Source organism: Primulina eburnea, chromosome 1, assembly GCF_022965805.1.
Source record: "Primulina eburnea isolate SZY01 chromosome 1, ASM2296580v1, whole genome shotgun sequence".
NCBI lineage: Eukaryota > Viridiplantae > Streptophyta > Magnoliopsida > Lamiales > Gesneriaceae > Primulina > Primulina eburnea.
In genome coordinates this window covers 64,868,822-65,154,391 of record NC_133101.1, presented here as the reverse complement: position 1 = coordinate 65,154,391, position 285,570 = coordinate 64,868,822, and the positions used below count along the sequence as shown (strand labels likewise).

General features: G+C 33.7%; 27 protein-coding genes, 2 long non-coding RNA genes, 1 other non-coding gene and 2 pseudogenes across 66 annotated transcripts; 16 read left to right on the top strand and 16 right to left on the bottom strand.

Moving 5' to 3' along the window:
* Nucleotides 1–4,442: 4,442 nt before the first annotated feature.
* Nucleotides 4,443–6,298, bottom strand: LOC140814159 (2,3-bisphosphoglycerate-dependent phosphoglycerate mutase 1-like). 2 transcript variants are annotated; one of them, XM_073173044.1, is made up of 7 exons: nt 6,097–6,298; nt 5,776–5,999; nt 5,425–5,543; nt 5,177–5,333; nt 4,980–5,081; nt 4,783–4,902; nt 4,443–4,644 (listed from the first exon to the last, which is right to left on the bottom strand). In XM_073173044.1, the coding sequence occupies exons 2-7, from the start codon at nt 5,959–5,961 to the stop codon at nt 4,597–4,599; spliced, it is 732 nt and encodes a 243-aa protein (XP_073029145.1). In that variant the 5' UTR covers nt 5,962–5,999; nt 6,097–6,298; the 3' UTR covers nt 4,443–4,596. The 2 variants fall into 2 exon arrangements, with proteins under 2 accessions (XP_073029145.1, XP_073029154.1); XM_073173053.1 differs by lacking the exon at nt 4,980–5,081.
* Nucleotides 6,299–32,114: 25,816 nt separating this feature from the next.
* On the top strand, nt 32,115–44,503 carry LOC140842491 (acetyl-CoA carboxylase 1-like). The gene is made up of 31 exons (XM_073210449.1): nt 32,115–32,469; nt 32,617–32,823; nt 33,026–33,187; nt 33,447–33,539; nt 33,613–33,708; nt 33,792–33,965; nt 34,076–34,169; nt 34,259–34,446; nt 35,498–35,548; nt 35,632–35,671; nt 36,390–36,514; nt 36,616–36,732; nt 36,838–36,912; nt 36,992–37,048; nt 37,180–37,284; nt 37,441–37,527; nt 37,602–37,793; nt 37,862–38,050; nt 38,214–38,324; nt 38,425–38,511; nt 38,596–38,772; nt 39,143–39,220; nt 39,318–39,440; nt 39,628–39,897; nt 39,979–40,319; nt 40,621–40,858; nt 40,944–41,275; nt 41,381–41,594; nt 41,714–41,890; nt 41,963–44,140; nt 44,229–44,503. Exons 1-31 carry the CDS (start codon nt 32,185–32,187, stop codon nt 44,283–44,285), a joined length of 6,720 nt encoding a protein of 2,239 aa, XP_073066550.1. The 5' UTR covers nt 32,115–32,184; the 3' UTR covers nt 44,286–44,503.
* A 1,129-nt stretch (nt 44,504–45,632) lies between these two features.
* On the top strand, nt 45,633–48,834 carry LOC140842483 (uncharacterized). The gene is made up of 6 exons (XM_073210438.1): nt 45,633–45,930; nt 46,259–46,391; nt 46,535–46,638; nt 47,158–47,329; nt 47,422–47,562; nt 47,630–48,834. Exons 1-6 carry the CDS (start codon nt 45,881–45,883, stop codon nt 48,599–48,601), a joined length of 1,572 nt encoding a protein of 523 aa, XP_073066539.1. The 5' UTR covers nt 45,633–45,880; the 3' UTR covers nt 48,602–48,834.
* Nucleotides 48,835–51,957: 3,123 nt separating this feature from the next.
* Nucleotides 51,958–62,081, bottom strand: LOC140842473 (transcription factor TGA4-like). The gene is made up of 8 exons (XM_073210427.1): nt 61,858–62,081; nt 61,709–61,783; nt 61,541–61,600; nt 61,355–61,428; nt 61,231–61,292; nt 53,023–53,294; nt 52,407–52,637; nt 51,958–52,276 (listed from the first exon to the last, which is right to left on the bottom strand). Exons 1-8 carry the CDS (start codon nt 62,026–62,028, stop codon nt 52,124–52,126), a joined length of 1,098 nt encoding a protein of 365 aa, XP_073066528.1. The 5' UTR covers nt 62,029–62,081; the 3' UTR covers nt 51,958–52,123.
* A 1,619-nt stretch (nt 62,082–63,700) lies between these two features.
* Nucleotides 63,701–83,503, top strand: LOC140842466 (uncharacterized). Its single transcript, XM_073210414.1, is given in 14 exon segments — nt 63,701–63,931; nt 64,813–65,005; nt 71,121–71,148; nt 72,363–72,524; nt 72,815–73,015; nt 74,080–74,202; nt 74,951–74,988; nt 75,063–75,162; nt 75,648–80,045; nt 81,125–81,259; nt 81,395–81,493; nt 81,570–81,712; nt 82,971–83,187; nt 83,190–83,503. Coding segments are annotated over 11 exon segments (5,577 nt in total). The 5' UTR covers nt 63,701–63,931; nt 64,813–65,005; nt 71,121–71,148; nt 72,363–72,446; the 3' UTR covers nt 83,235–83,503.
* LOC140809674 (pentatricopeptide repeat-containing protein At4g18520, chloroplastic-like) lies at nt 64,600–67,994 on the top strand (annotated as a pseudogene).
* Nucleotides 83,504–84,219: 716 nt separating the features above from the next.
* On the bottom strand, nt 84,220–86,926 carry LOC140842462 (membrane-anchored ubiquitin-fold protein 3-like). Its single transcript, XM_073210399.1, has 3 exons — nt 86,258–86,926; nt 85,217–85,387; nt 84,220–84,545 (listed from the first exon to the last, which is right to left on the bottom strand). Exons 1-3 carry the CDS (start codon nt 86,385–86,387, stop codon nt 84,490–84,492), a joined length of 357 nt encoding a protein of 118 aa, XP_073066500.1. The 5' UTR covers nt 86,388–86,926; the 3' UTR covers nt 84,220–84,489.
* A 12,997-nt stretch (nt 86,927–99,923) lies between these two features.
* Nucleotides 99,924–101,511, bottom strand: LOC140842449 (large ribosomal subunit protein eL30). Its single transcript, XM_073210373.1, has 5 exons — nt 101,374–101,511; nt 101,131–101,236; nt 100,932–101,033; nt 100,183–100,251; nt 99,924–100,086 (listed from the first exon to the last, which is right to left on the bottom strand). Exons 1-5 carry the CDS (start codon nt 101,392–101,394, stop codon nt 100,043–100,045), a joined length of 342 nt encoding a protein of 113 aa, XP_073066474.1. The 5' UTR covers nt 101,395–101,511; the 3' UTR covers nt 99,924–100,042.
* A 1,034-nt stretch (nt 101,512–102,545) lies between these two features.
* LOC140842458 (somatic embryogenesis receptor kinase 2-like) lies at nt 102,546–108,502 on the bottom strand. The gene is made up of 11 exons (XM_073210386.1): nt 107,830–108,502; nt 106,882–107,014; nt 106,729–106,800; nt 105,985–106,128; nt 105,538–105,609; nt 105,348–105,419; nt 105,145–105,257; nt 104,400–104,531; nt 103,976–104,317; nt 103,442–103,836; nt 102,546–103,167 (listed from the first exon to the last, which is right to left on the bottom strand). Exons 1-11 carry the CDS (start codon nt 107,927–107,929, stop codon nt 102,853–102,855), a joined length of 1,890 nt encoding a protein of 629 aa, XP_073066487.1. The 5' UTR covers nt 107,930–108,502; the 3' UTR covers nt 102,546–102,852.
* Nucleotides 108,503–109,270: 768 nt separating this feature from the next.
* LOC140809665 (uncharacterized) lies at nt 109,271–109,714 on the top strand. The gene is made up of 2 exons (XM_073167365.1): nt 109,271–109,400; nt 109,515–109,714. Exons 1-2 carry the CDS (start codon nt 109,271–109,273, stop codon nt 109,712–109,714), a joined length of 330 nt encoding a protein of 109 aa, XP_073023466.1.
* An 11,890-nt stretch (nt 109,715–121,604) lies between these two features.
* On the bottom strand, nt 121,605–132,228 carry LOC140842393 (exocyst complex component SEC6-like). 24 transcript variants are annotated; one of them, XR_012120408.1, is made up of 15 exons: nt 131,867–132,226; nt 131,020–131,058; nt 130,895–130,921; nt 130,413–130,798; nt 130,284–130,328; nt 128,980–129,035; nt 128,093–128,233; nt 127,938–128,026; nt 127,760–127,849; nt 125,159–125,185; nt 124,953–125,060; nt 124,716–124,840; nt 124,603–124,647; nt 124,228–124,283; nt 123,249–123,990 (listed from the first exon to the last, which is right to left on the bottom strand). XR_012120408.1 is itself a non-coding variant. In XM_073210266.1 (9 exons), the coding sequence occupies exons 5-8, from the start codon at nt 130,527–130,529 to the stop codon at nt 128,095–128,097; spliced, it is 357 nt and encodes a 118-aa protein (XP_073066367.1). In that variant the 5' UTR covers nt 130,530–130,559; nt 130,691–130,798; nt 130,895–130,921; nt 131,020–131,058; nt 131,867–132,221; the 3' UTR covers nt 127,938–128,026; nt 128,093–128,094. The 24 variants fall into 24 exon arrangements, 4 of the variants coding, with proteins under 4 accessions (XP_073066377.1, XP_073066367.1, XP_073066386.1 ...); XR_012120411.1 differs by having other exon boundaries at nt 124,603–125,060; nt 130,413–130,520; nt 130,691–130,798; nt 130,864–130,921; nt 131,867–132,225; XR_012120398.1 differs by having other exon boundaries at nt 124,603–124,840; nt 131,867–132,225.
* A 5,136-nt stretch (nt 132,229–137,364) lies between these two features.
* Nucleotides 137,365–139,902, top strand: LOC140814152 (uncharacterized). Its single transcript, XR_012114075.1, has 3 exons — nt 137,365–137,654; nt 138,460–139,497; nt 139,597–139,902. It is a non-coding gene; the product is annotated as an uncharacterized lncRNA (long non-coding RNA).
* Nucleotides 139,903–142,228: 2,326 nt separating this feature from the next.
* LOC140842386 (laccase-14-like) lies at nt 142,229–145,079 on the top strand. The gene is made up of 6 exons (XM_073210246.1): nt 142,229–142,418; nt 142,894–143,045; nt 143,146–143,390; nt 143,484–143,612; nt 143,787–144,728; nt 144,853–145,079. The coding sequence occupies exons 1-6, from the start codon at nt 142,317–142,319 to the stop codon at nt 144,981–144,983; spliced, it is 1,701 nt and encodes a 566-aa protein (XP_073066347.1). The 5' UTR covers nt 142,229–142,316; the 3' UTR covers nt 144,984–145,079.
* Nucleotides 145,080–146,102: 1,023 nt separating this feature from the next.
* On the bottom strand, nt 146,103–149,059 carry LOC140842376 (NAC domain-containing protein 17-like). Its single transcript, XM_073210234.1, has 3 exons — nt 148,703–149,059; nt 146,857–147,996; nt 146,103–146,579 (listed from the first exon to the last, which is right to left on the bottom strand). The coding sequence occupies exons 1-3, from the start codon at nt 148,869–148,871 to the stop codon at nt 146,173–146,175; spliced, it is 1,716 nt and encodes a 571-aa protein (XP_073066335.1). The 5' UTR covers nt 148,872–149,059; the 3' UTR covers nt 146,103–146,172.
* Nucleotides 149,060–150,482: 1,423 nt separating this feature from the next.
* Nucleotides 150,483–154,204, top strand: LOC140842371 (ras-related protein Rab7). The gene is made up of 7 exons (XM_073210220.1): nt 150,483–150,670; nt 150,786–150,812; nt 151,007–151,106; nt 151,221–151,367; nt 151,847–151,927; nt 151,996–152,141; nt 153,786–154,204. Exons 1-7 carry the CDS (start codon nt 150,618–150,620, stop codon nt 153,847–153,849), a joined length of 618 nt encoding a protein of 205 aa, XP_073066321.1. The 5' UTR covers nt 150,483–150,617; the 3' UTR covers nt 153,850–154,204.
* Nucleotides 154,205–155,525: 1,321 nt separating this feature from the next.
* Nucleotides 155,526–160,265, top strand: LOC140842363 (probable ATP synthase 24 kDa subunit, mitochondrial). The gene is given in 9 exon segments (XM_073210209.1): nt 155,526–155,691; nt 155,839–155,941; nt 157,219–157,363; nt 158,049–158,159; nt 159,341–159,350; nt 159,352–159,396; nt 159,398–159,489; nt 159,673–159,795; nt 159,926–160,265. Coding segments are annotated over 9 exon segments (735 nt in total). The 5' UTR covers nt 155,526–155,649; the 3' UTR covers nt 159,990–160,265.
* A 2,996-nt stretch (nt 160,266–163,261) lies between these two features.
* LOC140842343 (type IV inositol polyphosphate 5-phosphatase 3-like) lies at nt 163,262–176,386 on the top strand. 5 transcript variants are annotated; one of them, XM_073210158.1, is made up of 13 exons: nt 163,262–163,412; nt 165,838–165,915; nt 169,726–169,782; nt 169,856–170,006; nt 170,083–170,154; nt 170,976–171,048; nt 171,182–171,286; nt 171,455–172,316; nt 173,025–173,233; nt 174,173–174,281; nt 174,974–175,116; nt 175,485–175,719; nt 176,083–176,386. In XM_073210158.1, the coding sequence occupies exons 1-13, from the start codon at nt 163,365–163,367 to the stop codon at nt 176,104–176,106; spliced, it is 2,166 nt and encodes a 721-aa protein (XP_073066259.1). In that variant the 5' UTR covers nt 163,262–163,364; the 3' UTR covers nt 176,107–176,386. The 5 variants fall into 5 exon arrangements, with proteins under 5 accessions (XP_073066259.1, XP_073066278.1, XP_073066295.1 ...); XM_073210177.1 differs by having other exon boundaries at nt 163,263–163,412; nt 169,901–170,006; XM_073210186.1 differs by having other exon boundaries at nt 163,265–163,412; nt 169,901–170,006; nt 173,025–173,209.
* Nucleotides 176,387–178,736: 2,350 nt separating this feature from the next.
* On the bottom strand, nt 178,737–182,681 carry LOC140842329 (UDP-rhamnose/UDP-galactose transporter 6). 3 transcript variants are annotated; one of them, XM_073210126.1, is made up of 6 exons: nt 182,534–182,681; nt 181,718–181,960; nt 180,428–180,612; nt 180,100–180,300; nt 179,648–179,809; nt 178,737–179,431 (listed from the first exon to the last, which is right to left on the bottom strand). In XM_073210126.1, exons 2-6 carry the CDS (start codon nt 181,845–181,847, stop codon nt 179,102–179,104), a joined length of 1,008 nt encoding a protein of 335 aa, XP_073066227.1. In that variant the 5' UTR covers nt 181,848–181,960; nt 182,534–182,681; the 3' UTR covers nt 178,737–179,101. The 3 variants fall into 3 exon arrangements, with proteins under 3 accessions (XP_073066227.1, XP_073066246.1, XP_073066237.1); XM_073210145.1 differs by having other exon boundaries at nt 181,718–181,891; nt 182,534–182,664; XM_073210136.1 differs by lacking the exon at nt 182,534–182,681 and adding an exon at nt 182,390–182,468.
* An 854-nt stretch (nt 182,682–183,535) lies between these two features.
* LOC140842317 (probable serine/threonine-protein kinase PBL21) lies at nt 183,536–186,908 on the bottom strand. Of its 2 annotated transcripts, none has more exons than XM_073210116.1 (7): nt 186,651–186,908; nt 185,983–186,138; nt 185,373–185,560; nt 185,021–185,210; nt 184,372–184,763; nt 183,892–184,255; nt 183,536–183,795 (listed from the first exon to the last, which is right to left on the bottom strand). In XM_073210116.1, the coding sequence occupies exons 2-6, from the start codon at nt 186,068–186,070 to the stop codon at nt 183,995–183,997; spliced, it is 1,119 nt and encodes a 372-aa protein (XP_073066217.1). In that variant the 5' UTR covers nt 186,071–186,138; nt 186,651–186,908; the 3' UTR covers nt 183,536–183,795; nt 183,892–183,994. The 2 variants fall into 2 exon arrangements, with proteins under 2 accessions (XP_073066217.1, XP_073066208.1); XM_073210107.1 differs by lacking the exon at nt 186,651–186,908 and adding an exon at nt 186,432–186,644.
* A 3,209-nt stretch (nt 186,909–190,117) lies between these two features.
* On the bottom strand, nt 190,118–195,230 carry LOC140842310 (uncharacterized). Its single transcript, XM_073210097.1, has 9 exons — nt 194,672–195,230; nt 193,709–193,745; nt 193,501–193,579; nt 193,326–193,371; nt 193,152–193,250; nt 192,231–192,299; nt 191,808–192,153; nt 191,563–191,717; nt 190,118–191,081 (listed from the first exon to the last, which is right to left on the bottom strand). Exons 1-9 carry the CDS (start codon nt 195,050–195,052, stop codon nt 190,344–190,346), a joined length of 1,950 nt encoding a protein of 649 aa, XP_073066198.1. The 5' UTR covers nt 195,053–195,230; the 3' UTR covers nt 190,118–190,343.
* A 1,770-nt stretch (nt 195,231–197,000) lies between these two features.
* Nucleotides 197,001–207,371, top strand: LOC140842295 (uncharacterized). 2 transcript variants are annotated; one of them, XM_073210085.1, is made up of 13 exons: nt 197,001–197,296; nt 198,136–199,453; nt 200,461–200,676; nt 200,751–200,974; nt 201,722–201,796; nt 201,982–202,053; nt 202,174–202,272; nt 204,128–204,199; nt 204,283–204,397; nt 205,794–205,862; nt 205,988–206,279; nt 206,412–206,484; nt 206,615–207,371. In XM_073210085.1, exons 1-13 carry the CDS (start codon nt 197,159–197,161, stop codon nt 207,041–207,043), a joined length of 3,192 nt encoding a protein of 1,063 aa, XP_073066186.1. In that variant the 5' UTR covers nt 197,001–197,158; the 3' UTR covers nt 207,044–207,371. The 2 variants fall into 2 exon arrangements, with proteins under 2 accessions (XP_073066186.1, XP_073066178.1); XM_073210077.1 differs by having other exon boundaries at nt 197,002–197,296; nt 206,409–206,484.
* Nucleotides 207,372–210,785: 3,414 nt separating this feature from the next.
* On the top strand, nt 210,786–214,564 carry LOC140842291 (ATP synthase subunit beta, mitochondrial-like; annotated as a pseudogene).
* A 601-nt stretch (nt 214,565–215,165) lies between these two features.
* Nucleotides 215,166–217,644, top strand: LOC140814146 (uncharacterized). The gene is made up of 5 exons (XR_012114074.1): nt 215,166–215,415; nt 215,601–216,113; nt 216,285–216,716; nt 216,869–217,297; nt 217,532–217,644. It is a non-coding gene; the product is annotated as an uncharacterized lncRNA (long non-coding RNA).
* A 2,065-nt stretch (nt 217,645–219,709) lies between these two features.
* LOC140814137 (uncharacterized protein At1g66480-like) lies at nt 219,710–220,502 on the top strand. The gene has a single exon (XM_073173019.1). The coding sequence runs from the start codon at nt 219,841–219,843 to the stop codon at nt 220,462–220,464; it is 624 nt and encodes a 207-aa protein (XP_073029120.1). The 5' UTR covers nt 219,710–219,840; the 3' UTR covers nt 220,465–220,502.
* A 10,893-nt stretch (nt 220,503–231,395) lies between these two features.
* On the bottom strand, nt 231,396–233,140 carry LOC140842278 (uncharacterized). 2 transcript variants are annotated; one of them, XM_073210052.1, is made up of 2 exons: nt 233,027–233,140; nt 231,396–232,618 (listed from the first exon to the last, which is right to left on the bottom strand). In XM_073210052.1, the coding sequence occupies exon 2, from the start codon at nt 232,603–232,605 to the stop codon at nt 231,517–231,519; it is 1,089 nt and encodes a 362-aa protein (XP_073066153.1). In that variant the 5' UTR covers nt 232,606–232,618; nt 233,027–233,140; the 3' UTR covers nt 231,396–231,516. The 2 variants fall into 2 exon arrangements, with proteins under 2 accessions (XP_073066153.1, XP_073066146.1); XM_073210045.1 differs by having other exon boundaries at nt 231,396–232,634; nt 233,027–233,119.
* A 2,593-nt stretch (nt 233,141–235,733) lies between these two features.
* On the bottom strand, nt 235,734–239,435 carry LOC140842274 (auxin efflux carrier component 7-like). The gene is made up of 6 exons (XM_073210037.1): nt 237,926–239,435; nt 237,524–237,806; nt 237,357–237,442; nt 236,829–236,986; nt 236,306–236,382; nt 235,734–236,187 (listed from the first exon to the last, which is right to left on the bottom strand). The coding sequence occupies exons 1-6, from the start codon at nt 239,199–239,201 to the stop codon at nt 236,121–236,123; spliced, it is 1,947 nt and encodes a 648-aa protein (XP_073066138.1). The 5' UTR covers nt 239,202–239,435; the 3' UTR covers nt 235,734–236,120.
* Nucleotides 239,436–243,933: 4,498 nt separating this feature from the next.
* On the top strand, nt 243,934–254,700 carry LOC140842253 (uncharacterized). 4 transcript variants are annotated; one of them, XM_073210005.1, is made up of 27 exons: nt 243,934–244,054; nt 244,191–244,333; nt 244,765–244,877; nt 245,037–245,163; nt 245,452–245,550; nt 245,626–245,694; nt 246,164–246,298; nt 246,376–246,444; nt 246,542–246,597; nt 246,716–246,875; nt 247,625–247,789; nt 249,308–249,392; nt 249,788–250,018; nt 250,149–250,243; nt 250,363–250,405; nt 250,586–250,743; nt 251,194–251,304; nt 251,468–251,536; nt 251,632–251,775; nt 252,170–252,244; nt 252,319–252,495; nt 252,605–252,690; nt 253,298–253,352; nt 253,593–253,718; nt 253,828–253,941; nt 254,059–254,175; nt 254,314–254,700. In XM_073210005.1, the coding sequence occupies exons 2-27, from the start codon at nt 244,217–244,219 to the stop codon at nt 254,374–254,376; spliced, it is 2,859 nt and encodes a 952-aa protein (XP_073066106.1). In that variant the 5' UTR covers nt 243,934–244,054; nt 244,191–244,216; the 3' UTR covers nt 254,377–254,700. The 4 variants fall into 4 exon arrangements, 3 of the variants coding, with proteins under 3 accessions (XP_073066106.1, XP_073066118.1, XP_073066126.1); XR_012120373.1 differs by lacking the exons at nt 253,828–253,941; nt 254,059–254,175; nt 254,314–254,700 and having other exon boundaries at nt 243,955–244,333; nt 252,319–252,469; XM_073210017.1 differs by lacking the exons at nt 243,934–244,054; nt 244,191–244,333; nt 244,765–244,877; nt 245,037–245,163 and having other exon boundaries at nt 245,450–245,550; nt 246,381–246,444.
* Nucleotides 254,701–256,803: 2,103 nt separating this feature from the next.
* On the bottom strand, nt 256,804–256,885 carry TRNAF-AAA (transfer RNA phenylalanine (anticodon AAA)). The gene has a single exon. It is a non-coding gene; the product is annotated as a tRNA-Phe (tRNA).
* Nucleotides 256,886–257,771: 886 nt separating this feature from the next.
* On the top strand, nt 257,772–266,130 carry LOC140842237 (protein ESMERALDA 1-like). The gene is given in 12 exon segments (XM_073210003.1): nt 257,772–258,102; nt 259,209–259,746; nt 261,093–261,162; nt 261,485–261,522; nt 261,524–261,553; nt 261,658–261,746; nt 262,211–262,408; nt 263,061–263,265; nt 263,341–263,508; nt 264,749–264,916; nt 265,034–265,224; nt 265,568–266,130. Coding segments are annotated over 11 exon segments (1,686 nt in total). The 5' UTR covers nt 257,772–258,102; nt 259,209–259,380; the 3' UTR covers nt 265,731–266,130.
* A 989-nt stretch (nt 266,131–267,119) lies between these two features.
* On the bottom strand, nt 267,120–269,578 carry LOC140809653 (uncharacterized). The gene is made up of 4 exons (XM_073167356.1): nt 269,380–269,578; nt 268,747–269,028; nt 268,311–268,387; nt 267,120–267,551 (listed from the first exon to the last, which is right to left on the bottom strand). Exons 1-4 carry the CDS (start codon nt 269,576–269,578, stop codon nt 267,120–267,122), a joined length of 990 nt encoding a protein of 329 aa, XP_073023457.1.
* Nucleotides 269,579–276,633: 7,055 nt separating this feature from the next.
* Nucleotides 276,634–277,900, bottom strand: LOC140842221 (uncharacterized protein At4g22758-like). Its single transcript, XM_073210002.1, has 2 exons — nt 277,195–277,900; nt 276,634–276,990 (listed from the first exon to the last, which is right to left on the bottom strand). The coding sequence occupies exons 1-2, from the start codon at nt 277,424–277,426 to the stop codon at nt 276,812–276,814; spliced, it is 411 nt and encodes a 136-aa protein (XP_073066103.1). The 5' UTR covers nt 277,427–277,900; the 3' UTR covers nt 276,634–276,811.
* A 3,889-nt stretch (nt 277,901–281,789) lies between these two features.
* On the bottom strand, nt 281,790–284,119 carry LOC140842205 (DELLA protein GAI1-like). The gene has a single exon (XM_073210001.1). The coding sequence runs from the start codon at nt 283,745–283,747 to the stop codon at nt 282,059–282,061; it is 1,689 nt and encodes a 562-aa protein (XP_073066102.1). The 5' UTR covers nt 283,748–284,119; the 3' UTR covers nt 281,790–282,058.
* Between the last annotated feature and the right edge of the window lie 1,451 nt (nt 284,120–285,570).

The following is a 285,570-nucleotide window of genomic DNA, read 5'->3' as shown; positions in this document are numbered from 1 at the left end:
ATATTATCACATCCAATAAATAAATATCACATTATTGATAAACACGAAGATAGAAATTATAGATGAGTAATAAATAAATAAATAAATATATATATATATATATATATATGTACTAATGTGTGTATGTGTGTGTAATACGACTTTTCAATGGTAAAATCAAAATAATTTAATATTTATATTAAACGTACAATCTTTTTCGATGTCTAGGTTCGTTAGCCACGTGTACAAATCATCATTTTGTGTAATCTAAATTAAATGTATATTTATTTTTTAAAAAATAAATTGAAATTCTAAAACTGCCCATGACTTAATGGATTTATTTTGTATTTCGAGTAATGATTAAAAAAAATTCACTCCGAGACTTGATTAATTTGAATAGTTGACTATTTGAAGATGATCAGTTTGATATTTATTTAGCTAGTGGTCCATATTTAGTCAACAGACTTTGGATTAGCCAAAGGTTGCAAGCCTGAGGGGCAAGCTTGCCTTGAGTCCTTAAGAGCATCTCCAATAAGCTATTTATTTTGGTGGCTATTTTGTCGAAATATTGCAGTCTTTCCTCCACTGCTTCAAATTTGTCGTATAACTATATCCTTTTTAAAAAAAAATTATTTATTTATTTTTTTGTTTTTAATTATTGTAAATATTTGTTAATGTTATTTTTTGTTTTTAAATGTTACAAATATTATTTAAATAATAGTATAATAGAATACATATTAAATAATCTCGATTTCTATAGCACAAACCCTAGAATACACTAGCCCAGCCTAAGTGGGGTCACGTGTCAAAAATATTAAATCGCCGGGTTATGTGCGTTTCTATGCAATATTCGACCACGTGGCTTTGAAGTCGACAAAGAAATGCTGCATCAAAACTCTTGACGGCGTCAATGAGACGTTAAGCTAAACCCTGGTTAGGTTAGTGAGCTGGTTCAGACTTCAAAGTCAAGAACTGGGTTTGCAACTCATGTCTTCAAAGTGATAAGGTTTTTTTTTTAAATGATAAGGAACCCAACTAAACAAATAAGTATTATTGTTTATTGTATAAATTCAGACAAACGATTAAAAAAAGAGTATGTTTTTGTGAGACAGTTTCACGAATATTTATCTGTTAGATGGGTCAAACCTATCGATATTAAGAATAAAAAATAATATTTTTTCATATTAATTTTTCATGAATGACCCAAATAAGATATCTGTCTTACAAAATACCATCATTAAGACTGTTTCACACAAGTTTTTGTCAAATTATATATATATATATATATATATATATATATATATATATATATATATATATTGGTAAATATAGCGGTGGAATATTGGGAGATAAGTGACATTTATTGAAATCAAATCAAAATTTTTTTTAGTAAATCACGTAATTTTCAGAAAAGATGACACGATGCGATCTTAAATGTGAACATTGGTGCTATTGTTTTCTCAGAAACGAGACATAAAATTATTGTAATAATAAAATGATAAATTTTACTCCATATTTTGGCATCCAACTCAAAATTTCAATAAGTTTTGAATTTGAGTTACGCGAAGATGTGTACGATTACAATGTTATACAGCGATTCACAAATTTCTCTTAACTATTCTTTTTTTAAATTTTTTTTTAATCTTAAATGAATTATATATTTTTTTTAAATAATAATCGTTAAATAGAGCACGCAATCAATTTTGGGCCCACTAGAAAAGTAGCAATAAAATCGAATCACATTCATGAATCTTCCTTCCACTTTCTAGGCTTCTACCAAGTTCACTTACATTTACATACCCTATTAAATACATTTTTTTAAAAAATTATTCAAAGACAAAGAAGTCACAACTTTGCCACCCCAAATCTCGTTACACGTTTTCGTATATATCTACAACGTTTTTTAATTCGTGTCTCCTCGGATTATGTAGCCTGCCCTACTCACTCTATATTTTCCAATTCCCTCTAGCGTTTTTTCACTTCGATACATGTGGTTCATAGAAAATGTTGAATATAAAGTTGGTTTTTTTTTATTTATAAAGTTATTACTTTTTGAAATTGAAATAATAAGATATAATATATTATGAAAAAACAAAAAAAGAATTTTTGAGACGGAAAAAAGTAAAAAAAGGAAATACATATATAACTAATGAACAAGCACAGCACTTTATATCGGTTGATTCCATCCTACGTTACATGATAGAATCAAGGACCCAAATCTAGCCACGCATACACGAGGTCCACTAATTTTTTTTAAAATCACATATGTGTGTGAATCTTATCCATCCAAATCATGTGGAGCCAGTGCCTCCTTAGATAGCATCGACATAACCTTTTGTATTATGCAAAACTGATGGCGAATATCAAAAAGAAACTTCATGATCATGATATTTTAGAAGTAAATCTAGAAATCATTAAAGCACATCGCGTGAAAATTGTAATATTCCTTTTTATTCTCTGTTGATACATTTGTTTTTCAATTATAGAATATATAGTTCTTACTTTTATCCCGATTAAATTCCTCAGGTAGATTGGTCACCGGCCAGTCCTACTTGCAAAAGTTGATCCCCAATCTACGGCGCCGATCGAGTGCCTCCACTATATTCCCAGCTATATCAATTAAATATGTCGCTTCGTTTTTGTTATGGTCTTTTTTATATCTAAAATATAATAATTTAATGTGTTTTTTGTACAAACAACGAGGTATTGATTAAAAAGGCTAATCAAGCACTAATAAGCTAGCTTTTGTTCTTTTCTAGTAAAATATTTACCAACAAATAATTAATTAAATCGTACTTTATTTTTAATATTCAAGTAAATTACAATAACTAACCAGGAGAACTTATGCTCGAGTTTGGAAGAGAGTAAGAGACAATCAAGTTCACCTTTATTCCACTTCCATTTTCTTTTTCATCTTCAAATAATATATTCAGATATGCAATCAATGCCCCCACTTACAAAAGTTGATGGAGATATCGACTTTATTCCATTTTATTACATTCACGATTCACTTCTGTAACTCTCCATTCCATTCGAAGTTGTTTTTTTTTTTTTTTGGGTATTTTCCTCGTCACTTTTTATCCTTAATTTACACTTCCCCCCCTGGTTAGACTGATTTCGAATCTACAAAACAAACATTTTAAATATTTTGTTGGTATATATATATATATATATATATATATATATATATATATATATATATATATATATATATATATATTCGATTCTGTAATCTAGCAATTAGCATATCTACAAAACAAGGACCATAATACATAGATATGCTTAGCTTGCATGGCCCCCTTCCATGGAGCATCCAGAGATAAACATGGGGGGATCCACTCAACTTATCATCAACGAAAAACACTGACCCAAAAAAAAAAGAAAGAAAAGAAAAGTGATAAAGCTTATCGTTAAATTGCTTGAAGAAAATATAAATATATATTATCATGTTGATAACTGTATCACTATAGCATCGATATTTTGTCATTGTAATGCTCTGCCAATTTTAATTATTTTATATACTATTTTGTAAAACTTTGATTGTATATATCTTTAAAATCCATAATTATTTTTTGAGACCGTCTCACAGATCTTAATCTGTGAGACGAGTCAACCTTACCCATATTCAGAATAAGAAGTAGCAGTGTATCAGAATGTTCGGTACGATATCGATATAAAATAATTTCAATATCATAATTTTCAGTACTCGGTAAATCACGGTACAATATAACACCGCTCGTTTCTTTGTCGCGTCACAAGATGGTAAAGAGGAAGTCGAAGTGAGCAGCCTTGACGACGACTTGATACTTATCGAATACAAAGGTTATCAAGTAATCGTAGATATATAATATCATACGTTATTTTATTAAAAAAAAGAAACTTTGTTAGATATATTCAAAATATATCATATAGCGGACTCATTTAGCGTGTGTGATTTGAAAAAAAAAATTATATAAAGGAAACACACATGAATTTTTTTTTTGTGGGATCCACAATCGACCACAAGGTACTAGACTATGCACGGTTACTGTTGAAATCTTATATACATGTCATATCTGTTAAGAATATGTTATATTTTAAAGAACTTTTACCTGACGGACTTTACAAAGTTCGTCTGGGCACTTGAGAAGATCGGTATCCTGGCCTTAGCCCACAGGATCAGCAAAACAAGAAACCTCAGCCAGTGGGTCGGCCACCCTCCTAATCCAACATTCTAATTAACTTAAATATCATTATGATGCGCTGTTAAGGTAATTTAAAGTGATAATCAGAAGATGGAGAGATTGACGATCTTTGTTCACGTGTCCTGAACGAAATAGGCTGCAACAACTAACTACATTTCGTTGCGTGCCGACCTTTTATATTTGACGATAGAGAGAAATTTATTTTGGCTTTCACAACAAGAATTGACTTTTTATAATTGATAGTAAAATTGACATTCTGTATGGGAAGCGCGTCAGTAATTTAGAAGGCAATTTGCCTCTGTGAAAATCATAATAGGATGATATTATTTATCGTACTAGGAGTCCAGTCCTTCACAGAATACAACAAACACAACCTGTTACAGACGTACACAAAAATACAAATATGTTTCTGTTTATTCGGGGTCTTTTACAATTACGAATGGAGCATCTCATCTAACTTCTCCCTGTATTGGGCCAAACCCTGTCAATCCAAAGACAAATTTATTGCATCTCTGTTTGATAAAAATTCTTTTGTGTGCCTAGTAACATAGAAAAAATAGAATACCCAGACAAGAATTCCAACATCTTTTAAAAAGTTACAATATGCATTGATATATACCTTAGTGTAAGCATAAACGCTTGCTTCAGTTGGTGCCACTGGACTACCCCGACGAATGAATCCCCCCTCTTTGAAGATGTAAAGCATCGGTATTCCAGTTGATAGTTCCAAGCTGATAACCTAACAAAGAGAAAGAGGTGACCTTTTTCATTATAAAATGTGAATAGTCAACATCTATTCGGTTCAAAAAACTGCACCTCTTGAGAAGTCAGTTTGTCTAGATACATAATGATAGATCTAAGTGAATTCCCATGAGCGGCAATCATGACATTTTTCCCCAAAAGAAGCTGTGGTTCGATCTGCTTAACGAGATATTCATTATCGTGTATATATATATATATCCATAAAACAGCATAAAGTCAACATATGTGAGACAAGATTAAATCAGTCTTACGTTCTCTCTAAAGTAGGCAACGGCTCTCTCAGCACACATTTCCAAACTCTCACCGTTAGGAGGAGGTACATCATAGCTACGTCTCCACTCATGAACTTGTTCTTTTCCATATCTTTCTGCTGTTTCCTGCTTATTAAGACCCTTTAATTCTCCGTACCTGTATAGATCAACCACCAAGGTTACAACACACAGAGACAAAAAAGGGGAAGATGAAATATTTCTAAAATTGCAGAAGTCCAAACACATACATTCTTTCATTTAGTTGCCAAGCCGCTACAACTGGAATACACTGCTTTTTCGTATCTTCACTAAAAATTTGACTCCAAGCTCTCGCTTGCTCGTTCTCGTCGTGCAAAATAATTGGAACCTATATGAACATTGATGTGTTTTGACAATTCTAGGCATTGGAGAAGTACCCATTTCCATTATAGTCGAACACGAATAACAGTCGAGACAAAGGCATGTAATGGATACCTTTTTTTAAAAAAAAAAAGAAGCTTAAATAGGTAGTAGCAGATTCAAATTAGTGAGACCCATCAGAGAAAAAAAAACAACTAGAGCATTAAATAGTCGCCCTTAGCAAAAATTTGATAATTTACCTTCTTGCGTCTGTGTTCATTCATGGCAAGCATGGCAGTCATCTGTGCTCGAATAAGAGAAGAAGTGTAGATCATGTCGACTGGTATATTGCTGATTCTTTTACCAGCTTCAATAGCCTCATCCACACCTTTCTTTGTTAGTGGCACATCAACACAACCAGTGAATAGATTATTTTCATTCCACATAGACTCCCCATGCCGAATCAGGATCAATGCAGCTTCGTCTGGGAACATGATTGAAATCTACACCCTTTAAGAGTCTATTGAAGAAAATCTCACAAGTATTGTTTGCTATTTTATATTTGGCAGGTTTCACATTACTTGATTTCTTTTTGGAGTCGCTTGGCGTGCCATTTGACGGGGATAAAATGGGGTTGAACACTGTAGTCTGAGAGCCCGAGGCTTGTGTCACACAAAAACTTTGCTTTTTAGAGATATAAGTTTGTATAGCGACATCTAGCCTGAAACCTTTTGAGATCAACTTCAAAGAAGCATTTCCATTCTCTTGATTGCCGAAAGAACTATTTAACTAACCACAAGATGGAATAGTCCTCATTGCTTGGTGAAATGATGTTGTGGCCATTCTAAATCTGAGCCAAGGTAATCAAATAAGTTTCAAGTATAACACGAAGTTTCATTTTTTTCGCCTCATGATCGGTAAGCATTCATTCAAACATCTATTCTGGCACATTGCCTAGGTTTTGTTGAAAGGAACAAATATTTCAACATAGGTCCAGGTTCAATGATGAGGTCTAAATAATTCATTAATCTCACTAATTACAATGGTCATTTACACGAATGCATCTTAACTGGGAATGAGAGAAAGAAATCCTTTTTATTCTCTTCCAAATAATTCATTAATCTCACTAATTACAATGGTCATTTACACGAATGTTTCATTGACAAAGATGAAGTACAAATCGACAAAATTAACGGGATACGAACAGAAAATAAAATCGAAGAAAAAATGCCACTTACACTAATAAATACCAAAAAAAATATAGGGTGTAAAAAAAAAAGTCAAGAAACGTGCGCAGCAATGCAGGTAGATAGACAGATCTTACAGCTATATATGCCAATGTTATGGCAAAATGAAACGAAGAATCTCAGAATGGTTGCGACGAAACCGAGGCAGAGCTTATTCCGAGGAATTTTGACGGAGCAAAAAATGGCATTGATATTAACTTTATCGCATCAGCACATTAATGCATAGCATGGTTTCATTCAACAATTGTTTTGAGTCGAAAATCTAAAGAATTGACTGATGAATCAATGGAAATTGAGATGCGAATTGGGTAGTTGTATAATCCTAGACGCAATCGAGTTGAGCGGTTGTTAGGAGAAAAAGAACACGAGAAAGGGATATTTCAAAGAAATCAAGAGCAGCGTCTCTTTCTATTCCCTAAAATGTTGGCGATTTGGTGTGGCAAACAGTCGGGCAAAGCTTGGTGGCTCTTGCTCTTCTCTTTCTTGTTTCTTTATTGTATCTTGTTTTGGCTTCACTTGGGTTGGTAGCCTTCTGAAAAAAATTATTTTATTTTCACAATTTTTTTCTAAATTCCCACAAAAAAAAACGTTTTCCTAAATTGAAGCGCAAGCCAAAAAAAAAAAAAAACAACTTTTGAATCAAAAACATTTCTTCGAACTTTTTGTTTGGTCAAAAACAGCGAAATTAACCACGTGTGATCGTGCCATTTGTTTTATGAGTTCATTAAACACTGCTCAACTCCTCACATGATTGATTTGGGCTTTTGGGAGATTTGATGTGATTTGGCCATTATACTCCATCTTTCAACTACCACGAACTCTCCATAATAAAAGTGTGTAGCTGTTGGGGTTGTTAGATTTGAATCCAGCACTTTATGCACGACGTGAATCCATTTAGCTTTGTGAATGGGCTTCTCCGTGTCTTCGATTTCTTGGCCTACTACAACCATAGCTTGTTAAATGAACATAGAATGACTAATTTCAAAATAATCAGAAATGGCCCAATAATTAATTTGCATATCGAAATGACATTATTATTATAGTGAGCTGAAGAATTCATTTTCAGGGTCTTGAAAATAATTGGTGTCATGTGGTACATGGTTATGTTTGTATCCATTTATTTGATTTCATTCATCACATGTTGAAATTACTTTGCTTTATTGAAATCGTTTATAGAGTTCCACCAATATTTTCATAAAGAGACCGGTGATCTCGAATGGTCTACATGAAAATAACGGTTCAATCAGTCGGACCGATTCAACCTAGTTGTTCAGACCGACACATTGTTATATTATATAAAATAAAATATAATATAGTAAATAATATATTTTAAATTCTAAAAATCTTAAGTTTATATATAAATAATAAAAATATACATATTTACTAAAATTTAAAATGTAAAAAATAACATACACATAGTCAAAATATCAAATGTAATTATATATATATATATATTTTAAACAAAAAATTACAAATAAAATAAGATCTAATACTATTAAAATAATATTTTAAAAAAATTCAAAAATCAAAAATCATATATATAATGAAATATTTAAGATTTTAAATATAAGAAAAAATTAACATCTAAAAAAATAGTTAATCGGTTGAACTTGTTTTTGATCCGTGCATTGGTTCATGACTGGTTCGACCGATTTGATTGATAAAACAGTTTTGAAATATGATCTGGACAGGATCAGTGGCCAGTTTCTAGTCATATTGGTTCCATTTTGAAAACAAAGAGTCTAGCCATTCAAGAAATTTAAAATCAATTGATGAGAACTCCAGTATTTTAGTTTTATCGATCTAAAACACAAGAAGACGAATTCGTGGCCATCGCACGAGCAGATCTAATCACACACACGTACAGACGAGCTTCTCATATATATATATTTTTATTTATCGTTTCTCGTATTTTTTGGTTTATTAGGCGATAAAAAATTACAGTAGGTACAATTTTGTTTGTGCTTTATTTCTTTCTCTCTATGAGAAAATGGTTAATTAACAATAAACTCAAATTTAAAATATAAAGAGTATTTTCGGTAATACAAATTCTGATAAACACAATTATTTAATGTAATAAACCCGTCATTTAGCTAGGCAAAAACTTGTGTGAGACGGTCTCACGGGTCGTATTTGTGAGACGATCTCTATTTTTGGGTCATCTGAAAAGTATAACTTTTTAATGCAGAGTATTATTTTAAATGGTGAATATGAGTAGGGTTGACCCGTCTCACGGATTATGATCCGTGAGACGGTCTCACATGAGACTCACTCCATTAGCTAAGGGCTCGCGCAATTTTAGCACGTCATCGTTTTCGACAAAAAACATTATTTGAAATTAAATCAATTTATTATTTTTACTATAGTTATATTTAATTAATTACTCTTGAACAATTATTGATGCCATTACACAAATAAACTATACTTGTAACTTTTCCTCTTGCAAAAAAGAATTAGAATTTATTATTGTTCGAGATGATGCCCATTCTAAAATATCAAGAAATTAAATATTTATTAATTATGGAGTATTTTTAAATTAAGGAGATCCATTTTCAGCATAATCATATAACCAATAAAAACTTAAGCCAACATCAAAGATATCGGTTTGCATCATAAATTATGAAAATATATTTGAATCCAATTAGATATCTTTTACTTGAGTATGTCTTATGTGAGACCGTCTCACGGATCTTAATCTGTGAGACGGGTCAACCCTACCTATATTCACAATAAAAATTAGTACTCTTAGCTTAAAAAATAATATTTTTTCATGGATGACCCAAATAGAGATCCGTCTCACAAAATACGACTCGTGAGACCGTCTCATACAAGTTTTTATCCTTTTACTTTTTCTATTCTCTATTTCTAAATAAATCTACTGTTCATCGAATTAATTACTCGGTAAGTAATAATTAATATAAATTAAATATTTATCCATATTTTTTATTTGTCTGAATATAAGACATTTTTATACGTTACTTTGAATGATCAAGAAATATAATTTACAAAAATATAATAGTTAGTTTTTGGTATATATTAAAATATTTTTCGATATTATAAATGTGTTATTTCCCCCCGTTGAGGTTAATCAATTCACTTTCAATATTTTATTAATTTCAACATGTAAAACCAATTTTATCAACGTATTATAACATTTAAATAGAGGCGAATATATATATATATATATATATATATATATATAAAATATTAAAAAGGATTGTGCTGAAATGGGCTCAATAATGCAAGAACTCCTTTCGAGATTCGTCAGCAAAACTCAATCAACGGTCTAGATTCCCTCCTCTATTCCTGGCTCTCCCTTTATCTTCCCCACAATCTTACCACACCTCACTCCCTCTTCTCTTCTCAAATTCCTCAGTTTCAATTTCTTGATTGATTAATCAATCAAGAAATTATAAAACCTGATTCCTCCTCTCTTAGAGAGAGAATAAATCGATCGAAATATGTTGGGAAAGAGGGCGAGGCGACCACCCATAAAGAGGACTACAAGCATGACGGAGTTCCATTTAGACCTCACCTCCCCGACCCATAATCAGCCTCACAACGGCGGATCCGTCAGCAGCTCTCCGAGACAGCACCGCCGTAACTCTGCTGATTTTTTGGAGACTTCTCATTTCTTGAGAGTCTGCTTTCTCTGCCAACGCCGTCTTGTCCCTGGTCATGACATCTACATGTATAGGTTCGTAATATTTATTTACTCTCATGAATTTATTTATTTTTATTCTTTTCAGCTTATATATATGTGTGTGTATATATTTTATATTTTTATCCATGCAGTTCAATTTCTATGTTTCTGTGATGGTGTACAGCAGTACAGGTCTGGTATACATGAATGTTTGCATGTATATATATATAAAATAGCAAAATGATGTGAGAGTATATGTGTGTGTGTGTGTATTTATAGCTAGGGTTGAATCATAGTCGATGTTCTTTAATCAAATCTGGTTGATATTTTAACAAAAACTTTAAATTCGGTGCAAGAATATTTTGGTTCTCCATGTTTTGGCAGAGGCGACAGTGCTTTTTGCAGTCTAGAATGCAGACAACAGCAGATGGTTCAAGACGAAAGAATAGACAAGTGTTCAATGGCTTCCAAAAAAGACGCAGGGACCGCCGCCTCCGCCTCCGGCGTAGCCCAAGCACCGACCAAAAGCGAGAGGGTCGCCGCAGTGTAGACATGAATCTGCAGTGATGACAAGTCAAGAGTAATATATATATATTTATATATGTATATATACATATATATATATGACCGTATAAATATAGTGGGGCTGCCCGGCTGCGCTTCATTATTTTTTCACCTAAAATATAATATTATTCAGAGAAAATGATGAAATAGAAGAGGTAACTAAACAACCTTGAAAAATAGGATGTGTTTGTTGAAAATATAATATTAAAATATGTATGTTGAATGTTGAATGTTGAAAATTAGGTAAAATTAGGTGTTGAATATTGAAAATTAGTGTGTGATGATGTATGTAATGAGGTAATTTATTTTGGAATATTTGTATATGAAACTCTATAAATAGAGCACTCATTTGTGAATGAAATAACAATTGAGTTGAGAGAAAAATATTATAAAGTGTGTAGTTTGATAATTTTGAGAGTTTGAGATTTTTACTTTTTACCGTAAATTTTTACTTTTTCACAACACGTTATCAGCACGAAGCTCTAAAAGTCCTACATACTTTTCCAAGCTCCAAACAGAAGAAAAAGGTAACAAAAGTAATTATATTTATTTTACTGTTATTTATTTATTGTGTATTTATTTAATATACAATATAATGTTATTATTAGAAATAATAAAATAAATTTTTCATAAACTTGTTATAAATCCTGGGAGGATGTTAAGACGACATCCCACACTCCCGGCAAGGGATACGACAAGTATAAAAGTCTATAAGGTTTTTAAACAAAATAAATTATGACAGTCGTTATAATATTATGATATGATATATATAATTATTTAAACATGTCTAATATTATATATACCATATTATTACCATAAAATTATACAAATACATACATTTATTCTTTTATTCACCAACGGTCATAAACGGTAACAAAACGGCTAGTTTTTGCCCTATAAATATGATCTCTCAAACTCATTCAATCACCCCAACTTTCTCTTCTTCTCTAAAAATTATTCTTCATCAAATTTTCGGAGAAAAAAGAAGATGGCTTTCGCAAGATTATTTTTAATTATTTTAGTTATCATACTCACGAGTCTTGTATTTATCGGAGAATATCCTCCTCGTGTGTTTTCTTTATTTTTACGAATACTTGTAGTTGTTGTTTATCCATTACTTTGTATTGCAATATTCATTAACTAATAAAATGCATCGTGATTTTTAGTACCACCATGGCAAACTTGACAAAGCTCGAATTCATCGCTCTTGACATTACTGGGAAAAATTATATGTCATGGACTCTAGATGTAGAAATGCATCTCGAGTCATTGGGTCTAAGCGAGACCATTAAAGAAAATGGCATATGCACGTCACAAGAAAAGGCAAGAGCCATAATATTTTTACGTCGACATCTCGACGATGGATTGAAATGTGAATATCTGACTGAAAAAAATCCCATGGCTTTGTGGAAGGGATTAAAAGAAAGATTTGAACATATAAGAGAAGTTATACTTCCGACCGCCCGGGATGAATGGAATACATTAAGATTCCAAGACTTTAAAAAAGTCAGTGAATACAATTCGGCGATGTATAGAATAATCTCGCAATTGAAATTTTGTGGCCATGAGATTACTGAATCTGAGATGCTTGAAAAAACATTTTCCACATTTCATGCATCAAATATTACTCTACAGCAACAATATAGAGTACGTGGATTTGCCAGATATTCTGAACTCATCGCCTGTCTTCTTGTGGCGGAAAAGAACAACGAGCTTCTAGTGAGAAATCATCAGTCCCGACCCACTGGATCAACAGCATTTCCCGAAGTAAATGCTGTAAATAAAAATGAATTTAAACCTCGGAACCAAAATCAAATTCAAAGACAAGATTTTGGTCGAGGTCGAGGTCGCGGTCGTGGACGTGGACGTGGACGTGGATTTGGCCGTGGTCGTGGTCGAGGCCGTGGTTTTGAAAATAATAGAGATAGTTATTTTTATAACTCATCTCAAAAGAGCGTCCCAAACCATCCACAGAAAAGGCATCATGAGAATACAAGTGTTAATGAGAATCACTCAAAAAGATATGAAAGTTCTTGTTACAGATGTGGTACTCCAGGACATTGGTCCAAAGTTTGTCGAGCCCCTGAGCACCTTTGTAAACTTTATAAAGAATCATTAAAGGGGAAAGAAAAGGAGACCAACTTCACTGAACGCAGTGACCGTTTGAGTGATTCAACTCATCTTGATGCTGGTGATTTTATGAATGATTTCTCTGGAAATGATCAACATGTTGGTGGGATAGAAATGAACAATTTTGATGCTGCAGATTTTCTCAATGATTTTTCTGAAAATGAACAATATAGTGGTAGAATATAAATGTACAATAATTTGTTTTTCATGTATTCATAAAATAATGTTTTATTGTATAATTATGATATGTGTTATATTTAAATATATATTGCCAGTAATTTATTTCATTGCATATTTTTTTGAAGTTCAAATATGGAAAATGCTATGAGCAAAGCTGAAGTTTGCATACCCGATAGTGGTACAACGCACACTATCCTCCGAGATAAAAGATATTTCTTGGAACTAAAACCAACAAAAACAACGGTGAATACAATATCAGGTCCTGTAGACTTGATTAAAGGATGTGGTAAAGCACAATTTTTGTTACCTAATGGTACAAAATTTTTGATCAATGATGCTTTATATTCACCACAATCGAAAAGAAATTTGTTGAGTTTTAATGATATATATTCCCATGGGTATGATACTCAAACAATGAATGAAGGGAATGAGAAATATATGTGTCTTATCACATATAAATCAGGAAAGAAATATGTGATTGAAAAATTACCAATGCTCCCTACTGGATTGCATTATACACATATAAGTCCCATTGAATCAAACATGGTAGTTGATAATTCTTCGATATTAACCAATTGGCATGATCGATTGGGACATCCTGGTTCAACAATGATGCGAAGAATTATAGAAAATACACATGGTCATCCGTTGAAAGACCAGAAGATCTTTCAGAATAATAAGTTTCAATGTAAAGCTTGTTCTCTCGGAAAACTTATTATAAGACCATCACCAGGCAAAATCCAAACTGAATCACCAATGTTTCTTGAACGTATTCAGGGTGATATTTGTGGACCAATCCATCCACCATGTGGTCCATTCAGATACTTTATGGTATTGATTGATGCCTCCAGCAGATGGTCACATGTATGTTTATTGTCAACTCGAAATGTTGCATTTGCAAGATTACTTGCTCAAATAATAAAATTGAGGAATCAATTTCCCGATTATACAATCAAGAAAATTAGACTTGATAATGCTGGTGAATTTACTTCCCAGACTTTCAATGATTATTGTATGTCTATGGGAATCATTGTTGAGCATCCTGTTGCTCATGTACATACACAGAATGGATTGGCTGAATCATTGATTAAACGTCTGCAAATGATTGCTAGACCAATGATTATGAAAACAAAACTCCCTATTTCTATATGGGGACATGCAATTTTACATGCCGCTGCATTAATTCGCATCAGACCAAGTGCATATCATAAATACTCCCCATTACAGCTTGCATTTGGTCAAGAACCAGACATTTCTCATCTGAGAATTTTTGGATGTATGGTGTATGTGCCTATTGCACCACCGCAACGAAAGAAAATGGGACCTCAAAGAAAGGTTGGAATTTATATCGGTTATGATAGTCCATCAATCATTCGATATCTTGAACCTCAGACAGGAGACGTGTTCACAGCACGTTTTGCTGATTGTCATTTTAATGAGGAAATCTTCCCAATGTTAGGGGGAGAACAGAAACATACCGAAAAGGAAATTTCGTGGTATGTATCATCATTGTTACATATGGATCCAAGAACAAAACAATGTGAAAAAGATGTACAGCAAATTGTGCACTTGCAAAGAATAGCAAATCAAATACCAGATGCATTTGCAGACACAAAAGGGGTAACTAAATCATATATACATGCTGCAAATGCCCCTGCTCGAATTGAAATTCCAAAGAAACAAATGGAAGATACTCATGATGTCATTAAACGCCTGAAGCGTGGAAGGCCAGTCGGTTCCAAGGATAAAAATCCTCGAAAAAGAAAATTCATAGAGAAACACGATGATCACAAAATAAAGAATGATGTTTCTGAAGAAACACATGATGATCACAAAATAGAGAATGGTGTTCCTGAAGAAACACATGATGATGAAAATGTTCTGTCAGAACCACAAACTGACGAGAATCATGAAATCTCTATCAATTACATTAATACTGGAAAAATATGGAACCGAAAAGATATAGATGAAATTGATGATATATTTTCTTATAATGTGGCAATCGACATCATAAATGATAACGAAGATCATGAACCAAAATCTTTTGGTGAATGTAAAAATCGGCAGGATTGGATAAAATGGAAAGATGCCATCCAGGTTGAATTAGATTCGCTAAATAAACGTAATGTTTTTGGACCTATAGTCCTTACACCTGAAGGTGTAAAACCTGTTGGATACAAATGGGTTTTTATTCGAAAGCGAAATGAGAAAAATGAAATAGTAAGATTTAAAGCTCGACTTGTTGCACAAGGTTTTTCTCAAAGGCCTGGAATTGATTATGAAGAAACGTATTCTCCTGTGATGGATGCAATTACGTTTCGGTATTTGATTAGCTTGGCGGTATCTGAAAATTTAGAAATGCGTCTTATGGATGTTGTTACAGCTTACTTATATGGATCACTTGATAGTAATATATATATGAAAATCCCTGAAGGATTTAAGATGCCTGAAGCACAAAGTTCAAAACCCAGAGAATGTTATTCTGTGAAATTACAAAGATCGTTATATGGGTTAAAGCAATCAGGTCGAATGTGGTATAATCGACTAAGTGATCATTTGATGAAAAAGGGATATGTAAACAATTCAATATGCCCTTGTGTTTTCATTAAGAAAACAACATCCGGATGCGTAATTATTGCTGTATATGTTGACGATTTAAACATCATTGGAACGAGTAAGGAAATTCAAGAAGTTGTGTCATACTTGAAGGAAGAATTTGAAATGAAGGATCTTGGAAAAACCAAGTATTGTCTGGGTTTGCAAATCGAACAAAAAGAATGTGGAATGTTTGTTCACCAGACAAACTATACAGAAAAGATTCTTAAACGTTTTAATATGGATAAAGCAAATCCTTTAAGTACTCCAATGGTTGTTAGATCATTAAACATAGAAAAAGATCCATTCCGTCCATGTGAAGATGATGAATATATTCTTGGTCCAGAAGTACCATATCTAAGTGCCATCGGTGCCCTTATGTATCTTACAAATTGTACAAGGCCTGATATATCTTTTGCCGTGAATCTGTTGGCAAGATTTAGCACATATCCAACAAAGAGACACTGGAACGGAATTAAACATATATTCCGTTATCTACGAGGAACGACAGACTTGGGACTTTTGTATTCAAAAGATGCTAATCCAAGTATAATTGGTTATGCTGATGCTGGATACTTATCTGATCCACACAAGGCACGTTCCCAAACTGGATATGTATTTACTCGTGGAGGCACTGCAATTTCTTGGCGTTCACAGAAACAAACACTAGTAACAACTTCATCAAATCATGCCGAGATTATTGCACTACATGAAGCAAGCCGTGAATGTGTGTGGTTAAAATCAATGACCCAACATATCCAAATCTCATGCGGATTATCATTCGACGAGAAACCTGTAATACTATATGAAGATAATGCTGCATGTGTTGCTCAAATGAAAGAAGGATACATAAAAAGCGACAGAACTAAACATATTCCTCCTAAGTTCTTCGCATTCACCAAGGAGCTTGAGAATAATAAATGTATTGATGTTCGTCACATTCGATCAAGTGAAAACTCATCAGATCTCTTCACAAAGGCACTTCCTACGTCAATATTCAGAAAGCACATATATAATATTGGGATGCGCAATCTACGAAATTTGTGAAGAACTGTTCATGTCAACATCAGGGGGAGTTTACGTGACTGCACTCTTTTTCCCTTACTATGGTTTTTATCCCAATGGGTTTTTCCAAGTAAGGTTTTTAACGAGGCAGTATAAAAACACGTAATGAAGACAATCATTATGATCATCATCACAAGGGGGAGTGTTGAAAATATAATATTAAAATATGTATGTTGAATGTTGAATGTTGAAAATTAGGTAAAATTAGGTGTTGAATATTGAAAATTAGTGTGTGATGATGTATGTAATGAGGTAATTTATTTTGGAATATTTGTATATGAAACTCTATAAATAGAGCACTCATTTGTGAATGAAATAACAATTGAGTTGAGAGAAAAATATTATAAAGTGTGTAGTTTGATAATTTTGAGAGTTTGAGATTTTTACTTTTTACCGTAAATTTTTACTTTTTCACAACAGTGTTTTGGCTTGTATCTTTTATTTGTACCAAGCTAGCCAATCTCCATTATATTTTAATTTTCATTTATATTAATTAATTAATTATTAATTTAGACATATAATTTTGAATTTGAGTATATATGATTTTGTTATATATATAGATATATATATATATATATATATATATATATATATATATTGAGAGTTAAGTTTGAATTTGGATATTATTGACCCATTCCATTTGCAACCTAAAATAAAATTTTCATTTACCACTCTTTCCATCGGAAACATAAGTTATTATTTTCAAAATCAAACAAGAAAATCAATAATTAATTAATAGCGTATAAAGATAACTAATGGTCAATTGCTGATTTCATCTCTACTTCTTTTGACTCTTTCATGTCTTAGAAAGTTTAATTTGTTCATGCTGCATGCTTTATTCCTCTACACATATGGATAAATGACAATCACACATTCTATCATGATATATGGATGAGTGATAATGATTCATCACTCAACACGCCTGTCATATATTGAGTGAATGAGACACTTTCCATATGAATAATATTATGAACTAGAATTAATTATGATATATATATATATATATATATATATATATATATATATATATATCATAATTAATTCTAGTTCATAATATATATATATATATAGTTTCGTGGTCTCAATGTGTTTCCAAGGAAATAATAAATAGGAATAGTGGTTATTTTTAATAGAGAAAAATTGATTCATGTGTCCACATTCATGATCGAACTAACGTACGTACGTGATCATTAATATATATCCTGAGGTAAATTATTATAAATTAGTGAGCATTAATTCTTTATATTTATTTATTCCTCTGGAAAATCAAATTCTGTATAATATATCCATATACTTAATTTATTTTGGTTTATTGCATGTTATAAATCAAATACACTTTAACAGTGTTTAAACCAAAATTTCCAACTCGGAAGACCGACTTAACATAAAAATCAAATGAAATAATTATTATGTTTTAATCGGGAGGAGCATATGTATTTTTCCTTCAAATGAAATTACAGCAATGTGGAAGATGGCGACTTAAGCTTGAGAGTGAAGGTTGGGACCCATGAAAATTATTATTGTCGTTTTTTTTAGTTGGGACCATTCCAAAATTTCAATAATCACTTTTGGGGGTGCTCCTATGTACCACCACATATTTTTTGTCAATATATTCCAAACCTTTTTTTTTAATTTTTTTTAAATATAATTATTAATCTTGGGGGATTTCTTACTAGAGAGAGTCGTATATACATGGGGAAAATGTCATTGTTGTGGACCTAATCTACCATGCCATATAATTTTATGGCAATCGATCAGTATTCAATTTACATAGTTGAAGGGTTTGGTTGCCAGTAATTCTTTTTTCCCCCCTTTTATCTAACCTCAAGAATGTCCGAGAGCTGCTAGCGATTCGAGAAGGTGGTCTCAAGATCGTCTTAGACAAAGGCTAGCTTACATCAAGCGATCATATTTTCAAACTCACTCTTGATAGTGCAAGCAGTTACGAAGCTGAGATATGCTGGTTCATGCCCTTCATATATTCACGACTTGATATATATCAAATTCAGCAATAATCCCCTTCTCTCATGTAAGAAATGAAGTTATCAATTTTTATCAAAATTTGCTTGCTGTTTCTTTGATCCATTTTATTGGGTACGTGAAATTTTTTTAAATCTTGAAAAATGAAAGACATTTAATGACATCAATAAATGTTACAATTTTAACCGTAAAAAAACTACATAAATATTATACGTAGCAGCCGCATGTATATATATATGTATGTAATTTCGAAGTGATATATCGAGTTGTCATTGGTCCACCAATTAGCCAACTGTGGAGAACAGATTTGTCGGGGAGGAATTAAGTGGATGCTTCCCCCATATGTATGTATATGTTCTGCTTTATTCCTTATTTGATTCTCCTTTGCATACATAGTTAACAGAATTTTATTTTTTAATATTTTTACACATGATTAAAAAAAAACATTTTTATTATATATATATGGGGTTTTTATTAAAATTAATTTAAATTTAAATTTTTTTTTCAAAAATAATTGAAAAAAAAAACATTTTGTTAATCATATTTTATTATATATATATGGAAGCTCTGATGATGAGTTGTAAGCGAGGAAGAAGAGACATATACACACACATATATAGAAAATGAAAAAGTAGAGATACAGAAAAATGTATGCATATACGTATGTGAGCGCAGGAATGGAGCATATAACTTATCCGGCGCCGTGAAGAAGTTGAATTCATCCTCGATCTCTCTGTCTCTCTGGCACACAGAAAGCTGCAGAGCAGCATACATCCCATATTTTATTTTGTTATTTATATTTATTATAAAATAAATGTTATTGTCCCATGTGCGTAAAGAAGATTCAATTTTATTATAATACTTTTATATTTATTTTTATTTATTCTACTGTATAAATGTAAGACGTTATACAAATCTGATTTTTGATTTCTAACTGAGAAAATTCAGCACTCGTAATTTAGGATTTTGTTTTCTTATGTTTTGAATATAATAGTTAATTAAATAAAAATATTGTATTTACTATTGCATTTTTAAAAACTAAAATTATATTCCGATCCATGTTCTGAATGGTCTAAATTTGTTTCGATTTTTATATAGGAAAATTATAAAATTGGTTTGGTAATTTGGCCTATTTTGAATTATTTTTTAACTCTACGCATTTCGGTCAGTAAGATGAAACATTCGACGTCTATTTTGATCCGTTAGTAAACTCTAGAGCTGATACAATACCACATAAATCACGTTAGTTGAGTAAATTGCATTGAACATATCATGTACGACAAACTCGTGCGATACAAAATTTGTGGGAAAATCGAACATACGATTATTTTTTGCCGAGGTGTTAAATATCATTGATATGTTGATTACTTTTGATCCTCTATTCGTCGAATATAGTACGAACATGTTCGGTCTTCGTTGTTGTTATACGATATCAGTTATCGTTGATATGTCTGATGTCATTTTAGTTCGTTGAAAATGTTTTTTTTTTTCAATTATTTTTGAAAAAAAAATTTAAATTTAAATTAATTTTAATAAAAACCCATATATATGTCCTTTGTGTTCCATTAATTTGTCTATATAATATAGAAATTATATTATCTGGTCCAGCTCCCAAACCTTTTTACAAATTTCTTACGAAGTGTTTGAAACATATTTTTAAATCGTTTATAATTTCAAACGTCTTATAAGATATTTTAAGTATTTAATAATTTGAGCCAACCAAGTTCTAAATTTTCAATTAAATCATAATCTGCTTGTGATTATTAGAATAAGAAATAGCTACGTTGTGACGGATAAGCATGAAGTGGGATCGGATTACATATTAATTACACTTGGGGTGTATTTGGTTGGGTGGATTAAATAAGGATATATTAATAGTCCAATATTTATCGTTAAAATTTTAAGTTGTTTTAATAATCATTTTGACCCGGTTTAAAATCCAATTTTATTGATAAATATTTGATAATAAAATTGGATCTTAAACCGGGTCAAAATGATTATTAAAACATCTTAAAATTCTAACGATAAATATTGGACTATTAATCTATCCTTATTTAATCCACCCAACCAAAGTGTTTGGTTGAGTGGATTAAATAAGGATAGATTAATAGTCAAATATTTATCGTTAAAATTTTTAGTTGTTTTAATAATCATTTTAACCCGGTTTAAGATCCAATTTTATGGATAACTATTTGATTAATAAAATTTGATCTTAAACCGGGTCAAAATAATTATTAAAACAACTTAAAATTTTAACGATAAATATTTGACTATTAATCTATCTTTATTTAATCCAATCAACCAAACACATCTTGGGAGAAGTAAAAGTTTTGAGTTAATAGGGAGGCAAATTGCTAATCGCAACAGACTTTATTTTGCTGTGGATGAGATACAAGTTAAACAGCTAACTGTACTTGACTTGAGAACATTATTTGGTGAAAATTTTAATTTAATTAATTTTTTTATATATTATTCTCAAGTGGGTATGCGTCAACTTCCATTGATAAATCTTTTCCAAGTTAGTCCAATAAACTATTATGATTTTTTATTATTGGCACAGTGTTGCTTATATATTATTATTATTTTTTTTAAAAAAAAATTTAAGTTTTGACTCGCCAATGATTTAATCGTTAATCCACACATCCATTTTAATTGGTTTTCATAGTTGAGTAGGTATCTTGTGAGACGGTCTCACGAATCTTTATCTGTGAGATGTGTCAGTCCTACCCATATTCAAAATAAAAGTAATATTCTTAGTATAAAAAATAATAATTTTTAACAGATGATCCAAATAAGAGACTCGTCTCACAAAATACAACTCGTGAGACCATCTCACACGAGTTTTTGTCTTCATAATATTATATAACAAAGACAAAGCTGTATAGATGACTTGTAGATAGAGATCTCAAGTTTTGGACGATATTTTTACGATAACATTGGAAGATGTCAAAAAAAAAAAAACAGAAAAATTGAATGCGTCTTTATATTCTTTGGAAAACAATAAGCAAAGCACTGGTCTAGAAGCGATAAATTCATTAAAGAAGTAATAAAATAAAATAACAAGCGGAAGTCCAAAATTTCTGGATGCACGCAAACCAAATAATAAATGAACTGCATAAATGATATTTTCTCGATTGTCCTTTTACTCCAAATTAGTGGGGCTTATTAATAATTTTTTTTTTACAAAATATTAAACTTAAAACGACGAAGCAGATATATATATTAAAATGTCAGAAATAAACAAAAAATTATTTAAAAAATGGCCAATTTGAGCTACTGCATTCATTACATATCTTTAATATGGTCGTTTGGAATACGGTCCACCTCATGTTTGCTACTTGGACCTTTCCAATTTTAGAGGGTTCATTTTTTCTGTTCCTCGCATCTCCAACTTGCTTTTGTTGATACATTATTAGTATATATTATATATACTGTTTAGTATAAAATAATATTTAGTTTTAATTTTTCTGATTTATTATTTTATAAATATATATTCGATCTAATAAACGTACGAATTACTTGAAATCTATCTTACGTACTAAGATAATATTTGGATGTCTTTTTTGCCTATTCACCCATTTCCACGTGGCTCCGGCGAATGTTTTGCCTGAACGTTTGTTCCATATCATTGAAGCAAAACTTGGATTAAATAAATTTATTACCTAACAAACTATCTATTTTAAACCGCACAATGTTAAATTTATTAACTAATGTTAGTCGTTTTTCCAACATGATGTTGATGTAATATCGATGACGTGATAATATGATGAGAAGATATTTCGAATATAAATAATTTGTGAATGAACTCCAAATCACGTTTGCAACGCTTTTTTTTTTTAAGAAATATTTATATAAGCAGAGTTTTTGCCAAAAATAGTAATTTTCCGCCAAAATGTCATTTCTATAAAAGGAAAGATTTATAATCAATATTGAAATGTGTGTACTGCAATAAATGATCACTTCAATTATTGTTTGCATTGATTATATCAATTCATTTAATTCAATTTTGAATTTAATTAATTTTTGTATTAATTCAAATGTAATTTATGTATTAAATATTTTTTTACTCAAATTAAAACTAAACTATATTGAAAAATTAAACAATATTAAAAAATTTTGCATTAGTTATATCAATCAATTTAAGTAAAAACTATATAAATAAATTTAAAATAAAAATGAATGCAATGTTCAGTATCAGTCATGAAGTAAATCATCCAAAAATAAATTTTGCTATTTTAAGTAATTTATTTCTCAAAATACTTACTAAAAAAGAAATACTATATTTAATTAGTTTATTTAAATTTTCTAAAACAAAAATTGGTTGAGTGTTAAAAATTATCATTACAACAAAGTATTCCAATGGACATTAATGTACTATTTAATAATCATAAATTTTTTATCCCAAATACATATTATTTCGAAATTACCTTAATTTGAAAGAATTATTGCATTGTAGTTTTCTTCCAAAATCATATGTATATTGTATATCTTGATTTGTCTTCTTAAAAATTCAAATAAGATAGCACAAGAAAATTAAAAGAGATAGATTCAAAAGAATTTCAAATAGACATTAAATTACTTTCGATATTATCCTCAATAATCAGACATGTTTGACACTCAATGCATGCAATTCGGGATTTCCATAATTTGAAAGAGTTAATGTATGTTGTAATTATGTCAAAAGCATCCAATGTATACTTTTTGTCCCTTGAGATGTCTTATTTGAATTTTAAATTATAAATAATGCAATATTGCATATTATATTAGAAACTAATTTTATTAAAAATTTTCTTATTAAATTTATTTATTCCAAAATTGAATTCTGAAATGGCTCTTCTTTTCAGCAGCATATATGAGTTGAATCTTTTCAAAATGTAATGTTCGTTTAAATTTAGATTTGTTCGTTATTATGAAATACCTACATATGGAAACAACGAGACATTAAGTTTGAAATGTATGTTTCATGATCAAGAAATAAAAAATATTATTCTTCTATTTATACAAAAGTTTAATTATTATTTGTTACTAATGTGATAATTTTTTTTATATTACAAAGTTCACGAATACATGATAGCATAATGTCCCGTAATGGAAATGATTGGACCAATTCTAAAGAAAGCAAACATCTTATTAGAAGACACCTTTTAAAATTTGTTGACATTATTTTGGAATACACATAGTAAATGTTAATAAAATAACTTTTATGATTTATACATAATCTACTTATGATCAAATGTTTCATTTTTCTTTCGGAATAATAGGCTGTTGTGCATATTACGAAGAGATTTTGTAAATTAAATCACAACCTATTTGGATAAAGATATTGATGAAAAAATTATTGTTATAATTCAAATGTGTCAAACACGTGTCATGTCACAAAATTGTTTGTGAATGTGGATTTACACGAAATTACTGAATTTTAAAAAAAGTATATTTTATTAATTTTATTGAATGTGATTTAAAAATATTTGCTTATCACATGTTAAAAAATAATAATATATAACTTCTCGAAAAGTAAATAATTAAATATGTATTAAGTTTGATGGCCGACATCAATACACTAAACACGATAAACATCATGTTATTGCCTTAGGCTAACACGATCTAAAATTTTGATATATGATAGTGATTATCCAAAAAAATTAATCGACATGCGTTGTATATAAGAAACTTTTTAAAATTAGTGAAAAAATAGTTTTTTTTTAATTTTTTTATAATTGTATTACTTTTTTAAAATTTAATATCTATTCATTTTTCATTAATTTTTAATAATATCATCCCGTGCATCGCACGTGTTAAATACTAGTATATATAAAAGCAGAGTTTTTACCAAAAATAGTAATTTCCCGTCAAAATGTCATTTCTAAAAAAGGAAATATATATTATGTATATTGAAATATGTGTACTACAATAAATGTCATTTCAATTATTGTTTGCATCGATTATATCAATTCATTTAATTCAATTTTGAATTTAATTAATTTTTATATTAATTCAAATGTAATTTATGTATTATATATTTTTTTTTACTCAAATTAAAACTAAACTCTATTGAAAACATAAACTATATTAAAAATTTTGCATTGATTATATCAATCAGTTCAATTAAAAATGTATAAATAAATTTAAAATATAAATGATTGCAATGTTCAGTATGACTCATGAGGTAAATCATTCAAAGATAAATTTTTATATTTTAAGTAATTTCCTACCCAAATTACTTACTAAAAAAGAAATACAATATTTAATTAGTTTATTTAATTTTTCTAAAAATAAAATTGGATGAGTGTTAAAAGTTATCACTAAAGTTTTCTAATGAACATTAATTTCTCATTTATTAATCATAAATTTTTTTTTATCTCAAATACATATTATTTCGAAATTACCTTAATTTGAAAGAATTAATGCTTTGTAGTTTTCTTCCAAAACCATATGTATATTGTATGTATCTTGAATTGTCTTCTTAAAAATTCAAATAAAATAGCACAAAAAAATTAAAAGAGATAGATTCAAAATAGTTTCAAATGGACATTAAATTACTCTCAACAAACATGTATATTACCCTCAATAATCAGAAATATTTGACACCCAATGCATGCAATTCGAGATTTCCATAAATTGAAAGAGTTAATGTATGATATAATTCTGTCAAAACATTCAATGTATAATTTTTGTACCTTGGGATGTCTTATTTGAATTTGAAATTATAAATAATGCAATATTCCATAATATATTAGAAACCAATTTTATTTTATTTATCTTACTAAATTTATCTACTCCAAAATTGCATTCTGAAATGACCCTCTTTTCAGCACCATATATGAGTTGAAACCTTCCAAGATATAATGTTTGTTTAAATTTAGATTTGTTCGTTGTTATGAACTACCTACATATGGAAACAACGAGAACAACAAGACACTTTAAAGTCTATCTTTCATGATCGAGAAGTAAAAAATATTATTAATCTATTTATACAAAATTTTAATTATTACGTATTATTAATGTTATAATTTTCTTCTATATTACAAATTTACGAATACATGATAATATAAAATTTCTCGTAATGGAAGTGATTAAACTAATTCTAAAAAAAGTAAGCATCTTATTAGACAACACCTTATAAAATTTATTGACATTGTTTTGTAATATACGTAATAAATGTTAATTAAATAACTTTTTTGATTTATACATAATTTATTTATGATCATATGTTTCATTTTTGTTTCGGAATAATAGGCTGTTGTGAATATTATGAATAGATTTTGTAAATTAAATCACAACCCATTTGGATAAAGATATTGATGAAACAATTATTATTATCATAATGTGTCAAATACGTGACATGTCACAAAAGTGTTTGTAAATGTGGATATTGATGAAATTTTTGAATTTTTAAAAAGTATTTCTCATTAATTTTATTGAATGTGATTTAAAAATATTTTTTATCACATGTTAAAAAATAATAATATATAGGTTTTTCAAAATTAAAGAATTAAATATGTATTAAGGTTGTGGCCGACATCAATACACTAAACACGATAAGCATCATGTCATTATCTTAGACTAACACAATCTAAAATTTTGAGGTATGATAGTGATTATCAACAAAAAAAATTAATCGACATTTATTGTATTTAAGAAAGTTTTTTAATCAACGAAAATAGTTTTTTTATATTTATAATTATATTATTTTTTCAATTTAAATATCTATTCATTTTCACTACTTTTTAATAATATCATCCCGTGCGATGCACGGGTTAAATACTAGTATATATAGAAACGAAACTTCGATTCAGAACATACGAGACTCTTCATCAAATATTGCACCCTTTCATGATAACCAATCATGAAACAATGAGTTGTTTCCAAAGAGTTGCGTTACACCTTGCAAAATGATTGTGTGGTTTCTGAATAGTTTTTGAGGGCAACCCCGGCCACGAGGTGGCTCTGCCACCTCGACTTCCGTGACCTGATCGGGCAGGTCGATTTCCATAATTTTTGCAGCGATAAACAGTGTTCGTTATCGACAAACTAAATAATTATGAATTTTTTTTAACATAATATATCATGCATCTATATTTTACAAACATAGAATGCTGAGATTCTGGTTCCATCAAAATATAATTAAACCCCGCCATGGCAATAACGATTTATTTCTTAAAATGTAAAATACCAACTGCTAAGCCCAACACGAAACCCAATCAAAGCGCTCAATTGTGTATATGCCACTACAAGCCCATTTATAGCCCACATTAGAAATGGCCCATTCAGCCCACAGTGGATTAACAGAAAATTATTCTCTTTTCTTCTTTCTTTTTAAAAAATATTTACATGGATCTCAATTCTCAAGTCAAGACCTTGTTTCAAATTACATGTAAACTAACATCTTTGTTCTGTATTGAAAAGTCATTCTGCCCTTTGTCATATAAACTTACTACACCTAAAAAATGTAAAAAAAATTATAAAATACGAAAAACAATTTAAATTTAAAAAATAGAATATATAAAGATTTAATTATACAAAAAATTGGAATACACATATATGTAATAGTATACGTAACATTTATGTGATCTCAAGTTATATTCAGATTTTTTGATGAAACTGTAAATCATGTCCTGGAATGCAGTTAGAAGCAGCCAAATAATTCGGCTAGATTTCGTGATGCTGCGCATGTAAATGTATTTCTTATCTCTTTAAAGTTTAAAACCCATAATTATCGATCAATAATATTCGAAAAGATTTATATGTAACCTGATCATGCATGCAGATATCTATCCCATAAATGATTCTTCCTTATAGCTTAATCATAAAAATATCCCAAAATCTAATCAAATCTAAATTCAAATAAAACTAATCTATATCTCATCCACAATCATTAATTATATATAATCTTCTTCAACACATCAGAAACCCTATAGATTCAAGAGTACCAAGCAGTCTCCTCGTTATATCATATTCTTCTTTGCTTAAGTTCCTCAAAAAACAATGAAGTTTTTCATCGTGTGTTGCATTTTGGCCTTATGGGCTGCAACCATGGCAGCGCCCACGACAAGCCCCTCAGGTGCCCCATCACACCCACCGGTTCAGGCCCCCGGAAAATCGGAACCAGAAGACTGCAGCACTTTGGTCTTTAATATGATGGATTGTCTTCCATATATAACGAAGGGTAGCAACGAAACCAAACCAGATGGATTGTGTTGCTCGGGTTTTAAGTCAGTTGTGAAGGGTAACGCTGAATGTATTTGCGTTGCATTGAACAGTAGTGAGAGCCTAGGCATTTATATTGACGTGAGTAAGGCTCAGAAGTTGTCTTCCTTTTGTCATGTTTCTCCGAATCCCGTCGATAAATGTAAAGGTGCGTCTGTTATTTCTTACATATATGGTGTATGATAAAATTTTATTATTGTATGATTATTAATACTTATTTTGAATTTTTGTTTGTGTTTTTTTTTTCTCATGCAGGTACTCCTGGTATGTTGTTCTATCTATCTAAGTAGAGAGCACCGAGCGATGTTTATATATATATATATATATATATATATATATATATTGTTCTTTTACATTTATTAATGATTTTAAATTAAATTTCACCGATGTTATGAACCCTGGCGTCAAGATATTTCTATGTTTGATTTGTTTCTTTCGGAAGTATAGTTTATTTATTTATTTAATAATTCATTTTTGCGGCCTCATTTTGCTTTAATACGACTTACTTGCTGCAGCTAAACCATCACCAAGTCAGGGCCCGCCATCAAAATCTCCGAATCCTCCTCATTCTGCTAAGCCACCAGCAGCCCCCAAGACTCAGCATAAAGCTCCGGCACCCGCTCCTGGAAACTCGGGTGCTCACGCCATATCCGCCACACCTTCGTTTATATTAATCACATTATTTGGTTCGTCGTTTTATAGAGTCTTCGCTTAAAGATCTTGGGTTTTCTAACATGGTTGACTTGCTACCTAGTATGTTTAGGTTCCTAGCTAGGATCTTGTATGTGTTGGCTTCCTACTAAGCATGGTGCTGTGGGATATATATAGTTTTGTTTGTGGCATAAAGTCGGCTATATTTCCATTTGATTTATTTAGTTTCCTCATTTGGACAAGTGTTGTCTCATTTTTCAGTACTTTATTGTGCTATTGACAGGATGGGAGCAAGAATAAGAGGCGAAGCATTAATAAAATTAAACCCACATATACAAGTATGCAAAATGAAATTTACAAGGTAAGAATACAGATCCAAGAAAATTTAATTAATTTTTTAACCTTTCAAAATCTGAAAAAAGAAAAGATATATATAAAGCATATATAATTTATGTGTAAATGCACATCTATATCTAAAAGCAACAATTAAATACAAATTTCTTCCATTTTAGAAATCTCACCGCATGCATCATTTCAAATTCTTCATATCAGAAACATTGGTCACGATCTGCTTCATTCAAAATTTCATAATCGATGGGCTTTTTTTCATGTGTAACCCTATTGACTTCAAAAAATCATTATTAGGTTTGAGCTTTACAAATATTGGTCTAATTTTATTTTTGGTGTGAACAATATACTACTGCTTATTGCAACTATTTCATCATGAATTTTAAATCTTAAAGCATTAGGATCATCGTTGCCCCAACCTAGTTCGATATATCTGTCTTCTGTCACCTATTGTTTGGCCATTTCCTTCCTCTTATAACATCGGTTAATTCTCCAATATTTCAATGCTGATTTGGCGAGTATCTTTCTTGTTCTTAATCGTCTACATCTCAAGGGGTGCATAAAATAAACACTAAAATTTTATGTAAGAGTACTATTTTTTTTTGTGTGTGATTAAAAATGTTATAGCATGTTAAGATACATAACATTAATTACATCACGTCCCAACCATTCATGAGTTTTTCTTCCACACAATGACGTTGTCCTTCACAATTGATTATTTGATACTGAAATAAGGATGTCTGGAAGACTGGATCAAATTAATCTATTGCTTGATTTTCATTTGACGATATATAAATATCACCTGATCTTGTAGTACGTACAGAATGAACCGACAATCATTTATCATTATGTTGCACTCATAATTTATAAACCTAGTTCCAGAATGAGAGGACTTTTTAAATTAAAATAAGAATGTATATATATAGGGAAAAAAATATTTATTCTACTATATTGACATCTTGCTCTGAACTAACGATTCTTCTCTCCATTTCATTTTTCCTTTTTGATACCCCAAACAAATGCGACATGTTACAAATATATATTGATATCGAGCAAGTAAATCACTATCAGACCTAGCTAATTGACGACTCATTTAGAGACTCAATAATTAAAAAATATATGTCATGATGACAACTTTGATGCAACTGTATAAAAAAATTATAATTTTAATCGTATAAGTTGGCCTATTTTGGGTTTTAGTCATGTAATTTATCAAAGTTTTAGTTTTTCATCCACTAACTTGGATTTTTTTGTTTACTTAAAACCATTAAATCCACTGTAAATTGCTTATTTGACATAATATGCTCTTTTACGTGGGTCATGTGACAATGATAAAATCTTATATTATACACATTAAAATATAGTTAAACAAAAATAAAAGGAAATGAAATTTTTTTCCTTCTATTTTAAAGTGTTGATAGTCATTTTGCTTTATTTTAACTTTTTTTTTTTATCATACGAATTTTAATATGAGTGATACGTGCTTTGTTCTTGCCACATGTGTTATGTGATAGGGAATCAATGCCAAGTAAATCACATTAGATGGATCTAGAAGTTTCAGAAAAAAAAAGATTAAAAACAAAAAGAAATCCACGTGAAGTTACAAGATTAAACCCAAAATCAAACCAAACTTACAGGGATTATATTATATATATAACAATATCATTGTCTTTCTTTATGCAAAAATATGAATATACATATAAATGAGTCAAAATAAAATGTTTATCATTGAATAAAAAATATTTAGAAAAAGGTGACCCAAATCCAACGGCTACTACAAATAGGCTTCTTATTATTATTTTTTGTTTTAATGACAATGAGGTAGGGGTTACAAATTAAATAGGCTTATTGGTTACCTACTTTTAACACCGATTATATTTCATGTACTATACGTTAAAAATAAGAAGAAATAGTTTATTAATCTATAAAAAAACTAGCTCTTGTAGAAAACCTAACATGCTCAATCCTACACATTTAAGTTATTAATTTGATTTGATCGAAAGTAATACATAATGTTTTTTTCCCTTTTCTGAAATCAATAAATATATATTTTTTGTTTAAAAGAAAAAAACTTCCCCTCATAATTTTTATCGCTCCTGATTGTTTAATATAGTCACTTATAAAAAAATAATGAATTTTTATGTTGAAATTGTTCCCTTCAAACCACACACCATATCGCTCAATTTCTTTGTTCACCTATTTAGTGGCATAGAATGTATATATTTAACAATATTTAATGCACTCGACGTTAAAAATAAGAAGCAACAATTAATTAATACCACAAAAAATCTGGCTCCTACTGAAAACCTTAAACCTAACTTGCTCGCGTAATCCTCCCCATATTAGTTGTCTAACTTTATTGAAAGTATCATAACAATTTTCCTTTTTATTTTCTCAAATATTTAATTATTAATTATTTGAATAAAAAAATCTTTTAAAAGAACATTTGTACTCAAATTCTTAACTTTTATTTCCCCAAAACATTTCATGCAGCCATATCATAAATCAAGAATTGTCCTTTAAGTTCTTCCATAGACTCGAGATTAAAAATTAGAGGCAATAGCTAATTAATACTACAAAAATTAGCTCCTACCCAAAATTTAACGTGTGCAATCCTACGTACACATCTAAGTTATTTCATTAATTTTCTTTAAAGTATTAATGCATTTCCCTTTTCTTTTGTTAACTAATTAAATCAGCTCAGCTAATTTTTTTTTAATTAAAAAAAACCCAAACTCACTCTAATTATTTTTATTTCCCCTAAAATTTTCACGTAGCCCCAAAAGATTTCTCACCTATTCAGTAGCATAAATATTATATTTAACGATCCTCCGAGTAGCTAGTCCAGTTACTTAATACCTCAAAAAGCTAGCTCCTGCTGAAACCTAGCGTGCCCACTCCTACACATATGTACACAAATTTATGAGTGTATATGTATTATAACAAACTCTAAGGTCTCTAACGTAAGTATACTAATTCTGCATGCAACCTTTGGTTTGCTGAAATTTTTTTAGCGCATTACTTTACCTGTTCCAAAACTTTTGCTCCACTAATCCAGTATGGTGACCGAGGTGCAAGAGTTCTGCATCGCCCTAAAAGGGAAGAAGGCAATTCACAGTATTTTGATTGCGAACAATGGAATGGCAGCCATCAAGTTTATACGTAGCATCAGGTCGTGGGCTTACGAGACGTTTGGAACCGAGAAGGCCATGTTTTTGGTGGCAATGGCAACCCCAGAGGACATGAAAATGAATGCAGAACATGTTAGGGCAGCTGATCAATTTGTATCAGTACCTGGCGGGACTAACAATAACAACTATGCCAACGTGCATCTCATCGTCGAGGTTTGTTACGTTGAGTGGATCTTTTTCCTGTTATTACACCTGTTCAACTTAGTCGGATAATGGATAGACACATGGATCACACGTTGTACTTGGTATATGGAAATGCAAAAACTGCCAAAAAATTAATGTTTGATTTTGGATGTCCAGATAGCTGAGATGATGCGAGTTGATGCTGTGTGGCCCGGTTGGGGTCATGCATCTGAAAACCCAGAGCTACCTAATGCTCTCGGCGAAAAAGGGATCATATTTTTAGGGCCACCAGCTTCATCAATGGCTGCATTGGGTGATAAAATTGGATCTTCACTGATTGCACAAGCTGCTCAAATCCCTACTGTTCCTTGGAGTGGTTCTCATGTAAAATAAAACCAAAAAGGGGGCCAATGAGTGATGTGAAAATTGCTTGTATATATCATTTTGACCAAAAATCATATATAAAAATTCCAATTTGACATGGAATCGACGACTCTCATTGGCCTCTTGCTATCCATCACTATCAGCGAGATAACTAACTTCACATTATTTCTTTTCAACTGATTGTCACATATATTTTTTTTAGGTGAAAATTCCCCAAGGCAGCAGTTTGCTTACAATCCCAGAAGCTATCTATCAGAAAGCATCTGTTCATACGGAGGAAGAAGCCATCGCTGGCTGCCGGAATGTTGGCTATCCTGCTATGATTAAGGCCTCTTGGGGCGGTGGCGGCAAAGGAATAAGAAAGGTTTAACGATCCCCATTTACCAACTTCTTCATTTTAGGAACGTCAATTTTATATCGTAATCTTTTTGTGAAGGTGCGGGCCCAGAGTTTTCTAATCGGGGGCTAAAAATTTATTGATAGACATAGATGCATCAAGTTATCCTTGATATTATGTCTCTTTTATTTATCAATAACAAATCCACTAATCAAAACCTTCGAAGTAAATGAAATGCATGCATGCATGCATTATATTGATCATATGATTTGAAATGCATAATTAGGTCCATAATGATGGCGAAGTGAAAGCTTCATTCAAGCAAGTACAAGATGAAGTTCCTGGCTCTCCCATTTTCATAATGAAGGTTGCCCCCCAGGTAATTAAACTAAATTAAAACAATGGAATTCTCATTAAAATAAATTGTATTTATAATTAATTTCGATCCTCAGAGCCGACATTTAGAAGTCCAGTTGCTTTGTGATGAACATGGAAACGTCGCAGCTGTGCACAGCCGTGACTGCAGTGTTCAAAGGAGGCACCAAAAGGTTAATTCTAATTTTTATGCGGAATTGATAATTAATCCATCGTGATTTGATTTAAGGCATACAAATTAATTGTTTTCTTCAAGATTATTGAAGAGGGGCCGATAACGGCAGCCCCTGTGGAGACGGTGAAAGAGCTTGAGCAGGCTGCTAGAAGGTTGGCCAAAACCGTTAACTACGTGGGAGCCGCAACGGTCGAATATTTATATAGCATGGAAACCGGTGAATATTATTTCTTGGAGTTGAATCCACGCCTTCAGGTTGGGACTACAATTTTATATAATGAAAATTTCAAAATAGATATAATGAAATAAATTAAAGTAGTAAAACCAACTCAAATTTATAATTATGAAACTGATATTCATTTCAGGTGGAGCACCCTGTGACTGAATGGATTGCTCAAGTGAATTTGCCGGCGGCACAAGTTGCCATTGGGATGGGCATCCCTCTCTGGAAAATTCCAGGTTCATCATTCTTCATTTTATTTATTTATTTATTGCGGCGTTGTTCATTTTTAATCGTTGATACGATGTCTTTCTGCTGAATGGATCAGAGATTCGGCGATTTTATGGAAAGGAAAATGGAGGAGATTACAATTCATGGAGGGAGACTGCAATTGTTTCCACTCCATTTGATTTTGACAAAGCGGAGTCTATCAGGCCTAAAGGCCATTGTGTAGCTGTTCGTGTCACGAGTGAGGATCCTGATGATGCCTTTAAGCCCACAACTGGTATAATTCAGGTCAGGTTATCCTAATCTCGGCATCTGAATGTCTAACTTTTAGCAAGCATATGTTTTGAGCTGGCTAGTGTCGTCCATCATCTTTTTCTTGAATTAGGTTTGTAATATATGGATTCTTGGTTTTTCTGTTTCTGATCATTAGGAATTAATGGGAAATTAATAAAACAAAAAATATTTCAGTTTGGGAGTTTCCGCCTCGAACCCTAAAAGCGTATGTCCCCTACTTTTAACGATTACGTGAAGATGCTGAAAACATGGTTGACATCGAGCTAATTTGTAGTCCAAGTATTGTCTTCTGCATTACAAGCATCTCTCTTTCTGATACAAGTGATCGACTTACCTAAAATGCACAAACTTTTAGTATCAAATTGTAAAGGACTTGTTTATCTTTGTTTCAAAACTACTCTATTATGTCCATCTTGACTTTTTCCTACATCCCACTTGATTTTTTTTCAACTCATTTTTGCTTAAGCGTCGGAGCTTTATTGTTGTGATTTTATCAATTTTTCTTTTTTACTTGTTGATAGAAGAGAAAAAATTGAGTTAATCTTGAAACCATTTAGCGTGCTTCCACTGAATTTGTCCAATTAATTCCTTGTTTACAGAAAACGAATATTAATTGCAAGTATCCATAAATCAATTTACCTACTTGGAAACAAAAGATTTTCAAGAATTCTAATAGTAGAAAATGTTCAATTATTTAAGGAAAAATGGGTTCAGAATGCTGTCTATGTGATTCACCGTGAAGATAATATTTTTTTGAATGAAGATTTGAAGGATCATAAGGTTTTAGGTTGAAATGGAGCCCCTGTGTTTCTAGAATGGAGGGGCAGTGTCCTTGGGGATATTTTTTTTACCCCAAATTAGCATTAACACCGGAGAGAAACTTGATAAATTCTAACTTGGAGATACTAAGGTGTAATCAAGTTACGGGACTTGATTTAAGATATTGATGATGGAGGCTACAACCTATGAGATTTTATTGGCATTTTGACTTGTTTAATCTTGAATTCTCATGATAATTATGAGCGATTTCAATTACTTTGAGCAGGAGCTGAGTTTCAAAAGCAAGCCAAATGTGTGGGGATACTTTTCTGTGAAGGTACGTATATGCATGTAGAAATTTATTTCTGCCAGAAATTCTGAAATCGAATCTGATTTTCATTAGTTTCTTCTTGCTCACAGCCTGGTGGAGGCATTCATGAATTTTCGGATTCCCAATTTGGTATGCGAACACTCACTGATTCTTAACACTTAGCAAGTGATAATTGACATTGCGAGATGGCATTATTTTTTGTCTTTTATTTCGTAAAATAAATGAACTCCTGCCCTGCGACTTTTAGTTCTTAAATGGGTGCTCTGGCACCTGAAATTGATGCATAGTAATTTACACAATTGATGCCAAAAGCGCACGACTGTAGAAAATTCCAAGTTCTAGACTTGTTCTTGCCCGAGTTTATTCATTTTGTTGACTAACATATTTTTTTCAGATTTATTCTCTTCGTCATGCATTATTCTTCTGCATAGAGGAAGAAGTTTTTAGTTTATTGTTGCCATCTGAAATCTGAAAAAAAGGACAATTTATACATCATAGATTCATAAGTTCCTGTGTGCAGGCACACATTTTTGTATATGCATGTAAAATTTTCAGTTGTCGAGAAACTACGCGTGAATTTTGATAAATTTTTTGGGGGCCAAAATTAGATCTAGGGAACTGGAAGAGGGAGGCGAGATAGGACGAGGGTGAGTGAAAGGAGGTAACTAATGGATTCAATGGGGCAAAACTTGCGATTCTAAAAAATTACAAAATAAAATTTCAGTTTTTTTAAATCAGGTGTGAGTCATGATGATTCAGGAAAGTTTTCAAAGCGCATCGACCAATTATTTCAATTATTGGAGATTCATCTACAAAATGATGAATTGATCTTTTTATTTGACCTCAGGACACATATTTTCTTTTGGGGAGTCTAGAGCAGTGGCCGTTGCTGACATGGTTCTTGGGCTGAAAGAAAGTCAAATAAGAGGAGAAATCTGTACAAATATTGACTACATTGTCGATCTTTTACAGGTGAGAAACTCAGTACCTTGGTTATCAAAACCGCATGCGACCCTTTTTGACTATACTCTGGTTTCTGTAAATAATTTGGCATTTGTCAAACTTCTCTACAGGCTTCAGACTACAAGGAAAATAAAATACATACAGGATGGCTAGACAACAGAATTGCAATGAGGGTCAGAGCAGAAAGGCTCCCTTGGTATATTTTAGTGGCCGGTGGAGCACTTTATGTGAGTTTGCTAGCATGCGGTCTTTTTAAGTTTCTGAAATCTTTAATCTTTATCTCCATGTGTTGCCACACTTATAAAATTCTATGACCATGTTCATTAAATCAGAAAGCCTCTTCTAGTAGTGCAGCTGTGGTTTCCGAATATGTTGATTATCTTGAAAAAGGACAGATTCCACCAAAGGTATTTGATCTTATGATGTCAATTGAATTTTACTCTTGGTTTCAGTAACTTGTCAATAAATGACGGCTCCTCTTTGCAGCACATCTCAGTGGTGAATTATCAAGTTTCTTTAAATATAGAAGGGGTTGAATATACTGTAAGTGCACCTATGCTCAGGCACAAAACTGCATGCAACCCTTATTCTAAACCTTTGATACTAGGAATGTGATAGCTCTCATTTTGTAATCCACTTTTTAATGAATATCTCTATGTTTTTTCCTGATTTAGATTAATGTGGTGAGGAAAGGACCTGGAAGCTACCAATTGAGGATGAACGATTCAGAAATTGAAGCAGAAGTACATAGTCTTACTGATGGAAGTCTATTAATGCAGGCAAGCTGTTCCTCTGCCTAGTCCTTTTAGGAATCCTGACGAGATTGTTCAATATTTTATTTCTTTTCACTTCTGTTAGATGACTAGATCAGATGGTCTTTATGGTTATGTGGCATTTAAGCAGTAATTAATCTATATAATTGATTAATGTGACAGGTTGATGGATATAGTCATATTGTATATGCAGAGGAGGGAGTGGCTGGAACACGCCTTCTTATTGATGGGAGCTCTTGTTTGCTTCAGGTGCCTTCTATTCTTCCTTGATAAAATATAAGTAAATTTGTTGGTAGAGATTAATCCATCTTCCGTGCATTCAGAATGATCACGATCCATCCAAATTATTGTCGGACACACCATGCAAGCTACTTAGGTATCTGGTTGAAAATGGTAGCCACGTTAATGCTGGAACACCTTATGCGGAGGTTGAAGTAATGAAGATGTGTATGCCTCTTGTTTCTCCGGCTTCTGGAAATATCCAATTTAAGATGTTGGAAGGTCAAATAATTCAGGTAGACATTTTAAATGAGATGTATTGCCTTGCTGCATGACTAAGCAATTAATACAAATAATTTTCTAGGCTGGCGAGCTTATAGCAAGACTTGAATTAGATGACCCATCAGCCGTAAAGACAGTAAAGCGGTTCCATGGAAGCTTTCCTGTTCTGAGACCACCAATTGGCATATCTGGTAAACTTCATCAACAATTTGCTGCAAGTTTGAATGCAGGCCGTATGGTTCTTGCTGGATACGAGCATAACATTGATGAAGTATGTTCACTTGGCAGTTAATAATTATATATTTCAGAACAGAATTTGCTATTCTTAAATAAATGATGCATTTAATTTAAATGCTTGAATGCATAAAACTGTCCTGGATATTCTGGTTAGTCAAAACAATTCTTCTATTGACTACACTCGACTTCTGTTTCAGGTTGTTGAAAACTTGATTAGTTTCCTTGACAATCCTGAGCTACCTTTTCTCCAGTGGCAAGAATGCTTCTCTGTACTGGCAAATAGACTACCCAAGGACCTTAGATATGAGGTTGTACAAATAACGGATTCAATAGTTTTAGTTCTCAAACAATGGAATTTGTGCTCTTACTTTGTCATCTGAAATGTTACCTTGGACAATAACTTTTCAGTTAGAAGCAAAACTCATGGATTGTAAAGGGTTCTCCAAAGAGCAAAATGTTGACTTTCCGGCAAAAGTTTTGCATGGAATTCTGGATGTAAGTCTGTCTCTTTTGATAATTGCCTGTGCTGTTTCCATACAAAATAAGGGAAAAATTATATTTGGTTTGACACTACTTCAGGACCATTTAAACTCCTGCCTTTATAAAGAGAAAGGGGCCCGAGAACGAGTAATTGAGCCTCTAGTGAGTCTTGTCAAGTCTTACGAGGGAGGATTGAAAAGCCATGCTTGTCTCATAGTTCAGGGCCTTTTTGATGAGTATTTATCCGTTGAAGAACTCTTTGGCGATGATACACAGGTCCTTTTTTTTCATGAAGTAAATTTAGTTTAACATAGATGTTACAGTTAGGTCATCATTTTCTGGCGAACACTTGGAATGAAGCTGTCATTGTTTTTCATATTGTACTGTTTAAATGCTTTATCTTTCCACTTTTTAATTCCTCTATTTTTTTTCCTGATGACATAAAATTCTGAATTATGATGTACAGTATTTCTAGTTTCTATGTTACAAATAAGTTTGTCAATTTCCCGTTATTCATGTCTATTGATTCACCACACAGTCCTGGAATCTCAAGGAATAACCAGTAGCCCACCATAAAAAGGGAAGAGATAAACAAAATTCTCCATAAGCTATTTTCTTATCTAAAATGCGAATATTTACATTTCAGGTAGATGTGAGTGAACGCTTAAGACATTTACATAAAAAGGATCTCCGGAAAGTTGTAGACTTGGTACTCTCTCACCAGGTATATTCAGATTAATATACACTAAGTTTCTCATCTGTTTTTTTAGAAAATTTCTCTAACAGGAACTTCTCTTGAAAATTTGTTCGTGCTTTTTCAGGGCATCGGGAACAAAAATAAGCTAATACTATCTCTCCTCGAGCGACTTGTGTATTATAATCCCACCATGTACCGGGATCAACTAATCCGCCTTGCTGCACTCAACAACGCCAACTATTATGAGGTTAGGAATTCTATTTAGAATACCGTGCTTTTTTATATGATTGGTCAGAACTTAACGTCTTCATGTGGACTTTCTTTAAAGAAGCTTACCAATGTTCCGTAGCCAATATTTGTCTTTAATGGTTATTCGTTTTAATTTAGCTGTTTCTTTCATCCGATGGTTGTCTGAGCTCAATGTGTCTGTGCAGTTAGCAATAAAGTCAAATAAATTGCTAGGCCAGATAAAGTGCAGTGAACTTCGTTCCAGTATAATTGGAAGTCTTTCAGAATCAGAAACGTCTATCGAAGACAGTGAAAACGTCGATAGGCTAAAATGTGAAGGTTCCATAATTGAACAAATGGAAGCTATTGTGAATGCTCCTTTGTCCGTCGAAGACGCAATTTTTGGTCTATTTGCTCACACCGATCACGCCCTTCAGCAACGGGCTGTTGAGATTTATATACGCAGATTATACCAGGTAATGGTGTTGTAGTCTTGAAATTATCTGATATACTAGCTGTGTTATATTCCTAGCCTGACGTTTAACATCCATCATCAGCCCTTTTTTGTAAGAGGAAGTATGAGAATGAAACGGCTCAACTCGGGACTTGTAGCGTCTTGGGAGTTCTTGGAAAAGCATGCTGAGAGAAAGAATGGGTGTGAAGATGAAGTCTTGGATGAATCATTTGTTGGGAAACACAGTGAGAGGAAGTGTGCGGCGATGGTTGTCGTAAAATCTCTAGAGTTTTTTCCTACAACGTTAACTGCTGCGTTGAGTGAAGTAACTGATAACTTGAAAGCCTTACTTCCCTTTGGGTCCGGTCATCCGACTATTTGTGATAATATAATGCACATTGCATTGTTAGGCACCAACAACCAAATGAGTTCACTCCATAAAAGGTATCTTACCAACTTGTTAGTTTTCATTACTAGACTAATTAAAAATTCTTTTGAGCTTGCAAAGGGATTCCTGGTGTAATAACAGTGTCTATAACTTTATATTTTATTGAGTTATATTTTTATGTTAAGATGTGAAGCCATTCCCGACACTGTTCCTCTCGTGTTCTTGAACTTTCTTTCTTTATTCTTGATATGATCCCTATTAATTTGATAGTATTTGGTTTTTGAGTTGACATGCAGTTATGAAGTGCCTATGTAGTGGTTCTTCATTCTGTACCTTATTATGTTTTCCTTCTTGTAGTGGTTATGAAGTTCAGGCTCAAGATACAATCAAGGAATTGACAAAAATATTAAAGGAGGGCGAAATAAGCTCGTGTCTCCAAAATGCAGGAGTGAGGGTCATCAGCTCTATAATACAGATAGATGACGTCCAGGGAATTATGAGGCACTCATTTCATTGGTCAGCAGAAAAACTTGAATATGTGGAGGAACCTATATTGCGCCATCTGGACCCCCCTCTATCCTCATACCTTGAGCTGGTTTGCAAATATTTAATTCATCTTCAGTTTTGTTGACTACATTCTTTTATTGTTTTCCCTGAAAACATCAGCTTACTGTCAACAGGACAAAGTCAGGGGGTTTGGTAATTTACATTATACACCATCTCGAGATAAACTCTGGCACCTGTATACCGTTCGAGACAAGCGACTTCCTATAAAGAGAATGTTTCTCAGAGGACTTGTGAGACAACCACTATCAACTGAGGATCAGGCTGGAATTATACAATCATTGTCGACTTTGTCCTCTACTTCAAGGAGTATTTTGAGGTCCTTGATGTCTGCAATAGATGCACTTGAATTCAGTTTCCTTGATTCTTCCGCCAGATCTGACCATGCTCAAATTTACCTTTGTATCTTGCCGGAGCAAAAAGTGGATGATGTTTTATCCAATCACAAGTAAACTTTGTCTAGTGATTTGTTCTTTTTTTCTTTCTATCCACAAAAATTGTGGGGCCAATCCTTTGAAAGTTTTAGATAGTCTTGCATGTATGTCATTTCCAGAAGAGAGCAGATGGTGGGATTGCAAGAAGAACCTGCTGTTGAGAAAATCTTGGATGAGATGGCAAATGAGATTAATGCATCAATAGGTTTTAAAATGTATAGTTTAGGTGTTCGTGAGTGGGAAGTTAAGCTTTGGATATCATCTGAAGGAGAAGCCAATGGGGCTTGGAGAGTTGTGGTCACGGATATAACTGGTCAAGCTTGCATTGTGCATGTAAGTCGGATTAGATGATATTATTTATAGGATTCGCCCAACTTTATGGACTTCACTCGTTTAGAAATTAGTGGATTGAATTTTGTGATTGTATTAACATTTCTTATTCGAACTCTCAGATCTACAGGGAAGTTAAGGATTCCAGCAACAAGAACATGGTCTATTATTCAACTTCTGGAAGGGGTCCGTTACATTGTTTGCCTGTGAATGCACAATATAAGCCACTGGGAATGATGGACCAGAAACGTCTGGTTGCCTGGAAATATGGGACAACCTATTGTTATGATTTTCCACTGGTATATACTAAACTAATATTCATAGAACAGATCTTTAGATAAATTCATTGATCTTGAGAGCTATATTTTCAGGCATTTGAGGCAGCTTTGACCAAATTATGGATCCAGCATCCTGGAATAAAAAAGCCTACGGATAAAACAATTTTAAGAGCCGAGGAATTTATTTTTGCTGACAGAGACACTGTCTGGTGTTCTCCGCTTGTTTTCGTTAAGCGAAAGCCTGGGTTGAATGATATTGGCTTAGTTGCCTGGCGCATGGAAATGTCAACACCAGAATTTCCTTCAGGGAGGACCATTATTGTCATATCTAATGATGTAAACTACAAAAGTGGTTCATTTGGCCCCGAAGAGAATGCATTTTTTATGGCAGTAACCAACTTTGCTTGCTCTCATAAATTACCGCTTATTTATTTGGCAGCAACTTCAGGTTCCCGTATTGTTATGGAGGATGAGGTAAAATCTTGCTTTAAAGTTGGCTGGTTTAATGAGTCAAATCCGCAGGATGGTTTTGAATATTTTTACTTCACTCCTGAGGATTATTCACGGATTGGATCTCATGTGATAGCACATGAGTTAAAGCTCCCAAATGGAGAAATCCGATGGGTAATAGACACTATTCTAGGTAAAGTTGATTCAGATGCTATGATGAAGGAAGGCGATCTAATTGCTGATGTCATAAATGGCACTGGAGCTATTGCCCGTGCGTATTTGAGGGCATATGAAGAGACATTTACCTTGACCTATGTGACTGGTACAACTGTTGGGATAGGTGCTTATCTTGCTCGTTTTGGTATACGGTGTATTCAAAGGAACGATCAACCGATCATTCTGACTGGTTTCTCTGCACTGAACAAGCTTCTGAAACGGGAAGTATATAGCTCAAACATGCAACTTGGAGGACCTAAAATTATGGCGACAAGTGGAGTTGTTCATCTCACAGTTTCTGATGATGTCGAGGGTATATCAGCAATTTTGAAGTGGTTAAGCTTCGTTCCACCATACTCTGGTGGTCCACTCCCCAGTCTGACTTCCTCGGATCCTCCTGAGAGACCTGTTGAATATCTACCCGAGACCTCATGCGATCCCACTTCAGCGATATGCGGAACTATGGATGCTAATGGGAAATGGCTTGGAGGCATATTCGACAAGGATAGCTTCATTGAGACACAGGAGTGTTGGGCAAGAACTGTCGTGACCGGTCGTGGAAAACTTGGTGGAATACCTGTAGGAATTATTGCTGCCGAGACTCTAACTCAGATGCTAGTAATTCCGGCGGATCCTGGACAGCTAGATTCTTGTGAAAGGGTCATCCCACAAGCAGGGCAGTTGTGGCATCCTGATTCTTCCACTAAGGCTGCTCAAGCAATATTGGACTTCAATCATGAAGGGCTGCCACTCTTCATGCTCGCCAATTGGAGAGGCTTCTCAGGTGGACAAAAGGATCTCTTTGAAGGTATCATCCAGACTGGATCAGAAATAGTGGAGAACCTTCGGAATTACCGACAACCCATTTTCGTGTACATTCCTATAACGGGCGAGCTTCGGGGTGGAGCATGGGTGACCGTTGACAGAAATGTTAATCCAGACCATGTCGAAACATATGCTGACGGGACAGCTAAAGGAAATATCCTTGAGCCAGAAGGTATGATTGAGATCAAGTTTCGAACTAGGGATCTGTTAGAATGCATGGGAAGGCTTGATCATAAGCTAATGAATCTGAAGTTGAAGTGTTTGGAAGACGGAAGCTCTGGAACAGGTGAAACCAAGGAAGATCTACAAAAGCAAATAAAATCCCGCGAGAAGGAACTTTTGCCAGTTTACACTCAGGTAGCTTTAAAGTTTGCAGATCTTCATGATACTGCAGCGACACTTGCGAATGTTGGGGCTATCAGAGAAGTCGTTGAATGGACGAATTCTCGATCCTATTTCTGTAAGAGATTGCGTAGGAGATCAACTGAAAATGACATGATCAAGAATGTGATGGATGCTGCTGGTAACCACATACAGTATAAATCTGCAAGGGACATGATCAAAAGTTGGTTCTTGAATTCAAAGACCATAAAGAACAAAGATAGACCTTCTTGGAAGGATGATGAAGCTTTTTTCTCCTGGAAAAATGACTCCAGAAACTACGAAGGAAAGCTGCATGACTTGCGCATACAAAAGCATTTGCTTCAACTGCTCGACATCAGCAATTCTCCACAGGATTTATCGGCGCTACCTCAAAGTCTTGACGCCTTTCTAGAAAAGGTAAACCATCAGAAAAAAACAAACACGATCTCTTCCTTTTCTGCTTGCCTTGTTTTCTTATTTACCAAGTAAATTATTGATGATGCAGGTAGATCCATCAATCAGAGATCATTTGATCGATAAACTAAGGAGGGGATCAAAGTGAAGACATTGGGGTCGGAGGGAGCTTTGCTTGTGACCAGTTGGCGGCGGACATTAGGTGTGGAGTGCAGAGAACCCAATTCCATCAGCTGCATGCGAAATAAAAATAATGAATAAGATTTGTATCGCAATGTTAGAGCTAGCATTGCCATTAATCAAATATAGTTGACATTTTTGTTTCTTTCTTACAACTAAAATAGCACAATCTGAAAATGCATCAAATTTTTTTTATCTATACTTACGAAAACATTTCTGTTTTATACCTCATTTTTTGTATACAGCGTTCCCATTTTACTCTTCTCGGATTATTATTTCATTGTTCAAAAATATTACATTTTAAATTAAAACTTTAAAACGCCACACGTAACTTTATACCAAATATAGGGATGGCAATTTTCCCCACGGGTTTGGGGCCCCGCGGGGAAAACCCGAAACGGGGATGGGGATCCCCGATTTTTTCGGTTTTGGTTTCGGGTTCGGAGATTTTTTTAAATCCCCGATGTAGTTCGGGACGGGTATGGGATTATTATTCCCATCCCCGAAATCCCCGAACCCACCCCGAAAATAATATCAATAATAAAATAATAGTATTATTAGTATTAATAATATAATAATAATATTGTTTTTTAAAATATTAATAATAATATTATTATTAATATTGATATTGTTATTAATATTAATATTATCTCTAATAATAATAGATAATAATAAATTTTGGCTTGAGAAAATCTTCGAATCCATCATCGTCTTGCCATATTAATATTTTTGAAACGGGGATGAGGACGGAGATGAGATGTTGATCCCCGAAGTTTCGGGTTCGGGGATTCCTCGAACCCGAAAAAGCGGTGATGGGGACGGGGATGGGGGCGGGGATGGAATTCGGGGATGGGGATGGGGATGGCAAACCCGCCCCGCCCCGGCCCATTCCCATCCCTAACCAAATACCTAAAGTAAAATCAAATAATTGCGTGCATTCAGTTGTCAACTTTTTTTTTTGGATGTGTTTTTAACAGTTACCAAATTAGTTTGTCTAAAATAACTTCTTCTTTATTTCCTATTATAATATTTTCCAAAAAAAACAAAAAATTTGTGTGGAAGTACAAATTTATAACCAAGAAAAATCACATTTAAAGTTCAAACTTCAAAACCCAATTGCTCAAACAGTAAGTTGATTGAATTTTAACCTTTTGAGAGCAACCCATGATTTTTTATTTGTTAATATTGCTTCCTATCATTTACAAAGTTTTAATATGTTATATTACAGTTAATGATCCAAATATAATTTTTTATGTGATTAACATAGTATTTATAATAATTTCATTGAGGAAAAAAACAGCCGTATTATTATTATTATTATCCGGAAATTATTTTTGAACTTAGGAAACCTCCCGAGGATCCTTCGGTACGAAGAAAGCCTACCAGCGCGCTTCTCACGCGCCTGTATTTGAGCTGGTGAAATCTTTGGGTGTATAATAGTTTTTGATTAATTTCCATCTCCTGATACAAATCAAAGTTTCGCTCTTCACAATTATTTTGCCCAGAAAAGCAAAATATTTTGTGGGTTGATCATAATTAGACTCTGAATTGAGGTGCTCTGTCATGGCGAAGCTTGATTCCTTCTTCAGCAAACGCTTTAATGCTTCCAAATGGTAATTCCTCATTTCTACTCATCTGAGCCATAATTTTTGTGTTTTATTGGTGAATCGAGTTTTTATTCTCGTTAGGATTTTTATACTGTGCAGTTTGTAGATTGTGGAGAGAATTGTGGAAAATTTATGGTCACGGATCCTGTAATCTATAATGTTGGCGAGACGTGGAACACTTATTTCTTTGTTAGGTTTAAATTGAATCTAGTTTCCATGGTCATATGATTTTAGAGGTTCTGTTGAATTTAGCAGGATATAGTGATCGGTTATGAGTGCTTGTGTGAATTTGGATTCTTATTGTTGTTTTCCCTTTTTATGTTCTGATTGACAGTAAAACTCTGCTGAAACTTACTACCCCTCGAATAAAATTGCTGAGGAATCGAAGAGAGATGCAATTAAAGCAGATGCGCCGAGAAATTGCCAAGCTCCTTGAGACTGGCCAAGAAGCTACGGCTCGAATTCGGGTACTAATGTAAACTTTTTATCTCTGATGATCGTTTGTGCTGTTCAGTTGCTCGTGCAACTCTGTGCAACAAGTGATGACGAATTGGTAGACTGCCAATTACTGGCTGGATAATGTTTTCCATTGTCTTTTTTTCCTGTATAGGTTGAGCACATTATAAGAGAAGAAAAGATGATGGCTGCACAAGAAATAGTTGAGCTGTTTTGTGAGCTAATTTCTGTTCGTCTTCCAATTATTGAAGCCCAAAGGTTCATACTTTTTTGTCCCATTTATATCATTATTTTTTGTGTCTGGCCTTGTTTATTGAGCATTGATGTGAATAAAAAACTGCTCTTTTTTTAACCATTGAAAGAGAATTTATCATAAGGTCAAGGATAATCACCCACTTTCAATAATAATTGCAACATTGCATCATTTATTTAGTTGAACCTCAAATTACTATGGGCATGTTCACTTGCATTTGGCGTGACGGTACCTAATGTTTTACCTGCATCCATTACATGAGGGAACATAAACCCTTTTTGAACTTGAATATTTCACCATGCATCTCAATTTACTCCATGTTGATACTAGTTTGAAACGGGGTAGTGAAGTCTAAAGTGATGGGCTTGAGTTCCACTCTTCTTTCATCATCTGGTAGAGGCTTCACTTTTCCTGGAACACCAATATTATATCGCATTATGCCATTATTTGTCGTCCAATTTGGTGGAACGTTTTTTGTTGTTTGACTTGTCTTGTACCTAAACCTATTTGCATTGGCTGTTCAGGGAGTGTCCACTGGACTTGAAGGAAGCGATTTCTAGTGTGTGCTTTGCTGCACCAAGGTGCGCTGATCTTCCTGAGTTGTTACAAGCGCAAATATTGTTTGCTGGTAAATATGGTAAAGAATTTGTGGCTGCTGCAACTGAGCTTATGCCAGAGTGTGGTGTCAATCGGCAGGTTACACAAATTGTCCTATTGATGTGTGTTATATAGGTTCAGCAGAGCTCTCATCTCTCCTTTTGTCGGTTTAACATTTTTCAAAGTTACAGCTGGTGGAGCTGTTATCTATTCGAGCACCTGCTCCAGATGTGAAACTGAAGCTGCTAAAAGAAATTGCTGAAGAGCACGAACTTGATTGGGACCCAAGTGCGTCTGAACGTGAATTATTGAAGCCACATGAAGACTTGTTGGTAAGATTGGTCTTGTTTATTGATTCCACTTTTTGTTGTCGTTATCTGATGTTTTGGCCTTTTTTAGAATGGACCGACACGCTTTGTCAGTGGTTCTAAATTACCCTTTCCGAAAGAGAAGGATGATGCGACGACCCATACTACTTCAGAAAGTGCCATCTCTGAACATTCAGATTCTGATGAGGGATTTGGCATCATAGATTTTCCAGAAGTTCCAACACAGCCATTACAGACAAACAAAGGCACTGCCTCGGCACCAGAGATGCTTCCTTTTCCTGCCTCTGGTCTATATGAAATTGATGATCAAGAAGAAACAAAACCTTCTGATAATAATGATAGTCAACCACAGTCGAGACCAGAAGATGAGGTGCAAGAAAAACCAGTTGTAAAAGAAGGGCAATCACCAAATATTTCTGCTGGTTCAGTGGAAAATAAACAGTTTCAGCCAGTTTTATTTCCTCCTTTACAGCCATCATCATTTTCTGTCAGGGTATCTAATTTGCCTCCTACCACCACAAATTCCAAGGGTGATGATTTGTATTTACAGGATGTATTGGCTGCTGCTCAAGCAGCAGCTGAATCAGCTGAGCGTGCAGCTGCAGCAGCTCGGTCAGCAGCTAGCATTGCCCAGCTTCGAATCAGTGGTCTTGCCAAGAAGAACAGTGAAGATGGCTCTGTTTCTACTGTTGATAACACTTTTCATCTCAACAAATCCAAGTCAAACGTGTTTGAAAATGTTTATTTTGATAAACAAAAGTCAATTGGGTCTTCTGACAGTCCCTTTTCTTCTCCGAGCCAAAATAACGGCTCTGAAAACTATCCCTCAACCCATCAGCCGATAGCCCATCGTTCATCTGATGTTTCCAAAGATGATTCCTCATCAAGCGGCTGCCCTGTTCTCAATCATGAAACTGGCGATCACCAACCTCAGCGATTGCCTTCGATGGACGACGATCCATATTTCTCATATCCAAACTTATTCATATCTCAAGCTTCAAATCTCAGCACCGGTGCAGAATCATTTAAGGAATCCAAATGAACAGCGACATCTACTTTTCTGTTGCAGTTTCTGCTGTCACGTTTTTAATTCCGTGAATATTATTTTTCCCAGAGCACTGAGGGTTACTGAGATGGTTTATCTATATACATGATGTATTATGCATTTAAATTGCCTGTTGTAAAGTGATTGAGTTTTGTGTTGTGCTATATGGATTTTTAGTAAAGAAGTGGGCTTGTGGCTGTCTAAATGAATACGCTTTGTTTATGCGTCTACATCTATTTATACTCACACTTGCGGAATAACATAATTTTTAGGCAGCAAACTATATCGCTGAGACTAATTAATATTTGTAAAATTCTACGTCCACGAAGGTACACTAGTTTTGTTAATTCATTTGATTTTTAATTTGTGATATTGAGTGCTTTACTGGAGATAATAACTCCAAATTTTAAATTTTTTTTTTTATTTCAGGTTCCTCTGCATGACATGTGATGTTCATGGTTGAAGGGACACAAGAAAAAGTACAAGTCTTTTTTCTTCAAAAAGATTACGAAATTAATCTTTCCGCAAAGGAAGGTTAGGTATCGTACCTTTCTTTTTCTGAGCCAAATTAAATACAGCTAGAAAGTCTGGGGATTTTAAACATTGATGTTTCTTGACTTGATTTGTTAACGCTAATTCTCTAGAAATTTCCAAAAATGTTAAATGTTGTAACATTTAATGTGAGAAGGGAAATGAGAGAATTCACGTGGTGACTCCAGCAGCATTTTGCATGTATGGAAATTCATTGAATGTTATCTGTCTTAATTGCCTGCTGTGAACGTGATCTCTGTCAAAGTAAACATGATCTTTAATTTATTATCTATTCTATTCTATTCTATTTCTATGCCTCCACTGACACGGTTGCTTCAATCATCTTCTCATATTCAACATTTATTTCTTTTATTATCTGATTTTTTAAATTATTTTTTTTCTGTTATTCAGTGGTAAATAGATATTTGCATGTCACTCATGAATTTTGTCCGACACTTGAAATATTTAACATGATTCTTTTTCACTCAGCATTAGCAGAGGTCTTAAACGTGCAAGTGTTAGTGTATATGTGTTACCTTAATATAATTGTGGATATAGTAAATAACCGACTTTGAATTATTTTAGGTTGTATTTAGATCGATGGATTTCAAATTTATAGATTTCAAATGTATTTTTTTAGATTTAGATAAGCTACTTTAAATCCACAACTTTCATGTTTATATAGTATTTCATGTTAATGAAGATGTATTTCAAGTTCACTCAATAATATAAACATTTAAAACTCATTATATTTTGTGTAACTAATGTGCAAATAAGTAAATTATGAATTTAAGATTTCATCAATTGTTTCGTTGTTAACAATAAAACTATAAACAAAATCCATTGATTTTCGAATTCATCCATCCAATAACATAAGATGACGATAAGACGTATATACATATATGTGTGTATATATACATTCTTGTGGACTCTACAAAGCTCGTGACTCTCCTCAAAATTAAATTGAGCCGAGTTTCATGTGAATTGCAACAGGTGTACTTTTTACGTTCATTAAATTTTGCTTATCCCGTGTATATATTCTTGAAAATACCCATCTTCAGTTTCCCAATACCCATCCCATTATAATATTTTCTCATCTCACTTAGCTAGTTTTTATAGCCTATTACCGGAAATTATCTTCTTTTTTTTTGTGATATATCTTTTCTAGCTTACACCAATCAAAATGGACAAATTGCCTAGTTTCTTGCACTCAATATTCCTAACATTTTCACTTCTCTCCTTCATTTTTGCTACATGTGGAAGCCTAAAACCTTATCATTGTAAGATCGAATTGATTTACATATCGTTTCTTCTTATTTTAATTAATTTCCTTTTGTTGTGATGTTGATTTCATTGCTCCTTCGCTATAAATCATTGATTTAGCAAAAGTGTGGGTATGGACATTATATTATATATATATAATAAATCATGTCGCTAAAAAATTAATAAATTTTAAATTCTCTTCACAGTCATTTTAGGGCGATGTAGCTTAGATTTATTATCAATATTTGAGTCGTGGGTTATTTTCTCATATTCTAATAAATTGTTCATTGATTATTGTTGGAGACCAGTTAGCCACCATGGCATAGATACCTATCAGGACGACCAAAGCCGTGTGCACACTAAGGTATATTCCTACTAGACTTTGGGCAATATTATGTGAATTACGCTTGCAACTTTTGTCTACAAAAGATTTATTAATTGTAATAATTTCAACAAGATTTCTGGGCGTATAAACTTTGCATTAAAAATAACGCCATCATCGACATCCTAAAAAAATTCGAAAATATAATTTTAAGGTTTTTTTCATTCGGGCTTCATCCCCCTATCCCGAGTCTGGTGGTGTCATTGCAGGAGGCCGGTGAGATAGGTATGGAGCTGTATCCGACGGGATCGAGCCTACCGGATTGCTCACATGCATGCGGGCCATGCACACCGTGCCAAAGGGTGATGGTGAGCTTCAAGAAGTGCTCCGTCGAGTCATGCCCCATCGTCTACCGCTGCATGTGCAAAGGAAAATACTACCATGTCCCTTCCAATTAATTTAGAATTAATTAATATGTAGTATGATAGATTATGGGGGTTTCTTTTAATTTAAAGCTTGTTCTTCATGGAGATGTAAATAGTGGATGCGCTCAAATTTTGGTTTTCTACTTCTTTATGTATGTGTTGGGCATTTTGCGTCATGTTAATTAGCAGAATCTAGTAACTTTGTTTGTTTAATTAAGTATGTTTTAATTTGCAATCATTGTATGTTGGCTATGTTCCTTTAACTTTTCCAGCCTTTCTTCGGTAAAATCATGATATTATTCTCAAGAATAATTAAAAAAGAAGAAGCTGGAGTATCAATAATTCAATATATTATATATGGACGAATTTATGGAAGGAAAATAAAACAGTTAAAACCCTCTGTAATTTTTAACCTATATTTGTTTTAACTGTTTTAATTTTTTTGGAAAAATAATATTAATTATGCTTTGTACAGGGAATGAAACGTATTTCACCCGGAAAATCTAAAAAAAAAACAGTTTTTTTTATCCTTGGTGTATGAAGAATATAAAGCAAAGACAAGAAAATAAAAAGTGGAGATTATCAAAATTCATGGTCTCGAGTCTATCTGGAGTTGGGGTGCATGGCCATGTTACAAAACTCTTAGGCACATTATAAAAGAGTTAAAATATCCTGACCACAGATGCAAGTTCCATGCGGCATCACTATTTGCAATAATGAAACAACCAAATATTTTGGAAGTAGAGATTTAATTGTAACGTTAAGCTAAAGCTATTTGATTTATACATGGCTTATTTGCAAACTCATAACGCAGCCATAGTATTCATAGTTCAATTAGCTAACATATAGTTCCATAAAGTCTAATTAAGGACAATTATGGTTACTAATTAAGTCAGAGTATATATATAACATTGAGCTTATTCATCCTTACCAGGATGAACTGGTACCGAATTTTGTTCGGGAACATCCTTTAAAATATCACACAGATCTCTGAGGACGAGCAGACCATAAGGAGCTTAAAGCACGCAGACCTTGAAAATGCTCCGCGAAAGCAACCAACCCTTTTGCTGCTTGTCGTGTCGTCAAGATTCGTGACATCTGTTGTAAACTTTGCTCCCGAAGATGGTCCGCCTGCCGCATCAGATAAAGCATCATCAAGATTCGGCTAATTAAGCTACTGTACGAAGATTTGAGTCGTATGTATAGTTACTGTAGTACTAATAGTTGAATTTTGATATGGATTCGGTGGAAGTAGTAGTACTTGATGTATGAATGTTTCGAGTGATTCCAACTTTTCAAGAGCCGACCCCATTTGGTTGCTCATGTAGCTGCCGGGTGCCACGGCGAGAAAGGTGATGCTTTGCGACAGAGTTTGACGAAGCTTGTCCATTCCTTGTGTGAGAGCCTCCTCAGCTTGCGAGCAAGAGTCTCTCAAGTTTGTCACGTTCACTCTTTGCAGATCGTCCAAAGGCTCTAGATGAGGAAATACAACCTGTTACCAGATTTTATTGACGATATATTAGTTCTTACTTCCACCATATATATATATAGTTATTTTTGTAATCGATTTTGGTTATAATTGGCCAAAAATATAGGAGAAAAACTACCAACTAAAGCAAATCATTGAGTGTATAAAAATAACTAATTAACATGCCCTCAGATGAGACTTGCGTGGTATTATAAGTAAATTTCATCTTATCGACGCCAAATTTGGGACACGACCATGTTTTATGCTTACAAGAACAATATATACACTTTATGAATGATATACATCCGTCTTATAGACTAATTAACTATAGCTCAAAATGGATTAGTTTTTTTATATATATCCAAAAGTAAAGAATGATTTGGTAAGTAGCTATGGAAGAAAAATTTACGTTAATGAGTTCCGATGGTTTGAAGCCTCCTATCCAGAGGAAAAATCGTTCGACGGATGTTCTCCACATACCGGAAACCAAGTAGAATGCATCGGCCCTGGCAGCAGCTCTTTTCATGCGAAAGAGATTGCAGTAATGATTAAGAACATTTTCTACTAGAATTTGGAGCTCTACATCAGCTATCGGTGTCTGCAGAAGATTTCTCAGTTCCGAGATTTTTCGGTCTTGCTCGTCAATCCAGCGCCCGTATTCCATCTCAAATGCACCAACTCCTACAAATGCATCACTGAAACATTGATATCCCTCTCATCGCATGCAGTGATATATATATATATACTAGAAAAGTGCACGTGCGTTGCACGTGAACAACTAAACTACTGAAAAAATATGAATGAAATTTTGATAATATTTAAATCTATATCTATATAAATATATCAATTGAATTGTGAATTTCCTCTATTATCCTCATTAAAATTATACTCTAATGACATTTTGTCTTCTTTTTATGTAATTAGTTAATTATTATTAATCAATTATTATTAATCCATTGACTAATTATTATTTATTACTCTTTCACTCACTTTCATGGCATGACTACAAATAATATCAAAATATTTGTTCAACAACTAATGATTCTAATCAATATGTAATAATATTATTTATAAAATGAATTGGTTTTGTGAAAATACCTTACAAATAATAGTAATAGTGTTAACATTCTTTTATTAATATAAATATACGAATTTGTCTTCCTTTTATGTAATTAGTTAATTATTATTAGTCCATTGATTAATTATTATTTATTACTCTTTCACTCACTTTCATGGCATGACTACAAATAATATCAAAATATTTGTTCGACAACTAATGATTCTAATCAATATGTAATAATATTATTTATAAAATGAATTGGTTTTGTGAAAATACCTTATAAATAATAGTAATAGTGTTATACATTCTTTTATTAAAATAAATGATACAAAAAATTATGCTAATAGAGGTTTCGAACTTATTTTTAAAATGTATGTATTAATTATATTTTTCATAATCTTAGTTTTTTACAAAAAATACACAAAAATTTATAGGTTTCGAACTTATTTTTACAATTTATGTATTACTTATATTTTTCATAATCTTAGTTTTTATAAATAATACAAAAAAATTATATTTAACAAAACATAAAATAAGAAATTATAAATTTATATGTCGAGATTTAATCTATATCTATATCTATATAAAAATCTATATATATGAATGTGAATTGTGAATTTACATAAATATCCTTATTTTCATTTAATAATAATAATAATTTACATAAATATTCTTACCTTCATTTAATAATAATCATTAATAAATGTTTTTTTCTCATATATTCTTTTAATAATAATCATTTCATTAATACATTTTTATTTTTAAATTTAAAATTAATTACTTTAATATTTACATTGACATCAAATTCACAGAAAATCATTATCATAAATACATGTTTATTTTTTTGTTAGTTTTTCATCTATTCATTTAATAATAATCATTAATATATTTTTATTTTTAAATTTAAAATTAATTACTTTAATATTTACATTGACATCAAACATAAAAGAACTATCATAAATACATATTTATTTATTTTTGTTTTTTTCATCTATTAATTTAATAATAATCATTAATATATTTTTATTTTAAATTTAAAATTATTTACTTTAATATTTACATTGACATCAAATTCACAGAAAATCACTATAATAATGTTATAAATTTAAATAAATTGTTAATATTACGAACATCAAGGTAATAATGGGAAAACAAATAGAGATGAATGTGATTGAATAAAATTAAATTATTAATAAATATTAACGTAATATAAAACATTTTTTTCCTATTTAGAAGGTAGATATATATAGATTACTTATATATCAACAAAAATATGTGATTGAGAGAAAATGTTTGTATGTAAGTGATTTCATTGCAAACATTTAAGTTATTTAATCAATTTTCAATATATGATGCTAAATACATATTACTAAATAATATATTATCTATTAATTAATCTATTAAATTATTATGACTTTCATTTGTGAGCTTACTATTATATTATTTTTTTGTTTTACAATTTGTCATGTTAATGGTGTTATTTAAGTCATTTTTTATCTTAGTTTAATAAGATCATTAATAGTGTATTTAACTCAATCAAACTAATTATTATTTTAATTTAATTTTAAATTTAATTTTTATTAGTTAATTTTATATATTGTCGTCAAATAATAATAGGAAGACAAAGGGAGATGAGTCGGACTGAATAAAAATAAATTATTAATAAATATTAATGTCATACCAAATTTCTTTCTGTCGTTTAAAATAAAAATATTTTCAGACTCATGTGTCAATAGAGATATGTGATTGAGAGAAATGTTTGTCTGTAAGTGATTTCAAACACTGTTTTTAAGTTATTTAGTCAATTTTTTTATAAATGCTGCTAAATAAATATTACTAAATAATATGCTCCATTTGATTATTTTGTGTTCTTGCAATGAGAGGAGTTTTTTTACCCTATCGTTACATGTTTGATTGTTATATGTCATTTGTATTGATCATGTAATTGTGTTTGAATTGTTTATGTGATTTGTTTGTTTGCACAAAGAAATGAGAAACAAAATCAAATATCCAACAAAAATGTTTATTTTTCAATTTTTTATTGTTGAGATATTTTTTAATTTTTAAACACATAATGCATGTTTTCTGTTTGCTTAGATTACTTAGTTTGAAGTGACTTACAAAATACTAAAAAAATTAAAATATTTCTTCGTTTTTACCTTATTTATCAGAATATCAAGAGATAATATTTTTTATTTATTGGGGCAAATATATTTCCAAATTTCTGTCTATAAATCAATATTTAATTTTTTTACGATATTGTTATATTCTCTAATCAATTTTTTTTACTTAGATTGATAGAAGGCTTTTTAATTTGAGTTTTTATGTTCTTGCTTATATTATTTTTGTAATATTATTTATTATTAAAATAATAGGTGAACTACAAAATTTGGTCGGTCTAAGAGTCCTCTGATGAACGACAAATATGGATAAATTATTGAAATATATAATATCCAATAGATTTTTGGAATGCGATTTTGTTCTAATTCAATGATTATGCATTATTCTAAATTTTAATTATATCAAAAGTTAACGCATGTTTTGTTGTTGCTAGATATATTTTGTCAATAGTATAATAATTTTCTATGGTTTAAGAAAAATTGTGTGACTTTGTATTATATTTTTACGGCTGCTTTTCTAAATGGTTTTATTATGATTTCAAGTCACCATTTTTCATTTGTGTTTTTTTTCAAGAAGTGGAATGACTATCTATAAAACGATGACATTAATAAGGCGTCTTCTCTTTATTTGAAAAAAATATTGGAAAATTTATACAAATTGTGAATAATATGAGTTAATATTTAATTGGAGAGTGATTTATGCTTTTTATTGCTCGTATATACTTCAATTTCTTTGTTATTGTACTAAATAAATTATTTTTAAACTTTGAGGTATCATTTTTTTTTCTTATCGAGGTTCTTTGCGTTATGATTTTTTTATACGTTTTGGTTAGTATTGTTGGCGGCAATTGGTTAGTTTATATAAAAATAAGTATGAGAGTATACCAATCAAAGCCACATATGCCGGATCTTCTGTTGTATGAAGAGAATAATAAATGATTTATGTGAATTATATAATTTCTTGGTTTTTCATACATATAGTCTACGAAATGCGTCAAATTTCGAACAAAAAAGTTAAGACAAACATAGTGGATGAAAAAAAAGAGACATGTTGCACCATAGTGGTCGAACCATGGTGCTTGAGCTACTATGTGGTTTAAAAGATTTGAGTTGCACCATTACTACTAGCTATAGCTTTTGGTAAAGCGACAAGCGCTCAGTCCTACAATTGGTATCAGAGCCAAGATCACGGGTTCGATTCTCATTAATTGCAAGGAGTTCAATTCTTGGGAGGAAGATTGTTGGGTGCAATAATTGTCCCTGCTTGGTAAAGCGGCCGAACCGTGGTGTTTGAGCAGATGTGAGGTTTAAAAGATTTGGTTTGCACCAATACTACTAGCTATAGTTTTGGTAAAACGGCAAGCGCTCGGTCCTACATATTATGTCCTAATTTCTGTATGATATAATTCAAGCACATTTTTTTTTTATAGATTTTTGAAATTAGGTCCAACTAAGTAACATGAAACATATACATATATATTAAATCATATTTAAAGCAAAATGTTAAGATCAAGAATGATTCAGATTTAAATTTCAACGAAGCACAATGAAGAAGAAATTTAAGAATTGTACGTGTACGTTAAGTGTTATGTAATGATTAGTTGCTACTTCATGGTTGTGCGACATATGTATGTCATATAAAATGTTAATATTTTTCAATAAAATAGTTTTTCAAAAAGAAAAAAATCCTTCATTCAGAAAAAGAAATACATGAAAAACAAATTGTGCATAATTCTCATTCTATTTATAATGGTATGAGAAAAATTCTAAAACTTTATTGACACAATATAATAGATCAATTCTGTGCATTTTATTGAGACATTAACCCAGTTTCACTTTATTTCCTCCAATATTATCTATATATTTCTAGGTGACTACGAGATTGTTTTTGTCTCTTTTTTAGTCAAAGTGTCTAACCAGCTAATTCATAACATATATGATGGTAGCATAGAAAACTCCTCGTCAAATAAATCCACTTAGCCAAATATTGAAATTCAAATAAAATTCTACAATATTTCATCAAATTAATTTTGACTATCATAAAATGCTCATGAAATCTAAGTGGTTATATTATTAGATGAGATATTGAATAAGACAAATACTTTGACATATATTTGAATGATATCTCATATGCATATCTTAATTACATTATTCGTATCTCTTCTCAATATTTTTAAAATACAATAATTAATTTTGTATATCGTTCCACAAGATATAAAATATTATAAAACAAAATATAAACTCGATATAAGAAAATTTGTTTTGTTTCAATGAATAATATAATATTATGTTCTAAACGCAACAAATGATATTGAAACTATATCATCCTCATGACATGATGCACGCAATCATTATTTCAAAGCTTCCAAAAAATGACGATCAAGATGACTTTCTTGAATTGCGTCAAATTAAGTGAGAACACAATTCTAGGATATAGCCATTTGAAGAGATTTCAAGTATTTTTCTCACATTGAGAAATAGTTGTTAAAAATTTGTTAACCTTATAGCTATATGTTGTAATATCGATATTAAATATATATAAATGATATCACAAATATCACAATATTTGAAGAATGTGCAACACTATTCATTGGTTATGTTGTGGAAAAATATATATGTTATACATACTTTTAGTCACAAGTGAAAACTTATCACGAGTAAAAGCATTTTTTCTTAGGAGTTATAGTTGATGATTTTCAAAAACTGAAAAATTATTTAACAACAAAAAAATATTCGGAAAAATAAGTTATATGCATACCAAAATATTAAAGACGATCAGATACTTGCTGAGCATACCAAAATAGTTATATGCATATTATAATAAACTACGACAAATAGTTGTTGAGTTGTCAAAATCAACCAAGAAGTATATTGGAAAGTGTGTCGAGTGGATAAGATAATTTCTCCGATTCATATACCGTCTATGGTCATAATTTTTTAATTTTATATGGCTTGGTTTGTTTCAGTTGAGAAATATTATTAGCCATATTTTAATTCAAATAAATATTATCAAAATTCCGTACATATATTTTCAGTAGTTTAGGTTTTTACGTGCAACGCACGTGCATTTTTCTAGTGAATTAAAATAAGGATAGTAGTATTTATCAATTGAAACAAATCAAACTACAAAAAATAAAAATTATGATCATAGACGGTATATGAATCAGAAAAATTATCTTATCTACATGACATATTTTCAATATGCTTCTTGGTTGATTTTGACAAGTCAACAACTATTGTCGTAATTTTATAATATGCGTATAATTATTTTAGTATACTCAACAAGTCCATGATCATCTTTAACACTTATTATGTTATTTAGAATCCTCATCGGAGATTTGACATATTTGTAGTTTGTTTCTCTATCATGAAATTTTTTCAGTTTTCTACATTATTTTTATCCGGTAATCTTATATTTCGACTATTTATTTATTTATTTTTTGAATGAATTTTCAGTTTATAACAATCATCAACTGTAACTCCTAAGAAAAAATTCTTTTTGTCGTGATAGATTTTCACTTGTGATTAAAAGTATGTATAACCTATAGATCCTTCAACAATATAATCAATGAATGATGTTATAATTTCTTCAAACATCGTGATATTTGTAATATCAATTTTATATATTTAATATAAATATTATTAACATATAGCTATAAGGTTAATAAATTAGAACTGTTTATATATAGCTATTAGGTTAATATATCTACTCAAATTACTATATTAGAACTGTTTCCTCATTTAATTTGACGCAATTCAGGAAAGTCATCTCGTTAGTTATTTTTTTAGAAGCTTTGGAACAATGATTGCGTCCATCATATCATGGGGATAATATATGCCTCAATTTACTAAAAATTCACAAAATTAATCTATTGTGTCCACAAAACTTTAGAATTATTCTCATACTATTATAAATAGAATGAGAATTGTGTGTACTTTGTTTTTCATGCGTTTCTTTTTCTGGATGAAGAATTTTTTTTTTTAAAACGATTTTATTTTCTTAGAAATATTGATATTTTATATGACATTCATACAACATAATCAACACAAATGACATATAACAATAAAACATGTTAACTCTAGGGTAAAAAACTCATCTCATTGTAAGAACACTAAATGATCAAATGAATCATATTATTTAGTAATATTTATTTAGCAGCATATATAAAAAATTGACCAAATGGCTTAAAACAGTGTTTGAAATCAGTTACATACAAACATTTCTCTCAATCACGCATCTCAATTGGCACATAAAGAGTCTGAAAATATCTCTATTCTAAATGGGAGAAAGAATATTTATTAATAATTTATTTTTATTCAATCCGTCTCATATTCCTTCGTCTTCCTATTATTATCTATCATTAACATGGTAGAGATTTTCATAAATTTGACTGCAATGTATCAATTTAAGAAATTAAAATTAAATTAAATTAAAATAATAATTATTTTGATTGAGTTAAGTACACAATTAATGATAATTTTAAACTAATATAAAAATGACTTAAATAACATCGTGAATATGACGAATATTGTAAAACAAAAAATTGGTAAAATAATGAACTCACAATTGAATGTCATATATTTAATAGATATTATTAATAGATAACATATTATTTAAAGATATTTTTTTAGCATCATATATCGAAATTGATTAAATACTTAAATATTTGTATTTGTATTGAAATAACTTACATACAAACTTTTTCTCTCAATCATATATCTATTTTAAATAAGAAAAAGATGTTTTATATGATCTTAATTTTATTAATAATTTAATTTTATTCAAATCATTCATCTACATTCGTCTTCCCATTATTACCTTAATATTCGGAATATTAACAAATTTTTAATTTATAACATTATTATAGTAATTTTTTATGAATTTGATGTCAATGTATAATTAAAGTAATTAAATTTAAATTTAAAAGTAAAATTACAATAATAAATATCTTAACTAAGTACTCTATTAATAATTCTATTGAATTGTGAGCTTACTACTTTACCCTTTAATTTATTTACAATTTGTTATGTTTATGAGGCTCTTTAAATAATTTTCTATATTAATTTAATATGATCATTAATAGTCTACTTAATTCAATCAATATAATTATTAACTTGATTTTACTTTCTAACATACATATAAATATATGAGTTTGAATTGTGAGCTTACTACTTTACCCTTTAACGTACGTCCATGCATAGTCTTAGCAAGACAACTCCCAAATCTAATTGGTTGGGAGCCTCAATATGTGAAATGGCTTTGTTTTAGGGAGGTAAAAGTGGTTTATTGTAGAATATATATGTTTATGAGCAAAATAAACAGAGGAGGAGGTCCCCTCATTTTTTATTTAAAATTAATCACAGGAGGCGACTATCTCAGCCACGCACATATTCCACCACATCTTCAATTATTATCATAAAGAAACCAATTTGATACCTGAATTGACAGTTCCACAAAATGCCATATTAGTGGCAGCACCAGCGTTAAGCAAACCCTGAAACATATACGAGTGCCGATTGAAATTTGAGACTGGCCGGAGATCATTTATATGATGCAAGCATGCCTGGCTCGCCCAAGTTCTCCCTCAAGCTGTGCTAGCTTCAAACGGCTTGTTTCGAGTTGCTGAACATAAGCCTGGCCGGATTAGTAGCAAACATAATTAGGACCAAGAAATATATTCAAACCGAATTCTTCATTCAAAAACTGTAACGGAAAGTTCAACAACATATGGTCCACGGCCACAAACCTTCTTGCGTAATCGGCTTTTCTTGGCAGCCTCACGATTTTGAGCCAATCTTCTTCGTATCTGCCATTAGTTAGCCTTTCAAGTCAATTTGTTCCTTTTCGTCACCTTTGTTAACTCAATAATTATACGTCGAAATTAACCATTTTTCTTAGTGGATTAGGTCCTCACCTTTTCTGAGATGCCGTTAGACACCTGATTATCTTCAGAATGCCCTCGTGATTTATCAGAAGCATATTGATCAGACTGAAATCACAAAATCAAATCAAACATCAGTATCTAAAATAACCCTATATCTGAAATCTCACATACGTACGTACCTTGTCATCGATTTTGTGTTCGGCATCAATGATTGTTGCACAAACACCAGTTCCAGGACTGCAGAGACTACTTTCAAAAGTAGGGTCATCCCACATACTAAGTTGGTGGAGAGGTAATTCATATATGCCGATCCTACTTAACGGGGCGAATTGAGTCGAATGAGAAGTCATGTTAATGATCTGAAACTGAACAAGGGACGATCGAAAAATTATTTGAAAACGGAATCCTTTTTAGCTAGAATATATATGCCGACTCGAGATCAAGATCAAGATCAGATCAAGATCAAGATCAGAACTTGATATCTGTTTTTGAAGTTTGTAAGAAAATTAGCTAATGATCAAAAACAAGAAAATTTTGATGGGGGTATTATACTTCACACCAGCTTGTTTCTCGATCTCCAAAATTAGGAGAAAGTAAGACAAATAATTGAAGTATGATATCTCGAGCTCAACTATCAATTTATAAATGAAAGGTACTAATATGCCCAAATGATCAAAAAAAGATGAATGGTAAAGAAAGCGACTCTTTCCCTAAGCTACAGTCAAATTCTTTTCTTTTCCTTTATTAATCCCACAAACTACGCATATATATATATATATATATTACGTTCAAAATCGGAATTCAAAACGTTAAAAAAATTTATATGCATCCGCTGCTTAACTGGATAATGAAACGAATTCGAGGCATATACATGCATGTATGTCTCCTACTTAACCAGAAATAGTGATCAGTCTTCTATGTTAAATTGAGACAACAAATTAGTTTAATAATATTGAGATAATTAGTAAAATATATTATATATGTAGCCATTAACTGCATAAAAAAAAAGGTACGCAAATGTACACTAACGTACGTTGCACATGAATCTTAATAAAGAATATATATATTATCACAACAAGTTGACAAGCCACTATATGTCATCAGGAAAAATAAAATAAAAAATAAAAACTTTAATTTGTTTCCCATTTTATTTTATTTTTTTTTAAAAAAAATCTTGATTTGCTTCTTTCCTTTTCCTTTTCCTTTTTCTACTTTATAATTATTTTTTGTTTCTAGCGAAAAAGGAAGGATCTCACTTCAGCAAGCCCATAAATAAGGCTTAATATTATAAAAATTTATTCTTTAATATACTAAGTTGTTTTTGTTTTAAATTGAATTAAAATGGACGATAAATCTAGGTAATATTTTATTCATCTGTATTTTAATTAGATAACTTGCCATTAAAGAAGAGATACATTTGAGGATTTCAAACATATAAACACAAATAGAGTTAATTTTGCTTCATTTTGTTCCACAATAAATAATAAATAAATTAAAGACTCGTTTACACAATTGTAATTAAAAAAAAATTAGTGTATTTGTTTTTTCCTCTCATATTTGTTTTTTTATGATGATGAAACCTACAATTGCTACACTTCGAAACCAAATTCAGTGCACATTAGGTTTCGGATTAACACAATAACCTGCAAATCATGCTAGTTAGGTGAGACATATATACTAGACAAATGTTACGCGATAGGTTCACAAAAAAAATGTTGGTGGGATATTAATTTTCATTTCTTTATAGGGAATTATTTATGTAACAAAAGGTCTTTTGTCAAAAAGAAAATGTTTGTTCAAAGAAAGAAAGAAGAAAAGGAATTACTTTTTTGTGATGAACCACCATCCTAAAATGGGTCCGAATGAATCTTCCGCAAAATGACTCATTTATCCCTGATCCATTGATGAGAGGCCCAATACATGGATTTGGGCCAAAATTAGAAATTATGGCAAAGGCAGCCTAATCTTCTTCATCTGTGATTGGTTAAATTATTACGGAGCTGGATTAATGATAAAATCATGCGAGTTCTAAGTTCTACACAATTTCTGAGATTTTTTTGCTTTGATTTCTCGTTTCTTTTGTGAATGCTCGGAACGTTTACTGTGGTTTGGGGGAAATTATGTGACTCAATGAGTGAGCGCCGCTGCTTCTTCTCAGTTCGCAGCTTCTTCTCCTTCTGAGTTCCAACCATCTCGGTGTCCTCGCTGCTGATTATCGTAGGTCGAAGCTAGCTCAAATAGAGGAATATTAGTGTAAGTCACCCAAGTGGAATTATATCGAAGTAAACCATGCTATTCTCGTATTTTTTTCTGATTGAAAATCTGGTTCTTTGAAGGAACACTCCTAAGTTTTCGTTCTTTATTTCTTTTGAATAATTTTATTGTGATTTTGTTGAAAACGAAGAATTTGTGAATTATTTGTTTTATCATTCTGTTGATATACTCAACACAACAAGATAATATCAATAAATCATCATTTTGATTTCAATGAAAGTATAATCCAATAGTTAGCGTTGTTGTCAGAGTCGAAAATGGAGCTTCAAACCGAGCCAACCTATCATTTTTATTTCTGTTGTGCATTTTATAATCTATTTTCGAGCCCGTAAGTGTGATGAGGCTAAAAACAGCTCGAAAATTTTGAATCGAGCTTGAACTCGAGCTGAAAATAATAAAAGTTTGAGCTTCAAATATGTCTATTCAAATTCGAGCTCAAACTCTAATACTTAAATTTTCTTAAATTTTGGCTCGATTTGATTCGTGTACGGCCCTGCCTCAGATCTGTGATTTAGGTACCCAGACAACTCCTAACTCTTTTCCTTTCCAATTCAGGTTCTTGAAAATTGGTGTATGTTTTTTCACTGTTTCTTTTTGAAAAAATTTTATTTCCTAAAATGAGGTGTGAGCTCGTTTAAAAGTGTGCAATGTCGCTGAGATTTTTCAGTGATAGTAGGTTCTCTCTCTGTGTTTCAAGTTATTGTTCGTGGTAGGAATAACACTCTGACAGATTGACATTATTGCTGCAGTGATTTTACCACTTGTTCATCCTTTTGTTTTTTAACTTTGGCAGCATTTGCATTTCTGTTTCACTGAATTTCGTTGAGCATTTCTTTGATTTCTAGTCATCCCATTTTCAGATTCTCGGGATGTCGGGCACATTTTCAAGACAAATCTTTTATGGTTTTCCATTGCACTTTTGCTGCGCCCAAGATTATCTGGGGTATTTTGTCGGTTCCATTTTTTGAACCTTTTGGGGCGGTGTTGAATGAAATCAATGAACTAGAAGCCAAAGTTTAACGCTCCCTGTGTCAATTGAAAGTATAACTTGAGGTGCGGCCCTTTGCATTTCGAGGAAAAGGATGTTTATGCTCCTAACTTCGTAATTATTGATATATTTTGTAATTTGAATCTGTCTTTCTTTCATTCTCAAGATCTGGGCTTTGATTTCATTATTCGCAATAAGTAAATTTTTTCTTGTAAGTTGAATATGTTATGTGGTTTGGGGAAAAATTATGTGCTGTTGGAAACTTTTTACGGGACCATTTACGTCAGTCAAGGTTCTTACATAGTATTCTTTGCCAAACTTGGAAATGTTCGATTTACATGTTAAAATGTTCATATGGAGTTTACCTTTATTCTAAACTGTATTCTGTCTGAGTTACGGTGTTTACTGATTAATATGTTCTGCTTTGAAAATATCATGTCCACTGGATTTTATGTTAAATGAACTGATAGGATGAGGGTGGAATAAGCAGAGAATGTTTGAAACCCTGGCCGACTCATTTAGCTGATCAAACATCTCATTTTTAAACATAATTATCAGGTGTTAAGGTATTTTGTCGGTTTTAACTTGTTTGATCTTGAGCTTTATTTTGGTGAAGAATTTTTTTTTCCAAAATTATGGTGGATTTAATAATACAACAGTTGGATTTTGATTGCTGTTCTACATTGTTGTCAGAGCAGAGAAGTTATCCGATTTGTAGACCAGCACTTTGTGGGAAAAGTCAGAGATATTCTTTTTGATGTTCTCTCCATTATTGCAAATCCCTGCCCTTAGCTGTATATCAAAATCAACCACCTAGTCCTCTCTATACTCAATTATTCATTCCACCAATACGCATTAAGAAATTCCACAGAATAGGAATCCAGTATATAGCCCATTAGACTTACATATTGAATTTCCCCAATGTTTCCAAGAGCCCATCTTTCTTGACCCGTTCACATGCTCTCTATGCGTCTCTGGAAAATGTCGATGATAACTACAGTGTGCTTATATACAAGACCAATCCAATTATTCAATCAATTGACTCCAGCACATTTGGCCATTGGCTTCAGTCTTGTTCTAATACTGATGAGGTTAGGAAAATGCATGCCTTGGTTGTTAAGAGCATGAGAGATCCTGTAGTTTATGTTAATAATAACTTGATAAGCGTGTATGTGAAATTTGTGGATTTTGTGTCAGCTCGTGGGGTGTTTGATTATATGTTGGAGAGAATCGTTGTTTCCTGGACGGCAATGCTTAACGGATACCAGAGATATGAGATAAATGATGAAGCTTTGAGATTGTACTGCGAGTTTGTTACCAGTGGGTTCCTGGAACTCGAAGACATTCGTGTGCATGTTAAATTTGTGTAGAAAGACATTTGATTATGAACTTGGAAGGCAACTTATGGTTGTTTAATAAAGACTCAGTTGGGTATTTTAATCTTAAACAGCGCCATCTTGCATTTTTACCCTCAATGTGGTGATTTGGATGATGCTTTTGATGTATTTGATGGAACTGAAAGACGGGATGTAATTTGTTGGACTTCAATAGTTACTGCTTATTCACAACACAGATGAGGGCAGGAGGCTTTTGCCATGTTTTCGAGAATGATATCCGATGGACTTGACCCAAATGAGTATACTGTTTCTACCTTGTTGAATGCCTGTGGTGAAGAACAAGCACTGAAATTTGGTAGGCAGTTACATGGAACCATTGTGAAGAATCATATGATATGGATGTTTATGTTGGGACTTCACTGGTGGATATGTATGCAAAGTGTGGAGAAATCATGAACTCCAGAACACTCTTTGATGGAATGAAATGGAAAAATGCTGTCACTTACTTCTATCATAGCAGGATATGCTCGTAATGGACATGGTGAGGATGCCATTAGACTGTTCCGTATGATGGGAAGACTAGAGGTATTTGCAAACAACTTAACCATGGTTAGCATTCTCCGAGCTTGCGGTTTACTCTGTGCTTTGTCATTAGGAAAAGAAGTGCATGCACAGATTTTCAAGACCTTTTCACCAAGCAATATTTTCATAGGTAGTGCACTTGTGTGGCTTTATTGCAAATGTGGGGATTATGCGTCAGCATCAAAAGTTCTTCAATACCTGCCTGATAAAGATGTAGTTTCATGGACTGCAATGATTTCTGGTTGTTCTCTCCTTGATCATGAGCACGAGGCCCTCGAGTACTTGAAGGAAATGTTGGTTGATGGTGTGGAACCCAATCCACATACTTATTCATCAGCGCTCAAGGCATGTGCTAAACTAGAAAATATTAGCCAAGGGAGGCTAATCCATTCCTCCATAAACAAGAGCCCTGAATTATCCAACGTGTTTGTGGGCAGTGCTTTAGTTCATATGTATTCTAAATGTGGGTATCCTTCGGATGCAGTTCAGGTCTTCGATAGTATGCCTGAGAAGAACTTGGTTTCCTGGAAGTCGATGATCGTAGCATATGCAAGGAATGGGGTTTGTGATGAGGCTTTGAGGCTCATGTATCAAATGCAAACTGAGGGCATTGAGGTGGATGATTACAACCTCTCGACCTTTCTTTCTTCCTGTGGAGAATTTGAGCGGGACAAATATTTATCATTACAGCATTGTTTGCAGTCATAAAGATCCTCTTTAAAGGGAATTCGGGTAATCCATTCTGATTGACACTGTGTTACATGCATGGTTCCAAATGTAAACCTAAGATTTAGAGCTTGAGATGTTGAAAGATTTCACAACCTCGTAGCTGTAACTTTCCCAACGGAGACATTTTCTCACAGGTGGTTGGTTATGCACCATCCTACAGTCATAATATTTTGAATGAAGTAAGAATAGACTGATGAGAACAAAAGCCAGCTCAGGTTTCTTTTTTACCTCAAAACTGGTGAAGCTACTTGTATATATACACATAGATTCGTGTTTTTTGCAGTTTGATTTGCTTAAATTATGTGCAGTTTTGGTGTTATAGCCATGTTAGATAGAAGTATTTTTATTCCAACTTCCAATGTAGTATTCATTTATCAAATTAAGAATTGTGTATGTTATAGGAAAATATCTTATCCAGAAACAAAAGCCAGCTCAGGTTTCTTTTTTACCTCAAAACTTGTGAAGCTACTTGTATATATACACATAGATTCGTGTTTTTTGCAGTTTGATTTGCTTAAATTATGTGCAGTTTTGGTGTTATAGCCATGTTAGATACAAGTATTTTTATTCCAACTTCCAATGTAGTATTCATTTATCAAATTAAGAATTGTGTATGTTATAGGAAAATATCTTATCCAGAAAATGTCACCCATATCAGTGTACCTCCACTAAAAAGGAAAATTCGAATGATTCATGGTGTGGGTCTTATCATCTGGTAATTTATTTCTGCTATTAAGTTGCATATTTTAAGACTTTGAGGCTTCAACAACATATGACGCCCAAAATAATTTAGGAATGAAAGATTTAGATTTGAAGAAATAATGTGAAATGACTGTTGATTTCCAACTTTTTGATATCGAACATGCACACGAAAGAACGCACGTCCGTTCATAGTTAAATCTCTTTTTATCAAATAATTCATCCGCTGTTTTAGATGCTTGAATGTCCATGTCTGATGCTGATTTCATATATAGGAAACATTTAGCCTGAAATAATCACCGTCCCAAACAAGAATTGTTTTATTTGTCTCTAATGAGGTTCGAGTTGGTGTAGTAGACGAGTCCTTAATCAATATTAGGATATCGATTTTCTTAACCAACAATTTCTCACTCAAAGTTTGCCTAACACGATCTGTTTAGTAAATATGATTTGAAGGTTATTGCGTTAACCAGATGTTTACTCAGTACACATCGAAAAATAACGAGAATAAATTCCATCGTTATTAAAAAATGTATTATTGGATTTAAATGTTATTATAAACATTTCGAAAACTATAACTTGTATGTGACATCCCAACCAAAATTTATTTAATCAATCGCATTTAAATAAAAACACAAGGAAAGGTGAAAGCGCAATATTCTCTTATATAAGTAAAACATTACTATTCAAAATTGAACATTTTGTTGATTATTATATGCTATCTGACTTATCTACATTCCTTTAATTCATATGGTAACCATCGATTCTAAATGAAAAATCAGATGGATATAAATGATTTAAACCAAACCAAACTGTATCAGACTTGAGTTTGGCTCGTTTACGATTGTTTGTGCTCGATTCGAACTTCTATCAAGCTCGAGCTCGGTTTGTCTTGAAATTACTAAGCTCGAGTTCGGCTCGTTAAAAGTTCGTTTTATCGTGTTAATCAAGTCAAGCTCGAACTTGATTCATTAATAACTCGTTTATCATATTTAACAAGTCTGGCTTGGGCTCGGCTCGTTTTTAAGCTCGTAAAGTATAGAACTTAGCTCAAGTTTGAGTTTGATTTGAGTTTGTTAAAAATTAAATATATTTATGATCTAATTTTAAATCAAACAAAAAAATGCAAATTCATTCATAAATAGCTAAACGACAAAAATAAAAAACTAAAAACATAAACTCAGTATATTATTGAACATCTCAAAATAATACATGTAACATCCAAATAACAAATATCCGTCATATACTGATATCACCATATAAATAACATTACAAAAATTTCACTCCTTTAATACTTCAGTTCCTTCCATTAACATTAGTACTAATATCTTTATTTTTCAACTCAACAAATGAGTCAAGTTCGAGCATACGAGGCACGTAAACAAGCTGAGCTCGAGAGTCTATTATCAAATATGTTTGTGAGCTCACGAGTCCAATATCTTTAAGTTGGAGCTTGATTTGATTAATTTTCGAGCTCGAGCTTGGTTTGATATGATTTACAAACAAACTCAAACGAGTTTTTTTATCGAGCCGTAGCTACGAATAATTCGCAACAGTTTGGTTCGCCATTTATCATTGTTTTATATATATATTTAACCACAAGTTCTGATATTAAACTGTGTTTACTCATAAAATATCAAAATTTACGTTCGATTTTTTTTATTAGAATTTAGTTAACAGAAAACTAATCGATCTAATCATGATTAATGCATGTGGATCTTTCGGTTTTAGAAAAAGAAAATTTGACGTTTTTCTATATATATTTTTTCATTTTCCACCACTATTCAATGTAAAAAAAAAAAACATAGATCTACCCCTTAAGTCAACACGAAAGGGGCCATCCAACACCCAAAAATATCCTACTTAAGTCCCTAAAAACCCCAAAAAAATATTGCAAATAATTTAAACAAAAAAGTGCATGGGATATTTTATGTAATTTTCTCTTTCCAAGCTCTGTATATCAAAGCCACAAAAATCTGTAATCCTGTAATAGAAAAAATAAAAAATAAAAAAATAAAAGGAAAAGCTGTAATCCTCCATCTAATTATAATGAAAATCTGGAATTAATGGCTGAAAACTGCGGTGTTTGGGCTGGATTTCAACTTTGATAACCTCGTCCATTCCGAACCCAGCTAAGAAAATTGCTTTTGCCCATTTTCGTATGGTTTGACAGTGATATTACTGATACACCCACCTTCCCTCGCTGACATTGTTGGCACCCTTCTCTTTCCTACAAAGATTCGTCTTTTCTTTTTCAATGTTTATTTTGACTTGCATTTCAAGCTCCCCAACCTAAGATCCGTGATTAGGTACCCAAACAACTCCTAACCTCCTTTTCCTACTTTTTTTTTACTAATTCAAGTTCTTGAAAATTGGTTTTTTTTTACTGTTTCTTTTTAAATTTATTTTTAGTTCCGAAAATGAGGTGTGAGCTCGTTTAAAAGCGGGCAATACCAATATCGCTGAGATTTTTCAGTGAATACTTCTCTCTCTGTTTTTAAATTATTGTCCGTGGGAGGAGTAACACTCTGGCAGATTGACATTATTGCTGAAGTGATTTTACCACTTGTTTATCCTTCTGTTTTTGGACTTCTGGCAGCCTTGCATTTCTGTTTCACTGAATTCGGTTAAGCATTTCTTTGATTCCTAGTCATCCCATTTTCAGATTCTCGGGCACGATTCTAGACTAGTCTTTTCTGGTTTTCAATTGCACTTTTACCGTGCCCTGGATTGACTGGTTATTTTATCGATTCAAATTTTTAACTTTGGTCCGTAGTTGAATGAAGCCAAAGTTTAGTGTGCGCCCTGTGTCAAATTGAAAGAGTAACTTGAGGTGCGGCCCATTGCATTTCGAGGAAAAGGTATTTCTGTTTCTAACTTCATAGATGCTTGAATCATAGATATATTATTTTTTAAGTTGAATCTGTTTTGCTTGTTATTTCAAGATCTGGACTTTTGTTTCATTATTAGTAACTAGTAAATTCTTTCTTGTATTTTAATGTGATGATATCACCTCATTGAAGTGAATCATCTAGTAGGATCTCGATCTTTGAGAAATAGTTTGTACACTGTGCTTCGGGGGTTCATCGCAGTTCATGTGCTGAAAACAGGATTGGTTTACGGTGCTCCAATTTTGATTCATTCGGAATGAAAGGTCTTCTCTTGTGTTCTTGTAGTTCTCAATTTTTGTAATTCTGCCAAAGTTTCTGCTTTAAAAATTACTGCTTTTGTGGAACTGATTATATTCTCCTGCAACCAACATCGGAAAGAGAGAACCAAAATTTATTGCTTAGCGAAGCAGTAGATTTTCTGCTGTTTCATAATTTTAACAATTTTGGAGACATTCACTTAATTTTAGTAATGAAATCTAATTCTATACATCTTTAATGGTGTTACCATGTTTAATATACTGGAATTCAGTCTACAGTCATATGGATATTGCTCATGTGGGATGACTGAAGTTAACTACCTCTAATTCCACGTCACTTTCAATTACATACATATAATTTCCATCACTTTAAAAAATAGAAGATATGTCAGTTACTCAGTAATATAATTATTTAGCAATATCTAAATTTCTAATTCCGTTGCACAGTGAAGTGAAAAAATGTTTTTGTTTGATTATTTAAGAAAGTGTGACTGGAACATCTTCCCTGCATGTTTGTAGTGTATCTATCCTAATTGTTGCCTCATTCAATTTTTTAATGTGATAACCAGATACATTTACACTATGTAATATTTAAGATTGATTTTTGCTTGAAAAATGTTAATTGGTTAAACTTTGACTTGGCCTACTATTTATGATGTTAATGCAAAGTTAATTCGTTATCTTAAATTAGCGCAAGTTTTAGTGTCCATGCATGGTTAGTTAGATGTGAATACACAAATTCATGTCTTATCAAAAATTATTTGATGATCATGAGTTTAACAAATTTTCATTATCCCGATTTAAAAAGGATTGCTTTGTCTTTTCATGATCGCAATAGGCACTAATAGCAATGCTGATAGTGTAGACTGCAGTACTGATTTATTTTTTTTCGTTACAGTTCACGTAATCTTCTATTATACATTGCAGGTTTTGAGGAGGTTTTCTGGGTGTTATCTTCATCCAAGTTAAAGAATTGTTGTTACAGCTGATGCTTGAATTAGGTTTGATATAATGTCAAAGATAACGAAGTGGAAACTTGAGAAGACTAAAGTGAAAGTGGTCTTTCGGCTACAATTTCATGCCACACATGTATGATTTCTCATAAATTTCTCTCCCACATATGACGACTTCTTGTCTAAGACTTGTTCTTTCTGAGTGTCTGGTTTTGTTGACCATACCAACAGTCCTTTTAGTTTTTGTTTAAAGACTTTTTTCAATAGTTTGTACAGTTTGTAGTTTTTTGTTTTAATTTTTTAGAAGTATTGTATTTTAGACCTGCTCTAAAATACTGACTAGCTATGAAATGGATGAAAATATATTTGGTTCCTAAACGATGATTTTGCAATGACTGACCCAGCAATTTATGTTTAATGTCTCAGGTTCCACAGAATGGGTGGGATAAGTTATCTATATCGTTCATCCCTGCTGATTCTGGAAAACCAACCGCAAAGACAACCAAAGCTAATGTAAGAAACGGAACATGTAAATGGGCTGATCCTATTTATGAAAGTACAAGGCTTCTTCAAGATTCTAAAAGCAAACAATATGATGAGAAGCTCTACAAACTTGTTGTGGCCATGGTATTGTTTCTGTCTCAATAGTGATAGGAATTATTTTTTTTCCCACCGATCTTTTCAAACTTCCTGATTAAAATTTTGAGCCATTTAATATCGTAAAGAATATTGATAAAATAAGCATCTCCACATCATTCATATGGTTTCTACATTACCAATTCCCATGAATTGAATCACCTTCTTTGGTGAAGTACTTGACACATATAGCGTTGGAAAAATTAGATGTCTTCTTTCAAGTTACAAATTACGAGACTTTTAATCCCGTCTAAGGCACAAGTACCATATGGATTTCACCATAAAACATGTGTTCCAGTAATTTCACTTTGTTTAAAAGACATTGTATTCTGTCATTTCTATCGATTGGAATTCCCGTCAAGCCATAGAAAAGCTGAATCGACAAGCTTACGTATCACGAGTTCTATCATTTCAGGTGAAGAGAGTGATGAGGTTTGAAGCCAGAAAGCAAATTCATGTAGACGCCTGCTAAGAGCCTTTACCAAAACTTCAAACTTGGGATATCTAAATGGAATAACGAGGATTTAAAAAGGCTAAACTGGCTAGAACTTTTTGTTTTGAAAAGGTTGGAGTATCATAATTGTAGCAAACTTAAATGTAATGGTTTCAGAGAATCATGCTGGAATTTGGAGAATGGAATCTTAGTGTAAAATGTTACTCATGTGCTTTGAGTATTGTAGTTGCGCATACTAATGGATTCGGCCATACTTTTTTGTTAATGTCTACTAAATAGTTCTTATGTCACAGTACTGATATATCCCTCCTGTAATCATTGAAGAATGTCAAAGTCAGAGCTTTTAGTTCCATTATGCAACAAGAGAAACACATGGGCCTGGCATGATTGTTCAATCACTCTCGAGTAGCAAAAGGACCAATAGGAAATACTCGATTTATGGATTAAATACTATCTGAAAATTATGCTCTATATTTTTCCATTAATAAAAATCATGCAAGAATTTTGTACACATTTCTGATGGTTTATGCTCTTCTGTTTATCTTCCCATCTTTAATGACAACAATATCTGTATTTTTTTTCCCAAATTCATTGATTTCAGGGTGCTTCACGGGCCAGCATCCTTGGCGAAGCTATGATTGATCTTTCAGATTATGTTGATGCTCTGAAGCCTTCTGTTGTGGCACTCTCTCTTCATGGATGCAATTTTGGAACTATATTACATGTGAGGGGCATAAAATTTTTGAATCACATTTTACCATAGATTTAAATTTGTTGCATGGTGGGCTCATTAAATTTTTCTGCAACTTTGTACTTGTTTAAACATTCATCTCAGGGGTTAACTTTTGACTTCGACTCTTTTGCTGATTTAACTTTAGGTTGTTGATAATAGACAGCATCCAACTACCACTCTTCTACGTACTGTGCATCGTTCACTTCCACCTAGAAAGAAAAATGTGCTCTCTTTAACCATTAAAAGCTCTCCTTCCTAGCCGACAAATCTCTTGTTTTCCTAAGGGCAGATGCAAACTTGCTACAAAAGTTTTGAATTTAGAATTGGCCATTTTATCCCCAAAAAATATCGGTACTCGCTCATAGTAATGAGATAAGCATCGTGGTTCATTTTGTGGAAATTTCACACAAAATGTCACCATGGTTGAGGTTGGTATTATAAACTATAAAGTATAATGTATTTTACATTAAATCTATGCCAAGGAATTACGTCTTTACCCTTTGAAAATGTTGAAGCTGGATTATGAGATGCTGATACTTGACACTGTTGACGTTTTAACTCTTGCCCTCGTGTCCGTTACCTATGTTTCGCTCTCCTAATTTTCTGCCCGCATTTGGAGACATTTCTCATGTGGCCGGCCTTTTGGTTGTTTGTGCTAATTTCCCTATGATTATCATGTTATAAGTTTGCAATTCCTTATTTAATATCTTGAATTTGATTTACTGCATCTGCATTTCAGGTTACTGTCCAGCTCCTGACCTCAAAAACCGGATTTAGGTACTAAACCAAGACTCAAAAAGAATATCCTTTTTTTGTACAGTGGATTGAAATTTAAAATTTACTGCATGCAGGGAATTTGAGCAGCAGAGAGATCAAAGAGAAAGGGGATTACAATCAGGGGATGATAGCCATGGTCATAATAACACTGGGAAAATAAGACATACTGAAGAGGTCGCCTGTGATCAAACTTATATTGTCAGATTATTTTCTACTTCTCCTGTGGCCCTTCTTTGCTGTTTGTTCATTTCCACTCTGGGTCAATCTACACAAGTTGCATTAAATATGCTCTTTGATATAATCTGTCAGATAATGTGTAAACCAAGACTAATTATAAAAATCAGGTCCATTTTATTACTAATGATTTATGGAGTATTGATAGAACAGGGGGACTAGAGTGTCTCCATTGCCTTTGTGGGAGACAGAAAACATATTTGGCAACTATAACAATAAATAAATAAATAAATTATGAATGATATTAGAATAGTGTTTTTCTGAAATGATTTATTTTATCTATTCTGAAACTCCATATGATGTTTGCAATTTCACTCTCACCGCATCAGTCCATTGCTTTGTCTAGTTTGTCGTGTGTTTGGCTGCATGGGTTTAAATTTTCTTTCTATCACCCCATTTCTCAGAGTTCCTTCTTTATTTTTTAGGTCAGTGCAAGGGTTAGATCAGATTCTAATGAACTCTCTTCCCTTGAGGAAGACATGAACCTGAATGAAGAGCATACAGACTCGGCTGCTGGATTTGAGGGTTCATCCAATACATCAGAAATTTTATTTACTGAGAAGCATGATACTTCCGGCATACAAGATGTTGATAGCCTCAAAATGGTATCTGGTGATCTACAAACTTTTTCTCATTGTCAAAGTCCTCATTCAGAGAAAGGAGATTCATCTGAACATCAGAATATGGCCCAAGGGAGTAGTGATTCTGCTTTCATGTGGGGTACAATCTATTCCTTTGATAATGAGCTGGCAATTGCACGTGAAGAAAATAATCGACTTAGAGAAAGTGTGGAATTGGCTGAATCATCCTTCTTAGGCCTTAAGTTAGAAGTCAGTTCTTTGCAAAGTCTAGCTTGTAAATTAGGCACTGAAACTCAAAATTTTTCCCACCTCCTTACTTCTGAGATTTTTTTGGGTGGAGAACTGGAAAAAGAAGTTTCCGCCATTAAATTAGAGTGCCTGAAGCTCAAGGATGATATCAACAGGCTTAAAGATTTAAAATCTATCCCTCACACTACTATTTTGGAAACAAGTGACAATCGGAGTTATCACTTGCGTCAGGATGTGCAGCTTCAATTTTTAAAGGTAATCTCTGCAGCAGAGGGCAAGATAAGAGAACTTCAAAGCAAGACTTACATTGTTGGCGATGCTTGTGACGGTAGATTGATTTACTTGGAGTTGGAGGCATTGCTCAATATTCTGCAGAGTGTCGAACGAGGAAATGATGATGCAACAAACTTGCTACATGTGGTGCCATCAGAGAGCACAGATGTGAAGGAGATCCGAGAAATATGCACAGATAAGCATACAGAGTATACATCCGAAAATGGATTTTGTTTGGATTTATGTCATCCCGAAAGTATTCTTCAGCATTTCAATGTCCCCCCTCCAGTCTCTGACCCTTCAGGTGCTATTGATTCTTTGAAAGGACAAATATTTGATCTTGTTAGGGAATTGGACGAGGCAAAAGTTGAAAAGGAAGGTCTTATCAGAAAAATGGATCAAATGGAATGTTACTATGAAACACTTATTCAGGAACTGGAAGAAAATCAGAAGCAAATGATGGGAGAGTTGCAACTCCTCAGAAATGAACATTCAACTTGCCTGCATGCTTTGTCTGCCAGCAGAGTTGAAACAGAGTCGACGCATCGAGATATGAATCAGAAGATGATACAATTTTGTAATGAGAGGCATGATTTGGAAGTCCTCAACAAGGAACTTGAGAGAAGGGTTGCCTCTTCAGAAGCCGCACTGAGAAGAGCCCGCTTAAATTACTCGATTGCAGTGGATAAATTGCAGAAGGACCTCGAGCTGCTTTCCTCACAGGTTGTGTCTATGTATGAGACAAATGAAAACCTCATCAAGCAGGCTTTTATAGAACCTTCAGAGTTAAATTTGCAAGGAGACCAGAAGTTTTTGAAGAATCCTGAAGATTATGATGCAAAAAATGTACCTCAGCATCAGAATCAATGTTTGGGTGTCAAGAGAAAATCTCTGGGTGGAGATATTCTTTTGGAAGACTTGAAGAGATCCTTCTCCTTGCAGGAAGAGCTTTATCAAAAGGTTGAAGCAGACCTTGTTGAAATGTGTAATGTTAACTTGAACTTGGATATATACTCAAAAACCTTGAAAGAATCCCTACTTGAAGCAAATGCTGAAATTAGAGTTATCAAGGGGGAAAAGGATGAAGTTGTATTGGAGTTGGAACTTTCAAATGCTTCTCAGAATCAGTTGATGATGAGGTTTCATGAGGCCTCGGATGATATTCACAAACTTAATGAGTACAAGTCTAGTTGTATTTCTCAATGTAGTGAATTGGCTCTGCAAAACCAGCTTTTAGAAGATAAGTTGGAAAGCGTGTCCGAGGAAAATCATCTATTTTCTGAGAAGCTGAAAGACTTGGAAATTATTGAAATGGAATACAGAAGTTGCCAGGGAAAAATTGAAAGTTATTTGACTGAGAACGCAGCACTGTCTCTTTCCTTGAAACAAGAAGCATTTGAAAAGGAGAAACTTCAAAATGAATTGTCGCTGTTAGAGGAAAAGTGGGTTATCCTGAAATCTGAATCAGATGAGTTGGCATCTTTGAAGGAAAATCAAGAGGATTATATCAGCTTTATCCAAGATAAGCTGGTGAATCTGTTGGAGTTCTACAATACAAGATTTTTTGTTTTGACTAATTCACACACTCTCAATTTCAAGCACATAGATATGAAAGATGCCATCTTACAGTTAGAAGAGATCCAGCATGATGCATGTGGAAGAATTGTTCAACTGATTGAACAGAATAAAAACCTTGAAGATGAAATAGTCATGGCCAGATTGGAAATTATGTCAATGAAGCAAAAGTTTAAGAGTGACATGCATTATATGGTGACTAGGCTGGATGTGTCCAATGCCCTTGTGGAAAAACTTCAAACTCAACTCGAATCTGTTGGCAAAAAATTCCAGGTCAGTTTTGAAATTGAAGAGAACTACGCCCAGCAAAACAAATCACTTTTAGCTGATCTTAGTCTGTTGGAAGATCGCGTGCACGAAATGACAAGTAAAAATGGTCACTTAACCCAAGAGACCGCCTGCTTGGATGCTCTGGTTGAGGAGCTTGGGAGTAGTAAATCAGCTATCTGTGCACTGATGCAAGAAAAACGAGAACTTGTTGTATCCTTGAAGGATGAAGGTGAAAAATCTGTCAAGATTTCATCTGAGATTACTTGTCTGAAAGAAAGTTTGAGCAATATGAATGATGAGTTGCAAAGAGAAAAGGTTTACAGAGATGAATTGGAGCGGAAAAATAAAGATCTTACTTCAAAGTTGAATAAGGATCGTGCTAAACTGATTGATTTGGAACAGCAAAACACCGAACTTGATCATACTAAGGGCCTAGCTGTAGATCTAGAGTTGGAGAAGTGTAGACTTGCTCATCTTTTGGAGCAGCAAATGGTGCTTACGAAAGAACTTCACCTGAAAATTTCTGAACAATCTAATCTTGAATACCAGCTGCTTTTGCTTTATGATTACTCGCTTGCTGCAGATGTTGAACTGACTTATGTCTCAAGCCAGTACAGATCCCTGTGCGAAAAATATCTCCAGCAGCTTATGCTCTCAGAGAGTTCTCGTAGGGAGGATGGGGAGAGGTACCATGAATTGGAGGTTACATTGAATCGATACCGCACCAGTGAAGCTCATTTAAGTGAAGAAAGAGATAACTTGATGAAAATTCTTAAAAGCCTCGAGTCTGAATTTGAAGTTTCTGAAGCTCAAAACAGGCTTCTTTCTGATTCCAACAATGATCTCGAAAATCAACTTGAGCTGTGCAAGAGAAAGTTGACAACATTGGAAAACAGCAGCTCCTTGGATAAAATCTTACAAGCTTCTGAGGTAGAAAAGATGAAAAGTATGATGATAGATGCTGAAAAGCAGGTCAGTTGCCTGACAGTTTCAAAAGAAGAATTGGAAATTTTAATTGTAGTACTTAAAGGCAAACTGGATGAACAGCGTGCTGATATAGTGCTGCTGGAGGATTACAAAGACGCTGAGATGGAGTTACGTTCCCAATGCAATGAAATTTCACGTAAGCTCTCTGAACAGGTTTTGAAGACTGAGGAATTTAAGAACTTGTCAATCCATTTGAAGGAACTGAAAGATGAGGCTGAAAATGAATTCCGTCTTTCTCGTGAAAAGAAAGAAGCTGAAGGGCATTCAGTTGCTGTGCATGATTCCTTGCGAGTTGCATTCATGAAAGAACAGTATGAAACTCAACTTCAAGAAATGAAGCAAAAGCTTTCTATATCCAAAAAACATGGAGAAGAGATGCTTTTAAAATTGCAAGATGCTATTGATGAAGTTGAAAATAGGAAGAAGTCTGAAGCTATGAACTTGAAGAAGAACGAGGAGCTATCACACAAAATCGTGGAGATCGAAAAAGAATTGCAGTTGGTGCTTGCAGAAAAACGTGAAATGAGCAAAGATTGTGACCGTGTAAGGGCTGAACTTGAATGTGCATTGCTTAGCCTAGAGTGTTGCAAGGAAGAAAAAGAAAAGATTGAAGCTTATTTCCAAGAATGTGAAGTAGAGAAATCTCAACTTCTTGTTGAAATTAACTTGGCAAAAGTACAGTGGGAGAATCATAGAGAAGTTAAAAAACATGAAAATGGTTCTGTGATTGACGTAGAATATTCAGTCAATGAGTTACCTGAGAACTCATGCCCTATTGTCTTAGATCACGATGAGTCTGCTTGCAGTGGTAAAAGAATACGTGCAATATCAATCCTGGCTGATGATGATGCAGATTTACCTGAGGCTGTAGAGTTGCGGAATTTTCAGGTACTGTCTTCTAAGCTACGATTTTTTACCAGTTTTTTTTTTGCTCATTTGTTGCTATTCATTTTTCATTTCAGAATAAGTATTATTGTAGCTTCGTTTCATTGCAAAGCTTCAAGATGCTATATTAGACATCCTATAATAAATTTTGATATAATTATTGACAACTATAATCTTTGTGGTGCATAATAATATATAAGAATAACATGTCCAATAAAAGATAGTGAACAATGTCTTTTTCATGTGAGCAAGTTCGTTTAAAATTCTTTTAAATTGGGGAATGAATTCATGAGTTCATATGTATTAAATGTTTATTTTTTTATCAACTGAATTGAATATATAGGATCAAATGTCTAATATTGTACCAAACACTATAGTTGATTGATGACAGTGCACCTCAATTTTTTATAATATATTACTACCGAAACATCGCATATCAATTATTGTGCCACATAGATGACCATGCAAGTCTTTACCCTCTTAATTGTTGCACCCGCTTGTAAATTATTGGAATCATACATGTGATTCGGAGCTCTAATAACAAGAGTATGATTGAGGATATGCATTTGTGCTAAAAGTTGTAACTCTAGTAAATATGTATTTCAAATCTTACGTAAACTAGTACCAGTCCAATGTTTTGATCGCTGTGCCAAAATGATTGCTACATAGGAGATCAAGTGCAATTGTTACTTATAATGGAATGCATGTTGTACAATGATTTAGAAATTAAAACTGCATAACTAAATCACATTTACATCAATGAGCCTTTCTGTTTCTGCGTCTGTGCCCTTACATAATTAACATGAACATGGAATTATCATTATTATTTTCATCAGTTTACATGCTTCCTTTTACTTGTTAACCTCCCCAGTAATGGAGCTCCATAACCCACCCACTCCATCTTTCATATGTTCTTGATGCTTACTAGTTGATGCATAGCTGCCTCTTTCTCTAGCTAGTAATCTATTTAGTTGGAAATTTGAATAGATTAAGAGGCAATTAGAAGGTTTATTGTGTAACTTGGATGTCAGTTTTTTTATTTATTTGAATTACTTCTGAGAAATGATTTTTCACACATTCAGGATGGAGGCAGGCATCAGATTCCTGAGGCAGCTGTGGGAGAACCCCCCCAGAGTAATGGAAAAAATTTGGATGTGAAAAGTGATTGTTTGGGATCCCATATATTGAAATCTAGCCTGGAGCACTTACATGAAGAGGTATTTCTTGTCTTGAAAAGCCTCAGGCTGTCAGGGAGCTAAATGATTACTTCTAAAAGTCTGCTTCTGAAAGTAGGTTTTCAAGTAAAATATTTGATGAGATTCCATCATAATCAGTGCCTTTCTTTCCTGCAGCTGGAAAAGATGAAAAAAGAAAATATAGACTTTCACATAGATCATGAGGTGGATCCAAATCTTCAAGGTCCTCGTAGAGAAATTCTTCGGTTAGAAAAGGTAAGCTTCCAAGCCATTTGCAACTATATTATAATCTGTCAGGGAGTTTCATTCTGTTTCATATGTTCCTCTGAAGGCAAATGAAGAGCTCAGAAACATGTTTCCCTTGTTCAATGACTTCTCCAGTGGTGGGAATGCATTGGAAAGGGTTCTTGAATTGGAAATTGAGCTTGCCGAATCCTTGAAGGCAAAGAACAAATTGAACGCGCAATGTCAGAGGTATGTCCTTTACAACTTCTGTAGCCTTGCAGTCTTAAGATTTTATTTGCATCGCCATCACTCACCTCAAGTACATAGTTGTAGTAGCTGCATCGAGAAATGCTTTATGCTTGTACTAAGTATCCTGATTTGATAACTGTTAGAAATAGAAGAAATTGAAATCAAAATGATATTATTAAGATCATGTATGTTTTTATTGAACTATAGTTGCAGGGTATATCTTTCAGCATATTTATCCAGCAATAGTTTGATTATAAAAGAATGTGATAATTATTTTATAAATCTAGAGTGATTAATAAAAGTTTTAGCCAAGAGTTTAAGAAGCCCTAAGCATAGCGAATCGTCAAGGTTGAGTATTAGTATTAAGCAATATAAACTTATGCATACTTAATCAAAAATTAAATTTAAAAAGATGCATTTGATATTTAATATAATATGCATTATCTTAAGAAAAATTATAGATAAAATAATATACAAACATAATAAAGTAAGATTAAATGTATATATTTATATTGGAGGAAAATGAATGAGCTCAGGTTTTTTATGCGGAAATTTTTTATTAATATGCATGTATATTGTGTGTGTGTGTGTGTATATCTTAATATTTTATTTTATTAAAAAATATTAAATTCTTATGATATTAAAACTAGAAACTCACCATTTTTGTGCGTTAGACGTGCCGGTCAATGATGGCTTTGACCTTTTTTTTCCCACTTTTGACCAAATTGTTATGTTTTACTCGCACTTCATAAAGACACTGGTTTTAACCCTCTAGACATTGTCTGGGAGATATAGGGCTTCATAGCTCAATAATGTGAATTTTTTGTGATGTTTGATTCTCTTTTCATTATATTTCTTATATTCTATAGTTCAGCTGTTAGAATTTGATTACAACCTTCACTAGATGTAAATTGTTATCCAGGGGCTTACTATCTAAGTGAGGATGTTGCTAGTTCAAAACTCGTGATGCAATTCTTATAAATTTAACTAAGTTGATTGGATGCTTATTTATAGGCCTTTTTGTCTAATAACCAACATATGCATATACACCATGCATATTAATTTCGGGTACATAAAATTCGGTTTCTGACACATGTGAAAGGAGAATTTTGAAAAATTAATCTATAGGTGTTATATCTTTCATGAGCTTTAGCTTTTTAAACGTACTAAAATGTAGGCTTGATATTCTTTTGATAAACATCACCACTGTAATTAATGACACATACTACGTTGAACATGTATTTTCTGCATATCACAGTTCTTTCTTGAGACAACATGGTGATGAGGAATCTGTGTTCAAAAGCTTCAGAGATATCAACGAACTGATCAAAGAGATGTTGGAACTCAAGGGAAGGCATGCAATGGTAGAGACTGAACTGGGGGAGATGCATGACCGGTACTCTCAACTCAGTCTTCAGTTTGCTGAGGTTGAAGGCGAGAGACAGAAACTCAAAATGACGCTAAAGAATGTTCGAGCACGAGGAAAGTAGTGACCTTTAATCGGACATCATCTGTTGACTGATATTTTCAAAATCCCTCTTCGGGCCAAGATTCAGCCATTTCATGCTGTCAGTAGTTGACACTTCCCGTATCATTTGGTGGGATAGCTTATCCTTGTAAATTATGTTGCAGTTGGCCATGTTTTGACCCTGCAAAAAAATGTTCTTAGCAGACAGGTCTTTGTAATTGAATTGAAATATATTTCCATTTACCACCGTGTATAGAAGAATGTCGATGAATTTGTATGAATTTTTCCATATCCGAGTTGAATTATATTATTTTTAGTAGTCACTGAATATTACTTTCAATTTATTTGCATGAACCTCGGTGTCATATGCTCACATAATTATAAATCATGACATTTATTGGATTTTAAATCACGACTCTTGAAGTTAAATGTGATTTATGCATCAGTAAATCAATTGCACACCAATAATATTGTTATAATCTAATTGAAGTAAAATTTAACTTATTGACGTTTCAATAGATTTAAAAAGTTTAACAATGAGGCTAAATCTTAATCTTTTAATTTGCGCAAAAAATATTATGAGACGATCTCACGAATCAATTTTGTGACTTGTGAAACGAATCTTCTATTTGGATGTTGAAACTGAAATTTTGAGATGGAAAGTCGGAAACAACGTCCAACTTGAACTAACAAAAGCTAAGAATGGTGAATATGTTGAACTTATATTCAAGTTTGTCTTGAATTCAATCTTATATATAGAGGATTTGATTGTATTGAAAGGCCAAATAAATTGGGATTTTGCCGTTGGTCCAAGTCATTTCGGGACAAACGGGTCATTAAAATCCGTTCATTTTTGAGATTATAATTTATAAGCATATTAAATGATGATTCTATCTTCTTAAAAATTAAATTTCTTCATATCTACATTTCTCGGACAAGAATCTAGCCAGGTTTAACATCCCATTCCCAACTGCTTAACATATAAAGTAAATAAGTAGACAAATCTATTTAACATGCCTGGAAAAGATAGCCACACATCTGAAACAAATTCCATATATAAAAAATAATCAAGAAACAACACAATTCAAACTTGGACAAGACTCGAGTTCTGTCTGCTGTCTTAAAATGCCAACATAACTGCATGATATTTCATCCAAACTCGACACCGTGGGACGATAATCCAGTAAGCCTATAACTTGTGATTCTTGAATCTATTAAACACGTGCAATGCTTCTAAATGAAATCCAGTAACTTTATATATGTGATGCAAACGTATGGGGAAGCACAATAGATATAGAAGACTTGTAGGTTACAAGATGGAGCATGCACATCCGCCATTCTTCTTGGAGTTATCCAGCAGCTTATCTGTAAAAAGAGCACCTTCCATATTAGTCAATAGTATGTCTACAGCCAAAATACAACGGCGTGAAATTTTCAATAAATAGTATGAGTTTTTGGGGTTAAGAGTATCAAATCTATGGTAAAGATGCGTGAAATGAAATCCATATTATCCAATCCAATTCTATCAGTGCCTCACATTCCCACGATCAAACTCTTATATGTGTCAACTTGCCTCAACTCTTCAGTCTGTTGTATGAGATTGGGCGACGACAGTTTGGCTTTCACCAAGGTGACGACAGTTTGGCTTTCACCCATATATGGATGCATTCACGCACAACATATTTTCACCCGCATAAATGTCAAAACATAGTCATATATATTACATGTTCCTGACACTTAAAGCTTGGCAGCTAATCAGCAACAATCAACCAGAGGAATTGTTTTCATAAAAAAATTCTATGCCCAAGCACACCCCATCAGAAATAAGCACACAATAGCGCGGAAAAGCCAAATCACCAGCGAAGTCTCAAGAGGTCGGACTTATGTTTTAATGTCGAAAGCTTAAAATAAATAAAAACTATCAAAATCATGAATCGCATGATCCTTTTTTCTCCAAGGTGAATGTTTTTACGCATGCATGATAAAATATAAGATTTGAAAATTTTACCAACAAGAAAGCTAGTGTTAATTATTACCACTATTTTTGTCCGGAAGGGGAGGGCGCACAACAACATGCATGGTGATGACACCTCCGGGAACTTCACTAATGGGAACTCGTGATTCACCAAGTGTTTTGTTATTTTCCAGTATTTTTCCCGCGTTGATAAGCTTTATGTCGTTTATAGATTTGGGTCCGTTTTCTTTATCTGCATTTCAAATGTAAGCATGATAGATCATCACAGAGAAATACAGATTAACAAATACAACATAAATTCAGAATAAGAAAGAAACTAATTACATATTGAACTAGTGAAAACTGAAAAAACATTACAATCGCTTCCCACTACCACCTTTCAACTTCTCCTTCCCATAAACGGATCTGTACTCAAATAGACGTAATTTGATGCTCGTGCATAAACGGACATAAAAATAGTATTTGCAGTGGGGGAAAATAGAGAAAGCAAGGCAAAGCGCAAGGAAAATTCCACTTAAAAAAAAATCGTCAAAAGAAGCAATCATATGAAGTGTTGTTTTGCAATTAACTAATGTCAATAATTACCATTTTTAAGTATGCCATCTATCCTATGGGGTTCTCTCTCGTTCACATTCAGTGGCACTAATACTCAAAAGAGGAAGAATTAAAATTATTGTATGACGTCCCTAAGAGGTTGTTCAAACAAAAAGGAATCAGTAAAAGATTAGAGGATCGATGATTGACCAGCTTATGTTTTATCTAAAGGTGCAAGACAACGAAAGAGGCGGTAGAAAGTTGTCTGGCCGAAAAAGATCCAGAATTGTACCTTAAAAACAAAGGAATACACAAATATTTTCAGGATATATTTGTAATACGGCTATTATAAAGCGAAAGTATTGAAAATTCCAGTATCAAAAATTAAATTCCTTATCTCCAGCTAATGAACAAATCTACTACTGTCCAAATGAAAAATAGAACTAAAGACCAACTAAAGTCATAAACAATCTAGGACTAGAACAAATTGCATAATAATCAACAGATCATCATTTCTTATCTTCATAAAAATAGCCAAAATATATATAAACATAAATAAAAAGACAACCTTTGGGCCATTGCGCAATAATCTTCTCCTTCAAGGATGTCACAGTTGCACAAGAATTAAATTTGCTTGGTCCAATGTCACTACCATCAGCTAGTCTGAATTTGAGATCAACCAATTCATCCACAGCCATCTATCAAATCTTGTAACCAAATATAACCTCAAAAGTTCTTGTACCCGCAAACCAAATCAACTGCAGCGCCTCACACAACGCAGTTCAAGAAATTTAGACCACGCATAAATAACCCAGATCAGAACTTAAAGAATAGCCTACGAATCTGGCTCGGACAATCAAAAATTACAAAATTTCAACTCTCTAATCAGTTTTTACTCAGTCAGCTGCAAAAATAATCAAGTCCCCAGATCAAACCCGACTAGATTTGAGCAATAAAACAACGATGTTTCTCGATTAGATTTGTCGGAAGATTTCTTGATGCTACAAATTGCGTGGTGACATAAAAGACAACAAAAAATCGAAAGAATTTTATTCTACTCCCAATTTTTTTCTCTCTTTTTGGCCCCTCGAGATTCTGAGAAAGAAATGGTAAACGCGGACTTCAAAAGAAAAATCGAACACTCGTTAGATGATAGGAGAAAGTTCTTGTTGTATGAAGTGTTTTTTATTGGATGATGTGGGAATGATGAAATTGTAAAAAATCAAAAAGATCCAATAATGGAAGACGACCAAGTAAGATTCTTCTTTTATTTACCTGAATCTGTCTGAAAGCATTAATGACACGAACCACTGTTTACAGATCCAGTGAACAATTGAAGCTGGTAAATTTTGACCGTAAAATTTCCAGAGTTGCATAAATCCCTAATTTTGATGAAATTTGTAAATATCGTTTCATGTAAATTTATTTTCGATTTCAGATATTATTAATCATTTTCACCTTTCTTAAATTATTTACAATTAGTCACATTTCCTCAATGATATTGTTTGTCGCGAAATTTGCGGGCGTGCCAGGCACGTGTTCGTGTCAAATATGTGAAATAATCTGACTTCGTTTACCAAGCGTTGTAGGTCTCGATTCGGTCGTAAGTTCTAACTCCTTCGAAATGGCTTCAAAGCGAAAAAAATAAACTAAAGAATATAATGAAATTGTAGAGAAAATCCATTAACAACACCAAATTTAATTACGTTGTTATGAACATGAACGACATTTTAACAACAAAAAGTTGGAGGAATATGCAAAAATTCAAGAAACTTGACTGCTGGGAAATTGAAAATACACAGACTGCTAATAAGAGAATTTGAAGAAGCTTTGATGTAGCTTTGTTGGATGTGTTTGTCGGGGGGCTTTTCTGATTTCCTTCCCTCACTTTTGTCACATTCTGCACAGCAGTTTTCCCTTCCCCCATCACTCCACGTTCTTCCACATCGGGCAATGGCAGCAACTGATAATACGTTTCTTCATTGGGCCAACTGCAATTTCACTTGGGCTTCTTATATTGGGCTGTGGTTTGGGCTTCTCTAAAAAAAATTAATTTTAGGCACAACAATTGCCCCCTAGCCAATTTGGGCCAATGGCCAATTTGGCCCAATTTGGCTATTTTTAATAATTCAAATATATCTGGTCTATTTACAAGTTGGCCCATTTACATAATACGATACATATGAGGAGGAGGATGAAGAGGAGAAAAAGAAAGAAAACAGTGTATTCCCAACACCATGCTTCCCAAACTTCTTCCTTGTTCTTCTTCCCCCAAAACCCTCCAATTCTTCGCTGCTTCCACAACCTATTCTCCTTCACTTTTAGATAACTACTCAACCACTCACGGAGATCTCATGTCCCATATCACCACCGATTACATCGCCTTTGTAATGTCATCCAAGTTTCTGAAAATTTCCATCATCAATCTCTTTCACCTCAAGTCACACCTTCTCAAGGTTGGTAAATTTAAGCATTTTTCTCAATCCTCCATCACAAAAACATTGTAGAATATGTGACATTTCATGCTGCACTCAAGATATTTGTGAATATGTCTGAATGAGTTTTTTTTTAGCAATACCTTGCAACACCCACTGCTTGCATCTCAACAGGACGGCTCCCTTGGCGGCCATATTCAAAACTTGGCCTATAGCTGGTGCAACTTCTGTAATCTTCCATGCGCTTAAAAGAATGCACTAGCACAAGGAATTGTGATGCTCCACCCAAATTCACTGAGGATGAGATCTCATTTTCTGGAATCTTGACAAGCCATAAATTAAAATGGCAAGATTCATTCCATCTCACAAAGAAGTGACATGTGCCACATCAATGACAACAATAGCACACACAAAGCATGGTTTTGTTGATCAACATTCCATTATTTCTCATGTGGTCACATTTATTTCGCAGGAACATAGTTGGAGGAAATGAGGATTTATCTCAAAGGCCAATGCAAGCAGTACCTTAAATACGAATGGATATGAAAATTACCTCTTGGGAGTGCCGCCGGCCAGTCCAAAATAATTTCCAAGCTTGGATGAATATCTTTGCAACTGACTGAGCATATATGTATGAAGTGTAATACACATTAAAAAAAATACGTAGGCTAGGGACAGTAGGTGTACTTTTTTGCACTTGTTTGCCATGGTTTGGCAAGTGTCTTTATGAGGTGTAGGGTTGGAAAAGTGGCTTGAAAGCCAAACTTTGTTTGTAAAATACATTGTTGTTCTTGTATATGTTGCTTGGGATATATTTGCAGGTGTTCACAATTTTGGCATATCACATTTACAAGGGAAACTCTGCCAAATTTTTTCTAAAAACTAAAAAAAAATAACGGCCAAAAGCCTGTTTTCTTCAACATTGACGCAAACATTGCGGGTCAACTCTGTTTGCTACCAACCAACAGTTGAACAACATTTTTCAAATAATGCTCCCCAAGGTTCCAAGACATGCACTGAACGAAATTCATTTTGTCATCAATTTGACCAACTAACACAACAAATATTCCTCCCCAAAATTTATTAACTACAGCGGATTCCATGAGCACTTATTTTTATTTATTCACAGAAGCTCCATCATTATTTACAAACAAATTCAGCAAGGAATGGCTTAAAAGCCTATTCCTCGCATATTACAGAAACTTTCTACGAGTCAATATCTCAAAATTAGCCAAAGTGGCTATCCAGCCTACTTTGTACAATACTTCTCATCTATTCCATCTTTATAAAACATATGTCTCCGGCTGTCGACCTTTCATCTGAGCCGGAGCTAAGATGAAATCCTCCATTTGTAAATTTTCTTCCTCACTGTTATCACATTCATCTTCAAATATTATTTCAGTTCCGTCAATGTCCCACAATTCTTGATATTGTACTTCACTCACCAGCTACTGCAATGTGGCTTTCCATTTGGAAGTTGCAGCCACTTCCATCTCTTCTTTAGTGAACTTAATCATCGACTCCCTCGATAATAGGTCGAACCATGGGTCTAGGAGAGACCATGGCAGTGGGTTTGAGTATTTTTTCAACTACTTCCCGTACTTTCTTGGTGTCCATGTAGACTGCTCCTTGCTGTCCATTCACCTTGTAATCACGATTTTTAATAGGTCCGAAGGCTCTATCATAATATCTAGCCTCAACTGCGTTGGAATTAGATTGATACGGCTGCGAATCAGCCTGTACCACTTCCACCTCATCCTTTTTCCACATCAGTAGTAACTGGTGCATGGATGATGGTACACAATGATTGGTGTGAATCTAATCCCTCCCTAACAAAACATGGAAGCTAGCACTAGAATTGACTACGAAAAAGGCTGACAGCGAGGATCGGGATCCTACAGTAACATTCGCTGGCAGCACTCCCAAAGTTTTTGTAGATTCCCCGGTAAAAGCTGCCACAGAGAATTCGGTAGAGATCAAGTCTTCCACATTCTTCCCCAACTTCTGAAGGATTCTGTATGACAAAATATTCACAGCAGACCCATTATCTATCAGCACTCTAGACAACGAATTTCCATTCACATGTGCTACAATGTAGAGTGGTTTGATATGTTTCGTCATTTCGTTGGAGGGTCGTTTCATCAACACTCTTTTCTCTTCATCGACAAGAACACCGACGCTTTCATTCAAAATATCAGTTTGAATGGATTCTGTACCACTCTGATTTTCAGTGAATACATTGGATTCAAATGTTCTTTTGCGTTTAAACTCATCTGACAGCATTAACGAACCAGTGGCACATTCAAATGAAATGAGAATATGTCCCACCCTGAAAGTAGCTTTCTTGACAACATTACTGTCTTCCTCCGTCAACAAGTCATCATCTTCCTCTTCTTTATCTTCAGTAGCCTTCCTCCCAATTTTTTTCTCTCTTATTGATTCATCCACCTTAGATCTGCGCTCAGCAGCTTTTTCTCTCAACAAACGTCGTTTTTGGGTCCGAGAAAGCAGTTTTAGGAACTTTGGATGCTCTACCCGTTTCCATACACCATTGGGGATTGCTCTGGGAGGAATAACAAAACGAGATTTTCTTTCATATCTATTATTGGTGTCTAGAGGTGGTGGCCTTTGTATTAACTTCTGGAATGATTGTCGGTCACTCCTTCCCTCGCCATTCATTGACCCATGAAACGAAACATTTCCGAGGTGCTGGTTCTCCGGCCTTTTGGCCATGGATCCCCTACTGTACCTCATATTCCTCCAACTATAATACATATCATCTCCACTGTGACAGCGGCCTTTTCCATGAAAAGTTTCTGTCTTGTTCTCCTTTACCTCAAACATTATTTTCCGAGGCAGTGTGGCATACCAAGTAAAAACAATACTAGTCAATGAATTGGGAAACAAACTTAACTTGTAGTTGGAAAAATTATTCAAATTTGCTAGTTCCCCACACTGTATTGTAAACCTTGTCACATGTTCTACGTTAGATTGACAGTCTTCCCCCGAGTACAAAGTAAAGTCTGGAATGTGATATCCTCGTGGGTAAGGATTTTCACGATCAACAACATCGGGGCATAGCTTATGAAACTCTGGTCGGTTGATTGGCCTCACTCCCGGGCCATACAACTCTTGAATAACATCATGTACAGTCTCGGAGTCCAAGACTGGAGTTTTTCACAATGGGTGCGGGGAATAATTTGCCCCCCGAGTGTTATTTCCCGAACCTGGCACTGAATATCCACGCATTCCCTCATCACCATACATCCCTGGATGTAAGTTGGGAGACGTCACAGAGAACACGTTACCAGCCATTTGTTTGCCATTGTTGCAGTTTTGGAACTTCAATCCCAATTCCTCATCCCTCTTGTGCGGAGGAGTGTATCTCCCTCCCCTGGCAGATTCTGGGATTCGTGTTTCCCCCAAGCGGCGATTTTCACCTGCTCGAGAAGTTCCTGATCCTTGGCCTTGATCTTTTAGCAATTTAACGTCAGTTTCTTGGAGTTCAGCATTTTCTGGTGTAACAGCCTCTCCTCTTACAGACTTCCTCCATTCCTTCATTTCTGCCACAAATTCCATCACAACAGTAGAGAAAGTTTGGGTCATTTCCTTGAAATCACAGCGGATATTTTTCTCCATAGCCAACATAAAGTTCAGCGAAGACCCGTCATCACCAGAAATAGCAATTCCTTCTTTCATAGTTTCTTCCTCGAACTGGTGTACAAGCCTTTCAACCGTTCTTCCTTCTGCATCAGTTTCTTCCTCCCGTGAACGATGATTTTTTCCATGTGATGGAGGAATTCCTTCATTCTTCTCAGTACGCTTTGGAGGCATTTGGTCCCACCGGGCGTGCCAACTTGTTTGTCGCGAAATTTGCGGGCGTGCCAGGCACGTGTTCGTGCCAAATCTGTGAAATAATCTGACTTCGTTTACCAAGCGTTGTAGGTCTCGATTCGGTCGTAAGTTCTAACTCCTTCGAAATGGCTTCAAAGCGAAAAAAATAAACTAAAGAATATAATGAAATTGTAGAGAAAATCCATTAACAACACCAAATTTAATTACGTTGTTATGAACATGAACGACATTTTAACAACAAAAAGTTGGAGGAATATGCAAAAATTCAAGAAACTTGACTGCTGGGAAATTGAAAATACACAGACTGCTAATAAGAGAATTTGAAGAAGCTTTGATGTAGCTTTGTTGGATGTGTTTGTCGGGGGGCTTTTCTGATTTCCTTCCCTCACTTTTGTCACATTCTGCATAGCAGTTTTCCCTTCCCCCATCACTCCACGTTCTTCCACATCGGGCAATGGCAGCAACTGATAATACGTTTCTTCATTGGGCCAACTGCAATTTCACTTGGGCTTCTTATATTGGGCTGTGGTTTGAGCTTCTCTAAAAAAAATTAATTTTAGGCACAACAGATATATACTAAAATTCATAAAACTAACTTTAATTTTTTTTATTATATATCAAAAAAGCTAAGCTGTGTTTATTCTGAAAACTAGGGACTTGCTCGATTTGATCGGTTTTTGTTTGAGATATTAAAACAAATTTCATTCAAAAAAAAATTCTTTTAAAAAAAGACATATTTTGTATTTTTAGTCATTTAATTTATTTTCATCTTTGTAATTTGGGTCATCTATATTATCAAGTTTCAGTTTTAATTATGTAATTTTCATTTTTTTTAATAATATCAATTATTTTTTATCGAGAATGTCGATATTATACTTAACACTATTTTACATATTAAATTACAATTCGATCATATGTCGTGGATGAATGATCGACAAATCAAGCTTCGTCTCTATTCGGCTACGTTTGGATTTAGCAAATTTGAATTTCCCTTCTCCTGAAAATGGTAGTTTGAATGTTGAATAATACATAATTAATATTCAATATTTATAGTTCCCAACTTCTTAAAAAAAAGTGAGTCTCATGTGAGACCGTCTCACGGGTTATAATCCGTGAGACGGGTCAACCCTACCCATATTCACAATAAAAAGTAATACTCTTAGCATAAAAAGTAATACTTTTTCATGGATGATCCAAATAAGTGATCCTTCTCACAAATACGACCCGTGAGACCGTCTCACACAAGTTTTTGCCTTTAAAAAAATGCTTTTACAAAACCAAATAATAGCAAAATAATAATAATAATAATAATAATAATAATATATAAATTACACGTGGAGTCCAATATTTGATTCCGTATTAATATGTTCAAATTTTAAAGTACGGTATCGGGGGCCGAAAAATTATTAGGAAATTGGTTAGGGAAAATTCATAATAAATTTAAAAAAAAATACATATTAATATCTTTTAATTATGGAATTTAGTGTGACTTGACGGACAGATTAATTATCTTTTCACCTGTACGTTCCCTAATTAATTAATTAATACATTCCCCCCCACCGAATCAAATAAAGAAAAAAGCCACTATCGCTCATTTCATGCACGTACAACTTTAAACGATCCCCATTTATAATATCTATACATAAACAATTACAAATCAAAGAACATATATATCGTTTTGAAGTGTAGATTTAAAATTAATATATATAGTACACATATATTATCCATCCATATCTAAAGCAGGTTTAAATATATATATATATATATACACATATATATATACACATATATATATATACACATATATATATACACATATATATATATATATATGTATTTTTTTTTATATACAACTTTAAACCTGCTTTAGATATGGATGGATAATATATGTGTACTATATATATTAATTTTAAATCTACACTTCAAAACGATATATATGTTCTTTGATTTATATATATATATATATATATATATATATATATATATATATATATATATATATATATATATATATATATATATATAAGAAAAAATGATCAAATTGAAAGTTAAGTCTAAAAGCACAATCTGGTAAAATTCTCAGCGTCGAAAGACAAGCATCCAGAAGGCCGAAATAAGCTTGGTTTCATGGTGGATCGAAGGTCGAGTTACGCTCGAAATAATCACTCCGATGGATGGAATGATCTCAAAGATGGTCTTCGTTTTCGATAAATTTTTGTATGTGACTGACTTTTATATTTGTGTGAGACGATCAACCATGTTTTATGAAATCATAAGTTATTTGAATGAAGTACTGTTGTTGTTCTAAAGATCCCAAAAATTAAGAATTCGAAGGTAAAGCTTTAACTATAATTACCAAGAATGTGAAATAATTTCAATTAGATGATAATGATATTTTGCAGTTTTCACATCTAACAACACTAAAAAAAATCAATCAGGTGTTAACGACGATTTGGTCGAAATATTTCACAATCTCTGAATGGTGAACATCAAATTATATTATATTTTATAAGGATTTAAAAAAAAGATTATTTCATTAATAAATAATATTTTATTGAGTAACATCGACATTTAAAATATTATTATTTTGGTAACCAGTATTGGAGGCAGCGAGACAACTCCATAGGCCTGTCTAAAATTGGCATCATTGCTTCTCTAACTATTACCAAGATCCAGTGATTATCTACACAATTATCAAAATACAATGCTTAAATAGTTAAATTCATATTAAATATTTTAAAATTACATTTGCTCGTGATTTTTTTATATATTTTTTTTAGTAAAACGATATTAATTAGTAGTATGACCAAAGTAGGCTAAGGAGTTAACTTTCTATTTGCTACAATAAAATTTAACTATTTTACTAAAATTAATATATTCTATTTGATAATATACATGTCACTAATGTGTGTAATTTTACTTTACTTTTAATACATATTGTGGTGCATGCGTAATATTATAATTTTTAAATAAGTACCGGACAAGGTTTCGATTTCCCATCAATTTCTTGCACGAATTGATCTAATTATTTAACTGTGTCTTACTGTATTGTAACATGGAAATAACAAGTATAATGAAAATTAAAACACCGATTAATTATGAAAGAAGGAAACAAAATTTGAAAAATGCATCCGAAATATTGTTCAAGTCAAGGGGGAAAACAATTAAAAATTGAAAAATAAAACAAAATTGATGCTCAGGTAATTACAGCTTAAACGCTGGGTAGGCAACCCTAAACCCATCGCTACCGTTGCCCTTGAAGCACTCCGGTAACGCTTCTTCCACCGTCCGATCATCTCCTTTCTCGATCCCTCCGTCCCCACCGTTGATCCTATCTCCATCTACATATTCTTCCTCTTCGCATCTTTCCTCAGCACAAGGTGGTGGCTGGTCAGAAACGTCGTCTTCGAGCTGGACCATATTCAGTACGAGGCGACCATTGCACCGATGAGCCTGGAAATATTTGCCGCGTTCGGCTTTCTCTTCTTTGATTACCAACCTCCCATCACTCGTATAATACTTCCTCATCACCCATGCCGCGTGCTGCATCGGCGGCGGGTACCCATTCTCCGCCGCTTCGCTCCTCCGTCGACGGAGACATACACCTCCGCCCTGCAACTTTGGTATTTCTACATCGGGTTTGAGATAGACGCAGCTCTCCAACCCAATGCAATCACCAAAGTCACCCATCCGGACAGTTATGCATCAGAAAAAAAACATAAAAATAGGGAGAATTTAGGTGAATGGTTTTGTTTGTGCATGGAGGTTGGGGCCATTGATTCATATATATACAGGGAGAAGTAGAGAAGAAAGAGTACAGATGTACTGAATTGAATACAGAGAGAGAGAGAGAGAGAGAGAGGTGGCAGTGACAGCTAATGGTATAGTAATATGCATCACCGGGAACTGAGTGATTTTTGGATTTGGCGATTGGATGATATTTGAATTATTTTCAGTTTGGAGTATAATTAATATTGTTCTTCATAATTTTATTTGAAAATAAATCAGTACTTAATATACTTAAGCTACATATCAAGGGAAAAAAACGAAAAATGTCCAAGTGATTATTATTTTGTCGAATAAAATATTGAGTATTAATGGCGTAGTCAGGTTCAGTGCACACTAAAAATTTATTTTGATCATATTTGTTAAGAGTGATGCTACATATATATCGATATTTGTACATCAATTTATACAACACAAAAAATTCAATACAAAAATTCAATTTGTCAAAATCTCACTATATATTGAATACAAAATCTCGTGATATAACAGTAAAATCTCGCGATACAATGGTTGTAAATATTGCTGTAACGATATATTAGTTGTACCTTTAGCATTATTCATTTGTTAATTATCAAAAGAAAACACAAAAACTCTTAGTAGCCCGTCACATCTATCAATTACGTCACATATATCATATTCGATTTGACCATTAAAATATATTTTTATGTAAAAAGTATTAATTTTCGTTGTAGGTATCGATCGGATCGACCAATCCCACGAAATATAGATCCATAAGACCGTCTCATATGAAACATACTATTTTTCATGAAAAGTCAAATAAGACCGTCTCACTTGTCAATTTAGTGAGAATTGAGATGGATATCTGACTCGATTCCATTCATGAAAAATATTATAAATCGGGTCGACTCGTCTCACAAATATAAATCTATTAGATCGTCTAACAAAAGATCTCCTGAGATGTAATACTATCATTAAAATTTAAAATAATTCAGATAAACACACACACACACACACACATATATATATTGTAAATAAACTGCAAATTTAATTTACTAAACAAAATTTACTTTTTATGATATTTTTAAAATTAAGATGACTTATTATTATTATTTCAGGGATATTTTTGTTTTTATCAAAACATGATCTTAAAAAGAGTTATTATAATAGAAGAGAGCATATTATTTAAGTTTATCTCTTGGTCAAGATTAACCTTTTTTTAAATTATTTTAACATCATCGTAATATTATTGATAAGGACCAATATTTACAAAGAATCCAGGAATATATATATATATATATATATATATATATATATATAGTAGACACACACATAATAATATGGTAGAAATTAAAAGGCGAGCCAAACTTGAGCATATGGCGAAGATTTTGATAATCGCTGTGGTGATGATTTTCCTGGTTTCTCTTACCTCAGGTAATTCTTGTTTCTGATCTTGTTCTTATGTAAACAACTATTAGGTAATTTTTTTTAAATTTTGGATAAATTTCATGGAAGACGATTGTCGTATTTTCGAAACTCTAGCTACTAACTACATTCATGTTTACTCAATTTCCCTCTATACGTACGTATGCAGGAAGAAGATCGCGTCTTTCGTACGATATCCCGACGTGTTTTAAGGACGTACATGATGTATATTGCGACAGTGAAGAGTGCTGCTTAGTAGTATGCTCAGACTTATGGGGTTCACGATTTTTTGATGCAGCTTGTCTGAATTTTTCCTGTTCATGCGAGTATGAATGTTGATCAAAATCTTCAAGTTGGATGAATAACAGTTAGGCTAGATAGTCAAACTTTTTCATGTTTTTAAAATTTTAGTATATTTTTTTAAGATTAGATTAGGGTTTATACGATCAGTTTACGATTATACTATGATGCTGAGTAGGTTAATTTGCAATATTCATGGTTTATTATTATAATATAGTATAGATTATCATAATAATAAATGAGTTATATCGTGAACAATATATGAGTTTTTCTGAATTTTTTTGGTTTATATCTTCGTTGGGGGTTATTTTTAATATATTAAAATATGAAAGTAGGTACTCAAATATAAAATTGTATCTGGATCGAAAGATTTGAGTGAATTTGATTTCAAATCCATGCATCAAATCTATTGTATCCAATTGGTTTAAAATTAACATGAATGATTTGAAATCCTTATGTTGGCAAAGCTTCATGGGGTGTATTCAACGTGGAAAATTTATTGACTTTTAATAACTTTTGTAGATTTTAAAAATCTAGAGGTATTCAATCAAGACTTTTGCATACTCTATAGAAGTCTTATGGTATTCAAAATAGACTTTCATGGAGTTTTAAAAAGTCAAGTGGTATTCAACATTGACTTTTATAAACTCTATAAAAGTCTACATGTATTCAAATTTTCCATGGACTTTTAATAACTCCATGGAATTCATTGACATACAAACATTAAAGCCTAAGGTACAACTACAAATTGTAAAAAATTGTATTTGGTTCACCCAAAGATTTGAATGGATTTTTAACTCTCTCTATGTCGTTTCACAACACATATCTTCATATCTTCTCTCCTCACATCTATTTCTATTAATCTCTCAAATTTTCGAAGTGTATCTCTATATATATTTTCATCTTTCTTTTTCAAATTTTTCATTTTTTGGTTGATTGTTTATTTAATAATTTTTTATTTTAATAACACGGGGAAATTTTGAATTATAGAATTGATTTTGTGATTTTTAATTTATGATTTATACAAATTAATGTAATATTCAATAATAATAAAAGATGATCAAAAAAATGTTGTTTAATTCTTAATAATTGAATAGTTTCGTAACAACAATGATTTTTTAAATTCATTTTCGTATTTTTAATTAATGTGTAAGCTATAATATTTTTATACAAAATTATATTCACACAATAATAAATAATATTATTTTTACATTTATATTATCAATTTAAAAATAAGATTACATATTAATCAATTGATGTATTTTAAAAAATTTACAAACATGCATATAAACCCACATATATATACATGTAAGGATTAAACGATTTAATTTTTAAATAAGTAAATTTATTTATTAATATAAATATTAAAAATAATTTCAAATTGAATATGTTATATAATTATTGGTTCAAAGAAATTAATAAAAAATCACATGTTATACTTAAGTACAAATTTATAAAATTCTATAAAAAAAAATCTACAAAAGTCTATAAAAATCTTGCAAAAAATTCTACATAAATCCACATAAATCTGTTTATAAATCTGTGAGATTCTATAAAAGTCAATAAAATTTATCAAATCCATAAAAGTCTATCATTTAAAAAAATCATTAAAAGTAATCAAAATTCTGAATTGAATACACCTCACTCAATTTCAAATTTATTCCTATAAATTCAAATTCATGAATCCGATCTAATCGCAATCTAAAATATTTTGGTTTGGCATTAGTTTCGATGATGCTTCATCTCAACAAGAATACGATTGTTTTTCTGTGTATGAAAAAATAGGGAAAAAAAAAATTTAGCCGAAACGCATCCTACGACAATACATATTTCAAAAACCAAAAATAATTAAAATTTTATCCAAACAAATCTTTCACGCTGAAATTTCATACCATAAATCTATTAGGCCAACTAATATTTTCTTCTAAAGTTTCTCTTGCTTATTTAAGACAAAGTTCATTGGATTGTAGATAATCTAATTTTAAAAAACTACTCTTCAAATTCAGGTTTAGTATAATATTATCAAATGTAATACAATTTTATTTTAATATACACAACATAATGATTCACATAATGGGACAATTTTAAATATTTTTTAAAAGCGAAACGGGCACATTCGGCATATTAGTATTATTACTATAAAACAACACAAAGAAAACGGAATAAACAATATTTTATAATGAAATGTAGTAATCAAATATCTTTTATTTTATGAAAAATAAAATTATTCGAAATGTTCTTTTGATCATGCTCGAATCAGGACTGCAAGGCCTTTGCCAGCCCCATCGAGGGTTACATTAGGAGATGATTGACAGCAAGGCATAACATACTCGTGCTGTGTTGTATGAATATCTGTATATAAATACCATTGTACACCATTCGAAAGAATGCTAATTTCCATAGTAAAAGAAACTGATTGTCATGCATCCAAACCTCAATGGCTAAAGGTCAATGAGCCAACAAAACAATGTCGCGAACATCGAAAAAACATTGTTCTTATAAATAAGGTACTTGAGATACAACTCAAAACGACGAATTGAATCCTCAAAACAAAAGAGAATAAGGTTACACTCGTTCTATCGCAATACCACCTTTCATTGGTCTCCTCCAGTCAAAGATTTAATGATATCAGAATCACCTGAAATTATTTAACATACTCAACGTTACTTCCCAAAATTTTTGCAAAACAAAGACAATCGCTAAGTAGAGATGGAGATGTTTTGCTTCATCTTACCTGGGTCCAAGATACTGAGGCATGACACCCGGAAATACTTTCCACACGCAGTTCCTAGATCAACGTTGTCTACAAAATATAGAACCACCACAACAAGCTAGAATGAAAAGGGAATACATGAAAACCAATAAAGGAAAAGAATAGGAAGACAGATTTTTTCAAACTGTTGTACGAATGGGCTATAAATATATTGAAATGGCAGAGTCTGGAGAAGCTAAGCAACAATACAGGCTCTGGTTATTTACATCTGCTCAGTGGTGTCGAATGCTTTGTCGATTTAAGTATAATAACATGATTAAGAAATTCTGGATATTAAATCAACAAAAAATAAAGGAAACATGCAATGGATCTCTAATTGAGATGAGTCATTCATTACAACAAGGATACACTAAAATCTCAACAGAACTCGAAAACTAAATCCACCAAGGGGAAAAAGAAAGCGGATAAAATGAAAGAATAAACCACGAAGATTTTTTCAATCGGGAAGGGACAATGAAGAAACTGCGTAATCACAACCGAGCATTGCTTACTTTAGAATCACTTGTCATCAAATTTCCCTTCCAGCAAGACTATATACAGGCAAAAATACCAACAAGTACAAACAACAATTAAGTACACCATCCACGTAAGTACATAGTATGCATCAACATATGCCTACTACCCATCTCACACGCACAAACACACCAAAAATGCAGATTTTATGGATAGCGAAATGAAAAAAAAACAAAGAAACCACCCAGAAAACTCACTTCCGTTGAAATGATGAACCACGACTTTGGAAAGCATGGCATAGTACTCAATCTCGGACTTCCTCAAAGGTGGACAGTTGTTGGAGATCAACACCAATTTACCTGGCATTTCCAGTACCCCCAACACATCGAATCAATTTCGGAAATACAAAACATAAAAACACGTTCCTCACAAAATAATAATTCACAATAGCTAAACCTTTGGAGTTTCGGAGTGTCTTCAGAACTGTCTTGTAACCAAGAGTGTATTTTCCACTCTTCACCACGAGAGCCAGTCTGTTGTTTATGCTCTCGTGGGTCTTCTTCTGCATTCGCCCATTTCAATTGAGTATTATTTTGCCACAAAAATTTTGATCAAAGTATAGCATATTCATATAAATCTTATATTTCACTGTGTCTGAACTAATAAACATATAACAGTGCAACGAAAAGAGAGATTCACCGTCTTCTTAGCGGCGACCATGGCGGCGGCAGCGAAATTGAAGACCAATAGGGGGGAGAGAGCGATGAGAATGCAAATTTATGTTTAGGGTTAGCGAATGAGCTTCGCCTTTTGATTTCTAAGCCCATTGGGCCACTCTGTCTAAAAGGGCCATCATTCTATGTAGAATCATTTAGATGTGGGCCGGATATTTTCGAGGAAAATATCTTATAATTTAGTTTTGTACTCCTGAAACATTATCTCAATCTTGAAACAATTAATTTTAGGAAAAAACTTGTGTGAGACGATCTCACGGATCATATTTGTGAGACAGATCTCTTATTTGGATCACCCATGAAAAAGTATCATTTTTTATGCTAAGAGTATTACTTTTTATTGTGAATATAGGTAGGGTTGACTCGTCTCACAGATTATGATCCGTAAGACGGTCAACATGAAACTCACTCTTAATTTTAAATCATCTTCACGTTGTTTGTAATTTTTATGTTTATACATTGATTTCGATATATCGTTATTATTATTATTATTATTTGTTTTTATGATATAGAAATGTAGTCGCTACTATTCGATATATACGAAATAAAATTATCCACACGAGATATGACCTCACCAGGACATTATATGATTCATATGTCGGAACAATTATTAAAAGTAAAATCATCGAGAATCTAGTTTATTTATTTTTTTAAAATTAAATTTTATTTAATATACATCTTCACCCAATCATGGAATTCCAAAAGATTGAATTTCAATCGTAGATATATTTTGCACCTATTATTCTCTTGCCAACCATTTGTGTTGCATTTTTGTGTTTAAAAGAATTGGAACTTCTCTCAAACATAATGTAATATCTATGCACCACATGAACAGTGCCCAATTTTTGAATATTATTAGTTTGTACGAAACATTACTCCGGGTAATCACTTTGTGTATATCATATATTCAACCCACTAAGATCGATTTGAAGAATATTTTGAACTCGAGAATTATGCCTAAACCAAAGTATTAACTTGTCATTTCCAAAAATTTCTACCATATTTGCTTTTTTCGATAGAGTTGGAACGAACTTACGAAAGTATATTTTAGCTGTCGATTAGCTTTAAAACGCCAAATGTCTCATTTAACTAAGACACAACTAATTATCGTATCCAAAACATGGACAAACTATCAAATTCAGAACATAAACATATTGGAAAAGGATAGTCATGAATACATCGTATGGACAACTTTAGTTTTCACAAAATGGCAAACTTGTCACCGCACTTCCTAAGTTACACAAATGCTCCGACTCCTACTTTCATCAGAACTAACAAACTCCAATGCATAAATATAATGAATACTATTTTCACCACAGCATACATGGGATACGTTTTTTTTTAAAAAAAAAAATTGTTAAAATAAAAGATAAGAAGTAGCAATTTAAAAGGCAGAAAGAGCGAGGGACGCTGTAAATTCCTTTCTTTACTTGAGTCAGGATGGTCACCTTGGACCTGATAATTCAACGGCATGCAAGTTCTCCATTGAATCGACAATCCAATCCGAATTAGGATGTGGCGCTAGCTCGACCTCTTGCCGAAGTACTTCGATCTTTTGCCATTCATCCCATCTCTCAGCTAAGCCATCGCCTTCAAGCATTCTCACGACTTCTGACATCTTTGGCCGGTCCATTGGAGAGCTTTGCGTGCAAAGCAAAGCGACTTGTATTAGCTGCTCGACTTCCGCCTCCACGTATTTGCTCTGCAGATCAGGGTCGACCAACATTTCCAATTTCTTTTCTTTTAGTAGCCCTTTGACCTGAAATAGAAATTGAAGTGACTAAAACCATATTTTGAATGTGTTGGAAATCAGATAAATATATTCTAGAATCAGATTTTATATAATTAAATTTATCATACATCTTCTATACGGTTTAATTTAAGTGTTAAAAAAGATTTCGAGCACTTTTCCTAGTTCTATTATTTAAAATTGGAAATGGTTTCAAAAGGAACCCCAATATAAATTTTTCTGTCTCATGTGCAATCATAAAATACTAGCGACAGATAAAATCAAAAAGAAAATTATGGCATACCCAATCAAGAAGCATGACATCATCATCATTTGCAAGGCGAGCCAGATCAAATGCCCTCTGCCCTGTTATCAGCTCGAGAAGCATGATTCCATAACCAAAAACATCAGTTTTCTCAGATGATTTTCCAGTGGATAGGTACTCAGGAGCTATGTGTCCTATAGTGCCACGAACAGCAGTAGTCACATGGGTGTCCTTATAATCCATGAGCTTAGCCAATCCAAAATCTCCTACGACAGCTTCAAACTCTTCGTCTAGCAATATATTTGCAGCTTTCACATCACGATGAATAATCTTGGGGTCACAGTGATCATGCAAATACGATAATCCTCGAGCAGATCCAAGAGCAATGCACTTTCTCGTGGGCCAATCAAGTGGCAGCTCATTTGGCGGACGTTCTGCATATAGAATAATCGATGAGTTGTTTACACTTGAAGCTGGAGCTTAGTCTTTAGAAGCCAAAAATATTCAACTATTTTTAGACGAACCCATGGAACCAAAAGATTTTATCAAGTAAAATTTGTATGCATGAATCACCTCTTAAACAAGATGCAACACTTCCATTGGCCATGTATGGATAAACAAGTAACCGTTCAGTTGGGGTCATGCAAAAACCACGGAGTCTAAGAAGATTACGGTGCACGGCCATACTAATCATCTCGACTTCAGTTTGAAACTGAAGCTCCCCACCAGGTGTCCGCTCCTCCTTGAGTCTTTTTACGGCAACCAAGGAACCATCTGCCAATCGTCCTTTGTATACCTTCCCAAAGCCACCTCTCCCCAAAATATTTTTATTGCTGAAGCTATCGGTTGCAACTTGCAACTCTCGAAGAGAGTACCTTTTAAGCTGTCCCAGATGAACATCAGGATCCTCCTCAGCTGAAAGATAGGAAAATACTAATTACTATGAAGCTACAGAACATTTATACTTTTAGTATATGTATGGAATCAAATCACAAACCAGGCACATCAAAGAAATATTCCTGAGGTTTCCCCCTACGCCACCAGGCAAATACAATGGCAGGGGCAGCAAATAGCAAAGCAGCACCAGCAGCAACGCCACCAGCTATGGCTCCAGTTGCACTATTTCCTCCTGTGTTACATTTGGTAAATTCAAATATTACGATAGAGAAACTAGCTCAGAATCAAAAACATCCGAAAAAAAGTTCTAACAGCTTAATAATGTTTCGTACAAAATAGAGATTGAGATGGTTAAAAAAAGTTAACTCGGATAACTTAATCCTATCATTCAACACTGTAATAAATGCACATTGAAATACTCTGGCTCAGGTTGTAAACAAATTTCAAATCTGGTGATCATCCAAATTGCTTATATTAAACTTCTTTGGTTTAATAAGTAACTTCTTTATTGATTTTGACCTGCAACAATTGTTAGCTTTGATTTGTATACACTACTTTAGTTAAATAAGCAACTTCAGAAAAAGAAAAAATCTGTTCAATGCAACTATCTGGTGTTGAATATTAAAAAAAGCAGACACGAATCTTTGAAGGAGCCTGGCAATACTCGTCCACATTTCTTTTAAGACAGTGAACAAATGAACTCTGTTGATAGCAACAATATAAGTAGCATTCACTTCATAAAGTCAATTTGAAAGAAAAATTGATCCATGAAAACAAATAAGCATTCTCACATTTTTTTCCTTTCCTAAATAAACCAACCTAAATCGTCTAACTAGGAAAAAGACCTGGTGATGAAATTGGGGGAGGTGGTACAAACGGCGGTGGTGGAGAAAATGGAGGAGATCCAGGGCATGGTCGTCCTGTAACAGGGCCGCACAAATCCAAGTTATTCGCAAAACTGTGACCATGCAAAGCACCTATTTCAGATACTTATTATAGGCATGAGTCTATACTCAAACTGAAAATAGTGAACATATCAGCCAAATACCTGATAGGTGTGAATAAAGAAAAAGAACCATTATCCGGAACTGGACCTGATAGTTGGTTGTTCGATAGATCCCTGGATAAGAATGTGATGAAAAGAAATCAGTGAAATCACTATTATCTTGTACAATTCACGTGTGTGCGTCAAAATAAAAAAGTAAAGTCAAATAGTTGAGACCAAAATGAACACTCACAATACTTGTAGCGATGATATATTGGTCAATGATATGGGAATGGAGCCTGTCAAACTGTTATTATTTAGCCGGCTATCCTTGCAATGACATAACAACAGAAATCAGTTGTATCCCATAGTTGTTAAGAAATATTATAAGAAGGAAAACATCATGAGGGAAGTCAAGGCATCATATCATATTTTTCCGTGGAAGGTATTAACTAAAATCCTTCTCTAAGCAAGGAAAATGGACGGATAATTTTTTGCTTTGTCCTCTTCAATTTGTTTCGGTATCCTCGGTCCAAATTCTCACATAGTTAATTATCCACTAATCTCGACTGCCTATGTAAGAATAACATATCATATGCATTACAATTCATTTAAGATTTGTTTCTTCCGAGGATGAGGGTGGGGGAGTGTGCTATGAAATGCAATAGTATAATAATAATGCAAGGATAACTTTACACACAGGAAGCGCAACTTCGACAGCCTGCCCAACGTGCCTGGAATGGGGCCAGTGAAACTGTTCAAGTACAGATCCAAGCTCACCAAATTTGTCAGATTCCCAAGATCACTAGGTATTGCCCCAGTTATGTTATTACTGTATAACTCCCTATCACAGATAAAACCATTAAAGAAATCAGAAATGCTGAGTAAGTTCAAACAAAAGAAAATCATTAGTCAATTTGTTCAACAAACACTAGAGCATGTCAAATTCTCGTAAAATGTAAGAAATGAACAGCTTCTAGTTCACAAAGAAAAGTGAATAGGCATAGAAAACAGTCATGGCTACATGGATGCAGGATCCCCTTTTGTGCCAATGGTCGGAAAAGTATCTCGTCATAATCATGTTCCAAATTTGATTTGATGTCTATGTTTTTGTTGTTGGTTGCAAAAAAAAAAAGAGTGAGAAAATGCCATATCTTCCAGCGAGATGTGAAAATTTAATTGCTGGATGCAAGAGACATATGTCTAGAACCTAGATAGCTTACAACCTCTTAAAATCACACAAATAGACATCCCAAATTATGGGGAGATGATCTTTTTCTAAACGAAGTTCTCAAAATAATCTTGAGTGCGTTGACAAATATTTAGCATGAACATGAATAGTGAATATTCTCAAAAAAGGTTTGAAATGAAGAAGAAAAAGGTTTAGATTCTTCTATAGAAAAGCCAGTAAAAAATACTCGTAGATAATTCAAACATGACATACAGGTATTGTAAGTTCTTCAACAGGCCAAGCAGTGGAACCAATTGACCAGATAATGCAGCATTACCAAGATCACTGGAAACAAAAAATTATTATCGGAAACAGACTAATTGGAACATGAAAGCATGGCATAAAATCTTCAATGGTGATGCTAACACTCTAATCACACTGTTGTCATTGTTGCAGGTGACATGAAACCATGTGCAAGGATTGACAAGGGTGGGATCCCAGCTCTGAAGCACATTGTTTGGATCCGCCAGGTTTGCTCTAAGGTTATGCAAAGCATCACCTGTTTGACCATTCCAACTGAACTTAGATGTTACAAGTGATATTTCCCTAATATAAGTAAAGTTCTCTCCAAAATTGCAAGAAAGTAAAATTTTTTAATAACATCAAAGCAATGGGTGAAAAACTAGGATCCACAGTAGATTAAGATACTTGAAATGGAACATCGAAAATTAGAAATCATGCAAAATCAATTCAACTTCACGTGAGGCTATTTCAGATTCCAACCTAAAGGATCATTTTTTTTATCAATAATTGTGATACCATGTGCAATTAAATTTCAAGAATAGTTTCATGAAGCAGGCTCAAGTTTTTTTTAACCACCATGGTAACCATTCTGTTCTGTCCAGAAAAAAAACAATAAAATCGGGTAAGCTCAAGCACAAAGTTTTACCAAATGAGCATTATAAGGTGCCAACAAGGGGATTGATAGCTAAAAACTAGATTAATTCAAATCGTTCAAATATATATATATATATATATATATATAATAAATATGAGCTCAGAAGAAATCAATGACTGAAATATAACATGCACCAGAAATACTCAGAATTAATAATACAAACTCATCGCCAACGTTTCCTGCATTCATTTAAGAAAATGCACATAATTAACGAGTACAAATCTGAGCACACTTTTTCCGATTGAACTGAGAAACATTAACTCCGTCACCCAACCAAAAGGCCCCCACTTTTTGAAAAATGCAAAAAAGTCAAGAAGAAATACAGAACCCTGAAGAACAAAACCTAAATGCCCAATAAAATCAGGGAAAAAATCAAAACTATTGACACACAAATAAACACTTTAGAAAGCACAAACCTTCCATATTAGCATAAATACACCTCAGCGGATGCACAATCAGGACCAACAAAACTACCACCGAAACCATCCCCTCTCTTTCCATGTTCTTCATCCCCATTTATATATATGTATATATATGCATATATATATCTAAAAAAAATTATATCTACATATCCAACAGTAGTCTAACTTCACCAGACTCAGATCCAAATAACGAAAGACGGAATTTAAATTAAAGCCATCCAAACCCAGATATATAAACCATCAGTCAACCCATCCACTCCACGTCTCCGACCTCGCACTTCTCAAGAACTAACCCCGCATCCCCCAACGTCAAGAAGCTGAAACGGGCTTCTTGAGTAGTTTACCGAAGATAACATTGTACTTGGGACGACTTTTATCAATTTCTTGAAATTTTTAATGGCACTCCTGCAAAACTTTTAACCTTCTGTAAAATACTCTCTCTCTCTCTGTGCAGTGGGAACTGTGGAGGTGAGAGAGTGTGCGAATGTGTGGAATAATTATCGTTATTCTCTTTTTGGGAGTGTGTCGCCTGCCCGAACGGTGGGAAGAAGCTGCCCGTAGCGTTCAGAGCTAAACTTTAAACGGCTTCTGCCTCTCTACGCAAAGAACTCGGTATGCCACCATTAATCCTCCACCCCACCTTTTCTGTAATACTCACTCCCACGCTTGACTATTCATCCATATTAATTAGTATAAATAATTTAGATAATAATGTGAATCCCATACTGAATATATGTGCAATTTATCATTAGATAGATTGAAATTCCACAAATTATGTCATCATATAAATGACATAAACTTATGTGAGACGATCTCACGAGTCGTATTTTGTGAGACAAATATCTTATTTGATCATCCATGAAAAATATTATTTTTATGCTAATAGTATTACTTTTTATTGTGAATATTAGTAGCGTTGATCCGTCTCACAGAAAAATATTCGTGAGACCGTCTGACAAAAGACTTCTCCATATAAATTACATCTCACCATTGATAATATTAAAATAATAAGATAGAATTGTACTTTTTACTTACCATTGAGGTAGTAAGAGATAATTTTTTTATGATAAAATACAAATACAATATATTACACGTTAATAATCTCTTTAATCCATTTGAACTAATGTTTAGATCTCAACTTTCGTGGATTAATGTTGACACTTAAGTTAAATACTTCACCCCGTCTCTAATAGTTGGTTCCTTTTTCAATTATCATATTAGTTTTTACATTTAATAACATTTTTTTATGTTTACTAATATACTTTTATTGTCTTGGAAAGCGTGTATTTTTAATGAATTAAAATAATATATATTTATATTTATAAATATAGACTAAATTTCGAAAAGTAGTCGCAAAAACAATATTAATTTATCTGCTGAGCTTCTCAATAACTGGATAGAGGCTCGGAAATCACCTCATGCTACACACTCTCAAATGAATGCGCCTGAGGAGGAGCGTAATTGGACGAAGCCACCAACAGGGTTCATGAAATGCAATGTAGCTGCGGCAATTTTCAGAGAGACGGGCTTGATCGGATATGCAGCAGTGGTTCGGGATTCAAAGGGTGAGTTTATGGTCGGGTAGGATGCTCAAACTCCAGGGATCACTTGAGGTACGATACTTGAGGTAATAACATGGGCCGCATCTTTGGATATGCAACATATTATATTTGAATCAGATTCGAAAACCGTGGTGGAGACGGTTCATGCAAATGCGGTGGATCGCAGTGAGTTTGGAACAATTATTGGAGAATGCCGTTCTCTTTTGTCCAGAGAGCGTTATTACAGAGTTCAATTTAGAAGACGACAAGCGAATATGTTTGCCCACAACCTTGCTCGAGCGGCCATTTCTCACGCTAGTCCGTGTGTCCTTTTATGATGATCCTAGTTTTATTTATGATGCTTTAATTCACGATTGTAATGAACTTGTTTTAAGCTAATGAAAGTCAATTGATTTTAGGCTTAAAAAAAAAAAAAGAGTGAAGTATAATATGTAAATTAGGTGATTCACTACGATACAATTAATTATTTAGCCAAACAAAGTGTAAAGTCACATAAAAAAAAAAACACAATCGCACGTGCACTTAGAAAATGCCAACAAATTAACTAGTCCAACACTCCAACCAAGGTATTTAGCCATTTAGGTAACTAATTGATACCCAAAATACGACAGTGATAGATATCATTATATTTTAAAAATTAATTCTCACATCCTTTTCGACTTTATCTTACAAGTATCATTATGATATATTAATTAATAGTAATATTAACAATAATATTTAAACTCGTGTAATGTAATAATATCTCCATATGTTATGTGGGCCTATGTTATAGGTAACAACTAATTAAATAAAAAAGTAAAAAAAAAAGATATTTAATTTGTGTTGGGACAAAAGTATAACAGTGTGTGAGAGGAAAGTGACAGGTATAATCAAAAATTGAGTCGTGGATAGCGACGGGACAGTCCAAGCAAAAACTCGCCCCGTTATCATGACCCACTTACTCCACACTTGGTCAAACATCAAATCCTAGTCGATTTCCCGTTCTCATGCAATCACGAGTCATAGCTAAAGTAGGGATTAAAAAGGATAAGGCTAATTTGACTAAAAGAGTTAAAATTTTGGAATTTAATTACAAGTGACAGACTACTTTGAAAATGACTGGCGTGTAATAAAAGAGTTGGTTTCATCATATCTATATCTTTCTCACTAGCCCCTAAATTCCAACCTAAGATATTCGCTGCTAATTATTTCTAGTGTTACTTTCAACTTTTGGTTCACCATAATAAGTTAATTTGGTTACGTCAAGTATATTTGATTACAAGACGTAAAAGAGGAGAAATCCATAATAGGAATAGTTTATGAGGTGTCAGTGTATCGATGGTACCCATCTGTTTGGGCTAAAAATAATTAATTATGAAAGCCCAATTTAATGTTAAGCCCAATTAAATTATAAAAGCCCATAACAGATCAATTCAATTCTTATCGAGTTAAACCGATTACAACGTGGGAGGAAAGAAATGGAAATCGTGCGAAGGTAGTGGGAAAAATCATGGGCTCATGGGGGAGTGGAAGAAACTACCTTTCAAAGCGAAGAAAAAGAAGGGATCGGCAAACACTGAGAACTCCTACACACAACAGAACTACGCACAAAATTCTGCAAAATACTCTCTGCAAAATTGCAATCTTCAAGCTTTAGTCGTTAATCATTCCAGCATATTTCTAGCAATTTACATCTTCTCGTTTCATGTTTCAGCAATTCTATTTGTTATATTTTTACGTCTTGTAAATTCCTACGGTTTATTGAAAATATAAACAATGTCAGGGATTTATTTTCTTCAAATTCCAATAATTTTCTTAGTTTTGGCGTTGCATTTGTTTTAGGAGATTAGAACCGACGGTCAAATTTAGTATCCATAATCGTCAAGTTTTTAGAAGTTAGATTTTTATCATTTTCACACATATCGGTGCACTTCGCACCTGGCACGCCCGCAAATACCAAATATTGTGCAAACATATTTTTGGCACGCCCGGTGGGACCCGCACTATGGCGCCAAGGAGAAAAGAAAATGTCAACCAGGAGAGTGGGGAGTCTCTGGCTAATCAAGAGGGAACTCAGGTTCCACAGCCAGAGCAACCTACTGTTGAACCACATACTGAAGAAGTAGATCTGCAGATTCCTACTACATACGATCAAGTTTCAAACAAGGTGATGGAAGAGTTAACTGCTATAAAGATTGAGGAAATCTCACTGGCCCTGTCCAAGGCAATGGCCGACTGTTTGAAGACTTTACTGAGTAGACCGAATCAATCTACCAGAGGGGAGCAAAATACCACTGTCAAAGAGACTGGCCAAGGAAGCAACCAAGTCCAGGAATTCGACCAGGGAGTTGGAAACTCAAGGGCTGGCGATCCTCGCCGCCCGGAGTTCACTCTCCCAAATCATCCAGAGAGAAGGTACACACCACCTCACAAGAGAGAAGAAACTTTAGGTGGAAGATCACAGCCATATCCACGTGCTCACGGAGTGGGGAGCTCGAAACAACCAGTTACTCAAGTGTACAGTGTGACCAATCCTCTGTACCAACCGGGAGCTTATGATGACATGTCCCACATGGATCATCAAGGAGTGGATGGGGGCGTACCAGGAGGTAATTTTGGTTTAAATGCAGGGTTCCAAGCTCGGGGGGCAAATTACTACCATCACCAACTCCCCGCTCGGAACATGCACGGGATTGATCCAGAAATGGTGAGAGAAGCTGTTCAAGAGTTATATGGGCCGGCCTTGAAACAGATTGGCCGCCCAGAGTTCCACAAACTCTATCCAGACTACATTGACGTGAATAACCCGTACCCAAGGGGTTATAGAGTTCATGATTTCAGTTTATTCTCCGGGGAGGATGGCCAGTCCAGCATGGAACACATAGCCAGATTCACTATCCAGTGCGGGGAATTAGCCAACTTGGAGAACTTCAACAATCTAAAGTTGCGGCTATTCCCGAATTCCCTCACTGCGACTGCATTCGCCTGGTATGCTTCACTCCCCAGAAATTCAGTAATGAGTTGGCAAGAGATGGAAAGGCAATTTCACATCCAATTCTATAGAACAGAGCCTGAAGTGTGCATTGCGGACTTATCCAGAGTCACTCAAAAGAAAGGAGAGTCTGTGGAATATTTCATAGACAGGTTCAAGAAGATGAAGAATAGGTGCAAGGTGTTCCTACCGGAGACCGAGTTCGTGAAAATGGCACAAAAGGGGCTAGATTTTGAATTGAGGAAGAAATTCCAGGGAATAGAGTTCAGGGATTTCTTCGAGCTAGCTGCCAAAGTGGCTGAATACGAAGAACTATTGCGTGAAGAGTCGTACAAGAAGAAAACTACTATGGGGTCTTATTATCAGGAGGTGGAAGAGGTGGCATTGGCAGAGATGCAATCGGCCGGGTCTTGCACAGTTCCCCTGCTAAAAAAGAAGCCAACAGAGAAGAACAGCTCCCAACTCCCCAAAGACATGCAGTACACATTCGACGTATCAAAGACCGAAGAAGTTTTCGACTTCTTGGTGAAAGAAAAGTTCATCACGTTCCCGCCTGATCACAAAATGCCACCTACAGAAAAGCTGAAGGGACGAGAGTATTGTAAATACCACAACTCCTATAATCATGCCACCAAATCTTGTTGGGCGTTCAAGAACATTTTGCAAGATAGGATTAACAAGGGAGTTGTGAAATTCCCCAACAAACAAGAGTCTATGGCGGTGGATGATGATCCTTTCCCCCCGGTAGCTTTGGTTAATGTGAATGTGACAGATTTGAGGGATCTTCTCAATGAGAAAAGAAGCCGATCCTTTGCAGTGAAAGACCGAGTAATCAAGAAATACTGGATTCCAAAGGGTCAAATGTTTGAAGCATCTGGAAGGCATAGTGCCAATCGAATGCGCACAATTCAACCACGTTTCCCCAGAAATGTTGGTGAATCCGCGGCCTTTAGGCCGAGGAATCAACATTTCCTTGAAAGACCAGTGGTGGAGAAACAATGGTTTAGAGGGGAGTCATCTTGCAATCATCGTCAAAGGTATTCGGACAGGGGAAATGCATATGCATTTGAGTCACGAATGGTGGAAACTAGAAAATTATCAGCTGATCAAGGCAGAGAACGGCGTTCATACGAAATCACAAAAGGAAAAATGATTGAGAACAGTGGAGTAAAGCCGAGATACGTCCTTCCAGCCAGAGGAGAGTTTAGTGAGTCTTGGAGAGTGGCCCAACACAAAAAGTTCCCTAGGCCACCGACTAGGACACAAAAGAGACGACTGTTGAGAGAAAGAGCTATTGCAAGAAGAGAGGAGTCCGCTAAGCTGAGGAATGAATCCAAAATTGATGTTCCAGTCTCCAAGGAGCCAGTGGGGAGTAAATCAAAGTTTGGAAGATCGGCTACTGAGGACAAGTTTGTTGAAGACGATGATGATTTATTAAGCGAAGAGGATGATCAAGCGAGGAAATCAATTAATTTTCGCGTTGGGGAATTTCACATCACTGTGGATTGTGCCACTGGAGTGGTGATACTACCCGAGAGATTTAAAATGGTAGAAGAAGGGAACGGGGAGTTGATACCTCATGAATCGTCGCAAAAAGAAGATCAGCCAAGTAAACTCCCTGAAGGGAGTTCAAAAGTGATTATCAAGGAGGGTCACCGAAACAAGCCTCAGCAGGTGATACTTGAAAAGCCTACACCGGCCATGACCAAGCACATAAGGCCGTTGTACATCAAAGCCCACTTGAATGGAAAGCAAGTGTCTAGAGTGTTGATTGACAATGGCTCAGCGGTAAACGTTCTCCCAGTAAGAATGTTGAAAAGTCTGGGCAAAAATGAGGAAGACTTGATTCCTTCAGAAGTTTCGGTTGCTGCATTTACAGGGGAAACTACCAAGACCATTGGGGTACTCCCCGCTGATGTTACTGTGGGGAGTATGTCATCTTTATGTGCATTCTTCGTGGTAAACTCCTCCGCCAACTTCCAAGCGTTGTTAGGCAGAGATTGGATCCATGCAAACCAGTGCATACCATCCTCAATGCACCAACTGTTGTTATTTTGGAAGGGGGATGACGTGGAGGTCGTAGAAGCGGATGGACAACCGTTCCAAACAAGTGCAAGTGCAGTAGAAGCCAGATATTACAATGGGGATTTTGGGCCCATCAAAATCCGTAGCAATAGCAAGAAAGAAAATCCACTGTACATGCAAACACCAACTCCAAGCTCGGTGTTGGAAAGAATCCTCAAACCTACTGTTATCGTGCCGTCGAGGCCGACAATTCAGTCACTGATTGAGGAGATTGATGATTGATTCGAACCAAGAAGAAAAGGAGGTAGCTGCAACCTCTATATGGAAGGCACATGTGCAGCAAGTACTGGAAAAACTAAAGGAAGAGGAAGCATGAGACACTTATGGAACTGAAGTTGTCCAAGAAGAAGAATACCAAGATGATGAGCTCCAAGTCGATGAGTTGTTGATGGCGCCATCTCAACTGGAAGATGTCCAACGTGAAGTTCAAGACCCATTGGAAGAGATTAACTTGGGGGAGCTTGAGAATCCAAAAGTAGTATATGTGAGTAAGCTACTGGAAGAGCAGTTGAAGCAAGACTTGATCAGCATGTTGAAAGAATACAAAGATTGTTTTGCATGGAGTTATGATGACATGCCAGGGTTGGACCGAAAATTGGTCGAACACCGGCTTCCACTCAAAGAAGGTTTCAAACCATTTCAACAGTCATCTCGTCGCATGTCAAAAGAAGTTGAATTGAAAGTGAAGAGGAAGTTGAGAAATTGTTGAAGGCCAAGTTTATAAAGCCAGTCCGATATACCGAGTGGCTTTCAAACATTTTGCCAGTAATGAAGAAGAATGGCAAGGTCAGAATATGCATCGACTTCCGAGACTTGAACTGTGCAACTCCCAAAGATGTATATGTGATGCCGATACCTGATATGTTAATTGATTCAGTGGCTAAACATGAGTTGTTGTCTTTCATGGACGGGTTCTCGGGCTACAACCAAATCAAAATAGCTGAGACTGACATTCACAAAACAGCATTCAGATGCCCGGGAGCTGTTGGTACGTTTGAATGGCTTGTTATGCCATTCGGGCTAAAGAACGCGGGAGACACGTATCAAAGAGCCATGAACTCCATCTTTCATGACATGATAGGACATCATATTGAAGTATATATAGATGATATCGTTGTAAAGTCTAAACAATCTACTGATCACATTGAGCACTTGAGGAAGAGTTTCCAAAGAATGAGGCAATATGAATTGAAGTTAAATCCATTGAAATGTGCATTTGGCGTGAAGGCAGGAAACTTTCTGGGATTTCTTGTGCACCAGAGGGGAGTTGAAGTGGATAAAAACAAAGCCAAAGCGTTTATGGAAGCAAATCCGACTAGAAACAAGAAAGAGTTGCAACGCTTCCTTGGGCAAGTGAATTACCTGAGGCCTTTTATCTCTAACCTTGCAGGGAAGACAAAGGAGTTTTCACAGCTGTTGAAGCTCAAAGACAGCGGGGAGTTCAAATGGGAGGAGTCGCATCAGAAAGCTTTTGATGTGATCAAGGGTTATCTATCTAACCCACCTGTTCTGATGCCTCCCAGGTATGGAATGCCCCTTAAATTATACATCTCTGCTGCTCATGAGTCAATTGGATGCCTACTAGTTCAAAATAATCATGAGGGAAATGAACAAGCCATCTATTATTTGAGTAGATTCCTTACTCCAGTAGAGGTGAAATAATCTGTGATTGAAAAACTATGCTTAACACTGTATTATGCATGTACTAAGTTAAGACATTATTTGATTCAATCAAGAGTGTTTGTGGTGGCTAAAACCGATTTGATTAAATACATGCTTAATAGACCAATCCTCTCTGGGAGAATTGGCAAATGGTCTTTAGCATTGGCCGAGTTTACATTGACATATTATCCCCAAAAATCAGTAAAAGGCCAAGCTATCGCCGATTTTTTAGCTGATCACCCTTCACTTGATGAGTTTATTGGAGAACAGGTTGGGTTTCCAGTTTGTGGAGTGGGAGTTCAACCCTGGGAGTTGAAGTTTGATGGATCAAGTACAGAAACAGCAGCTGGAGCTGGTATTGTGATCACCTCCCCAAGAGGTGTGAAAACCGCTCTATCCTTTAATTTGGATTTCCCATGCACCAACAATCAAGCGGAATACGAAGCACTGGTAATTGGATTGGAAATTCTGAAAGACTTAGGGGCAAAAGAGTTATTGATATCAGGGGATTCTCAGCTGGTACTCAAACAACTGTCAGGGGAGTTCAAATGCACAAGTTTGTCCTTAGCTCCTTACTATACCGCTGCATCCCAACTTCTAGATGATTTCGAGGGAGTGTCATTAGTACACGTCCCAAGACAAGAAAATTGAGAGGCAGACGAGTTGGCACAGGTTGCTTCGGGATTGAAGATGTCTCCGGAACTTACACACAGGCTGGTGTTGATTCAAAAGAAAAACCACCCTTCAATTCAGCAAAGAGGGATTCAGGTAGACACGCTCAACTTGGATGTAAACTTAGCTGGGGACTGGAGGGATAACATGAAAATGGTGCTAGAATCAACCGGGAAAGATATTCCACATGGTTTAAAAATGAGAGCTCTTAATTACGTTTTAGTGGAGGATGATTTGTACAGGAAAGGTTTAGATGGTCTGCTCGTCAGATGCATAGGCTTCCCAGAGGCTTTGGAGATCATGAAGCAAGTTCATGAGGGAGTGTGTGGAGCGCATCAATCTGGAATAAAGATGAGATGGTTGATAAGGAGGTATGGCTACTATTGGCCATCCATCCTGAAAGATTGCATCAAATATGCTAGGGGATGCCAGCCATGTCAGAGACACGGGAACATCCAAAGAATTCCGGCCGATGAACTTCACAGTGTTGTCAAACCATGTCCATTCAAAGACTGGGCCATGGACTTAATAGGGAAAATCTACCCTTCATCATCTAAAGGCCACTCGTTCATCCTTGTGGCTACAGATTTTTTCACTAAATGGGTAGAAGCAGTGCCGTTGAAGAAAGCGGAGCAAGGGGATGTCATTAACTTTGTGAAAGAGAATATTATTCATAGATTTGGAATTCCAGAGTCATTGACCACGGATCAGGGAACTATGTTCACTGGCTCAGATATGAGGGAGTTTGCAGAAGACTATGGAATTAAATTGATAAACTCATCCCCTCATTACCCACAGTCAAACGGGCAAGCCGAAGCGTCAAATAAAGTGTTGATAAAAATTCTACAAAAGATGATGGAAGAGAATCCTAGGGATTGGCCAAGGCTATTATCAGAAACTTTGTGGGCATACAGAACATCCAAGAGGACTGCCACCGGAGTGAGTCCGTTTTCCCTTACCTTTGGCCATGGTGCAGTGCTCCCATTGGAGATTATGGTGCCATCAATGCGAGTGGCAAAGCAAAATGAACTTTCCCTTGAGCATTATAATGAAGCAATGATCATGGAGCTAGAAGAACTAGATGAGTTGAGAATCCAAGCGTACAATGCTTTGCTGTTACAGAAACAGAAAGTGGCGAGGATCTACAACAAAAGAGTTAACAAGAAAAGTTTCCATAAAGGAGAGATAGTGTGGAAGACCATACTACCACTAGGAACAAAGGATAGGGAGCTGGGCAAATGGTCTCCCAACTGGGAGGGACCGTTCAAGGTACATAAGGTGTTAGACGGAAATGCATATTGGCTATCAAGCATAGATGGCCATCCACACAAAAGATGCATAAACGGCAAGTATCTCAAGCCGTATTTTTCAAGTATGAGAGAAGAAGTAGGAAAAGCTTGCGAGAGAAGCAAACACGAAGGCTAATATTCAGTGGGGAGTTGGCATTCTTCAGTGGGGAGTTGGCCTTCATGGCCACTTTTGTATATATTAAGTTCCTTATTTCAAGATATCACGTGATGTAGGCCTTAGGGCCACTGAAATAAATATCTGTTTATGATTCAACAATAAAATTGATAAGAGAGAGTGGGACAGTAGGCCATTTGTTTCACTAGGGAGTCGGCCTTATGGCCACTTATTTCCAATGTTTTTATGGTATGAGAAATCATGGTAAAGTAGACCGTACCGCCATTATATGAACTGGTTGTTTGCATGTGCAGTGACAGACCATGAAGTAGGCCTTCAGGCCACTTAGAAGATGGAAGGAAAGAAATATACTGAGCGGGGAGTTGAGCTCACCGATCGGAAAAGCAAGTAATAAAGAAAGAACAGATACAAACCCCAAAAGGACTCAGAAGTTGACTTTGGCAGAAAAATAGGCTATCTAGCCATTTTGTATTGTTTGTTTAGCTTCATGTTGCAAAATTGTATTTTAAGTAGGCCGTTAGGCCACTAATGTAAATATTTGTTGGTTATGATTCAAAAAACGAGAAAGATCAATGAAAGTTGGCCAGTAGGCTACTTTTATCATATTGGATTCATTGTGTTTCGATAGGGAATTAAGGAAGAGAATAATCTCAAGTGGGGAGTTTTAAGCCAATTTATGGTTTTGATTGAAACTGTTGGAATAAATTGGGTTGAGTGGATTAAGAATGAATAGAAACTCCTTCCTAACATCCAATACACAACATCACATTAAACTCATCCTCATTCCACATCCAACACCCAACAACCGCAACATCAAACCAACAGTCAACAAATCAAAAGCGGAATCACCGCATGTAAGAACAGTAAGTAAACGTGTATGCGGGAAAGGGGTCCGACTGAAGTGCAAATGCATATACGTGTATGCGGGAAAGGGGTCCGACTGAAGTGCAAATGCATATACGTGTATGCGGGAAAGGGGTCCAACTGAAGTGCAAATGCATATACGTGTATGTGGGAAAGGGATCCGACTGAAGTGCAATGCATAATGATAGGGATAAGGGAGTCGTCTTGAGTGGATGCAACATGTAAGAGCACGTAAGGACACATTAGAGTTGAGAAGTACCTATGTTGCAAGATATCCCAAATGACACCAAGGCTTAAGTGTCGAATGCACCGGAGAACTGAGGCCAACCCATGGTCAATTCTCAATCCAGCATTACCTGTGAAGAGCAAACATGCGAAATGCATACGCAACAAGAGACTACATACCTATTATTTTCACCGCCTGTGGAAATGGCACCGGAATGAAGAATGCATGCAGAATGAACTTTCTTGGTCTCTTGGGCCCCAAAGGTCCTCCAGATCAATAAAAATGGCCATGGTAATTCCAAATCCAAGGAGGAATGGAAGCTACAGAGGGCAAACATGCAATACAAGATTTGTGATGCTAAGAAGCTTTTAGGCAATATGAGTGTCGTGTGTTTCGATTTCGGGAATGAGAAATGTGTAGTTGTGGTTGCAAGGCACAGAGGTATAGATGGCAGCCTTGATGATGAGTCCAAATGTGAAACTCTAGCTATTGTATCATTTGGTGACAAGCAGAGGTCCTTTGGGATAGCATGAGCTGCTTCAAGTTTGACAGATTCCAAAAATACAATATCCCAAATTAACAAGCCACTGGGTTGCCGATTTTCATATCATGAATTGCAGTGGGATCCGAAATCATTGCCCTTTTTAGTTATTGATGGGCCCGATGACTATCATTTAATTCAAGCGTGGTATCGGGGAGAAACAAGAACATTTACACATACTCCTCGGTTGCAGACGAAGATAAGTAAACTTGGGGAGTTGCTGGAGAAAAGCAATGGACACAACGGTGGCAGAGAAGGACCACATGACCGAAACAAAAACTACAGTAGGTGGCTATTGTGTGATGGTGAGATGAGAGTAAAGGCAAAGAAAGAGACAGATTACCTGCAGCGGCGGTTGCTTGTTGCGGCAGTTGGGCGGCGATGCGATGGACGCAGCGGCCGAGACAGATAACGCGTAGGCAGCGCTCGATTCAGATGGGCGCGCTGGAAAATGTTCTTGAGCCATTATCAACTCCGCGGCAACCACAGCGTAGGGGGAGCGACGGCAAGGGAAAGGCGAACGGACTCCAAGAGATAACACTTCGATGGCAGCAGGGAGTGAAAAGCGGTAACGCGAAGAAGAAGAAGAGAGGGCCGATGGTCTTGGATTTGAATCTGTATGAGGGAAAGCCAACACGCAGTGAAAAAATCCAACAATTAAATGGGCTTGGAAGCTAGGCCCAAATATTACTAACCCACTTCACAGACAAATGATAATGGGCCGCTACAAATAAATGGGTTGGACCGGGCTTACATACAAGCATTTTGGCCCACGGGCCAATGCTTGCGGGGGGCAATTGTTTGGGCTAAAAATAATTAATTATGAAAGCCCAATTTAATGTTAAGCCCAATTAAATTATAAAAGCCCATAACAGATCAATTCAATTCTTATCGAGTTAAACCGATTACAACGTGGGAGGAAAGAAATGGAAATCGTGCGAAGGTAGTGGGAAAAATCATGGGCTCATGGGGGAGTGGAAGAAACTACCTTTCAAAGCGAAGAAAAAGAAGGGATCGGCAAACACTGAGAACTCCTACACACAACAGAACTACGCACAAAATTCTGCAAAATACTCTCTGCAAAATTGCAATCTTCAAGCTTTAGTCGTTAATCATTCCAGCATATTTCTAGCAATTTACATCTTCTCGTTTCATGTTTCAGCAATTCTATTTGTTATATTTTTACGTCTTGTAAATTCCTACGGTTTATTGAAAATATAAACAATGTCAGGGATTTATTTTCTTCAAATTCCAATAATTTTCTTAGTTTTGGCGTTGCATTTGTTTTAGGAGATTAGAACCGACGGTCAAATTTAGTATCCATAATCGTCAAGTTTTTAGAAGTTAGATTTTTATCATTTTCACACATATCGGTGCACTTCGCACCTGGCACGCCCGCAAATACCAAATATTGTGCAAACACCATCCTTGGGAAAACAGTTATTATATTTCATTTTTAAAGCACAGATCGACTTTTTCAAATAAGATGCAAGAAATCAATAAAATGTATATCATTAAGATTACAATACCATCTCCAATCATGACACCACATTGATGTCACACCATTGGGGTGCCATGATTTTTCACTCCAATCCAGCGCCAGAAACTGGCGCTGGATTGGAGAAGCTCTACAAGCTGCTCCGCATGTGGCGCAACAACACAATTTTTTTTATTTTTTTAGTTTTTAATTTGATTAATTTAATATAAGTGTTTAATATTTTAATTAATTAATATTTTTTTGAAATTTTAATTATAAAATTTTTAATATTCTGATTAGAAATTAATTAAGTGTAAAAATAAAAAATAAAAAAATACAGATTAAATTAATAATGCGTTAAAATGGTACAAATTACGAACAAAAAAAAAACAAAAATTACGAAACAATAAATAAACTACGACAATTAACAAACCATAAAATTACGAAACATAAAAAAAATTACGTCAAAAAAAGATTTTTAGTAATGCGGTAAATCAGACCCCGATCCTCCAATATCTCCAAAATAAGATCCGAAGTTGTCATTTTCTCGACGTTCATCTTCAAGTCTTTTTTGCCATATTTTTTTTTGCTGAGCTTTAGTGTACTCACGCAGAGTTGGATCAATAATTTTGCTCAAATCTTTGTATAAAATTCTTTCATCCATTTTTCTTTCTTCTTGTTCCAGTCTAATTTTTTGAAGATCGAAGTTTTGTTGTCTTTCGGCAGTTCCTTGTTTCAAAACATTCAATAACTCGCGATGTTGTTCTTCCATTGTACGTTGAATTTGAGATATGTCTTCATCTCTTTTCTTTTTTGATTTGGCTTTTTTCACTCCAATTGGTCTTTCAGAACTGTCACCGATACTCACTATGAATTACGAAATACATTAATTGAGCATTTATGGGAACAATATATTAATTCGAATATTTAATATTGTATTTTTGTTATATTATTAATTTAATATCAAATGAACGTATTTTTTTTCAATGATATTTTGATTTTATTAAAATATAGTTTGTATTAAATAATTTTACGTAAATCAAATAATTATTTTGTTAATATGAAATAATTAATTCAAATTTTAATATATAAATTAAAATATGTAATATATAAATTTTAATATATAAATTATAATATTTAATTATCATTATATTATCAAATTATAAATAATTAACATAAAACAGAAATATTAATATTGAAAAAAAGAATATTCTTAGAATATTCTATTGTAGCGTAAAATGCAGTACAATGTGGTTGGAGATGATTTTAGTGTAACACCAATGTAGTACAGAATATAGTGCAGTGGATTGAAGATGACCTAAGAGATACGTGAAAAATGCCAGAAGAAAAAGATAGTTCCTGAATTGCTCTTTCTTGGAAAATTAAGGTTCGATGCTACTAAGCATGCTTATAGGTTCCATCGAACCGGTTCTGGGTCCGATGAGTTCGAAACCGCCAAGTTGAAATACTTGGAACCAATCCAAACCCAATACCGATTCTGATTTGGGTCGAACCGGTTCCGAACTCTAATTTATTATATTTTAATATATAATTAAAATTAGTAATATTAACGGACAATTTTTTATTTCGTATTTTGATTACAAATAATTGCGATTACATAAAAAAAATTATAACAAAATAACTTAAACATTTATTGTTACAATTGAACATCTAAAATTCATCACGATTTATTAAAATATATATTGAATACTCTGGATCTTCGTTGGAGCTTGAGCTTTGAGATTTGTCGATCGCTCCAGCGATCCTATTCTTTTTTTCTGCTGTAAACCAATCTTGTAGGCATGTTAGCATGCTAAGTGTTTCTGACTTTAAATTCGTTTTTTGTTCACCGATGATTATTCTGCATACTGAAAATGCTTATTCAGAAGCAACAGTTGAACTTTAAACGGCTATGACACCTCTTGCAATTGCGGCTAACACTGGATGCAGTTGAGTATTTGAAAGAGTCATCGGTGAACAAAGAACTAATTTAAAGACATAAACACTTAACATGCTAGCACGCCTACATGATTGGTTTGTAGCAGAAAAAAAAAATAGAACCGCTGGAGCGATCGACGAATTTCAAAGCTCAAGCTCCGACGAAGATCCAGAGTATTCAAAATATATTTTAATAAATTGTAATGAATTTTAGATGTTCAATTGTAAAAATAAATGTTTATAAGTTATTTGTTATAGTTTTTTATGTAATTACAATTATTTGCAATCAAAATACTAAATACAAAATTGTCCATTAATATTACTAATTTTATTTATATATTGAAATATAATAAATTGTTCGGAACCGGTTCGACCAGAACCAGAACCGGTTTATTAACAGTCGAACCGGTCTTGGGTTTGAATTGGTTCCAAGTATTTCAACTTGGAACCGGAATCAGTTCCGAACTCATCGGACCCAGAAATAGTATGAACCGATCCGAAACCGGTTCGATGGAACCGATAAGCATGTCTAGTTACCAGGTTTTTTTTCCAATGTCAAAGTGATACCAAAGTTTGTTCGACCCGTCGTTGTGCTCGTGATAATATTGCTTCCTCCGACAGACGATGATGATCGAAAATTCCCACCACCTTCGTTGGGAAGTTCCGCGACATGTTCTTCCTCGTGACTGGGTTCAAAGTCTTCAAAATCGTAGGCAAAATCTTCACCAAAATCTAAATTGCGGTTTGAAGACGACGCCATTGAAAATAATATCAAATAACAATTGTGTTGAAAATATTAACAATTCGAGATTGAGTGCGAAGAAATAGAATGAGACTGTTGAGTGAATTAGTAATGGAAAACAAGCACATGTTTATAAGGATGGAAAAAAAATTAAAATTTTACCCCAAAAGCCAAAGTGCAATTATTTAAAAAAAATACGTTGGATCCATTGTGCAACGGTTGCATACCTTGGAGGAAAGCAAGGAGCCACATGGTCGTATATATCACCAATCTCCTCACCAATCTGATACCATGTAAAAAAATGACGTTACATATATGATATTTGCTAAATGATAAGAAGCTCGCAGAATGTGATGAAGCAATGTAAAAGAAGATAAAGGAGGAAAGTTTAAACAATAAATGGGTTCAGTCCACCAACATATTAGCTATGTACTCTACTCATCCTGGGAAACAAAACCAATAAATAGTTTGGGACAATACAACAATTCTTGCTGCTTCTCAACACCAAAAACCAACCACAATATTAAAATATGTTGTGTATTTTTGTCTTTTATGTGGGGGGCCGTGTGGGGGTCAGTTTGAATGATATAACAAATTCATACCGTTCGAGCATCCTCTAAAGCTGCTTTCAGGTCTTCAAATACAAGCTGGAATACATGTCACGATCAGCATATGCATATGCAGGAAATAAACGCATAGTAGCATTTAATAGAACCTATGAAGAGGTGAAAATCTGTAAGCAATTTGTTGAACCGTGCTTCAACTGACTTTCTAATTTCCTCATAGCATTTATCCATGTACCCTTTCCCCGGAACCTTTAGCTTCTGTTGCATAAGGTTTCTAGAAGACGCAATTGTATTTGTAGATTTTTACAAGATATTTAACCACTTCGTATATTTATACAAATCTGATTCAAATCCTTTTCTTTAAAAACCATGGTTCAAGTAAATACTTGTAACTTCGATGAGGATTAGCTATAGACACCATTACACCACCTCCTTCTGCCTCAGCTGCTTCTTCAGCGACTTGTTTATCCAAGATTTCTTGCATCTCAACAACCCTTTTTGTTTCAAGGGTTAAATTAAATTAGATGCATTGCAGACTATACAGGAACTGAACCAGTCACATAGCAAGTGTGCCAATTCAAATTTCACCTACCTCAATACTTGAACAAGGGTTTGTGGGCTGCAAAAAGAAATAATAGTTATAAATAGCAATATGTATGAGAATACAAGCAAAAGGAAATATACTGGGCTAAGCATTGAATTGGACGAAGTGGGATAGAGCCTATCTAATAAGTAAAAAATGTGTTTGGGGCTCAATTATGTTGGCTGTTTATTTACTTAGGTTAATTCTAATGTTCGTACAAAGATTGACAGGCCTTGGTCAATGCTCACTAATCACAATCTAATCTGGATTCTTATGCTGAATTTTTTTATTACCTGGATGTGTTTTGGATCACTCAATGGGTATTGTCTCAACTCTCACTCCAAAAAGAATTTGGTTAGACCTTTTAAATTTTTTCAACATGTGGACTTTGCATGACCAGTTTGACAGATTGGCGATGCGTATGGTTCTCGTTTTGGGCGATTGTCGCTTACTTCCTTGTTTTCATCTTCGACACCTCATTCCATGGGGCAGCTCTCAGGTTTTCATCTTCAGACACCTCATATCCAGTGGAAGTTTTATTTGGCTTCTCATATTTTCATGCATGATTGTGAATTATGGGTGTATTAACGTTAAAACTAATGTTATTGTCATGTTTTCGTTTGGGTTGTAAGATGATTAAATTATTTGGTTTCCGCTGTTTAATTGTTGTTATCAAGTTTAATTATGCATGCTTATTAGTCTGTTCGGTAGTGACTTGAGTAAGGCCTCTAAATTTAGTGGTATCAGAAGAGCATGCAAAGATTTTTGGGACACTAGTAATCCTGTTTCGAAGATTTAGAGGATGATTCCTTTCAGATATAAGGACAAGAAAGCAGTCATGGAAGTGTGTGACATGGCCGATATGGCGACGACGATGCAGACCGAGAACATCGTCGTAGAGATTGTGACGGAAGGTGTCACCGAGTCGATATCATGGAGCAGTGTTTTCGAGTGCTATTGTAGTACCCAAAAACCAGTACACGTAAACCACATACATAATTATAAATTTTAGGTTAATTAATTAATAGTGTATGATACATGATTAAATTATTTTAAATATTTATATACTCATGTTTATGTCATTTAAAATGTTTTTGCGAGTTTTAGCTTTTCAAACAAATATTCGGTGTTGGACCGGGAAAAGGAGAGCGGATACGATTAAGGTGCTAAAATTGAATGTTATATTTTATTTAAGCACAGAAAATTAATTATTTTAAATTATTTAAGAATTTTAGTATTTTAAAGTTTAATTTAATTTATTACACGATTTATAATTTTAATTTTATGCCATCATTAATTTATTTAATTAGTATTTAAGTTGGATTAGGATTTTAAGTATTTTATTTAACAATTTTCAAAAAAATATAGAAGATATTGATCTTTTGAACAGAACTCTACGCAAAATTATTTACGATTACGATTATCTGTGACAAGTATGAAATATGATTTTTATGAAATTGTTTATGAAGGAAAGTTGCGTTATACATATTTATGCTTATGCGATTTTGTGTACGAGCTATGTTAAAATTTCATGGATTTTTACTACGCATTATTCATTATTTACGGTTTATATATGCTGAGTCATTAAACTCACTAGACTTGATCGATGCAGATGATATAGTTGAGGAGGCTGGAGGTGGTGACCAATGAGCAGGCTCGGGCCAGTGGCAGTGCAAACCCGAGGACCTTGTAGTTTAAGTTATATTACTACGCACGTTTTTAAACTATTTACTCTGACTTTTTATTTATTAGGATTAATGACAAGCAAATTAAATTTATGATTTGTTTTAGACTATTTTTAAATGAAATTAGTCGTTTTTGGAGGTTGGTGATTTATTTTAAATGTTGAAGTTTTAAAATTAAATTTTGTTTTAGTATGTTTGATTATCGGTATTTATTTTAAGAGTTATATTTAGAACGTATTATTTAATAAGAAAATTTTAATTTTTTTCGCAAATATTAAAATAGTAGTATTTTAAGATATAGTTCGTCACAGCTACACTATGACAAGGATGAGAAGATGGAGGTAGCCGATTTCACTATCCAAAGAAAAGCTCAGAAATGATGGAAATCTGCTTTTGTCATTCTAGTTCAGCAGTATAGGTGGATTCGTTGAGAACATTTCCTTTAGGCCTTCATCGATCATCATTTCTCGTCAGCTCTTCGTCAGGTGAAGAAGATCGAAATATTGACCATTAAGCAAGGAGATTCGAGCATTGAGGATTATCATAAGCGTTTTACAGATATGTTGTCGTATGCAGCTCACATTAGTGAGAATTCTGCATCGAAATATTCGCATTTTTTTATATAGTTTGAACCAGGAGATTTTTAATTAAGTTTTTGTATGTGACGATCCTACTTCAGGATCTAAGGACAAGAAAACTCATGCACAAGTTTTACATAAGCGTATAAAATCATCATACTAGCCTTATTCCCAAAATAATTGTGGTGGACTCAATGATAAAGGTTGAATAAAAATTTTACTGGAAAAAATATTCATGTATTTAAGGTACATTGTTATCTTGTTTATTCATTGAGTGAGTGGAGCAGGATGTTAGGTTTGGAAATTGTTACCAATTCAGGTACCATTAAAGTGCAAAAAGAGCTTACCGAGACAATTACATGCTCCCGGAAAAAGTCCATGAGAATCTCTTCATCTAGCTTCATCCTCTCTATTTTCTCTTCCTGGACATAATTTTTCTTGTAAAGAAACAGCACTATCAATGTCAAAATGATGGGGTACATGCAAGTAACAGGAATGCAATTGCAAATTTTTCATGTTAAGCACCTGTGCTAGAAGATTGTAAACATATGATAATAACAGTTTCTTCCAAGCAAGCCTCAACAAATGGCCTAAATGATCTTTCTTCAATGTACCTAGACAAATTTGATTTAAATCAGAACCACTAATAAGATTTATACAAATAGACTGAAATGACTTACATCTAGATGCCTGTACAATAATCACTAAATGGTGCGACTAGGTATTCGATGACTTGTCCTTCCAGCCAATCTGGGACATGAATTAATAACTCAGCTCTTCTTGGACGTCGAATTCGTAAAATAATCATGCATTTGAAGGAGCTGAAATGAAAAAAGACAAAAAAACAAATTATTTAATATAATATAATTTATAATGTTAAAAATAGCTTCCTTCTTAGTGTCTACATTTGGATTTGCAGAGGGGACAATTGCCCCAATATATACAGATTACAGATATATAGGGATCAGACTGGACGCGTCCAATGCACTCCATTCTTGAAAGGGAAGTAGCTGGTACGTATTAAAATAAACACAAGATGTAAGCAGTTACATATACAATAACATCTGTACTATAGTACATTAAAGTAAGAGAAAACTCTAGTCTGATAACTGGAATATTTAATATCTGAAGCAAAATATAAATTCAAATATCAAAGTGAAGTTATCAGTAAAAAGGAAAATACAGTAGTCTATCACAGCCACAGCAGAGGCTTCAGGTAAAGAATCACAAGCACAATAGAAATCTTACTTATCCAAAAAATGATACAAAGATAAACCCAAAAAGAATTCTGGAGGCATGGATAAAATTATTGCAACAGACACATTTAATGTTTTAGTGCTAGTAGAGAACATATTGGCAAATTTAATTCTGCCTACCAATAACAAAACTAGGATTTTAATCATCTTTTAAAAAACGAGGTTAGTGGATTGCCAAGAAAATATCCTTGAAAGGAGATAAAAATAAAACATGACTCACAAGCTTAATATAATTAGGTGCTTCTGTTCTTTACTTGTATATGTTCTTGATAAATTAAAATAATTGCCATGTTTCACAATTGCATACATACCTTGGAGGAAAGCAAGGAGCCACATGGTCGTGTACGTCATCGAGCTCCTCACCAATCTGATATCGTGGAAATGATTATTGTTACATGATCATATTTGCTAAATGAACATGATGCAGTAATGTATAAAGAAGATAGATAATGCAAAAAGACTTGGACAGAAAACATCATCTTTTTTTAATAAGAAACGATATTTTATTAAATGCTTTTAATTATAATAAGCGGAATAGTGATCAACTTACGACAAAAAGCTAAACAAGACCCTGATCAGAACACAACATCATGTAACTAATACAGCTAAAATATATGGATTGTATAACCAGTAAATATGGATTTACTGTTTTAGTGTGCGGACCACTTGTCCGCTTTTTGTAATTATTAGTTTTTAATTATTCAATATAATATTGTTTCCTATCCCAAAAAAAATTGTTTTAAGAACATAAGAAAGTGATAAGCTACAGAAGACTGCGTTTTAACAGGATATGAGCCAGGAACGTGACAAAATTAATGTGAATGACATAAGATGTATAGAAGAGACAAGGAGACCACAAATGATTTGTTGTTTCATGAAACTAAAACAGTAGATTTTGGGGTTAAAATTTTGTATGAATTGCTAAAATTAATGGCCAACAGTCAGCTGCTATTTTGGCCTATACTACTCGGCAGTGTTAAAGTCAAACAATTTTTGTTTATTCAAAGAACATTAATGAGTCCGAAATAACATAGAAAACCAGAGGGTTCAGCTGAAGGTTTATATCATTGATACACAATTTAAAAGTGTATGCAGGCTTTTGTATAGGCTAACTAACATTAAACTAATTAAAAGAATCCTAATTAATATTTAGTGATTTAATTGATGCATTTTATCTTGTTACTCGTACAAATTTTCACATTACCATATGTAGATTATCAGTTAACATGCCTATAAGTGTTCAAAATCTAATCATGTTCAAATCATCTAAAAGAGGAATACAGAAAGTTGGGACATGTAGGAAGTCCTCTTCTATTGGTTGAAAGAATCTTCGTGTTAAGAAGTAAACAAGAAAAGTTTAACCAGTAAAATGGGAACGCTCCACCAATGAATTAGCTATTCATTCCACTCATCAGGGGAATCGAAACCAATAAACTACTTGAAACGTTGCAACACTTGATGCTACTTTTGAACACCAAAAATCAGTCTCAACATTTAAAATTTTCTGTAGTTCCACAATTTTCTGTAGTTCCTCTAATTGTGGGAGGAGGTAGATAAAGAAAAATACAGTCAAGCAGCTAAAGTATAAGTTCTAATAAATATAACATATTCATACTTTCTGAGCCTTCCCTAATGCTCCCATTAGGTCTTCAAATGCAAGCTGAAATACATATCATGATCAGGATATGCAGAAGAATCAGTGCAAAAAACCACATCACTCTGGTACAGTAGCATATAATAGAACCTCAGAAGAGATGAACCTCTGTAAGCAATTTGTTGAACTGTGATTCGACTGACTTCCTGATTTCCTTATAGCATTTATCCCTGTACCCTTTCCTGGAATCTTAAACTTCTGTAGCATAATGTTTTTAGAAGATGTATTTATAGATTTCTAAAAGAAAATTTAACCACTTTGTAAATTTATATAAATCTGATTCAAAATGTTTCTTTTGAGTAACAGTCAAATGATGGTTAATGAGCACAGACAGGTACAGACAGGTGCATTTAATAAAAAGTATATACTTGGCACTTTGACAAGGGTTTGTTAATGATGCCATTGCACCAGCTCCTTCTGCCTCAGCTGTTTCTTCAGCAAGTTGTTGATCCAAGAGTTCTTGCATCTCAACAAACCTTGTGATTTGAATGGGTATATTAAACAATTGCATGGCCAATTATACACGAAATGAACCTCTCACATGACAGCATGCCCACTCAAATTTGACCTACCTCAAAGCACGAACAAGTGTCTGCGAGCTGCAAAAGAAATGATTGTGATAATTAGCAGTGCGTAGGAATACATGCAATGAACAAAAACTAACCCAAGGACTGAATTGGAATAAGTGGAACAGAACCTCTGTACAACTCAAAAATGTATTCAACCAGATCATCAACTGCAAAACAGGAAACATAAACGAACCTCCAACAGATTAGATTATTAAAGGTTTGATCAGTCACACATAAATAGTATTAAAGTGGTTGAGGAATTCTAAAATATGATTACAAAGTCGAAAGGTGTAGCGAGATCCCAAGAAATTCCAACAAGTTAAATCTTAGAAATTCGAATAATTTCTTAATACTAAATTTATATAAAGCTCTGAAATTGGCTCTCTAGGCTCCCCAACAGCAGTCTCACTGACATTTATACATAAGTAATGATACAGAGTATTAACCAATCAATATAACTAGTAATATATAAAGATTTAAAAAATTACGATAAATAAATGTTAAACAACACTGTTTTCAAAGTCAATATTGTGAAATTTACACGAGGATAAAAACCAGGAGAAAAACCCCATTAAGACACTGTTATCTGGGAGAACTTAAGCGTCCGAAAGCCATGCATGGGGCATGGGTGGAGTATGTGTCGGACACAGCTTTGACGCAGTCTTCGTCAAAATTTGAAAGGGAAAAAATATGAAAAACCACATTACATACGGAAGGATGCGTGTGCCCACAAACACATGAATGAAGTTCATATAGATCAACTAAGAAATCAAATTCGTAGCAAATCAGTGCAACTAACTTTAGTTTTTAGACAATTTCGATGCTGTACATTTCAATCAGAAATTACTAAACAAACTGACTAAGTTTCTCAAAGGCTGGTAAATATCAATATCACATCGAAATTCAATCGCGGAAATTACAGGCGAGGAAGGAAAACGAATTTCATTGAACAGAATTTCAAAAAGGAACAATAGCCTGTTGACAAGCAACATAATCATCTATAATGGAAGCAACAAGAGTGCAAGAGCTCCGGCAACGGCAGAAGCTTGGTCACCTTTCTCATTGTCGCCTCCTTCGCTTCCACCCCTAGATCATCCGCCATCGTTGTGCCTTCTCTACACCTCAATTTTGTAAAATTGATTGGTGCGGATTTGTTCGCGAGACCGAAGCCTGAATTTAGCGCGTTCCGATTGATTCTCCCTGCAAAAAGGGAATAATTTTGGTAATCCGATTGATAGATTCATCTGCCTCGGATGAAATTTAGGGGGTTAAATAATTGGAATTTATTTCAGGCAACGTTATCTTTACATGCTACACATGGACGAAACCTATTTTAGGAAAGCAGCACACGCGTTAATAACGGGCAAACTTTATTACCTTATATATTTACATACATATTCCTAATTCTATATTCATCTTGCACCATATTTTTAGTAATATATTTGTATTTATTCTAATATTTATTTAAAAATATTGATGCCCATAAAATTATCATTTTAAATAATTTATTTTACTAATAAAAATATTTTTTATTAAATTATTAAAAAACTATTTTAATAGAGATAACAAGTTTCAACTACCCTGATCCATTATTCTTTCTTTCATTTTGTGGGGTTTTTTTTACATAATATATCTATTATTTCATCGGCCATCTAAATTTGATTTTGAGAAAATTATAATTCTCATCATTTATTTATAATTAGAGTTCTCTATATTATCAATAATATTTTTTCTATAGCATAAATCCTCGTTTTCAAATTTTATAAATATTATTTGAATTTTATAAATATTAGATAAACCTCATTATTTTTCGTCGTGCCGGTAAACTTCCCGACTAAAGCAATAGATTGCAAACCAAAACATCTTCTTTGGGGTTTTTTATTTTTATTTTTATATATATAGTGTGTATTCACGTGCACAATAAATAAATATAGACATTAAATTGAAATTTGGCTTTTAAAAAATATATTAAATTTGTTATTTAACTGAGAACGACGAATTTCATTTTTTGAATTTATCCTTACACTTTCACTTGACTATTTAATTACATATATCTCGACCGTTTTTATAACATTGTTTTTATCATACTGATTTGCTACAATAATAATAAAAAAAAAAAGTGGGATGTGGTTCCAATCCCTATCAAGATAAATACATGAAAACTAATTTTTACCAAAAACAGAAAAGAAAAACCACTGATAACTTGTCGACCGATAAAACATATATGCTTTAATCGCAAGCAACATCTTAGTAATTATCGACCTTTGGCATATAATTTACAAATTAATTACCTTCCATCAAATCTTTTAATCTCAAATTGTTAATTTATCTTTCCAATGTTTTAAGTCTTCAAATTTTCATTTTTTTTTTAAAAATATTTTATCGAATTTCAAATTACGATCGACCTAAACTCCGACAAGTGCATTGATTAATGGAAACAATCCCCATAATACCCTTTCCAGTAATGTCCATTACTCACTTCTTCTTGAACACTAAAAAACATGAGTTTTCTATATATGTAAAACTGTGAATTATAGGACAATATAAAAGAAAATTGATTTTCTCAATTAAATTTCAGTGCATACATTGCATAGAACCAATTATTCATATCAGAAATCAGAATCGTCGTTAACAACATTTAACGAAGAAAAATGCATGGAAGAAGAAAATCCTTATTCATTGTTTTTTTTCTTAATTGCTATTCTTCTAAGAAGATTTTATCAATGAAATCAGGGAAAATTACATTTTTTTGTCATATATTTACGATCTTAATATACTAATTTGTATCTTCTTATTTTAGTTTTTTTTTCATCAGAGTGCTAACGAGGAGCTGTAAAATGATTACGTGTCACTGGAAAAATGCTGATGTGTCAATACCAATGTGTCATATATTTACGATCTTTATCAACAAATTTAATTTTCTAACATGATCTCCATAAAAATATTAATGAATCTCCTTAAATACTTTCATGTTCTGATTTTCATAATTCGTGTTTCTTCCTCGTAGCCCTCAAGTTTACATTGTATTTATGTATATGATATGATATTAATTGTATTTTTAGGTGAAGGAAGCTTCTAATTTCTATAATTATAATCATTTTTTAAACAGATAAAATTTTTATCAAATGAGTTTGATCATTCTAATTTGATTATAGGATTTTCTTCTTCTTTTTATTTTTATTTTTTTTTAAAATTTTGAACCTCCATATTGTCAAAATTCTGTTTGTTATGTATCTATCATTTTTTGTGATTTTAGTCATTTTCACGAGGAATATTAATGTGATATTGTATATGTCTACACCATATCGATCAAAATTACAATTTTTTCAATTATATTTTTTGAGCTTCGGCACTATACGATATATATATTTGGATACTAGTACGTTTCTTTAAAACTTGCAAATTTTTTTAAAAAAAATTGTTACAAATTACTACATTCCAAATATCAATTGTTTTAGGTACGCAGTTTAGAATTAATAATCATTTAATTAGAAAATTTATTTATTTTTTAGGCTCGTACTAAATTAACCAAACAAAAAACTTTATTGTATAGTACTTTCTTTTACATATACTTGATTGATAAATTATAGTGTTTAGATTTAAAAATAATAATTTGAAAAATAACTTTGACGAGGTATTGTGATATTTGGTGTGTTAAGAGCATGAACTTGTGTTTAACTACATCTCAAAATCTAACTCAAACTAAAATATCGTTCAAGTTCATATATACATATCATTCACAAAAACTTAATCTAGTCTGATCAAGCCAATGTGAGACTTATAACATATGACTTAACGTCCAATAATGAACAATTAGAGTGTGAAGTTTACAGGACATTAATAGGTAGTCAGGTATATGAGGACAGTCCTACACATAACTGTAGATTTGAGCTCTAATACTATATTAAGATAATGAAATTTGATTTAAAATCATCTCAAAAGTTAGCTCAAGGAGTAAAATTGTTTAAATATATATAAAATCTCAAAAATTTAATCCTGTCAATATGATATATTGGACATCGCGAAGTTTATTAAAGTTTTAAATATTTTGATGTTGACGCTTTGATTTCTTAAAAGATTTTCTACTTCAGAAATCAAAGTCATTTTAACAGGTGTTTAATAAAATTTATATATTCTGATTGTATATTCAGAAATCAAAGTCATTTTAATATATACGTGTTAGGTCAGGACTCATGATTAAAATTGGAAAGCACGTCTACTTTATTTTATTCACATAAAAAAAATAACTTAAGTTAATTCATTTAACACACTCAAACTATTAGTTACATGGCACATAATTTAAGGTAATTGTATTTTTAATATTTAAGTTATTGATTATTATTAACAAATAATTTAGTTTTTTTTAGAATTCACTTTGTTATAAAAACATTTATTGGATAAAAGAAAGGGTAATTTTGTTAATATATTAAAATGGCCGAGGTAGTTATTCTAACGAGTTCGTGCATTGTTATAATAACTTTTATTGGTTAAAAAAATAGTTTTGTTCACCTATTAAAATGACCAAAGTATATGTATATTAGTAAATTCAAAAAATCGCTAAATAATTTGTTTGTTTATCATAATCAAGAACTTAAAAGATTTTAAAAAATAATTGATTATGTTAAAATTCTACGCACATGAATTATCGCGTGCTTGAGTTAATAGCATATATAGAGTGCTAGAGACTTAGGGGCGGAGCTATGTGGACTTGTACCCGCGGGTGGCCCGATTTTTTTTTGAAAAAATTTATAAGTAAATTTTGTATAATTTTAGAATAATATGATATTACTCCGGATATATTAATTTAAAATATTAAAAAATTCTAGAGTTTAAAATTTTAGCCCGGGCGGAACCATATTTCTGGCTCCACCCCTAATTTTAAAAAAAATTACTCGTATCATTATCATTGAGTTACATCGTTTCGATGACTTATGATAAAATGATAAACATCTCATACACTGATACACATTCATGTTAGAGGCAAATTAAGTACTTTTATTTTCGATCTCAATGAATTTTCAAACACAAAAACTCCAATAAAACAATCTCACGAGTCAATTTTGTGATGTATATTTGATCCGACCCGACCCGACCTATGAAAAATATTACTTTTTATATAGTATTACTTTTTTGTAAGCATAGATCGGATCAACACGTCATACGGATATAAATATGTGCGATTCTTACTCACATCAAATTTAATTATAACCATTAAGATAAATCGTTAATTTAAATTAAGCTTATTGTATACGTTTGAATTAATTCAAATAATGGAAAATATCATAAAAGTATTACTTATCTTAACACGAAACTATATTATTATTAGTTTATTTTTTTATTTGATTTGGTTATTTCTTTAAAAATATAGTATAACCGGCCGCATACACAAACTTAACGTAAAGGGGTAACTAATACACGTAACGATTCAAGGGGTCGCGTGGGTATCATTAAAGGAGCTAAAAGCCAGTCAACAGTTATGTTTTAATTAGTATATTATTTGACTGTTTTATATTTAATTCATTATTTATTATTATTATTTTTGGTTTGGTACACAGTCACTTATTTCTTTATATATAATAATAATAAAATAAAATATTTAATTTATCCGAATGTCTTGCCGTGTTAATCTTTTATCCAATCAATATCATTAATTGAATCTTCGGCACGTCTGTCAGGTTCTCTGCCCCACCCCATCTACATATGTGTCTCCTTATTACAAATAAAATTGCAGACGGAGATTATTTTAAATTATCTCCCAAATACTATTTCGAATAAATAAAAAATAGAAAACTTAATAAAATTTACAAAACTTTGTGTGAGACGGGTCGTATTTTGTGAGACGGGTCTCTTATTTGTTTCATTCATAAAAAAAATATTAATTTTTATCGTGAATATCAGTAGAGTTGACACGTCTCACAAATAAAGATTCGTGAGACCGTCTAACAAGAGACATATACTATACAATTAACCCAATTACAGCACCGACAATTCTATTAAAAAAAATCGGTAGAATTGATTGCATACGGTTACGAGGTTGAGTTCAAGCTACGACAGACAACACATACCATATATATAGCTAATATCACTAATTTGTTGACAAATATGTATCATTGGATTCATAATTGGAGTACTAATCAATTGTGAAGATTAAGAATGTTAGTAACATTCCCACAAAAAAAAAAACGTAAGTGGTGTATAAAAATCACTTTTCCAGCGTGAATCCCATTCATATAAAGGCAATTATTATTTCACGTTAAATATTTTACGTCTTTTTTGGCCCCAATAATGCCTACACAACGAAATTGAGGGACATACTCAAAGAATTAATAGTCTTCAGAAAGTTGGATACCCATTTTATGATCTATCGAAAATTATAAATTTTCGAACTTGAACAAATAATATTACATGATTTATTGGTCTACCTTGAATCTTTCGAGTCACTTCAATCGTATGAATGCGTGTTCCTGTTTTTCTTGGGTTGGTATGAATATTCAGAGAGAAGCAAAATTTAAGAACAACTGAAATCATATTAATTTGACGTGACCAAATCAAAACCTCTGATGTCTAGAACTCTACCAATTTTCATTCTCTATATATATTATGATCACTTTTTCGGGAAAAGGCAACTACATAAATTAAGGTTTCCACGAAGAAGTGATGAGGTTATTTTCGAATATGGCATTGTTGCCTTTATTGGCTTTTATGTTCCTTGCTTTTGCTCTTCCTGTCCATGCGACGCGACGACCATCACCATTACTTTGTGGTAAGTGTCGTTTTGCTCTTTTTTAAATCTTTCTGTAGACATACATACATACATACATATATATAAAGTGTAGTAAAATATAATTTAAGATAATTAATTAATACACAAGAATCATTATTCACGTGAAAACAAAGCAAAATTGTTCGTATTAATTGAGCTTTATACATAGGTTTTTGATCTTATAATTTATCAAAATTTATTCCTAGTAATATAAATTGACCTTTTTTGCACATTTGATTTGATTTTTGATAGAAGACGAAGAACCAAATCGAGAGAAATGACAACCCTTCATTGATATACTAGTCACCGAGGCACTCGTGTTGCATGTGTCATGAATATATGGTGTCAATATATTAAACATTCATGATAATACAACACTATGACATCAAAACATTATGCAATGAATCAACCACAAAAATTTTCCAAGCATAAAAATGGAAGGAGATGGTTAATATTAATAGTAAATAAAAGGATTGCTTGAGAAGAAATAGCCGCACAAATATTCCGATCACACAAATGGAAGAAGATGATTAATATTAATCATAAATAAAAGGTTAGATTAGGAAGAAAGTTTGTCCTCGTCAAAACAGTTTTTATCGGTCTCTTGATGGAGTATAGATAATATAGTCGAGAAAGATGATTTTTATGAGATTAAATTAAGAATGACGCCTTGTCGTGCTTATTTATATACGTGCGCGTGTTCCTAGTGAGAGTAAGTGTGCGACTCATTCAAGGCAAATAATGTGAGTTACACAAACGCGACTTATTTAGTCAACTAATTAGCTATGCGCTTTTATATTTTAAGCTGGCCCTTAAGATGGAGCATGAATGTTTTGAATACCCATTTTGACAAGCAATTCACGAAACCTTGTTGGAAAGAGAGGATACATGCATCATTTTAAGAAAGCCAGCTTGAATCTTTTCACAAACAATGTGGCCGTCAATCTCGATGTGCTTACTTCTTTCATGAAACACTGGATTAGAAGAGAGATGCAATGCTTCTTGATTGTCACATAAGAGAACCACTGGATCGTGGAACTTGAACATGCAGGTCTTTGAACAATGACAGCAACCAAATGAACTCACATGTAGCATTGGCCATAGACCTGTACTCAGCTTCAGCAGAAGACTTGGAAATCGTATGTTGCTTCGTGGACTTCCAAGAAATCATTGAGCCTCCAAGCATTACAAGACAACCAGAGACAGGCATTCGTGTATCAGGGCATGCAGCCCAGTCTGAGTCCGAGAATAGAGTCAACTCGAGATCAGAAGGTGAACTATAGAATAGTCCTTGTCCAACAGATCCTTTCACGTACATGACGACAGAGTGAACCGCGTGCAAATGAGAGTCCCTGGGAGCAGAGACAAACTGACTGGGTTTGTTAACAGAGTATGCTAGATCAGGACGTGTCACCTTGAGATAAAGAAATCTTCCCACTAATCTTCGGTACACATATGGGTTAGGATTTTACATCACCCTCAACATGACTGAGTTTAAAGTTAACATCCAAGGGGTGGTGCGAGTTTAATTTGCATCCAAGAAGTCCATGTCATCCCCTCTTGACCTAACTTTTGGGGTTGAGTTAAGAATAAATCTCAATTTATCAAAGCCCATGTTCCAACGTCGTATGTTGGAAAGCTCATAGTTGGGCCACTTGTTGTCTCGTAAACTTCACGTTCTACATGTCCATTCTTGGATGTGAGAGGATGTGTTAGTTGGAAATTTTGATAAGGATATATAAGGATCCTTTGAACTATAATCTAGTCGACCGTCCATTCCAAAACACAATTGCGGTTCCTCGAAATGGATAGACTGCCATCAGATTCTGAGCAAATAATCCAGGTACTTTAGTTAAAGGTGTTCTAAATTTTTATGTTAAATAATTTCAATCGTATATATATTAATCCATGAGAATTAAAACTTAATATACGTGTATTGCAGGGTTTTTGCCTCATGCATTGTCATTTAGAGCGTCATATAAGTTGGGAATGGAGATGGTATCCAATGTTAAAAATGGAATGGGCTCAAATGCCACAATGTTGCCTCCACCTAAAGATTTCCCTCGATTCTAGACGATGTATGGAGGCAGACTTTGTCCAGCAATATCCTAATTATATCGAAGATATCAGAGTTTGAAATTCAAGCATATACAGTGTATATAATTTGTTAATCAAGAATTGTACCTGAGATTTATCATATCTAGCTAGAATAAGGAATTATGAGTCGACCACTAGAGGCAAAAAACCCTTTTTGTTGGGATATATATATTATTGTTTATTTTGAAATTGTATACTATATATACGGTTTAGTATCCTTAATTATTACGTAGCATGGAGTTTATCGGTTTGCCTTTCTTAATTAGTACATAGCATGGAGTTTATCGGTTTGCCTTTTGATTTGAAGCGATTAAATGTTGTGAGATATATCATATATGTGTAATTGTTTCGTAGATTAGTACCAATTTAAATCAGCTAAAAACTTTGAGATATGCATTTCCCTCAAAAAACAAAAAAAAAAATTCTGAGTACAGAGAAATTAATTATCAAGGTATGACATGATCATAATTAATTATAAAATTTAGGTGATCTTATTTTGGTTAATTATATGAAAGAATGATTGATTGTAATTCTGAAACAAACATATATTTGAAGTTAGATGTTTTAAATATATATGGACGATGATAAGGAGCTTATCCTCTGGTGGATAGCGACGATAACAAATTTATGGTTATTATTCTATCTAAATATAAATGATAGCAAATAATTATGTTTTGGGTTTCAAAAAACTGTGGCTCGGTTAACTAGCTGCCTTAAAAAATTTGATGGTCTAACAAATTATTGATTTTTACTGTTGTTAGTTTTTAATTAAGTGCACTTGTTATTTATCATTGACTGAAAATTTGTTTGTGGTCGTTAGTTACGATTTTGGTCCTCTTCTAATTTCAAACTTTCATATATCTTTCAATTTTGGAAGTATTAATCATTTTACACGGAATTCTAACATATAAACACCATGTAATTGCATCACATCGACATCACATCAACGTCAAAAAACGACTAAAACGGACTCATTGTAAAATTTAAACATACATGAGCAACGTTATAAATGTGCCAATGGAAACTTTGACCAACGTTATAAATCAGTGCCTTTTAACTATTAGGGACATTCGCAGATGATGAGCTAAGGAACATTTCAAACCGTAGACTTTGGACAAGAAATATCGTACCGAATTATTAATTTGGTAATATGCATATAAAAGCCAACAAAAAAGGGGAAACACGGAGTATTCTGAGGCTGCTAAAGACTTTTCTACACTGCAATGTTTCAAGTCTTAGCTGGATTAATTTATCACATTCATTCATATATATTTCAAACAAAATCTTCGAAATTGTCAATTATATCCTGCTTTTTGCGATATGATTAAATATATTATGTTGAATTTTTGTCACGTAAAATAATTAACTTTCAGCTGGAAAACGTAAAAATAGATGAGAAAAAGTCGAGTTAATTATCGTGAGAAATTAACATAAATCTTCTTCAATAATTTTTTTAGGGAATTATCTTCAAAAATTAATCATTTTCCTATCCAAAACTCATCATATTTATTACTTTGCAAGGAATGTCCATATAATAAATCCTACAAATTTAGATTAGTTAAATAGATGATAATATTAAATAGCACACAAAATTGTTAACAAAGATTAAAATATTAATAAAATTATTTTTATAAATATATAATATCTTAAATAATAAATAATTAAAAAACAATATTTTAAACAATTAAACTAGTTAAACAAATTTTTAACCATTTATTTCGAAAGAAAATAATAATAATAAGGATATTTGGCCAAGCAATCAGCATTAGCATTTGGTACAAAATAGATGTGAACTCTTCTTCAAAAATCAAACAAAAAATAAAAATAAAAAAGACGTCCCTCTCCTATATATTTTATTTAAAAATATTTCACTCCGATCCTGTATAACTTGTGACTTTTCATTTGTTGTTTGACAACAAAGATTTTGACGATATATGAAAGGAAAAAATCGCCACACTGATAATGAGAGATGAAGATGAGTGGAAGACGACATACATATATATATATATATATATATATATATATATATATATATATATATATATATATACACACACACACACACAGGGCTGAACCTTCAACATTTATCAGCTCTCATCTTTAGAAAGTAATAGCGTACTAATTAATGAAGGTTCGATTGATAGTCTTCAGTTTCTTTTTCTTTTTGAAATATAACTTGCCTTCAAACTTAGAAATATGGGTCATTTTCACACCAGACATTACAACGAATATTAAATATTGGTCATTTTCACACCATATATTACATCGAATATTAAGCAAAATTAATTGTATTACAACGACAGTTTTCCGGTGTCTTCCAGTGATGTATGGTCAAATTCAACGAAAACGATATAATTAGTGTAAACCCCATTGGAATGGATTTTTCAAGAAATACAAAAGCGAGCCGTCTTCTTTGTCTACTCGGAATATTATTGATTATTCAAACCCAGGCCCTCTTTATAAATACCACCCAAAGTATATGTAACTAAATCAAAACAATATTAGCACAAAACGAATTTTGTTCTATTGCAGATTTTTTTTTTTGAAGAAAAAAATTGGAAGTAAATGGTAGCTAAGATGAAAGCTTTGATATTTCATGTTATAGGTGTAATACTTCTTTGTGGCGTATTGCCTAGCCATGCCGCAGTCCGTCGCTATAAGTTTGAGGTAGTTTTTTTATTGCACTTTTGTTTAATATTTCATATTGTGCAATTGCAAACAAATTTATATATGGTTTATATTTTTATATATATTCGAATTCAAGCTCAAAGCTGTGAAGCCAACTCAATCTGCCTGAAACGTGAAGAGTACTGAGTTTGTTTGGCTGAATAATGTTGTTAAAATTAAGTTCCGTCGATGATTATATTTAAATTAAGAGAATATTTGTCATACTATTCTTGTAAGTTGGTTCTCTGGATGATTTTGGTCCTTTATTTAGTGATGTTTTAGTTTTTGTGGGATAGCTTTGATTAAAATTCGAACCTTAATTGTAAGTTGTTCTGATCACTATGATTTTGGTCATCTATTTTCCCCTGAAATTTTCCATTTTTTTTTCCTGAAATGTTCTTGATTTCTGGTTCAACTCTACACAAAAGAATAGTAATCATATATAATTTTGTATTCCATTTTAACTCTTTTACAGCTGAGGAATACTTCATACACCAGGCTTTGCGCCAACAAGACCATGCTCACGATAAATGGGCAATTTCCGGGGCCAACTATCTATGCGAGAAAAGGAGATTTAGTCATTGTCGATGTTTATAATCTTGCAGATCATAATATAACCATTCACTGGTATGAATTTTCTGTGCCAAACATATTAAATGGTTGCAGTATATATAGTAATCAAATGATATATTTGAAACGAGCACTCGTATGCTTATGCTCGTTTCAGGCATGGAGTGAAGCAGCCGAGATATCCATGGTCAGACGGGCCCGAATACATAACACAGTGCCCCATCACGCCCGGTACTAATTTTACCCAACGGATCGTTCTCTCCGATGAGGAAGGAACCCTGTGGTGGCATGCACATAGCGAATGGTCGAGGGCCACCGTTCTCGGTGCTCTCGTTATTCTGCCACAGAAGAGAGACGACTATCCTTTCGCTAAACCTCATGCTGAAGTGCCCATCATAATAGGTATACCAAAAGAAAATATAAACTTATAATATCAAACCCAAAAAGGAGAGTGAAATGTAAAAGTAACGGTTTTGAGTGTTGTGGGATATATAGGAGACTGGTGGAAAAGTGATGTGCAGCAAGTTATGGAGGAGTTTCTAAGAACCGGAGGCGACCCAAATGTTTCCGATGCTTATGTCATCAACGGCCAGCCCGGCGACCAATACCCGTGCTCAGGACAAGGTTTGTCTCTCGTACTAGCTGGTTTTTGAATGAGAAGCTGACAAAAAAGGTTAATGAGTTGGTGCGAGCTCTAATGAAACCCGAGCGCGACGTATTAACCTTTTTTAACTAATGTTTTTCGATTTTGTTTGATGGAATATTACTAAATAATCACAATTTTTAATGCAAATGTAGATACATTCAAGGTGACAGTGGAATATGGCAAAACATATTTGTTCCGAATGGTTAATGCAGTGATGAACAACATCATGTTCTTCAAGATTGCAAACCATAATATCACAGTTGTTGGTTCCGATGCAAGCTACACAAAGCCAATAAACAGTGATTACATCACCATCTCCCCGGGACAGACCATCGATTTTTTGCTGGAAGCTAATCAAAACCCAAGCCAGTATTACATGGCTGCTAGGGCTTATGCCAGTGCCGGAAATTTTGACAACACGACCACCACAGGAATTATAGAATACGCCGGGAATTACACTCCACCGTCCTCACTTATTCTTCCAACATTCCCCCAATTCAACGATACGCAGGCATCAATCAGATTTACCAACCAGCTCAGAAGTCTAGCCAACGAAAGATACCCTGTTGATGTCCCACTAAATATCACAGATACATTGCTGTTTGCTATTTCAATCAACACACGAACATGCCCGATTGATAACCAGTGTGGTGGACCGAATGGCGACCGGTTACTTGCAAGTGTCAATAACATAACCTTGGTACTGCCGAAAGTCTCCATTCTTCAAGCATACTACAAGCGTATCAGCGAAATTTATGAGGCTGATTTTCCCGATAATCCTCCTTTCCCCTATAATTACACGCAAAATAACGTTCCTGGTCTCCTGTGGACGCCTGAAAATGGGACAGATGTAAATGTTCTTGAGTATAATTCTACTGTGGAGCTTGTCTTCCAGGGAACAAACATAGCCGGAGGCGTGGATCATCCAATGCACTTACACGGATACAGTTTTTACGTGGTTGGTTCAGGATTGGGGAACTTCAATAGAAGCAGTGATCCTTTGAACTATAATCTAGTAGACCCTCCATTGATGGAAACTATAGCAGTTCCACGAAACGGATGGACGGCTATACGATTCCGTGCGGATAATCCAGGTACATTGGTGGCATATAAACACATAAACACACACAAATTAAACTTATGCATACGTATATACGCAACAACATTCTACATCTACCTAACATCCTCAAATTTGCATGCATGATATTTTTGTTGCAGGAGTTTGGTTCTTGCATTGCCATTTCGAACGTCATGTAAGCTGGGGAATGGGAATGACATTCATTGTTAAAAATGGAAAAGGCCGGAACGAGAGAATGCTGCCACCGCCTCCAGATATGCCGAAGTGTTGATAATAGTGATGGTCCATGAGAAGCTAGCTGAGAAATTCCATAGCCATAAAATAATATAACTAAGTTCTGAATTAGGTTGAAGAAATTTGAGTTTATTTCATTTTTTATTTATTTTACTCAAAAAAAAATGTTTGAGAATACACACACACACACACACACACACATATATATATATATATATATATATATATATATATATATATATATATATATATATATATATACTGAATGCATTTGTAATTGTAACAATGGTAATTGGTCTTTAAGTCTAATGTATTTAGTGAATTTACTGAATTATTGTTCACCAGCAGATATGAACAAATAAATAAAATTATTGTTGTAAACATTTTTACTTGTAAACTTAATAATAGTTATTTAATATAATCTGATTTTGCAGTGTTTGAATATTAAAGTATTACTACATTTTTTGTCAAGTTTTTATTGCGCCTTTAGTGAGTTTAATAGTTTCAAGATCTTTTTTGGTAAGCTGTTCAAAATCTTAGAGGTTTCATTCAATTTAAGTTGTTGAAATTTTTTTAAGAAATGAGAGAGGCAGAATTAGTGAAAACGGATTATTTCATGATAATATAATTTTATAGAACAAGCATGAATAATAATTTTTTGTTGTATTTGGTGATTTGTTAGATTGATCGTATTACTGAATATTTGTGACGTGGATAGATGGTTATCGAATTTATTTATTTTAATATTTTACGCTAAAAAAAGTTACATAAATGCCACTTCTTTTGTCCAAAAACATATGCCAAATTTAGACAAACAGGATGGATCGGCCTTTGTCCAATTGTCTAATGGACAATTGGTACGGCCGCCAAACTGACTTTTTCACACAATATGCAACAATTGCTTGAATCAATGGGATTAACGGAGTATAACCTAAATCGTGTCATTGTCTTCTAAATTTGGTGAGAGATTTCGGGTTTAAATTTTTTTTTTTTTCATATTTATCCTATTTATAAGTTATAGATTAAATATAATTTACTAAAATAAGGTTTTATAAAAATTTTAAATACATTATTTTTTTTAATAATAATGTTGGTTTAGAAAAAAAACATATGAGCCAAAATTATTTACTCGAATCCCCCTCGACCAATGAGTAACTTCTCATAATTGCACGATTAAATCTCGATTTGTTATGCCATCCAGTGAGTGGCTGGAGCAAAATTTCTATTTAATCAGTAACATTCAACCCGACACTCTTACAGAGAGAGGTTCCAATCATCATCCACAAGATGGCACACAACACTCCGACTAAAGAAAAACATATGAAACCAGTTATAAATTTGCCCGAGATCCTTGAACTTGCAGAGGTGTTACCTGTCGCAACGTTCATGTTCCTGGAGTTTAGTCGTATCCTATTGAAGCTAGACATTCGTTCGAAAGCTCTATTTACCAAAGCATTCTCAGAAGCTGCAGCAGGAGTAGTTGGTATGGACTCCACAAAAGCCCAGAGAGCAGACGAGAACAAGGAGTATGTACCATCATTCTGTTCGTTGTTTTGGTTTTCATTTGCTCCGGTGGGAAAGTTTATAACATCGCCACGGTTATGGTTATGGATCTGATTTTGATGGATCAAACCTAAAAGTTTAACACTTGCAAAATTAGAATACAGTTTTATACTAGTACAATATTAGAAGAGCTCTTAAAGGTGGGCTCAAAATCCCCGGTTTCCACTTGGGCACAGAGAGTTTTCGCCTCTGGCAGATGACATGGTCTTTCCATGCCATCCATCTGAGCAAGAGCTCGATGAGATTAGTAAATATAAATGACAAACATCGTGTGACTCGTAAAGTTTGGGTAAATCACATATACATATGCTGCTTCTCGAAACTGAATTTTGCAACAGTTTTGGTACCTGACGTTGAGGAACTAATGAACATTTGATTTGCTTCTGACGCATTGAATGTAGTGCATCTTTGCTCGTCTGTCCACTGGTAATTCACTGTTCCATTATCAAGATTGTTCGAAAATGAGCTTGTGACCGGGTTTATCACAACATTATTGTAATAATTCCCTTGCAGTTGTGAAATCTGACCAGACTCACCATGCCCCATTTCATTAAAGAACAATGCAGCGTCTTGGTACTGGTCAATCTCGCCCAAACAATCAAACCCATCAAACCGCAGATTCTCTAGGTTATCAACGGGTCCCACAAGATTTTGCAAAGTTGGTTCCTTATCAATTAGATCATTCATTTCAAGAAAATCCTCTTCAGTCAAACGAAGCTCTTGCCCACTAAGATTTTGAGAAGTGACTTCAGGCGCCTCATTTAGTAGTTGAGTAAGGTCAGACCGTGCAAGGTCAAAGCCAGCTTGTACGTGATGTTGCTGGCTACATGGTTGGAAAGACGGAAAGGCCATAGCTTCTGAAAGATGGTTCATTGAGGGACTCTGATTTTCCACTTCGCCGAGAAACTGATCCAGAGAAAATCCATAATCAGCTGAATGAGGTGGGACTAGAACAGAATCATTTGCCATTTGATTCAAGATTTCCTCAAGCTCATCAGGTGGTGAACGCTGTTGACAGTTAAAAGTTTTCGGATCATCAACTAGCACGGTGACATTAACTCGCTTCATCGAGTTGTCCCCGTCAATTCGGTAATGAACATTAAGATCATCAGTAGCCCAGTCCTCTTCTCTGAAATGTGCGCCATACTGCTCGCCATTTTTAGGACCAGGTCCACTCTTCTTGTACAACTTATAGAGTGCATAATAATCCTGCACATTCTCGCATCTTCCCAGCTCCTCTTCGTCCATGGTATATTCATGCATCACCCAATCTGTTCGTTCTCCATTTGGTGCACGACCTCCATAAAAAACCAGAGTCTTCTTTATCCCCACGGAACGAGCTTTATACACGATGACACGGTCCTTCCCTGTGACTTTCCAATAACCATGCCTTGTCGCTCGGTTCGACCTTGCTCCATTTGGATATTTTCTGTCTCTAGGACTAAAGAAAAACCATAGCCTGTCACCAGTTTTCAACTTTGATAACCCTGTGGATCGGATGCATGAAATGTCAGTAAATCAAGCTATAAAAATTGAAGACTAAATAAAATTCCTAACACAAAATAAAGGCATTGAATCAAAATTCAACCCTCACAACATCGACTCTCACACATAAAAATGTAGAAAAATTACTGAAACTGAGATTTCAGACTGAATTAAGTATTTGGAACCACAAATCATACTTCTGCATATTTTCCAAAAAAAGAAGGTACGAATCCAAAATCAAACCGACTTATCTGTCTAACAAAATACATAGGATCAAGAACTTGAAAATAAGTTTCATTCAAGAAATGTTAAGAGTAGCATCACCGATTAGTAAAAAAAAAAACAGGGAAAAAAAAACACCCACCCCATAATTCAGTGAGTTAATACTACAGCTATCGAAATTTCATATTTTTTATTGGCTAAATTTCAATGTCGGATCACATTGAAGAGAAACATACTGTTAAAACAGAAAAACAATTAAAAGCTATCTCCCAAAAAACAAAACATAAATTTCAAACCATATATTATCGACTTCAACAGAACTCAGCACTACAAAAATCGCACTTTTGATCTGTCAACAAACTACAGCGCAGAACCTCAATCTGTTAGGATTATCGTCGAGTAATCTGCCCAATAGTCATAAAAATCAAAAGACCCAGAAGGCATATCAAAGTCAACGATTTTCAGCAATCAAGAAAAGAATCATACCGGGCAACTCCTCGGGGTCCCACTTGTAAACATCGGTTTCTCCGATTACATCTTCACGGCATCGTTTCCGGCAGATCTTCCCTTTGAGATAGAAAAGCACCAACTCTTCATCAGTGGGGTGAAATCTGAATCCCGGAGGAAACATGCTTCCGTTGCCAAAACAATCCATGATCACTCTAATCTTAATTACACCCAAAATTATACGAATAAAGCAAATAAATTGAAAGGGTCTTTGATCGGCGTGAAAATGGGAAACCTTGCAGTCGGTGTGGGGGAAAAGAGCGAGCAATGGGAGAGGATTTGGGGAAACAGAACTCAACCACTTTAAAATACTAATCTTTGAGTTGAATTTTCTTGGAAACATTATCCTAGGGGGATTACTTTGGTGTGAGTGAAGGTCCAATGAGCTTGGAAGTTGGAATAGGCTACTTGTGCTGAGAAGCTTCCATGTGTCCACTTTATGTTCGATACGAATAATGTTACCCAATTGGGTATCAAAAAATAAATGTGTCTCGTTCCTACTAAATTAAATATAGATTATGTTATATATTTATTTTAATATTAATTATATTGTGAAATTTTGTATTTATATATAATCAAGTTTTGATAAACTGAATTTTTGTGTGATATAAAATTTGATATACAAATATTAATGTACATACGTACAAACATATATATTATATATATATATATATATGTGTGTGTGTGTCCGAATTGATAGAATAGATCACCATTGACGAATAGATAAGAATTCAATTCTCTATATCAATATCTTATCTAGCGAGCTTGTTATATGAAGCTTTTTCATGATTTATTCGATTAACATAGTAACATTTTATGTTAGTTTTGACATTTATTTTATGTACACAAAAAGATAACTATATATATCTTTTAGGGATTGAGCTTTGAAAAGCCCAAGATTCAACTTTTCAAAAAATAAAAATAAAAATGGTAGAGTAATACTAACACTGAAATCCACACTATTAACTAAAATTAAATCCACACTGTTAACTCCATAGTTACAAACTTTTGATAATTTGTAGCTGTTTTTTTATAATTCCAGAAATATTTTTTTTAAAGAAAAATACATTACAAATTTACTTAAATCTTCCATAACTTCTTATTCCAGTTTTCATGTCTAATTAAATTATCACAACTCTCTTTTCAATTCCACAGCCAAATACAAAATACCACAACCTCAAATACATATATTTTAGATTCACCGTTAACTTTTAATATACAACGTCTGTGTTTCAATGTTTCTATAAATTGTAAATTATGCATAACATATACACAAAGTGCCCACTTTTGAATACAAGGATGTAAAATGTATATCAAATGTATCGAGATAAAATAATTTTTTTAAGGTGTGATATTTTAAAAGAAATATTAAAAAATGCGAGCAAAAAATAATCATGTAGCCCAAACGAGAGAATATAACTTATAAGGTAGGACAAACATGGGACAAAAAGAAACATTATATAATAGGCTTTCGTTTTTGAATAAATTATAGGTTAGTTGACCGGCTTTTGCTTTTATTTTTACTTAAAATAATTTTATTTAAAACCTAAATTTAAATAATAAGTATATAAGTAGTTTAAAATAAATATACGAATAATAATGAATTAAATTTTTAATAATGAATTTAATTTAAATGTAATAATAAATAGAATCAATATGATAAATAATAATTTAATGTTTTATTTTACATGTAAAATTTAAGAATTTTATCCAACCACCGATGGATTCGTTGGAATATTAAAAGAAAGTCAAAAGGAAAATTCTGAGAGAGATCTAAATTGGCGCCCCTTTCTTCTTCCTCTTTCCTTTCTTCACAATTCACACGTTTTTTTTTCAAAAAAAGAACAATATTAGGGGAAAAAGTAAATAAGGAAAACTCGCCTTAATCAAGAAAATGTCCATGCGTAGGCGAACATTGCTCAAGGTCATCGTCCTGGGGGACAGCGGGTATTTTCTCCTTTCTTTATGCCATTTTTCATTTTCCCTTTTTTTTTTGGATAGTAAGGTGTAATTTAGGTTTTGTCCTTTAATTATGGTTCCTAATGCTGTTTATCTTGTTCAGGGTAGGAAAAACCTCGTTGATGAACCAGTATCCTTTTGTGTTTTGTTTCGTTTATTGTCTGATCTGGATAATTTTGTCTTTTGTTTGTTTATCTGCTGTTTTTGTACGTAAATTCTGCGTGCAAAATTGGCAGTTGGGGCGATTCGATTTCCAACGTATTTATACCTTTTCTTGCGCGTGTTGTTGTTGTATCATGAGAATTCTTTTACCGATTAAAATAGATACGTGCATAAGAAATTCAGTCAGCAGTACAAAGCGACAATTGGGGCTGATTTTGTCACCAAGGAACTTCAGATAGACGATCGACTCGTTACTCTGCAAGTGGGTTTTGTATTAGTGTCTCGATTATTGTGTTTGAAGGTTTTTGGTAGAGAATTTTTAATGTCGACAATCAGGTTTGCTTTCGAGGAATGTAAGTGAATTTTTGGTTGGCAGATTTGGGACACTGCTGGCCAGGAGAGATTTCAAAGTCTCGGAGTTGCATTTTACAGAGGGGCTGATTGTTGTGTTCTGGTGTATGATGTGAACGTGATGCGGTCCTTTGATACACTGGACAATTGGCATGAAGAATTTCTCAAGCAGGTTGGTGGCTTTTTCGACTTACCTTTCCATTTTGTTATTTTTTTAATATTTTAGTTTTCATCTTTGTTTGAAAGATTAGTGTCGGGGCTCTTTAACGTGGTGTTTTCTTTAATTATTAATAGCTTTATCTTTTCATGAAAATTATATGTGATAAAAGACTTTTCATTCTTATTGAATTTGTAACAATTTCTGAAAAAACTGTTTAAATGAACGAGACATCAAATTTGCATGCTCAAATTATTTGAAAATTTTAATAAAAAATGTAATGATATACATTTTGAATACTGAAAGTTGAATGAAATTTTTACCAGTCAAGATATTTTTGTCACACACATTTTACATTTCATAAATGTTATAACTCCCAATTTCAATACATTTAGGTATAACTCATGTATCTTTATATTCTTGTTTCTTTGTGATGACGTGAAGTGATAAAAATAGACAGAAAACGAGTTAATAGAGTTGGGTTTTTGGTGCAGGCTAATCCAGCTAACCCAAGGACATTTCCATTTATACTACTTGGAAACAAGATCGATATAGATGGTGGTAATAGCAGAGTGGTAAGTTCGGTTGTTTTGCTTCTAAAATTTCATTCTTATGTTTATTAGCTCTAATTTGTCAAATACAGGTTTCTGAAAAGAAAGTCAAGGAATGGTGTGCATCAAAAGGGAACATACCTTACTTTGAGACATCAGCTAAAGAGGATTACAATGTTGATCCTGCATTCTCAAGTATTGCAAAAACTGCGCTTGTGATTGAGAATGATCAGGACATGTGAGTAAAACTTAAATGCTCTAATTGTCTTCACATTTGAATGCTGATTCACCCCGCTCTTATTTTCTATATATACGTGTGTAGAGACATGCATATTGCATGCACAAAAACACACACTGGCAATTGCAAATGATTGGGTTGAATTATATCCTTATTGAAACAGATGTGACAATACACAAAAACACACTGGCAACTCAATTCGTCTCAAATTACTCATCCTTTTAACATTCTTTAGTACCCAAATAAAAAATGATAAATAAAATAATGGGACCCTTGTTCTTTGTCAGGAAAAAATCTAAGCGTTTATGAAATGAACGGTAGTGCTTGGTATGTGTGTTGTGCTGTTGTTTTTTGGTGGCAATGGAGAGCAGTCAGATGTATAATTTTGACGGCATCTTAATAATTCATTTTGTATCTAGATCCGAATCATTTAAAATGGGATCCTGCTTCCAACACCATATTCGATTTAACCCTGAATTGGATTGTATCCACCAATTTTTTGTAGACATCGCTTTCCTCCTGCTACTTGTGGTTCATGCAGATTAACTTATCAATATAAATTATAAAGTGAGGGAGAAGAAAAACTCTAGTTTCCTTAAGTTTGTTTTGTTGGTTTTAACCATTGCAACATTTATTTCATTACGATAGAAGGTATGGTTTGCACATATGGCAGAAATTTTTTATGTCATTCAATATTTGTTTGTTATGTGATGAATACATTGAGATACAGTGAGAGAAAAATCAAGATATCATTATTTTGTGCTATTAATTTTTCTAGTTGAATAATTCCCAACCATCAATGTCTACTAACAAAGACAAAAAACTTAGGTACAATCTTGTAGAACAAGAAACCACCAACATAATTGGCAGCTATTTATTACGAGCCATACGTGCGAGCATCTATTTTCTGTGGTTGATGTCGTGATAGTAACATGGAAGCGTTAAAATGAGTGTCAAATTCAGTGAACAAAATTTTGGTATGTTCACCGTGGTGAAACTGACAAGTGACAATACATAGAAAAGTCCATCTAAGTCTGAAAATAAAAAGTATCAAAGCTTTATTCATCTCCTGTTTCAATTGAGCTTTGGGCAAGCCTGATTTCCATTGAGCCATTGTTTTTAAGAATTTTACTATCTATCGTTGAAGCTTTGCAGAATTTCAATCTGAGATGAAGTTGTAGGGTTTTAAGATGTGGAAATTTTGTGTATTTCGTAGATGCACGTGTGGGTTTCGAAATTTGTGGAATTTGTTTAGATAGAGATATGCGTGCTGCCATGGACGTATAAGTGGGTTTTTAGATTTGCTCTAGCTCAATGGAATTTGTATAGAACATTTCTTATGCTCCAAACATCAGGTAACCCCAAACAAGTTATTCAGGTGGATTATTTCTGCACGGGACCTGACCCTAAGTAATGCAAAAACATCGGTTTTTAACCCGTTATGCCATAGGCTAAGTTTGAATAAAAACTACCAATTGTTTTCCTATATTTTCAATTTACCTGAGATTTGTTTAATACTTCCCATCCTAACTCTCTAAAAAAACGTGTTGTTCTCTTACATTTAATTTCTCTAACTTCTACAGCCTATTTTAAGTTTATTCTAAGCAACATTTCTTCCTTTTGCCTTTTAAACTTTCTACACAGATACTTCCAGGGCATAACAGAGGCTGTTTCTGAAACAGAGCAACGCGGTGGTTGTGCATGCTGATGCAGATTTACCACTTGATGAACTCATCATTAATTTTGTCCTTGTGTGTCTTTTCTCTGATGCTGACACTTGATAGCTAGCTATTCGACATATGCATTTCTTTGAAGTTTGGGATGACCCTTTTCATTGGAACCACTAACCATACTATTTTAATACGATTCAAATTGATTGGAATCTTGTTTTCTCACTGTTCTTCAAGTTTTGAATAGCTTAAGTTTCCTTGTCCCTAAATGTTGTGGACTTGAGCTTTCACTTGTGAATACATTTTAGCTGAGCTCCTTGTTTGTATGCCATGATTTTATCATCTTTTAAAAAATGTTTGTATTAATGTGATCTCAAAATACAGTGCAACCTTTTTGAGTGGTTATTTTGCATGATTTAGTTTGTTCAGTGCTTCTGCATTTGCTGGGAATTTTTTAGATGCATTGGACATTTTATGGTACAACATGGATTGCAAGCATAGAGAGATGCTATGCTGGTTGGAGATATATTTGAAATTATCTAACCTAATTTAAACTTGAATGTTTTCTTTTATCCAAATACTCTCATTTTATTTCTCATGTTTAATTACGAGTGGTCACAGCTTCTAGTTTAAGTTGGAGCTAAGAATTTATGCAAATGTGCTTGTTGGATATATACATTAATTTTAGGCTAACAGTGGTTAATGTTCTCTTTTATCTCGAATTTATCAATATATTCCATATTAAATATCAGATAATGATATATGATATAGAAACGATTTTATGCTTTGAAAATTTATTTCTATCTATTCTTCCTTATCTACTATATGTATATATAAAATTAATTAAAGAATACATGACTTTTACAACAAAATACAAAGTGTGATAAGCACCGTCGCAAAAGTAGTATGCATCGAGAGTTTAGATAGTTTTCGGTATTTGTACCCTTTTTATCTAATAAGCCAATAATCTTTCAATCTTCCAAAAAATACATTCCCTTTTCCCATTTTGAATTTCAAAATTGTTGTACTAACTGATCAAAACACTTTTTTTTTTTTTGACTAATTCATTAATAAAATTGCTCAACACTTTTATGTAAAATATGTTCTCAAACAAAGGTATATGACATATAATTCAATATTGTTAGAATCGTTGAGTTTAAAAACGATAAATAAATTTTAGAAATTCTTTTTAGAATATTTATGTTTGATAAGATTCTCAAACCAGACTCAACCGTTATTAACTGTTGAAGTCATTTTCTCGATCAGACTGATATGGTTGGACCACTTAAAAATGATATTCGAAGTGCGGAACTGTTCGACTGGATCTTAATATTGATATAATCAGATGACCAAGCTTTTAGCAAAACAAACCGAAAAATGTGGTAATATAATCAGATGACTGAGCTCCGATTCCAACATTTTTAAATACATTAGAAGACAATTGGATGTTATAACAGTTAGCACTTTTAGATATCATCAAAATGAAAGATTACATTCTAACCAATATATAGTGTTTAAATAATTTTAAAATGAATTAAATTAATTCTTCATAATCAACTCTCAAAAATTAACCAAACAAACTGTATGACTTTGACCGTAACGATATTACATTCGGGCCAATTCGCTTTCATCGTCATAATTAATTTTGTGCTAATTAAGAAGAGCAGCAGTTACTCGCGGCCCATTAAGAGCAGGCTGAGATAATTAATACGACGACGTTTTTCTTCTCCATATTATTTTGTTCGTCCCTTCCATGAAATCCTATGACGAGGAAATATAACTAGGTCAGTTGAAAACCCCAGACTGAATACTCAGGCATTTGCTCTTTCCAACCCGAAATGGCTTTCTCCACTCGCCTCCTCTCCAGATCTACTCGCCAGGTTTCGTTTTAATCCCTTCTATTGTGAATTGATTGATCTCTTTATATAATGAGCAAAAGTTTCACTAAATTATTACGTGTTCGTTTGATTATTGCTGTGTTACAGATATATGTGGGTTTGAATTTTAAAATTTATGTTTTTTTCCAGGTGTATAGTGGACAAAGTATTTTAGTGCGATCGGAATATGCTATTCCAGCTCGTGGCATTGTGAAAGGAGCTGGCTCGAATCCCCCAGCGTTGAAGGGTGATGGTGAGTTTGATGTTATGGTTTTTTTCTCGTGGAATCGTTGATTTTTCTATTCGGTAATTGTGTTTAGAATTTTTTTGACCAATGACGGAATGCGTATCAAATTTTCAGAATTCGTAAGAAATAGGCTGAGAAAGTCTAATATGTTGCATCTTAAAGTTCTCTATTTAAAAAATAGTTCAGCAATTGTAACTTCATCGTACTTCTCTTTTTAGTGTGTCATAATTCTCCATGATCTATACGGTCTAATGTTGTGAAAAACGAGGGGACTGAATTGGGGCTTCCTGTGGTGATTATATAAGGCATGTTCCAGATTCTGGTGCATCATGTTGATTCCCTTTGTCTCTTTATTTTATTTTGCAGTGTCTAGGTTTCATTTCATAAAATATTATGCTGCTTCTGATTATGTTTTTTGCACAATGACTTTTAACCTTATCTCCTTCAATATGTTTTTGATAGGCTTACCTGTATTTGTCTGAATGACTGCCATCTGATGTAAACAGAAAAAGATCTTCAGTGTCATTATTCTCCCTCTTGTTGTTACTCTTTTTTATATTCTTTTTTTACATGTCAGTGTCGCTTATTCCGCAGAATTCTCTGTGCTCATTGACATCAATAGTTTTACGTGCACTGGGAGTCAAGTTTGGTTACAAAGACTGGAAATATGTACACTTTCAGTTATTTTACTTTTTGTATTGTTTGGTACATCATTCAATGTGTGATACCAACCATGTTTGATGTTCAATCATACAGATGATAAATACTTCGGAATTCACAGTCCATTCATATAATAAAAACTTAAATAACTTTAAGTACTTGCATCAATCACGTGGGTGGAAGGGTAAGAAACAGCAGAGATCATCATGGAGTGAATTTGGATGTTCTGAATGAAAATTTGGCATATAAATGAGTTAGTTATCAGTGGTTCTGATACAGAGCGTTGTCTGTTCAATCAAGAAAGTGTTGAGAAACTTTTCCTCTTGCTTTGGTTTTTAGTTTTATCTGAGGATATATTTGTTACTGGTTTCCAGGAGTCTTAACTTCAGATGTTAGTCTAGTAGCAGTGTAGGTGTACGTTGCCTTTTTTCTCTTGAAACTTTGCTTTGTTGGTTGATCCTGTTAGATTCTCAAGTTTCTTTTATTTATTTGCTGTCCGAGATGATTTTTTTCCAACAATTATGTATAAGTGAATGTGATTTTTAAGGTTTTCTGACTCGGTGACTGTTAAGCTTTTTGATGTTTTTAAAGTGAGCTGCTCACTGTTGCACTTTTTTATGAAGAAATGTTGAAGGGCATTTTTCTTGAGGTTAAGAAGAAATTCGACACAGCCATAGGGATTCTCCGAAAAGAGAAGATTACAATAGATCCTGATGATCCGGCTGCAGTGGCTGATTATGCTAAGGTTATGAAGGCTGTTCGGGAAAAGTAAGATGTTGCTGCCTTTATTATAGTGAATTTTGAATGTAATGCCCTGATTAAATTTCCTTCCCTCTTGTCTGACTCATACAAATAAACAGTACTCTTCCACATAAAAACTTAAGTGGAATAACTGATTTTTCATTCCATGTGGACTAAGTGCTGGGTCGTAGTTGACCGTCTATCATTCGGTATACTATTAGTGTAGACCCGGGGCAAGTATAGACCCAGGTTATATTCCACTGTTCCATTCAAATTAATTGTTCTTTAAAGTATTACAAGATTAGAACGTTATAGAAACAAATGTCTGCTAATAGTTTGACCCATTGTGAACATACTCTCTATACATGTCTTTTTGAAGATACAGAGATCACTCATTAAATGTTTTTATCATGTACTTCCTAGAAATAAACCATTGACCAATTTTGTGTCGTCTAGACTTTTCGTCTTCTGCTGCATAATGACTCTCTCATCCTTTTATCCACTTTCCTGTGTATACAACACTTTTAAATACTGTCCGGGTTCTCTTTGATTTTAAGGATGTTACCATGTATAAATTTATTCTCTAATGCGGCTTCTCTTGTGTTTGTAAAATACTCACCGTTCTACCATCTAGTATAATTTGTCGGGCATCCTGATGATTTATGATTTATCCCTAGTCTTCTTTTGTTATCTGGTATGGTTTATCCTGCAGGGCTGATCTTTTCTCTGAGTCACAGAGGATCAAATTCACCATTGAAACACGGACACAAGGCATCCCTGATGCTCGATCCTATTTGCTGGCATTGAAGGACATAAGAGTCAAGTATGTTCTTACATTAAATCTTTGATTCTGTTTTCTTCACGGAGATTACTTTTCTGTGTGATGTCTGTGGATTTTTTTTCTGTGGTCCATGTTTCCTAGAAATGCTCGTAGAAATGAGCAAAATACCCAATTTTTAGATTCCCTAGGCTAAAGTCATGAGATTATGCTAAGCTTGTCGTCGAAAAATTTAGATATTTTTTGTTGATATTTAAATTTTCTTAATGAAATTTCGGTGTGTGAGTTTAATATGAATTTTGTTATTCATTAAGACCCTTGGAACAAATTATATCCGCACTCTTTCGTGTAATCTTGATGACAATCCCAAAACATACAATTTTTAAACCAAAGTGCTTGAACATGGTTCGTCTCTGTGTTGAGGTGCAATAATTGTCCTGACTGGAGAGAGCGATCGAACCACAGGCGTTTGAGCTGTTATATGCTGTTTAAAAGATTTGAGTTGCACTATTACCACAAGCTATAATTTTTGGTAAAGTGACAATTTCTCGGTCCTACAATTAGGATCAGAGCCAAAGTCATGTGTTCGATTCTCATTGATTACAAGGAGTTCAATTATTATGAGGAAGATTGTTGAAGTGCAATGATTGTCTGGGTTGGGTAAGGGATCGAACCATAACGCTTTGGTTGGTATGCGATTTAAAATATCTGAGATGCACCATTACCACCAGCTATAATTTTTTTGTAAAACGGCCAGCGCTCGGTCCTATACTTTAGTCATTGACGGTTCCAAATCTGGATAGTCTATATCTAAACTGATTCGAACCAAAGTTTTGTTATATGAATTGTAGTGGTAAGGAAAAAAGGTGTTGCATATCCTAAGGTTGTGAAACTGATTAATTATTCTATCATTATATTTCAAAATACTAAGAATATTTCACTTTTTATTTATACAAATTGTGCTTAAATTTAATTTATAGAAATCAAGTGGTATAAAGAAGATGAATTAGGTTGAGGTATTTAGTCACCCAAAACTTGAGGACTTTTAGGTTCCACATGGCTCCAATTTCACTTTGCGTTCCTATTTCTAAGGACCAGAATCGAGCTGTAACATATCAGTTTGGGTTCCTGTTTTTGGAGATGGTTCTAGTTTTATTTTATGTTTAAAAAGGAATCATGACAAGGTCTATTTCATTTATAGTTCATCTCGTAATAACCTTTGGCAGGCGTGGTCTCAGTTGACGAACTGGGTGCAGAAGCTATGATGATGGATGCACTGGACTAAAGTTGAGAAAGAACTGAAGAAGCCGCTTCTGAGAAACGATAAGAAGGGAATGGCCCTTCTTACAGCAGAATTTGATAAGATCAACCAAAAGTAAGTGTAGGAATTGGAACTCAAAATTCTTGAAGAATGTAAATATGAAAGTTACAGAAAATCGGAGGGAGAGTGGTCTGGAACGATCTTTTTGGCGGAACGCAAGTATATTACAACTTTGTACTCTTACGTGCTTGATAAAGGTTGATATAATGATTTTGCTCATTCCTACTGATTATGAAGGCTCGGCATCCGTAAAGAAGAGTTGCCCAAATATGAGGAGCAGTTGGAACAGAAAATTGCTAAAGCTCAGCTGGAAGAACTGAAGAAGGATGCTGTTGAGGCCATGGAAACTCAAAAGAAGCGGTACCCCTCTTATTCACACGCGCATCTCTTTATGCAGATTTAGAGGGTTTTTTATTTGAAATTTCGTGTTAAATTTCTGGAAATTTATTTTTGTTTGCTCAAACATTTTTTTGACACCAAACTCTTACAGGGAAGAATTCCAGGATGAGGAAGTGCCCAATGCGAAGTCGTTGGACATCCGAAACTTCCTTTAGAAATGAAACATTTATCTATTTTGTTTTCTTTTGTTATGCATTCTCTCTCTGGAAATCTCCTCGTTGTGTGAGGAGAATGATTCTGCTGACGAAGTGAAAAGTAAGCTAAGAACCATTTCGAATAATATAATAATAGCATGTCGAAATTTACTCGACGTACACATTGAAACTTGGTCATCTGTTGAGCACCTTTCCTTTTATGTAGTTCTCTCTTGAAACAGGCATCAATTATATGCTATGTACTTGAGTGTAATATATACTATGATATTTGGTGTGCGTGTTCTGTTTCTTATTTGGCCACAGTTTCATCTCTGTAAACTTAAGGTTGTGCTATAATCAATAATGTGATTCATTTTAATGGCATGTTTTGTACTTCGAAATTTCATTATGGGTCGTTCCACCATTTTATAAAAAATGAAAAATATAACTAGGCCGAGAGGTTAAATATTATCATTAATTATTCTAGATAGATTCAAATAAATATGTGTGTAAAACCTTGTGTGGGAAATATAGACTTCTCGCCCACCCTACGTAAATAGATCACATTCTTGAAATGTCAAAACATATATAAGGCATATAAAAGTAGCAAATTGGTTACACCTTGACCTTCCATATACAATCATGTCCAATTCCCATGTATATTTATGTTTTGAGCCAGTAGAGCGTCCAATATTTAGCAATCTACCTTCAGATATTGATTATTGGTAATCGAATCGGAATTAGCCATCGTAGAACCCCGAAGAAAAATAGCAAACAAAATCCCTGGTCAACATTGAACGAGTAGTAGTAATTATGGAAATTCAATTTAATTAATAAACGAATTATTCAGGGTTTTAGTTCGATTTTTATGAAATCAATTTCATTCATTCAATTTTTTTTCTCATAATAATTAGTGGATACAATTAATGCAAAAAACAAATTTGAGATCTTTTTTTGTCAAATGCAACTCAATTTAATTATATCACCATCCCGATCTTCCAAGAATAATGTTAAAGGTACAACAAAAATATTGTACATAAATATTTACAACAATTATATCGATTGTTTTGTTATTATCTCATGATATTTATTATTGAATTTATCATGAGATTTTGTATTGAATTTTTGTGTAAAAATTTTTTTTATACAAATTTGATAGTATATGTAGTAGCATTACTCATCACCCAAAGACGCAACCAAACCTTTATCGTAAAATGGGAAGTTATCCAGGATATGATGTGCTCGTGAATAAAGGTATGAATTGAAAATCAATTATCATTCCATTTTTTTTTTTATATGTTAAATACCTCCTCAAAATGTTGGTAATAATATTTTTTATTGAAATAATAATAGTATTAAATCGTAAAAAAAATAAAAAATTAACTTATAGATATATCGCATAAACTCCATTTATGCTCGTATAAAGTGCCTTTAACTTGTAGATATATTATTTGCGCCTGTGGGGGGCTAATATAGTTGCAATATCTATCTAAATATGATAATTGTTATTATTTTGTAATTGATAATTTTTCATATTTTTGTTAAGAGTGATAAGAGTATCTAAAAATTTAAAATTATATGGATAAAAATATGATTGAAAATTTAAAAAGAAAAGCTATTTTAGGGGGAAAAAGTTGTCAATACAGTTAATAAAGTTATAGTTACAAATTTAAATAAGACTTCTTCAAAATAATTAGAAGTTAATTAGTATAATGACCTCAAATTTAATTATATTATAAGATAATACGATAAATTAATAAGAATATAAGATAAATTAATTGTTCAATAAAATATTTTAGATATATCGTATAAACGTCATGTTGATACAAAGGGGCTTTGTAAATTATTATTTTTTATAACGTGAAAATTTGATGTCGTTCTATTTCAACATGTAATGGGTAATTTTTGGATTAACACAATAAACTTAAATCATACTAATCAGATAAATTGTATTGAGCAAACTTTGTACAAGAAGCTCGCCAAAAAAAAAGTATTTGTCGAGAAAATCGAACTTCTAACAACTTGTCAAGCATTCACCAATTTAGACACCTATTTGAAACGGCTTTGTAAATTAATTGTTCACAAAACACAAAACTACGGCTTGAAATAAACTTATATAAATCAAGTAATTTATATCATATATGTGTTTAGGTTCTTCATTTACAATAACTAAAACAAAGTGGTTATGTTTAAATAAGAATAAGTCAGACTCGTTCATATGTTAATATCAAAACTTAGACATAGCCTAACTCTAAAACTAGTTTAATAGAGGATGATTATCTCAGATCATACATATAACTCTCAGATATTTTATTCAACCGATTGGAGCAACTACCATACTTTCTTCACGTCAGGAATAAACATTTGGAGTATGCAGTTTACAAGTAACTCAACTATTAACAGAACGAGAGGTCCATTATAAGTAGTCCAACATGTAACAGTAGAACCTAAGCTCTGATATCACATAAACATAATTTCTGGTTGATTATCTATATAACCACGCAATCCTTAACTAGAAAACATATTACTAATCGTGTATCAATCATAAAATTAGTACAACGATGTATATTGTGCCACGTCAAGTCAATGCCAAATTATTTTAATTCGTTCTTTTAACCACTCTACACAGAATTAATGGTTATTTATTCATATAATATATGTATATATTATATATATATAGAGAGTCAATCCTATATATTTTTTTTAAAAAAAAGTGAATGAAAATATAATGCTTATTATTTAATCCTAGTACATAATGTGATACAAAACAATTTTATAATTATATTTATGGAGTTAATTTTGTCTTCATCATGTGCAATTGATTATTTTATATATAATTTTGATATGTTGTCTATCAATCGTGTTTGTAGTTAAAGTGATATTCAACAAAATATGATGAAACATGTTAAAATTATATATATATATATATATATATATATATATATATATTAAATAAGTGTCATTTCAATTATTGATACATAGATGAACACGATATATACGAGTGTATATACAGTATCATGCTGTGGACCATTAAATCTTTTACAAACACTCACATATACATAAAATGCAACACGGATCATATTCTCAAGTGTAATCATAACAACTTAAACCAATCCACACACATGCAATTTATACGTAAGCATCGATGATAAAATCATATATATCCCATGTTTCTGGACAGTGGAATACTTAAAAAAAAAGGTTATTGGGATGAGCAATCAAAGGCCACTTGTCGATATCGCGTGGGATGAGCTTCACCATAAAAATCATAGTGGCAGACGCACAAAAACCAGAAGAAGAATATTAATTTATATATTTCAAAGGTTCTTTATTTATTAAGGTTTCTTCCTCATTTCGAACAGTATTATTGGGAATTCCTGTGCCGAGACACAACGAATGCACACCCCAAAGGTTGCAGAGATATTCAAGAAACCAACTTCAAAGGTAAAGTTTTTAACTTTTCATTATCTGTCTGCCTCATAAGCTTAGTGCATCAACCCCAGAATTTAAGTTTCCTACTCTCTCTCTTTTTTGGATAAATAAATTCTCTGGTATATACAATTTGCAAAACACACATTGGTTGGTGTGTATGTGTGTCTATATATATATATATATATATTTCATGAGAGTTTTCACAGTCATGTTTAGATCCACGAGTCATGAATTTATTTTTGTTACTTTTGAATATTAATTTCTGTGTTAGAGCAAATGGAAGCTTAATTACCCATCCGTAGATAGATCTGATAATGTTGAATACAATTGAGTTTTAAAATCCATTCATAAATCTTCATCAAGAAATTAAGAGATTAATTAGTAATTTTTTTATTAGGATATTAAATAATATTTTAGTACGTTGAAGTAAGCAGATGCATGGTATTAATTATTGTAAAACTCATGAATATCTAAAAAATGATTTCTTGGATTCATATTCTAGCTAGCCCTTTATTATTTTAAGACTACCATCATAAAATCAAGGGGAAATTGATCAAACACTGTTTTTTTTACCTTCCTTAAAATGCACTTTATATATAATTTGCACTAATTGCCGATCCAATAAAACATAATTATAAAATAAATTAACTTCAGTAAAAAAATAAAATATAATTATAAAAACTTCAGTAAATAATTTGATGTGATATAACCACTTCAACATGATATTATATAATATTTTATATGAAATTTAAAAAATAAAATCACGTTTATATTTTTTAAAACTTATATCCAAACATAACCTAAATTTCTATTCTATAGTTCAACTCAATCATAATCCCCACTTGTAAATCAATATAAACTTATAAAATTACTATACTTTTTAAAAAAAGAACAAAAAAATTTTAACTACACCCTTACATTAATGCAATTCCACGTCCATCCCACTTTTAGGAAATGGCTACTTTTGGCCAATTCGAGAAATGGATATTTCCTCAAAATCGAAAAAAAAATAATAATAATAATAACAAGAAGAAAATGAAATTATTTGTCACGTCACGTTCATTTCTCAATCAAAGTTAACCCTTTATCGAAGGAACATTTTAACTATTAATGGATTTAATAATAAACCATTTAAATTATATATTTTTCTCTTAAAATTTTCTAAATTTTTTCCATTAATATGATTTACAGGATCACCAATTATTTTTTTTTTAAAAAAAAAACTCTAAGAGAAGATCTAATTTTAATAGAGTGGTGCCACAAATATTCCATTGTAATAAGGTTGAATTGAATAAAGGCTGACAGCTTTATATGAAGAGGGATTTTTAATACTTAGGTTAAAAGTCAATGGTTCACATGTGATAACTATCCGAACAAGGATTTCTTGATACTGATTAGCAATTTTTTTATATATATAAATTCAGTATCTTTGAAAAGGTTCACGAGAAAAAGGCAATAAAAAGTTATGATTTATGGGAATCAATAAAATATTGTTCAATATATAAAAAAAAGGACCGATTTATTTTATACTTTTACAAGGATATAGAGTAAGTCTCTTGTGAGACGGGCTCGCAAATCTTTATCTATGAGACGAGTCAACCCTACCGATATTCACTATAAAAAGTAATAATCTTAGCATAAAAAATAATATTTTTTCATGGATGATCCAAATAAGAGATCTGTCTCACAAAATACGATCTGTGACATTATCTCACACATATAAGGATTATTCCATCCTATCCCTGCAGTCAGTGTCTGCAGGGGTACATCCAAGGGCCGGAATTTTTTCTGGCTCAATTTTTTTTTTTCTCATGAAGTGGAATCTCAACAATTGATATGGGATATGGTCACTGTACCCACACCCAAAATCGAACGAACCATGATATAATATATCTTTGCTGACATTGAATATTATATTAATCTGAATTTATTAGCTCTATTCAATTTTAGTTAGTCGGCATACCTTGTTCAATGCATCTAAAATAAAATTTTAAATTGTATCCCATTCCAATGGACAGTGGATGTTATAAATGAGGGCCAATTATTTTAAGGAGTCATTTTTTAAAAAGAAAAAATAGGAAAATTTTTAAGTTGGTAACATGGGAGATGGGGGCTTGTTTGGCTTTAGTTAATTTCTTGAATTTCAGTGCATTGGTTTGTTGGGGTCCGACACTTATAAGCTGTTTCCTTCTCAGACAAACACGCACTTCCTTCCACATACAAAGAACCAAGAAAAAATGTGTCCATTTTAGGAAATTTGGATTTTAAATAACACGAAAGCTTTTATTTTAATTATTATGAGTTGCGATTTCCCAAGATTTTAACTATGTTTCGGTTTTTTCAAAAAAAAAAAAAAGTTTTTGAAAATTTAAATATAATTTATGGAGAGAAAGCTTATAGTTAAAGCAATAATGTTCATACATAACATGGCTTGCAGGCTATTATATTAGCTCGTGGATTTACTCAATGTGCATCGAAGAGTAACGATTGCGGTTGCCGACATCATAAAAAAATTGTAAGTGCATCCAATAAATTATCACTACATGTGCACATTTATATGTAATACTGCTCTAATAGTCAATTAAATTATCTGATAATAAAATCATTTGCTAAAATCGGCATATATATTATATTAATTAAATAAGAAACGTTGGAGTGATAAATAATATAGAACAATTTCGATGAAATGGCTAAGCAGCAATTATAATTATCACTTCATTATTTTTCTTATAAATTTTGATATTATATTTCTAATTAATTTTCTAAAATATAAAATTATATTTAAAAAATGTTTGCTTACTATTTATGCAGAATTTGGATACAAAAATTGCAACTTAAATAAATATATAAGTCCAATTTTTTTAAGTATTTCTATTTTTTTTTAAAAAAAAAGAAGCGATTTTGGCGTCTAGATAATATTAAAAATTCTTTTTGTTTTAAATTTTAAAAAGAATTAGAAGTAAAAGCTAAAAAACCATAAATTTCAGTTTCTAAAAACATATTTAAGTACTTTTTTAAAATGACTTTTGTAACCAAACACTACATTTTTAAGAAAATAGTTTTTTTTTTTATATTTTTAAAAAGTGTTTAATTGTTTTTAAAAAAAGTTTTTGTAAGCATCCACAATAACAAAAATATTTCTTCCAAATATTCGCGGACTTTGTGGTCTTGCTCATCAATAAATTATCTTATTATTCAAATATCTCATATTTCACAATCAAATTTTGTGGTCTTGCTCATCAATAAATTATCTTATTATTCAAATATCTCATATTTCACAATCAAATATTCAACATGCCAAATATTAAGATCTTATTTTCATCTATATTTTAATTAATTTCATCTATAATTTAATATTATATTTTTATGCAAAAATAAAATTAGAAATTATTAGAAAAATTATTTAGTATATAGTAAACGTAATTTTATTTAAAAAATGGTACAACATATGAATACAAACGTTTGACGAATTAGAAATAAAATAACCAAGTGTTTCATAATAAATTAGTCGTTCACTTATCACGACAACATGTTTATCAAACGTGTTCAACGAAGTCGTGACAAAACTGATGATGCACCTGACTATCATGAGCATTTCTTCGAAGGTATTCACCAAATTCCTGGTTTGAACTTTGATTCACTATGAAACTATCTATTTCTTCACAATCTCAAATCAATATTGCATGACCCGTACTCAATAATCATATTGTGTAAAATAACGTACGTATAGATGATTTCTTTAAAATAATGCAGCCTATTGTCTTTTCTTAAATTTCATTTTTTTGGGATCCTGGAGAGAGGAAAAACTCTTCACGAAAGTAGCTCATTCGGATTTATACCACCCGTTAAGTAGTATCTTTTAGTATATTGTATACCGTCCATATGAAAATTAACCTCTATTTCTTTTCCTTTGAAGAAGTCGTACAAAAATACAATTTTTTAAGCACATTGATGTTATTACGAGACCAAACGACTCCAAAAAAAGGCCTGTCATATCCACCACAATTCGGCTGATGCGACCGCCTCAAGCACAGTTGTTGGGTAGCCATGATAGTGTCGTGTGTACTGGGCTCTCCATACGATCAGACAAGTTTTCCAAGCCAAATGCTTGCAATCAAGGCTTTCTAACATGATAGGGAACAATGTCTTTCCTCATGTATTTGAAGCAAACGAACGATGTCAGTTGCATTAGTTTTTATCAAGTATACATGTCCATATGTTTGCATCACATATTGGCAAAAATTGAACAAGCGTTCGAGTGCAGTTGTTTCACCCATCCGCAGGTACTCGTCCAATTGGTCGACATGTCCTCCATATGCCAAATGGCGGATATATGTTCTCCATAAGCCATTTGATGGATAGTCGGCATTCTAAAGCGGCGAAAAACCTTTACTTTTCATCTTCCATCCATTTAAAATATTCATCGAAGGTGATTTTTCAAATAAGTGACTGCGCCTTGAAAAAACCCTTTTTTTATCCATAATCGTCGGAACATTTCATCGGTATATACTGGCTCAACAGAGAAATAATCATTAACAAGTTGAGTGTGTCCAACTACACTTAATTGATACACTTCTTTGTGAATTCCTATAAGAAATTTGCACGAATTCAACCATTCTACGTTGATTGTGTAGTATCGTCATGAATAATCCTTCGCCATGATCCGATGTTGTATGGTTCGTTGTGTCTTGGGAATTGTTTTTTGTGTTAGTTTGACTAGGATCTTGAGAGATTTTAGAACAAATGAAGAGTTTAGTGTAAGAGAGATATGAGATAGATGTAGTATAGAGAATTGTGAATGTTTCATCTCTTACTTGTATACAATTTTTTTTTACGGCTAGTTTATAACGACTAGTTTTGAACAACTAATTTATAAAAAATAAAACCAACTACACAAAATTAAATTACCACAAAACAACATAAATAACATTAATAATAAAAAATGACAGACCACATTGATATTAAAACACATGACAAGAAAACAAAAATTACAAACCATGTTACATCTTCAATCTTTTTTTTAGCTGCTCACATGTCACCCGATGGTTTTGAAGTTGCTCATCTGTCATGCTTCATGTGTCCAATTTGAGGAGTTTATGTGCTTGGATTAGTTGATCCACTTTATTATTGTTATATATTCATCCAAATGTGCTACTGACCGTTGCATAGCTTGACTAATTTCATCAATTTGAGTCACTCTAATTTCTTTGCCTTTCCTCTTTGTGAGCTTCTGTCTCATTGGACGAGATTGAACTTAGTTATACTCCAAATCAACAGTTGTGTTAGCCTCAGATGAGTCAGTATGCACACCTGGTGACCTGGTGATTCGGAGGTCATTGCTTTCTTTACAGACCGTAGCCCTTAGGATTGAGGAGTGTACGTCAGATTATCTTTTACAATCCTCCACACATGTTCATATTGGAAAGTAGATTTAAAGGTATTCTTGTATTCTTCGTGAGACCACATCATCAAACCCTCGTCACTACGTCCGTTTGATTGATCAGTGTATCATTATTGTAGATTCTATCATATCTATTCACGATCATTTTCACCGAAGCCCAATGTGTTTTTGCTTTGTCTGAAGTTCTCTTTTTATCTCTCTTGTCTCGATTGATATTGTAGTACACTGCCACTCGTTTTAAAAAAGACTCACTCTTCTTGGCATTACCAACTGTTTGGTCTTCACTCATGATTGTGTATGCTATTGCAAAGAGCTTATCGTCTGCTACTGTCCACGTTGTTCGCTTGCCATGATATACATCTGAGTCTTGGCCCGTCTCGCTTGTCTGATTGAGAGTTATATTTTCAATTCTTATTTGGGACGATTGTGAATTTGGTACTTCATAAGGTGTTTCTATCCCTTTATTATTGTCACTTGTATCAACACTAGCATTTCTCAATTCATTTGTTTGAATCACCGGTTATTGAAGTTGATTAATTCTACTAGGAGATGTAGCTTGCATAAAATATTGACTAATCTCTCAATATTCTAGGAGACATGTATTCCATGAAGTTAGAGTGTGTTACTCTGAGAAATTTGGATAACTTTGGATATATAGTCTACATTTTTTATAAACACAATGTTTAGTGGGGAAAAAAAAGCATGCAAAACAATGATGGATATTTTGAGTGCATTATGAATATTCTTTTATGTTAGATTATTTGTAGCTGTAGAGCTAGATGAAGCACCTAACTAGTTTGACTTTAAAAAGTACAACGACCCACCGTGGTTTTCGTCACGCGCCGTCGCGCTAACACTCACGCTTCCATTTACTGCAAATTATTGTTCCAATACTTGCCGTGATTGCTCAAACTTTGCCTATAGAAACATTGTTTTAACATGAAGAAGCTCAAAAAAAGAAACCACCACCAGCAACCAGAGGTAATGTTGCTTCCTTTTGGGTAATCTTTCAATTACTATTTTCTTTTAATTTTTGACTTGAGAAAGATTGCAGAGGAATTGGGCTGAAATATTGTGTTTGGGTTGCACGTGCCTGCAGCTTTCTTGGCGGCGCGTGGTTATGCGCAAGTGGCTCAACATCGCTGCCAGCAACTCCGATTACTCTGCTGATACTGAAACTGAATCTGAATCTGAATCTGATCAAGGTCCTTTTTTCCCATCATACGGCGTCGATTTACTCATGCCTTGGACATATTTTCGTCAACTTATCTGTTTTTACAGAATCTTGTGATTGGCCAAAAGAATCGAGATTCAAGAATGACGTATCCGATGGAGTTCAGCTCGATGTTGATGGTATTGTTTTTTATACTTCTTTTCGAAGGTCTCGAAGAGCTTAACTCTTGTGCTACTCGACTAATTTGATCAAAGAGTTTTTGGATAAGAACTAAATATGAGGCGCCTTGCTAAGATATGCCCGAATTGCTCACTTTACCTAATTACCTTTTGGATTTTAATAATCTTTATTTCTACCAAGAGTTAAAGATTCTTGTTATACATTTTTCGAATTTACCATGGAAATCTCTGAAGTTTCACAATTTATTGATCTTAGCAATTAATTTTACTGTTTTGGGGTATTGATGTGCAAGTATCAAGAATCTGACTTTTATAGCCAGCCAGCCAGCAAATGTCTTATTTGATGATGCATTGAATAGGCAGAGCAATTTGAGTTACCACATAGTAATGAAGAACAAAGGCTTGGTGTATCAATGTGGTTAAATGAACTGCTTTTTCTTCATCTTAAAAAATAATCTTGAACTTATTAAATTTGCTCCATTTTCACGTAGAGCTTAAGAATCTGGACTTGCATAGGCTTCGCCCTTAAGAAATAGTTCTTGACCGATATTTAGTTTCCCAAGTTAAGTGATGATGATGTACACTTTTGATGTGGTATTAGAAATATGATTTGTGAATTTATGGTTATTTTACAAGCATGGCATGTGCATTATTTTCATTTGGATGTTCACGTGTGTACTGCATTTCAGAGTACCCGTTTATCTGTGTAAATTCAGGCTTCTTATCTTTTATATAATGTAGTTAAGTGTTTCTTTATATCCAACTTTCAAAGTTGAACTCTAGTTGTGATTTATGTTGCTTGTACAATCATTCAATTTCAGAGGCACTTCCCATCTTAAGAAGACGAAAATCAGAGACATTTAGATCTCAGTATATTAACACAAAGGAAATCAGGTATTCTTTCCGTGCATCTGTTATATCATATCTCATCCTAGTATTATATTCATACGAAAGCTTCTCAAATTTAGTAAGGCTGCGAGAGTTGAGAAAGATTTTAATTTCCACGATCTTGTCTTCAATTGAGTAGGTTATGCGCTGGCACATGGAATGTTGGGGGAAATGTTCCTTCTGATAATCTGGATCTTGATGGCTGGTTAGATATTGATGATCCTGCTGATATTTATGTAATTGGGTGAGTTCATTATTTTTTTAATAAATTCCCTTGATTTGATATCTACAGTACTTGCAGTCAATCCTGCGCTTCCATTTTCATTTTTTGTTTTGTTTTTACTGTAAAATATTGCTGTTGGTTCTAATGCTAGATGTCTTTTCCGTGCCGCCACACTTTATGAACCTTCAGTTTTCAGGAGATCATACCATTAAATGCTGGTAATATATTTGGTGCTGAAGATAGTCGTCCAGTTTCAACATGGGAAAACATTATTCGGGAAACTCTGAACAGAGTTCCACCAGCGACCAAGTTTAAATGCTACAGTGATCCTCCTTCTCCTTCAAAATTTAGGCCACATGATGATGCCCCAATTATTGAAGATGAAATAGCTCTCGAGTCTGACAGTGACATTGAGGAGGAAATTTATCCTGTGAATGAAGAAGCAAGCGGATTTGATGAAATCAAGGATGGAAAGGTCGGAGAGAAGTTGCTTGATGTCGAATCCTGTATCTCAAACGACAATGATAGCTTTGGAAATTCAGTTGAAAAGGAGTTGTGTCGAGAATCTTCTTCTTCAAAGAGGTTGGACAGATTGAACTGCTTAAAAACAGAGAATTCCGAGGAAAAAGTGGAAGCCCCGAGTACCCAGTATACCAAGAAATTAACCAAAACACTTAGTGGGACAGAAAGGATAGGCTTAAGCTGGCCAGAGCGACCTCTACATCTTTTAGCTCCACATGTTTTCGAGAGATCAAGTTCCATGAAATCTCATGTATCTCTCAAAGCCCCCAAATCATTCAGAACATACAATTCTTTTAAATCAAACATGATGCCCGGAAATAGAATACGATCTGATATAGCTTCTCTTGTGGAACTTGACCTTGAACGTTTAATAAATCGAAAAAGAAGGCCCCCATATGTCAGGATATTAAGCAAGCAAATGGTTGGAGTTTTTATTACTATATGGGTCCGCCGGAGCATGAGAAGGCATATACAAAATGTGAGTGTGTCAACTGTTGGAGTTGGTGTTATGGGCTACATTGGTAATAAGGTTTGTTTGTTTTTCCAAAACTTGGTTGCATTTTGGTATACACTTTTTTGTTTAGTTGTCTTTACACTATTCTTTGAAAGAACAATAATTTGAAATTGTTCCTGTTCTTGCAACTGATTGTCATTGTTTGACTTGAAACCCACAAGACACGCATCCATTGTCTGTTTGTGTCTTGAGTAGTAATCATATTTGTCTTCATCAATATGTCATCTATATAGAACACAGAGTAAATAATCTGGCATCAGAGTCCCTTCCCTTTGCACTTTTTGGAAAATGAGGTAATAAATAATATTTGATTTTTTTAGGAATGAGAAATAGGTTTGGATAAATTAAAAATAATCATTGCGTAGGATTTCGTTTTTGGATGGAAAATCCACTTAAACATAGCATTTCCTTAAGGATTATAATTCTCGTGTGGAAGTTCTGGATTATTAACTACCAAATCATTTATTTATTTGAAGACCTCTTTATTTAAAGTCCATAAACTAACAAGAACGGAAATTCACACAAAATAAAATACCTAAATATATCAGTCTATAATATTGTTTACAGAGTTGGTCTTCATGAGATCCCTCGATGTATACTTTGAAGATCAGGGAAAATTAATGATACTGAAAACATGACACTATTCTTTATCTCTGCTACTTTATCCAACACTAAAGCTATTCTCAGTTATGTAAATATGATGAATGTTCTTGTTTCTTTCAGGGATCCATATCAGTTAGCATGTCTATATATCAGACAATCTTCTGTTTTGTCTGTAGTCATTTGACATCAGGCGAGAGAGAGGTTGATGTGGTTAAAAGAAATGCTGATGTTCTGGAGATACGTAGGCGTACAAGATTTAGTTCAATCTTTTCAGTTGGCCTTCATAAAAGCATCTACGACCATGAGTTAGTTCACCAGTTCCTATATCAGTTGCTTTTCTCCCCTTCTCACTTTTTTGTCTATAATTTATATATTACTAGGAACATCTGCTCATTTTTCTTTCGGATGACATATGATGTGTATAAACAATGAATCGGATATAATAGTGTTGACTTGAGAGATAACACAGCACAACAGAACAGAGGATTTACATGTTCGATGGTTCAATAATGAATGACTATAAACTCCATATGGTTCAAACTCCGATAATTTCTCTTACAATCGTCACCCCTCTCTATATGTGAAAATAATTCAGGATAAATTTTGCAGAAAATGTTCTTTTACCTAAATCAGAAAATTTTCTTTTAACTAAATCACAATATTTTACTTCTCGAGTTCCTGGGTTTTCCTTTTAATGAGTGAGTTCCCATCTAGTTCATGATCTACTTGAAATCAATGAATTTGTTTCTTACTTGTATCTTTTGGTCTTGATTAATGAAAGGGTGCACTAAGCATGCATTTTATTTAATTCTCACAATCAAAATGGTTTGATGTTGTCCAGGGAGAAATCCTTGGCTGGCTCATCAAAAACTCATTTGGGCTATTTGGAGGTGTTAAACTTTGGTCAGGTCGTTTAACCTCGCATTGTTATCAAAATCCACCACGAGTACTCTTGGGTCGCACCATCTGCTATTAATATATATGTTATTTAGTGAGAAAACTTTTTCATTTGCTGATTCTTTCTATAAGGTTATTCAGAGATATTCATATTTTGGGTTCTAATCGTTTCATTTAATATAACTGTAAAATGATAGCTGTGCAAAAACTTATCTTCCTATTATGACAGTGAATTTACTTGTATGAATGATTGCTTAATATTTTCCTTTTCCATATGTTGTTCCTCTCAAAGTATTTATATCTGAAACAGAAACAAGTTGGAGTATTTTCGTATTTAAATATGAATGGCGGCAAATTTCATCTGGTTTCAGGAGAGTAATCTGGCTTGGTGACCTAAACTACCGTATCAATTTGTCTTATGATCAAACAAGAAAGCTAATATCCCAAAAGAACTGGTCCAAGTTAATTGAGTCGGACCAGGTGAATGTAGACGTGTTCTTGTTTCTTTGTCACCTATTCAATTTGTTTTTTCATCTACAAGTGCTATTGTGATGAATTTTTTATGCATTGCTTGAAATATTTTCCTTTCTTGTCAATTTGAAAGACATTGCATCTCCTAGTCAGCGTGATACCATGTACCTACTTGCATATGCATAAAGGTAATAAAGAATCGCATGGCATGCTCCTGTAGTTAAGCTACAAAGACAAAAGGGAAAAAATTGCACTTTAGAAAAATTTTGAATCATACAACAGCCGCCAATTAGCGATTTATGCAGCTACATGTCTTATCAGCATCTAGATCAAATTCCTGTTCCATTGTGCATAAATAAGCCCTAGTAGCTAACAATGAATGACTAAGTAGAACAAGAGTACAAGACCTTCTTGACTGAAGCCTCTGAAATTTTTTTATATTCACAAAGAATTCAACTGCAAGCATAAGCACTAATTCATTTAACTCACGCCAAATTTAGCAACAAGAATTCTGAATAAGAATGAATATGATAGTGTTGAGAATGTCAGCCAAACTGTTTTATTTAGTGGCATACTTTGATCAAAATCGACAACTATGGCATGTTTCAGGTCCATTTTTTGGCTATCTTCTGACATTGATTTGTTGCATCGACTTAGTTGGATCTTTCTCCTGATATACCAACAATCTCCTCCATTTGCAGCTTTGCAAAGAATTAAGGAAAGGTCGTGCATTTGATGGATGGTCCGAAGGTACTTTGAACTTTGCTCCAACTTACAAATATGAATTGAATTCTGAATCTTACTGTGGAGAGGATCCTAGGACTGGGAGGCGAACTCCAGCATGGTATGTGTTTTACCTTTTCCGTTCTAAACAAAACATCCGAGAAACTATTTATGGGTCTGTTGGGCATTAATCTTTAGAATTAGCTTGAACCTCCAGCTTCGAAAAATTCCCTCTTTCTCTGACTTTTCATCCTTAACCACGTGAATTTTTTTTCTTATCTTTTATCAAGAACTTTCTTGCAATGGAAATATAGTCCGTCTCTGGGTTTTTCCTTTCTCTGTCTCTTTTTTCCTTCGCTGTCTCTGTATACATGTTTTAGAAATTATTTCTCGTAACCAGAATCTCGCAAAGCTTAAACTTTCTTGCTTTAAAAAAATTGTTTTAAAAAATATGCTCCTTAAATTGTCTTGTATTTCCATTTTGTTCAGGTGTGATCGCATCCTAACTTTTGGAACAGGAATGAGGCAACTAAGCTACAGGAGATCCGAACTAAAACTGTCTGACCACCGTCCTGTGTCTGCCACTTTCTTGGTTGAGGTCGAAGTATTCTCCCCAAGGAAATTGCAGCGAGCACTCACTTTTACTGATGCGGAAATCGAAGAACAGGATATCGTCACGGACATTGGACCCGGTAGTGCAATGAGATGGCTACAATCAGGAGAGGTAGGTAGCTGCAATCTGAGGAAAACTAGGACAGAAGTCTTGATTTTCGTCTATGTACACAAGTTGGTAGTTCAAGTCATTGTTGAAAAACTTAACTGATAAAGTACAATGTGGAAGTTTTCATAAAATTTTAACATGTTAATGCTGTAGTTTGGGTTTGGTTATGATTAAACTACAGTTACTCTTGAAACTTTTACTCGATACAGCAGCAAGAGAGCTCTTATTATAAAACTAGAGAGACTTAACTTAATATTTTATCAGTCTCTTATTATTTGATTCTGTTGTTGCAATGATCAATTTATGCCAAGTTTTTAGAGAACTTATCGGATTGATGATGAATAATTAATGTTATTGCTGAATCAGGATGCATCATATCTGGGGCGTTGATAATGTCTGACCGGTGAAACCTGTGGACAGAGTGTCCAATGGACTATCATCGAGTGATGGAGCCCTGTGTGCTACAATCGCGCACTTTTTATTCTTTATGCATCCGCAGCTGAAGTTTTATCTCAAGTGGTTAGTCTCTCAGAAAATTGCTTTCCGCTGCGTATGTATATTTCCATCTCTTGTCATCAGTAATTGAAATGTAAGCTGAAGAATAAGTATATGGAAGGCTTGTGACTGATGTCGATTTTCACTCTATATATGTTGTGGTATTATCGGAAAATTGTTAGCACTCTTTTATTTGCAGGTTGTTAATGTGTAAAGCAGTAAACTCGACTTCGATAGGTACTAACTTGGATCGGAGTCTAACCAAAAAAGGTCTCAATGTCTTACACTTACCAACACCTCACCAATACACAAAGGAAGCATTAGCTCCAAACCTCCAATCACCATAATTTGATTCTTTGGGTCACTCAAAATACCGGGATATTCTTTTGTATGAGTAGGGATGTCAAAACGAGTTGACGAGATGGGCCAGCCTGCAACACCCAACTAAGCCCAACTTGTCCTGGGCTGCGGATTAGTCCGTCTAATTTTTTTATTAAAAAATAATTGAAAAAATACTAATTTTTAAATAAAAATTTCTAAAAACATTTGAAATGTTAAACATTCACATAATCTCATATATTTACAAACATAATTATGTGGATTCTATAGATTTTGTTACAAGATTTTTATAGAATTTTGTAAAATTTTTATAGTATTCTATAAATTTTGTACCTAATTATAATATATTATTTTATATTAATTTTTTGAAATAATAATTAATTGAAATAGATAACATATTCAGTTTGAAATTTTTTTTAAATCTTATATTAGTAAATAAATTTAATTATTAAAAAATTAAATCATTAATCTTTACATGTATATGTGGATTAGTACGTATATTTGTAAATTTTAAAATAGTAATTTGTAACATTGTGTTTGAAACTAATATATATATATATATATATATATATATATATATATATATATATATATATATATATTATTGTTAATAATATGACCTACTCTTACAATGTTTTTTTTATAAAAAAATAGTTAATATTATGACAAAACAATGTATTAACTTTTAATTATATAATAGAAATAAATATAATTTAAATAAATGCATTTATTTAAGCACACAATTTTATTATAATGAAGATATGATTGGAAGTGTTTAAGTCAGTTGCTTGTTGAATAAATGACATAACTAATAATTGAATAGGTATCTTGTGAGATGGTCTCGCGAATTTTTAGCTTTTTCATACGCATGTATCAAAGATAGAGAAGTATGTTACAAGAATTAGTTTTCAAGAACTGACCAACTTAACTTCAAATTTTTGCAATGAAAGCGTAGTTGGTTTTGGCGAAAATGGAATGACGTACAAAACATCTAATCCAAATGGCTGCTCCCTTGCCATCAAAAAGCTCTATTCTTCAAGAAACTCAGACGATATATTTGTCTCTTGGTACACAACGGCATCCCAATTCGTTACCTCTGATAGGTTCTGCATTGAAAAGGATGAAAGACTTTTGGTTTACAAGTATGCAAAATGGAACTCTCTACAATTGCCTACATCAAAGCATAAAAGGGGGAAGCATCATGGAATGGCCATTGAGAGTGAAAATTTCGATTGGTGTTGCAAATGGACAGAATCCTCATGGCAACAAAAAATCGAATTGCATCTTGCTAGATCATAAATTCGAGCCTTGGACTCCCAATTTCTAGGAAGCAAAGTTCATGAACCAAGCAACTGTTGATTCGAGCAACAGTTTGATAACAAGTTTTGGTTCCTTGTTACAGCTCAACTGTTATAATGAGAAGGATGTGTATTGCTTCGGACTTGTACCACTTGAGCTAATAACAGGAAGGGAATGGTGTGATACAGATTTGGAAGACAGTTTCCTAATGGCTTTCTTGGGCAAAGATTTGATGAAATGATTGTGCAATTTTATGAAGTGGCAAATGATTGTGTGAACCCAAAAACGGAGCAAAGGCCAACAATGCTTCACGTGGGACAGTGAAATATCAATTCTAACTAATCAAGATTTAACAAATGTACCCAAAACTTGGTGGGTGCGGGGGTTCTGTAGTTTGCAGTGGAGTTTTATCTCTGTACTTCCTAGATCATATTGTATTCTGGGGAGTGAGTTTTTATTTTGCTTATCAATATCGATAATGGAATGTTTCTCAACACTCAACAGCTTTGTCATGGACTAGTTAGCGTAGGCCAGCCGTTGATTGTTTTTTATGTAGGAATTTCCACAGTTTGAATTTTATTGATAAAAATTAGTTTTGGATTTTTCTTCTCCGTATCAGGTATGATAATAATCTTGAAACACAATGGCGGTGACTACGATGATCAAAATTGTTTCAAGACAACGAATAGCCTAAAATAAGATTTATATTTATAATATCATGAGACTGATATATTACCATTCAGTCTTTCATCATTGGATCTGGCATAGAGGAAGCAATCTGGGAAGATGGAAGTTTAATCAAGTACAGTTCCATTAGTATAATAAATAGGAAAATGGACTAATCCTCGGTTCCTGCAGGAATAGAACTCCACAGCTAGGTTGGCAACTGCAAACTCGGTTCAAATTTCATTCGAATTCCATCCAGTTAACATTACAACTGGGATATCAGTACTCAAATGTGTAGCAGTTGCAGAATTGATTGTGCATCAACACTGTTATTCATTAATATTCAACTGCATATAAAACTAGATTGTAACAGAGAAATCTATTAAAGATACATAATTCCATACATAATCAAAGAATTTTCACTATAAATTGCGATCAAGGAGCTAATGCAAAACAGTGATCAAATCCTTTCCGAGCACCAATACTCTGTTAACATATAATCTCATTTCTCAAATTCCAAAAGAATCGAAGATGTGGCGACTATCTATATCCTTTGTGTGTGAAGCATCAATTGCAGAAGAAATGCTTATACCTTGTCCTCTGGTTCAGACGACTCTAATAAACCTCCCTGTTTTTGCTGACTACTTCTTGAAATTGAAAGGCTGCGTCGTTCTTTACCCCCAGGTTTGGACGAGGCATTTCCATACCAGATCATTCCAACAACCGCAATGATCATGCCGAAAACAACGTGTAAATTAAGCCCCTCTTTTCCAAAAAATAAGAACCCTAGGATCAGTACAAGGATGGTCTTCATATGGCCAAGGACTTGGAATGAAACAGCTGTGAATCTGCCGATGCAGATGAATTGGCTGAGATTTGTTCCAACCGCAATGGTACACGATGCAACTAAAAATGCCTACGCACAAAAAACGAGGGGATCACGAGTGGCGTAGTTCCAGACATGTGACAGCTTTTAAGTTAAACAAAAGGCGACCTCTTTAATGATAAGTAAGAAAGTTCTAGAGTACTGAGCAGTTGGCACCAATGAAAATAAATTTTGTTTCTACAAGGCCAAAACTTCACCATAGTATAAAGAAAAAAAATTAATGAGAATAACTTATGGAGAACTTACCACAGACGGTAAATTAAAGTTGAAGGCATCAATTCTTTTGTTTGTCAACCAATAATCCAGAAAGGGGCCCAACAGCAGTAGAGTCCCAGCCTGCGCTGGAGCAGTGTGCCCCAGCAGATTGAAAGAACTGAGGGAATACTTCCTTTGAAGGAAATGAACATACTGAAAATATTTATCAATAATCACGTTGTTGTCATGAAAAACATCATATATAAGTACACATGCCATTCAACTGAGAAAGGATACAATCGGAAACAAATGCACTGGTATAAAAACTGGACAGTCATAAATAAATAAAAGCACCCAGAAATTCTACACTGCCACAAGGTATATGTTATCAATCACGCATTTTTAGTTTGACCAAGTTCATGCCATGTCGAGATGATTAATAAAGCTCTTCTACCATTGAATGAAAATTTCATACTTCCTCAGTTATCAGGTGGAGAACTTACATATTGTTGCAGTGATGTACTCCACACTGCAATAAATGCAGCAACAAACCCTTTGGTATTAACGCTCACATCTGTAACTGTGCAGACAGCAACACCAAGAAGCACAACCATGATGCTTAGTTTTGTGTCTCTGGAATATCGTATCTTGTCAAACACGACTTCCAGTAAGCATGAAACAGGGATCATACTCAGTTTTGCAATCTGGCATTTACACAAGATAAATTATTACCATTGGCATCACAAAGAAAAAAAGTGAAGACACAGGTAAAATTGTCTCCACTTTCTTTCTTCTTTCATTTGAAAAAAAGAAAAGAGCATAAAAAATTACCTGGTAGAACCCCACAGAATTCCACATTAAACTAACATTCATCCCAACAATAGAGAAATTTGCAAACAGAATGAATCTCAGAAGCTCTGGATAGGGCAGATGAGAAGCTTGGATGTAACCCAGCCATCTAAGAACCAACGTCATGAAAGTTGTTGTAGCAAAATGTAAGCCGGTTAAAGTTGTTGCTGCACGAATTGTATTAATCAAATGGTCACACTCGCATCACAATATTAATCAAACGGTCAAACTTGCATTACAAGAAATGTGCCAAAGTAAAACAATAGAAAAAAATTTGCATGAAGTCTAGTAGTCAACCAAAACATATAACAAATTTGTCATTATATTCTTACTTCGAGCACAAATTTTTTACACGAAAATCACCATCAACAGAGTATAAGTTGTCTTTTATTTTATCCGGATCAAACTATCCTCACTTCCAATTTAGATTGTCAGTATCATCACATGGGTTCCTCGATCCTTCGGCAATTCTCTGGCACCAAGGATCATAATCAATTGTTTATGATATTAATTACGTCTTTTATTTTTCTGAATTTCTATATAACAACTTTCAATCTAATCCTAGCACGATTTATAATCCCCAAGGTAGAATTAATGGCCATTGCACACAAGCACGTATATAAACATAACAATTGAGTACCATTTTTACATGGCATTTCATCAAGCTAGCTCATTTTTCAAAGTAATGTATGAGCATAACACTGCCCAAGATCAGTCTAAGTATGTGTCTCTAATGAAACATTCAAAACAAGAAGTTGAACCCTTCAGCTTAAATTGCTTTAAAATTCTCACTAAGAGATTAATTAGCAAACTATGTCATGACGAAAAATAAACATATCAAAAAATTCCAAGGAGATTTTTTTCCCACGCTAGTAGTTCTACTATTTAGGTCAGCATCATGGATCGTAATTCCAGCATTCAAGTTAGAAAAATAATCTAAATTCCATGAAGATGGAAAATATATGGGGAAGGACTGGACACAATTCCATCCATCAAATCCTTTATGGAAGATTGCCGTGAAAAAGAAAAAGAAAAAGAAAAAATAAGTATCCAACATACCCTTTAACAATCATTCTTGCTGGGTGAACAAAGTAAAATCTAAATCTAATCTAAAAACCTAAAAAACCCACTCAATTTAATAAAAAAGTTACCGAGGGAATTAAAACTATACCATGTAAAAGTGCAACTCTGGTCATATGTAACTTAAACAGTTATCCAATATATCACAAACAGCAAGTAAAGATTCTCTCTGAGTCCAGCTAAGAAAATTACCAAAGCTGAAGCCATAAGTAGCCATTAATGCCTTGTTGACAATGATGATCCCTACTGAAGTGACTACATTAAACATCCATGCAGCCGCGTCAACGGAAGCCTTCTGATCAGCTTTGCTTGTAGGTGCCATCTGATAATTTTCCCTTTTGGATATGCAATTAATACAAAATTACCCTGTCAAGGCCATAAAGCTACTTATTACAACAGATCTGCAAATAGTCCAAGATTTCTCCTACAAGATTCCTGCACAAAGAAATATTAGAATTAACAAAAGGCCAACTATTAAATTCTTCATCAACTTAATCTAAAAGAAAATTTCCCTCATTAATTAAAGCTGTTTATTCTGAAATAGACATTGATAAAAAGTAACGGAAAAGTAAACATCATTTGATCACAACCCAATCATCGGTTATCAATCAAATCCACATTTTTTTTTGTTTTTTTCAAAATTTAATTGGACCTAGTTTTCGTAAGCAATAGAACAGTAAGAATAACCACAAATCACATCAATTCATTACATAATTAACCTAAAATTAAGCGAGAAAACTACATGAATAAAATCACGAGATTTGAAACTCAGTTAAAATGCTGCCAACATCCGATCTAAAATCCTCAAAACCCTATTTTTCCCAAGATCGCACTCAATTGAGTAAAAGATCAGTAATTACTTACCAAATTAGAGATCCAATCAGGATTCGACCAAAAATCAAGTTCAGACAAATTTTTTTAAAAAAAAAATCTAACATCTTGATAAAAAAAAAAAATCTAACATCTTGAATGTTAATTTGAACGAATACCAAAAGAAGAAGAACGTACACTTTATAAGCTTGGGAAAGAAAGCAACTTTTTGAATATTCACTGATTTGCACAAATTGTGTGAATGGAATTTGTATGTTGGCGTTTGATCTGATGTTGAACAGAATGACAAGTCTTAGTTGGCAAAAACTCTTATTTATCTTTTTTATTATACTTTGTAATAATAATAATAATAATAATAATAATAATAATAATAATAATAATAATAAAATAGAGATCGAACATTAGGTTTAAACTCAATGATATGTGTCTTTCAGAAAGTCTTTAAAATTCTGAGAACTTTTGTTTCATTTTTTTTATCTTTTTAAAAAAAATAAATTTCAGCGATTGCATATAATATAATATAAAAAAATCAAATCAAAACCTGATATAATTATGACTTCGACTCCCTTCATTTGTGATAAATATGTCGACTAAAAGTTATCGTTTAATTTTATGGATGAGAATTATTATAATTACTCAAAAATAAATTTATTCATTACAAATATTTTTATCAATTTTACTCTCAAAAAGTTCAAGGAAAGCTTATTTTTATCATTTTTATTTATTCAAAAAAAGTTATCTAACTTTCTTAAACTATGACTTGTTTTGATGTTCATGTTGCTATTGTAAACTTATTCATATACATAAAAAAATGTCTACAATAAATTTAATATTATCATGTAGATCTTATGATATAAAATTTATATTTATCCAAAAAACCTTTCAAGTTAATCTTCCCATCATTTCTGTCAAGGTCGGGGTAATGAGATAGACACACACTTGTATGAAACGCTCTCACGTGTTGTATTTTGTAATACGAATATCTTATTTAGGTCATACATGAAAAAATTTACTTTTTATGCTAAAAGTATTATTTTTTATTGTGAATATCGGTAGGATTGATCCATCTCACAGATAAAGATTCGTGAAACCGTCTCACAAAAGACCTACTCAATGGTATCTCTAATGATCCATAATTATTTTACAAATTTTGAATCATTGAATATCCTTTTAATAGCATGAAATAATCGAAATGAGATACCAGACGTACAAATACAAACAAACAAACAAACAGCCGAAGTAACCAACGAATACGAGTACAGCTCAAACAAATTCTTCTGAACCTAGAAGACAAATTCCACCAAGAACATGAAGAGATTCAACAAAATCACAAGCTTATATACCCGAAGAAGCATTTGGAAAGGAAAAAAATTAATAAAAAGAGAATCAAGAACCGAAGAAGACAAGCAGCAACTCCGTTTATATAATTCCCTCCATATCTGCATTTGGAAACAAGTTCAAATATGTCATCAGATTGATTCACACAACTCCTTCATTCTATAGCCTTCGTTCATCAGGAAGATAACAGATTATACCTCATGCTTTCTATCTATGGAAGGATAAAAGATCATTTCCATCAAGGGTCCCAAAATCAGTTGCATGTGGTTCTGTTCCAAATGAGGACACAGTTTTGCGATTTTATCTTCTCGAATCAGGATTAACATCCAGCTGAGATGGGGATGATGATGTCCGATTGTGAAATCTTCTTCCTGCATGGGAAGCTAAGTACTCGAGTGCCATGACAATGTCGCTGATAAGGGGGCGGAAACTTGCTTGTTCCTGGAGGCACATTGAAGTAATTGCAACTGCATGGTGCAGGCTCCGGACCGAGAATCGTCCTTCGAGTAGAGGGTCCACCATCTCGACGAACTTCCTCCGGTCCTTCAGATATTGTCGTGACTGTAAATATAACACGAGTAAGCGGTGTTATGTCTACAAGAATTGAGATAGAATTATGCCAGAATAGTCAGAATTTTTGTGCCCATTATATTATAGACAGTGAAATGCAAACTCACCCACACCACCAGATTTTGCTCTCCTGGCTTCCTGGTGCAGTCAATAGCCTTGCGTCCAGTGATTAGCTCCAACAGAACAACACCGAAGCTGTAGATATCAGATTTTAGAGTCAGTTTGCCACTCATGGCGTACTCGGGGGCACAATATCCATAGGTTCCCATTACTCGAGTTGAAACATGAGTGTTGTCACCAACAGGTCCAAGTTTCGCAAGTCCAAAATCTGACAGTTTAACATTGAAGTCGTTGTCCAAAAGTATGTTCGAAGATTTAAGGTCACGGTAGATTACGGGGGGATTTGCTTTGCAGTGAAGATATTCAAGGCCATGAGCTGCACCAACAGCAATCCTCAGACGTTTGCTCCAACTCAGAGGCTCTTGACTGGGCTCTAGATCTGATACCGGAATGGAACATATACATTAGTAACATATCTATGGCTAAGCAAGACACGACATCCCTGAGCAATGGTCTAAAGCTATTTTAATTAAATTAAAACTGATTTTGATGACACCGCACATTCATAACCATGCTAAAACTTCAATATTCATTTGTCTCCATGGATATAAAACATGTTAAACTTCCCAAAAACCAGAGAACCATAACTTAAATGACTCTGGAGGAAATTTAAATGAAAAATATATCATCGATTACCAAATAGATGATTTTCAAGGCTACCCATTGGCATGTATTCATAAACCAGGAGTCTCTGATCGCCATCAGCACAATACCCAATCAAATTCACGAGGTTTGAATGGTGCAGCAAGCTTAACATAAGAACCTCCACAATGAATTCTTGATTCCCTTGAAGGCCATCGAGGTTAAGTTGCTTCACTGCAACAATCTGACCATAATTCCAAAAAATAAAATAAAATGAGCACAGTTTGCAGTATAGTCGACAGTGCCGCAATGTAAAAAGCAAATTTCTCTCAACAACTTCCAAGAATTGATTTATCATTCATTATATGCTATACAAATTCAGAATCAGAAGAAAAGGAGAGCTTGCCATGCTAGATTCTAGGCGGCCTTTATATACGCTTCCAAAACCACCTTCACCAATCAAGTTCGCTTCCCTGAAATTTTGAGTGGCCGTGGCAAGTTCCTTAAACGCGAAGCTTCTCGCCACACTGCCTGTTGGCTCATTGCTGTCCTTGCCTTTAGGCGTCATCACAGAGTTTCCTTTCTTCCCTTTCTCTAAAGAAGTCGACAGAAGCAAAACGGAAGAAAAAAGACCCAAAGAAGATCATTATAAACGACAGTGTCACCAAAGGCAAATCGAAATTTTGTTTGAAGAGGGCAGAGAAGGGGGTCCCCGGATTAATTCAATGAATTTGTGGGACGAAACTTGTATTTTCAAAAAATTACGCAAATCGTATTTCTTTCCTTTTGATGAGTATCAAGATGCCAAATTCAAATTTTAAATGTTGTAACTATCATCATATATGTATCATAATAAACATTGTCTTTCCTTTCCCATGAAATGTTTTTCCAAAGCATTCACTAGAGACGAAATAAACATAAATGTACATGTAAACGAACTCATTGCATGAAAGCAATAGAGGCATAGAAATTCAGAACGAAAAAAGATTGAGAAAACAAATAAACAAAAAAAATACCAGAAGCATCATTGGATCTTGGAGCCATATCTGCGTCATAATCCCTCACATCCTTTGTTCGAAGGCTCATGCAAGAAAAGCAACTCATCTCTTGCCCCACCAATCTCTCCTCCTCCTTATAAATTCTCTCCTCTCACAAAGTTTGAGTCTTTCAAACTAAATAAAGAATATCAGTAGACAGACAGTTTCACCTCAATTATCCCAAATCAAACTCCACAGTCCATATTAATCGACCAAATTAAGACGCCATCAACACAAAGAAAAAATTAAGATAAAAACAGGGAAAAAATATACAATACTATTCAAGAGAGAGAATTATTAAATGCTCCCACCCCTTCCACAGAATTCAAGAAACGCAAATCCAGATGAACGATTACTTTAACATAGATTCCTCCCCTCAAATATCAAAACAAACGACGGTTAACATTCTAACACAAAACCCACCTTACCCCAAGAAAATACGATAATATGCTACCACAAAAGATCGCAACTTTTGAGGTAAAAATACTTCAAACTGCGACATCAACAAAATATTATGAAAAACCCATGATTTTTCAGTTCATGGGTCTTCTAAGAAAACCGAAAACAAGACTTTTTCCTTTTTTCCCCTATATTTAGCTCAATATTTCGTTACATCCACCCATGCCACCCCCTCTTTTAGCGCTCACCTTAACGGTAATAATGCCATCCCTTGTCTTTATTTTCTCCGAGTCGAGAAATGAGATACGGTCCAGAGGGAACAGTCGGCAGGTCGTACACATCAACATCAGCATCAGCATCTACAGGTGGCCTTTCTTACCAAGCTTCCAGCGCGGCAGATCCTGTGCTACTGAGGCGACACTTGGATCATAACTGATTGGCAGACATTATTTCCTCTCAAAACGCAAGTAAAATATTTCGATTCACCAGTTATCTGGAGCATTTTGTGGGCCATTTTGGAAAATTCAACGTGATTGTTGCGGGTCGCTCTCTTCCACAGCTAGCATTTAAACGCTTTGGCGAGGACTGAGAATGGATTTATCCTCAAGTTAGTTGGCTTCAAACTAATTATATGTGCCATTGATGTGACAATCCGTGAGGATTTAATGATGTGGTGGCCATTTTACGATGACAGTAATTTAATATAAATTCAATGGAATTTGATTTTCCTAAAAAAAATTGATAGAAGAGAGTAGATGATATATATATATATATATATATATATATATATATATATATATATATATATATATATATATATATATATGTGTGTGTGTGTGTGTGTGTGTGTATCATATTTGAAATAAAAGATAATATTTTATAAAAAATATAATGTTTTTCTATTAATCAAGTAAGATAAAAATTATGACTCACAAAATTAACATATCATATGAAGTTTTGTATTAAGAAAAAGATTAAGAACTTTAAGATAATAATATTCCGTATGTATATAATTTTTTAAATACAGGAGATTGGTCAACCCTACTGATATTCACAATAAAAAATAATATTTTTAGCATAAAAGTAATATTTTTAGCATAAAAAATAATAATTTTCTATGGATGACCTAAATAAGAGATCGGTCTCATAAAATACAACCTGTGAGATCGTCTCACACAAATTTTTATCAATAATATTATGCAATACCAAATCTGAGCGGAATCAACAACATGCATCATGCAATGTTACAAGAGTTTCTTTTAACTAATTGTCACACATTTGGGATGTGATATGAGAACGATATTGACGTGTAATGTGAATGATAAAAAATATATATTAGATATAAAATGTGATTAATTATATGGTGTTTGTTGAATGATTGTTCGAGTGTTGGTGGAGCAACGTCTTAAAATATAATTCACGTAATTTAAGATTTTTATTGGCAAAAAAATTCAGATGATCGTTGCTATATTAATAAGCTTATATTTTATCCTCGTGACTAAAAATGTTGATTAAGATTAAAAATATTGTGAGAACACATATAAATGGTATTGACTAATATTCAAATCAATCACATTCTAAATATTTTGAGTTTTATATTTTAAAAGATTTGAGTTAAATGATTGTATGGGTACAATAATTTTTCAAATTTGATAGAGAAATCGAAACGTGATGTTTGAGCTATTGAACGATTTAAAAGATTTAAATCGTATCATAAATATCGGCTATAGTATTTGATAAAACAGCAAACGACCGGCCTTACAAATTGTATCAGATTTAAGGTTACGAATTCGATTCTCATTTATTGCAAGAAGTACAATTATTAATAAGGAAATTGTTGATTGCATGCAATCGAAATATAACGCTTGAATTGTTATACAATTTATAAGATTTTGTATTGATATCACAAATTATAGTTTGTGGTTGAAAGACAAATGTTTGGACGCATGAATTATAGAATTAAATTTAGTTGATTGTGTATGACATATTAGTAAAAATACTGAATGAAATGGAACAGTTTTTCGAATTAATTAATAATATGAGGGTATAATTGAAGGAGCAAAATTATATAATATAATTTAAGAAAGTGTATGGAGGAATGGACATGATAGGATTTTGGAATTAATACATGCGTTAATAAAATATATATTTTTACATTAATTAAAAGATTAATTGTTGTGGCTTCTTAATATAAAATATTCTTTATGTTTTTTTTCAAAAGATATTGACAAGTTAACAAGATTTTTCAGCAACGTTGGTCAACTAGACATTAATGTATATCTTTTTAATTTTTTTGAAATTTATCACAATTATGAACAACCCCAAATAAATGTAAAAATTAACTACTCATTTTAACTTTTTTACATATCTAACATATTAATCCCTCCATTTAAAAAATTAATAAAAAATATGTTAAAATTCTAAAATCTCTATAACATTCCAAATTTACCATTTATTAATATTATTTATTCAAATTATATTTTAAAATTTTTTATAATTATTTTCTTGAGAATTTTTCATAATTTTTAAATTAAATAGAAATTTTTAGTATTCGACAAATTTGATTACACCTAAGCTATTTTTATTCATGTGATAATATTTTCAATTAAATTATATATATATATATATATATATATATAGATATTAAAATTAAAATTTTACTAAAATAAAATTAATTAAGATGCAATTAAATTTGATAGTAATTTTAAATCAAAATTTTCAAATATTAAAAATTTAATCTAAATAATTATGATCAAGTTATTTATGTAATCAAATTAAAATGATAGAAAAACCGTTAGATTTTTGTATTTTAAATTAAAATAAAATATTATACGAATAAAAACAATTAAAGTGAAACATCTAAAAAAATTGAAAGTATTAAATTTACCGTTTATATAAGTAATATTAATAAATGAGTATATTTTGAATGTTTTAGAGTTTTTGGATTACATATATTTTCTATGTAAATCAAATTTATCAAATACTAAGAATGCGAAAACTTCTCGAGAAAAAATTATGAAAACATTAAAAATTTAAATTTGTATAAATATTATTAATAAAACGGTAAATTTGAAATGTTATAGAGAATTTTGAATTATAAAAAATTATTACTTTTTTTTAATAGAAAGGGTAATATGTCGTATATATAAAAATGTTAAGGTATATTTGTTCTTTTCATATTTTATTTGGAGCTTCTTGTAATTGTGATAAACTTCCAGGGAGGTCAATATAATAACCCTTTATAAAATATGTAAGTTGAATTGACAATTTCTCAACCTGTCAAAATGATTGGACAGAAGCACTACGATGTATTGTAGGTCAGCTCGCCCCAATTTACCAAATTACACATAAAATTGATTAGATACATCGAATCAACCTGCCACATCACCCAGAAATAGATAGTTGAATTGATAATTTAAGCCACAAAAATGACAAACCAGCCTGCCTCACTGGTCTGTTTTAACATTTCTAGTTCTCCTAACTATATATATATGGAAAAATGTCTTCTCTGTGCATATTGAACTCTTCATTGATGATTATAAACAATTTAGAAACCAAAACATACAAAATATTAATAAAACTAACAATATAGAAAATGAAAATAAAAAGACTATTCAGTACCAGCAACAGAAAATATATTTGACAGGAAACAAATTATCTATCACCACAAGAGCATGGTACAGTTTGGTCTCAAAACATGGGAAATCAACTCTGATAAAACAGAATCTTCACTTGGTTTTGTTGGATCAAACGATGATGTCTCGGTATCAAAGTTCCCCATGATTAATACACTAAATATTCTTTCGTTTCAACGAAGAAAAATTTTATACATGATCTGTACATCTGTCCCCTAAACTAACATCAATCTGCAGCACCAAATAGAAAATCTAAATTCAGTTCCAAATGTCAAGATTCCTTCAAAAATGAAAAATCAATAGCACTCAAAGCTGTAACGCCAAGTCTGGCTGCTGCTTTGGGGAACCAATTTGTAAACTAGAACTAGGAGAAACAGCTGGAACTCTTAAATTCAGGTCCGGAGGAACTGAAAGATTGCGCCACTGTTGCATTGGCAATTCCTGCCAAGATGGTTTTTCAGAATTCCAAGTTTCAGTTTCCGCACGTAATTCGGGGATTTTACCTTGTTCTTTGGGATATTCAGCCGGTAGAGTACCCCAACTCTCTGGTAAATTATCCTCCACATTTACAGGAATGGTTTCAACCATTTGAGGGGGGAATGAGACCCCTGCAGCAGATAAATGGTATCCATGCATACCAGAAAAGCCGTTTCTTTGAGGATGATAAACAGGTTTCTGTTGCACCGGAAATTGCACTCTCCGAGAAGAAGCATCACCACCCTGAACAGATGGTTCATTTCGGCTGTTCAGTTTCCGAACAGCCTCAGCGATTCCTTTAGAAGCAAATGCATAATTTAAGTCGGAAGTCGAGGGTGTTGCAGGTTTTCTTGAGCCACCATCAGTATTATTCGACGGTCTCCGATTCTCAGATGAAAAAAGCGATGGGTGTGAAGGTGCTTCACCAACCCAACCAGGGCCATATTTTACCCCATCAGGTAACACAGATTCGATTTTTTTTGAGGCAATTTTCCAGGCTACAGGCCCAAGATTCGCAGAATACCTAGCAAGACTTCTTGCATAAGCAAGGGGGTCATTAAGACCGACCTGTAAGTTCAAAACAGGTGTTACTGGAAAACATCCCGGCAGTTGTCCAAATATTTAATTACATAATTTTTGAACCAGGATGTGGGGATAGTAAGCTCGTGCAAAATTACCAAAACAACAATTAATAAGTGAAATTCTGAAAATTATTTAGTCCAACTCATTTCAAATTTCGTGACATTAAATTCGGTGAAGAATAATTTCCAAAATCAAGAGTGTGTCTTCCCACTCGTGAGAAAAAACAAAAAACAAAAACTCTGCGGGCCAATTTAAATATTTAAAAGTCTTCCACCCTTTAAAAAGGCTAAATATCAATGATGCGATACCACTAATTTAATACATCGTGCAACATAATACAGTATGTATAGTTTAAAATGTCTCAATCAAAAAATAAATCAAATGTCGGCCGCTGCCTTATTTTGCATTTTGCCAAAAACAAAACCAATTACAGCCATGATAATTTCAAGTTTGTGCATATACGTACCGGCACCAAGCGCTTCACATCTCCAATAGAAGACGACAAAACAAGCGGTTCGTTGCCATAAGACAAGGGATGAAATTGCCCGTAAGTATGTCGCCTATTCTCATCCACAATGAAATGTTTCTTTCCATATTTCATGTCAGCCGTTAAAATGGATGCTGTGAATAGGAAAAGAGAAGGGCAAGGTCAAAACAAAATACACCAAATGTGTTGGTCCTTGATAATCAATACCATTTATACAAACCAACCTGGAAATTCACCATTCCAATCAGTGGACAATTCATAGCAGTTTTCACCATTTCTCAACCGAAGGGTCGACACGAAAGGGTCAATGGAACGATAAGTATATGATGGAGGTGCTTTTCTTAGGTTGTATGAATTAGATCCAATTGCTCTACCTTCTCCACTAGCAAGAGTTGCACCTGAAGAAATATCAGGACCAACACGATCTATTGGAGATGTTTCAACAGTTTTCTTTGGGTTCTTTCCCGGGGGTCTACCCCTTCGCACAACCTTGGGCTGTGGTCGACCATCATCACCCTCATGCCTGAGATTTTCAAAGTCTCTCATAGCAAGATCTTGGATAGATCGTGCCTAGCATGACCAATTATTCAGATAAAGAGCTGGATGCCACGAACAGAGGGAATCAAAGTATGTGAGGATTCACAAACCTGCCGATAATAGATGCTGTCTGGAGGGTTGTATGTCATGGCATTTGAACATATCAAAAGCACATCTGCCTGGAATCACAAGTGAGAAAAATTCATGCTTATATTAGAGTTTGCTATATTTTTAAAAAAACACCACTATTAGCATACTAGGACTAAGGAAAAAAGACACTAATGAAGAGAAAAAATCTTTGAACAATTCCTTAAGTTTATCGGCAAGAACTGAAGCAAATGATCACAGGAAAGATATGACGTAAAAAATGCTCGTCTTGTTTACATTGTTTTAGTTCTGAGTGATGAGTAACACTTTATAAACAAGTTAGTTCAGGATATCATCCACGAAGAACTGCAAGTAATTTTCTTTTTGTTATAGCTTGTGTGGCAAACGAACTTAATATATATTTTACAAAATTAATGGTCGCCAAACAGGCATGCTTTTTCTGTGTTCAAGTCCAATGCAGAATACATAAGCACTCCAGCTTCTTCGACTAAATATTTCACGAAAAATAGATGTCATCTAACTTAAGAATATTAGTTAGACTTGAACCACCTTCAGATTTTTTTTCAAGTCTAACAGATGATTCAAACCATAATACCCACAGAATGACTAAAGAAGCCCAAAGCTCAATGCAAAATACTGCCTCAGGCTATCTCTTCAACCCATTACCAAGCAATATAGGGAAGAGGTTACTGTCTTGAGTAAAAATAGTTCGGGATATGTTTAAACATAATAGTAATACCCTTACAGGAAGAAGGAGACATATGAGAAGTTAACTAAGTGCACATGCATCATTGGAAAATCTCAACACCTTCCCCCATTCCACAAACTTGAAAACCACCAGAACAGAGTAATAATCATCTCTCTAAAAGAAAACCGCTGTAAGCTGAGATAATCAGCTTGGATAATCAGATCAGGAAACCAACCTCCAGTTCTTCCAAGCTTTTATAAGCTCCGCTATCAAGTTTCTTGTTCACAGTCCCAAAATCCATAGGCTGCTTTATTATCTCATGGTAGTCGGGTAGCTGCAACAAAATTCAATCGGCATTAGCTCCACATAATATAGGATGACATGTCATCAGTAAAGAAAATGTCAGCACCTCATCGGGATCCACAGGCTCTGAGAATGCCCCACGAGTGTCCTTCCTACATTACAATCATCCAATAAAGACGACACTGAGAAACGAGAACTGGAATACCCAAAATGGAATAGTACGATATTGACAAATATAAATAATAAATATCTAAAAAAGAATAATAACACAAAAAACATACTTTTGAAGCCTCTGAAGAATAAAGACCAACAACTTTTTGTCTGGCAAAGGTGTTACGGAAACAGATTCCAACGGCCACCCTGTCCCCATAAAATTAAATGAAATCATCACAATCACATCAAAAAATAAAATCCCAATTCTCCGTGTTAATATTTAGACTTTAGAAGAATGTTTTAAATTCCAAAATAAAGAAGGGCAATGAAAAGAACCATTTGGATTGTCGGTCGTTTTCACAAACTTTTTTTCCTGCAAAAATTAACGGAACCATCGTTATTTTGATCACACTAGACATGCCCGTAAATTAGGCAATTTTTTTAATAGAAATCATTGAGAATAAATAAGAGGCAGAATGAATAAAGGCAGTAAATACACAGTCAATGTAACAGCAGCATCAGCAAGTACAAAAGAAAAAAATCCTCCACGTATTTATCAACGTAAGGACAAATCTGATGTTTTTTTTATCAAGAATGATGAGTATATAATAATTAATTCAGTTGAAGGATGGTCTACATAAAATAAAGGTCAACTAGATTAAATACAAGTAATATCTATTATACATAGAAGAAAAAAATGAAGAAACCCATATACAAAAGAATTTAAAAAACAAGAAAATATATAGAAACAAGAAAGAGTGGAAAGAATTCATGAAATCCAGATGTCATTAAAAGAAAATAAAAGCAAACAAAATTAAAAAAAAAATTAAGTTGAGCAAAAGCAAAGATAAATTTGACTGGTCAAAATAAATAGTATTTCTATTGCAGATCTTTGGAAGTCAGTGTAGCCACCACCCGAATAAATCCTTAAAAGAAACGTTAACAATTTCTTTCGCGCGAAATCCCAAAAGTCCCTTCAAATCCCACCCACTAGTTCAAAAACAAACGATTTTATTCTGCATTCCAAATCCCACCCGCCAGTTCAAAAAACAAACGATTTTATTCTGCATTCCAAATCCCAAAAATAGAAAATTTATTATTTACAAAAAAGCATCAACGGTTGAGGAACCGATGAAGAAAATTTTGAACTGTTGGAGTAGATAAAAATAAAAATAAAAAATCTAAGCTTTCAATTACTCACCAAAACAAGAGGAGTTTTAAAGAAAAATCTCATAGAAAACCCAAATCGAAATCAAAATCAACTACCACAAATTTTCCAAGAAATCCAAATTTACTCACCTGGTCAGAAACGGCAACGGTAGATCCACCATCAACGGCATTGATCCTGCGTTTCTTCCCATTTCCCTCTGGCTCCTCCGATTCCGGGTCTGAATCAGAACCTGGCCCCGACCCAGAGCCGGATCCTGAACCGCACTCAGTAGAATCCAGTTGGTTTTTCTGCCCAATCTTGTCACCAGATATAGGCAAACGAACGACAAGCTTCACCTTTTTCTCCTTCCTCTCATCATCTTCGTCTGATTCATCAAAATTACTGAAATTAGGGTTATGGCGCGTGGATCGACGGGTGTGTGCGGGGGTGGAGTCTTGAATAATGGGTTTTGGAGGGGAAGAGAGATGAGGGGTTTTGGAGGGGCGGCCCTTCTTACGCTTCACCTCCATTGCTGCTGCCGCCGCCGCCGCCGCCGCCGCCTTGCTTTACCCGTTGCTTTCGCCTTGGGGACTGGGTACTTCCTTTTTCGTACTATTTTTATTTATTTATTTTGTTGAGAAATTATAAAACGTGAGAGTTTCGTACGTGAGAACGGAAACGACGAGCACTGGTTCTCAGCTCTATGTGGGGTCTCTCGCAGGCTCCACGCCTTCCCTATTAGCATTCTGTAAATCGCGTTTTAAGTTCAAACACGCTTAATCATATCGTGTTTAAGCTTAAATACGTTTAACCTTGAGGTTGACGTGGACTCTTATCATTAATATTCTCAAATAATAATAACTTGTAAAAAAGTTTGATCATCGTTTTTAGTTTCAACCTCAATTCTTGATATGAATTTTACGTTTTTTTTAATGATAAAGTTTTTAAAAAATATATAATATCAACTAAAAAGTCATGAATATTTATTTAATAATACTACATACTACTTGATAAATAGTTTATTTTTAATATAGTAGAAAACTGTGTGTTTTTTAAGACTTGAAAATTTATTTATTTAATTTTAAATTTATGGTATTTCTATCGTTTGACCTCTTGTTTGACTAAAAATAATTAAAAATATAAGAAGCTTAAATTTATATTAAACATGCCTAATCTTGAAAAGTTTGAAACTTAAATATGATGCCTTGCACTTTTTTATTGCTTGTACTACTTTATAGTCCATATATATGATTTTTGAGGTTATAATATATCAGCATGATACGAATATATCTGCATGATACGACCTAACATTTTACCTCTTGTATCTGTGAGTATATTTCTTTTTAGACGAATCAATTCGATTCATATTTAAAATAAAAACTATATTTTTAGTATAAAATATAATATTTTTCTTAAATCGAGTATCAGTGGCTCACATGAGTTTTTGTGTTTATCTGTTTGATATTTTTTATTACGATGAAACTCGTTTGTTTGATATTGATAATACGAGGCTTAGTTTTAATACTTTTTGTATTAATCGTAAATTTTTATGAATAAACACCAAATTAGTTTTGATGTGTTGTTCATTCATTGTGTTCACCTCTGTATCCATCAATGAAGTGTCGTTCATCTATTAAATATGTAATTTAAATATGCTTCATCACATTCAATAGATGAGTGACACATTATTGATGAACATGATAAATGAACACCATATCAAAACTCTCTTTATAAATACTCTTTCCGAAATTAAATTACACCGAGTAAATATTAAATGCACAAAATCTATAATTTTTTTTCTTTCTTTCTTCTTTAAGCAAACTAGAAGTCTAATTATACACACATGAATCCAATTAACATGCCCACAAAAATAGGACCATATTGAATATTTGAGGGCAAACTTTTTTAAAAATATAAAATTGCATAAAATTTACCCTCATTTAACATGCGTTTTTTTTTTTGTCAAATATTCTTTTGACCTGGAAATAGGCTTGCACGGTCAATGAGAGAGATGATTTGTTCATAAGTAAATTTTTTGTGATACAGTCTCATTGAAAAAAAACCGCTTGAAAATACATTCCCTATTCTCATCTCAAATATATGAAATTCATATTATTATTTTTCTATTATCTCAAATATATAGCTTAATCTCTATATTTAGTGTTATTTTTATTCTACTTTTATAATATTAATATTTGTGAAAAACAAACAAGTCTGATATTTGAGAGCAAATAGTATAATATAATCTCGTCAAAAACTATCTTTGATGGACACTACCAAATGTATGTGATTCGTCCAAATATATCTTCTTTTGGATTTAAATAGTTTAACTTGATTTTTGTTTGGTATGTTTGTCGGTAAATTTTCTTTTATCGGTTTTTAGAAATAAATAAAAATTAGTAAAAGTCGCTTAAAAATATATGGCATATTTAACGGCATAAGCCAGGGGCCAATTAACAATTTGTTAAAAACGGAGGATCGATTTGCTATACCAGCATTATTTCTTTTTCTGCTGTGTCGATCGGACAATTCCAATGCCTTTTCATCATCACTGATTGAAAAGCAACAGGATTTTTCAGTAGTTTCTTGTTCGATTTTGTCGGAAATGCTAACGAGGTGATGCAAAGGATCGAAAAATGGCGGCTGTAGTTAATATGGAACAATTCGAGGCGTATTTCCAAAGGGCGGATTTGGATCGGGATGGAAGAATCAGCGGAGCTGAAGCTGTTAGTTTCTTCCAGGGATCCAATTTACCCAAAGAAGTCCTTGCTCAGGTTGGTTTCTTACGATAACTTTTATTTGATTCCTGGATTGTTTGTTGGCGAATACATTCGCCGTTATGTGTGATTTGCCGTGTCCATTTTTTGCTCTTTGGAGATGGAAAGTGTTAGTATCGTGCTAAATGATCGTGAGTTTTGGTGTTTGTTTGAATTAGAAAGAGTTGAACAAGAAGTTACCCGATCTAGCTGATTTTTGGATTCAATTGGGGCATAATCTTCAACCTGCCTAATTCTTGAGAAATTAGTACTCGAATTTTATTAGGTTTCTTCTAATTGGAAAATGAAATTTTATTGCGAAAATCATGTAGATTATGTAAGCTGTAGATATGAAGCTCCTCAATAAATCTTTATCTAAACAAGCTTCAATGATGGAGCAGATCTCCATCAAATCAAACAGTCATTTATAATCAAAGCACATAAATATCGAACTGCGCTGACATTGAGGTTACTCGGAGGGCTTATATTCACCACCTACCTCTTTACTCACCTTTGATTTCGAAAGAAGGGAAAGTAACCTGTTGAATATATATTGTGATTTGTGACAATAGCTAACTTCAAACATCAAAACTTCTGCACCATTACTCTTGTTTTTTGTGGTAATTCCATCTAAGGGTACAGCCTGCTTCATGGTCTTTAGACTTATTTTCTTGTGGGATGGATTGAGCTCAACAGTTTTGATAATCCTCTTCATGTTTGGACCTCTGTTAATGGATAACAGAGATTGTATGGTGTGATCATCACAAGCTATTTATTAAGTATTTGCCTCAGAAATCTGATTTTGTCAACAAAAATGGCTCTTTAGATATACATCTGATAGTTTATTTTTGTTGCAGATATGGATGCATGCTGACCAAAATCACATTGGTTACCTCAGCCGTCCTGAATTTTATAATGCACTTAAACTCGTAACAGTAGCTCAAAGCAAGCGAGAATTGACCCCAGAGATTGTGAAAGCAGCATTGTTTGGCCCTGCTTCTGCCAAAATCCCAGCTCCGCGGATAAACCTTGCAGCCACACCTGTGCCACCGTCAAAACCAGCGGCTTCTGTACCTTCTCCACAGGTGGGTGCACCTCCGCTACAATCATCTCAAAACTTTGGACTCAGAGAGCTGGCTCCGTCGAGTACCAGTGTCAACCAGCAGTTTGGACAGGCACCTTTAACTGCTGTCATGAACCCGCAGTTTGGACTGACACCTTCAAGTCATGGCAGGAACCAGCAGTTTAGGCAGGTACAGCCAGGTATGAGCATGCCATTGGGGCAGGCTCAACCTTCAAGCACAAGTATGAACCTACATGGTGGACAGTTACAACCTTCAAGTACAGGAAACCAACAATTTGGACAGGCACCTTCTAGCACAAATATGAACCAGCAGTTTTTCCCTGCTCAAAGTAACCTGTCAATACGACCTCCTTTATCAATGCCTGCTGCTCCTGTGACACATCCACCACAGGGTGCTGGTACCCCAAATATTTCTACTGGTGATAGCATGTTGGGTTCTGGTCTTCCATACTCAAACAATGATTGGCTAGGTGCTAAAACTGGAGCAGCTTCCAGTGGACCAGTATCACAGGTCTTAAACAGAGGAACTAGTCCATCCATTCCTCCAGGAGCTCCAAATCTAATTTCTACATTTTCCTCAACAACTGTTAAAGATCCTAAAGCGATAGTTGGTTCAGGAAATGGATCTATGATGGACCCAATGTTTGGAGGGGATGTGTTCTCTAGCAACCAATCTTCACCTCCGCAGGTTTCCTCCACACCACAAAGTTTTGTGAGTAGTATTCCTACCTCGTCTGCAATTGTTACTGCGAGTTCCATCTCTCAGCCTTCGATGAAACCGGATCCATTTGAAGCCTTACAGAGCACTCTCACTAAACCATCTACTGGCGGTCAGGCTCTGCAGACACCTTCTCTCTCAAAACTCAATCATCAGGTTCCCACTGGAGTAACTTCCTCAGTCTTGTCATCTGGAGTCCCAGATGGTGTGGGAACTTCTACATCAGAGCTGTCCCAGATCTCTTGGCCGAAAATGACACGTGCTAACATTCAAAAGTATGTAAAATTATTTTTGAATGTAGACACCGACAGAGATGAGAGAGTCACTGGTGAGCAAGCGCGCAACCTATTCTTTAGTTGGAGACTACCAAGAGGTATAAAACACCGCTCTTTTATTTCACTCTTTTGATTATTTTTTTATGATCTAAATTCCGGTCTTTATTTGTGAGAATCGGAGGCTACCAAAAGGTTCGGACTTCGGAGTATTACTTTTTATTCCGCTTCTTGCATTTTTTTAAGACTTGACATTTTGGTGTCTTTATGATATTTTTGGCCTTTGGTCTGTTTTTGGATCCTTTGTTGATCCTTCTTGAGTTGAAGGTTCACGCCATACGCGCCCTTTGTTTCAGATGTTAATGTGCCTTGCCCTTAATCATTTCAAATTTTCATTTCTCTAGTAACTTTCTTCTCTTGTAAAGGGACACTCTTGAATTTATCGACTGTCATGGCTTTATGTATCATCTGGACTACCTGTTTGCTGATTATTTAGTTGTACATATGCACTACCAGTCACTGTTTGAAACTTAAGACAAGGACCTATATTCTAGTTAATATGCTCGGGACTCGAACTTCAGATAATGGCCTTGAGAGATATTATGTTCGGATGAGTTGCTCCTGTGGAGTCTCTTGAAGGCTGTATGTATTCTCAGTATTAGATGAACTCTTGTTATTGAGTTGGGAAGAGCAGTTTGTCTGATCCTTGTTGGTTAGCTTTTGTATGGGAAAATAATCAGATCTGATCACTTTGGCCTTTATATGGATCTAGTTTATCCAATGAAAAGGGTGGAACTAACAGCACCCTGCCATTTTAATATGGTTGCATTGTATTTTTTTCCTTTTATGAAGTGATGTCAATGGCGTATGAGTCTTAAACTCTTTTAGCATTTGCGTGTAGTTTTATGGTTCAACTTAGCCGACCTATGGTTTAATTATAGCAAAATATGGAAACTACAATGTTGTCTGGTCCAGATCCTTAAGTTTCCAAGCAGATCCCCTAGTCATCTGCTTTCAAGAATCTGGCACCACACAACGATCTACACTTAATTATATCAAATTTTTATATGAAATCATTCTTATTTATGTTATTTGTGACCTTTTCCAGAGGTTTTAAAGCAGGTTTGGGATTTGTCGGATCAAGATAATGATAGTGCACTTTCTTTGAGGGAGTTTTGCATTGCTCTCTATTTAATGGAGCGGTACAGAGAAGGCCACACCCTTCCGCCTATGCTTCCTAACAGTGTCATGCTTGACGAAAATCTGTTGGCTTTGGCTGGTCCACCCACTGGTTTCGGAGGCACTGGGTGGGGCCCTTCTTCTGGTATTGGTTTGCTTTCCTCTTCATTTGAATTTCATTTCTATCATTTTTTTAAATCTTGTGTTCTTTGCTTTTAGGCTTAAGACCACCGCAGGGTTTACCTGGTGCCCAACCTGTTGCACCTGTTGGTGTGAGACCTCCAGTGCAGCCAATGTACTCTCATGCTGATGGATCAATACAAACCAATCAACAAAATGCTAGGGGTCCTGTGATAGATAATTTTCATGCTAACGAACCCAGTAATGTGGGGGAGAATTTTTTTGATTCTAAGGATCGGGAGCCTAAGGAAAACAATGAAAAGGTACCTTTTCATTCTTCCTCTAACTTCTTTTTCTGTAGCAATGTTGAATTATGCACAGGACTAAGTTTTGGCTTGCTGCTTTGAATGATCGTGACCTGAATGGCTTTCATATTATCCTTTCTTACAACTGAATTCCTTGTGAGTGAATGAAGTTTTAGCTTGCTGAAAAATGAAATGAAAATAGGAAAAAAGGTTACAATTTTGTTCACGCATTTACACTTCAAGAGACATAAGGTAGTATAATTTGATAAAAATAGTCAATAACTTTATGATACATAAGCCATATAATAAATTCAGATTTGTGTGCGTAAAGTTTTTTTAATTGTCCAAAAGAAACTACTTCTAGCGATTATGTGAATAAATATTCGAGAATGAGTAATACTAAATTAAGTTGGCTTTGGTAACTTTTGGATTACAGAAAAAAAATTAGACAAACCTGTAAAATTGAAAAAGAGTAAATTACTTAAAAGTTGTCAGACTTCTCATCTAAATAATTAGTTTGAAATCATTTATATGTTACAATTTTATGTTGGAAAAAAAATTTCATTCATCAGAATTTGGATTAATGAAGCATACAATGGCCCATGCGATTTTCCTCTTGTTCTTTGCAGACTTCTGCAAGGATTTGATTTCTCCTTCGCCCCTGCTGTTTTTCATAGCTAAATCGAGTTTTTTTTCAATATAACGGAGAAGAAAATTTATGATAATTCTTATAATACTGGCTGATTGTTTTTTTATTATTGATAGGTTGAAAACAAGGAAGACATGCTTTTGGATTCCAAGGAGAAGCTCGTATTCTACCGAGCTAAAATGCAAGACCTCGTGAGTTACTATACAGGAACACTTCCTTTAGTTTCATTATTGTAGAGTCACAATTGTATTTGGGTTAACTTCCTTTTTACCCTGGGAAAAAAATTAATATTTTGAAAACAAAATACACTGAAGGACATTGCTAGGTCGCTTTTTCTGTACTTTGATTTCCTTGTTTATCCAAAATTACCTCTCAGGTTTTGTACAAAAGTAGATGTGATAATCGCCTCAATGAAATTACAGAAAGAGCTAGAGCAGACAAGGGCGAGGTATGCTTTGAAATCGAAGAAATATGCTTCACCATTGAACTTGCACCTTTTTTCCAATTTACTTTGGGTCTCTGCGTATTTTACTTTTACATTATGAAAATAAATTCACTAAATTTTCAGTCAGAGTTGCTGGAAAAGAAATATCAAGAGAAGTACAAGCAAGTTGCTGAAATTCATTCCAAATTAACTATTGAAGAAGCTTCATTTCGTGAAATTCAGGTAACTCGCATGGGTCCTTTAAGTGGCGCAATGTTTATCCAATTTTTTTCTTGGTTGGCTGAGCCAGCATGCTATTCAATATCAATATAGAAATCGGTGGAAGAATTTCATTAAGGTGGAAATTGTAGGAGGGTATTGGTTGATATGGAAATTTTTACATGTTCCATTTTATGGTAATATTTTCTGTAATATTGGTCACCAGGAAACAACTATCCACTGATATTCTGGAAAATTATGAGAAACTTGTATGCTTCCGGCACTGCACCTTCTCCAAGCTAACCTACTACTTCTGCAATCAATGCTACCTCCGAAGGCCAATAACTACTTTTGACTACATTCTTGTTTCCTGCCCTTCTCTCCTCCCAAACCACGGCCACTGACATCTCCTAAGTCCAGTCTCTACCCTGGTCCCAGCTAAATTCACAATGACCTTCCTCAACCCATTCATGATCAGCCTCTACTGTGTCAGCCACCTTGCTGTCATCTTCATGCAATGACTCGAGTATTCATGCAAAGACTCGAGTATAGTTTGCACTTATTCCATTAGGTTTGTTTGGTTTTGTTTTTGGAGTCTTGGGCAAAGAGTTTTGGAGAAGGAAATAATATGTACTTGGTTTGGTTTTAGGTAGGGATGTAAACAAACCAAACCGTTCGTGAGCTATTCGGAGCTCGGCTCGATAAAAAGCTTGTTTGAGTTCGTTTGTTAATCATATCAAATCAAGCTCAAGCTCGATTTTGAGCTCGACAACTTAATCAAAACAAGCTCAAGCCTAAGCGTATTCGGCTCGTGAGCTCGCAAACATGTTCGTTAATAGGCTCGCGAGCTAGAACTCGGCTCGTTTAGGTGGCTTGTCAGCTCGAGCTTGACTCATTTGTTGAATTGACAAATAAAAATATTAGTACTAATAAAAGATAAACTTGTATGTCTAAGATAAAATTGAATTTGTTCATAGATATATTTAATTTTAACAAGCTCGAATCAAGCTCAAATTCGAGCTCAATTGTATGTTTTACGAGCTCGAAAACGAGCCGAGCTCAAGTTAGGCTTGTTAAATATGATAAACGAGCAATTAATAAACCAAGCTCGAGCCCGACCTGATTAACATCATAAACGAGCTTTTAACGAGTCGAACTCGAGCTTTTCACAAGTTTAGTAATTTCAAGATAAGTCGAATTCTAGCCTGATGATAAAAACTCGAATAAAGCTCGAGTTTGAGTTCGAGCTCTATCAATCTTAAACGAGTCAAACTCAAGCCAGACGATAAAAGCTCGAATCAAGTCGCTCGAGCTTGAGCTTGAATTAATCTTAAACGAGTCAAGCTCAAGCCTGATACTGTTCGGCTTGGTTTGGATCATTTACCTCCCTAGTTTTAGGAAAACAAAATTGCTAGTGTGGATGTTATCAGAAACTGTTTGATAAAATTATTTGAAATATTAAATAATCTCGTTTTTAGTTATAGTACGATATAATAATAAATTGAAAATGATGAAAAGTTGAGTTAGAAGTAATTATAATATTGGAGATGTAAAAATGAGTGATTTATTTTGGAGAAAGAAAACGAAGTTAATGACAGCGGTTGTGAAAATGTGTTGTTGAACAAGTATTTGTTTGTGAATTTACCTCTATAGTTTTTTCTTATCATAAGTTTTTGAATTGATTTTATTTAAGAAAGAAAAGAACCAAAATTTGGTGAATGTGAGTTGAATGCCAACTTTGAGTTGGTCATATCAAACACACAACCTTACTCTACAATTATTGTGTCCATTCATAATAACTGCATAAAATTACTGCCTAAAACCCATCCCGGCTCTCCAAGAATCATTTGACATTGAGTACTATGTATTGCATGTTTAGGCAAGGAAGATGGAGTTACAGCAGGCAATTGTAAAAATGGAACAGGGTGGAAGTGCAGATGGTATCCTTCAGGTTGTTATTGCATGTATGCTAGGATGCATATTTGGGTTTTACAACCTGTGTACAGTTTTTGATGAACTTTTTGGTTTGTCTAGGTGCGTGCTGATCGTATTCAATCAGATCTTGAGGAACTATTGAAGGCATTGGCTGATCAGGTCAAGAAATTTGATGTACAGATAAAGTCATCTGCATTAATCGAGCTTCCCCCTGGTAATCCTTTCAACTAATGTTTTCCCGTGGTTTTATTTTCTTGTTGTTCACATCTCATTTTTTTTGTTAGCCAGACACTTAGTGCATGAATGGTATGAATGAATGTAATAAGAAATGAATGGAATCAATATTGGAATGGAATGAAGATGTTTCATTCCAATTATTGGTACCGAAAGAAATGAAAAAAGAATGTAATGAAATTATTTTAATAATAAAATATTTTTTAATTAAAAATTCAAAATAATAGCTTGCTCAAGAAATATTCTTGTTATTGTTATTATTATTATTGTTAAAATAATAATTATTGATTCTTTATTAATTATTTTAAAATTAACGTTATGACCTATATTTTTAATATTTTATTTGATAAAATAGCTATCATTCAATGAAATATTATAATAATCATTATCAAATAAATATTTATTTTATGTTTTTATTTTTATTATATATTTATATATTAATATTATTATCATGATTATTGACTTGTTATTATATTATTTTAATTATTAATATTAACATCATTATTAAGTTTGCATCATTTTATTATTAATAAAGGTATATATATTTTTTTTTATTGTTTGTATATTTATTATATAATGTTTTATGTATTATTATTATTATTATTATTATTATTATTATTATTTTAAATTTTAATGATTATGATGAATATATTGATTTAAATTAGTTAAATTAAATAATGTAATTTTTTTGTAAAATTGGTAAGAATTGTTTGTGGGAATGTTAATTCCCATCTAAAATGTATGGAATGATAGGATTGGTCATTTCCGTTGGACTTACCAAGCATGGTATATGGAATGCTCATTCCCATTGGACCTACCAAGCATGTCCTTGGTATTTTTGTTGCATCTCTTCATATTGATCCAAGAATTTATATATAATTTAACTCTTTGAAGATTGTCTTCTCAGTGTTGCTATGCATTGATGTAACTAGATGGATGTCAAACTAAAAACTAGTATATTATTAGGTTGTAAAACTTGATGCCTCTGCGCTTTCAGAACTCACCCAAAAAAATTAATCACTTCTTATGTAAATCATTGTTATATGAACTTGAGAGAAGCCCTTTCCTTGTGGGTAAATAGGTAATCATGATGAGTATAAATTGGAAAGATGCACTGTACATCTCTTCCATCTTTATGCAGTTTCTAGGGGCATACAATGCATACATTCTATATATAAAAATGCAATTTAACCTTTCTAAGCTGGTTGGAGGGTTTCTGGTTGATCACTTTTGTAAATAATCCAACGACCAATTTTTCACATTCAATCTCAAAAACTTAGTAGTAGGCAAACTTCCTTATCTTTGAGGGATTGAAGAACAAGTATTTCTTTCGTGTATGGTTCCTATTTATGATGTCGAACTGATTATTTTTCAAGGTTGGCAACCTGGGATCCCAGAGGTAGCAGAGATTTGGGATGAAGAGTGGGACAAATTTGAAGATGAAGGTTTGACATCTTTTGCTCATTTCCTAACATTTTGCTCTTCTCATTGGCACCGGTTTCTTTGTCCACCTGCACAACTGTAAATAATATCCTTATTGTGTGGGACATGGCTTATTTGTTACTGCCAGGATTTTCATTCGATCTTACTGCTCCTGCAAATGAAAAGCCAGAATCCATTCAGAGAGAAAATTCTTCCCCAACCCCGACATTATCCCCTGAATCAGTGCCAAATGGTGATGCAACACCTGAAAAATTCTTCAGTGTGGAGCCTAGTGCCTTTGAGACAGGATCAATATTCAGCGCAGAAGAATCAAACAGCCCCCAAGGAAGTCCAGGGAGGCAAGCATATGATAGTCCATCACCAGAATCTTCGGAGAACCATTTCCGGAAAAGCTCTGACGGAGATGCTGAGACTAGCAGGTTTTTTGTGTTTCATCTCTATACAAAATCACATTAAAACAGCTTTTTTGTATTTTGCCAGTAGTGTGAAGGTCTCAACGCTAACTCTTTCCTTGCTGGCTTGCCTTTTGTTCTTGTTTGGCTCCTCAGAAGCTTTGAAGAAACAACTTGGGGTAATTTTGATAATAATGACGATATTGATTCGGTCTGGGGCTTCAACGCTAAGGCAAGTGTCCTTGGTTGTGCAATGTCATATTATGTTTGTGACCAAAAAGTTTACGCTCGATCGAGAATGACCGCATGGAATGGAGTTGTATGTCCGAACAGTTTACATGGTTCTTTTTTTTACCTGGCAGGAATCGGATCATGGGAGGCACGAAGAGAAATATTTCTTCGGTTCTAATGATTTTGGTGCAAGTCCAGACAAAACCAATTCCCCTCAAGCCAGTAGTTCGTTTCAGAATAATGGCCTCTATACCTTTGAGGATTCGGTTACTGGAACTCCGGCGTCAAGGGCTGGCAATTCCCCTTCAAGATACAGCATTGAATCGAAAGATCCTTTCTTTGACAATTTTTCAAGGTATGACTCCTTCAATGTGCAAGATTCAGACCCTTCTCCCCATCGGAAAAACCTCACTAGGTTCGACTCTGTAAGTAGCACGGGTGGTTTCGATCACAGCCGTGAATTTTCATTTGACGATTCTGATCCATTTGCCTCGAGTGGTCCATTTAAGGTTTCTTCTGAAACTACCAAAAAAGATTCTGAAAAATGGGGCGGTTTCTAGCTCTTGTCATCATATTATATTCTTGGATATATACACGAGCCTTGGTACATCAGATCTTATCAGCGTTTGATCGTGCAGACACATTATAGTTGACACCCGATGGCTTTTATAGGTATCATTATTTCATCATCTGATATCGAATATTGCTCATACAAGTCATTGACACAAAAGTTCCATACCTTTAGGACGACCTATCATTTTTGTCCGAGCATACTTGTTTTAAGTCTCGTCTTTATGGATGTCTGCGAATGAATTTTCTGCGAAAAAACATTTCTTTGTATATTTCATTATATTGCAATATTTGTGTGTGGTTTTTCTACATTTTATATCTTCACCTGTCACTTTTACCTTCTGTCTCCTGTTACCTGTATGATCCTGAATTGTGTGTTTATACAATATTTTTTTAAATATATAACTTATAAGTGGTTTTCTTTAATTTATTTAAATAGATTTTGAGTTTTAAATTTTTTTATTATAGATCATGGATTTAATTTGATAGTGGCATTTGTGTAAAATTATATTAATGAAATTGTTTTTTTTATTTACTTAAAAAATTTTGCCCCAGATATGGATTTAATAAGAGAGTGTGTAAAATTGGTTTTTTTCCCCTTATCTTGAATCACAAGTCTTTGTAGTGTAAGACTTAAAAGAGAAATATTTTTAAAAAAATACAATTGGTCCAACTATTCTCGACTCTTGTTACTTAATATTTCACTTTCACATGCACACACATCAATATAATCAAGAGGCAAAGACGGTGTATCATATTATGCGTCGTATTAACTTGAGCAAGATCACCTGTCAATTGAGTTGACAAGGTTTTTCGGTTATATTTAAGAACATGTTCGATATATAAAACAATGTCATATATCATAAATATGAAGATTGTGGATATTTTTGGAAATTTAAATGATTAGGGAGCCCAAATAAACATTTGGAGGAATAAAAAATGTGGAGAAATTTATGTTCTAGGGAGAAGAGTTATTAATAATTTGCTTTATATGTATATCAATATTTTCTTTTTATTTTTTCTTACTATTTCAATTAAAAAATTAATAATATATTTCATTTTAAATTTTGTTTAAAAAACTATTTTTATTTTTATTTTTTTACGAAATACGTGTATTGTGTGTGTAATGAGTGTCTCGATCGTTAATATATATATAAACCCGATTTTTCAAGTAAACACATTTCTGTCTAAATTATAATAAAAATTTACATTCACATTTTTAGAAATTATAATTATAAAAATTAATATAATAGGCAGCAGAGTATTGTGTGTGTGTGTGCGCGTTGTGACGTGAATCAACAAACCTTAAACTTCGTCAGCTCAGTGTGTATTTTATACGGGACAATAAAAAATATACGACTCATTTTAAATTTAATTAATACAAAGGGATTTTGACTTTTTAAAATCGAAAAAAGAGAGTTGACTGCTATTAATTAGGTGAGTTCATTTATTAGGTCATTAATTAGATAGTTCTGGCTATTGTCTCGAGTGGGTCGAGATGCCTCGACCCATAGTGGGTCTAGGTGGCATATTTATAATATAGCATATTTCTTTAAATTCATACTATTGTCTATAATATAATAATCTTATCTAGGTTTTGTAGGTTATACGATCAAGAGAAGACGTGGAAGGAAAAAACAAAACAGATTTCCATCTGTAGGAGAATTTGGTAGAAGATAAGATTGAATGATATGTAATTTGTTTGAATTTAAATATAATCAATTTGATTTTATTAATATGTAATGTGTTTGTGGTGAATTTTTAATTTTGGTGTGGGTCGAAGTGAACAAGATTGTAATGTGTGTAGTAAATTTTTAAATTTGGGTCGTACGAGTGGTAAATTATTTCAATTTCGGGACGAGTAGGGTCGAGTGATAATGTTAGAAGTTTGGTTTAGGATTTTGTTTAGGGTTTGGGTCGAGATGGTCGAGTAGGTAGGAAATTTTTGATATTTTTGAGTTTTAATCATTTTATAATATATAATTCACTTTATATATGATTAGAATGTAATATATATATAAAAATCTATTTGTGTAAACATTAGTTATATGTTATAATTTAAGTATGGTAGTTAAAAAATTCATAACAAGTGGAAGAATTTATCTCTTATTCTAACAATGTGGGTTGAATTTATACTCGACTAAAAATCTTAACAAATTTTATAATTCCACTGAAATTCATAACAAATTTTATAATAATAGAACTAAAAAAATGCATAACAAATTTCATTACATATTCACTTTAATGAATGCATATCGAAGCATATGAAATTAATGTTTATTGTATATAAACATTAACAAATTTTATAATTCTACTAAAATTCTTAACAGATTTTATAATAATATAATTAAAAAATTCATAACAAATTTCATTACATGTTCACTTTAATGTAATGAATGTATATCAAAACATATGAAATTAATGTTTATTGTATATAAACATTAACAAATTTTTTAAATTATACTAAAATTTTTAACAAATTTTATAATAATATGCTTCTCGACCCATTTATTACAATATATTAAAATCTATATAGATTTTACAGTATATATATATATATATATATATATCTTATGGGTCGAGAAGCCAAAATTATGCTTCTCGACCCATCTCAACCCACGCTACCCACCAAAATTGGGTCGCGTGGGTCGAGTATAATCTCGATCCAATTTTGTGACGAGTCATAACCCTCGACCCAGTTTTGATTGGAATTGTTATAATACTTAGCATATAAAATTAAATTACCAAATTGAGTGTACTGCACCAAATATTCTATCTCTTTTTTATTTAAAAATGATACAATCTTCTTACATATTTAACGTATCTTGATCATAAAGTTAACTTGCATTCAAAAAATTGATTCCTTCTAAGTTTAGCGGGAAAGTAAACTTATATAAAAAATAAACAAAAAAGATTATTAGTTGTATAAATTTAAAACAAAACAAAATTATTAATTGTAAAAAGTTAAAATTAATGAGTCGCGAAGTCTTCACGTCACGACCCCGGATGATGAAGCCCACGACCCTAAGTCTTGGGTATGAAGCACTTGTGCTTCACAAAGTAGGGTGGTACCCAATTTTGGGTTGTGAAGTTCAACTTTGGGTGGCGAAGCACAAGCACCAAGTGCTTCACGACCCAGAAGCCAAGGGTCGACTTCACGACCCATGGTTTCAGGATCCAGGGTGAATCTTTTTACTTTGGATTGTGAATATTGACGAGATTCAATAAATTTCATATCTAAAAAAATAAATTTTTTACCAATACGTGATTTTTTTGTTGGATTTGTTATAGAAGAATAACTTGTAGACTCATTGTTAATTGTTAGCCAAAAAATGAGAGCATGGAAGGTTGAGAAGAGAAAAACAATTTTGTGAAGAGTCGAGAAAAATTGAGTCGAGTAAATTTTTTTATTTAATTATATTATAAATTTTATTATATAAAAATTAAAATATACTAATAAAAAAATAGTTTTAAACCAAAAATAAAAAAATAAAGAGTAAGTCTCATGTGAGATCGTCTCACGGATCTTAATCTGTGAGACGGGTCAACTCTACCCATATTTACAATAAAAAGTAATATTCTTAGCATAAAAAGTGATACTTTTTCATTGATAATCCAAATAAGATATCCGTCTCACAAATACGAACTCGTAAGATCAGTCTCACACAAACTTTCGTCGAAAATAAATTACATTGACTCCTCTTTCTTAATAAACTCTTGCGTCACTTCCGTTTTCCTCATTTCCCCTATTTTATACTCTCCATTCATTCCATTCTGTTCCCTTCATCTTCGACGAACCCTAGCTTCAATCTTTGCCTTTGATCTTTTCCGCGCTACTATCCCTCAGTAATCATCTCATTCACCATGGCTTCACGGAGGCTGCTAGCCTCATTCCTCCGATCCGCCGCTAGCCGTGCTTCTAGATCCCCATTCTCAGCCGTCCCCAAGACGCGGACACATCGCCCCGCTCCCTGTTGGCTACTTCCTTCACCGCTTCGCCGCTCACTACGCGACGTCATCCGCGGCTTCCACACCTTCAGCTCCACCCCCGTCCAAGAGTGAAACCGGAGGGAAAATCATCGACGAGTTTACTGGTCAGGGCTCGATTGGGAAGGTATGTCAGGTTATCGGAGCCGTTGTCGATGTGAGATTTGAAGAAGGTTTGCCTCCAATTTTGACGGCTTTGGAGGTTTTGGATAATCAGATCAGGCTTGTTTTGGAGGTGGCGCAGCACTTGGGTGAGAGTGTGGTGAGATGTATTGCTATGGATGGGACTGAAGGGTTGGTTCGAGGCCAGCGAGTGCTTAACACTGGTTCCCCCATCACCGTGAGCGACATTATTTTTCCTTTGATGCTTGGATACGCTGGTGTTCCTGTTCCTATTTACAGTTAATCGGATTGTTGATTGGTCTTTTAACTTCACGTACAACGACTATTCCTTTCAATCCTTCCATAGATTTTGGTTGGGAGAGTAAGGAAAAAAATTAAGCTTTGCCGTCTGTGAATTAAAGCCAATGATTTTGCATTTCCCAATTACAAAACTTGGAGTTTCTTTTCCAGTTTATGCTGAATATGAGAAAATTTGTAAGCTTTTCCGTTTCAGACTGTAGCTAATGATTATGTTATCAAAAACCAAACACGGAATTGGTGCGTCCATGTATGAAGTTAGGATATTTTATACCATATATGCATGCGATGTATTTAGTTATGATTTTTATTCACTTTGTTGAATCATAGGTGCCTGTTGGCCGAGCCACTCTTGGTCGTATTATCAATGTCATTGGGGAGCCTATAGATCATAGAGGCGACATTAGTAAGTGACGTGCTGCCTTTTAGCTGCAACCACTTAAGTGATTAAAGGCGGTTTCCCCTTTGCTAACAAATGAACAATGTTGCAGAAACTGAACACTTTTTACCAATTCACCGCGAAGCTCCTGCCTTTGTGGAGCAAGCAACAGAGCAACAAATTCTTGTCACGGGTATCAAGGTGATTTCTGAATTCTAATCAATCTAATCGTGACACATGTTCTCATTGATATGTTTTCCTTACTTCCCTTCATTCAACCGCTTTATGTGAATTTTATGTTTATAGATACACATTACTTTTTTCCTAACTCAGGTTGTTGACCTTCTTGCACCTTACCAAAGAGGAGGGAAAATTGGGCTGTTTGGTGGTGCTGGTGTAGGAAAGACTGTACTTATTATGGAACTGATTAACAACGTTGCAAAAGCTCATGGTTGGTTCCTAGTTGATGCGATATGTGTTAAATCTTTGGTTGCATATGTTTATCTCACTTCTGCATAATTTTATTGCAGGTGGTTTCTCTGTCTTTGCCGGTGTGGGAGAACGTACCCGAGAGGGTAATGATTTGTACAGAGAAATGATTGAGAGTGGTGTCATTAAGCTAGGTGACAAGCAGGTTCACACCCACTTTGATCAATTTCCTCTCTGGTTTGATGTTACTTTTTATCCCATTATGTTTTCTCCTTTTTCTTGTTATTAGGCTGATAGCAAATGTGCTCTGGTCTACGGTCAAATGAATGAACCCCCTGGTGCTCGTGCTCGAGTCGGACTGACTGGACTGACTGTGGCTGAACATTTTCGAGATGCGGAAGGGCAAGATGTGCTCCTCTTCATTGACAACATTTTCCGTTTTACCCAGGTGGTTGCATGCTCAAAATCATTCTCAAAATGGTTCTTTATGTTCATGACATGTGTTACTAATTTTTTTAATCATTACCAGGCTTGTGTTGCTGTGGTTTTTTAACCATTTTTGTTATGACTCATACAGGCTAACTCGGAAGTATCCGCTTTGCTTGGACGGATCCCATCTGCTGTTGGTTATCAACCTACTTTGGCTACAGATCTTGGTGGCCTTCAAGAACGTATTACTACAACCAAGAAAGGTTCAATTACATCCGTCCAAGCCATTTATGTGCCAGCTGATGACTTGACAGATCCAGCTCCTGCAACAACCTTTGCTCACTTGGATGCCACGACTGTGTTATCTCGACAGGTATAGATGCTTTCTTTAAGTTACTAAAGGAAACATTGTTCGACTGTTCATGACTTGATTGTTTTTATTCTTGTTATTTGAATCAGATTTCTGAGCTTGGTATCTATCCTGCTGTCGATCCTTTGGACTCAACATCTCGAATGCTTTCTCCTCACATCCTGGGGGAGGAACATTACAATACTGCTCGTGGTGTACAGAAAGTCCTTCAAAATTACAAGAATCTTCAAGATATTATTGCTATTCTTGGAATGGATGAGCTCAGCGAAGATGACAAATTGACTGTTGCCCGTGCCCGCAAAATTCAGCGGTTCTTGAGCCAGCCTTTTCATGTTGCAGAAGTTTTTACTGGTGCCCCCGGGAAGTATGTGGAGTTGAAAGAAAGTATTACAAGCTTTCAGGTAAAGTGTTGTCCTTTTAAGCTTATGCTAGGCTCGCTCTACTCATTTCTACTATTTTTATCACTTCACCTGGACTTGCAGAGTTATACCCAATATTGTAGGACATGATGTGTCTGATCATTGATGTATTTTCTAAGATTGAATGTCTAACTCTCCTCGCTGTCAGAGCTTTTGTGCGCTTCATGTTCATATCTTATTAATTTTTTTGGTGAATGTAAAAAAAGGTCTATAGAGTAGAATTAAATTTATTATGCATAAGTAAATTAAATAAACATTCAAAATTAAAAACATGAGAAAATTTAGTGTGTAGAATGTAGGTCGGTTCTTTTTGGCAATTGTTGTATGTGAGATAGCAAAGAGACAAAATGGATAAAGAAACCATTCTTTTAATTACGTGGATGCACATATGAGCGTCTTCTTCAGGCCCTTACTCAATGATCATCCCCTGTCGAACATGGTCCTATTTGTTTTGCTAGTGTCATTACAGGTTTTTTGTGATTATTGGTTAACCATTGCTTATGACTTTCAGTAATATGATATCTTCGTTCATACTGCCTCCTTTACTGTCTGTATTTTGGATCTGCTTTGGTCAAATTGTCATCAGTTTTCACATTGACATGCGGTGTTATTACTTTTAACAGGGAGTATTAGATGGAAAGTATGATGATCTTTCCGAACAATCATTTTACATGGTAGGAGGAATTGAAGAGGTAATTGCCAAGGCCGAGAAGATTGCCAAGGAATCTGCTGCTTAGATACATCAGAGTCTCGATGACTTCCTCTTCTCCCCCTCTGCTGATATTTTCGAAAATAATTTAGTTCATGGCAGTAACACCAGCATAAAGAGTTTTTGGACTAAATTTTCGGACTTTTTTTTTTCTGTCTTGTGTGGCTGTGCTAGTCATACGGTGGTGGAGCTAAACCTCCCTCCCTGCCGAGCCCCCATCTGTTTTAGTACGTCAATCAATAAGGGAGTTAAGACTGGGACGAACGTAGTATACTTTTGTCACATTTATTTCCAGAGCTATTGGTTGCTCTCACTGGGGAAGGTTTTCTACTATGTTTTTATCAATTTGCACGTTCTGATTTCTGAGTATCAACGTGGTCGATGCATTGTGAGACTACCTTCTTGATTGCATCTTGAAAAAATTCTTTTCATTTTGCCGTCTCTCACGTGCTCTCATTCATGCTGCAACAATATGACTGGGAACAGACAACTTGACCTCGAATTCAGGGTTCAGTTCTTGAAATCTAAGACAAGCCGAACGTTTAAGTTTGGTAGCAACCACACATCACTCGTGTGCTAGTTCTTGTTCCAACTCTTAGAAATAAAACCATTAAGTAGATGCCATTAGGAGGGAATACAGCCCTGGCCTAAGTAACGGTCTAAAACTTGTCTGCCAATGCCAAGATTTGTGAGTATAATCAAATGCGATGTTAGTTTGTATATAGTGTATCATGTTGCTAAATGTGACAAAACCGATGTCTACCAACACTGGATAGCGTTCTTGATGTACAATACGTTCTTTTGGCCTCAATGTCTTTTCAAAATAACATAATGATCATCGTGGTCTTGATAGTTAATCAAAACACCGTGATAAAAAAAAAATTCTATCATAGCATGATCTCAATTTTAAAAATAAATTTTTAGATTTGTAGTCCGGCTTGATTGATTTTTTATTATTTTTTTTGGGTGTTAAAAATTGTCTATTTTGAATTAAATGGTTTTGCAAATTATAATTGAATATTTTTTGGAGTCTTTTTGGGGGCCATTTCAAGTTAAAAATTGAACCCATTGGATGATCTCAGCGAGGATGAAAATTTTGACTGTTGCCGTGCTCGTAAATTCAAAGGTTCTTGAGCGAGCCAGCCTTCCATATCGAGGAAGTTTTCAAAGGCGCCGAAGGAATGTGTGTGGAGTTGCAAAAGAGCATTACCGGCTTTCGGGTAAAATACTATTTTCTTTAAATTCTATGATACGACCGTCAACTTTCAGTTCTGTGCTCTATATATCATGTGACGGAACATGAGACTTAAAGCATACTTGAAACTTCATTGTGCTATGTTTTGCAAGGGGGGTAATGGATGAGAATACGATCATCTATCTGAACATTTCTTTTACATGGTCGTAGGAATGGAAGAGGTGATTGCCAAGGCCGAGAAGATTGCCCGGAATCCGCTGCTTCGATACATAACTACGAAATAATTTAGTTGGTGGCAAAGCTGCTGCACTACTTGAAACAATAAAATAGTAGCCTTATTTTAAGTAGCACATTCTCAACGAAAGCACAAATATGAAGATTTGAATTCAAACGTATACAAACAGAAGAACCTGTAAAATCCATCTCAGAAAAATTTAAGTACCACTGGGTATAGTTGGAAACTTTAAGATAAAGTGCAGTTTTGCGGCGTAGTAACCAAACAAAATGGCATACGGTTGCTACTTTGGGATCATTCAAATTTATGCATGAGAAGCACAAATATTATTATGGATTTCTCATTTGAAGGGTCTGCAAAAATGGGTGAAGCTTCAAGTTTCTTCGTGTACGTGTCCAACAATTCATCCATCACTTGCAAAATGATTCATTAGCAATCCCTCAAAGACGGCTCTGTGGTACATCGAGCGGGCAGAAAAGCTGGTCAAGGTTAGTTTTCCTGGATATTTTAGTATTTCTGTTCTTTCGATAATGAAACTTAATTTGATTCCCCTCTTATCATTGCCTTTAATTCTTGTGGGATGGTGAAATATAATAGGAAGTTGAATGAGTCCATCTTTGCTTCACTAAGCGTTCCCTGCAATAATATCAGTGATAGAGGTTTATTGGTGTCAATGTGTAATGCAGCAAAAAAATTGGGTTTTAAAATCAGTTTATCGACAAACTGCTTTATGTATGATTGATGTAACACGGAGTACATCAAGAAATTGGGAGACAAATTTTCCATAAAAATATATTTGGCTTTACCTTCTTGGCCATGTCCATGAGGCAGCAACAACCTAAAATATCTAACTCTATTGGAGTCGTGAAAGTTGTCTCAGAACCCATAAGACTTGGGACTGCAGGGACAAGAAGGTCCATTAGTCCCCCCGAAATCAGCTCCTCCGCCCTAGCTTCTAGATAAGACTCGATATCTTTAGCATACGGATTCAAATATGCATCAAAAAGTTGTTTTGTAGCTCGAGTACATGCCAAAGATGTTTCATCCGACAATGCTTTGAGCATTGCGCCAAAGAACCCATGCTTCTGCAGGTTTGTTTGCGTTTCCTTGTTTGTCTTTTTAGTCATCTTTAATTTTTTAAAGTAGAAGTTATAATCAAAAAGAGCATACGAAACCTTGGAAATGTGATTGTGCCACATTGTTTGTAATATTCTGTCATCATGTCCTATTTTTCTTGGTGCAGAATGTGCCTTCTGCGAGACTACTCAGGTTTCTGCGTGAGCATAGATCGGAGTGGGCTGACATATAGCATCGATGCTCACTCAGCTGCTGCGGTCAAAATGGGTCCCTGTACTTTGTTAGGGTGGGAGTTGGTAACTTTGGGGTCAAGTTATTCTTCCTTAGGCTCAGACTATTGAGCACGAAGATGCCAGTGTTGTGAATTAATTAGTTCACGCATATAGACACCTTATCTTTCGTTTGGCCAATTAAATCCAATGCTTTTATAATATAGTATGTGCTAATATAACTTGGTATCAGCCCTTAGTCACTTTACAATACAAATTTTTCTGCATCTTCTTCTGCTTAATAGCTGCTGGAGGTAATCAAATTGGAAGGTGTTGGCCATTCTCCTGAAGATGCGATGCTGCGGAGGGACGTGGTTCTCTTGCAGGTAAATTTTGTCCTCTACTCTGTAGGACATTATTTGAAAAGAATGAGCACTAGACTTTAAGTTAGATCCTATTTTTTTTCCAAATGTCTTTGAAAAAATTGGAAGGTGTAGGCCATTGTCCTGAAGATGCGATGCTGCCGAGGGACGTGGCTGCTTTCGAACCAAACAATGTGCAAATCTTCTTGTTTTGTCATCTACTTTTACCCAATTAAAAATTGGCTCTTTCTTTCACAGAAATTTCATAGAGATCTTCCTCCAACACCAGTGTCTGCATATGGTCTATCGAAAGAAACGGCCACGGTTCCAGGTCCTACGTTCGAAACTTTGCATGGATTAACCCACACCCACATAACATGGTAAAACAATCCTCCATCCAAGCATATTTTGCCTTGGGATCTCACCATTCCGACTGCCATACCTCACTCAAGAGCCGGCATTCCCACGGTCTGATTCAAAGACCAAGGCCCATCTTGGACTAAGAAACAATATCACTACCACAACTTGCAACATCAGGGTATACTATGGTACCATGATCATGCGATGGGAAATACTAGCAGAAAGCCTAGTACATTGATCTCAAATATCCATCTCCAAACCCATCAAGTGCAATTTTAAAAATTGAGATAAATTTAAAAAATAATATTTCCTAGTTTTCTACCTCTAATTTATAGTGATTCTCGAATATTATTAATCAACCGAGTGTGTAATATTGGATTGATTCAATTATCTGGATGCATGCACAAAAGTAATCCATATGATAAAATCAATTTCTGGCTCAACCTAACAACATGATCTGCCAGTCCACAAAAAATTTATTGACTTCTTCGCTTACGCTTCGAATTTTGAACACGTGTTAAAATACTTTTTCCAAAGAGGAAAAAAAATAAGTATGAAGCCGAGAATAGTAAAATGCAATGTTCATACTTCGAAAATGCAGATAAACAAAATAATACATTATATGGAAAACAAAAAGACTTTTCATATTTTTTTATTATTTACAATTCAATTGTAGCGATTCCGCTCGTGATTGGTGTTGAATTTTCCAAACACAAAGTCGGATTATATGCATTTAAGTCCAAAGCCCACATGCATTATTATACATGACCGGAATCTATTGGATCCACGCCGTGATTAACGTTATTAGTCATTTTCACCCAGCATGACAAAACATCATTAACGGAATATTTATTATCGCTCTAATCATTTCAAGGATGTCAAAAACTTGTACGAGACGGTCTTATAGGTCGTATTTTGTTAGACAGATCTCTTATTTGGGTAATCCATGAAAAAATAGTACTTTTTATGCTAAGAGTATTATTTTTTATTGTGAATAACGATAGGGTTGACTCATAATTCGATCATCTCACAAAAGACCTACTCTTCAAAGATTCCTATCTAATTATAAATTCTCACTTTTAATTCAAGCATATCCACCCCAAATAAAATGATTTACCAATAATATGTCCCTCTTCGTTAAGCGGTTTTACTTCAAAATATATGAAATCATTTACTTATTTGGGTGATGTCGAAATCATTTATTTGTTCCGTAAACTATATTTTGTTTGTTTTAAAAAATATTCATAATCTGAAGACTTTTGATAATAAACTTAGAATAAGTCTCTTGTAAAACGAGCTTATCAATCTTTATCTATGAGACGGGTCAACACTACTGATATTCAAGATAAAAAGTAATTCTCTTAGTATAAAAAGTAATATTTTTTCATAGATGACCCAAATAAAATATCCGTCTCACAAAATACGAACCGTGAGACTGTCTCAGATAAATTTTTGTCATAAACCTATGGGTTTCAAGCACATCAATAGAGCGATAGGATTATTATTATTATTATTTAATAATGTGTGAACACAACAACAAGCCATTGTGGTCGTTCGCTAGCTAAAACACAAATACAAGGTTGTCCCCACAAAGACAAAAAAGTCGGGGAGATGAAAAATGTAACCTAGTTAATTCTAGCTCAATTGGTCTTTTTTATTATTATTTAATTTAATTGACGCCCAAATTGAAACATATTTCTAGTTAAATTCTAGTCGAGAAGTGTTTTGATTTCTTCAAGATCGAGCTCATTTTTTGTAATATTGCTAATTATACCCTTTAAAAATTTATATAGATAGTACTTGCCATAATATTTCGTATTAACATTAACTAGTGATTTGAATAAGATCGAAAAAATAAAATTAATAAATACTAATTGATAATAATAGTGCATTTTCTAATATATATAATATTAAAAGAAACTCAAGTAATTGTCCATATTATCAATATTTTGATGGTTGATGGTTACCAAAACGAGAATAACTAGAATTGTCAAAGAAGGTCCCGTTTTTCAAAATTGCGATCTTTATTTGACCCCTCAATCTCAATCTCAATCTCAATCTCAATCTCATATATCCCACAACTCCCAACCATTAACAAGCCTCAAACCTCCATAAAAACGTACCCATTTCTCAATCTTTCATCCGTTATATATTTTAATTATCGTAGGAATTTTTGACCAAGAAAATTTGGGTCCGAATTGATAATAATGGGGAATAGTTTGGGAGGAAGAAAGAGCGTAAAAGTGATGAAAATCAACGGAGAAACGTTCAAATTGAAGGCTCCTGTGCAAGCCGGTTCGGTTTTGAAAAATTACCCCGGCTACGTCTTGTTGGAGTCGGAGGCGGTGAAGCATTACGGCGTCCGGGCAAAGCCGTTGGAGCCTGGGCAGGAGCTGAAGCCGAAAAGGTTGTATTTTCTGGTGGAGCTGCCTAAGTTTCCTGAAGAGAGGGTCACTCGGAGGGTGCGTTCGGGGATTCAAATGAGCGCCAAGGATCGGCTCGAGAGCTTGCTGCTGGCACGGCGATCGTCTTCTGATCTTTCGATTATGAAGCAGCCGAGCATCGCGTTGGAGGAGCAGGAAAAACGAGAGAGCGGAGGAGGAGTGAGGGTGAAGGTGAGGTTGCCCAAGGTCGAAGTGGAGAGGCTGATGGCGGAGAGTAAGAGCGAGGATGAGGTGGCGGAGAAAATCATTAGCCTGTACATGGGGAGCGGCAGCGTTCCACCGGCATGTGGAGAATTGCAGCGGCGGGATCTTGACGCCGTTAAACCAGGCCCCAAAACTCGAGAGGTTTGTTTTTACTCATTATCCCAATTACTACCATCACTATAATAATCGTAATTTGTTCAAGAAAAGTCTACAGGGTTTCCCATTTGGAAGAAAATATTTTTCTTATTAATTATTATTTAATAAGGTTGGTTGACATTGTCCAATTGACCAACTGTGAATATTATACGTACGGTTTTATGAGTTAATTTTTTCAGAGTTTTGTGAGACAGAATTTTTATTTAAATTATTTTTAAAAAAAATAAATTATTATAAAAAAATATTATTTATTATTATAAATATGAATATGATTGATTCATATAGTTATCACTGACAATTACAAACTTTTTTTGCGAGGATAAAACGTTTTCGGCTTCAATTCAAAGAAGTAATTACAAATGTCGTAAATGTCATACGATGGAACCCGAAAACTTTATAGATTCATTTGTTCGATATTTGTATCTGCATGAGCTTTTCTAACTACATAAATATTTCGTAAAATTCTTATAGTTGAATAATTAAATTTTGGTAAAATAATACTTTTTCTCAAAAACAAATTATTTAATTGTTGAATAAATAAATTCTAAAATAACTACACATTAACCTATTCTTCAACTTTAGAAAGTTAATATTAAAGACTTTAATTTAATTCATCAAATTTAGGCAATATGGGTGAAATACATGATTAATCCAACGACTATAATATGTTGGATATGTGTTTCAATTATATATTATAATGTATTGAGGTTTTTGACGATTTTAACTTTTTTCCTTTTTTTTTTCATTTTCTGCAGAAACGAGTAGGGATTTATGCCAATAAATGAAGGAGAGATCCAACTCGCTGTGGCGTAGCCGAGGCCAAACTCGAGTTGTGAGAATGAATTAATTATTAAATATCCAAGATTTTGTATTATCCCTTCGAATTTCCCTCGAGAATTCTCAGCAATCAGTATAAAAGCTTGGTTACTTTTGTATATTAAAAATAAAAACTCGATGTTTAAGATGCTGAGGTTTTCATTTTTAAAAAAAAAAAAACATAAAATAATGCTGAGGTTTTCAGTTTCATTGTGGGAATTATGAGAGAGTATGTATTATTTTAGATTTTGCAAGGTTGTATTTGAACAGGAGGATTCATATTATCCATTTTACTCAAAATTATAATGAAATATTTAAATTTCATTAAGTTGTTCAAATAAACGTAATTATTTGCTTCAATTTCAAACTCCCTTTCCAATCCAGTTATTTGAAATTATACCATAAATTCAAATATCTCAATTCAAACGTAATCTAAAAAATAATATTTTTTTCATTGATAATTCAAATAGAATATTTGTCTCACGAATTAGCTTCATTTTTCAATTTTCCGACATGGGATAAAAAATATATATGTAAATTCCATGAATTTGCGTCTAACGACTTTCCTAAATATAATGTACGTAGTTTCTCTCCTAATTGCCTACTCAGAAGTTATTTTAATATGCTGTGTAATGTATTAAAGCAGATTTAAGTAAATTATGATGTCAAAAAATTGTAAAAAGATACTCCATTTGTTTCAAATATATAAGTTTATTGTTTTTCATATATATTAAGAAAAAAATCGTAGCTTCAAAAAAAAAAGAAAAAAAATCATTGGAATTTTTTTTTACAATCACAATTCAAATTTTATCCTTATTTATTTTATTCAAAAAAAGTTGCATGTTTTCTGAGACTTATTTCATTGAGATATATTGATAATAGCATGAAAAAATAATTATAAATATAGAAATTATAATATATGTTTGAGATAATAAAAAAATAAAATGAAATCTATTAAGACAAGAAATATCGTGTGAACCTATTTATTTATATTCTATAAAATTAATTTGGGCTCGCACAATTATTGGAATGATAATTAATAAATAACTAATTTCTTTACAACTTGAGAGTTGGTGAGTATTTCGTTTTTCGTTAGGCGAGGTAGGCGGGGATGGTGGGTGACCAAGTTGGAGGAGGTAGTTTTGTGCATATATACATAATTAATGTATTTTCTTTTTTAAAAAATAGATTTATTATTATTTTATTTTATTTTATTTTAATGCAGAAAATTTTGTGATGAAGTAAAGTTCACAGATTTTGTGGGTATATTTCTTTATTTTTCTTGGCAGGTGAATGGTGGTGTCATGTTCGTTTCGAAATTAATATATAAATGATTTTAAGAAAAATCTTGTTAAATAAGAGGTTGAAATATATGTCAATCAACAAAAATACTTGAAATCCTCCATAATTCAATTTTTTGAGACGAATATCTTAATCGACTCAATCCATGAAAATTCTTACTTTTTATTATAAAAATATTATTTTTCACTATATACATCAATGAGACTGTCTCACTAGACGTCTGCGGCTCATATTAGTCAAGATATATGAGAAATTGAGTGCAACGAACTTGATATATAATGTAAGGATTGTATCTTAAGTTTTTAATTGTTCCATGTTTATATATTTTAAATTCAAAAAGTGGGTCTTAATGCTTCGTATAATATAGTCAGTCACTTACTTTGTCAAATAAATTTTACATTTGAGAATTTAAAAACTAAATCTGATTTCTTCCATTATATTTTACTTTAATTTTTTCCACGCAGAGAAAGAAAGAAAGAGAGAAAAAACTCGCTAGCGATCTCAGCTTAACAAGATTCAAACTCCGACACACAAATTGACTTTAACTCATTGTAATCTCTTATACTGTTATAATTAATTGATTATAAGTTCGGCTTAGTTCCAAATTCCAATACCTGTGGCAATTATAAATAAGCACATGCACTTGTTTATTGAATTGGGGTGTATAATTTTTATTTTTTTAACATATGTTTGTAGTGATATTATGTAAAATAATTCATAATAGAGTATGATTTAAAAAAAAAAAAAATAAGATAGGACAATGATATTAAGGTATTGATAAACTATACGAATATAATGAAACAAAAAATTACTTAAAACCCTAACATAAATAATTTCAAATTTAAAACTCACCTAGCATTAGGTATTATTTTTCTGCAAAAACTATTTAATAATTTTTCATACCATAAAAAGTTCAATTTCATTTCACCAACATGCTTTACTTATTTGATTAATAAATCACTTACCATTTTTTCCCGTGAGAGCCTGATAAATTGTTTTTTTATAACGATAGAATGGATCTCTTGGAAAAAAATTAATTTGTCGGAGTTTTGGATTTATTATTTGTTTAACAAAAAATTTAAAAAAAAATATGTAAGCATTGAGACATAGATAATGATAATTGTGAAGACCAGAAACTTTAATGGCAATAATTATGTATTTTGTGAGAATTCTATATAAAAAAAAGCATATTTGTTTGCTTTAAAAATAGAAATTCTGAAATTTGAAATGATATTTATTTTAATTTGAAATCATAATTTGTTTAATTAGTTGCTTGTTAAACATAAAGGGTTGGTGAAATAAAGGCAATGCACAGATCTCACCTGCCAGTCAAATATTTTCACACGTGTTCCATGAAAATATTTGTTCCTCACACGCGTGAGCCAATCCTATAAAAATCTGCCCTATAACCAACCTACCCAGCAGCAATCGCTTCAGCCTTCGACCATTCTTACAACTTTATCTTCCCAAGCTTCCCTTCCTCAAATACTTGAAGATTCTGATCCATCCCGAGATTTTGATGATTCGAGACATGATAATATTGATTTTGAGGTTGCAGCCCTGCTGTGCAGCAACTCTCTTTCAGGTGATGACTTCGGTTTATCGCTGGGTGGTGTTGTGTCGATCGATAGGCTCCGACCAGGGTGAGTGGTTTCCATGCTTTCCTTGTCAAGTGAGCAGTCCAATCGCGATTTACCTCTGATTCGTTGTCTGTTCGACCTTAAATTTTACAAAACCCTAATCAATTCTTATTTTATTTTTCATATAAAATAAAGATCGTTCTTTCTTATGCTTTTACACACCATTCATCTAAATCTGCAGGCTAGCTTTTTCGTCACAAGACATGTAACGTAATAAAGAACAACATTTATGGTCCGATTTTAGATTTTGATTGTCCCAGGTTCTTGGATGGATATTTTGTCCAAAAAGATTTTTTTAGGGGGAACCGCGTGCTTTCTGCTTACGAGTCTCTTTTCAATATACTTTAAATATAGTGGCTATATATATTAGAATTAGAAAATTTTCAAATTTTTGTTAATTTTTTAAAGAATCAGTACTGAATTTTTAGCATTCCTTCTCAATACACAAATCTGAGTTTTCTGCATCTGCTCTGCCATGCATATATATCGCATATGCCATCTACCATTCTCTTAATATACATACAAAAAAAGGATAACATTTTTTCTTGGAAAATCACGAAGCTTTAAACTTTGTAATTAGTTCAGAATCAATCTTATTATTATGTAGAAACTCGAAATATATTTTTCAATCCAAATATGAAAGTAGCTAGCTAGGGTTCATTAAAACTAAATATTCAAGGTTGAAATGACAACGAACGTGAGGTATAAATAGCAAGGATTGCTGATTTGCCAAGGCTTCGCATGGAAATCAATACCTTAATTAAATTTGTTTTGGGAAGCAAAAAAGGAAGAATCAAGAGCCCTGAAATCAACAGCTAGCGAGCTCCAAATGTGAAGATCATCAAGATTATTTTGTGAATATTCATATGCACCGATATTGATACATATTCGTGTATGGCTGGCTACTCGACCAGGTATGAGTTAAGATCACTATAGATATCGCTTGCCATTTATTCACGAGACTCTTTCAAAATGGAACATGTACAACCTAGACTCAAATGTAAAAGTTAAATTATATTTAGAATACCCCGAATTCATATTTATAATATTATTCTAATAAATATTTTAAATATTAATTAAAATAGCTAGTAAGTAATCATCTTATTATATAATGGAAGCGAAAAATAGTTATTAAATATTATATAATGATCAAAATGTTTGTAACTTTTTTTTTTTTTTCAAATTTTTGGCGGATGCATTTTCTTCTTGATTTAACTAGCTAATTCATAATTGAAGGTTTAATTTCTTCTTCATTAACAGTCTTATACATTAATGATTAATTAAGTTGTTGGTTATCATTGTCATTAAATAGATTAATCAAATCTTCGATATTGTTTCTACCTGGTCTCATTAATTGTTGATAGTACAATTGTACAAAGTCATTTATCACAACCTATAATAATTATATTGAATTTTTGCTTCTCTCTGTTTCCTTGAAATGTTAAATCATACAGATATTTCTAGCTGCTTATATTTTCTTCTTTTAATAGAATATTATATGTTTGAGTTAGATATAGTGTTAGATACTAAAATCAAAATTTTAGAGGCATTACTTTGAATGGATATAAATTTATCAAGATTCATTCACATCCACTCCATATATCAAAAAGTACTGTATCAATGCTCATAAAAGAAAGAATAGGTTAGGATTTGGGAAAATATGATTCAACGGATTATAATAAGTAATTAGGTTTACGTTACCTACTTGAGTTCATTTCAAGATTATTGGATAAATTACAAGTTAAAAACAATAGGGGCCGGGCAACTATGCAGTAGCAAGCCGGCGGAAGTTTAAAAGCTTGGCTAAATAATTCTCCTTAGCTAGTTAGGACTACTCATAGAACTAAGGCAAATCTTTCAATGAAACTGCAAGAGAAAATTACCAAAATCATCGCATAAATCGGTCTTTTTCTTCTTGTTGTTTTTTGGGTTTTGGTAATTCCAGTTATCAAATTTTAGTTTTAGTCATGCATTTTAAATTTTTTTCTTTTAGTCCTATTTTGATAGAGTACTATTTTTTTTCCAATTCGTCTTGGTTATTCCTTAAGGACTTGATAGATTATTCTTCAAATTCCAAATCCTGATTTACCTGCCCACGTAAGAAAATAACAAAGAGAATTATGTGATCTATTATACCAATTATATGTGCCAAATTTAATTAACTCATATTTAAGTTAACGACATATTATTAGATATTTAATTATTTGTTATTTTAAATATAAAATGTCAAGAGTATTATGAAATTTAATTCATTTTTATTGACTTGGCCAATGTTAGGATTGATCAGGATTATAAGTGTAAGAAAGTCAAGATACTCATGAGTGACTCGTCAAAACTCGACTCAAGTTTGAACCCTATAATGTTTCAAGCTTGAGGTCGAGTTATGCTATAAATTGTTTTGAACTTCGAGTTCGAGCTTAAAATTAATAAATACTCGATTGAGTTCGAGTCGAGCTTCAAATCTACATACTTGAGCTCGACTTCGAAGCGCGACTCGACTCGAATAATTATCACCCCCTACTAGTAGCCATGTCTGTTACATTTAAACGACAAACGTATTTTTTTTCCCAGGTCCGCATTGTAGGATGGGGTAAAATTTTGGCCTTTTAACCCTATCCTGCTATCCACCAACTCTTACCCGAATCCTGTGTTTTGACCCTGATCCGGATCTATAGGTTACGTTTTGTACATGTATTGACTTCAAAAATTTTAAAATATTGACTGAAATTTTGATTTTAAAAAGATATAATCCATTATTTGTCTTTATTTATTTTGGTATTTTGCATAAGCTTTGACAGAGAAATACTATGGATCGTAAGTATTGGTGAATTTTTTAATTTTATTTCCTTATTTTGTTTGGAAGAGGAAAATGGGCGCCCCCCACCCCAGACTCGACTCATGTTGTGGAAAGTGGATTTTGAAGCCTTCGAGTCGTGTATGGTCAACAATAGATCCGATTAGGACATATTTTACACGGGCTGACCCAATCCAATATCTAAGGATATAGATCCGGATCTTATTTTAGACGATTCAATCCAAAACACCTTGGATCACTTTCAGAATCGTTAAGGCCCATTTTGAATATATATATATATATATATATATATATATATATATATATACTACGTCTTCTGTGGGTCATCTCACGGATTTATATTCGTAAGACGAATCAACTCAGTACACATTAGCAATAAAAAATAATATTTTTTCATAAGTCGGATCGGATATTTGTTTCACAAAATTGACCTATGAGACGGTATCGTAAGAGTTTTTGTAATATACATATATATGAATAATATTATTAAATAAATTTGGAACAATGGCTGGGGCATTAAATCTCATCTGATATTGGAATGGACCGAACAAAGACTATAAAGTTGCAAATTAAAGGACTACTGATTCATAACCTCCGATCGGCTTCTTATGTGTACGTGATCAAGTGTGGATTAATCAACAAGAGGAATCAATTCAAATCTCTGCAATGAATTTTTTTAATAATTATTGCTTTTCAGCATATATATATATATATATATATATATATATATATATATATATAATATTTTAAATTTAATTTGTTCGCCAGAATAATCAGCAACCAAATTTCTTTGTAAAATGGACCTACAACATGGAGACCCGCTTGTATTGGTAACCACAGATTTTTTTCTTGTGTGTGTGCTGGACTGGACCATCTTACTCGTCAAATTTCAAGCCCATATTGCTTATTTAATTATACAAATCGACTTCACGTATGTTAAATAAACGTCCATTTATAATTATTATGATGGCTATTTATTGTGATCAACTAAGAAAAACAGACGTTTTCTATATCTTCAAATTTTGTCTTACTTTGATTTATTTCCGGTTAAGATAGGCCTGGATTGATGTATTTTATTTGAAGGGAATGATTTGATTTGAATAAGTATTTGAGTAATGGATTTAAAAATTTAACTTGATCTTGGCTTGAAATTGTCTATCCAAGTTCTTAATCTCAAATACATGAATCTAAGCATAACCTTGAAGGAAATGTTTTCAGACATATCTTTTTTGTTAATCCTTATGATTGATTTTTATTAATAAAAGGCAGCCCACCGATTTTTATTGTTACATTGGACATATATATCATGGATACAAACTCGTAGGTTTTATTTATGTGTATTACTTTATATTTTCAGTAAACATTCGCATGTCTAATCTCATAACACAAAAACTCAAATGAGATCGTCTCACAGATCAATTTTATAAAACGGATCTTTGACCCGATACAACTCATAAAAAAATATTATTTTTTGTTGTATATATCATCGATTCGACTCATCTCAAATATATTCCAATCATTATCTCGGTTCTATTATTGATTGGAAGGTGCATTAATTATTATTGATATAGGATGGATTGATATTTTAGTAAAAGCAACTATTTTTCAGCCTTTTGCCCCCAAACCCACCTTTTATGGTCCCAACCCCATTGATGGCCCCCTTCCTCTATACCATGTCTGTTGTTCACCCTACAATGATCGTGACCTATCGTTCTCTCCATATACAATCCAATGATCCACGCACACAAACATATTATATAGTGAATCATACAAACCATTCAATATATAATTTCTATATAAGAAATCTGAATGGTTTCATACACTAACAACAATGACCGCTTGAACATCTCTCTCGGCCTCAGCAGGTTTGGGAGCATCCTTGGTCAAGAACCTTTCCATATTCAATGTACTGAGATAGAAAAGCATCTTCTGTTGTCACGTCTTGAAATTCGACCCGTCATATTTCTCTGGTTTGTCAGCATGGTTCATTGTCATCGTAGCAGCACGAGAAGTAACGTCACGTGCTAACACCTTAATATCAAGATGAATGACCTTTGATACATTTAAATTATTTGAACAACTTCCCATATCTGAAACACAAATCATATAATGAAAATTTCAAACACTGAATATGTTTAAGTTTGTTGGAAGAAATGGAGGTATATAATCGAAATTCTGATAATGGATTACATGATATTACAATTGTAAATTACAACACATTGAATAATATAGTAAATTAAACTTCATAAGATATTGAAACGGTGGAACCAATGCACATCGATCCTACATAGATAAAGTTAATATAAAATGGAATCAAACTGAGGCGAGGCATGTTATATTTTACAGTTTTCTTAAAACATATTTGTCCTCTCATACGATGCTTCGAGGTTCAATAATGATTGTTTCTCGTGATACAAAGATGATACATGCAACAACTTATAAATCTGATTCGATGAGAATCGAATCATGTAGTCTTATAAGGCATTTGAAGCTCAGAAGCAAGCGCTAGCATAAACTGATCAGACTGGCTAATACGTACTATTGGATTAATGTTTGATACATGGGATCGATATTTGTGATGTGTTAATTACGGATTAATTTTGAAACTTTAAAATTGGATATTGCCATTAAAAAATATATATAATTTCAGACAGCATCATATGCAGAGCTCATTGGACAAGTGATAATAACAATTATTACTCAAAATCAAAGCACCGAAACCCTAATAGAGATAACAGAATCGACGATAAAAATGTGACTAAAAACAACAAAAATAGTTAATTTAATACAGAAGGGCTCCATCTCTCCTTTTGTCTTGCCAAACTTTTCTTTCTCAATATCGCCACGCCAACTTGGATTCCTATCCCTTCAATAATAGCTCAACCTCCAAGATCTTTAATGTTTATTTTTCATCGGATTTAATTTTATTTTGTGATGGATAAATTATTTGAATCCCTAACTTGCATTTCGTAGGGTTGGTCACAACCTTGAGAGTGTCACATGCGAGAAGTAACTTGATTTGTAATATTCTCTGTTTTTCTAAAATAAAAATAAACACTTGACCGGACACCGGCATGTTCCACGTTGTACGACGGCGGGAGATTAATATTCTCTAATTATATACATCAAGTTCAACTCGATATTAATTTTATCACTTACAATTTTGGATTAATTTGGGTGTTTCAATTCAAAATAATAATAAATTATAATATTGATAGATTAATAATCGTGACTCCACAATTAGATATGAACTCATCTTTGACAACCATTGAGTAATCAAATATGTTATTCGTATGTACCGTGTGGCCTCATAATTTTAAAACCTTGTATCTTTTCGTGTTTAATTATAGACACACAACTCGTGTGTCTTTTGCTTAATCATGAATCAAACAAAAATGTTAAATTCACGGATTTTATATATTCAAATGTACATTTGTATGCACTTTTGATTATTTTAATTAATGAATGGACAAAAATACCCAATATATTCTTTATTAAATAAAAATGTTTATAAAATCTTATTTCATTTAATTCTACAAATCACTGATTGATTTTTTGAATATCTTAAAAAATAATTAATTATGTTTAAAATATGTGAAAATGAATTGTCGCGTACTTGATATAATATATGACGTAATGTATAATTAATAGACTTTTATAGCCAATGACCATTTGGTAAAATGGCATCACCTCTCCGAAATTGGTGGTGATGAAAGTCTACAGGTGAAATACAAAGCTAGTAAATATTGCGTTCGCATACGTGCGTGTTGTTCCCTTTTAATACGACACCATATTATCTCCATCTTTGGAATTTGGATCGTTGGATTTGCCAAAATACTTGACATGTTATAATATTGTACCCAATGGGCGATTCTATTTTATATTTTACTAGGACTATGTATATCCATATCAAAATTAATAAAAATTGACTTAGAAGTCCATAAGATTATATCACTCAATAAACAATTTTTTTGAAATGGAACATATATTAGGCTTATAATATGACATCGGTCTTTGATACAACTAAAAATGGATATAATGATCCATCATATCAATGTCGATAATTGTAATTGTAGGTTGAATCAAGGTGTACGATACATACACTAAAATGCAGACGTCACGTTCTCAAGAGATCCACAAAATTACAAATTTCTCAATTTCGTATAGTTGTTTGTAGCATGACAATAGATGAGGTTGTCCCATTATGGGTGATACGTTTCCTGGTATTCAATCCTTATTTTGTTTCGATTTGTGAAGCATATCAAGAGACTTAATTCCATGAGATATTCTTCACGCAGTAACTAGTCGAGAAATATGTCAAACATCAACAAATTTTTATATACTCAAACAACTAGAAAACCAAAATGAAGCAGTATAAATATATATGTTCCACGCACGCAGTCTCAAAATAACATAGAATTTTCCGTCCGGTAAACAATCTTCATATATCAAAACCACCAACAAAATTCTTGCACTCAAACAGAAGTGGAAACCAAAAACAAAAAATCAAGCAGTTTTCTTGTTCATCTTCTGCACAAGACTTCTCATTTGAAATCTCCAAATGAGGAAATAAACCAAACCCAAACCAATCAACACAAAAATCCACACATTCTCCTCCTTACTCTCCGACTCTGATTCCACCTCAACTATACTAAATTCGCCCCTTTCCGAATCTTCCATCATCCCTTCATTCACATGCCCATATAATACATACACCCTGTTCTCTGCCCCCACCGCAACCGCACTCGCCTGCCGCTCCTCCAACAGCGGCGTTTCGTCGAACACAACGCCCTCGCTCCAGCTATCGTCACTCTTGATGAAGTACAGCTTGTGCCTCGACACCACAAGAACGACGCCGTCTGGCCTCACGGCCATCCCATCGGCCGCCGTTAAGTCCCTGTTCAATATAACCCTTCTCGCCGTTCCGTCCTCGGCGTCAACTTTGTACAGCTTCCCAGTGTTTGATTGAGTGACCAAAAGGTATCCCTTGGTGTTGTAAACGATTCCGTTTAGGCCGCAGTCCCGGTAGAACGCCGTGGTGTCCACGGCTTGGGATTTGAAGACCTTGGATTCTGAGAGGGTGGAGACATCGCCGTGCTCGTTGACTTTGAATATGACGTCGTTAGCTGAGTCGGTGACATATGCGTTACCGGAGAAATCAACGGCGACGTCGTTGGCAACCGCGGCGGAAGGGAGGTGGGTGAGGGATAGAATCCGGAAGGTGGGGAGGTGGTAGGATGCGAGGGCGTTGAAGAGAGGGGCTGTACGGTGGACGACGGCGAGGAGGCGGTCGTGATTGGGGTCAAGGGCGATCCCGAGGAAGGAAGAGTTGGATGGGATGGTGAATTCGGAAGTAAGGGCAGATGTGACCCCCGCGTCGGAGACGGAGATGAGCTCGCGGAGGCGCGTGGAGCCCACGACGAAGTGATCAGACTTGGGGTCCCAGGTGAAGGACTCCGGGTAGAGGCCCGGCCAACGGAAATTGATGACGTGCGGCTTCCGGGAGTCTGTTGCTCTGACGAGGAAAACAAGGACGAGGGTCACGAGGATGGATTTGAACATGTTTGGACGCTGTAGGATCTGATCCGATCTCATCGGATGGTTGAATCTATTGTTGATTATATCTGATTAGAATTAGACTTTAATTCCCCGAATACTTCCTCCGCAAAACATTAATATCTAAAAATTATAACTTTTAAATAAATAAAATGTTCCCTCAAAATTCAATTCTACGTGATAATTAAAATTTTCAAAACATGTTCGAAAATTATCTGTTTTTCACTTGAAATATGATATCTAAAAACTGGTTTAAATGGAAAAATAAATAGCAATAATATTGTGAAAGTTGAACAAAAAAATTAGTATTAAGGATTCGTATCAAACAATAATATACGTAGGATTCATAATAAATTATGACAAACACAATATATGCACAATCCCAAACAAAAAAATCATAATAAAAATTCAAGTAAAGAAAACGAAATAGAGAAAATAATTAAAATCAAATCTCACTAACTTTCATGGAAGATGAGGACATCGCTAGTTCTTTGCATAGATAGATAGATCTGTCGTAGATATTGGGAAGAGGAGAGGAAAAGTGCGTGTGAGCAATGAAAGTAGGGGACGAAGATGGAGGAGACGAGGAAAACAAGACACGTTTTTTAAATAAAATGAATTTAAAAAATTCATATAAAACGGTATTTAATTTTGTACAACAAATATCATACTCAATACATTAAAAAAAAAAAAATGAGTTTATACTTCAAATATTTATAATTGTCTCACATGAGACATATTCAAAAAAATCTTGTTTATATTTATAATAATAAGTAAAAAAAATTTGTATAAAAAGTAATATTTTTAATGGATAATTCAAATAAAACGTTTGTTTATTAAACTTGACTCGAAATCACAATGAAAAATTATATTGAGTGATTTGCTTTTATGACCCTCGGTTCTTTGGATAAATTTAATTTAATTGATAAAAAAGACGCTGGTGATGACTCATATTCACTATTTCTATATGCAATTTATAATATTTTGGTATATATCAAAATTCACGAAAAAATATAAATTTTAAAATTAAATATAATACTAATTTCGATATGATATGATATTAAAAAAATTGGTATCTTAATATGACATTAAAAAAAATTCTATATTCCGATGTAAATGACACTAATTTTTTTTAAAAAAATTTCGATATAATCTTTTGAAAATTTTGATCTATCAGACCCAACAAGGGCCTAATTATGACGTAGTAGAATATGCTCGTCCATTTTGTCACGCTCCTAGTATAAACTAGAAAGATAATAATTAATATAATACGTGTGACGTGGAGTCGTCTTCGACTCTTCATGGCCTATGACGTGTATTTATCTATTCTCACAAATTCTCATTTAATTTAAATTTCAAAATAAATCGATTTATTTCATCAAGAGCAATAGTTGGGAGATACCATTCGATCAAAAAGCTTTCTATTCTTTTTATCATGTTATTTTTCAATTGGTTTAATTTTTTAGATTATTTTGTGAAGAAAATATTGATTTAAAGATTTTGTAGATGACTAGATAATTGAAGAGAATATTATGTTGAATATATATTTTGATAGAGAGATATTGTATTGTTCGATATGAGGAGATAATGTGAAAATTTTTGTGTGTCTTGGATATTATGAGTTCTCTATATATTAGAGTTACAGTTCATTTTGAAGATTGTCGAGAATGGTCATGTGTGGTCGAGAAAGAATGATGAGATTTCAAGGTAAAATATTTCAGAGCTGATTTGTTGATTGTTATTTCTATTCACTATTTTTCGGGAGAAAAATGTGAGTTTTAGGAAGCGAGTGGTATTTTTTGTATATAACATATTTTATGTTGTGAACTTATCAGGTTGGTTGGGTGCGAAAATCAACTAGTGACAACGAATATGTTCAATCCGTGTCATGACAATTGCTTAGACAAGATTCGAACAATGTCATTTATCATTTAGTTTTGAGAAATTTTCTATTGTTGATGTTGCAGAAGAGTTCACCGATTGATGATTCATTTCTCGGAAGAAAAAGATGACGTTTTCGCTAAAGAACAATCTCCATGTTATTGAAGGGAGTTCGAGTTGATGATATTGAAGAGGAGTGATGCTTTTCAGGTGATGTCTACTAAATGTGTTCGCATAAAGAAGTCATTAGAATGAGATAGTCTTTTATCCTTCAATTTAGAATGGCTAAAGTAATGCAACATTGCTCAATTAAGATTACGAAATTCATGATTTGCAATTCATTTATCTATTAATAAATCATCTCCTAAAATATATTTTAATTTAAAATTTTGCTAATTTCAATTTTAAATAGTGTATTCGATTTAAGTTGTAATATACAAAGTTTTATAGGGCACTTAAAAAATAATAATTAAACTCATGATTTATAAGAAAATGAAAAAAAAAGGTAAAAAAAAAGACATCTTTTGTCATGTGCAAAAAATAAAAATAAAAAAAAAATAAACATACAAGCAGAGTAATTGTCAAATTATTTGAATATAGGAGATATCAACGACTATGGGAAAGCAGACTTTATCTCTCTCTCAAGTCTTATCTCGTTCCTTCTAAAGAAAAGGCTCCAATTTGCTTTTTGCCAAAAAAGTCCAACATTCACTAAAAGCTATTTGGAAAAGATACTGTGATTTCGAAGGCACATAGCCCCCCACCCCCATTGTCTTCATTTTCTGGGCATTTTGTTATTTCCTTTGATTACTAGATTGAAAAGTGAATTTCAAATTTCGAGAATTCGGAGGAGATTTGATTTCTAGATTGAAAATTATATTTCAAATTTCAAGATTTATACTATTAATCATTTATAATAAATGGATAACTCTAATCTTTCGACAACTTGAGTCAAACCTTATATTATACTAGTTATTCTGCATAAGCGATGGTTGTGTGTACGGTCTTTTTTATCATTATCGATGGACTAAAGTGAAATTTCACAAATTATGGAGGGACTAAATTGATATTTGAATTGTTGAAATAAAAAAAATAAAAGTGTGTGTTGAAATTAAAAAAAAAAAAAAACCAAAGTGCAATATTAGTATCATATAAAGGTAAAGTTGGAAGAAAAAGTTGTGTCTTTCCTAGTCATGTCTTCATCCTTAATAAAATAGAATAGATAAAGAATAATATAATTTAGGATTCACACAAACATTGATAAATAAATCTTGGAAAGTAAAAAGGAAAAGCAAGAAGACACTAAATTACATGGAATTTAAAAACAAAGCCTAGTTTACACGAAGGGAAAAAGTCTTGAATAATCTCTTGTGCTTCCAGGTTTTCCTCTATTTTGTTCCCCTTTAAACAAGACCAGTCAACATTATTTCCTCCCTTGATCTTACTTTGCATGATTTCTTGGCTTTAAATTGGGCATAATCCTTAAATCAGGGATAATCTTTGTCAACTATCAATACTGCCTCCAAATTCTTGGGAAGGAATAAAATTTTCTACGTTTGTTCTCAAAATCCAAAGTTAGCGACAAAGTATATGATTTGATAATGACATCAAACATTTGAATTTATCTTCGACCATCGATCGATAAATGTCTTGAATTAATTGGTCCGAGAATCTTATAGCCCCAGAAGTATGTAATATACCAGAGTGATTGGTAAAGCGATCAGCATTCCAAATATAACCCTGAAATCACAGAAAAGGTGTGAAAGAATAAATCATTTCCTAGAAACAGGAAGATTGATCATGTGAAATCAAATCAATCAAATTTAACTTGGTCCTTGCGTCTAGAAAATTTTCTTACATGGTGCTAAGAATAGCTGGATGAACATTATATTCTTTTGCGAACACAAACGGAACAATCCCTTGTGGTAGTGCAGCCTAATGGATAAGAATATGTCAGGGAACAAAAAACATTGCAGCACGAGGATTTTCTTGAAGCTAACGCACGCAGCAGATTAAATGAATCTGAAATACAATAAATATGTCGCTTACATGTATAAAAAAAGTTATAGATTCTTGAAGTTCTAATCAAAGAACCATCGTTTACTGAGAAGCAGCAGTTCCCAACATTTAAAATAAGTAAGATTATGTCATTTTTCCCCATTTACAAGCTGGCGCATGGTCCCCAACAGCCGAGTCCCAAGAGCATATGGTGTGAAAAATTTGAACCGTTGGATAGTAGTTTAAAATATAAGAATATTGTTGAATGTTGATCCATCTTTCACGTCTCAAACTAGAAAAATGGTGTCTTCGACCCGTTATTATTGCATGCATAATCATGTAAAAATTTCACTGTAAAATCTTAATGTGAAAGCAAAAGTCACCTGCACAATTGCGACGTGGAGGAGGGTACCACGAAGGCCAATGGCTATCGCAGCCACAGCCATTACTGCCGGACCTGTGAGAAATCTCACAGCCATGGCAAAGCCCGCCACGGTGTTTCCACATGCTATCAGCTTCGGTTGAAGGGCCATAAACAAACCTGTAAAGCAATACAAAAATCGGTCAAACCTAATTCCAACCTGTAAAATCCCAACCAACCACCAGTGTTACTATGGCACATTTTGGTTAAAGGGATCCAGCATCCGTCGAGTTCAGGACCGCAAGTATATTATGCTTATCGATCGGCCCCATATGTCGGGTTGCTTTCTTACAAGTTATTGCTTTTTTTTTAAAAAAAAAAAGTTGTTTATATCATCGTATTTTCATGCCCAAGAATTAACGGCCAGAACTTTTGCAGTAAAGGAACTCTGAAACATTTAATTCTAAAACTTTCAAGAAAAATCTTGTCAGAAATAAGTAGCATTCTGATGGGGTAAATATCTAGTCCAAGAATCTGAGTACGTACTCACCTAAGCTAAACATGGCCATGCCGAGGCCAGCATCAGAAAGTATAGAGATTGATTGTGCTACAATTTTAGGCATGTGCACACCCCACCTGAAATCAAACATCTCCATAGTTAAGGACTCAAATGTTTTACCAGTTATCAATTTATATTCTTGATTGGATTAATCTTACCTGAATGATATTAGAGACCAGATAAGACCAATGAGGCTGGAATAAGTGTTGGGATTTCGAATAAGTTTACGCCAAACCATGATCAAGATTAGGCGAGTCATGACACTTGTTGGCGGCATATGTTTAACGCCGGCTGTCTTTGGGTCTAGCTCAGTGGTGGAGCTTGACCCCAGTTTTGACTGCGCTGTGAGACCTTCCTTATCTCTGTCATCACTTCCATGATCTCTGCCTCCACCACCAAAGCTAAAATCTTCTCCACCGAAGTCCCCAGTTTGCGGAACAGCTAGAATAAGGAAATAATTCAAAAACTTGTGAGCAATGTTTTTCAAAATGTTTAATCTCTTAAGCTAATGAATGGCGCTCACGTTTTCCTCTTTATCATTAAAAACAAATAAATCTCACCTTTAGATCCTCCATTTTGAGGTGTATCATTAACCAACAACTTGATTTCCTTGGCAGCTGGATCAGACCGTCCGGATTGCTCGGAAGCACCGAAATCCGGTCCCCCAAAAACGTGTAGGCCACCACCGCCGGCACCTCCTTCAGACACCGGCGAAGCGCTCGAGCTCCACACAAACATGTGAAGCTCTTTAGCATCGTGATTTGCTTTACTGCCTTGATTCTGAATCTGGGGCTGATGGGTTTTCCCTGCTCTTGGAATAGTGGACGAAATTTCAGGATTTGGAGCAGGATAAGAAGTTGGAACAGTCTGTGTGGGATAGTAACCGAATCTTGGCGAGCTCATTTGAGCCCCTGGAGCGCAGGTTTCTTCAAAATTCGAAGGCCTTGGAGTTGGACCCCTGGATGATTGAACCGAGTACATTTCAGCTACGTTGAAATTAGACAATCTGTTCGTATCAGCTTGAGCAAAATTAGACAGCCTCCCTGGAAATCCCATCATCGAATAAAAATCTGAATGGTTGAAATTGGACCCTCTTGGAGTTGGATTTCTTGAAGAGCTCAAACTGTAAATTTCAGCCCCTGTTAAATTCGAAGGACGGGGAGAAATCCCTGCGAAGGAACCAGGCCCGAGTGAACGCCTCGAAGCATTAGATTTCCTGACGGTAACATGAAGCTTGCCATCATTTCCAATCTCCGCCTCTGTTTCAAGAAAATCTTGCCCATCCAAAGAGACGACATCGGATTCAACCTTAAAGGATACGATTGAAGCAGCTGTCTCAGGAAACTGCTCCATTATCAGCATTTTGGCGCCACGGTACTCAAACAAAAACAGCAGTAAAGTGTACCAAATGATGCATTGGAGCACCACGATCTGCACCATGAGGCTGCCAGAGTACTCTCCATACATGGCGATCAGCAACGGAATCCCCATTACAAGAGTGTTCGGAAGAGTTGCAAGAGAGAAAATGGTTATGGCCCATTCCAAGCTGCCATTTTTGGTGAAATTTGCCCACAACCCAAGAAGTACCAGCATTATAATCTTTTGAAGCGTGTCAGCAGCGATAAATCTGAAGTTCATGGCATATATATCATTGGAGGAAATGAAGTGGAAAGACAGAAGTGGGACTGCAAAAATGGCGACGAATCGGTTGATGCCAGAGCATTGATCCGGAGAAAAGATTTTCCACCATCGGACGGAGCCGTAGGCCAAGATCATGGCCACATAGAGAGGAACCATAGCAGTTAAAACAACGTAAAGATCATGCCAGGTAATCATTTTCTCTGTTTTTTTTCAAGAACGACGAACTAAATTTCTCCCAAAAAAACAAATTTTGACAAATATTTTCGAGTCGGGTTGGTGATATAGGGGAGGAGTAGGGTAGAAAGGCGAACAAGAGACCTTTTACTTAATTATCACTCATCAAAGGGATACATGCTCCTTTTTCAGCTGTGGAAAGAGAGCAGTGTCTTTCCACACCTCAAAGAGAGAGAGAGAGTGGGGTGTTCGGAAATAAAGGTGGTGTAAATTACAGAAGATTGAGAATATACATAGAGAGAGAAGTGGAACCTTTCTTTTTCTTTTTCTTTTTCTTTTTAGGGTGATTTGAAGTGGCTGGGATATGACATCTGAGGTGGTGTTTTTATTTTTAATTTTTTCCATTAAATTTTGCGAGTTCTGAGTCCAATCAGATTTGAATAGTTAGATTAATACAAGAGTCGAATCCGAACTCACCCCTCATCACTCTACCTCAGCTCGAGTTGCACTGTTTTTTCCCAATAAGCATGGGAAGGTCAAGTGTTGCTTGCATGTGGTCTGCTCATTCAATTTGTGTTCGATCGAAAAGCATGATCAAGATTCTCACTCAAGATTTCTCAACTTATTCACTTGTCCATAATTACACCATAATCCATTTGTTTACGACAATCGATTGGTTCTCCATTGCTTTGTCCACTTATGTCACGTTTGTCGGATAACCCACACCCCCACACTAGTTTGTGGAAATCAGTAAAGTACTCAAGCTTGCCCAATTATATACCAGTGAAGCTTCTTTTCATAGTCCTATCTAAAATTATTTTTTGTTTGGACTTTTGTTTGACTCGTAAAGATACTCGGATCTATAAATCAGATTATGTAGTATATGATCCCAACCAATGATATCGAAGAAGTTTCATTATTTGATTTGATTATTTCAACTATTTGATTTTCATTCTAGATTTTTAGTTTTCTTTTTTTTTTTTTAAATAAAATAAAATAAAATAAAAACAACCCAATTGTAATGTTTTGATTACTAACACGACATAATAATTAAATTATATAATGGGAGTTGAAATGCTTAACCACCTATAATCCAATTATTTACTAATTGATCATCACCAAATCTTGAGAAAATTTAAAAGGCAAAAACTTGTGTGAGACGGTCTCACGGGTCGTATTTTGTGAGACAAATCTCTTATTTTGGTCATCCATGAAAAAGTATTACTTTTTATGCTAAGAGTATTACTTTTTATTGTGAATATTGGTAAAATTAACCCTTCTCACCTGTAAAAATTCTTGAGACGATCTCACATAGACCTACTCAATTTAAAATACATGTGCAGTATATAACCAAAATTAAAATAAATGAATATCAATCTATACTTATACTATATATAAATGTTGATGTCATTAATAGGCCCCAGTTTGTGATACCATTAAAATATCCTATTCGTTTATATAAGTAGTATTTTTCATATACTTTATTCACAACTACAATATATAATCCACTTAAAAATCCAAAAATTCATATATTATATTTACAAATCACATATATAATATAATTACATCATCTTTATCCAAATAATAATTAAAAATTATAAAAAATATTTTATAAATCAACTCTATTTATTAATAATCATAAATTCATTATTTTTTTTACATAATAGTCATTGTTTTATTCATACATCACATGTACTTGGACTTTTTTCGCTGGTAATAATAAATCATCCAAGAAGAATAATCCAAATCTCTTTTCTCCGTACAAGCTAGATGGTAGGAAGTAATTTGACAGTGGGCCCAATGGACTGCCAACCCACAATGCAATTAGGCCCACATTCACCTTTTGTTTTCAATGTACCATTTCTATGGACTTCAATTAGGCCCACACAGATATGTTTAGATATAATTATTTTTTAAAATAAAATAAAATAAACGAGAGACTAATTGTGTAGCAATCTTGGTCATATTACATATATCATTTCAATAAATATTAATTTCTACTCTGATAATAATTATTATATACGAACATAAATATTGTCAACTGCTATTATGGTACTATATTTGACATCAATGAGGGAAATTATGGATGACAGCACCACAAATCAAGAATGTTGTCAAGTTCGAGATGGTTGTTCAAGTAAGTACGATAACAAATGGTTATCAGTTCAATTTACCTTATCAAAACTTTATTTAATATAGTTTACAGGTTATTGTGTTAAGCTCGATATTTACCCAAATGTGCACCCGATGATATATTATGACTTCAGGTTTTTAAAAAAAGGAAAAATAAAGAATACCCCATAGACTTTATGCATGTCCAAATTCCAGCTTGAAATATGAAAGGGAAAATAAAAAAGAAGAACGTAATTCAGAATCCAAAATAAAGCCAAAATCCCTCGGACAATTTGTAAGGGTTCGTTTGCTTGGATTGATGAAATTGTATAGATAAATATTTGAGTTAGATGTGGAATGATATTGAATAAATAATGATATGTTTGATTTAATTGATTAAATTTGGGATGAAATGATAAGTTAATAAGATATTTTTTAAAATTAAAGTATAAATTTAACTCAATAATCTAATCGATTTGTTGTGAATAATTAATTATTTGAATGATGTGATACAAATTGTGACCAAATATTTTATTAAATTGATCATATAATAAAGCCAACTAATTCTAAACCACCTAAGTATACAAAAATGCTAAATCTACAATATCAAAATCACACTGAAAAATTTAAAAATAATGCTAAAATAAAAAATATGCATGGATTGAAAATAGGCTTAGTGGTTCTTGAAATTTAAATTATGTTTACACTAAAAGCTTATTTCCCCATTAATATAGTCGGGAAACTATTTTATTTGGCGCATGTCGATTACTAGTGTTTATATAAATTTAAACCTATAACTTATTGATCTAAGGCTCAGCAAATTAATGGATCTAATTAAAGTCACACCTGCCCATTTTCGTAAAAAAAACACGAAATTTTCATGAGATTGTTTATGTGTAGGATCACAACTCCTTAAAAATATTACTTTTATTTTAAAATTATTATTTTTTATTGTAATTATCGATCGAGTTGATTAGTGTACGAATATAAATTCGTGCATGCTTAAACAAAACTTGATGCATGCACACACCAATATTTCTCTGTTTCTCAAAACGTTCCTTGTATCTACGCTTATTGTGGTGATTATTTTCTATCACATGTTGAGTAAAATTCGATAAAAGCAAACGTGAATGACAAATCTTGGATCCATCTTATCCTGTGTTGCAACTGCCCACATGGGTGGGATGAAATCAAAGAGGGTGTTGTATCCAATCTAACCTTTTAATGACTTTTATGGAATTTTACACATCTAGAAGTATTCAATCTAAAACTTTTAATGACTCTCTATCTTTTTAGTGGTATTCAACATGGATTTTGGTTAGAGTTTAAAAAGTCAGTGTTATTCAAACTTGACTTTTTTAAAACTCTCCAAAAGTTCACAAAGTATCTAAAAATTCATAAATTTCAAACAGGATTCTTATCTTTATTATTCATGTACAAAAGCTTTATGTACAATTGCAGAACAATCTAAATATTCTTCCTCCCTTACCAAAGATTTTGATGGACTTTCTTTTTTGAAAATACGCTATCTCTCTTCTATCTCACGCCAATCTCTAGGTTCTTCACTCTCTCAATTGATTGATCCTTTTGAATTTATATATTGCCCATATTATGTGTAAAAATAGTAATTGTTTTTTTTTTTTCTTGAATCATTATGATTATTGTATTTCATAAATTTTCTTTCATCTCATAAAAACGATGAATGATCCGACATGTAATGAATTGTGTTTTTTCTTGAATCATTATAATAATTATTGAAAAAACTTAGGAGTACTTCAGTATTCATATTATTCTTTCTTATGCTATACAGTAAATGATTTAAGAGCCATAGTTTTTTCTTAGTGTAGGATATAATTTTAGAGTTCTATTTTCTTGATTGTCATTCTCAAATTAATTAAGATGGTCCTTTAATTGAACTTCTCTAAATAAAATTGAATCTTTTAGAATTTTTTTCGATATAGAGAGGAAAAGAAAAAAATTAAATGATGAAAAGTGAAATGATATAAGTGCAATTATGTACATGATAAATGTGAAAGTTGTACACAGCTAAGTGTTTTTAATTATTTTTGTGATGTGGCTAGAAAGTGAAAAATTGATTTCGTAAATATTAGGAAGTGGTGTTGGCTAATGCTAAATTTTTTGGTTTGTATATGTATAAATTAATGCACAGGAGAAGATTTCCAATCACAGAAATCAAATCTTTTGTGTGTATATTATATATGAGTAGGTCTCATGTGAGACCGTCTCACGGATCTCAATCTGTGAGACGGGTCAACCCTACCCATATTCACAATAAAAAGTAGTACTCTTAGCATAAAAAACAATACTATTTCATGGATTACCCAAATAAAGATCCGTCTCACAAAATTTGACCCGTGAGACCGTCTCACACAAGTTTTTACCATTATATATTTGTAAATTTAGTAATAGTGTACACCAATATTGAAATTTCAAAACTACTTGTTTATCATATATTATAAATTGCTTTTTTTTTTTTTATAAAAAAAGTTGTTTTTATTTAATTATAAGTCAAATGTAGTAAATGTTAATTTTTAATATAATATCTCATTTCTTGTATAAGGAATATCTTCCGCTCCAATAAAGTATATAATCACTGAAAGTTCGTCAGGTTTGCAAACTAAAGATTATTTTCGATTCATTTCAAGAATCTTGCACCTTTTCCTTCTCAATTTCGAATCACCATCTCTTTGGAACGAAAACAGAAGGAGGAAAGCTTAAGCAACCACAAATCTCTATCACAAGTATTCTCAATATTCAATGTGCACATAACAAGTGTAGAACCCACAAAAGAACCTAATATTCTTTTTTCAAAACTGCCATCTTCGTCAAGATCGAACTTTTATCACCACCAACTTAAATTTTATCTGCAATTTTCAGTTTATCAGCGCAGAGCAAAAAAACTAATGGATGATGAAGTGGTTCAGCGGGTATTTCAAGAAGGCGGGCGTGATTTCTATCAACAACAGCCCTCCACATCTTCCTCTTATTCTTCGATTCTCCAGTCACTTCCTCTTCATGTGGTATTTGTATTTTCTTTGTTGTGTAATTTATTTTGTTTTTTTTTCCTTCAGTTCCAATGTTGACTTCTTTAATCGGTGAAAATAGTTCAATTTTGAGATTCGAAGATTGAACTGATATGGGTTGTTTTTAATCGACCTTATTGTTTGGGTAGATTGATGTCAAAAGTTTTCGGGATATGATCTCGTTTTTGCCTCATTGCATTTATGATTTTTGAATTACTGCATTTGTATTAGGACTCGGAAAGCAATTCAGTTAATTAGGCATATTTTTTTCCTCTACCTGCAGGAAATAAGTTTTTATTTTATGCTTCTTTATTCGGGGGTTGGGGGAAGGAATTCGTGGGCGATGAAATGTGTATCCCATTTTTTAGATAATTTTGGAGCCATCAGTTTCAATCATATAAGCATGATGGGTTTCCGGAAATTTGCAGTCTTTTGATCGCGGATATTATTTGTTGGTGAAATCCATTCAAGAACTTAGATCAAAGAAAGAGGGCTTGGTGACTGTTGGCATTGGAGGTCCGAGTGGGTCGGGAAAATCTAGGCATGTGTCTTTCTTCTTCTTTTTTTTCACTTGCCTTTAATCTTTTACGTTATAGCATATATATTTCTGGACTTTGCTGGAAGCTCGATTCTGCATTATCTATCGCCCTTAAATGAGTTTAAGGAGTACTAAATTATTTGGATGTTTTGATTCTTGAAGCTTAGCTGAAAAAGTAGAATCTGTAATCGGTTGTGCTGTTATATCTATGGAGAACTATCGAACAGGAATCGATGAAGGGAACGATTTGGATTCAATAGATTTTGACCTTCTTGTGAAGAATCTTGAGGTACCCTTTTGTTTATCAGTAATTGTCTTCGAGCATTCAAAAAGATTAGATATTTACCATATATTTGAGTGCATGCCAGAAAGGGGTTAACATTTTGAAGGATTGTTTAATGATTAATTGAAATGCTACCATGTCCTTGGAGTTGTTGATATATACTTCTGATGAAATATTGTCTAGTGCTCGACTCTTGGAAGAAATTTTTTTCTGAAGCACAAAGTGCTTTTGCTATTTTTACCATCATAAATTTTCAAATTTGTATTATATAACCAGGCTTCTTGTTCGTTACAGGACTTGATAAACGGCAATGACACATTGATCCCAATGTTTGATTTTCAAGGAAAAATATGTATTGGCTCAAACACTATAGAGAACAATTCATCTGGTGTGGTAAGACTGCTTTTCAGTGCTTTCTGATAAATCTTTTTAATCATGACGAGTTTCTTCTCAATGTTACGCTTGTAGGTAATAGTTGATGGCACTTACGCGTTGCATGCAAAACTGCGCTCTTTGTTAGACATAAGGGTTGCTGTGGTAATTCTTCCTCAACTTTTTTAGAATTTATTTAAATAGTTATCCTCAAAAAGTTTCTTTGTGGTTTACACTCTGATGATCTGCATTTTTCACAATTTGCTCATGTTCTCTTAAAGATTATTTGGTCTAAAGTTTTTCACAGAACTTTCATCATCCTAATGTTTTCTGCCACAATTCATTTCTGATATAAACTCATCATTTACATTCACAAACTTTTAACAATCACTTTGTTTTTTTCTCCACACTTTTCAACAATTATTCTCACAAATTGTTGTGTGTTGTCAAGTTCTGTAAAATTAAGAAAACACCATTTTGTAGTTCCTCTTTGTTTGTAAGTCTGAAAAAGATTTAGATGGGATATCGCAGAGGCTAACCAATTGAAAGCTTTGATTTTTCTCCCCATCTGATTTCTATTTGCTATCTTGTTATGATAATTAATTCCATGTCTCTGATACATATGGCGAATCAGGTTGGTGGTGTTCATTTTAGTCTACTTTCTAAAGTTCAATATGATATTGGAGGGTCTTGTTCTTTGGACTACCTCATTGACAGCATTTTCCCACTCTTCCGAAAACATATCGAGCCTGATCTTCATCATGCACAGGTTGGGACTCAATATTCGGCTTGTTACCTCTTAATGATTACTTTAATCTTATTATTGATTGGATTGTTCTTTTGTAGATCAGGATTAACAACAGTTTTGTTTCATCATTCAGAAAGCCTATTTACAAGGTCAAATGCAAGAGTGAGGTACACTAAACTGGGTTTTAACATTTGGTTTTGATTCTTAGTTAATTTGAATGCACACAGTCAGTCAACTTTCCAAATTTGTTTTGGTGTGTGACAGTCTCAAAGTGGGCAAGCTGCCTACATTTTTCATGGAAAGGAAGCACAACGCGACAAGTCTGTGTTTGAGCCATACTATTTTACCTCCGTGTTTATCCATGAAATAGTTATTTGCAATTCATTTTTCCCTTTCTTTATCACACTGGAGTCTCAAGTTGTCTACTTTTGCTTCTAGTTTTATTGAAATGTACCTCAGACCTCCGTCAGCAAGTGAAGAAGCAAGAATCAACGACTGGATCAAGGTGCGGCAATCTGGTATTAAGTACTATTTATCACTCGGTGATCAGAGGATTGTTGACAAAAATTACATCATACGGCCAAGAGCTGAATTTGAGGTAATTATGAACACGTGCTATTTCATCTGTGTTGTCTTCCATATGTGAACTTTATTCTCTATGGTACTTTGAAACGCATCTCTGAAGAGCAGCTATGCGGAGTGGAGAGAAATGTTACTTGTTTGCTACATTCTTCAAAAATTCTTTGAACAAAAAACATCAAGACGTGATTTCTGTTTACAGCTCCATCTGTGTCACTGTTTTTAAAAGAAAATTTTGAGTATCTGACCTAGGATTAAATCGATAAATCCTTCAACAGAAATTCGAACTAGAGATCTGGGTTTTGGGTTCTGTAATATGTTTTTGTTATATTTATGTGACCCATGCATTTGTTTGTTACTTCCCGGTAACTGGTTTTTGCTCCTTTTTAAGGTTCTTTTTGGCCAAAAAGCCCCCAAAAATTGATGTGAACACATATTTCTCGTTTTGTACTATCTATGTTTCAAATAAACAGCCAATTCCGCTAGGAGACTAGTTTTTCCTAGTTGCTTTTCTCATTCTTGTAAATTAACAGTTTGTGCTCTCCATAACCGGCACCTTCGAACGTTTCTTGATATATAATAAGTTTTTACTGATTATATTGATGTTTTCTGACGTGCTATTGCTTATGACAATCTTGTTTTTGGGAATCTGTCTTCGAATTCTTTCATTGTAATTATATGTACATTTTTTTAAAAATGGTTGACAGCTAATAACTTCTGGGTTTTCTGTCACAGATATCTAACGTATTTATCCCCTCAATTTATCAGGTTGGACGCATGACTTTGGGTGGATTGCTGGCTTTGGGATATAGTGTGGTGGTCAGTTACAAGCGGGCATCAACCTCAGTTATTGATGGCAATCTTTCACTGTCATTGGAGACAATCGATACTCTTGGAGAGACCTATATAGTACTCAGGGGCACAAGTAGAAAAGTATGGAATCTTCATCTTCTTTAACAAGAACTTAATGTTTTTAATAGTTGTTTTGAATATATCTGCAGCTATACAAATTTTTAATTTTGATAGCCCCCATTCTGTTTTTAGCATGTCATTTTCTATGCATTTAATCTTTGTGTCAGCTCGTGTAATGTGCATTCTCTAGCCAAGAATGCCACTTTTAGTAGCCCTTGGAAATTCATCTCTAGGATTTATCCGGCTTTCTTAGGTCTGTAAAGGAGGTGGTCAAAGGGGGTAACAGGATGAGATTCTGGGAGGATCGGGGGGGGGGGGGGGGGGGGTGGGTGGACTTTTCTTTTAATGATCTTTTCCCTTCTTTGTTTCAAATTTCTGTGGCTCGTAATCAGCCGATCTCTCTTTCCATCTCTTCAGCAGTGTCACTCCATCTGTCTTCCCTTTCTTGGAACTTGCATTTCCACAGGGACATAAGGGATGACGAAGGGTAGAGTTTGTCGTTAGCTTTCTTGGAGAGGATTTATATCATTCAGAGTGTGGCAGATTCTAGAATTTGGACTTTGGAATCTTTGGGTAACTTTTCAGTTAAATCTTTTTTTGAGTTTTTTCCCAGCCTCTACTTTTCCTCCTTTTTCGCATTATCAGTTCATTTGAAAGTGCCGATTCCTTCTAAGATTAAAATGTTCTCATGGACAGCTATTCTTGGTAAACTTCCGACTTAGGAGGCGGTGCAGAGGTGGAATCCCTGGTGTTGTCTAGTCGTAGATGGTGTGTTTAGTTCAGGCAGGAATTGGAGACTCAGGATCACTTTGCTTACCCGCTGTCCTTTTGTCAGCTTGCTTTGGAGCAAACCCTTGGTGGAATTGGATTTAGTTCGGGTCGTTCCTAAAACTAGTTGGGATTTATTTGAATTGGATTTAGGCCGCAATCTGGGAAGGAAGGACTGACTTTTTGGAATACGGTAGTTCATTTCATTTGTTGGGCTGTTTGGTTGGAGAGAAACATGAGGATTTTTATAATCTATAAGACTCAGTTGATGGTTGCTGGGACAAGATTCAGTTTAGGGTTCTTTGTTGGCTTGAGTCAACTGCGGATTTTAAACTTTTTCTATGTCAGATTTGTATAGGGATTGAAGTTGTATTTTTTGTTAGTAGGCTTAGGCTTTTCGGTTTTACCCCAGTTCTTTTTTGAGTTGACCTCTGGTCCACCTTTGTAATTATCTTTTTATTTTTTAATTATCTAAGTTTGTTCCTTGACCCCCAAATGTTCATGATCCATAGGGATTAATTAGTTCATTCTCACATGAGATATAATTTTTTCTAGTTCGGACCTTGACTCCATAAAATTTGTAGTCCATGATCTTATAGATTTCTAGTTATTGTCACGCCATCAGTCTCATTTTTAAATTTAGTCTATGTTTTATGTTGTTAATTCCTTATATTATTTTAATTTCACAGTTTATACTTTGACATAAGCCCTTTATTAACCTGGAAAATTTATGGAGTTGAACTTGTTTGACGTATTTTATCTCTTCTATAGATTGTTGGAGCTGAATCATCCAGGATGGGTATCAATGGACCATGGATCACAAAATCATATCTTGAGATGATCCTTGAGAGGCAAGGTTTGAACTCGGACATGTATATCTTTCTATCTTATATGCCAGAAATTTTCTGTGAACAGATGTGATTCAGATGGTTCGATCTCATGTCAGCTGTAGAAAACTGCTTCGTCAGCCTAAGATTGAATTTTGTATAAATAAGCTTCTTGGAATGGCTGTGGAGTTGTTTCAAACCTGATTGGAATAAAAAAGTGATGTGCTGTGTCACGTTTCTTTTGCTCGAGTTAGATGTCTAACCAAAGTATTGTAGAAATAAGACAAGTGAATGACATGGTAATTGTACAAATTAACTGTACTAAGTGCTGGTGACTAGAAGTTGGTTTATATTCTATTGTTCTTTTACTTCTGATAACAATAAAAATTATCAACTGTATCTAACGAAATTCTCCAAGTTGCAGGGGTACCACGGCTTAATACACCTCCACCTTTGTCTAGTGCACCTTTGCCAAGTGCTCAAGAAAGGATGATCCAAGCTCCAAAGTCGCTTCGTATAATTCCCAAGCTGGACAACCGAATTGAGGATTTACAACAGCCATGGACTCGATCGCCAACCAAGTCCGTGATGGAACCATTAGCAACGTGGCAATTTATCTCATCAGATCCTTTCCAGACTGAGAGGGCTGTCGCTGGTGTGTGCGTGTTTTTTTTTAATTGCAGTGAGAAAAAATCTTCCTGCCCCAAAATAAAATGGAAGTAAATTAAACTGGGAAGTGTTTTAAATTTATTTGTGGCTAGAATATTTTCATGAAAAAACTACAGGTCCTTCCTCTTCCAGGGGTGCCTTTAAGCTTGCTCCACTGCCTGAGTCATATGACTTGGATAGAGGATTGCTTCTTGCTGTACAAGCAATACAAGTGAGTGTTACAATATAATTGTGGGGTTATTTTTCTCCTGTACAATTGAATGTTGAAATTCAAGACTTTGCTGAATTTTTTTGAACATTAACTTCGTGAACTGCAAATGATCATTGCAGGCTTTATTGAAGAATAAAGTTCTTCCAGTCATAGTTGGAATTGGTAAGATAGACTTTCTGTCTCTCTGCTCACTAGTTGAGGATCTGTATCACCTTTGTTGCTAACTTGACCCTTTATTGTCTTGTTGCTCTTTTGGTAGTGTGATAGTTTGAAAATAACCGAATCTGTGAAATCTTGGTATTTGACTCCAGTTTTTTATTATAATATCATCACTTAATGTAGGAGGTCCCAGTGGATCAGGAAAGACAAGTTTGGCTCATAAGATGGCAAATATCATTGGTTGTGAAGTTGTTTCCCTTGAAAGCTACTACAAATCGGAGCAAATGAAAGATTTCAAGTTCGATGACTTCAGCGCTCTTGATCTGGCGTTACTTTCAAAAGTATGCATTTTTATTTATGTTATTTGTTTTTCTTGTCCTTCATTTTATATTCTGTGTTTTTATAATTTTTTAAAAATGATTTTGAATAAATTTTTATTTGATCAGCTTGTTGGAACAAATATTGATGGCTAAAATCTACTTACTTAAATTGACATGGTGGGAAAGTAATTTTTGGATGTTGTAAGGTTATCAGATTACTCATGGAAAGAAGCATCGTAAAACAGTGGTTTGCGGAATAGAGCCGTAAAATGAATATAGTGTTATGAATTTATATAACATGTTATAACCACCTTTCTATAGTTATGGACCGATACATAGCCTCCTTTATAACTTTTTAATAAACTGACTAGTTGAAAACACTAGAGGAGAAATGTGCTGATTAACATTAATTCTTCTCCCGTGGAAATTTTTTATGCTCCTTTTATTGAAAATTCTTTTGACTATCGGCAGAATATTGATGACATAAAAAATTGCCGAAGAACCAAGATACCTGTCTTTGATCTGGAGACTGGTGGTCGCAGTGGTTTCAAAGAGCTTGAAGTATCTGAAGATTGCGGTGTGGTACGTCTTGGAATCGTGATCATTTGATTTCTTCATATCTTAATTCCACGTAATTGAATGGATATCCATTAAATCACGTCGAATCAAGATAAACTGGTCTAGGACTCACTATCATTTGTGGATCAATAATAGGTCTAAGAAGTTTGCTTGCTTGTTTTTAAAGGTAATTTTTGAAGGCGTCTATGCTTTGCATCCTGACATCAGAAAATCTCTGGACTTGTGGATTGCTGTTGTGAGTATAACGTCAATTGCACTCAACTTTTGTTTGCTTAAGTTCATTTTTTGAGTAAGATTACCTCTTTGAAGTAAACCTTTGGTATTAAACAGGTTGGTGGGGTCCATTCACATCTTATTTGTCGAGTTCAAAGAGACAAAAACAGAGTTGGCTGCTTCATGACCCAAAATGAAATAATGACGACAGTATTTCCTATGTTCCAGCAACATATAGAACCGCATCTTGTCCAAGCACATGTTGAGTTTCTTTTTGTTTACTTGTATTATGGAAAAGACGTGCTTTAACAGTCATGGTGCACATAAGAACACATTTGGATGTGAAGCTCTTTCAAAAGCAGCGTTTTTTATAAACAAAGTGATTTTTTTGGTTGGTTATTTTTAAAAAAAACACACAAATTGCTTAAATAGGCTGGATTTTAGAGGTCAGAAAGTGGTTTTTGGGCATCGATCTCTGTTTATTTTTAGTTAAATTACAAAAAAAAATCCCTATCTTCACACAAATCTGCTAATACCTTTTTGGGGAAAAAAGAGAAACTCTACTTATTATGTGCTTTGTTAATCTAACTCTGCTGATTAAGTGCATTTTTAAACAATGGTTAAAGAAATAGAAGTCTTTGTCAATTGGATGCAGCTGAAAATTCGAAACGACTTTGACCCAGTGCTTTCACCAGAGAGTTCATTGTTTGTGTTGAAAAGTAATAAGCAAGTAAGTTTTATTTATTCTTCCGTGCTTGAATTTCATGAATGTTTTGCTTTTTAACATGCTTGTAAAATGCACAGGTGGCTTACCAAGACATCCTGAAAATTCTTGATCCCACTAAGATATGCAGTTCAGTGCAAAATTTTATCGACGTATATTTAAGTCAGTCTGGAGTACCTTCTAATGGACAGCTTACAGAGAGTGATTGTATAAGAGTCAGAATATGCGAAGGTAGATTTGCTCTGCTGATCCGAGAGGTTTGTGCTGTTTAGATGGCTTTTCCATCTTGTTTCATTGTATATATAAAACCTTATTAATTATCCGCACCCCCTTCCCCCACCCCCCACGGTCTCTTTCCTTTTGCAGCCTATCAGAGAAGGGAATTTTGTTATTCAGCCAAAAGTTGATTTTGACATCAGCATAAGTACAGTTTCCGGCCTTCTTAATCTCGGGTATGTACATTTTTTGTTGTCAAAGGTGATGTATTTCTCATTCTTCATCATCCTACTTGCGTTGTATTTTACTAAGTAGGTGATTTCACATGGTGGTAACTATTTAAGAAACCATGTTTTTGAAATTAGAATGTGAATAAAAAATTTTAAAGTTTGTCAAACCAAGAAACTTTTGTTGTGGAAGGAGTTGTGGTCGATTATTTGGGCAGAATAGCATATATATAGAAGTATCAATTTTGTTGATAGCACATAGTGTCTTCACTATCTGGGTAAAATTTATAGATTTGCAGACCTAGTTAGTTTTGTTTGCGGCCAAATTTGATATAGGGGCATATATTTTACCCAAAACATGAAGACATGAATAGACAAGCAATTAGGTCTCTCATGATTATTCTAATTCTAAGAAGTTAAAATATACCACTTCTTGCCCATTTTAATTGTTTTCATTATCCATTTCAATCATTCTCTGTTTATTGTGCATAAGATGGCTCCAGCTCCACTACGTTTTTCCTCTGTTGCATTGAGATTTGAGCTCTTTTTATCATGTTTTCTATTTTGTAGCTTTGTTCGTGCTATTTGAAACTATATGTTATCCATATGACTTCAGGTATCAAGCTGTGGCATATATTGAAGCATCTGCATACATTTACCAAGATGGAAAGGTCATACATACTTCTTTGAAAAGATATCTTGTAATCATTATGTCTTGGAAATCAAGCTCAGTTAAGAACTCAATCAGATAGCTGACATGGACCTTTCAGATTTTATTTTGTCTGAAGTTCACGATTAGTCAAATGATATGGGAATCACACAGGCTTTAATTTCAGATGGTGCTATCAAGAAAATGGATTATGTAGCCTACCCAACTTGCATAGGACTAATGTATCTCCTCCTCTTTTTAGATCCTTGTCGAGGTTGATCATTTACAAGACGTCCCGAGTCCTTACATTCAAATTAAGGGTGTCAACAAAGAAACAGTAGTAGCTGCTGGTTCTACCCTTGAGCTTGATGGTTCATACACAACAAAGGTTCTGTCTTGTTTCTTATACATTTGTCTGTTCTCCAATTGGCCACGTTGATTCTTAGGGTTGTTAAACATTCATTAAGTTGTCTCTGTTCCTAACCCTGTTGTCTCAGAGTTATCTTCAAATAATTCTGGAAAGGTTACCTTCTCTGGAGAGAAGTTCAATCGGGATTCATTCTCAGCAAGCTGCAAGATTGCAAGAACTTGTGGAATATATACATTCCCAGGTACTATTTTCTAGTTTTATTTTATGTTGTTCATCGATCCTTGTAGCCTAAATTTATGATCTTGAACTGCAATACAACTAAATGGTCCTGTATTCAAATTGTCACGACATTGAACAGGGTTGTAGTTCGGCTTCAGAATCATCACCAAGTAGAGAAGCATCCCCGTTAGAAGGCATAATTGAAGAAATGCAGTCGAGGATCAAACGTCTTGAAAGATGGCATGCAATCAATACTGTATGTCCCCTCTAACCCCTCCAACTCTCCCCTCATTTTAATGCTACAATTGTGAAATCCTTATAAATTCATATTTGCATCATTTAGTAGATCTTCCATCTTCATGAAAATTACTAACTTGGTTATTTTTGTGTGTAGGTACTTTGGACATTTGTAATGTCAGCATTTGTCGGATATTCACTCTACCAGAGGAAACGCTAATGGGTACTCTGAGACCAAGCTTGGTAACAGAAAGTGGCATATATTTATCACCATTTACTATTTCACTCACAACCACCATACGAAGCTTCATGTTGATCCGGAGCAGATTAATGACTAATCAAGAACGCTACTGCACGCTAACTTTCAACTCTAGGCAGTGTAGAACATATTTGGGCATTAATTTTGCAATATGAATCCTAACTGGAAATCGATTTCTCTTTCTTTTTCGTGTTGGTTATAGAAATGAGAAAAATACGCTGTTACACTAATTGGTTCTTGTTATATGCAAAATCTCATGAAATGAAAGAAGATATTTTGAATGAATCGAGGAATTTATGTGTATAATGAAATAATAAGAGGACACAAACAGTACGAACAATCGTATGTTACGAAGTCGACTGATTCTTGATATTGGTCAGAAGAAAAGGGACTGCTTCCCCAACTGTCAAGAACAAGCAATCTGGTCTTGCTAATTCTTTCGCGTCGTCGGCATGTTTCAACTTCTCGCAATCACCCCACCGGGCGGATTCACCAATACCAGCTGCACATAAATGAAAAGTTGGCACAAACAGTAGGAAATAAGCACGAGCCATTTTAAAGTTCTTTCCAACACTTGACTATTAATGTAACGTGAACAAAATTGAGAACAAGGCAACTTGCCTCTAAATTCTTCTCCAATACCATCCTCAAATCTTTGAAGAATGCGACCCCATCGGTATCAGTTGAACTCATAGCTTAAAATAATTACCAAAAAATTGATTAAGCGTTTTAATTTTTTTAATTTTTTACTTTTTTACTATTTATTTGTAAATGTCCTCACCAATAAATCAAAGTATCACAAACTCAAGTCCAAGGCGTTTTTCTGTATCATTTTCACCTTCCGATTCGTGTTCGTCTATCCATCTTGTAATCCTGATAAAATAAAAATGATTTATGGTAGGAAAATAGAGTGGGGAAACACGAAAATACAAGAGAAACATGCGACAACAAACATGTCTTTGACATAAGTTGTATTAGCAAAGTTGATTGGAGCTTCAATACTCAATTAAGATGAGGAATCTAGGGACACTAATGGCTTCTGTATAATGATGAATATCACAATAAACATCTGTACCGGATATGTTCCCAATCAACACTGTTTCTGGCCTCGTAACTTTCAGTAAAAGCTTGAAAATAGATATTCCCACCTTAAATCCACAAAGCTAAATGCTATCAGTTTTCAATTTATTAAGCCAAGTGCCAACTAATATAGTTTCAAACAAATATGGAATATTGTGTCTCCTGCAGAACTAGAAATTATATTAATCGTTGAGAGGTGTAGAGCATCCCAGACTTCAAGTTTTGATTTGATTTTCCTGGTAACCTTAATAGAACTGGACCTGAAAATTGTTGGAGAACGAGGAACTTACAGCAATGGCAAGGCCATTTTGAACAGAAATGAAGAGAACACCCAAGAAAGCATATAACATCACAACAAAATCGAATTTCTCGATCTTCCAAATCTGATATGCAGCTGGAACATCAATGAGGCCAACCACTGCTGTGACGATTATGGCCCCTAACACGACATTTGCTGTGTACTGAAAGAGTGGCATTAGGAAGAGAAGCGTAACCATAATCGTTACTGCCATTATTATGTTAGACACCGCAGTTTTGCATCCAGCATTGTGATTCACAGCTGATCTTGAAAAAGCACCTGTATTCTTTGAATTTTTGTAGTCATGGATTCACTTTTGGTACGTTCTTCCTCCTTATCTTGTAAGGAAAATTGGATCAAATGTTTTGACGACCAACCCCCCAAGTAGCTATCATGAAAATGTAACATGCTCCATGAAGGAGGATTCAATCCTTCTTGTATTAAGAAAAAAAAAACAATTAGAAAAAACTAGCAATGCTTGGCCATGTTCGCCCCTGACTCGGTTTTGTTAGTGGCGATGCTTGAACATTGTTGAATCTGCTCGAACTCATGAGAGACGCACGATAAAAAGTTCTATGTAAATGTAAATTTGAGAGAAGATATATATAATTTTTAAAATTAGTTTAGTTTTTTCTTTAATTATGATAAACTTTAAGGGAGGTATATATAATTAACTCTGTAATAATTAGAAATTATTTTATGTGCTATCACATTTTGACCAATTTAGAACTAAAAATTTTGAACGATGATTTTTCTATCAAATAGCTTTACATTTTTACCAAATATAAGGACTACATATGAGATATTAGAATTCGATTTTTAATATTTTTTTTGGAAAGTTTTTAAATTATTTTAACATAGATACGATTGTTTAGAGGATAATAAAAAACTATTGTACTATTTAAAAAGTCTAATGCTTATAATAAGTATAACTTTGTCATGAATAGAAGTTTGAAAACATTGGGTTTTTCAATTATTACATATAATAATATATTTTTTTATAAAAAAAACGTGGTCGGCAGGATTCGAACCTGCGCGGGCAAAGCCCACATGATTTTTAGTCATGCCCGATAACCACTCCGGCACGACCACCTGTTGCTAATCTTCGTGCTCAAATTATATTACAACTTACTCACTCTTGGGTTCGACTACAATTTGCGCAAGCCTAATATCTGTAAACCATGTAAAACCCTTTAGGCTAGTGTTGGTTTGGAGGAAGGTAAACTAATGATTAGTACGTAAATTATAAGAAAATGATTGTGAGAGGATTGTATATATAGGGTAAATATATGATGTTTTAGGACGATTTTTAAGTGTAGATATTTTTGAATTTTTTTGATGAACCAGACTACTTTGCCCTTCCCCTTTTTTGGAGCAACCGGCGCCGAGCTTGTTTAGATCGGCGACCGTTTTCTTTTACAAACCGTCGCTATCAGCGACGGTTTATGAAAAAACTGTTGCTATTAGCGACGGATTTGTACAAACCGTCGTTATTTGCGATGGATTTTGTAGCAACGGTTTTTGAGAAACCGTCGCCGATCTTGTTTAGATCGGCGACAGTTTCTTGAAAACCGTCGCTATTAGCGACGGTTTATGAAAAAACTGTCGCTATTAGCGACGGATCTTTTTACAAACCGTCGCTAACCGGTTGGCCGGTGGTCGCGGTCCGTCGGTGATCGGCCGGCGGCGGTCGTGGCGGTAAGTGGTGGTGAGTTTGAATTTAGGAGAAGGGTACAATTGGAAAAGTAGGAGGTATGAAGAGTGGGATAAGTTATCACACCTAAATTATCAGTATTATTTGTCCAACAAATTCTAGCTACAGTGCGGGCTTCTTCCTATTATCACGAGCCCTCTGATTTGATAAAAAACCAACCAAACAGGTGATTAGCCGGGATAAAATAATCTATCCCGGCTAATCACCCGAACCAAACGCAGCTTATAGCATGTGGAAGTTCTTCTCTTAATTGCCCAGAAACGCCTAGCTTGCTAGAAAATTCCATGGCGGAAAGGTTGACCAGCTCTTTGCTGGGTTCTTGTAGAGATAATCTTGCCACCGTAAAAAACAACCGCTGGTATTCTAGTATCAGAAAAATCACCCGCGCGCGGTACAATTTTATTTTATTTTTTCATTTTTGTGATTCTGTTGCTGCTGTGAAACGATGGATGTATAAGTGGCTGCTGTTGGACCTGGCCGGGTTGCGTGACAAAGCTGGGAAAGTATCCCAGTTGCATTTTATGAGGGTGGCACTGTTCTCTTGCCGGAATATGGTGAAACCCAAGCCAAATTGGCTGAAAGGCCTGAATAAATCGTATGTTATTGGATTTTAATTTGCATTATAACCGATTCGTTGTTTTGTTTTGTTTTTTTTCAAACTTTTGAGTATATATATATATATATATATCTGTTGTACATCGATGAAGACATCTTGGGGATTCTGCGTGATTGATCCATATGTACGTAATGTGATGGAATTGTTGATTGAGATTTAGTGTTGCTGAGTCCGGGAATAGTTGATAATTAGTGGTTGCCACAATTTAGGAGCGATGTAAAACTATCTCTTGCGATAATTCTATCAACAGTGTTGGTGATGATGAATCTTTGAAATCGTCCAACTTGCAATAATTTCCCTCGTGCTTGAATCCAAGCTGCATTTATTATTGTTTCTTGACATACATGTGCATGCCGTACGGTGGAGGGGCCGGTCTAGTTACATAAATAAAACACAATCGATCCATCCGTACGTGAAATGCCTATGATTTGACCACTCCCCATCGTGGTTTATTTCAATCTTATTCATGTGAATGTCCTCGTGAGTCCTCGTGATAGGATGGATGATCAAGATTTGTCCATGTCTATATAAGACTCACTTTTTTTAAAAAAATTATATGTATGACAAGATCTTATTCGTTAAAATGAAGAAGGATATCATTAACCCCTTATCGTCCCTTTAGAAAAATCGTCATTAAAGTGTAATTACTCTCTCCGATCCAGTGTTTATTAATTGCATGCACGCCTATGAATTTCATTCTTTATTGATTATGCAATCATATTTTTTAATTTTTTTAACATAGGAGTTGCTAATTGGTAGTTTATTATAATAATTTTTTCATTGTGGTGATGTAAAATGTATTATAAGACATTGTTTCGAGTGTTATATTATTAATGAATCAATAATTTATATTATTATTTTATTTTTCCAAATTATTTGTCAATTAATTAATTAATTAATTAATAATAATAATAATAATAATTATTATTATTATTATTATTATTATTGAAATGATAATAATATAATAATAATATAAGATAAAAAATGTAATTATTATTATTATTAATATTGAAATGATCATAAAATAATAATAATATAAAATAAAAAATGTTAATCCAATAATTGAGCACTGTATCAAATAACAGGGAAGAAGGGGATCCCTGTCTGGAACCCAAACAAGCCCTAATCCCGCTTCACTCCCCCTCTCGTTCCCAGTTCCAGTTCCATCAGAGCACGTGCCCACCGTCTCCACGCTTTCCCTCTATTCATGATTTCAATCGTTTCACGCAATGATGTTGCTGTGAAGAAAAGAGAGCGATGCAAGCTTACAATCGTCTACCCACCAGCGGAAACAGCAGCCCTTCCTCGCCGCCGGCGTCGCCAGTTTCACGCTCGCCGCGTTACCGCCACCGCCCATCCAAATCTGCCCGAGCCGCCGCGCCCAAGGCACTTGCGCAGCGTCTCACGTGGATCGTTCTCTCCGTCCTTTTAAAGCGGCAGGGGATTTTTCTGTTTGCTCCGCTGTTGTATATTGGCGGGATGCTGTTTTATATGGGAACGGTGTCGTTTGATGTCGTCCCTGCTATCAAGCACAGGCCTACAGCCGGGTCGGTTTATCGAAGCCCACAGCTGTACGAGAAGGTCCGCGCTGAAATGGACTCCGATAATTCCTATGGCGATGCGGTTAGTGGAAGTATATATATATATATATATATATATATATGAAATGGTGATGTAATCAGAATTGATGTATTTTAGGTTCTTGACAGTGACCTGGATGTTTGGTTATTTTTAAACATTCTTCTATTTCATTTTCTATTGGTATAGGAGTCACTATCCTCTGCTTAAAATTCAACTTGTGAAGCTCTGAATTTTCATGGCACATTAGGTTTTGACAATATAATTTTTTGTAACATACGAAGAAATATTGAGATTAATTTAGAAATTTGATTGAGTACACAATCATTCTCTTAAGCATCTGAGCTCTAGGCTATCTGTTTTTTTAGATCTCTGATTTAGTTCAATTATTTCTGCCTGGTGTAGCTAATGGATATGATTCGATATCCACATTTACTTTGTTTTTATTTGCCGCATTCGTCTAAATTGTCTATATATCTATTTGACTCTTTATATGGTGTAAGGCTTTCCATTATATTATGATGGTTTCGACTGGATGATTCTGAAGAATTGAATTGAGTTAAAAGAACGGCTATAATGTGGTATTGTATCTTGGAGGAGAGAAAAATCCAAAGTTAACACCAAAACGTTCTTAATTATTTTTCTTGACATCCCTCAAGCTACTGAAGTTTCCTGATCATTGAGTGCGTTGTCTGATGTGAATTGAGGGTCATTACTTATATTTGTGTTACATTCTGACATTTAAGTATTATATATTGCTCCATTTTATGGAGACTGATGTAAAAGGGATTGTGTATTAGGTTATGCCTATCAGGTGTGTGAATAAGTTGCCCAGTATTTTGATCTTAAGATGCGCTTAAAATGACAAAATTATGTTTGTTGAGAAGATAAGTTGCAATTCACTCTTTTTTCTTGTACCTAAGGCTCCGTTTGGATAAGTACTTTTAAAAATGTTTTTAGTGTTTTATAAGTGAAAAACTAAGTATTGTTTGGATAATATTTTGTAAAATGTTTTTAAATAATATTTTTAAAAATGTTATCAAATTATACTTTTAAAAAAAATAACTGAGGTTTTTTATATGTTTTATGAATAAAATAGAGTAAAAAGTTTTTCATTTGATAGTTGTCCAAACACCTCCTTAATTATTTTTAACTATAAATCGGTTTTTAAAAAAAATAGTTTGCCAAACAACATTTCAGCTCTAAAAGCATTTTTATAAAATAGTTGTTCAAACACATATTTATTCTTATAATAACTTTTAAACTTTTTATAAAAAAAATTAAAAAGCAGCTTTGCAAAAACATTTTATAATAGTTGTCCAAACGGTGCCTAAACGTCTTATATTTTTTCTTCTAAATTTTATTTACAGAAATATTTTATTACTTTGTAGATATCGACCATATGGAAACACTCTTATAAAGGTGGTGAATGGAGACCGTGCATCAACAAGTCCACAGAAGGTGCTAAACTTTCTCACCACGAGAAATTCTACATTCTCTGTATTTGTTTTCCTCTAAACATCAGGCAATAGAAATTTAAAAGTAGATGTGAATGGAGGTTATGTAGTCAGGACTCATGATTTTAAGGGTTTCCTGATCTAATATCGATCACAGTGTCAATTCCTCCATTTTTTTAACTTCATATATTTGCTACTATGTCATTACATGAATTTGTTCTTATTGAAAGTGATTAAGACGTGTATTTTAAGTTACATTTGAATATGTTCTTCCGAAAAGAGATCGAGATGTGTATATTAAGCAGTAGATCTACTTATCATTGCAGGTTTGCACGAGTCAAATGGATATATTTTTGTGGAAGCCTAATGGCGGTTTGAATCAGCAGAGAACGTCGGTATGCTTTGTTAGCATCATTAATTTCATGGTTTATTGCAGTTTGTGCTTTCATATTTTTGAGCTGGTTAACATGCTATATCTCATTGCTGCTGGCGCTTCCAGATATGCAATGCGGTGGCTGTGGCAGGTTACCTTAATGCAACTCTTGTTATTCCGAACTTCCACTTTCACAGTATTTGGAGAGATCCGAGGCGGGTATTTTATTATCTGTGCAAAATCTTGCTGCCAAAATCCATTTCTTCTGTTTACTTTTTTCCAAAAAAATTGGGGCATACATGAAAAAAATATTAGATAACAAAAAAATAAGTCGTGTCTGTACTAGTTCGAAGTTACTTGGCTTCTCTTCTCTAAATCAATAATATTGATTGTTTCATTTTCTACAATGGATATATGAAAATATTTCACTACCTGACCCAGAATACCTAGTTACATTTATTGTCTCTGTAAGTATTTGAACAAATAGATCTCTCTCAATGTATTGTAGTTTCTGTATTGGATTCAGATTTATGTTCCAAAAAAATATGTTTTATGTAACTTGAATGGCTGCAATTAAGAATATATGCTCTTGGATCATACTAGTGGAATTTTGTGCAAGATGTTATTCTTGTTTTAAAGATATTGTTGTCCGTGTCTCTTATACTGTTTCTGTGTGCAGCAAATTTGGTGACATATATGATGAAGATTTTTTTATGAAAACCCTGGAAAATGATGTCCAGATAGTAAAAACTGTTCCAGGCTACATAATGGAGCGATTTGACTATAATATGAGCAATGTGCACAACTTCAGGATAAAAGCATGGTCATCCATCCAGTATTATAGGAATACAGTACTTCCCAAGCTGCTAGAAGAAAAGTGAGTCCTTCTGAATACTTTTTCTTATTCCTTGACCCTCTGTGTAATATGTTCTGTGGCAATAATGATTTGGAAATTGTCTTTAACTTACATAGATGATTACTTATGTCCTGATGGGTATAACTTCAAACTGTACGAGTATTTGAGTTTTCAATATTATGTCTCGGTGTGAATAGTTCTACAATCTGCTTGTTCTCTTTTATTTTATATTCTTTTCCTATTGTTGTTTTTCCCCGTTTAATAATGTTTCATTTTCTTTCTGGGCTCATGTGATGCAACGTGACTGTCTTAGATTCCTTTTAGTTGATCTACTTGTATTTCAGCAAATACTTGTGGGAGTTAGTATGATCAACATGTTTCAAACTTTAAGATTAGATACAATTATATTGGAGCTTTTTTTTTTATTTACTTCTCCTATTGCCTTGACGTTCATTGACATTATTAAGGCAATTCTTCGATATTTTCTAGCTTAAGTCATGTTGGGTTTCTCTCTTGGGCATTTGTCTGTCCATCATTGCTTCGAAGTAGTTATGACCTTTTTGCGTAATTAGTATCTTTTCTCAGCTATTCTTTTCATCATAGATGCTTGAACATTTTTTTACTTGGTTTTTCGAAATTTAAAGTTTCTACCATTTGCAACTGCTCAATTCAGGATTATAAGGATTTCACCCTTTGCAAATCGACTATCGTTTGATGCTCCTTCGGTGGTACAACGACTTAGATGCTTGGCAAATTATCAAGCTCTAAAGTTTTCGAATCCAATATTAACTTTAGGCGAATCTTTGGTTGTAAGAATGAAAGAACGAAGTGCAAATAATAGTGGCAAGTATGTATCTGTTCATCTTCGATTTGAGGAGGTTAGTTGGGGTGGATTATGACTTTCGTTTAGCTGAACACTTGCGAAAGCAAAGTGCTAATATCCTCTTCTCTAGGATATGGTCGCTTTCTCTTGTTGTATATATGATGGTGGGAAGCAAGAAAAAATTGACATGGATGCTGCAAGAGAACGAGGCTGGAAAGGAAAATTTACTAAACCCGGTCGAGTCATCCGTCCTGGAGCCATCAGATTAAACGGGAAATGTCCCTTAACACCTTTAGAGGTATTATCTTTTTTACTATCACCATCTTCTGTTTCCTTTTCATATTTCTTTGCTAGTCTGTTTGTTTCTGATGAACCATGACTCTTCTCTATATTTTCTATTATGTGCTGTAGGGCTCGATTACCCATGTAAATATTACAAATTTATTGAGTTTATCCAAAAATATTATGGTTTTTTCAAATGAGCCAATCATTAATTACTAAATTCCGGATTAATTTTTTTAAAGTAGTAAATAACCAATCTCTTCATTTCAAGCCTAAGATATGAAATAACATTTATCAAAATGATTATGTTTAGTTCAGATATTGTCCTTACGAATTTTTGAAGCTGCTACTGTTTCATCATTATACTACTGTTAATCAATTTGAATGCAAAATTGGTTAAATGGCAAGTTGTATGTCATGTATAATTTTTAATATTTTCAGTAATCAAGAATATGATAAATATAACTCGCTCAAATAAACACACACATAAAAATTACTCTGGGTTTTATTTCTTCATTCACTAAAAAAGTTGTGCCAGAAAGCAAAGTGAGGTTGTGGAGGTTTGTGGGGAATGGCACTAACCCTTGATAAGTTCTTTTTTTGTTAACCTTCCTGAAACCCTTTGAATGGCTTTTGTTTGTACCCAGTTTAAGCTATTTTACTTTGGTATGGTTATTTGCTCCAACTTTTGAGAGATGCGTTTATAACTCATTGAGATTAATCTGTTCAGATTTGAGTAAAATATTTTATTATGATGGTTTGCCAAACGATGCTTGTTCTTTGAATTTTTTTTTATCCATCCATTGGGGATTGAAGTGAATTGATTTTGCCAAGTTTTGGAATAGTCATCTATAAGTATATGTCCTATTTTATGTGATTGTTAATTAAGGTTGTAACATAGATATTCTCAACTGTTTAAATATCAATACCACTGGATTAGTCATTATTATAGACTACAAAATCTCACCCTTAAAAATTATTTATACATATTTTATTTTATGTTTCTTTGTTTATGACATATCTGTAGCCAAAGATCACTCACTACCTAGGTTGATAATCTCATTTGTAATTCTGCTGATTTTAATTTGTATTTACACTGTTATGATTGCTTGGTCTTGTGTCTTTTCAATGAGATCCCTCACAATACTTCATTGTATATTATTCACCTTTATTCCTCTCAAGACATTTGATACTTATATACCGCTGCCTGATAAAGTCTTATCTGCATAATCCTTGAATGGCCTATTATTGATTAGGTAGGTCTGATGCTACGGGGGATGGGCTTTGACAAAAGTACTTCTATTTATTTAGCATCTGGAAGGATATACGACTCTGAAAGGAACATGGCTCCGCTGCTGGAAATGTTTCCGTTGCTACGGACGAAAGAGATGCTGGCATCTGCTGAGGAACTAGCTCCATTTCAGGTCTAAATCTAAGCAAATATCTATTTTTATACCTCTGTTCTCCAAGTCCTGTTCATTTTTTATTCACTTTGGATTCATCCCACTCTATGACACTTGACTCAAGTTGCTTATTTTCAGAATTACTCTTCAAGAATGGCTGCTATAGACTACACTGTTTGTCTTCACAGTGAAGTATTTGTTACCACTCAAGGTGGAAATTTCCCTCATTTCCTCTTGGGACATCGAAGATATCAGTATGGTGGACACTCACGAACAATTAGGCCTGACAAGAGGAAGTTGGCGCTATTATTTGACAATCCAAATATTGGGTAATACCTTTAGTTTACCTGTTCACTATTGGTGTTATGACAATCCAATTTGTGGTTTCGCCACAGATTATTTTCTTTCTTTGTCAATAAGGCGCTGGTTCTGACCTTGTTATCTAGTATGTTAATTTGGAAGTTTAGTTGTACCTGTTTATTAAGCATTACTCATTTTTGGACATCAATGATGTTTTTTTAAGTCTGATTGCCACGCTTTGCTACACCATTTTAACGTAATTCTATTTGCTTTAGCATGGAAGATAAAACTATTATCTTCCACTTGAATCTCTTCTCTCTTATCTTTTTCTTATAATAATACATATTTTTTTGTTGATTATTTGTCCCACAGATGGAAAAGCTTCAAGAAGAACATGCTTAATATGCGTGCACACAGTGATTCAAAAGGTTTGGAACTTAAGAGGCCAAATGACTCTCTCTATTCACTTCCATGTCCAGATTGCATGTGCAAATTGAACAAGACAGAAGATTCAAGATTGTCATCCGTGACATGAATTTTGCTAGATAGAACCGGATAAGTTGACATCCTGGCAAACACTGTATCTTGATTGTGATTAGTTCATTTTTTGCCACTCTCTTTGGATGGACGGCAGATACTCAAATTTTGGAACGACTACAAGCGTCTGTTCTCCGGCACCTGTTATTCCAGGCATTAACTATCCGTCAATTCTTTGTCTCAGCTGTTGTAGTTAACAAGCTGTGGGTCGATACAAGAGGCCAATAGGGATGATATTTCTGTGCTCGGACTGTACATTAGTGAGCTGTTCTTGACTAGACTAGGGTAACAGGATTCACGGTTTTGAAAGTTAATAGAAGTGTACAAGCCATTAGAAGCAGAATGAGCAGAATTCATCAACGCAAGTTCCCGTTTGTGTTGATTATTGATTGTGTTGATTTTTGCCTTTAATTTTTTTTCCCATGAAATCACCGTACTACGATAAGGGGACAGAGCATTTATTTCAAGAATTAATCCATATTGTAATTAAGGGTAAATTTGAGGATTTAGCTCTTGAAGAATGAAGAGTCAGTCTCAAGATTCTGTCAGGTCAACATGTGGCTGACGTTGGTTTAAGCATTTGTGCAGGGTGCAATGCTATAACCTCAAGCAATGGATAGTAAAAATTTTGGGATAGTTTTGGGGATAAATTGACCAACCCATAAATGGTCAGACACAGAAAAATCCTGTTTTGTGTGGTTCAATTTCTTTCACAAATGATACAAGTGACGATTGCTTACATGTGAAACCAAGAAACTCTAAATTAGGTCAACTTTGTTTACAGATCAAATGTTTGCTCTAACAATTTTATTGTTATGATTATCATATTATTCCTAGCATTTTTCCATAAATCTCCTTTGCGTGATAGCTATGCATAGCCGGCAATGTAAAAATTTTAAGTGCAAGTACTATAAGAATTATAAATGCAAGACTCTTCAATAAATGCAAGAATTTTGTTGGTGATATGGTTTTATGTTTTCGGACATAGGCAGGTCAGAAGCTAAGAAAACTTTTGCTTCTTCATTCTCTAGATTCTGTCTGAAGATTGCATGGTCGGTCTCTTGGCAGTAGCCACTCTTATTTTATCCAACATGTATAATGATTTCATTATTTATTTAAAATAAATATCAACCATAACTACACCATTTCATTTTAGCTTACCTTATTTTTTCCATATTAAATAATTTATTGTGTGTAGTTTTTCTAAGCATAAAAGTATGAGGGGTTGCGAGGCGACCACCCAAATTAAATATTAGTAATGCACATTACCCATTACTGAAATTCTTTATAAATGGCAATGCCCATTGATGATCAGCTAGACCCAACCATTACAGGTACAAAAGAAATGTAAAATCATTAACATAAAACTAATTATGAAACCCTTTCATCAATTCTTTGTGGGAAGAAACTCAAAAAACTCATAATTAAATTTGAATTCGGTTCCATGATTTCTCGTAAAAGCTTCTTCATCTCCAATGGGATCAACAATTTTGCAATCATTAATGCTCCCAACTGGAAACAGCTGAAGAATTCGATTGCTTTCTTGAATCCCATCTTCAAAATTAATCTTTAAATCATCATTCTTCGAAGGCGAGGATATGCTAAGATTTAGTGCACAAAAGGGATTTTCATTTTCTTGGGCTAAATAAAATTTTTGTGCAGAAATTGGAGTGGGAAACATGCAAGAAGACAGGTCCAAGTTGCAGCAGATTTCATTATTTTTCGCTGCTGTCTTCTGCTGCAAATTCAATTCAAAATGTGTCATTAATCCAACTGTTTCACGTTCTGATTCTACCGCCCTATGTCTTGATACAGAACCCTGCAGAAAAATATTTAAACAGTTAATGAAAAGCTGAATGATTTTTGCATTTTTCCCAAGAAATTCTAATCTTTTCGTGACAAAAGAGCCAACAGAATGTATAAACTGCAGGATTTGAGGACTGTTCTTTTACCATCATACAAAGTCAGCCCTTCCCTTTCTTTAATATTTTTTAGTTTAGTTTTTTATAATATACTTTATGTTACCAAACAAAAGGTTGAATTTTAACCTTTATTAGAGAGGGAAATATGATTTTTGGTGCCAAAAAGAAAGGAGACATGAAATTATTTTTCTTGAAATGCGAAGATTTGTCGTTTGAGGTTGAGAGTTGGACGGGACGATCCTTCAATCTTGTGTTATATATATATATATATATATATATATATATATATATATATATATATATATATATAAGTTCTATTGTGCCACAACGATATTCTGGTTACTAGTCATGTCTTGGGCAAAAACTTGTGTGAGACGGTCTCACGGGTCATATTTTGTGAGACGGATCTTTATTTGGGTAATCCATGAAAAAGTATTGTTTTTTATGCTAAGAGTATTACTTTTTATGGTGAATATGGGTAGGGTTGACCCGTCTCATAGATTGAGATCCGTGAGACGGTCTCACATGAGACCTACTCCATGTCTTGCAAATGTGTTTCCTTGACCACGTCTGAAGTAGACTTCTGTGGTACCGATCAATTAATAAATAAGGGTAAATAAGAACAAATTTCTTGATATTGAGGAACATATACAGACCTCTGTAGGTGTGCCGCAGTTTGAGGGGCCACTTAATTTCTTGGCATGTTCGCTTCGCATGTATTTCTTGCTAAATCCTGTGAATCAAATCCGGATATGGGTAATTAATTCTAAATTCTTTACATCAATTCTTTCAAAAACAAAAAACACACACAAACCTAATAATAATGAATGAATGGTACTGTAACAAACATACATGCATGCATGCATATGATTTTCTATATTAGAAGGTCAAACAGATCGAATTTAACTCGATTAGCTTCCATAGAAACTCGAAAATCTCGGCCAACATTCAAATTTCGAACTTGACGTATGTGCGTTTGATGTAGAATTTTTTGACTCCTACCAAAAAAATTTCTTAGTTCCTTATTTTTCTTACATTGAACAATTTACACACACATATATATATATAGATAACATTTTTAATTTTGTTTACCTGGTTCTTTGGGTTCAACACAGTCCATCTGTTTAGCTGATAACAACTCAAGCTGGCGACGTTTCTTCTGCCTCTCTCTGGCCTTGTGGTTTTGAAACCAATAGAACACATTTTTGCCCTCTATTTTACCAAATCTTCGAAGCCTGCCAGCAATTTGCCTGATCTGTTCAGCCGTTGGAGTTCTGATTCCTCGTCTGTACATTTCTTCGAGTACCTGTAATTGTTCTGGAGTTGGGTTCCATCTTGTGCTCACTAATGGCAATGCATCATAACCTGCTGCACCTTACACAGGGGACGGAATCAGAACCTTGATCTTAGGACGAGATCAAGGCCATACTCATCATGATTTGATAATAAAAACTATACGGAATTTGATTTATTTTTTTAACATTCGAAAGGGCCGACTGATGTTAAAAATACCTCAGGGAGGTTCTCATTTACAATATTATAGCGTGTATTTCATCTCTCGTTCATTGGTTTAATTTCCAAGATGATTTGAAGACAGTATAAACATTGTACATATATGCCACGTCAAACAGTATATATCCATATTCAACAAGACCGGCTTAGACAATGTAAAGAAACTAAAAAATATCACAGACAGAGATGCATGTGTAGTGGAAGAATGAGTACCTGCAAGGATATTTGAGTTGTGTTTGCAGTAACAAGCAGGAGTTGGAATCGCAGATAATTTACCACTCATTATTGTTCCGGTACTGCTACTAATCGGCTCCATCTTGGGCATTAGCTGCCGACGTTTTCTGCTGTAAACCGTATATTCAATTTTCGTCTTGAAATCTTTGCAATGATCATTAGACTCCACCATCGACATTGTGTTTGAATTTAATTGTTTGCAACTTTTTGTTGCCTTTTTATATAGAAAATGCAAATTTGTGGTGTATAGGTGATGGGTTTATGTCGACTTGAAGAGGGTACGTAGTTGTTATTGCTTATAATAAAGTATATTCTCCACGCCCTGCCCAAGAAATGTAGGCATATAGGGTGTCTGAGATTCAGGGAAAAAGACATGACAGGTAACAAACGAAATGAATGGTGAACGAGGGAAGCAATTAAAAAAGGGTTCTCGGCTTTTGAAGAATAGACGAGTAACAGGACTAGGTTGACCTATACATATAATCCATTTGAACGTAATTTGATACACTCGGATTTGACGGTTCACAGTCGCACCTCGACTGCTACATGTTGGCATATATAAAGCGATCTTTTGGTTAATTATATTATATTCGAAACAGAAATGAGAAGGTTAGAGGCAAGATTGTCTGAGAATTGAAAATGGGGAGACGCGACGCGATGTGACAATGATGATATATATAATGACAACTACTGTGTCATTGAGACTGTCTTTTTCTTACAAAATAATAATATCATCATAGCAATAACACTGTCATTATTATTATATAATAATTGTATTGTTTCATGTAAACAACAAGAATAGTATACGGCAGTCTGCAGACGGCCCCCATGCAACGTCAACACAATCAAATGGGCTAGAATTTTTATTTATAAATGGAATCTCAGGATTATCGAAAAATTAGAAAAAAAGTTCTATATAAAAAATAGATAAAAAAAAAAACGAACTACCCAAACTACTGCTCAGGCGGAGCAACACATCGTGCCGCCGTGTCTTTTGCCCCTCAAGATACCTTCGCAGTTCTTCTTATTCCAGTTTATTCTTTAATTAATTAATTCTAAAATTCTCATAACTTATTTGGAGTCATGAAACGAGGAAAAAGATATTCTTTCAGCAAAATTTTTTTTGGTACGAATCTGAATAGAGAATCTCATTTTTAATATTTATGCTTAATTCGTATCAAATTGTCGACCGTTTCTGTAGGTTAAATGCTCTTTCTCCACCAAATTAATTAAATTTGCTGGGGTCATTAATTACATCATTGTTTGACACTACCTAGTAATACATGTGTCGCATCAACACGTGTACTCCAAATCTTGCTCACAAATTATATAAAATTGCATTATTTATTTATTGTGAACGCGTTTAAATTTATCACTCCATAAAAATCAAAGAATAAAAAAATAATTACTTTTAAATTATTGAATTATTTTTTAATTATCTTTCAAAATCTCATGTTTGATGTATCTTTTTGCTATATCGAAGTTTTTTCAAAAGTTAAAACTTGATATCATTAATTAATAACCAATTCTTCAGATCGTACAACGCGATTTAAAGACAAAAGGACTGAATTCTCAAAGATAAAGTCACATCTAAGTTGAAATAAACTGCACGGTTGGCGAGTCGAAGTTAGTGACCAATATCATGATTTAGTGCAATGTATTTGAATAATTACGTAAATAAATATTTTTTTATTAATGAAATTAATATTTTGATGATGTAATGTCAAACGTACAAATTTCTACCAAAAATATAATGTTTTGGGATCTTTACTCTTTAATCAATATTACATCAATTATATCCAAATATTTCTAAAATATAAAATTATGTGTTGGAGTACCTTTTTCTCGCATTTATTTTTTAAATATAAATATTAAGATTACGATTTAAAAGGGTGAGAACGAGAAACGTAGAATCTTCCTTACGAAGGATGCGATGAATTTATTTAAAAGAAAAAATTAATTTTAAATTTTTTGGATTGGACGATATATATTTTGTTTCTTATTAATAACAAAATGGTATTTAAGATATTTGTCTCAGAATAAATTAGAAACAATACGAAGTGACACATGAAGAAATTCTAACAAAACCGTGAGAATAATAAAGTACTGAAGTTTTTCGACTAAAATATGAAAGCCAAAGTAATTATACAGTTCCAAAAATTAAAGGGGAAAAAATTGTTCACCAAATATAAACATTTTAAAATTTTGAGGTGATGGATAAGTCCAATAGCAAGATCCCAAAAATAATTGTAGAAATCTGGTCATTTTCTTGTCTCATTGTATATATATAAGTTTGCCTGTCATTCCAATTGCTCAAATATTATATATAAATACACACACTGAGTACCAAATAAATATATACTTTTTGGCAGTATAAAATTATCGGATTCTACAGGGATCATGTCCTACTTGCAAAGTAGTTTTATTTATGAGAAAGACTTTTAGCTATTTTCGATGTTCTACCATGTATATATATAGAGAGAGAGAGAGAGAGAGTTGACCCATTTTTATCGCAAACTTTTCTAACTAGTTTATATTAAATTTAGCTTTGTTTTAAATTGAATTATGATTGCGATAAGATAAGCTAGTTTTGACCTTAAACTTGCTTCTTTTTTAAAGAAATAAAGTTGTATAGTTACGAATAATTTATATCGTAATAATATATAAAACTTAATGGGAAAAACTTGTGTAAGACGGTCTCACGAGTCGTATTTTGTAAAGCATATATCTTATTCGGATCATCCATGCAAAATATTACTTTTTGTGCTAAGATTATTACTTTTTATTGTGAATATCGGTAATATTGACATATGTCACAGATAAAGATTCGTGAGACCATCTCATAAGAGACTTACTCATACTTAATTTGTGTTTTCGTGGATTGGGCTCCCAATTGAGATTCAATCTACGTTCCTCCGACATTTAATTTTTTTAATATTTAAATATTTATTTACCTAATGATATCTTGTAAATGTATTTAAAAATATTGCCATATAGATTCATATCGAAGTAGAGAAATAAATAATATTAGATGAAAAACCCTTCACTTTCATATTTAAAATGTAGATTTATTTATATATATTCCGCAGACAACGGCTATTAATACTGGACAGTCCCACTCCCCCCATTTTCATTTCTCCAAACAACACTAAACTATTTCTTTATGTATACTTGCATTACGAAGATGCCCAAATTAACATAAATGTCAAAACCCTTCTTGTTTATAATATTGCAAGAAAACAGGGTTCAGACTTCCAAGATTCAGACAAGAAAATATAAGAAGTTTCCAAGAATCAAGGGTCCTGATCATGTGATCGAACCCTTAAATATATCACAGCTTCTTCCAGGAATTTACGCTCAAATTTCTTGCTCGAATATTGCTGCAGATTTGGAGTTAAACATTGCTGTTAACAATGACAGTTAATTCTAATTCCACAGCAAGAATTTTAGCGTTTTCTCTTGCTTTCCTCTTAATTTCAACCCTACAAGTTTGTCTATCTTCTGCTGAAAAGAGTGACAACATCAGCAGTTCAATAAAGTGGTCTCCGGCAAGAAAATCCCGGTTCTTCGAAACGTCCCCGTATCACGCAAGAACTTCGGGTCCATCTTCACAAATGGCAGGTATTGATCCGAAGAATGAGGCTTCGTACGAAGAAGAGAAGAGATTAATACACACAGGACCCAACCCTCTTCATAACTAAGGTACATACAGAGAATTAGAAGCTTTGCTACCATGGATTCTAATTGTTTAATTTCAGATCTCAAAACCCTAAAAAAGGCTGTAAGTTCTTTCTGTTATAAGTCTATTGTTCCCTTTTTCACCCATTGTGAATTAGAATTAATGGTAGCAAAGCTGAGATTAGCTTTTTCAGTGCTGTTTTTGAATTGGTAGAAAGAGGGTACAACGCAGAAAAAAATATATGAGAAATAAGCTGTGGAGAATAGTGTTTAATGCTCTTGCTTCCTTTGCAGTGTTTTCTCTCGTTTTTTTCCTTCTGTACCTTCTGTTAAACATTACTACTGTTTTTGTATTAATTGCTGTAGTTACTGTGTTCATCTACTCTATCTGTTTTTGGTATTTCTTTCTTTTCCATTTTGAAAGCATATTAGCTTGGTATATACATACAGTCAATGAGCCTGCAATTAGTCTAATATATCGAGTGATGAATTAGTATAATTTTAGAGCATAAATATTTAGAGTAGCTAGCTATATGTATAGATATGCCCATACTATGGTATAAATATATATTTATTCAGGCTTATTTTGACATGAAATTTCAAGATTCATATATACATATATATCCGACGCCAACTCTGTGGTGCTAGCTAGCTAGTACCTTCTTGAATATTTGTCTGATCTTTTGTGCAATGTTAGAGGAAAATTGTTCGATTGAGCGATGTAATTATGTATTGGTTGAAGACAATTTAGTATTAAACAGCAATTAATTAATTAGATAGCTAACTAGAGAGCGTCCTTTAATCAGCCTAACATGAGTCCATTGATCTTCACCCAAACATGTGTTTCATTCCGTGTGTATTAAATTTAAAGTACTGTCAAATCTTTTTTCAACAGTTCTTGAGATATTGAATTTTTTTTATTTTTAATTTTTGTTATATACTTTATATATTATACATGGTGATGCTCCAACATATATATGCTTATCTTTATGTTGTTAATTTAGGAATGAATTTAATTAATTTATCCACGGGAAGAATCCAATTATTCTCACGTCCATTAATGGATTGTATTTTCTAGTGATTATGATATAAATTACTAATGATTTTACATTATATGAATATAAAATTATAAACTTCAGCGGGAAATCAATAATATTTGTGTGAAGAGCAAGTTATTTAATTATTACAAGGTCAAATGGGTTGATTTCGAGGAAACCATTTAATTTATTAAAAATTAACATTCATGTTCCCAAGATTAGACCTAAAGAGAAACTTCATTGGAATTGGAATTGGAATTGTTTCAACAAAATGAATGTCTGTTTAAATTTTTTTTAAAAAATAATTAGAAAATATGTTTGTGTCCATTAACTTGTTTTTCAATATTTTTTATAATATTTGAAAAAAATTATAAAATCTGAATCCAAATTGGAAAGCTATAATTGAATTATTATTATTATTATAATAAAGAGAAAGTGTCCCACACGCGGTACTGATCCTCACAGGCTGGTTATTATTATTGATAAAAGAATCAACTACCCAAACGCGCCTTTAATTAAATGTGAATGAATGAATGTCTCATTCAATGAATATGGAGTGGTTGGTTTTTACATAATAGCGGCAATTATATAATTGGGCTTTCTTCATCAGTGACCTCTGTAAGAATGTTCTTTTATTGCACATTTCAGGAAACACAACTCAGGCCCACTTTGAAAATATTACTCACACGTCCACAAATTTTTAATTAAACTAAAAATTAAATAACTTCAAAATAATAAACAATTAATATTATTTTCTACCCGTCAACGTCACGTCATTTAGTTTAAAGTAGATTGGGATATTCTTGCATCTTATATAATTTAGTTAAATGGGAGTGTTTTTGATAAATCAAAGTTTCATCCCATATGCCAAACCCATCATTCAAATTCCTGTATTTTATCCCGATCTTTAAGAGTTAAGTTGTGTTATTGTTTTAAATTCACAAACTCGAATTCAATTCAGAATATAAATAATAATAATAATAATAATAATAATAAAAAAAGTGCTCGAACTCCGATCTACGCTTTCCAATATAGAAAACTGAATCCTAGGTCAAGGTGGTTCCAATACGGTCTAAGAAGGAATTTTTTATCTGAGAAATGTGTTGAGGCGGATCAAGAAGGCCAATATGGTGTGTAAAAACCAAGGCGGTGGCGGAGGTCGGTGACTGCCTACCGCTTAGGCGGTTGAATTTCTTTAAGTAATTTTTTTTTATAGATAATCATAAATAATCATGCAATATAATCATTTTTATATAAAATGTGCAATTAAATAATGTTTAAGCACAAAATATAATATCATCTAGATAATGTACAATTAATAAAGATTCATCATCATAACAAAGATTTTTGAAATCACAAAATCTGAAATATTATAAAAAATATATATGATAAATAATAAATATGCAATGCCTAACCTAAATATTCTGACTGCTGGTGGCGGTCGGCGACAGCCAGATTGTGTGTGGTGGTTGATAGTTAAGAGTGAAAATCAAAAATAAAATAAAGAAAGTGAGGTGTGTTATGATTTTAATATTTAAAATTAGTTGACTTTTATTAGGTTTTTAAAATTGTTAACTAGGTTTTTAAAATTTTTGACTATAACTTAAAAATTTTGACTGCATGCCTCGCCCGCTTGCTCGCCGCCTCGACCCTCCTCCCCAACGTCGTATAGCTTGAACCGCCTAAAACATCCGCCTCATGCATAGGCGGTGCGATCGAAAGCCGCCTCGACCGCCATTTAAAACACGGGTAAAAACCAAATATTTCATAAAATGGGGTAGTTATTCTTTACATAAGTTTTCGACGTCATCAAGCTTTGAGGTGATATTTGGAAAACTGAAGTTGCTTTGTTGGTTTATGGATGTATATCAAAGACAAAAATTTGTGTGAGACGATCTCACATGTCATATTTTGTGAGACGAAACTCTTATTTGGATCATACATACAAAATTATTCTTTTTTATGCTAAAAATATTATTTTTTATTGTGAATATCGATAGGATTGACCCGTCAGATAAAGATTCGTAGGAGCGTTTCACAAAAAAACTACTCTATATCAAATGGCGAATTTTCAAGTAAAACTCAGTAATTTAATCAGATTTGATGCAAGTGGTTATCGTCGGAGGATCGTGCAAGGATACAATATCAAAGCAACTCCAAGAACTTGGTTTATTTGGCAAGAGCTGTGTAAATATAATCGCATAGACGGACTATGAAGGAAGTGCCAGCTCGGCTCGAAAACCTTATCAACAATATGGCAGTGAAAATTATGGATCGATAACTCATAATAATGAGCATTCTTACGATATTCTACACAATAATTCAGTTACCTTCATCTTGTTGAACTGAATTCGAGCTGCAGTTTCAGTTTAAAGAACTAAAGGCAGTCTTTACAAATATGCGTGTTAATTTACTCAAGTTCGAGATCACAAAAGCAAACATAGCACTAATGATATAATAATCAGGAAAAAGGAGTAATTTGACATCAAGAAGTAATTAGATGGGCATAAACCAAATGTCAACCAACCAAGTCTAATTTATTGGTGAACAGTTTTGATATTAGTTCACGTGTGCTTCGAAAATCTGATGACAAAACAGAAAACAAGCTTGGAATTGATGAGCAAATCATCACCAAAACAACAGGGATGATTCATAAACGAACTACTAAAGTTCCCAGTGACTGGACTCAATTTAACTCAATGAGAAGATATCTTGCGGGACATAGATTTATGGAACCATGTCTTCCAACTTCCAGCTGCCTTCCGAGACAGTGAAGGTGCCTTCTCACCCTCGACGGCATTCTCAGTTTGCGGCTTCTTGCACAGCATGAAGTTGCGGACACCAACTGACCCAATATTCTCCCATGGACTCAAAGCTATACATAAAGATAAATCTAAATAAATATCCATCTTCATCAAAAACCATTAGCAGCTCATAGAAACAACCTAGTCGATATATCAAATTAAGCAACTCAAATTCTAAAAAAAACACCTTTAGTTTGGAGGGAATTGATGTAAAAGAAACCATTAATAAACAAAACAGGATATATCCTACCGACAAATGAACATAGAGTCAGTACCTTCAGTGCCAGAAAATGAGCAATAGAGCATAAAATTATTGAGATCGGAACCAAGGACAGGGAGCCTGCCCTCCCGCCCATAGGATTTCAGAGTAGTTTCAATGACGGCAGCGACAAGATCCTCCTCGTTAACGACAAAACGAATGGGGCCAGCGCTTCCGAGCACCGTAACGCTAATCAAGAACCGGTTGCCCTTGAGGGGTTGATTCTTCTTATGCTTATAATTCAACATCCTTTATTTTTTTATAAAAAAAAATCTCTGGCTTTCAAAAAAAATCTCTGGCTTTCTTTAAAAATACTTTTTTAACACGAAATTTACAATTGAAAGGAAGAAGTAATTGAATAACAATGAAAGAACAAAGGTTGTGAAAATCGAAGGGAAGAATATCAAATAGTCGCTTTCTTATTCAGGGATCGAGGCCGAGGCAGCGGTAGTACCAGCCTTCCATACAAGAACCAAAGCAGAAAGCAATAGCCAGAGAAACCGAAATCCCCCTTCTTGAAGAACAGGGGCTGATCATCAATTTCGCAGCCGAGATTTCTACCATTCACGATTAAAATAAAACTAGTCTGGGATGCAAAAGAAGGAAAACGGAAGGGGCTGGGAAAAGAGAGAGAGAGATTATAGATCACGATTGAGCAGAGATAACAATGAAAAAGATCTCGCGTTCCTTTTATTGGGCAATATCGTGCGATTAGGGCTAGGGTTTGAACCAGGCTTGCGACTTTCTTTAAATCTTCCTACGTCATTCGTGATCTCACCACCAGGCCCGTTTTGAAAATATTTATATGGCCCACCTCATTTGTGATGAATTTTTTTTCTTAGTAATTATATTAATATTATATTATTGCAAATACATAAATAATTGCCAATTAATATCATACAATAAGTAAGATAAAGTTTTCAAATATTTTAAATAAATGAAATTGTAAAGAGAAAATATTATAATCATTTTTGAAAAATAAGTCTATTGTGAGATATTCTCACATAGTAAACCTGATTCATATATTAAGTCAAAAATAATATTTTTATTATAAAAATAATCGAATCAATAAGAGATTCGTTATACAAAATCGCACCAACTTGTAACCATTTTTTTCTGGTTTACTTCATGAAGTTTCGATGAAATAGGGAAGATATCGGTTTTGATCCTACAAAATCATGGAAAATAAAACATTATTGATTCTGTGTATCAATAAATTTTTAAACTATGTAATCAACATTTATCTGCGCATTAATTATATCATTTATAACTGGATGTACCTTTGGTATACCTCGTATCTATATCTATCTTATATATAAAAGTTGAGATATTTAGTGTTTTGATTTTGTAACATCAATTAGTTTGTATGAAAATACTCTATTCATTTAGATAAATAATTGTTTTCATATAATTTAATCATAATCACAACATATAATTCGTTTTAAAATTTAAAAATTCACATTTTATGCTTACAAATCACATATTTGATATTATTGTATTATCTTTATACAAATAATGATTAAAAACTATAACAAAATTTTATAAATCATCTCGACCTATTAATGATCATGATCTGTATTGTATGTGTGCGGTTCAATGATATTATATATAGACAAAAACTTGTATGAGACGGTCTCACGGGTCGCATTCGTGAGACGGATCTCTTATTTGGATCATCCATTAAAAAATATAACTTTTTATGCTAAGAGTATTACTTTTTATTGTGAATATGGGTATGGTTGACCCGTCTCACAGATTAAGATCCGTGAGACGGTCTCACATGAGACTCACTCTTATATATAAAAAGTCGAGGCTTAAGTGGTACACTTATACTCGTCACTACCATTTATAATCTCTTTCAAAAATTCACATATTATCCTTATCTTTTTCAAAAAAAAACAAAGCAAAATTTTATCGCTCAACTCGATCTATTAATGATCACGATCAAGATTCATATATATAATATTTATTATTTTACATACGCATCGTGTTGTATTGTAATGTAGTTCCTAATTAAACATGTGCGTCGAAATATTTCTTGGAGACAAAGCAAACATTAGTCTATGTCATTATACTTTTATATTAGTACCCGACAACTTGTTATGCATGTTCACACCGATTATTTATGTAAGTTGATACCAATTACTATATCAAATGATATTATTTTGTTTCTTTTCTTATAATGATTTTAATATATTTTTATTTAACTAAAAATTCGAATATGTTCAAAATTTTTATAAAACTGGATATTACAATTAAACAAGGAAGTTTTGAGTTTATATTTTATATGAGTGAGTATCATGTGAGACGGTCTCACGGATCTTAATATGGGTTAACCTTATAAATATTCACAATAAAAAGTAATACTCTTAACATATTTTTTCATGGATGATCCAAATAAGAAATCTGTCTCACAAATACGACTCGTGAGACCGTCTCACACAAGTTTTTGTCTTTTTATATATAACGATTAGGATATTTTTGTTTTTGATTGAATCAATAATAAAAATCAAATATCTTGTTTTCTATGAGTAAATGCCATTAATTATCCTCGACTAAATATTAGTCACAAGTTTCAACTTTTATTCAAGACTTGACAAACCTTGATAACTATACTATGACGACATTAATTAAAACGTGCCTCGAAGACTTCGCCTAGTCACGTACAGTAGGCGGACATATATTTTTGTTTTTAACAACAAAAAAACATGTTAATTTTCAGGACATTGAATCTCGAACCCATGTTTATCACATGTTTTTGTTTCACAAAACTTCCTCTCGAATTAACTCGCCAAACATCTTCAAAAAATATTCGCCATACTACACTAAAATATATAATGTCTCTATTTAACAATAAATAAAATAATTATTTGACGTTTTTTTAAAATAAAAAAAAAAGATATTCTATACTATTTTACAAGTTTTTGGTAATTTAATTAACGGAGGGAAGATTCCACGTTGGAAGCGAATATCCTTTTTCCATTTATGTGTGCGACGTGCCAGCTGTACACCGAGTCATGCACATATATGCGTGCCTTTCAGTCTTTATCTCGTCACGTGATATTTGTGTTTTTTTTATTATATATAGATTAAGAAAATTAATTAACGTAATTGATGAATAGAGATAAATTGATTTTAAAAAAATAGATAAAATAACAATAAATAAAGATATTGGAATATTATATATTTAAAATAAATGAAAAAACATGAAATAGACAATGGACCTATGAAAGGTGGACCCAGCCCAGTTTAAGTTGACGGTCAAGTCTGAGGCTTAGATTTAATCATTCTACAAAAATAGCCCAATTTGGATTTGGATCAAGCCCGTTATGTCTTGATTTCAGGCTCATTGGTGGTTCCGTTTTTTGCGGAATAAGGTAAACGTACAATTGAACATTAATTAGTTACTTAATCATGTTTTGAACACGTCCCCGGGCCCTCCATCAAATATGCAACCCAAAATCCCCTGATCGAGTCACGATGTGAAAATAACAAGGTTAGAAATCACAACTCCAATTTTATATATTGGTACCAGAAGAGGAAGAAAATGACTCGATATAAATTTAGGACAAAATTTTACTTAAATTCTTGTGACTTTGTCTGACGTGCTCAAAAATGGTCACGGCCTTATTTTATCAAATTCTCCTTTGATTTTTATTAAAATTATGAATATGTTATAGATACATATATCGAGTGTTGGACTTATATAGGTTTATTGGGCTTGTTCTTTGAATGAGAAATTGGACAAGGCCTAGCAGATGGTAAGTGGGAGATGTCCCACATTGGAAAATGAACATAGAATTGGTGAGTTTATATTGTGTTATACTTTATGAATGTGTAACAATGATTGGTCGAGAGGCTCTCTCTCGCGCACACAGGCGCAGGGTGGCCCAAATCATGGGCCCGATTTGCAGTGGAAAAAGGTTTGACTTGTGTGCAAGCGCGACCTGGGTGCGTCGAATGTCGGACCGATCAAGGCAAAATTTCCCACAACGGTTCACCTGGCTTTTGCTATTTTTATTTTCGAAAATGGAACATGACCTTTGGTGCTCCAGCTGGACTGACTTTTGGTGCTGCTGACCTTTGGCCTTTCAGATGGCCAACCGTGGCTGTTCCTATGGAGCCGAAGTGTGCCTATATATAGAGGCAACATAGTCCTTCAAATAACATCCGAAAAACACTCCCCTGCATTCTCGTGATAAAGTTCAGGTACATTTCTCGTATCTAGTGATAAGGTATTGCTGGTTGTTCCGTTGTATGATGGGAAACAGACGTCCAAGTTCATTCTCGAAGCACACCGGAGGAGACGAATCTGTTTTAAGGACATTGTATTTCATACAGACCTCGATTTGCTTTATTTTAAACATTGTCCTACCTTTTTCTTCGCAATACTAGTTCGTTGATTCTCGTGTACTCGTGTACCTTTCTGTTTGTGCATACATTTTCTATAACATCGAGAAATTTAGCGCAGTTGATGCTAAAAAGATAAGCTTAGATATGATATTTAAATTGTTGTATGTTATATTTATTTGCATTCTTGGATAAAAAAAACTGTCACCTTGAGCCATGCAACATTTCGAAATCAGTTATTAAATATTTTAAATTGGACGATAATGAATAATTGTTTACTTTGGAAAAATCTATAAATAGTGCAGATCAACGAGATTTTCACCCAATAAAGCCAAATAAAACGTAACTTTGAAAAAACCTAAGAAAGATTGTAACAAAGTGAAAAAAAGAACAATGATAAAATTTAGAAACTGGTCGAATTAAAAAGTTGTGGGTCCAACCCCACCTGGCCAAATGTACCCCCAGCTAAGCAGATAGTACTCTGCCAATAACTACTCAACCCTGGGTCCATTCAGACGGGCCTACTCGGGTTAACCCGGTTTCCACGCCGAGGTAGCGATCAGTGGCCTGGTGTGCCAACCCAACATCAAACACCCGTTACTTTCCTCCACCCTATACCCATCTCCACCACCGAACAGAGCCAGCAACATCCCAGCCTGCTTGTACGCATTCGAACCCAAGTGAACCGGCTCGAACCCAGATGAAACCAATCTATTCTTCCATTGATACAACGTCTCGTGCCTCTCGACCCGGTCCGCTCCCTCACAAGCCACCACATTGCATATCTGTCCCCCCAAATACACCTCACTCATCAACTTATCTTGTTCGCTTACGACCCCATCCACACCGCAACTCTCTAACGAATCAAAGAGGGTTGAATAATAATGCAATGCCTCGTTAAACCGGTCCAAGAAAATCGGCCCGTTGTGATTAGCCTCTTGCTCAACCACTGTAAAGATTTCAGGCTCCATCACCCTCACCACTTGCAATACTTTCTCTATCGCTCCCGGCCTTGCTAGTAATTGATGCAGCTCGAAGATGGAATTCACGGCTACTGACTCGCTTTCCCGAATATCGAACATGGAAGAATCAAGATCAGCTAACGAACTTGCTACAAATCCTTTGAACTCAAACTCGACATTGATTGTTTCTGCCAATTGGGCTAATTTCCACCCAACTTCTTGCAGATGATCGGTGTTGTCCTGAGGTGGTGGGCCAACTCCTGTCAATCGAAAAGTTGGCGGGCCGCCGGGTCGCAAGGCCAACGCTTGTAACAACGCAGGCCATTGCATTCCCTGTTTCATGCTAAAATCGATAACGTGTACGCGGTTTTTGCCAGCAAATGCTTCAAGAATCGCTTGATTTGCCGTGAAATGAGCGAATTTGAGATACGGGCATGTCTCGTAGAAGTGCATTTGTAACAAATCAGTGAAGGCGGAATCATGTGGATTTGAGGGAAACAATTTATAGATCCTTCTCGCCAAAGCTTCTGCGAAATATGTAGCAACTTTTCTCATGGCTCCCGATTGTGAAACAGCCAAAAACCCGATATTTTTCACCAAATCTTCAGCCAATTTCAGGTTATCTAGCTGAACTGCTTCCGCACAGGCCATTAGCGAGTGGACGAGTCGTATGCCTTTTTCCTGTGAGTCAACAAGGAAGGTCTGCCGAGTCGACTCATCTGGGAAATTCCACGGAGCAGCGCCTATACTTTCTGAATATGGCACCGACTTCAACTTCTTTCTCGGGGTTGATGACGCCGGAGCCGGTGGAGGAGGAGGTTTAGTTCTGGTGTACACAGCTGGTCCGGGTATTGCGATAAGTTCCGATCCGAAATCAGAATGGACCTGTGCCGTCTGGTTGGGTTCGAGAAATGGATCCAGGATTACAGCAGAGGCAGATGAATCCAACTCTGGCAAAGGGTTGAACCCTGAAATCAAGGATTCCAGCCATGAGGAGAGATCTGAGGGATTGTAATGAACTTGTTCGGAGGCAAGGTGAGAGACGTTGCCGTCTTCTTGCTGGACGCTGCCCATAACTTCTTCCAGCTGTTCAATCTTTTGCGCCACTGACGCCATGTCGGAGGGCTTCACGTTGTAGCCCAACACAGCAAACAGTTCATCAAATCCGGCATCGCTCTGCTGCTGTTTCCCGGATTCCGAACACCACATATTGGCTTTTCTGGAATAATTTTCTGGATTAAAGTTGTCTCTCTTCATTATCTCGCAACACGGATGACCTCTAAATTTTCAAGATTTATTTTTCCCCCTTAGGAAAAGGAATCTAGGCATTGAGGCCTGGAGGAAACCTTGCTTTTAACTTGTTTTGTTTACACATATTTACTCCGTTTCTTAGTTTTTGTTCTCCCAGTAAAGCTTTTCTTCCTCTCACTCTCACTTCAGTGTGTGTGGGGTTTACAGAGAGAGAAACCAGATGCTATTGGGGACTATGACAATGGTTTTTAAGAGAGAGAGAGAGGAGCTTTCATGGAGGTGGGGACGCTCTTCAATGGGGTCATAACTGAATATTACAACTACAGAAACAGATAAGATATGAACATCTGCGGTAAAAATTTATGGGCTTTCTTATTATTCCTTGCCATGTTTGAAATTTACCATTACTATTAGTTTGTTATTATCGTTAAGAAATAAATAATATTTTGTTTTCTCTGTTATTATACGATAGTTTCTTTTTTTATTTATGAAGAACAATTTTTACAGTTGTCATATCAAATCTGTTATTGTCCTCGAACATATATACATATATATATATATATATTTATGGGGTCTAATCAATTATCTTCCATGTTTTGTTGGAGTAGGGTCACACCCTATAGCCAATAGGTATGAAGAATATTCATGAAATTAATCGACATACGTTTGAGAAGGTGCAAAAGCTTTATATGCCTAGTTTAGGCGTATACAGAGATTTGATGTTGATTTCATCTTATATGTACGTGTAGGGACATTATTTCATGATACAATTAATAACTTAAATTTAGCCACATATACATGAGGTCTATAAATTTTTTTTAAATCATATATGTATGTGAATATTATCCATCTAAATCATGTGGGACACTAGTATCGACTTAACCGAGATTTGCTGGCACACATTCCTAAGTTGACTAATTAATACACACAGATTCGACAATTTCCATATAATTTATATATTTCTAAAGATGAGCCGGAGAAATAGAGATATATTTAATTTATTTTTTCCGCATTCTGTATTTATTTATTACTATAAAAATATTTTATGAAGCCACATTGGTTCAGTAAAAAAAGAATATATATAGCCAGTAAAAAGTTGATCTCAGATGTTGTCCCCCACGAGGAAACGAATTGACCATATTAGCCCTTGCAAGGGAAGGAAACGGAGACTAACGGCATCAGTTGCCTTCTCAATTCCCCATGCAACTCCGAAATATCTCTCTTTTCGCTTTTCAACCTCTTAAAAGTTAATTTTCAAAAGTAAACTAGCTCTGCCACCGGGCATTCCGAAGAATAAATTCTCTCTCCTCCACAAACACAGCAGCGGCGCCGCCGTGAGTCATAATTCCGATTCAGGATTTCGCTAAATTTGTCACAAAGTAACGTATTTGAGAGGGCCCCGACCCACGTGATGCTGAGGGTTTTGGGACTCCATTATCAAAGCAGCTTTGCTCAATGGTGGGTCCCGGCTGCCACATCGGGGGCCGTTCCATTATTCCTATTTTTAGCACTTCCACCCATGCCTTTCCAGTTTATATCTTACACGTGTCACCTTATTTTTCCCCGATAATATTATATTATATATAATAATAACATAGTACAAAATAAATAATAATTGGGTGTAGTTCTGCAAAAAAAATAGTTGATTTTTTATATATTTAGATCCCAGAAAATAATGCAACACTTGATTTTATTTTATATTTTTTAAATAATATATTAGATAATGTAAGTATATATCAGCTTGGTGATTCGATGTATGAGTGAGCCAAGTCAATTTTATTTTTCCAAACACAAATTAATTAATAATGAATCCAACCCGAGAGAACGTC

What these genes read in the sequence shown, in the direction of transcription:
- LOC140842449 (XM_073210373.1), bottom strand. Translation starts at nt 101,394, where the DNA reads ATGGTCGCCGCTAAGAAGACG. An exon ending in TGGTCGCCGCTAAGAAGACG is followed by an intron (nt 101,237 to 101,373) that starts GTGAATCTCTCT and finishes GGGCGAATGCAG; the next exon opens with AAGAAGACCCACGAGAGCAT. An exon ending in GACACTCCGAAACTCCAAAG is followed by an intron (nt 101,034 to 101,130) that starts GTTTAGCTATTG and finishes TGGAAATGCCAG; the next exon opens with GTAAATTGGTGTTGATCTCC.
- LOC140842491 (XM_073210449.1), top strand. Translation starts at nt 32,185, where the DNA reads ATGGTGACCGAGGTGCAAGAGTTCTGCATCGCCCTAAAAGGGAAGAAG. An exon ending in ACATTGTCGATCTTTTACAG is followed by an intron (nt 36,515 to 36,615) that starts GTGAGAAACTCA and finishes ACTTCTCTACAG; the next exon opens with GCTTCAGACTACAAGGAAAA. An exon ending in TATCCTCATACCTTGAGCTG is followed by an intron (nt 40,859 to 40,943) that starts GTTTGCAAATAT and finishes TACTGTCAACAG; the next exon opens with GACAAAGTCAGGGGGTTTGG.
- LOC140842376 (XM_073210234.1), bottom strand. Translation starts at nt 148,871, where the DNA reads ATGGATTGTTTTGGCAACGGAAGCATGTTTCCTCCGGGATTCAGATTT. An exon ending in GGACCCCGAGGAGTTGCCCG is followed by an intron (nt 147,997 to 148,702) that starts GTATGATTCTTT and finishes TCCGATCCACAG; the next exon opens with GGTTATCAAAGTTGAAAACT. An exon ending in CATTAGTTCCTCAACGTCAG is followed by an intron (nt 146,580 to 146,856) that starts GTACCAAAACTG and finishes TTAAACTTTTAG; the next exon opens with GTTTGATCCATCAAAATCAG.
- LOC140842205 (XM_073210001.1), bottom strand. Translation starts at nt 283,747, where the DNA reads ATGAAGAGAGACAACTTTAATCCAGAAAATTATTCCAGAAAAGCCAAT.
- LOC140842221 (XM_073210002.1), bottom strand. Translation starts at nt 277,426, where the DNA reads ATGTTGAATTATAAGCATAAGAAGAATCAACCCCTCAAGGGCAACCGG. An exon ending in CTCATTTTCTGGCACTGAAG is followed by an intron (nt 276,991 to 277,194) that starts GTACTGACTCTA and finishes CTTTATGTATAG; the next exon opens with CTTTGAGTCCATGGGAGAAT.
- LOC140842317 (XM_073210116.1), bottom strand. Translation starts at nt 186,070, where the DNA reads ATGAGTTGCTTTTCTTGCATGAGCCTTCGAACAAAGGATGTGAGGGAT. An exon ending in CCTTGAAAATCATCTATTTG is followed by an intron (nt 184,764 to 185,020) that starts GTAATCGATGAT and finishes TTCCGGTATCAG; the next exon opens with ATCTAGAGCCCAGTCAAGAG. An exon ending in AGCAAAATCTGGTGGTGTGG is followed by an intron (nt 184,256 to 184,371) that starts GTGAGTTTGCAT and finishes TTATATTTACAG; the next exon opens with TCACGACAATATCTGAAGGA.
- LOC140809665 (XM_073167365.1), top strand. Translation starts at nt 109,271, where the DNA reads ATGAATGCGCCTGAGGAGGAGCGTAATTGGACGAAGCCACCAACAGGG. An exon ending in AGTGGTTCGGGATTCAAAGG is followed by an intron (nt 109,401 to 109,514) that starts GTGAGTTTATGG and finishes TATTTGAATCAG; the next exon opens with ATTCGAAAACCGTGGTGGAG.
- LOC140842371 (XM_073210220.1), top strand. Translation starts at nt 150,618, where the DNA reads ATGTCCATGCGTAGGCGAACATTGCTCAAGGTCATCGTCCTGGGGGAC. An exon ending in ATCGACTCGTTACTCTGCAA is followed by an intron (nt 151,107 to 151,220) that starts GTGGGTTTTGTA and finishes TTTGGTTGGCAG; the next exon opens with ATTTGGGACACTGCTGGCCA. An exon ending in ATGAAGAATTTCTCAAGCAG is followed by an intron (nt 151,368 to 151,846) that starts GTTGGTGGCTTT and finishes TTTTTGGTGCAG; the next exon opens with GCTAATCCAGCTAACCCAAG.
- LOC140842310 (XM_073210097.1), bottom strand. Translation starts at nt 195,052, where the DNA reads ATGGAGGTGAAGCGTAAGAAGGGCCGCCCCTCCAAAACCCCTCATCTC. An exon ending in ACAGCATCTATTATCGGCAG is followed by an intron (nt 192,154 to 192,230) that starts GTTTGTGAATCC and finishes TGGTCATGCTAG; the next exon opens with GCACGATCTATCCAAGATCT. An exon ending in TTGGAATGGTGAATTTCCAG is followed by an intron (nt 191,718 to 191,807) that starts GTTGGTTTGTAT and finishes TCCTATTCACAG; the next exon opens with CATCCATTTTAACGGCTGAC.
- LOC140814159 (XM_073173044.1), bottom strand. Translation starts at nt 5,961, where the DNA reads ATGTGGAATGAAAATAATCTATTCACTGGTTGTGTTGATGTGCCACTA. An exon ending in TGGCAACTAAATGAAAGAAT is followed by an intron (nt 5,334 to 5,424) that starts GTATGTGTTTGG and finishes TGATCTATACAG; the next exon opens with GTACGGAGAATTAAAGGGTC. An exon ending in ACAAACTGACTTCTCAAGAG is followed by an intron (nt 4,903 to 4,979) that starts GTGCAGTTTTTT and finishes TCTCTTTGTTAG; the next exon opens with GTTATCAGCTTGGAACTATC.
- LOC140842295 (XM_073210077.1), top strand. Translation starts at nt 197,159, where the DNA reads ATGGCGGCTGTAGTTAATATGGAACAATTCGAGGCGTATTTCCAAAGG. An exon ending in GAGCTAAAATGCAAGACCTC is followed by an intron (nt 201,797 to 201,981) that starts GTGAGTTACTAT and finishes ATTACCTCTCAG; the next exon opens with GTTTTGTACAAAAGTAGATG. An exon ending in ATTAATCGAGCTTCCCCCTG is followed by an intron (nt 204,398 to 205,793) that starts GTAATCCTTTCA and finishes TTATTTTTCAAG; the next exon opens with GTTGGCAACCTGGGATCCCA.
- LOC140842274 (XM_073210037.1), bottom strand. Translation starts at nt 239,201, where the DNA reads ATGATTACCTGGCATGATCTTTACGTTGTTTTAACTGCTATGGTTCCT. An exon ending in TGGTCTCTAATATCATTCAG is followed by an intron (nt 237,443 to 237,523) that starts GTAAGATTAATC and finishes GTTTGATTTCAG; the next exon opens with GTGGGGTGTGCACATGCCTA. An exon ending in TCCACGTCGCAATTGTGCAG is followed by an intron (nt 236,383 to 236,828) that starts GTGACTTTTGCT and finishes CTTATCCATTAG; the next exon opens with GCTGCACTACCACAAGGGAT.
- LOC140842483 (XM_073210438.1), top strand. Translation starts at nt 45,881, where the DNA reads ATGGCGAAGCTTGATTCCTTCTTCAGCAAACGCTTTAATGCTTCCAAA. An exon ending in CGCTTTAATGCTTCCAAATG is followed by an intron (nt 45,931 to 46,258) that starts GTAATTCCTCAT and finishes TCTGATTGACAG; the next exon opens with TAAAACTCTGCTGAAACTTA. An exon ending in AAGCTACGGCTCGAATTCGG is followed by an intron (nt 46,392 to 46,534) that starts GTACTAATGTAA and finishes TTTCCTGTATAG; the next exon opens with GTTGAGCACATTATAAGAGA.
- LOC140842393 (XM_073210266.1), bottom strand. Translation starts at nt 130,529, where the DNA reads ATGCTACAGAAGTTTAAGATTCCAGGAAAGGGTACAGGGATAAATGCT. An exon ending in AGAGGTTCATCTCTTCTGAG is followed by an intron (nt 130,329 to 130,412) that starts GTTCTATTATAT and finishes TATGTATTTCAG; the next exon opens with CTTGCATTTGAAGACCTAAT. An exon ending in GCTCCTTGCTTTCCTCCAAG is followed by an intron (nt 128,234 to 128,979) that starts GTATGTATGCAA and finishes TTTTCATTTCAG; the next exon opens with CTCCTTCAAATGCATGATTA.
- LOC140809653 (XM_073167356.1), bottom strand. Translation starts at nt 269,578, where the DNA reads ATGTCGATGGTGGAGTCTAATGATCATTGCAAAGATTTCAAGACGAAA. An exon ending in CAACTCAAATATCCTTGCAG is followed by an intron (nt 269,029 to 269,379) that starts GTACTCATTCTT and finishes CCCCTGTGTAAG; the next exon opens with GTGCAGCAGGTTATGATGCA. An exon ending in TGTTGAACCCAAAGAACCAG is followed by an intron (nt 268,388 to 268,746) that starts GTAAACAAAATT and finishes TTTGATTCACAG; the next exon opens with GATTTAGCAAGAAATACATG.
- LOC140842386 (XM_073210246.1), top strand. Translation starts at nt 142,317, where the DNA reads ATGGTAGCTAAGATGAAAGCTTTGATATTTCATGTTATAGGTGTAATA. An exon ending in CATAATATAACCATTCACTG is followed by an intron (nt 143,046 to 143,145) that starts GTATGAATTTTC and finishes TGCTCGTTTCAG; the next exon opens with GCATGGAGTGAAGCAGCCGA. An exon ending in ATACCCGTGCTCAGGACAAG is followed by an intron (nt 143,613 to 143,786) that starts GTTTGTCTCTCG and finishes ATGCAAATGTAG; the next exon opens with ATACATTCAAGGTGACAGTG.
- LOC140842458 (XM_073210386.1), bottom strand. Translation starts at nt 107,929, where the DNA reads ATGGGGATGAAGAACATGGAAAGAGAGGGGATGGTTTCGGTGGTAGTT. An exon ending in ATATCATCGCTACAAGTATT is followed by an intron (nt 105,420 to 105,537) that starts GTGAGTGTTCAT and finishes ATTCTTATCCAG; the next exon opens with GGATCTATCGAACAACCAAC. An exon ending in TGTTGCATCTTGTTTAAGAG is followed by an intron (nt 103,837 to 103,975) that starts GTGATTCATGCA and finishes TTCTATATGCAG; the next exon opens with AACGTCCGCCAAATGAGCTG.
- LOC140814137 (XM_073173019.1), top strand. Translation starts at nt 219,841, where the DNA reads ATGGGGAATAGTTTGGGAGGAAGAAAGAGCGTAAAAGTGATGAAAATC.
- LOC140842473 (XM_073210427.1), bottom strand. Translation starts at nt 62,028, where the DNA reads ATGACTTCTCATTCGACTCAATTCGCCCCGTTAAGTAGGATCGGCATA. An exon ending in GAACTTGGGCGAGCCAGGCA is followed by an intron (nt 61,293 to 61,354) that starts TGCTTGCATCAT and finishes CTCGTATATGTT; the next exon opens with TCAGGGTTTGCTTAACGCTG. An exon ending in AACCATCGGAACTCATTAAC is followed by an intron (nt 52,638 to 53,022) that starts GTAAATTTTTCT and finishes ATCTGGTAACAG; the next exon opens with GTTGTATTTCCTCATCTAGA.
- LOC140842278 (XM_073210045.1), bottom strand. Translation starts at nt 233,063, where the DNA reads ATGCAAAGAACTAGCGATGTCCTCATCTTCCATGAAA. An exon ending in TGTCCTCATCTTCCATGAAA is followed by an intron (nt 232,635 to 233,026) that starts GTTAGTGAGATT and finishes AATTCTAATCAG; the next exon opens with ATATAATCAACAATAGATTC.
- LOC140842253 (XM_073210005.1), top strand. Translation starts at nt 244,217, where the DNA reads ATGGATGATGAAGTGGTTCAGCGGGTATTTCAAGAAGGCGGGCGTGAT. An exon ending in CGCATCTTGTCCAAGCACAT is followed by an intron (nt 251,776 to 252,169) that starts GTTGAGTTTCTT and finishes AATTGGATGCAG; the next exon opens with CTGAAAATTCGAAACGACTT. An exon ending in TTGCTCTGCTGATCCGAGAG is followed by an intron (nt 252,496 to 252,604) that starts GTTTGTGCTGTT and finishes TTCCTTTTGCAG; the next exon opens with CCTATCAGAGAAGGGAATTT.
- LOC140842329 (XM_073210126.1), bottom strand. Translation starts at nt 181,847, where the DNA reads ATGGCACCTACAAGCAAAGCTGATCAGAAGGCTTCCGTTGACGCGGCT. An exon ending in TACTTATGGCTTCAGCTTTG is followed by an intron (nt 180,613 to 181,717) that starts GTAATTTTCTTA and finishes CAATTCGTGCAG; the next exon opens with CAACAACTTTAACCGGCTTA. An exon ending in ATTCTGTGGGGTTCTACCAG is followed by an intron (nt 180,301 to 180,427) that starts GTAATTTTTTAT and finishes TGTAAATGCCAG; the next exon opens with ATTGCAAAACTGAGTATGAT.
- LOC140842343 (XM_073210158.1), top strand. Translation starts at nt 163,365, where the DNA reads ATGCACACCCCAAAGGTTGCAGAGATATTCAAGAAACCAACTTCAAAG. An exon ending in ATTAACACAAAGGAAATCAG is followed by an intron (nt 171,049 to 171,181) that starts GTATTCTTTCCG and finishes TCAATTGAGTAG; the next exon opens with GTTATGCGCTGGCACATGGA. An exon ending in GCTGATATTTATGTAATTGG is followed by an intron (nt 171,287 to 171,454) that starts GTGAGTTCATTA and finishes ATGAACCTTCAG; the next exon opens with TTTTCAGGAGATCATACCAT.
- LOC140842462 (XM_073210399.1), bottom strand. Translation starts at nt 86,387, where the DNA reads ATGGCTGTGGATGAATTGGTTGATCTCAAATTCAGACTAGCTGATGGT. An exon ending in TATTGCGCAATGGCCCAAAG is followed by an intron (nt 85,388 to 86,257) that starts GTTGTCTTTTTA and finishes TTTGAAATGCAG; the next exon opens with ATAAAGAAAACGGACCCAAA. An exon ending in CCTTCCGGACAAAAATAGTG is followed by an intron (nt 84,546 to 85,216) that starts GTAATAATTAAC and finishes CTCTTTTTACAG; the next exon opens with ATAAGCTGCTGGATAACTCC.